The sequence below is a fragment of the Gnatocerus cornutus genome, chromosome 8, assembly GCF_029298725.1.
Source record: "Gnatocerus cornutus isolate USDA-ARS CGAHR chromosome 8, icGnaCorn1.1, whole genome shotgun sequence".
NCBI lineage: Eukaryota > Metazoa > Arthropoda > Insecta > Coleoptera > Tenebrionidae > Gnatocerus > Gnatocerus cornutus.
The window spans coordinates 16,954,543-17,176,333 of NC_142240.1; the positions used below are offsets into that span (position 1 = coordinate 16,954,543).

The following is a 221,791-nucleotide window of genomic DNA, read 5'->3' on the forward strand; positions in this document are numbered from 1 at the left end:
AATACTGAGTTTGTGGCTCCGAAATGTGTAAAACTCGAGATCTCGGAAACTAAAACAGAGCGAAAAATGCGGTTTTTACCATCGTTTTTCTCGCACTTTTTTACATTAAAATCAGGACTTAACTCAAATTAAAAAAAAAATTGAGACCAAAAGTTATGTTTTATATAATATTTAAAAATGTTCACATCTCTTGTTGTTCATTCCCTGTTGTTTTTAAAATTTTAAATTGTCTTGAATAGCAAATGTCGCAGGTTAATTGAAATTGTATTAAAAATATTTTGTTATTGTTGATTTTGGTGCAAAATGATTTGAAAAAAACTGACGAATGTAATTATTGTTTGGTTTTACTTATAATTTCTAATCAAAGAGTATTGATTTGAGACAAAAAAAGATTTGTTTGTTTAATTGTAGTCGAGCAAATATTTTAAAATTGCATGCATACTATAAGATCAATAATAAATAAATAAAGTGTTTGTTGTTAGTGGCTATTTTTTTTTAGTATCCTTTTCAGGATTTGTAAACCGTTTTACTTTTTTTTTCTGTTTATTTTTGTCAACATTGTTTCTCCAAATAAATAATATTAGTATTTGATCGCTTGTCCACTTAAAAATCCGCGTTGCACTTGAAGAAGATAAAACTTTCCAGCAGACGATATTTTATTTTCTATTCTCTTTTATTCAGCCATAAACCGAAGTTTTTGCTTGTTTTGCCCAACTGCATCTTGTAGTAAAAGTTAACACCAGCCAAATTTTACGTAGAAAACAATGAAATATTTTCTCTATTGAGACCTTCTATTTTTTTCAAATCCACATAAAAACCTCGTATATTTCTCTATGTAAATTTTATTGTGTAACCTTCCCCTATTCTGTTTCTGTATTTGTTTTTATTTTACGAATGTTTAACAATTTTCCTCCCCAAACACGTTACAGTGTTCACATAAAACCTGAAATGATAATATGAAAATTCGTCGTGTTTAATTGCTGTAGCAACAAAGTAGAGACTTGAAAATATTGAATTCTGTGAAACTCTGGCGTGTATTTGTACTAATTAAACTGAAAACACGCAACAACATGTAAATTTTCTAAAATCATTGGTGTTATTTCCCCTGTGGACTGCCAATAAAATTAAGTTTCGTTTCATACGCAGGTAAATTTGAAACCTATTCGGTATTAATACATAGAGATCAACAATTTCGGTTTATCCGCCTGAAAAGCCTTGGTATTGACATTTCTTTTTCATGTAAATGATTGTGGAGAAACATTGGAACTTTAAGAAAATATTAAAGTGACATTGAGCGCTTTTTTCGAGGTAAAGTAGCAATACATAAGAGAACGTCGTGCAAAAGTAGACAGTAATTGCCGCTCTTGAGTTCGTCAAAAAAGCTTCGCCAGCATTTGATCAACTAATGTATACACGCGGAATCGGTGAAATGCAGTTATTTGAAGAAAACAAATAAAATTGAAACAGTCAGCGATATTGGATTGCTATTACGGGGGCTCCGAAACCTTGCTGTTTTTTGATATGCGAAAGGATAAATCGTTTTATAACTACTACAAAATGCTGAGTCGTTCTTTACAATTCGCCACGGGCACGAAACACTTCCATCACCAAATTTACTTGTTTTTCATTTTTCAAGGGTTTAATTTCATTAACCGTCGTAAAGTACAAAAGTTGATTAAAGCCGTAAAGCGAACGCAGGTGTTTCCCGAAACCGTTGTCTCAACTTTATTTGTCTTAATAGATGTACTGTGTTGACAATGACGATAAGAAAAAATTTCTTTAACAAAGCACGTAGATCAGTGAAAGTAAACTAAGGCTATTAGCTCCCTTTCACGCTTCATAATAATGATGTAGTTGCTACATGAGGCCTTTGTACGTCTTTCGCATACCTTCATAACCTTCATTTGATTTTAACTGTGTGAAAGCCGAGTCCCTTTTGGGTTCTCTTCATTAGAGCGTTTCCGAGATTTTTCACTGTAATTCACGCCACGAAATTTGGAAAAATCATCACAGGGAATTATCCAAATTTAAAACAGCGACAAAGGGTGCTTTGACATTTCCCAATTAAAACATGGGAGTGATATTTTACTCATTATCAAAGCTATTTTCCTGTCCACTTAAATGAAATCAAGTCTTTCCGGTCATGGTGTTGTGTTATAACCTCTGGAAAAATTTCTCTATTCTCTTTTTATCTACAGACTCTGATTATACATCATGTGCGACAGACGGAAGCTTATGATGCGTTAGGACATATATTGTCAGGATAACAAAGTTTTTTGAGGGAGGCCGTATCTCCGGAAATAGCACTATTAAAGGACAGAATTTTTCATTTGGCTTCGAATAAATTTCGTACGACTTGATAACCACAAAACGTTTCGAATATTTTAAGATTTTTCATTATTCTGACTTCTTACACTCCTAAAATTATTTTATTTTGAATTACCATTGCGCTCATTATATCAGGACTAGGGCGATGATTCTACTATCAGTGTACGCAGAATTTCATGGAGAATATTTTCGATCTATTGATATTTTTTTATTTGCTTGATGGTTCAGAAGTAAAGTGCGATAAACTCTCGGCACACCTCCCTCAAAGATTTCCTTGTCACTCGGAAATTTTCTTTCTATTCTTCCATTTTTATCTAAATTGCGTTTATTATATAGTGTCGTTATTTTAGATATAGACTCCAAATCTGAAGTCCGTTTTGCTCCACCAGGTCCGGATTCCGACATATTTTTGTAAAAAATTTTTAGGCTCTACAGTTCAAAAATTTATTTTTGTTTTTCTTGGAAATTTGCAATGCTATGGAATTGCCTGACAGAGATTTTAAAAGCTAATTTAATAAGCTTTCCAACGGCCTATAAAACTCATTGTTAGAGTTAGTAATTTCTCTGATATTTTTAAAAAACTGATCTCATGTCCCTAAAATCGTGTTTTTAGAGATTTTTATATGCAATTTTGCAAATAAATCAAAAATTATTTCGTAGATTTTTTATTGAAATACATCATTGAAAGGACTGAAATCTTGCCTTTTCAACGCACTGACATACTTATTGTTATCTCTTATCGTTTAGAAGAAACAGAACTAAAAACATTGCAAAGTTTTTGAAAAAAAATTTTTTTTGGCGATTTTATTAAAAAACAGTGTAATTGCTTAGAAAATTATAATTTTTAGGCACATATTAAGTTTTACAAAGACTTTAATGCTAGCGCAGGCCTGAATAATGCATTTTAGAAAACTTCTTTAAGATGAAGACTTCTGAGTTTTCTTGTGGATCAAAAAATTACAGGGCGAAAACCCTTGAAAGAAATTGTTTAGAATTTTCTGGGAAACTCAATGGGTAACTGCTAAACACAAGTACTTGCCAATCTGTTGGAAAGTTAGCACAAAATGTACGTTTTTCTCTGGTGGTAAAAACCAATGAAAATATTATCAATTTTAATCACAACCTTTATTATTAACAAGTACAAATACGACTTTAGGAGGTTTGTACAAAAAAGTATAAAAAAGTTATTAAGCAAACCGAAAAAAACTCAAACTGTTGGAGCAAACCGGGCATCGGATTAAGAATCAGGAGAAACGGTTTCCCATGTTATTATTTTTTTTAATTTTTGCAATATACGAAATACTATCCCGCTGCTGAATTCCTCCACAAAATTATTTAATTTTTGATCAGTTTTCTCCGTATCTGCGCTACGAACGTTTCATGCAATAATTCGTCAAATTTAGCAAAAGCAGCATTTTTCCCTAAAACTAAAATTTAATTTGCATTTTTAAAATAATTCCAAGACCTCTGAAAACTAGCCCATTTATATCTCAAGTTCGCCGACATTTCAAATCCTGCAATAACTCGTAGTAAACGATAAGCATAGAATTTGAATTAATTATGCTTGGTTAGACGTAACACTGCTTGCGTACGAAAGTCTTCAACAAGCAATGAATTTTTGTACGATTGTTCTTCTGGTCGTATAATTCAGCAATTTTCTAGATCTATTTGAAGTCATTGTTAAAAACGTCCGTGTAAGCTCCCATAAGAGCTCTATTAAATTAGTATGCTGTAAGAATGTACTCATAAAACCATCTAACTATAAGAATCTGGCGACGTCCCAATTCCTTAAAAAATAGTTCCGTCATGTGCAGAAACAATTTTCGTGTTTTGAATGTGCAAAAAGTCAACTAAGCGTTCCGCCGAGGAAATTTGTTAATAGCCGCACACTTGTGCGAAGAAATCTGGAAGTTTGATAGACATGGTCAAATTGTGCAAAAAGAAGATATAAATCATTGTCAGGTTGGTAATGGAGGGAACGTGTGGAAATAGATGTGATTTATCATATCTATATCAGGTTTGTATGCGAGTACCTCAGCTGTGGTCTAACACGAAGTTAGATGCCTTATTGGTAAACATTATTCAGCACGTAGTATAGAAGACCACATTTGAATTGCGCCGGAGCTTCCAGTTAAATTAAACCACTGGAGACTGCTAGTTATTTTTTATGGGTCACAGAATACTTAATCAAGCGAGATTTGTTCCGATTTTTTACTTGTTGTCATGAGGAACTATTTAAAAAAACATTCATTCTCCCACTTGATCGTCCTCTCTGACTACGGAAAAGACTTGACATAAATTTTCACACAATGTAACCCGCAGGTTCATCCAATTTAATTCACAAAGAAGAAGCTAGTTAACACCAATTTTTACGACCTCTTTTTATTGTTAGATCAGGGGGAGCGGCTAATTCCTGCAACCATGTTCTTCGGAATACGATCAAAGAGTTTTTGACCATGTCATTCTGGTCCATACAGTGTGTTTTTATAGTTGCAAGTTTTAAATCGAGCGTCAATCAAAACGGTTTTTTACGAGCGCAACTCGTGTTGTCATAATTACAGTGCTTTGATTTAGTTATCTTTCATTTTATGTACCGGTGGGTTTAACTGCCCACGCATTCTCTAATGAAACGTCATTTTTGTACAAAATGGTCAAAACGTATCGTTTGGATTAATAAATCGGTGAAAATATTGTGAAAAATTGAGGTCTTTTCGGAGGAAATCGCCGGAGAAAATCTAGACTTTGTGTGGAAATCGGAAGTTTTTATGCTTAGCAGAACAATCAATGGGTATAATAAATTGTTTAACACCATTTTATTTGCGATTAATAAATAACTAGTTGAAACAAGCCAAATCAATATCATTTTTAGTTTTATTATTACGCCATTCCACATAATAAAAGCGGATTTGTGTACTACATTTTTCACCAGTATTCAATAAATAATCCCATCATTAATTAACGATTTTTGAATTTAAAAATTTAAACCCCAATCGCTTGACCTAATGGAGGGTGTAAGGGTTTTTATCCATTTATGAAATTTGTTTTCATAGTTTCGGTGGTTGAAATTTTTAAGATTCCGAAAACGGCATTTTATAAGGGATTTTAATTTATATAGGTTAATTTTTCTGATTTGGTGTCTGAAAGGTGAATTTTTTTTTCAGTATTTTTTGTCTCTAATTCAAACACGGTTGCTATCTCGCTTATTTATGAAGCAATATTAAAAGAATTAGCGCAGAATTTCACGTAGAATTCAAAAACGCAAAACTCGTTAAAATCGGTTTAAAATTAACTGAGTTACGGGCGATCAAAATTTCATATATTGAATTTTGAGTTGGAAAATTTTCAAAGCTCAATATCTCCAAAACTACGAAAGATTTTGAGAAACGGTTTTTACCATCGTTTTTCTCAGATTATTTTACTTTATAATTCGCCCTCAAAAGGCGAAAATTCGATAGTCCAATTTTTAAGCCAAACAATTTTGCGATTCAATCGATGAAAATTTTAAAAATTTAAATTTTTTGATCGCCTCTTGTAAACTACTTGTCTTATCGATCTGAGATTTGGCCAGTTGATAGATCTCGAGCTCCTCTTTCGATAAATGTATAATTTAATAATACTAAACGCACTTTTCGTTCTGAAACAGCGTCTTAAAAATTGCCCAATAAACACCTTTTGAAAATCTATTTTTATCTAATTTGATCGACATCTCGTTTATTTGATAAAGAAATTTAAACTACATGGACTTATTTTACGCAGAATTTTGCGCTGCATCTAAAACCACGTTTGTTTTTTTTTTTGTCAGTCAAAAAATAACTGCGTGAGAGGCGTTTAAAGTTTCGGAGTGTCGTCAGAGGACCAAAACTTTGATGCTTCGGAAACGATTTTGCCCAATATCTCCGGAATTATGACAAATATAAAAAACCCTTTTCAAAATCGTTTTTCTCGCAATTTTTTGTTTTAGAAATCGGTCTTAGATAATTCTAATTCAAAATTTTTGTTTTTTAATATAAACAGTTAGCTGTCTTTCGGTCTATAATTCAGACTCAGTCGCTATGTTCTCGCTTATGTATAAAGCAATAATAAAGTATTAGTGCTCATTTTACGCAGAATTTCACGTAAAATCCGAAAAGGTAATACTAGTTAAGATCGGTCCACAAATAATTGAGTTATTGACGATTAAAGTTTCTGATATTGAATTTTGAGTTTTCTAAGCTTAATATCTCCAAAACTAAGAAAGATTTTGAGAAACAGTTTTTACCATCGTTTTTCTCGGAAAGTTTTATGAGTATTTCCGTTGAGGATTTGTTGTAATTCAGGACCGTTTTATTAGTCGTAAGAAACGTCGAAGAATGTTTTTAACCTTCTTCTATAAATTCTTAACTTCTCATGCTTTCAGAGTTGTTAAAGTTATAAAACGCCAGAGACGTATGTTTTCTTTAGAATACTTAACGCACAATAGGACTTGTGTCGGAGTTTTCATACGACGGAAAAATGAGTGTAAAATATTCAAGTTCCTGTACAGTCTTAAAAAGAGTTTCTTGCTTTTATTAACTTGATGGATTGACTTGGGAAATTATTTTATTAGAGATAACAGGCTGAAAAATCCTTCGGACAGATTCATAATTTAGCTATTGTTGTTGGAAAGCTTTCAATCAGCACGTGTCAGCAGCATTTCCATTTTGAACAAATGTAATTTACAGTTGCTCCAAATTCATCCATTTGACTGTTGCGGTTTAATACCATTCAAATCTATTTCCACGAAATTAGAAAATGATAACACTCACCAAATTACAGTTCGACAGTTATTTTCCATTAAAACGAGGCGAAAATGAAGTCAAGAAAGTTCATTTTGCACCTGAGTTATAGAATCAGAAATCATGCACCGCACACTAATGAACAAAATTCCTAATTTATCTCAGATTTAATAAATTCTTCGTTTAATTACACGAATTTTCCGACTTTTCTTTCTAGTCACGTGTTTCAAAGTGTTGGGCATTTTCTAAAATGCTTGGAGGTAATAGAGCGGGTCAAAAGTATTTTATTTGTTAACGTACAAGTACAGATGGGTTTTTTATACGATGGGTCGTAAGTAATATATACGACATAGTCTTGGCTTTTCTTTTTTCCCAACTTTGACCTCTCGGCTCATTTGTACTGGATAGAAGCTTTCAGCTTGAAATACTACCATTTTACGTGGACTTGAAATGGCTATCAGGATTTCCTTTTATTGATTCGCGGAGTTCAAAGTAATTGTCTCAATTAAATTTATACTTATCGCATGTAATTACTTTGAAAGGAGTTTTCTTAATTATCACCGATCCGAAAAAGAGTCCAATAAATAAAATTTGGAAATAACTCCACGATTTCGGGCCGAAAGTTGCGTCATAAATAAGAGTGGTAACCGTATCTCGTAGTAGATCAAATATTGACTTAAAACCCGTAAGTTCCGAAACTTGGAAAGTTGCAGTATCACAATGTTGGAAACCACTTTGTAAGAATTTAAAATCTGTCAAAAATAATATATCGTTAGAACGCCCTCGAAAGTTATATCGGTGATAAGTTAAAGTTTACTTTTAAATTTCCAAGAGGGACACTTAAGTATTTTTATTTGCTTTTGTTTGTCGTAAAGATATGAAGAAAATTTCGAAAGTTTAATGTTTAAGGATGGAATAAAGTAGGATCGTCTTAAAGCAATAGCTGCTTTTTCTCCTTGTCTTTCTTGCCGTTTATCACCTTCTTATCAAGTCGTTCTACCTCGCTATAATCTTTATCATCGCTCATCGGGGTGCTCAGCCGTTGAGGGATTGGTTCTCCCCCGTGACCGGCAGTCTAATTCGATATCCTCCCTCTGCAGACTTTATAAACTCACATGCACCCATAATCGTGAGAAAACCTCCATTACCACAGTCTCGTTTCCGCTTTACTGTAATTTTTAATATTCAATTTAGCTGCGATGCGTGAAGCGACAGCTTATCCTCTCTGAAATAGTTTTTCTTTGGAACATCTGTCTGTGACAGTGAGAAGTCGAGGATTAATTATCTCTTCTCTTATCCCGCTCTCGACTTGTTGTTTTCCTAATCAGATATCTCTCTATTTCTGCGCTTATCTAACTTTTATTTGAAACCTGAGAGCGATTAGATCCTTCAAAACATCCTTTTTGATCTACTGGCATAAATCTAAATTCACGTGCACATTACTGACACGTACCATTTCAAAGCGGCAAACATGATAATGCAGCACGTTCACCACGAAAAAATATTACGTTTTCAACAGTCAGTTTATGATTTAAAGTCGGGAAATAAAAAATTCATATTAAATGTCCTGTCTTATAAATCAAATTACTGTCATTAATTCTGAACACACTTCCCCCTTGTTTTATTCCGTATTAAATTCAGAAGCTTATTATAATAATCTATAGGTTAAGTACAAGCGCCATGTGTTGGAGACAATGTCAACAGCTATTTGCAAAATGGTGTTGACAGTACAGCCATCGATCTCTGAATTACCTCTGACCCGATATGTGAGAAGTTACAGCGACATCGACAAAATCCGAGATGCTAATAACGCGCAAACTTGAACCAACTATAGCAATTAATTTTACAGTAATTGTTTGACACGTGTTTTTGGCGGGTGTATTAAAATTTCCCGGCGCATCCACCATTTTTTGCGAAATTGCAGCTTCGAGCTGTTGGAACAGGAGCAACAACCCCAATTGCCCCCAGTTGTCTGTGCTTATTGTCTACACCATCATAAACTCCAATGATTTGATAACATGTCTGTGGTTTGCCCCGAGGAACCAACAAGATCCTAAATCCGTCCCTGCTTGTAACCCCATTTTCCAGGTATTCTACTCATAGCCAGTCTTTTAAATAAAACATATGACACTCGTAAAGATTTATGGTTTAATAAAAGTAAACGTTGCGATTTATTTTTAAGAACAGAAAACCGATATGCGTTTGTTTTAAAGCACACAAACTTCAAGCATCGCTCTTAACCGGAATGAAATATGTAGCGATAAACCCAACTGTGTGCATCTTAAAATACCTAGTTAGTATTGCTTTACTAAAGTGGAGTTTTAAAGTAGTACAATAATTTGTGGCAATAACAGGATAATGGCGTGTCCCGGCGCCTCCTCCACAATTGAACTCGGTAATATTTTTATTCCAAGATGTAGAATCTCACTCGTAAAATAAAGCGATCTAACAGTCTCTTTGCATTTAAAACAGGAAGTTTAACCTTTGTTAGCTATCAGCAGAATTTGAAAACGCAAACTCGGTTTTCTTCATGAATCTGGTTCAAGTGGTTTTGTGGTTAGACCTAAATCATCCACTTCAGATTCTTAGATTTTAATTAATTAAAGCTGGGATTATATTAATTCAGTGGTTGTTTTGGTTTACTTGACACCGATTCAAATACCCAAAGTAATTTTCACATCAGTGCCAGTGCTGTGGTTACATTATTATTGCAGTTGAGAGGACTCGAACAATGACATTTTAGAATAAAACATTCAATCAAATTAATACAAATAATTACATTGACCATAAAAGTGTGGACTATTGATTAGTTGTATTTCCGCCCACAGCTCGATAGAGGAATATTAATAAATTAAATCAAACTAATAGTCCACATTTCACATTCGTGTTAATAAAAATCAAATTTAACGGATGCATTTTGCGACGAATTAAGTTGAATTAGTGTTAAAAGCTTTTGATGATAAACAGAAAGGTGAAAATATACACTGAAAAAGCTGAAATCCTTCATAATAACAATTCGCAGGAATTTATTTTGTTTTTAATTTTATAGACATCTAGTCTGCATAATTGTTTAGTTTATTTGTTACAAAGTATGACAAAAATTAAACCTTCGCAATTAACAAAAGCCGGCTGAAATAAATTAGTTAATTTATTTAATACCTGTTTAAATATTCTATACATTTATATTTGGCTAATAGCTATTTAATAGCTATTTTATTTTTCATCCAATAAAATTCAATTCATGCTAAAATTAGTTTTAAGTAATTGGTGGAACTTTTATTAACGCAAGTGAAATTTTTTGTCATGTAAATTCCAATGTTTTATTATCAAAAACTTTTGAAATTAAACTTTTAAAGTTTTTCGAAAACATTAATTTCTAAATCTAATTCGATCGATTTCTCGCTTATTTATGAAGCAATCTTAAACTGTTTGCACTAAATATTACGCAAAATTTCAATCTGTTACCCAAAACATTCGGTTGAAATTTTGGGTTGTCGTCAGAGAGGGTCAAAATTTTGGAGGTTCAAAAACGATTTTGTTCGATATCTCCAGAATTAAAGCGAATATAAAAAAAGCCTTTTCAAAATAGTTTTTTTCGCGCTTTTTTACCATTCATATGTCTATTATTTTAACATATTTGCTAAAATCACTAAAATTCGGTCATTTTTAGATTCTTTAAAGTTGTAAATCGCGAATAAAGTCTTCTAAGCAAATTCATAACAGTTTTTGAAGAGCAACAATTTAATTATCTCGCAAATTTAATGAGTTTGAAAGGATTCCTTTAAAAGTGCACACAAAGTAAGTTTTGAGCTGTGCACTCATTACAAATGGAAATTTTGCCATAGTCCGAAACGTTTCATCTTGATTACCATATTCCACGAATTTTGTTTTATGGTGTCACCATAAGCTGGTTATATCTTAAAAACTAAAAGCTTTAAACGAAGAAGAGTTGTATTTTTATATTCTTTAAAGTGCGAAATACCGCGATTCGCCAACTTTGTGAACAACTTATGTCTCATTCTATGTAAATTCTTGTGTTTTAGTTCCAGTTTTTTTGGAGAAAAACTGCAAAATTGCAAAATTGGCTATAGAGTTTAAGAATCTACTTACCTTTCATAATAATTATTTAATTTACCAGCCCAGTTCTTCATTACTTCAAATTTCTCCGATGCGAATGCATTTTAGTTTTATTGCCCGTACCAACCTCTATCCATAAAAGTTAGCAATTTTCATAAAATTCGAGTTGTAGTAAAACTTTTTATCTAAAGTTTATATTCTTATCTTTTCTTTGTGGAGAAAAGCTGATTATTATATTCATAAAATAATGCACTTACCTCAGTCTTCTCATTCCTCAAGTTTTATTGAAATTCTAAGCGAGTTTCGTATTCACACGATTGATCTGTTGTCTTACAATTAATTAGCGTTGGTATGCGTTATTGAACACAAATATTTGTGTTTAGGAATAATAGCGCATCGACAGTAAACTATAACAACATGTCGAGCTTTGTGTATTAATATTTCTCTCACCACAGAGGTATTAGATGTAGTTAATGCTAAGCTGAGACGCTTGAATTTTTGAAGTTGAATATTGAATATCGCCTGCAGATTTCATTAGTGATTCCATTTATATTTATTAGACTGTAATAGAACGTCAAATCAAGCTCCACGAACAAATTGCAACAATATCTCAAGAACAGGCGCACGTATTCGAAGTGACATTTATAGAGGATATGGCTTTAATACCCTCATATCAAATCTGGGAAACGCGGGCTGTTAATGTCTTTGGGGTCAGGTGAATCGAGGTAATTATTCTGGATCACGTATCGCACACCTTAGCGAAGACACCGCGTCTCTGTGTGACTTTAATGGAGTTGTTGAACGATCACTATGTGGCTTTGCGTTGATTCCATCGGCCTCAATTTCAGTTTTAATAATCGCGAGCATTGGCGGAAGAGTCGTTTGCAGAGGATAGGGCAGTACAAGAAAACAATAAACATTTTATGGTTGTATGTTCCATTGCTGACATAATAAACTGCATCAATTCCATAAATATCAAAGCGAAGATCATTTATCAAAGAAGATTACGGAGGTCGCCACTGTCATCCTTGCTGAGTTTACGGCGAACTTAATGTCATCTCCACTACCACGGCCACTAATAAAAATGTTATTATACGAACGTGCTTTTGCAGATCACGGGGCTTGGCCCTTCGTGCACGTAAGGCTCCAAATGGCTTTCACCCTTTTCCCACATTCTAGAACTGATAATGGAAAATTTCTTTCCAGCCAGGAATCCGACACGTTGCTTTTCCGACGTAATGCAACGGGATTTCAGACAAAATAAGATTTTATTATTAAAACTACTTCGGAGGAGTTTGACGAACAATGAACAAGCAATCTCCAAAATGGAATACTTACATTCAATTAAAGAAGCAACTTTTTTGATTCCGCGTTCACCCCTAAGAGGATTTTCTTTGTGCTCAAAGACTTCTTAAACAAACTATTTTTTTGCGCCGCGAATAAGTAAATTTAACCTGATTTGCGGCCACATGCAATCTTATGGTCCTCAAGAAGAATTTAGCTTTCTCTTTGTCAAATAAACGAAAGTCGGCCCCCGAAAAACTTCATTTATATTCCGAGTGAATGTTATTGTTACAAAGTGGCTGAAATGTTTTCGCCACAAACCACGAAATAGCAAGGGTCGCTAAGTTTCGAACAAGTTTCAGCAGTAAAGCAATTAATCTTTAAGTTTCTATGATATTATTGCTGTAATTGCTCTGGTTACGGCTTTCATCAACGCAAGAACTAAACGGTATCGCTAAATTGTCTAAATTATGAGTGAAGTTTCTTGTGTGGAAAAGATTCTTTTAATTGAACTCGTGAATAAAAGATGATGGATAAGACTGTCTTTAAGAGTATTGGATGTGGATTCGTATGGGTTTTCTGAGGCGAGCTCAAAGCGACAGAGTGGTTTTCAGTAATTACTGTTGTAAGAATGTAACCCGTTCTGGTAAGCGCCTCGAGCGTTGTATCGATCCGCCGAGCTAGACTTGTGAAGATAAAGCTGACTTGTGTTCGTAAAACACATAATACTGGGCCTAGAGAGGCTACATTATATACTGCACGGCGAAATTATCGCATAATTATTGAAATGAACCTGCGGTAGAAAAATTTCTCGCCCGGCGCATCCACCATTTTCTGATGTTGACTCTGGAATAAAAGTGACAGTATTGATCAGAGCTTTTTTAGTTTTTTATGCATCTAATCTACCTGCACATCACGTCCTTAATTATTTGATTTGCTCCACCTGGAGAGGAGCTGAGTGTGTGCAAATGGTGTGCAGCTGACTAAAGTAGCAATATTTCACGGAGATCACGCCCCCTTTTATAAAGTTGGACAATTGGAAACCCCAATTTATCAACTTATCAAACAGGCACGGACTGAATGAACAACATTGTTGCCGTAAATAACACAACGCAGATAACCACTTGAATATAATACAACAAATTTATTCAGGATTACGTACAGTTTATGTACAAAAGTAATACAACACTTAAAATTACATTGGTTCTTAAATTAGTTTCCTAATTTCGGCAATTACGTAATCTATGTCTTACTCTTTTCTACGGGTCGTGATTATGAGATGCTAGTATAGAAAAGGCTACAAAAAGGAACAAAGTTACTAGCTTTTGGACGCCATCTTTCTGCTACATCAACCCGAAAATCACACAAACAAATCTAGGAAAGTTTGATATTTTATGATTCTTGGGGCCGCGCGCATAACCCCAGTAAATTGCCATTAATTCATACGCAAACATTCACGTCAATTAATTTTGCATTAGCTCCATATTAATTGATTTGGAGGGTAATGACAGCACGGATTTCACTATTCCCAAAACGCACGTAAATCCAACTTGTCCAACAGCACTTTATTTACTTCTTTGACTTGTAAGTTAATTCTTTTTACTGTTGTTGTGGGAATACAACAATTGGACCCACTCATTCGTCTAGTATTATTGATGGATCCACTGAAATCGACCTCATTTACCGTCTAGGACAACGAATAAATCAGAAAAGAAAAACACAGCGGTGCCATTCTTCGTAGTTTCTTTCCCTGCAAAGTAGAATCCAATACCAACAACTGAAGTACATAAATCCAAATTTTGTTGCCGATCCTGCAATTACACACCTCAAAAAAGCCTGTCATCCTCTCTCAAATTGTCCCTGGGAGACACACAGAATTTAGAGCTAAAATTAGACACATTTGTTTCAAATAAAATCTCTGCTTCAATTATAAATGCTTCAGCTCATTCGCATTATTATGAGACGAAATTCCCAACTTATAGACTTAAGCTTGTTTTTGGAACTGCTTTCGAACTTTTGCCAAGACAAAGATTCTTTATAATTTATTCCAGCTTCCCGAGTTGGAGCAAATGATAACAGATGTTGTAACATATGAAAAGAAGTTGTCGAATCAGCGGTGGATTACGCAATGCTGTTGTGCTTAGTTTTGTAACATCTGGGGATGTTTGTGCAGACAGTTCATGAAATGTTTAACGGCTGTTGGAAGAAGAATTACCACGATTTCGGTGCGGGAAATATGCGTTTGAATAATGGTCGAGTGGTTGCGAGTATCATTAATTTAACTTTAACTGATCAGTGTTGGGCATAATGGAGCACGAAGAAAATTAACTTAAGTCTGCTTCTTTGATCAAAGTGTATTAGTTTTTTTCGGTGGAGGAAAAATAATGAAGTTTGGAAATTAATAGAATTTGCGATGTCCGCTTCCAGCCAACGTCTCAAAGTTGTGGAAAATTTCAGAATCCGTAGAATCAAATTCCAAGTTCATTTCATATTCCCAAAGTTTTACGATGAACTGATTTGGGCAAATTCTGTGGTTTCACATTTAATGACTTTTAGTTTATAGAGTCATGCAGAGACGAGTTTTCACAACAAATTGGAATTGTCGACTGAGCGTTTGGATTATTTCAGGTTTTATTGCGTGAAATTGAATTTTCAAATTTTTATAAGTACGTGATAATAAAAAATTTAGGTTACCAACTGAGCATTGAAATCAATATTAGTTTTGTAGACTGTGTACATGTTTGTATTGATCTAATGTTTATTTTGCAAACAAAGCGCTCGAATTCAATCGTTGTTTACAGGGTATTCAATAAATTAAAATTGCATTTTTCTATTCAAACTCTACCAACAATTAACATACAAGGTGTTTATAAATGTTTTAAGCATCAACGGTGGCTCTGGAATTCCTGTCATGCACTATTTGCCGCTTTGATCTCATTGTGAATATAACTATCTTGAAAATTATTTGTGTCTAAATTTATGGTTTTCACGTTTCAAACTAGAATTAGAACAGTTTTTTTTTTCGAAACTGACTTTTTGATTAAGGAGAAAAATCTAAACCCACATTTGTAATGAGCGCCAAATTTAAACATTTATAAACACCTTGTAGTAAAGATATGTTCTGATCTGCAGCCACTTTAACCCTGTCTTTGGAAGAACTTTCGGATTCTCATGTTGCGAAAGATGGCGTGTCAACTACCCATTTAAAACAAATCCTCGTGAGATAACTACGGTCGGTTAAACATTAAAAAAATATTCTCGAGTTGTTATCACAATGTAGTGCACCTCCACTTAAAGTCTTAAAACATGATTAATTCTGACACGAGTTGGCGTTATTCTCTAAAGTTTCGCCTTCATAACCCTCATCAAGACTTTCAGTTAATGTCTCTTGTACTTTTAAGGGTTTGGTGTTAGTTTCATCAGTCTGTGTTTGAGCACCGACACTTTTAAAAGTATTGTCATTTTGAACAAAACTCGAGGGCACACACGAGGGCCAGCTGATTGTCGTGGTAGTGGAACAGCACGCTTCAGCCGCACTTTCAATTTTCGCTGAAGGAGTGGTCCTCACTGGATACCCATCGGCGGTATAGCGAACGTCTGCACCGTAATGTTCGTAGGACGCCGGATGCTGCATAGTTCGCGAGAGGAACTCCGCTTCTCTTGAGTATCTGCCCAAAGGATTGGCGGCGTTTGTTCGTTTATTGGCCCTATTGTATGGGAGGGTCTTATAGCAATTTCCATTAAAGTGTTGTGATCGAGCGTCTGGAGGGTTCAACAATCCGACGGGATTAAGATGAACGTCTGGAGCGTACACGTATAAATCGTTGGTTTTAAGAGGAGTGTGGTAAGTGTCGCACTCCCGGAATCTTCCGACGCTCTCGGTACCGTTAATGAGGTCGGGGTTCTGCTCGAGTTGGTAACGGCGAAGGGACGAAGGACTCGTCGGGAGGTTTGAGGTCGCAATTTCGGCCCTCAAGAGATCCTCGCTGGGTTGAACGTTATACAACATGGTTTCCTCTTCGTGGCTGACCAGTTTCATGCCACTAGACTCCTTGTAATTCTCGGAATACTCATCCACGCTGTCTTGAAGGAGATTGTCTTTGGTGGAGTTGCTTAAAGCCGCTTTGGAATTATTGCGCTTTTTCCTCAAGCGTGAGTTTCTGTGGCATCTTATTATGGATAAAATTATCACGAGGAGCAACAACAGAACTGATATCGCCGCAGCTGACATCGTAATTAACACGAACTCGAAAGGAAGCTCGTTTGTTACTGCAGGGGCGTCATGTTTCACTATAATTCTAATAGTGTAGTTCGCCTGCACCATGCCTGCAGCATTCTCGGCGTTACATATGAATGTGCCGTTATCGTCGGTGTTGGAGTTGTAAATGAACAGTTCGCTACGTTTCTCGACTGCGCCTTCCTCGACAAAGTACAAAAGGTGCACACCTGGTGCAATCATCGTGTCGTTCTGCAGTAGTTGTCCTTGAAAAGTCCAGGAAATTCGAGCTTCCGGAATTGCGCTGACTTGACACAACAGGGAGACGTTTTTGCCTTCCCCGATCTCCAAATAGAACATTGTCGGGGAAACTTCAGGTAGACAAGCGAGTTCTCCCACAGGCACGGATTTAATTGTGCGCCCCCTCAACCGGCTTGGTCCATTACATAACGGTTCTACAGAATGTGGCATAGTGAAAGCCCTCAGCCAAACGTGAAGTTCAAGTATGTGGCAGTCGCACTCCCAAGGATTTTCTTCAAGTTGGACTCCCTTCAAAGACTCGGGCAAATAACTAGTCCCTTGTAACGCAGTCATTTTATTACCATTCAGGTGTAACCACTCGAGACTATATAAACCCTGAAAAGCGCTCTCTTCAACGTTTGATATTTCGCAATTACTGAGCTCTATGGTGTTTAAGAAAGACAGATGGTTAAACGCAGCCCTTCGTAATGTCTTTATAGGATTAGCATTGAGTGTGAGCCTCATTAGCGAAGGGCAGTCGAGGAACGTCTCGGTCGGCACAGTCTCAAGCAAGTTACCAGACAAATCCAATTCTACAAGGTTTGTTAGACCCCTAAACGTTCGGTCATCTATACTTGTAATGCGACATCGACACAGATATATCCTTTGTAAATTAATTAAGTCCATCTTGAGAAACTTGTCTCTCTGCAATGTTTGGAGATTGTTCCCGCAAAACTGGAGCACTTGTGTACTCGAATCCATACCTTCGGGAATGACGAGCAGGTCCTTGTTGATACACTCAACCGTCTGCTTACCGTTCTTCCACTTACACGAACAGAAAACCGGACAAGCACTACACTGCTTCATCATCAATATCAAAACCACAAGTATGCTATTCCACCTCCAAGACATGCTGCATCTCATTCAGTCAGGGTCAACAAACCAGTTCAATTCGTATCGACCGGCCATTCAACCTGCGAACAAAAACAGGATTTACCACCATCATCTGTTAAAATTTCATAAAAAGTTTACTTAGTACAAAAAAGACGAGAAAAGTTTATATGAGCACTACATTTGCATTTATGTTTACATATTTTACACTGCTGGTAGTTTCAAGAGTTTTATGACATTTGTTACAAAAATTCCATTAAAATTAAAAGTAGAGCATCCACCATTATCTTATTTTTACATTTTATGTAAATAGTCACGGTTAGTTCAGTTTCAAAAATGAGAAAAAAATTGTCTATCATTTCTAATATGCGGAAAAGATAGGTGACTTAATGTGTAAAACAATGACATAAAGTATAAAAAGTATTGTTTCTCTGTAATACCAGATCTTGTGTATTACACTAATTTACCGACGCTTATAAAATGTATAAGCGAAGAACGAACTTTAAATAAACAATTTTGTTATCTTCAAATTGGGATTGATGGAGAAGGATTTTTCATAATAAAAGTGAATATACAGGATGTTCTTGCAATGCATGTACAAAAAAATTCTGCGCTATTCCAGAATGAGTATGAAGCATGAAAAAACAATTTTTAAATCAGAAACCAACAAAGTAAAATTAACTTGAAATTAAAGTAGCGCCCAAAATTTTAGTTTTATCAATTAAAAAAAAGAGTTTAGAGTCTTTTAGCTAGCAGACGTTAGAGTTGGTTCATTCTAATTTTATGAAGATACATACAGGGTGTCTCAGAACTCGTGACCCAGAGAAAAAAGACTTATGAAGGCAACAATGTTGCACTAAAATTTCGAAACAAAAATTTTCTTCAAAAAAATAACCGAGTTAAGTCAAAAAAACGGTAGCCAATCCGGAAGCTAAACAGAAATTGAAAATCGGTAACTATGGACACGTACTATCGTCCATTGGTCAGCCTCTCGTTGCCTAGGAAATTGGGATAGCCTTTTACTCCACCCCTAGGATAAGCTTTCGGGATTGGTTGTTAATTTTTTATCCTTTCGCGAATACTATTAGACTTAATCAATTTTTGTTTTGAAATTTACCATCTGTGTTGCTGTCGGCACCCTTCCTTGTTCTCTGGATCATGAGTTCTGGGACACACTGTATAGGTGAGATACAAAATTGCTCAATTTCATCCCAAACTTTCTAGTAAATTTTTCGGCGCCGTGGCATTGCATTTGTAATTCATGTTCATTTTTTTATTGTTTTGTATTGTTTATTAATTGTTATGGCTGTTTATTATTGTTTTCCTTCTTTGTCATTCCACATTAAATAAACTGTTTTTGAACTTATTTTAAACAAACTTTTTAAGTTTATGTTACAACAAAACGTATTTTTTTTTACATGAAGCTGTTTTGTGTTTGTCGAAACGAGTTTTATCATGCACAATTGTTAAAAATAATAGAAATTTTTTTTGGCGATTTTATTATTTGAATTAATCGTGAGTGACTACATTATCCTTCTGCTTAGCTTGGAATATCGATGACCCACATATCACACGTCTAATTTGCCTGGAATGCACAACTTCCTAGACGTGTAAAACTAACATTTCACCCCATTCTAATTACGTTACGAGTAAACTTTCTTCTTCACATATTTCATTGATTTTTATTAATATTACACTATGCAGCGCAGTTTCTAATACTTTTAATACCCAGTAAATTTCAGCAACTTTGCAACTACGAATTAAGACGTAATGTGCCATAAATTAGTCCCAACTATAGTGTTGCGTTCTGTATAACCTACTTAGTTGTGTCTAATTTCAACAACGGGACTATAACCGAGCGAATGGCACGCAGAAAATGGCATCCGACGATTTACAACTACTGCCGGATTATGAATAAAGATAAACTACAAAGAACGATTGTTTCTTCTCAAGTTTGTTCCAATTTCGAAACTAGAAATTAAGTTCAAACAACCCCTTGAAGTCGAGTAAACTATAGATTTCTGTGATTTAATTTTCTGGGATTATGTTCGGTACGCACTTGTATAACTATTGATTTAAATAGGACAGGTAGCGAATGAGGATTAACTGGATTAGGGTAAGTTGTACGGTTTTGGGTGAAACTGAAATCGGTAATAGCGTTTCAGACGTGTTACTATCAAATACCTGGGAAGTTTTGGGGTAAATTGGCGGAAAGCGCTTTTGTCTGCATTGGTAAAACATTTTTATTTATTGAATAGATTTTCATGCTCGTTATAGTAACAATAGAATGCACAAATGAAAAGAGGAGATAATAAATCGGTAGCTGAATATGCATGTTATATATTGGCGATATGAAAATATCCCAACCAGTAGAGACATGAAAAATTATGCTAGTACTATTATATTCGCATTTATATGGATTGGGAACAAACAGCTATATTTGCATAAAATTTGGACTGTAAATCATGACTAATTTGAGTTTATTGCTACCAGTTAAACGTAAATAAATATTTTAGCACGATTAGTGTTAAGCATTTAAATATATTTGTTACTGGTAAAATTATGTCGACATTTTTAGTACTAAACGTTGTACGTATAAACAAACCACAACGCACAATTTTTACAAAAATTTGAGGAGAATTTGTGGAAAATCTAAGCAGAGTGTGTAAACGGATAAAAATCAGGGGAAATGATTAAAGAAGCTTTAGTTGGGCTAGTGCGACAAACCAGAAATTGGAGGATCTAATACTCCCAAATTCCATAATAAATTAATCATTTTCGCACTCCAACTCCTTCAAACTTCAAAATTCGCGCCCCCCACCTAAACTCTCAGGTGGCAGTGGAAGTGTCGGTAAGTTAGCTAGTGGCGTGTTTCAAAGTGGCGGTGTTTTAATTCGTCCTAAAATTGCAATTTTAAGTGTTCCCAGGGGTGTTTTAGTGTTTAGAACTGAACATGAAAGTGTTGTGAGTGTTTTGTGCGTAAGAACGAGTCGAAAGGAACGAAATTAAGGTAATTTTCAGGATTTTCGAATTTTAAGCGGAACGGTCCATATTTTCCGACACGAGGGATGGTCGGGACAAATGTCATTTGTCACTTGATAATAATTTAAATTTGAAATTGTTTTCTTTTCTGTTTTCTTGTGTGTTGACCGTTCATAATAAATAGAGCAACATGGAACATAAAATCCGTTGAATGAGAGTCGACAGCAATAAATTTTTGTCGGCAAAGTGATATTTGTAGGTTATGTTATGTACAGACCTTTTGGGAAGATGCGGTGATGTTGGATAATAACTCGTTGCGCTCCATCAGGCCAGGATTCAGATAAATTCTTTAATAGTATTAAGAAATATGTGGTTCCTTCACTTGTACAATTCGATTCAGTCATTATGTCATTAATGATTCTATTTTAGCGAATTTTCATTGCAATGCGCACCAGAAGAGAAGGTTGATGTCTTGTCTTCCTGAAACCGATCAGACGCATCTCTTGCTTTTTCCGGACAGTTTTACAGAAATACAAGTAGGAACACAATTTTTTCAACATTATTGCTGAAGTGGTATCACAGCCTAGAAATGGCATAATTTTTTTTTCGAAAAACTGTTTTTTTGCCTTACTTCCGAAATGTGTCTTAATTTTGAGCTTTCATTGCGCTAAGGTGAGTTTCTTAATAAGACAGGACCCTAACGATAACTTAATTTATATTAACTTAATTATAATTAATTATAATTAATATTAACTTAAATGATAGAAGGACTAGGGCTTGAACAGTTACAGGCCTATAAATTGTACAAAATAAACGTACACTTACGTTGATTCTTAATTTTTTTGAAATTATTTTGATATCTAGTGAGGACTGGAAGATGTATTTTGTGTTGCCTTTGCAAATTGATAGGGTCCCGTGATTAGAAGACTCCCCTTGTATTTAAGTAAAATGAGGCACTCCCACTTTTGAGAGAAAACTTTACACTACTTATACTAATTGAAAATGTTACGAGATTTTATACTGGATGCTTTGTAAACAGACGGCAAGATCTTTAAGTTGACTAATGAACGAACAGTAGCGCACAGGTTTAAAAATAATGAATCAAATTACTTTGAAGTTTTTGAATTCGTCACAAATTACAGTGAAACCTGTACAGTTCGTGGAATTTGTATTACGACATAGTATCTGTCTTTATAATTGAAATGGTAAATTACATACTTCAAAAGTTTGCCGACATGCAATTGCAGGGTATTTAAGTTCTACCAGAGATTTGAGGACAGTTTGTGGAAACATTAAGAACTTGTTGTAATGTAGGTACACTTGTCTTCTTTCTTTTGCACCTATCGGAGACACTGATTTAATCCTTCAAAATTAAAAAAAAATACTTCAGTCTTAATAAATACCATTTTGAGGCCGCCGTCTTTTTTTAACGTTTTTGGAGACATATAATTAGGCCGAAAAACGGCGTTTGGCAGCCTAGGCCTCCAAAAAGGAAACTATGTATGCTTTATTGTTTAACAGTTGGTATCGCACTGCCATCAATGTACAGGAGTCTGCAACCTGGCAGACTAAAAGTCACTAGCTCAGAATTTTTTTTTAATTTTTTAAATTTCGTTGGCCTAAAAAATAGTATGGATCAAAAGCTTTTGGAGGCTCCGCCTCGTCTTTGCAATTTCACTCAGACTTCCAAAATAGCATTTTGCAGTCTTGTGATCTATATAACTAGATATTGTTTAGCCACGTAACTTAATACAAGCGTTTTTTACTTTCTTTTTAACGCATCTTCCGGTTATCTGGAAGAAGCTTTATTTACTAACCAAATTGGATAAAAAAACAGAATTTCTCTTTAGGAAGTCGAAAGACTTACCAGTCCACGGATAGCCGTCTATTTGTAAAACACCCTGTATACATTGCGTGGACTAGTTCCAATTATAAAATGTTTGCAGAAAGAGCCGCTCTTTCCATTGAAACCAGACTTAATCCGATCCGACGACAAGTAACCGAATTAGACACGCATGGGTTTCACCTAATTGCTAGAACATCTTCAGTTTCAAGTAGCTGCTTAGCAGTTATTTTATCCTGATTTGAGAACTTCACATGTATTCTAAAAGATCACTAATTCTTATTAAGCGTCTAAAAATGGTGATGCTTTTAACTCGATTAACCCATCGAATTCCCTTTGAAATTTTGTGTAAGACGAGCACAAGTTTACAGTAATTGAGCCAAATTAACTGATTTATCGCAACCGATGGCCCTTGGACACCCGTTTGAGGTTCATATTCAAAGGCATAAAAGCGTCAGGTGAAACTTTATTCGCATCGGAAATTATTATTGAATGAAGAATTTAAGAGGATTTTAAGCAAAAACTCTCAACTTTGAAGTCATACATCAGATTTAATCATACATGTCTGCATACATGAGCTCAAGTTTTCTAGTTATTTTGTCTATATTCGATATCATGAAATTGTAGATGTGGAAATACCGCCTCAAAATATACAAGCATGCAAAGTTTTCTTATTGCTGCGGAAATACTTAAGAAGACATATTGATAAAAATGAACATGTCATGTTTGTGGGAATTCGCATTGAAAATAAAGCTATCCTGGCGCATCCACCACTTTTACCTCCCTCTTAATTTTTTTATTAAAACGTCATATTTAAAACTTTATGGCGAATTCTAGAAATGTTGTAATTACTCGACGAAACTTCAAGAGTTTCGGTTAAAGGTGATGCTTTGAAAGACGCTTAAACAGTAATCATAGCAAACACCACGTTAGATTATCTCAAAATGTATTGTCTGTAACTCGATTTAATTGCTAAAAACTTCGAAACAGTGCTCCGCTCATGCAGATTAAGAAACTTTGGGCGTGTTAAAGAACAAACCGCAAGCCTAATTGAGAGACTTGTTGAGAACCTCGCGATAATGAATTCAATGTTTCGGTATTTGAACAACGGATGGACTGCAGACAATGTCGGGCATATTTTATGTCCGCGTTGGTAATATTTCGTGATCACAATTACAGATTCAGCTAATTCATCATATTGACGTATTCGTTGCGAAAGCACAGAATGTGTGTTCTGGATTGTTGCGAATAATTAGAAACTCGAGTAACATTGTGAATTCCTAACACAACTCTTTGAAAATCGGTTTTGTTAGGAATCTGAAACTTCCTAGTACGCAGCAACACAAAGAAAGTTTTTGGTACTTAAAGCTGGTTCAGTGATTAAATACACTTGGCTTTGTTCAAAGTAAACTTCTTTAGAATTTCTCGGGAATCTTAACTGTCAGATACTTGTGTCGTTCGGAAATTTGTTTTTCTAAATTACATGCTAATTGAACGCGACCTTTCGCCAATTGGCTAAATTTATTTTATTTCACACTGTTTGAGCTTAGTAATCCACGATTAAAGTTGCAAACTTATTTCTGGGGAATTGTGTTTCAACTTGCGCCCGCTTTAACTTCCAAATTAATAAATCCACACGTAAAAAGGCGGCCCCCACTATGTTTAGATAATGTCATCTAGCAAATTAAGCTCTTGTTTTGAAACACGTGTCTCTGACAAGGTTATTACATCCTGATTTAAACCCACGACCCTTGGACTGGATTTTACATGATAAAACACATTTACATACAGACGTCATAGTTTTCACTTTACTTTGCAGACTTTTCGCCGTTGATTGAAGTGTAAACTTTTTATTTGTTTTCGTTTAATTTGTATCTGAATTTAAAACGACGCCAATGACTGAGGGTCGCCCATAAATTTCCCGGCATAACATTTTGCTTGCCATGTTATTCAATTTCAGCAGGAGCGAAGTGCTTTTCGGTTGTACAAACCACTCATAAATAAAATCCCAAATAGTTGTGCTCGAAAGGAGTTTTTTCATAAAAGTATACTTGAAAATGGAGCGAGGCCATTCTTTTGTCACCACCCGAAATTAATTGAGCTAATTGTTCGCTTTGGAGAAAGAAGATTTTACGTTTGAAAGAATGGAAGTTACGACTACTTTACTAAAACGATAAAATTTTAGTTCTAGTCAGACGGTTGGATCGGAATTTCACCACCGGATTTTATGTTTACATGACTGACAGAATTAATTAGAAAATAAAATAATTAATCAAAGCGTAAATTGGTGAGGCTATAAAAACCAAACATGTAATTTCAGACTATGTTTGCTTTGTTATACAATAAACCTTTCATGCGGATTATCATTGTGGAAGACAATAAACAAAAATGTTTATTACGCATTACTCCACATGCTTCTCTTCATGGCTTTGTATCTCATATTTTATTAATAAAGGACATATGACTCGAAGCTCTTTTGTACCGGATTTATCTTAAAATGCAATTATTGTTCACAACAAGGAGTCTTTAAATTAAATGCTTGTATTTGATAATAGAACAAACAAGTAGAATCGCTAAAGTTGAAATTAACATCAAGCTTTGTTTAACTACTTTCCTTTGAGCATGATAATAAGATACCCGGAAAAACATTTTTTTAATCTTCTGTACTTTTGTGGTTTCGACATTGAATGTTAGTTTAATAAGTAGAACTAATTCCAGTTTATTACCCCAGTTTGATGATGAAAAAACTTTATAATTCCCTTTTAAACTATTTTTTGCGTGCAAATCCCGCGCTGGCTCTTTAAATCTAAGCGATATTCAAACGAGCGCAACAAGAAATTTTATCTCAGAAATCCTTGACTGGAATGAGGAGATTAGTGTGAATAAATACGTGCAAACTTATTCGTCATTCTCACGGAAACGAAAAGTTTGCAACAATAAAACGACTTTTAAAATTGACCTGAAACACGCGAGTGAAACAAAATCCGAAAATCTTATTATAGTTTTAAGTTTGGCCACAGTTCCATTAGTTTGATTAAAAAATCTGCAGACGTGTAATCGCGGTTTAATCAGATTTGGAGCTGACTTTTGACCCATAGGCTACCGGACACCAGAAAAATAGATGCATTTTATTATGTTTATGAGTTACGTATACGCATGAATCAATTACCAAACAGATTTTTTGTTCTCCAAAGGTCGGAATTATTAGCTAAATATTCGTTTGAAATCCAGCTTCGCGCTGTTAGTTTAAATAAGTCTTCAGTGACTACGTCATAACTCCTTTCTATGCATATGAATTGAGAAAACGCATACGTCAACGGAATGTTGCATTGGTGAGAGTGAGATAGAGTAATCGTTATAATTCCTAACTGGTTTCCGATTTATAGCACACTTGTGTCAACCAATCAGAAGTTTTGTTTTCATAAGTCAGGTCAGGAATCATCTGCACCGAACGTCATCTGTCCATTTTCGCTTTTCGATTATTGCAGCCCTAAAGTAAGAAAGATACAAAAACTGCAGCAATTCACGTTCTGCACACACATTTTATGCATTCATAACCTCAATTCAAACTCAACTTCATCGTTTTCAACAATGACCTCGGCATTACCTGTACAGCCAATAGGCGTCGACTAAGAAGTTGTTACGTCACCAAGGCGCGTGTTTGAAACTATCCATTTTTTAAATAATTTTTTTTGGTATAAATAAAGTGCGCAAAAAAAAATGGACACTGATTTTTAATGTTTTCAGACTGGACAGATTTATTTTTTGAAATAAAAAAAAAACAGTCCGGTAGCCTATTGAGTGCTTGAAAAGGGGTATCAAAATATTATGAATTCACTTAATTTGGAGCTGGAGCGCGTGAAGCTTAATATTCAAAGAGGAAAGATTTGCGCGAGTTTACTTTAAGTAAGAATTGGAACAATACTAAAGGAGCCTCAACATATAAAGTTGATGGAAGCGTCGGAAGGAATTCGCTAATGATATGTCTGAAATTTTCGAATGGCTAAATGGCGGAGCTTAGTGAAAGGATTCTTTCGCCGGCAAGACGTGATTCGCATAGTAAAAACGTTATTTGATCTAATTGTTCCCATGGTCCGTATTGATTGAGCTTTTTTTCTAATTCGTCCTTTTCGTCGTCAGCATTCGTAAAATTATCAGTAAAATCAGAAATGTCTCTGCTAAAATCAAGTTTTACAAGGGAATTAATTGTAGCTAAAAGCTTGCTGGATCAAGTCTGCAGATGTAGCTTACAACGTAAGGAGCTTAACAATACCCTCAATTGTGTGGATCTTGTGGTTTCCGGTACGATTCAGGAGTTGAGAGAAACGCCATATGTAGCTGTAATATAGTTCAATTTACGCGACACTTGCACAGAAAACTTTTACAACGAATGTACCATGTCTATGTAATTAAATACGAAAAAACTACATAAATGTGGGCATACACTGAATTTGTCAGAGTTGTTTGTTTGCTATGGGAAAACGTATTTCGTTGTGATCCGTGTTCGTTTCCCAAGAGAATCATGCAAAGGGAATTGGGCGGTGTTCTATTGCCACGCTTAAATTGAAAACCAAGGAGAAATTTCACATTTCTTTCTGCGATTATGTAGCTTTGCGAATAACATATGCGATCATTGATCAGCAATATGAAAAAATGGAGGCGTTCAGCATACGTTCCCGGAATCCATATTTTCATTCTAAACATAATAATATTCTGCAGGAAAATAAACTTTCAAATACTGACTTTATTCAACCGCAGACAATTTTAAATAAACGAGGTAGACACAACTTCAAATCAAAGTTTAAACACTCATGTGGTGAATAGTTTTTTGGGGGTTTCATGGAAGTTTGAACATTTATGTTCGACGCAGTATTTATTTTACATGATTTTAATTTCGCATTACATGGAAACTTCAAAATCTTTAAGAGAGGGAAAGTTATTTTGTCGGCGTTGTGTTTTAAAAGATGCAATAGGGAAAATGAAGGTTTTTATTAAATTTTATGGATTACTCGTTGCTTAAGTGTTCAGTTATTGAGCTTAATTAAACGATTTTTCGTAATTTTTCTATTTCGTTTCAGTCTTTGGGCCATAAAATGTGGACTCAATGAAAGTAGGGAATTTTAGAAACAGAAGGAAAGTTTTTTGAGAAAATTTATGTCGAAGACTAAGAAAGAATTTCAAGATTTTTAAGATTTTTTAATTAAATTCTTAAACTTTGATCAAAATACAATCCTAAACTTCTAGGTTTATTAATAAACTATACCTACCAAATAACGAAATATTAAAACAGTTTCTTTTTAATTTTATTTTTAGGACAAATTTGAAATTTCCATATTTTTTTACAGTTGTTATATGCTATAACAACAAAATTTTGGGGTTATACTGTTCTTTGCTTAAAGACCAGCAGACGAGAAAAAATCGAAAATTTGGAAAAACATTTTTAGGACTAATCCTCGTATTAATTCAAAATTTGAATTTTTTATATAATTTAATACTTATTCTTTGCGATAAGAAGATATTAAAATGTTCGACCACCCCTGATTATTCCCAGAATTAAGTAATTGACTTGCATTCTTTTTATTAAAGTAGTTTTTATAACAAAAAACTTACAAAACGTCCAATCCGAGCTCTTATTTCCTGTGCAAGTTTTTATTGGCTAGTTAGTTCTTTATTCGAAGCGACAAAAAGCGCTTCCTTTTACGGGCTTATCAGCTTATTATTAATAAACTCTTTAACATTATTACAGGACAATTTTTCCTGCCAATTTGCTGCCAACAAATCGGATTGATTTTTTTGACTAGTTACAAGCAATTTTTTTTGAAAAAATTTACGAACGACTTCATACACCAAGAGTTTGTTTCGAAAATGAAAATTTTCAAAAATTTTATTATTTGTTCTTAAATTTTTAATTTTTAGCACAGCTGATAAACAAACTTAACCTATAGGTATAGTAACGTCGCCAAATTTTATTATTTTTAAATCAAAACTGCTATAGTCATGGAATTTAATAAAAAACAGTTGAAAAAAAATGGAAAATTTTAGTTTGTTACGAATATAAAAATTTTTAGAAGAGGTATTTTTTATCCTAAAATTTTGTATTTTAGAACACTTGATAAACAAGTCTAAGGTATTAATTTTGACAAATTTCACACGTTTAGAATCAAAATTGTCATAGATACGAAATTTAATAGAAAAATAGAAAGCGGTTGAATTTTTTTGATGGTCCTTTAATTTTGGACTAAAACAACAAAATTTTGAAACTCTAGGTTTTACAATTTTAGATCTATAACAATAAACTTTTGGAGTTTTACTTCAGGACTCTACTCTATTTTTATTTTTTGACAATTTATTTTCCAAATTTCGAATGACTTTCTATTAAGTTAAGTTCGGTTTTTACGCATAAACCTAAAAGACACATTTACGGAAGAGAACTACATAAATAATTTTTGCGCTTTGGCACTAACCGGAAATTTTCAGTGCTCATAACTCAGTTATCTGAGGTCGATCATCGAATTCGATTAGAACGCGAAATTCCTCCTAAAATTTTTAGTAAGATGAGCCCTAACTTATAGCAATTGAACTCTTCGATTTATCGAAATAAACAGCTTCCATATGAAGTTACTTTTGACCACAAAATCGCAGTTCTAAAAGAGCACAAAACGAAAAGTATATCCCTCTTGGAGTGTAACATAAATCAACAAAAAATTGAACAACTCTTTGTCAAAACTCCATTAAAGCCATCTAATCGCCTTTCATTTTTGTTCCAGAAGGACAACCCGAAGCGCCTGGATAAAGCAAAGGTAAGGACTTTAAAGTTCTCTGGAATTAAGTAAGATAAGTCCAGTCGCGTCTGTGGGCCATTAAAGGGTATTGTTTGCGTAGGGAAGTAAACACAAGACGTCTGCAACAAAATCCAAACCACTTTAACGTATTTCGGGTTTAGGTGTAAACGGAGCGATTATTTACTTTGATAACTCTTGAAACTAATTAAAAAGTTCCGTTTTTGATGTTTTAAGCCCTCTTTGGCCGAGACAATGTCTTCTCGAGCTGCGAGAAGATAATAGACATACTAAACTCACGTCAAAAACCAGTAAAAGCTGCTTCAACGGTTTAGAACTTACCCCACGCAAAGTTAACAACAATTTTCTAAAGTTATCGCGCTTTTCCTCTATGAAAGCGAACAATTTGTTTATTTGAATGAAGAGATATCTATGCGTGTCCTTTGTTGTACTTTACAGCTTTGAGCTTTTCTTATCTCATTCTCGGAGAGTCGATACCTTCAACTTTACCAAATAAGCATAAAAACAGTACAAAGCAGAGTCACATCTTTAAGATATGATGTTCCCAAAGAATCGCTCTAATGCATACTTTATAAGGAATACGAGTAAGTTACAAACTCTAGAAAGTTTTAAGCAAAGGAGCCTGCATTAGGACGTAGTCTTAAACTTACAATGGTTACATTTTTCACTTAAGTTATGGACTTGATCTAGAATACGAAACAAAGAAGTAATTTCTTAAGTGTTAATTGAGTCTGAAATCAATGTTATAGTTTAAGTTTTAATTACCCGGAACGGTGGAATAAGACCTTTAAACAAAATCCAGTGGCGTTTATTGGGAGATTTACGAAACCACATTAACAAGGAATTTAGTCTGTCGAGTGGGGATATATTATCATGTTGGAAACTCGCGAGGAATTGGAAAATAGGTGGTATTATTGAATGAACTTTAGGAAGCACCCTTCAGACAACTGCTAGAATAAATACACGGTCATTAGAGGCATGTTCGAAAATAAATTTCTTTTGTTGGTCTTTCTTTGCCTTCCTCCTTTCGGACTTTTTATTGAAAAAGGTAAAAGCTCCACCGTACAAGAACGCGTAATGCTATTTTGATTATCAACGCAAAAGAGCTCTCAAGAAACTAGCAATTAATCATCAATAACTAAATATTGAAAGTTTCATTATAACGGATTTGACGGTGTTTTTTGTAAAAAGTGTGCAAAAACACACATGTTTTAATTATTTTTTTAACGATCAAAGGGGTTTTTGAATCGGAAATATTTACTTCCGAATGGACAAAATATGGCCGTTTCAACGAAATTTATTTTAATCAAATGTAAACATTCAACTGGCATTTCAATAATAGATCAAAATTCTATTATGGAGGTAATTACGTTTTTCAAACAGTCTCGGAAATGAGATGTGCTGCAATAAGAAAAATATTTAATCGAATATCGAATCTAATTATACTTCTACCAACAGAAGAGATTAAAATCTGCATTTCAAAAAATAAACCGATCAAGTTAATTAAGTTCCAATTGCAATTAGTAATTTCTAAAACCAAATTAACAACCAACTTTAAATATGAATAACCATACCTACTAATAAATCGGTGCGAATATTTTTATGTCGCCATTGTTCAGATAGTGCATTAACTATTTAACTGAGATTCTCGGGCTATAAAGTTTCAGTTTAATTTATATTGAACCCATCAATCTCCTTGCCACCCAGCCAGGACAAAACCAATTAAAATGTTTTAGTTTTTTTCTGTTTTTACGTCATGTGTTTTTAGTGACGTATTTAGCTAGGGTGTAAAAAATTGACGGGATCACTTTCGAAGGCGTTCGTTTTTTACGATTCGGGGGAGACGATATTCAATTAACACTAGTTTGATGAAAAATAAAAAAATCCTCTGAAAAATATGGTTTTTGTTTATTGAATGTTTATTAAACACGATCTGGATTTTAGTGCAAAAGTTTCATTTTTAATTGGAATTAATTCCGGAAGTTGATTTAAAGTGTAAATTTTAATCATGAAATGGGAGTATTCTCTGGCAGATTTTCATCTATCTAAATTCAGAGGAGAGCTGTTTTTAGGAATTTTTGTTGCATTTTGATGATCGTTTTAAATTCAAAACAACATTTTTTTACACTTTTACAACTTCATAAAAGTGACATTATGGTCCGTTAAAGTGAATTGAGTACTTGAAGTATTTGTCCTTAATTTTACTACGATTGTAAGAAAAAAACTTGTTTGCTACTCGTACGAGATGGATGTTACGCACGCGCCGTGTGTTTCCAAGCTCGGCCTACAGACTCGTTAAACAAACCACGTTTAGTGCTTAAAATATTACCAAAAATTGTTGCTAACGCACACTTATAATTATTGAAATTCTATAATTTTAGCATTACCCAAAATTTTGATACCTACTGCTGAACATTAGAGAATAATAAATTATAACCTCAGATACAGACACTTAGGACCCGATTTCAAGTCAGTGGCGCAAAATTGCGTTGACGCAGTTGCTAAGGTAGCATCAGTTTAATTGGGGTTGCTAAGGCGCAATTCTGATTTGCAATGCCACAAGTCAACATGAAATCGGGCCCTGAGTGTGCTAAAATATTGAAATTTAGGGCAACAAGAATGAATGAATGAATTTTAGATTAAACAAAATTTTGAAGCTTCATAGTGATTTTTTATAAAAAAAAAGTAAAAATAATTAAGAAATTTTGCCTTTATCGGTTATACTAAAATTATAGAGTTTTAGATCAAGAATTAGTAGGTAGGAATCAATTTTTTTTATAAATTTTGTCACTTTTGAGCCCTCTAAACTACATAAATTTAGAGCAACTATTAATTTTGGAATTTATTATTTTGATGAGCGGCAAGAATTCAAAACTTTGTGTTAACTCTAAAGGAATGAAGATTTGTCAACTTAACATAACTTTCCAGACGTTTCTTGAGTCCGTAAAAAGATAGAAATTTTGAATTTTTATTATTTTTAAGCTCCCAAAAATTGGAATTGTTTTATTAAATTTCACGACGTTGACTTGTGTTAGCGCTAACGCAATTGAATTTGGTGGATTTTCTTCTCAATTTTTTGGCTAATTGAGAAAAGCCAATACTTTACAAACATTTCCACACTGAAATAACAAATTTTGAAAAACTCATATGGTGGATGCGCCAGAATCCTAATCGTTCCATTTAACAACTTTACAAGCAATTTCGTAGTAAGTTTATAATATTTTCATTCCTTGATTTCCACGTCAAATGTACCGAAAGCTGGCATAAATTTGCCAGCATTTCCTCGACTGCCATTATAAAAGCACCACAGACTTTGAGTTTTTTGGCTAGTTGTGAGTTTCGCGCCATGAAGCAATATTAAATTTCCGACAAAACTAGAAAGAAGAGAAAGATATTTGAATGGAGCAAATAATTTGTGTAGCAATCTCTTTTGTGCCAGTTTCTGTAAACTGCTTACTTCATGTTTTATCAACGTTCGATGTCGAATTTTGTGAAGCCACGTAAGGTTGTAAATGATGGGAAATTGCTGTAATCCTCCGAGAAATCACCGATATGATGCTGAAATCGTCTGCGTCTATAGCATGTAAGAATTACAAGGGGTAGGTTAAGATAGTGCAATATTATACGTCAGCAAACTTGTAATATAATCTTTGATGTTTCCATCCAAACGTAACGCTAACGAATTCATAATTAAATCAGCTCTGAAAGGAATCTCTTAAAAGATACACGTTCTTCATTAATAGCGTTGCGCTGTACTAACTGCTAATAAAGTTTCTTTCGTTTTGTTCCTTGTCGCGTTTTCGAACATGTCGTCTTACGTCTTTAAACAATTACTTGCCATCTTAATTGACAATCAAAGAGTAATTGCGCGTGTTAAGTCGACGTCGCATTGATCAAACAAAACCGGTGATTAAAAATTGGCTTCTTCAATCGCATTCAAATCACCGGTATAAATTCCCTAATAAAGACATATACCAGGGTTAAATAAGGAACCGTAACTGAATCTTGGGCGTCCAGACGAAGTTTTGAGCGTTTCTAACGAGGCAGTTCCTACTTTATGGTTTGGTCGGTCGAGCTAAGAACTGCCCCTTTTAAGCGATTGCCGTCGGACGCTGATGGCCACACTAACAAGGGAATGTTGGCCCTTTTAGCAAACACAATGCCAACCCTCGTTTATATAGGCCTCAATAAGAATTATCAGAGCCCACCAAGAACTTACAACAAAGAACTTGTACGGTCGTTACTGGATGATGAAGCATTGCTTCCATTTACCTCGTTTACGTAATAACAAATTACCCCATCAAAACAGAAATTATAGCTTAAACACTAACTGCTTTTATCTCGAAACTCAACAATTGAATCGGGATTTTTTATTTTATTTTATTGTGTCCATTTCCGACCACGGAAGACGTTCAATGTGCAACGAAGCGTAGAATATTTGGGTTCTAGAAAAATTCCGCGTGTCATAAATATATAACTCGCTTGTTCTTATTTTTATTATGTGGCAAAAGTGTTTCATCACATTTATCATGCCATTATGCAAATGTATAAACCAAAGTTGTATATGACGTTCTTCCTGGAATCCCAGAAACTTCTAAATGCGCATTCTAGCTTTTACGGAAGGTGCTTTAGTGAAAGACATAAAAAATATCCCATAAAAACTAGTGTTTTTTAAACCTGTTATAGCAGCAACGTGATGTTTTTAATAGGTAAAACAAGTCTAGCGTGCAAACGGACATACGAACTTTTTTTCAAATGATGAAAAAGCTCCGCGTTTTTGTGTTTTAATGAAGTGTAGTTAAAAATTCTGCAAATCTTTGTTTTGATCTCCGTTCTTTAATGTCGATCCATAATTTGTAGTTGGACAGTGGGAGATTAAACTAAAAGTAGAAAGCTGCGTTAAAATTTTCCGTTTTGAGCATTTTTTAAATGTTTTTAGTGGTCCCTCTTCCGCCAATTCTTTACATTAATTTTTCCAGGAATGCTTTTCTAAGGTTATATAGTTATCGCTATCACAAACCTGTTCCTAATGCGACATTATTTCAGCTGATAATTGCCACCGCCCGTCATTAAGCCTCACAAAAACCTAATTTTTTTATTGGTTGCTGTAACATTTGTTTCTCGGTGAAGTTTCCCTCGGCAACTGTAAGAAACACCATTAACATAAATTCCAGTCTAACTCAACTTTTTTATGGTTTTACTTTATTCCTCTGTAAAAGTCGCGATTCTTAAATGAGTTTTTATTTTATGAATACGCAGTTTAACTTTTAGAATTTATGCATCTAGTGAAGCGCACAGTAACGTGTAAAAAAAGGTTCGTGATCGAATAAATAAATTGTGAGTGTTCATGTTTAAAACCAAAGAACATCACGACATCACTTTGTCTTGTTTATGGCTCAAGCTTCATCTCTGCTTGGATTCCTTAACTAGCGCTTTCAGCAAATTAAATGCATCCTCAAGATCGTAGACTTGGTAGTAATTGTTATTTGTATATTTATGAAGTTTCGTTGGACTTAGGTTAGACGTGAAAAAATCTCTTGCAATTACGGGCTTCTGCCGTCTTAATACCGGATGATTGATGTGTAGGCACGTTGCCAAAATTTCGCTCGCTGTCTTTTCATAAATGCAGTTATCAAGCGGACCTAGGAATGTTAATTAAAGTTTTTTCCGAAAAAAATCGTGAGAAGCAACGCTCCAACAATTTTCGGTTTAATTTAAAACAGACGTTTCGACATTCCGGTGCGATTTAAAAATCATTGCTTCTCCATTTTTAAATATTAATTAAATTCTACAATCCGCTTTGTTTTGTGTATTCAAGAATGTCGTAGATACGTATCTAAATTAATTCCTTTGACGTTTCGAAAAATTCATTTCGTTTTATTATTGTCCACTCAATTTCGGAGTTCCATGTTATGAACCAAATTGAAGATAACGCAACACACGTGCGATGAAAATGGATATTTTATGATTTGAACCAACCCCAAATTGGCGATGATTATCCTGTTTAACTCGGAAGAAGTATGAAGATAAATCGGCAGTTTTACTAGCAATGCATTTTAATGTTTGATATTATCGTTAATAGTTATGAGCCAATGCATGTAGGTGAATGATACGAATTAAACCATGTCGTAAAATTTATCAGTGTTATATTACGAACTTTTGATTGCATTGTTCATCTGCAATGTAAATACAACGATTATGCGCAAAATAATGAAATTTAAATGACGATGTGGTTATAATCAGGGGAAAAAATAATAATGAAAATGGGAAATGCAGGTGCTTTCATAAAGTGGTTTTAGTTTTGTGGTAAATTCACAATTGGAGTCTCATAACAGCGATGAAGACAGGAATTTCAAAGAGTAACTTCAAACGACTGCCATGTATTTATTAAACCTAGTTTCTGTAAACATAAAGCAACTACTGTCTAGATCTAGAAAGCTTCACAAACAAAACTGGGGCACGTGAAGAAATTGTTATTATTCGTTGCCAGTTGAGCAAATTTGTTTTGTTGTCGCCGTTCTTTAAAATTTTCCATCGCTCTATATTGAAAAAAAAGAAAAGCAGATGAAAAATCTGGCGAATTTATTCCCATCTTATTCATCGTGGCCGAATTTTCTCTATATTTTCTCCACATTTTCTGTTTAGATTTTTTCTAAAGTCTACCGATTTTCCTTTATTGATTTTTTGATTGTGTTTATTTTCTCGTTACTCGCGCAGATTATTTCTTCGTTACCTTTGTTTCATATTTTCTGCTCTTAACGATCGTTAAAATCCGCTCTTCAAAAAGCCACTTTTTTCTACTTCAACAGGCTTTCCATGGAACCATTTAAAACCGACTTTTTTCTAAAACTGCATGAGCTCTTTCATCTCCTGAATATTTTCCATGATCAACACCATGTATCCTCTAAAGTTATTAAGGCTTAACTTGAAATTAAACCTATCGATTTTGCATTTTAGTTGAGGAACAAAGCGCCCGATTAAAATAGCACTTGAAATTGGACAAGCGACTTTCAGCGAGGATAAAAACGATACGAACTATTATGTGAACGGTGCCATGAAACGCATTTGATTACAGTCGGTTTCAATTATAAATCTGAAATATTAACACTGAATTTCGCATTTAGCTGTCACCTGCAGGCGATGTATGACAGTATCTAAATAATTCAAGTGATATTTTATCCGGTATTAAAGATTCCGTTTCAATTTTTATATCTTCTTTTACTTAGGTTAGGTGGTTTTTTGTGGAGCTTGGCATTCTGTTCCCACTTTCATAACAGAATATATTAAAATTTAATAAGACGTTTGCAGGGCAATCCGAGCGGGTCATTCGAACAAACGTAGACCGAGTACGCTACCTTATAGAATATTAAACGGGCATAAAAACGTGCTGTGGGAGAAACAATATGAAATGGATTTTCAACTAAAAAACTGTGCAAAACAAAGGTCGACGAACAATTTTCTCAGAGCATTGTGAAAGGTAAAGCACTGCAATTAAAATTGTTTACGAAAGCAATTTAAGACTAAAGCAATTTACCCCAAATTGATTACAGTTCATCACAACTTTAAACACACTGAGGGTTATCAAATGTTTTAGGTATCTTTAAAGGGCGGTATTAACTGGAAATTACACTTCCAATGACATTACCTAAACATACACACAGTTACTTTCAACGTTTTTTGAATACGGAGCGTTTTCGGAGCTTGTTCAAATGTTTGCCGGAGAGAGAAAGCTTCATGCTTCAATTTACTACCCAAGGAAAGGTTAAATGGTAGAAACGTTTAGTCCCGATATTTTTTATATAATACGGTTCTGTTGTCGGGTTTAATCAAAAACACATAAACCTTTTCGGGGGCATTTATATTCTCTATCCAAATCAATATTTTCTCGGTTAAATATCAAAATTTTTAAAAAATTGACAGCAATTTCCATTTCCAAATTTTTGGATTTTTAGATTTTAGTTTTCAGTTTTGAGCTTAAAAGGTTTTAAAGTATCAAATTCTTATTTTCTTTGAAATCCTGAAATTTGAAAGACTGCGAGTTTTATTTACCTAAAATTTTCCAGAGTTTATTTTTGTTAGGTACAAAACTCTTTAATTTGATCATATAAATATAATCCCACAATGTAACATTTTCCACCTTAGTTTGTACTTTCCTCCTACGTGATTAAATCTGAATTTTTAATTTAGTCTGACTACGAACTGGCTAAGTAATTTCAACTTTCGAAAGTTGGAATTTAGAAAATTATGAACTGCCTAATTAAATGATTAAGAAAAGTATAATTAGAGAAATTGAAATTAATTTTTAGTTGCAATAGAATCTGAGCAGCTTGAAGCGAAGTGAGTTTCCTGAATGTTTCTTTCCCACCGCATGAAAAAATAAAAGCACTCCAACTTTAACATTTAAAATACAGAACTGTTCCTCATTTTAATTAAAATATAGAACTCGAGCTTTATAATATCATAACCTTTTTATGGCTTTCTTTTTTTAATAAAATTCACATGAATGCATTAATGCAAGTGCAAAATACGACAGTAAACCCACATTTCTCGCCATGTATACAGGTCGATGAAGAACGTGTATGGAGCCAAGGATAAAACGTATATTCGTGTGGGAATTTTTATAGACATGTTTTCAATATTCCCTCGTAAACACATGTTCTTCGAGTCATTAAACCATTATCACACATTGCTCCAACTCCTGATTCTTCCACAGTCTGGTTATTACGGGTTTAAACAAGAATTTAGTTTCATTTACAACTTTAATTAGATCTTTTGCGAGTTTGATTAATAGGTAATTTAAAGTAAAACGGTGTCGTAGCCAAAGCGGAAATTTTGTAATTTTCTAAAGATTCATACGCTCTGTGGTCATATCTATCCGTTATGGTCCGCTGACAATTCGCGATAACCGTGTTTAGGCCCTTAAATTGCGATATATTTGAAGGACTATCTCCAAGTCTGGGGAATTGCAATTTATGGTCAGTTGAATAGATAAACTTCTACATGGTAATCCTACCGTAAATTTCCCGCCCCTCGGATGTAAAACATTAGTTTCGTTTGCAGATTGTTTCTTCTGAAAGTTGGTACAAAAAATGTTTAGCGGTTCTCGAGAAGAATTTGTTGTAATGGAGATTAAATTATATCCTCCACAAGACGCATTTCCTTGGATGTTTTATTAATGCGAGTCCGAGATTTAGGTACAACAAAAAACACATTTTGCAATTCTTACGAGATTAAATCTCCCCGAGAGAACAGACCTTTAATCTCGAAAGAGTTTAATTAAATTTAGTTTCTTTTAAATTGCTAGAAATATTTTGTATTGGCAAAGAAGTCGATCTGCATCGGCAGTGATGCGAATCTAATGGTCGATTAATGGCAGCGAGTTTTACCTCTCCAACTCCTCGAAGAGCGAGATTATCGATCATTATTCCGAGTCGATGGTATTTGTCAAGACGCCATTTTGGCTTGATTTTTTTTTTGTTCTTGGCCGCAATTAGTGAATTATAGCGGTATAAAAAACGAGGCATTGTTTCATCCCGCATTAACATAACAACTAAGGAAACGTCGGGTTGTAATAATTAAGTGTAGTTGCGCGGAATTAAATAAATAGAAAGGAAGATCCGGCCATAATTCGTCAAGAACGGGTGAAGTTCAGCTTATCATTTGCGGTTAATGTCTGATAATGGTGTGACAAGAGAAGACTGGAGCTACATCATGTCTAGCAAGGGTCAGTAACTCTGTTGTCACAGTACATTACTTTACTTTGATTCTCTCGCAACAAAGACAGATCGTCTCTGCACTTCCGTTTACATACAAAAAATCACACTAAGATAACACTAAGCGTGTGTTGTCATATTATGTAATTAAAACTCGACTAATTAGCGCAGTTCACCCCTGTAATGCGCCTTGACACGCACAGTTTATCAAAGCACATTTCCCACCAGAGGCCATTTATTCAAAATCCTCAGATTAAAATAAATAATTCGAGGAAGCAATCAGTTTAAGACGAGAACACTGGATGAGCTCTGAAAGCCGTAAAATGTATTTTTAAAATTACCAAAACTGTCATCTGAAATATTGGATGTTGAAATTCAGTGTGCTGTTAAATTAGGTTTCGAAAGAAGTGTAAATAGAAGAGAAACAGCAGGTAGTCGAAATGCTCTTATTTTGCATATTCACTCTCATTAGTGAGTTCCGGTTGTATTTACTTACATAAAAGTTCGAGTTAAGTGCGACGTGGATTTCATTATAGCAACAACGTGAACGGAATTTTAAGCATCTCTTTTAGAAAAAACAAAGAATTCGCCGGGCGTACATAAATCCTGCCTTTTACAAAAAGCGATTAAATTTGATATTGTTCAAAAGCTCTTCACAGTTCCGGCAAAGTTTGCGGGCTTTTTTAGTGCACTGGGCAATGGCCAGCCGAATTTTTCTTTCATTTCTTTAAACTGGTTGTTACATTCATTTACGACATTGAATTCTAAAAAAATTCTTTGATTTTAGATTCCTGGTTTCTTAATTTTTTATTTGAGATTCTTAGATTTAAATTTTTGAGATTCGAGAATTTATTAGCTCTGTGGTTCTGCGGGGGTTTGAGGCTTTAGAATTTAACTTTATTAGGTTGAATTATAAAAAAATCTGAGACTCTACGTTTCTATTTCGAATTCACTACATTTTCTGTCTCTAGATTGATTAATACAGGGTGATTTTTTTAAAACGGCAGGCGTTGTAGAATTTTTATTTAAGAACCGATTTCAAAAATTTAAAAAACAAATTAAATGGTTTATAATTTACTATAAACTGATGATTTTAATTTTTTTTAAATGTATGTATCTTTTGGGCGATACTCAACTTTCTAATTTTAAATTGGAACCCATATTTTTTTTTTTCATAATTTGGAAGATATTAATTTTCTTGATTCAAAAATGTGTAATATGTTCTACTTTTAACCAAAAATATTTTTAAAAAAATTATCAAAATTGAAAAAAAACAAGCAATAAAAGTTAATAAAATCTAGGTGCATGGTGTCAAATAAAAGAATGCCGTTATTGTAATGTCAAAAAGCAGCAAATAATAGAAAAGATCGGCATTTTTTTTTGAAATTATTAATAACAAAAGACAATAATAATTACAAATCAGAAAAAACAACTACCTAATTTAATTAAAATACTGTTGAAACGCCATCCCGTTTTTTTTATTGCACAATTGACACCACGAGAAATGCATTGTGCATTGTAAGGTGTAGCCCCATCTTGTTGAAAGAAAACTTGTTCTTTCTGTTATTTACTGCTTTTTGACATTACAATAACGATATTGTGTTATTTGACACCACGCACCTAGATTTTATTAACTTTTATTGCCTAAATTTTTTCATTTTTGGTATTTTTTTTTTAATATTTTTTGTAAAAGTAGAACATATTACACATTTCTGAATCAAGGAAATTAATATCTTCAAAATTATGAAAAAAAAAATATGGGTATCAATTTAAAATAAGAAAGTTGAGTGTCGCCCAAAAGAAACTAAGACATTTAAAATTTTTTTAAAATCATCAGTTTATAGTAAATTAAAACCCATTTAATTTATTTTTTAAATTTTTGAAATCGGTTCATAAATAAAAATTCTACAACGCCTGCCGTTTTAAAAAAATCACCCTGTATTTTTAATAATAATTTCGCTAACGAAAAATATTTGTTTAGGACTTTCAATAATTCTAAAACTATTTTTTATTAAATTTTATAAAATTTACAAAAGAATGAATTATTGTGTTCAATGTGAAAAAATATAAATTTTTAATTTGCATGTTTAATTCCGTAATTGCAAAACAATTAAATTTGGGAGAATTGTTATAACTATGCATTTTTGACAACAAATTGACAAAAGGTACAAAATTTTGTTTGATTTAACAAACAAAAAATATTTCCTCCTCGAAAACTTTAGTGAATTCAGGTCTAGAATAATGAAAAAGTTAATTTTAAGACGAAACAAATTTTCGAGAAACTTTACAATTTTTTTTATTTTAGTCTTAATCTAACCGTTAGAGCCATAACTACTTTTGAAAACGGTAATTAATTAAAATTTAAGAACAAGGAAAATATATTTTTGTCACTTCTTATTCCAGCTGCTTCCAAGAGTTGTTGACCTGTGTTCTTTATGAAAACACTTTTTTTGTGGTGTAAAAAGATCAGCAGCCTTTAATACTCCCTGAATTTTGTTCTTAGCAAAAGTTTAATTTAATAATTCTGAAACAAAAAAAGCAATTCTTGGTTCTTCCTTACAGCAATAACACGAGCGGAATTTTAAGCGTTCCTTTAGAATAAAAAAAATTCTCTAGAGCTTCATAAATTCAGTGTTTTACAGAACCAGTGGCACTGTTGCACGCCACGGTATGCATTAATCAATTTTTGTAAATATAAACTCTGTTTTAATGTTGATAAGTTCTTTTTTAAAAAGTAATAAGATCTGAATGGGGGTGAAAGTGAACCCTTCTTTATTATTTATCCGCCTTGGTGAAGAATTTTCAAAGTTTTATGAAAGTCGAAAGTTAAAATGAGGAAGTTTGCTAATTTCGCGTCATAAAAAATACAATTAATTCCGGAATACATACTGAATTATTTACGGCTTACACAAACGCGAATGTGACAAAAACAACGCGAATTACACGTGGTTCCATCAGGAGTTTCAGTGAGGGAGCAAATTACCAGAAAGAGGAGGAGAGACGCGTATCTTTTTGTTTGGAAGATGAATAGCAGTAAATCTTAGCCACTAGACATGAAGGATGACTTGAACTCTCGAAGGGAGAAATGTGACGTGAGGCAGGAGCAAGAGGAAGATATTAGCCTGATTATATCTCTTATTCTTCTCTTCGCAACTTTGAGGAATATATTTGATGATCGGCAGGAAGTCTCAACTTTTGGCCATAATAAAAAGTAATTCCCTTCGTTAAAAGTCTCATCTATGGAGAGTTTTAGAAAGTGTCCTCTAGGTTCTTTAATTCCATTCGCGAAACATGAGGAAAACTGGTAGCTAGGGATTACTAAGGAGAAGGAATAATTTTCTGCGATTTCCAGAGAAAACAAACAAATGGAACGACGATAATACCATTTCCTGTTTGAAATCACAAGCGATGGAATTGCAACGTTCAAGGGAATGTCTGTATCATTTACATAATTCGATGAAATATTTTTTTCGTTTCCTTCGTTCAACTATCGCGTCCACTTGTGTTTTTAGATAAATCCTAAAGTTAATTCGTCTTTATTTTCATCATATAATGGCTTTATTTATCAATTTCGTCCGCTGCAGCCATTTTTTTGTTTGACTAAAGCCCTGGATTAAATCACCGTCCCAACGGATAAAATGATTAGATTACGTCGGCAGCAAATGTGCCCTCTTCTAATTCAATAATAAGTAAACACGTGGAAGAGTTGCAGAAGCAAAATTATCGATTAGCTACCCCGAAACGATTTATTGTTGTGTTCGCTCAATTCGGAGCAATTTTAATCAAACGTGGTCTCGACTAATTCTGATAACATTGTCGTCATTACGAGGCAGTCTATATTCATAAACGTCTTCACCGCTTTATAAGGTGGTTGTTAAATTTTGATTTAATCTTCTCACCCTTGATGTCACGGTGCTGCGTTAACAGATTGCATTATTCAAACAGACAAGAAATGTAATTTCCGACAACGTGATTTTTCACAAACCCCCACCTCCATACTGGAATTAAGGCCAATCTCGTTTTTGACGTGGCTTAAAGACTTTGTTATTTTTCGGCAGTCTAGATTTCATTTAAATACAATGGCTCTAGAACGGATTATCTCCAAATTAATTCTCATTATTAAGATCCACAGACACCTTATTACGTCCTCAAGACGATGAAGTTGAAATTTTAATTCACTAAATTATACGCTGTTTTGCTCTCTTAGTTCACGTACGGTTGGTTAAACTTGCATTAAGTGATTTGACGCGTGCATAATTATCGCAACTTTGATTGGTCAGAACCTCTAGACGTGCGTTTGATTAGTTTTAACAGAAATTACTTCACCAGGTTGAGTAATTAAGTCTCAGGAGTTGAATGAATTATTTAGTGTTTTCAATTATACAACTTATCCTAGTTCTAGGATAGCAAATAGCTCTGATTTGTTTACAAGATTTTATCAAAAGCTCTCCTCGAACTTCTTTTCACTTTTCTCGCCGAATTGTCCTCGCGCTGTGTAAATAAGAGAAAAGCAAAATTGTGTTACAACTGAAAAAAAATCACCTTCGCGGAGCGATCCTTTCCTTATGTTAAGGAAAAAGGATATAATCAGAGCTCGTCAGAGAACATTTACCGAAAATGACGAGCAAGAGCGGAAAAATTCCTGACAGGATCTCTCACTCTGTCAAAGGACGACTTTCCTTTCCCGGACGCCATTAACAGTTGATCATAGTTTGTGCTAAAACCCCAAAACAAACGGTTAACGTAATCCTATTTGAGGTCAGTTGGGCCTTTTTAACGTGACTTTGTTTGTACAACAATAAAAGCATTTTTTGCGGCCGTGGTCTTATTAGAATGGAGTTTTTTATACCGAGAACCCGTTATGGAAACGCTATTGTGAAAGGTTTTTGCGGCGTCCCTACAAATTATAATGTTTGATAAAAGACTACTTGAATTTTTTTTGCACTTGAAGACAAAAATGAACGTTAAGAAATAATCCGATTAAATTCAAACTTTTCCAACTGCAAATGTTTTGGAAATTCTGCAATTTAAATTTGAATTTCAAATCATCATCGATCAAACTTCCCAAAACGTTGCAGTTTATAAATTTAAGTTGGAAATTGGAAATCTCAAAATGCACTCTAGAATATGAACGGGAAATGACAATTCTGTTCCGATACTTCGTCTGGTCGGTCGTTTTTAAAACTACTCACCTAATTTTACGAGGAAAATCGCTCCATCAACACCGCATTAAAAATAAATGCAGAAATTCTCAAATAGCACGTTGTCCCAAACCTTAACGTTTTATTATGTCGTAAAGACGAGTTCTTTTATGTGGGTGCTAGTGTTGATGCTGAGGATTCTTTAAGTTGCCACCACAAAAATTTAATTAAAAGCAAATATACATTTCAAGGGAAATTTATCGCATTATGCAGTTCATCTTCTTGTTTGCTACCCTGAGGTGTTTATAACTACTAATGGCGGTTTTCATTTCTAAGTAAATAAAATTGAAAATAATAGAGACAGTAAAGTAGATGATGTGGTAAATTACAGCTGGTAACGACGTTAAATCTGTTTTACTTCTTTATTAGATGTAATGTAGTTGTGTTAAATATTTAATTATGAAACTCGCTATTACACAGCTGGAGGGGCTTTGGAGGATAAAACGTAATAATTTCATATGTGCTAACACAAATTTCTAATTCTTCAAGTGCGGATTTTATGAAAAGCTCGCTCAGTTTTCGTCAATTCTTTTAATCAAATAGTCTCCAGGTACAATTCCGAAAATCTAAAGAATCTGAGAAATGTAAAATATTTAAAGACTTTAAAAACAGTTCTCGAGCAAACAAAAACTAAGAAAAAATTGGAGATTTAAATTAGCTATATGATCATCTAGATCTTTCGGAAACTGCATGAAATTTCGCGAAATTTGCATCTTTTATTAGATTTGTTTTCAGTCATTTTGTATCTTTTAGAACCTTTAAATCTTCAGATTTTTTTCTTCCAAAATTTGCAAATTTCCGATTTTTTTTAGATCCGGTAGAACATTTAAATTTAAAATCATAAATTCTTTAAAAACATGTACCTTTACCGCCAATTTGTGCCGCTGCGCAATGGATCGTTTGGGTCAGACCTGTAATGATAAAATAAAAAAAACGCGATTTAAGTGGGAATCGAACCGGGAATTCCTCGAATTTAATCGCTGTCGTTAACCAACTTGTTCGTTAAAAAACTATTAAAAGTAACTCAAGGGCGTAACAGCTTTAAAATATTGGGAGTATCTAAAGCAGAATCAATTAAAAGCATTAAACGTCTCAAATTTTAATTTTTCTAGGATCTTAGATCTTCTACCGTGCGACCAACAATTATTTAGATCAAAGAAAACATTGAAATTTTCGACGTATATCTGCTACAGTTTAGGTATAAGTTCGGACATTCTCTGCATGTTTGGAAGTTTATTAGCTGAAGTGATCAAAGACACGAAGAATCTGACACTGTCAACGCATAGCCACCCCTTATCTAAATAATTGTTTAACGCACAGTACAAGCAATCTAAGGAAGATCAGAAATACATATTAAAGCTGAAAAGTAAAATTGCTCGAGCTGTTTATCTAATCCAAGAGTCTGGGGATTTAGGGGTTGAAAACTTCAGAATATGAGATTTGAAAATTTGGGATAAGGAATTTTGAAATTAAAAAAATGCGAGTTTTTTAATAATATGTAAATGTAAATGTAAATTTGTATTTCTTAATATTACAACAGAAGGTAAAAAAAAATGAAAAAACTATTTTTTTTCATTTTTTTATTGCGAAATTTTTATTTTATTAGAAAGGTTTACCCAATCCAAAAAATCTATTAGATTTTAATATATAATTGGAGAAAGATCCTAAAGGCTCAAGCAAAGCTAAAAAGTTTTTTTTGGGGGAATTTTACAAACAAAATTGGAATTTTTGGGGTTCAGAAATGATGAATCGAAAAAACAATTATTATCTGACTTATTAATAGGAAAAATCGAAAGTATCGACAAGCTAAAATATTTACTGCTGCGTATTCAAACAATTCACATTCCAAAGCTATACAATGTTCTCAGAATCGACTTGGAGTCTTCACGAGCTCGAAATGGTTCAAATAGTTTAAGAAACAAAAATTTACGAAATAAATTTTTGTTACACATTCCGCTCTTCAGTTGGGTCATCTAAAAGCGTTTGGAATATTTGATCTTTTTCGATCAGTTCAATTTATCGAGACCACATTGGCGCGCCAATTTTTTTTTCGCATTTTTTGTACTTCTAAATTTGAACGGTCTCGATTAAACCGAATTGGTTTTGGATCTGTCCTCGTTTTTGCGTTATAGTTTCCAGATCGGAAATAGATGAGGGTTGTTTGTCCACTTTTAAATCGCCCCGTTATTGAATTTTACTTTAAAAATGAAGTCGTGATGGATCGATCGGATGTGAATTATTAAGAAAGTAAAGAAAAGGTTCGTTTAGGCGGTTGACGTAAGAAATCCGTAATCTACTTGAACAAATTTCGTAAATAGTCGGTCTGATGAGAGGTTAATTTAATATTTGTAGGGCAAATGAAGGAAAAACAGTAGTTTAATTATTAACGTTGTGTTCATTCGTGGCTATTACTTAGAGAGCGAAGCATTCGTAGTTAGTTAAAAATGTACAAGTTGCGAAAAGTTCGGGCTACATATCTGACCTCCATTAGCAATCGCGGCACACACATTTCCAGCTTGATATTCTGACTGTTCCAGCCATCTTTCCTTTTCTTACCACTTCAGAGAACTTGTAATTCACCCCATCCAACCCCATCAACACAACTGGTAAAGTTTACCGGTTGAATTTGAATGTTCGTGATTAGCTCGAGTTATCAACCGGAATCCTTCAAACTTTAAATGACTCTAAATTTACATGTCCAGGAATTGCTCCATCTTAACATCTATCCATTTGGCGTCACTACGCGAAATTATCCCGATGATTTTCCGCCCATTATCGTTGAAACGTCCGAACTGCCAATCTCCTTCTCAATTAGCTGCCAGCGGGTCCAAAGTTTAAACCGCTCTATGCAAACAACGCGAACAACATTGATACCGAAATTTAATCAATCGCTTTGGAAAAAGACCAATGTTGGCCCACTCACGACTCCTCTCATTTTCTCCCATCAAAATGCAGTACACAACGCGACTGCTTCATAGACTCAGTGGACCGAAAAAATCGAAAGAACCGAAAAACACGAGCAAAAATTAAAATTCCGCATATTTCCACCTTAACACTTCATTTCACCGAATTACGCACCTATTCGTACTTTCATCAATTTTCTTCTCATAACTTATTAAGTCCATTGTTGGAGCGGTAATCTATCAAGGAATAACGTCTTGACTTGTTTACTCTCTTGACACCAACGAAAAATTTCTCATAACAACACTAAACTTACTACAGCAACAACTACAAATACTCACATCGTCGCTAGTTTTTGAACAGACACTGAATTTCCGTTTGTTTGTGGAATTTGAATTTACACAGATCGACGCGATATGGTTTTCAGCGCAACGCTTTCGCTAGACTGATCCGTATAACTGTGACGACCGACGCCCCTTGGCGCCGGGTCGGAAGGCGTCACTACGCCGGTCCGCTGGATTATTATCTTAGATTCGGGATATTTCGATAACGTATATCGTATGTCTGGATATAAACAAATTTTTAATACATATTTAAAAGGGATGCATACATTTACATCGTTTAGGGAAAAGGCGCATCTTTATCGAAGATCAAAATGGTTATCTGTAGAGCCGGGGCTGCAAGCTATATGCAAATCATCTTCACTATTTTCATTTGTAGCCGTTTTACCAAAGAGCAGAATTTTAATAGTATTATCATTTGTAATAGATAATATTATTATTTTAACCCTGTCAACCGAAAATTTGTATGGTTTAAATAAGAGTTTGATGACATCTGTGTGACTAGCTAGACTTTCTAAATAATTGAAGCTTTATTGAGGACCTTTAAGAAATCGATTTTCCAAGTGCTTCAATCTAATTTTCTTAATAAATGAAAGCAGCTTTAATTTTCAATGGAGAGTGTGATTTTTCTGCTACTTTTTCCTCAATTTATCGCAAAGTTCAGAAAAAATTAAATTGGTAATTTAAAAATGGTGGATCCGCTGGGTCAATTTTTAAACAAATGGAAGCATCTATTATTTAAAATTCGCAGAGTTTTTTATACTCTATTTTCATATTCACAAAATTGGGTGCAGGAGAGAAAAATGTAAAATAACAGAACAAAAACGCAAATTTTAGTAATTTTCCTGTTACAATTGAACTAAAATTTCCAATATTTTTGAATGAAATTATTGTATTAATTTGTGATATTTTAGTGCGCTATGGTATCATATTTACCAACTGATTGCCTCTGCCAATTTTTAATAATAGGTATAAAGGAAAAGATAGGACACATTTTGGAAAATTTAAACACCAAAATTTAGATTTTTATAGGTATCTCCTTTCTTCAAAATTTCAGGTCTTTAAGTTCATAGATTAATTAAAGCTCTCATATTCTCATCTTGCCAAGTGCATAGTTTTACAGTCAAAGTTTCCATATTCTCAGATTTTCAGGTATTCGAAGAGTGAAAACCCCAGAGACCGCTGATGGTGCGAATCTGAAACTTGAGAATTTAACACTCACAAATGGGGGCGAAGTGGAGCTTAATTGGGTCTTGAGATGGAATTAATAGTTTGAGAAACCTAAAAATTTGACGAATTGTTGTGAATCTGAGTTTAGAACTTTGACTCCAAAACCACACGGAATTTGTGTAATAACTTTGTAAATTGCAACAAATGAAGGATGTTTGTCAAAAATGAGCACTAAGTTGTCAAACCTGCAGCAATAAGTAGTATAAAACCCGCACCGAAGGGTGACATAAACCGTTTAAAACAATGTAGCTCTCTGTTAATTATATGGCAGTTTCCAACTGCAGTAACTAAAGGATACCTTCACGGTTGTAAATTTTATTGACGTGTTGTTTCGTGAATGTGTAATAAAAATGTTTTCGAATTTTTCCTTCGCTTCCGGAAATTACCTCGCTGTTTTTCCGTATGAATAAAATTTTGTGTTTGAAATTTGTCAATCACGTGTGCTTCTCCAGTTAATGTATTTCAGACCTAAATAGACAGCATCCATTCCAGCGAGTGCTCTTCTAAAGTCAACCTTTTTAAATCAGTTGCTTTTACTTTCACTTCGCTTATATAGATCTCCACTCTGTTATCAGTGATAATAACAGAAATCTCTACTTTCACCTTCGTTGCTCAAATACGTTCTTGTCCCCTTATTGAATTTATTATTGTTGACTTTTACTCGTATTTTTCTGACGCTTTCGCCTCCATTTACCCTCTTACCTTAAAAGTCTTCTTGACTCTATTAACCAGAGTTTGCTCCTTTAATATTAATTGTATTTTGGGAAACCAAACATTGATTTGTTAAATATTCAGTGTATCTCGTCGACAACATATCACAGAGAATAAACAGAAACTGCTGGCAACTTAATGGATTAGCTCGTGATGCCGCGATGAAATTGAAGAGGTCGATATCGCAAAAAGGTCGGCAAAAAATTCTTCCGTTTTAAACCCCAAGCGTACAATTCAGATAATGTAGCATGCAACTATCAAACTTAATCCGAATAATTTTTATAATTAATACAGTCCAGCTTAAAGTATTAAAATCCCGAGAGTCTTTTAAGCCATTTTTCCTAAAAATTTGTAACCAAACCAGTTATCTCTAAAAATTTGCACCGTAATTTTACCTGATACGACCCAATTATGTACACAGCAATATACGTAAAAATAAACTCGTCTTATGTTGTCATAAACTTACATAGGATGCAACACATTGGTTGGAACACAGCGCTCTTCAAAATTTTACGGGAAATTTTAAAACAGTGTTTCAACGTTGTAAAATACAATGGATTCGTTGCACGTCCAACATAAAAAAAGCACACCGAAGCGGTAAATGGGGATAAAAATGCTGTAATTAATAGAATCGATAATGTTATTAAATTTATACTGGACGGGACGACAACAATGGAAAGCGATCTATTGACTATGCAAAATAAATTTTTTATAGAGGCGTTAAATGAGTTATTTGTAATAGATTGACAGGGTAATTTATTGGGGTTTTTTGGAGAGGGGATGGCAATATTGCAACTTTTTTTGGGTGTTTCTAAAAAGATTACAACGGGAAAGTTGGACGAACATACAGAGGGAATTTAGGTCGGGTTTTAACGGAAAGTTGTCCAAGTTTCCGGTGGCGGTGATCAATGAAATCAATATGATTTTTCCGTGCCATGAGCTGTGCTCTTGAACTCCTTTTCATTCTCAATTACTCGTAATTATTGTTTTGAATCTTTGACGGATTTTACTATTAAATTATTTTTACTTCTTATAATTCTATTAAAATTTATTTTTTTGCTTTCTTTCGATTTTTTAAATTTTTTATGTCCGGCGCGTCCACCATTTCCCATAAATTCCAGAGTTCAGACTGTTCTAAATAAATAACAACTAAAAATGCATTATTTGGTCGTAATTATATGTCTCCATAATTGAATTATCCTATCAGATCGTTTTCTATTTAAGCATATCGTAAAACCCAACATTGTTAAAACAAATTCTGTCTTGCGTGTACGTACATTCTCGACGATTAGTAGCACATTATTCCCGACTGAGTTGTTCAAATTCAGTGGTACAAAGCGAGTACATTCAACAAACTTATGTAGTAAATAGGTGGTTGTTTAAAGTTTAACCGATAATCCAATACAATGTTAAATCCAAAGACTTTCACCATAATTACGACAGCACCCGCTTTGTGTTCTAATGAGTATTTTTTGCTCAGTTTGTTTTCGCGTTAAAAATGATCAAATTTCCGTATTTTTCGCTCCTCAACTTAATTTGAAAAACGTGACCGATAAATGGTCGCTTCGCCTCAGGAAATAAGTCGAACAGATGTTGATAAACAAAAAGAGCGTCCGCAAGCCCGAATTGTAAATATTTAGAATCAATTATGTTTTCTGGAGACTTTGACGTTTTAATTAAGAAGAAAATTAATTTAAAGTATGATATTAAGTTGGTGAGGCAATCTCTGTGGCCAAAATAACAAAATGCAAATGAAAGCCGCTTTACGTGTTTCTTACAAGTTTGTATTCATAAACGAGTTAGCGGTGGCCGCTTTCTTCTTTAGTTGTTGTTGTCGCTTGATTATGTATGTATCTATTCAATACAAGAGGTTAATCAAGTTTGCCTTCATGTTAAACTCAGAATTTAATCGTGCTTAAGGAAACAGGGAAATTTTCGCCCTCGTCTCGAATAACTTTGACTCAATTTACTCTCTATTCTATGCATTTAGATTTTTTCATGAGTGCGTATTTGTTTATTACAAAGACAAAAATTTCATTCAGCGGCTTGGAAATGATGCGAATAAACCGAATCAGCGGTTTTTAAAATTAGAGGATAATTAATACTCCGATTCGGACGACTAACTTCGAATTCTCGGTTCAAATGACACTTTAAATAACATTCATCCGCTTCGAAACAACACCAAGATACCCTTCGCTAAAAGCTCTTTTGCCTGTTTACAATATGCACGAAATGTAATTATGGAATTAGAGGTTTAAACCCTCATTTACTAAAAGCGCTTTTTCTCTGCTGCGTCTTTGAAGTACAATGCAATGCCGCTTTGTAAGCTATCTGTTACATTTCCCCAAAAGCGATAATAACACATATTGCACCCTTTAAATATATGTAGACAGTCAAACTCGGCATTCTCATCACGTATTAGGGTGCAACTGGTTCGGATATGTGCAGTGAGCAGTTCACTGTTGCTACAAATGAAAATTTGACAACATCTGTATTCACATGTGTTTTTACATTTCAACGATTTCTATCGACTCCCCTGAAAAATAATTATTTACTCAATGAAGCGACGCAATGCATATCTAAATCCGACACGAATTTACATAAATCATGCGAAAAAAACAGTTTTAATTTTATTTTGCTGCGGAGTTTAATCAGATGTCATGTTCATTCGCGGTGCAGTCAACACCAATAAGTTGTTTTGATTGGTAAGGTTTGCAGTTGTGAAGGAAAATTTTAAATGTCTATGCAATGAAATGAGTTCTTAGAATTCATTTATTCTGCAGTTTTCCTGATAAATTTATAAAAACGAGCAATTTCGCAGAAACTACAGGTTATTTTTAACAAGACATTTTATTCCCGATTGACATTTAGGTAGTGACAAGTAATAATTACAAAAAAATCAAAAAAATTGTCACACTAAAAGCATTTTATTTAATATTAAAAATGGTGGATGCGCCGGGCACCAACATTTTATTGATTTAATGTTATTTTTTCCTTCAGATTATAATCCTGGTTATTTAGAAATTTATATCCGTCTGCGTTCGGTTGTATAATGCTTCGATTATAACAATTTTATGTATTTTTATATTTAATTTATTGGAAATTTGAATGCCCGATAAATCAAGTTAAAAAATCCATTTTGCGTGTCTCATTATCAGGTTATGAACTTGTGGTCGATATGCGGTTTGGCAGTTTTTCCCGCCCCATTTCTGGCAATGTTGAGCCATGTCCCGGCGTTCATCTGCACCTAGAACAGCGTGTAATTAAGGCGTTGGAAATGTTTACGCGCCTTCACGTTAACCTTATTCTGCTTGATTGCAAGGTAAGAGGTTAGACGTTCACGAAAAAGGGTTTTATTAAAACGCCTTTCGTTCTCTTTAATAGCCTCTCAAGAATAGGAAATTTATTTATTAATTAGAAGACCTCTCGTCTGGCTTCTGAAAACGTTGATTATACGAATTACATTCCCGTCCTTTTCATCCGCGCCAAATAGCCTCTTTATGGTAATTTTTGCCAACAATTGACTCGTGCCAGTGTCCATAAAGGGCACGTATCGCGTTTTTTTCCCTTAGCTGCTCGTCACATTTAATTAAAGCAAAGTTTCGTCTAGATCCACAGATAACTCATATATGTGCACGAAAGAGGAGGATAACTCCATGCTCTCTCCTCGCACTTCATTACAGCGCTTGAGCTGGCGACTGTGGCCGGGAATAGGCAACTATAAAGCTCGGAAAGCTTCAGGAAAGCACAAAAGCTCATGTAGGCCTCCTGTATCTCGCCTCGCCTTAGCTTCAGACAACTTTACTGCTGATTTATGAAAAACATTGGCGCTATATTGTTCACAAGATAATAGCTGGGATGCTTCACTCTAATACAAAAATTCGCGGTCATTAACTAGAGTCTCGTTTTCACTTGAAAATTTCATCGCGACAAGACCTCGAGCGTTTGCTTGCTCACGGTCAACTGCGTGGAGATAAATTTCAGGGTATTTTCAGACATGTCAGCCTTAAATCAGCAAATAAATCTTTCTCTCCCATCACATTCCATCAATTTCTTGGAGCGATGTCATGTCTGTTGCCATCAAACGTTCGTATCGTCGCTGAATGCGTGAAATAGGTCGCTTCTCGTTACAAAACGTTTTAATAGTTTATCACAAAAATGAAGCCACTAGAGGCGCGATAAAACGTCGAACATTCTCAGTTTTGTATTGTTGCTCAAACACTTGAGATCTTATGTTATTTACCAGAGCAAGCAAAACGGCTTTTGGTGGAGCTTACGCTGTAAGCTCACTTACACTTTATGGAACGGTGACCAAAACACTGATTTCATAACGGATAATTGTTGGCTTTCAAGCACATTTCCATAAAACCACTCTTTTCTTTCTTAAATTCCTGTCAACTTTTTCCACCTGTCGAGGACATTTATTTAAATGAACATGAGTTGCTTGGGAGAGCGTGTTATGCAAATGGTTGATAGCGAACATCGCGGTTATAAACTTTCTAACAAAGCGGTCTAATAACTTTCGTTTATTATTAACAAAACAGGGGACACAGTAAAAAAGGGTCAACACAACGCCTAGAAATTTATTTAATAATTTCATTAATGGGCGTAAAAGCAAGGTAATAACAATAATGTTTGCATACATTATTGGAATTTCCATAAACCGGACCATGGCGAATTCCAAATTTATTTGCCGATGATTAATAAAGTTTCCACAAAACTCAACAGGTTGTCTGTGCGTTTTAACTAACAGTTAACACAATACTAATTTTTCTATGTACTTGAACGGTTTTTGAATCAACTCTCAAATTTAATTTTAATACCAGAGCAATTTTATAAAATCCGGCGAGTTTTTATTTTGGTCTAGGATTCCATCTGTTATTACAATTTCATTCCATCAAAAGCAGATATAATTTGCTGAGGGCCCATGGAATTGGAAAATCACGGGTTAATCTAACAATGAGAATATTTTTGCGGAGGTTTTTGGAAAAATAGCTACATTGCTATTTCTCTTCAAACAAATAAATATTGGGTTTGTTACGTTGTTAAAATTTATTATTCAATTCTATTTTGAGAATGCGTTTTTTTCGGTTTATCAATAATAAAGTTTAACAAAAACAGGGTCCAGTGAGACGCAGAACTAAAAAACGAGCCCCAATCTCACCAAGAATGAATCACCTGAGCTAATTTACACGACTAAAATCATACTCACTTCGTTCTGGCTCCTTAACAAAGAAAATTATGCTTTTTAATTACTTCACTTCCAGCTAATTGTTCATTAATTTAATTTTCCAAGAACGGTTACTAAATTTAAAACTGCGTCAATTCATAATACCAATTTTCTCTTTATATTATTCAGTACAAACAAAAAAGATTTAGCTACTCACGTCTTAAGATTACGTGTACTTCTTGCATAACTAATGTTAGATTTTTTTGGCGACAATTAAAAACTTCTGGGATCAACCGTCAAAAAAGCGTAGATCTATTATTCAGCAGCCTCTAAAGAATTAAGACTCTATTAATAAACTCATCGTGCTGACCGGACTCATAAATTATTATTAAGTACAAAGAGAAAGAAAAGAGAAACGTAATGGATCGAACTATCGATCTGGCATTAAGCTGCCACAAACATGAAACTGTGAGATTGTGACAGTGGAGTGTATTGAAGTACGATAAAGTAAATGACCTATTTATTTGATGTCAAGGCGAAAAAGTGCTGGACCTGCAGGTTTTAGCTAAACTTAGCTGAATTAACTAAGTTTGTCATCTCGAGAAACTTGGTAATGTAAACTGAGTTACAAGTTAGTGGACATTAGATAGTCAATACTGTTTATTTATAGAAATAGAAATAGAAAATCCGCGCTCTGATGAGTAAATTTTCCATCTTTTATCCTTAAATTCTAGCCCAGCGACTCTGATACAGTTAAACATAGGTTACAGTGATCAGACTTTACGAGCTAAACCTCTTCTTTTTCTTTCACTGGAAACACCAGTTCTTGCTCGACAGTCGATAACTCAAAACTGCTTGTTTTTGAGGGAAAATATTCAGATTTATGCGAATGATTAACCGAGGAAATGGCAGTTTCAAACACTGTAACGAAACATTTAAAGAATGCCCTGTCGTAAAATGAGACGATGTTTGAAAGCATTCTTCCCACATTACATTCAGAACTATCTCTATTTTAAAGCAACACTTTAAGCTGTTTTATTAAAACTTTGTCCGGCGAGAGAGTTTTTGTCCGTTTTCCTGCTCTGAAAACCTTTCATGTCGTTAAATCAAATGAATTGACAAGAGAACATGTATCGAACTCAGTGTCCATGCAATGAAGATAGAGGCTCTCGTTCTAAATGGCAGTCGCAGAAAAAATGTTCAGTGAAAATACTGGGTCTCAACTGGGAAAAATAAAATCTAAGCACCGGTTATAAACGTTTAAATAACTTAAAGTAAGTTGCTTCTTGGAGTTTGAAAATACTCCTGCAAGTGCATTTAGGTAAATAAACTACATTTGCCTCGCCCAGAGATTTTCCCTGCAATTTTTAAAATCGTCTCTGCCCAACACAACTGTTTTTATAACTGCAAGTTATTTCTTTTCTCCGTTGAAATTCGTTTGAGATCATATAGCAGTATAATAAAATAAAACTGACGACAGATGGACACAAACTGTCGAACAATCGTATTATCGCCACTTCGTGCTCCCCGTTGAAAAGTCAGACTTAATTTAGAAACTTGGTAAATTAAATTTAATTTAAATGCAGTTTGCAGCAGTGTTGTCTTACCCCATTAAGAATGCAACAAAGTGTGTTTTTCTCGTGTAATTAATTACGTCCAAACAAATTAATCGTATCAATCCAACGAAAATCAGGAAGTTTCCCGAGATAAAACATCTCACACCCCTCGGTTAATTTCAGCGTGGCAAATTATTTTTTTAATTTAAGCTGCCACGAAATAAAATTTGCCTTAAATTATTCTTTTACTCATTTATTTTACTTGGGTCAAAGAATAATTTCTGTCTTAATTTTTGCCTGAAGGAGAAAACCGAGACGAATCAAGAAATGGTCGACGAAATGTGAAAAGGTTTCACTTACAGTTCTCTATGTAATGAACAATGTAAGAGAAACTTTACTGCAGAAACCAGTTATCTGATTTTATTTGCTCGAATAACTCGGTTATTACAGATGGAATTGCGGCTGCATTTTGTTTGGAAATAAATTATGTGGAAGCTGTACTAGAACCTCCGTCTTTTATAAATAAAATTTAAATTGTTTACAACGGATGCAAAATTTGTCAGGTGGTTTTACGATTCTTGCGACGTGAAGAAACGAACAATTATCAACGGAAAAAGTCCTTTCATTTATTATTTATTTGGAGAGACCGACGCGCACTTGTGGGAAAGTTTATTTATAATAAATATTTACAGTATTCTGCTCGGTCTTAATCATTTTCGCTGTAAAAATTGATGAAAGTGCAATAAACGGAACCATTTATTCCAGGCGGAGTAAATAAATAATCTTGCTAGTAAAATTAACTTTTATAGAACGTTATGTTTAGTGGTTTGCGCATTGAGAATGTCCAACACAAGTTGCAGTGTAAATATAAGGGGTCTGGCGTTTCACAAAAGAAAACGGAATGGAGTTCAGACTCAATACCTCAGGAGTGTAATCTGTAGCTTATCAAAACTGTGAATTTATTCATTTGAATTTGATTCTCAATGTTTATTTAAAATTTGTTTATTTAGTATTTATGTCAATTTCTAACTCTTCGGTAATTATTTCAACAACATCTTGTATAATCTGTTGAACTTAATAAAAAAAATGCGAAATTGACTCGGACGAACGAATCAACGAAAAGAACAAAAAATTTAAACTCTGGAGTATCTAGAGAATACAAGAATTCGGGGATTAAAAAATGCAAAGAAATCGCGAATCGAATTTTCTTTTGCCTCTGTCATTATCATTACATTACTGTTTACTTAATTCTAATGATTTTATTTAAATAAAACTAAATTTATTTAATTTTGCACAGGTCATGACTTCGGCGCCTCCACCATTTATCGACCGAAATTATTTTCCAAATTTTCTATTTATCTCGAATAATTAAATTGTTTTACTATTTTATCTATGCAACAATTTTTCATTAACTGCACAATTTATAAACATATTATCGATGACCATTGAATAATTCGCTTTTACAACAATAAAATTCCCTATGCAATTATAAAATTCGTTGGATCTGGTTCGCTAAAATCCGTTAATTTTTATTAGCTTTTGGACAATTCGCATATTAAAATTCGTAAGTAAACAAGTTGAAAATATATGCAAATGTTCTGCGCTCTAAAAATTAAATTAGTCATACTTATTTCAGTAAATCGTCGTAGATAAATTGTCGGGTTTTACTTGCATATTATTAAGCTATTATTCCACTTGTATAATTTTTATCCTCGGGCAATAATAGCATCATAATATGCTCGTAAAAAATATGCTCTCGTTTGATCATGTATTGATAATTAATTTATAAACTAAAACTGTAATTGAAATGCACTCTTAAAATTTGCCGTTAATTGTTAGTGCTGACCTGACAATAACGCGATTATTGTAATAAACATGAATAGCAAATTTATCGAATGTGTCAATTTATGTAGCGATCAAGTTTTATTCCGATTTCATTCAAAAATAGCAATCAGTGCTTGCGCCTATATAAGTCTGTGGGGGCCCTTGTTCAGTTAACTATGTAAATGTAGCAATCAAGTCGAATCTCCATGGACTGTATTAGCATATCCGTGTAATATCGGCACTTGGATGACCAATTTCAGAATCGACAGTCACCGCAGCCAATATGTTGCAGGACGTTATGAAAATAATTTTTTGCCGCATCAGTTTTAAATAAAAGATTCATTTATATCGTGGGCGAAGCTCAGGAGAAATTAAGTTACGTTGGAGCGATTAGAGCCGACAGAAATCGCCAATATCTATCGTGGTTTTTGGAGCATGTCCAAACTCAGAGAATAGTAAATGCATTAAGCTCTCATTTGAACGAAAGAATATTTATGGGGCTGGTATTTATCGAACGGTTTAAATATGTAACGTGGGCAGAGAGCGCCATTAAATTCTAATTGGAGGTTGGAATGCATCAAATTCCAAAGAAATTGTTTCATTATCTGTATTGCTTGTTAAATTTACGATAGCAGAATTTTCTTTGTAACGCATGGATTGACTAATGGGGTTCGTCAGGAGATGGGTGCTCATCTGTCAATGTTATGTCAACGGCAGACGCAGAATGGCCATTGCGTGCACTATTCATCGACAAGCTAACGATTTATTCTGGTACGAGAATCGACATGATGTTAACTTTCCGGGCGCTATTTACTTTAAACAATTTCTATGGATATTAATGGAGCTTGATTCATTAATAAAATATCTCTACCAGCGGCGTTGTGCGAACCGAACATCAATAAAACAGACAGGATATTGATTTATAACGGCTGAATAAGCATAAGAAATAAAAATTTAAAAGATGGAGGCTATACCTAATCAAACGTGAGAAGAAAAGCATTCCGAGAATTCAGTTTTACATTCTCCATACGTCGAATGAAATTCGCGTTTTTTTAGTCGCGTCGGAATTATTTCACTTACCATCTGTTTAGCATAATAACCGCTCTAAATAAATTCCTATAAACATTGATCGATACACGATTTCCGGATCAAATAACACGAAAAACTTTCCATATTTCGAATATTTTGGAATGGATGATACCATTCAAAAAGTAAGCCCGGATTATTCCGGTGTCGCTCTCCCATTTCCGCTTCTAAATCCGACCACTAGATTAGATCACTTCTAAAATTTTCAAGGCGTGAATAAAGCAAACTATAATAACACCATCTGTGAACTAACTGGATTTCCATTAGTCATGGTGTATTATTCAGGAGATTGCCAGGGGCAAAAGGACGAGTTCTGTTCGATATTCTATTTCTAGGAATCTGTGAAAATTTTATGAATTTTTTAGGCGCGCCATCTTGCGGGTGAAGAGTCTAAAAGACAAGAAGCGTAAACGTGGACTGCAATCATTTCTGAATTGTATACTAATAATAAATTTTATGTGAAATTCATGGGGGAGCGTTTAATTTCTGAATGATCTGCTATTCAATTTTGAGACTTTTGTATTGACTTGCGATTTTGCGGTTTTGGGAAGCCTATAGAGTAAATAGCGCGATAGAGTAAAAATTTAGTCGCATTTTAACCATGAGCGTTTTGAGTTGAATTGAGAAAAAAATGTCTTAATATCCTCAAATATGAAATTTAAAAATTTAGGCGTAAAGAGCGCCATCTCACCGCTAGAAGCTGAGAAGAGAGGTGTTGCAAACTGTCCGCCAAACAAAAAGCTATTTTCTTAGTGATTTAATGTCAAATTGTTGGATGCGGTTTAGCCAAGCGCATCCACCATTTTTGATTAAGCGCTTCTAGAACATAGATGGAGCTGCTGGACTCTCCAAACAAAATGTTTTTAAATTAAATTGCTGCTTTTTTCTAGAAACAAAATTTTAAACTCTCAATTTATCAAATAGGTACGTGTATTTTGAAAGATTATATTTTTTGGACTCCTAAAATTTTCAAATACAATTTTCCAAATTTTTTGCGGATTAGATTATTTGATTTTGGATTTCAAAATTTGTCCTTTGCGTACCTTCATAGGTTTCTGAACATTTTCTTTCCGTTTTCTAAATCTTCAAACCCTAAAAACTTTATTTTCTGTTACCTGAAGATTTAGATCTTCTAATTTCTACGTTTTTAGTTAGTTTATTTTAAAAACGTCTAATTTTAATAATTGTGGTGTTTTTAAAAATATGAAATTAAACAATTTCTGGATTTAAGGATTAATTTTTTTTTATTCTTATGCTGTGATCCTTTAGATTTCTGTTTTTTCAAGTTTCCACATTAGGAAATGAGCATTTTAGTCTTGAAAAATTAATAAGCTAAAAATTTTTAGAACTTGAAACCTGAAATAATAAAAAGCAGTAATAATACCTATTTGAAAACGTTTTGATTTAAATATTCCTTAATCATGCATAAGCGCCATCTGGCGACCACGAGCTGAATATAGAAGGGTTTCCAGGTGGCGGATATAGACTTCTGAAAAAAATGAGCAAATGGTGACCAACCGGAAAACGATTTTGTTAATTATTATTTAAAAGGCAATTGGTTTGTCCCGGCGCATCCGCCATTCGTGCAGCTCGAGGGTTAGAGCCCAGATGGAGCTGTTTGGTCGTCCGAAATATTTTTTCTTTGAATTAGACGAAATAAATTTCTCCGTAGCGAAGTTCAGATTCATACATATTCATGTATCAATTAAGGACGGAGAACGACAAAAATAAAGTGCATAATTAGAGTGAAAAGAAATTTTGACGAGAAAGCTCATTATTATTTATGAATATTCAGTTGTTTTCTCATTAATTTATTTTTTCGGTGGTTGAAGTTAATTTTCATAAATTCGGTAAGGAGGAATTATAAGTAGAGGGATTAATTTGGTTGCAGGAGTTCTAAGATGTCGATTAATTACGAATTAAAACGAGTTGCTTCGAGTAAAAAGTTAATGAGCACGGCAAAGCCGAGTTTCGCGACGTTGAAAAACAATTCCAAGATAAAATTTAAAAGAAACTAATTTCGCTTCGGTTGGATTTGCGATTCTTAGTTGTGTAGACTGTTTTTTGTTCGTGTTGAAGCAAGTTTTCAGCAAGTAATTTTCGCTACATAAAGGCAGAGAGCTTAAAATTGGTGAGTTCAACTATAGAATTAAGTACTTCTTAGGTAATTTTACTGAGAAATAATTCTGATTGTTTTGGAGAGAGTCGCGTTGGAAGTTTAAAGAGGAGGTAGTAAGTTTACCCGACCACAAGAAACCGATCCTCCATTCCGAGCCGTTAGATAGATAACAAGAATGTTAATTAATTTGGAACTTTTAAGATGTTTAAACTTTGGCGATAATAAAACTTTCACGAGATCGATCGGTAAATTTAATAAAAAACCATTAAACGTGGCACAATATTCAATTTGCAGCGTCGATTAAAAAGATCGTTTAAGGAAAAATAAATTTCCCCCATGTTTGCACGACGATGGAAATTATTTCGCGTTGATGCTAGAGCAAGTTTCTGTGGATTCCTCTTCACCAATTTCGTACTAATATTATGCGCTGGCAGACACAATGTGTTTATTTAAAGATTTAAATATATAAAGTATGTGTAATTCGATGAAAACCGCAAACAGACATTTGGGAAAAGCGTCACGAACTCGAATCCGATAACAAATAAAATATAGTTGGGACGTGGCGACCTCCACCATAACTCATACATATACAGGACTACGTGCGAAATATGGATGCTTAAGACCGTTCCAAATTGCCTATTCTGATTTTTACGTTTCCCTTCTTACCAAGATGCATCCATCATCGGACGTATTTCCGCTTTACCCATAAAAACAACTATCAATTTCTTTAAGCGATAGGCAAACACGCCTTGTTTATGCAATTCTTCATTATCTTATCAAAACATAATCATAAAGTGTTGACAAATAAAGACAAGACTAAAGAAATAAGTTGCGAGTACAATTAAGAGATTAACGTTGAGGCGACATTAAACGCAAGTTGTTGAAGCCGTCATAAAACAACCAGAATTAGTTATAGCACTAAAAATACCGTGTCGTTTTTATTAACTGTTCGGAATGCACACCCCAGCGAATTGGCCTCGGTCGAGGGTTGGCGTTACCAATCAACCAAGTCACGGAAACCCCGTAATTAAATGACAGCCTGCCAGAAATGAGATTATATTATGAGATATAACAAATAACAGTACCAATCAAGAAGCCAAACGATCATAAAAAACTTGCTAAAATTAAACGTGCCTCTCTAAAACCTGACCTAGATTTCTATTTAAATACCTGCGTTGTTTTTTATGAGGGCTCGTCAATTAAAGAACCGTTTCTTGGCCGGTATTAGGTGGCTATAATTCTTGAATTACTGCCGGTCGAACAGTGGTAATAAATATCCAGAAAGCATAAGAAGCTCGATATCATGTCAACCAAGTGCTGTCATCTCCAGAATGCTGTGAGTAATGCGTTCTCCTCCCTCACCCAACCTAGTCGGGACTGGAAGTGATGCCGGTGATATCTTTACACAATTTTGCCATGAGTAATAACAACCGTTCGAGTTTGAAGGTGCAAATCAGCAGCAGTTTATGGGGGTGATTTGGAATTTTTCAGGAAAATTTCAGACGCTACGGATGGAGATTTCTTTCTTTTACTTCACTAGACTTGATCTGCAATTAAAAGTGTAGTAATTTGCAAGTAATAAAAAGTAATCAAGCTGGGAAGAATTCTTTCGGTGGACTGAGACTAGACTTGATTGGAAATTTTTCAACGGCACCGGTTTAATATTTGTCGGCTTTTGTTACAAGTTTTGATTAAATTCCGACACTCCGATAGAAATTTAGAAACACTATGCAGTTTTTAGTGGAACTAATGGAAGAAAAAACGATTTTAGGATGAAATGCAGCTGTGAAACTCATTATTTTCAGCCCGTTTTCAGCCGAATTTATGTTTATAAACATTATTTTTCTGTTAAATATTTAGTGCAAAAAATACAGTCTAATAAAAGTCAAATTATTAATTAACCAGTAAAACTTAAAACCTTGAAAATCAGGCTCAGAAACCTGAAAATTTAAGACTCCAAACATTTAGGAATCTAAGAAAAAATTTTTGGATTTGGCAAACTCGAATTTTAAGTTTCATACGATCTGATTTTTTTAACTTTTAAATTTCGAAAATCAAAATCTAAAAAATTCGTAAAAATTAAAATCTATCAAAAAGGAAATCTGAGTTTGAAATTCTTAGATTCTCAGTTTCTGTAAGTCCAAGCTTTTGACATTTTTTTGGTTTTTTGCTTCGATGCCAATTTTCTAAGTTATCAAATTTTTAGTTTTCAGGTTTTCAGATTATCAAACAATGTAATTCTTGAAATTAGCATTTAGAAAATTTGCTGATAATCTAGAAATGTGAAACTGAAAATTTTGGTTTTTAGTGCTTTTGGTCCTGAATGTTTAAACAATAATTTGACAATTTTGTATCTTTGCACTTTTACAAAAATAATTTTTTAAACGATAGTTATGCCTGATAAGCACATGAAATTAAAATAATTAAAAAATTAAAATTTTAAAACTGATTCTGAGTATGAAATCGGATTTTTAAATTTTTAGCTGTTTAGTATGAGAGCTGAGCGTGGAAACCGGATTTTATTTATAATTTAGACAATTGAAATAGCTACTTGAGAATCTTGAAAAATCACTGTTTTAATCCAATTTCCAACAATTTTTTTCCAACCGCGAAACAAACAATGTCCAATTAAAAAATGGAAACCCTGGTAAAATTAATTAAGCGCCTGTAGTTAATCGTAATTAACAATTTTGTTCTCTAGTCATAGTTTTTCTCTAACTTGACGTCTTTGTTGCTCGGATTATTAAGCTCACACACAGTAATTGCAAACTGCTTCTGCTTGAAACTTGTCTAAAGGATGCAGGAATCTTTGCGTTGAACACTGGAGCTGTGTGCACTAAGAGAATGTAAGACTTAAAAATCGGTTTTCCGCTTGCTTCAATTTATCGAGTTGATTAAATTTACTGCATCATGAGTTGCGTAAGAAAAACGGGAAATTAAAGTCGCATTATTTTAGTTTGTAGTTTGAGTGTCCGTCAAAGGGAAATTTTCGCCCCAGTGTATTATTAGTTCGAGCTTATAGTAGTAATTACATATTTGATTAAATTAAGCCGGTAATTCGAGTGCATGCAACTAAATAATTAGCTTGCAGTGTTGGAAGCTAATTTGATCGATGGCAAAGTCGGTGTGGTAAAAATTGGACCTCTTTGTTGATCTTTTTGAAATTTTGTTTACGTTTCACTTTCGACATCCTGTTTGGTCCTCCACACAACAAACCGACGATGTTTGCATTTTCCATCGTCGAGACGTCGCATTGTAAATTTAAAAAATAGTGTCTGTCTACCATTTGCGTCCTTACTTTAAAATTTATGACAAAGGAACTCTAAGATACAGGATGTTATAAAATATTCATTTTAATTTCAATGAGAACCGAGTTGAAAATTGCCGTGCTTAAATTTTGCAGTCTTTTGTGTGGTTGATTGTAATCAACGCAGTCGACAAGTGTCGTGTCGTTGTTGGAATAATTTGTATTTGCGTCCAACTATTCGTGCGACAATCCCATGATCAATCAAAACTTTCGAGAATGAAATGAGTAATTGCAAGTCTCGTTAAAAGCGACTGGATTTACTTTAAGTAGGTAGTCGCGTGTTGGGCTGCCTGCTCTGGTTTATTGAATAAACATCCGAGGCATTATACACTGCAAGTTATCTGATTAGATTTTGATAACGCATGGAAAGCGAGCTTTCTTGCGTAACACGTCGATAATGACCGGTTAAGAAGTACAAAAATGGCGGAGGCGCCGGGGCATCTACATCGGATTAGTTTGATTGTCTTGATCCGTTTGATGAAACGTTCTCCAAATAAGCGGTTTATTTAAAATCGTTGGCAATAAATTCCGGTCCCTCTCTTTGTAAAACATGTTGGAAGCCGGCTCACATAATTTATAAAATAAATCGATTTATAATCCGCCAATATTCATAAGAAAATGGAGAAGTGAAAAAGAAATATCTCATCCGAACGTAATTGATTGTTGAAAAAAGATGGCATTTGATTCGAGCAAATTATCCAGATTTATGCATTATTTAAGTCTGCTTTTGAAGCTCCTCTCACGTTTCAGGTCAAAGGTGGCTTGTCACGGAGTTCGATGGCATTTTTCTTGAATTCTAAAGGGAATCGTAGTAATTTATTCATGGACAAGTTTTAATTGGTTGGACAAAAACGTAGGAGACTAAAGATAGAGCTAACAATGGAGGTGCACTCATGTGTCAAACACTGGATGAATTATTATTCAAATCCTCCGCAAGACTAATTGCAGTAAACAAGAAACGGGCAGCTAAGATCCGAGGAGCTACACACAATACTGAAAGTCGTGCAAGAATAAATTACAAGCAAACTTGTTCCATTCGCCCTTTGCATACTAAATCTTAGTTTGTATAAACATATTACATACAATCAAGAGTGGGATTTTATTACGTTCCGCCACTGACTTTATAACGACTTTGTGTAAACAAATGGAAATCCTCTTGTTATCAGTGTGTGTTGAGATTCGGATTGTATCTTTATTGAAACTAACACAGGACTCATGAGATGCGAATAATTGAGTTAAGCTATATATTTAGCGACGGAAGTGCGCCATTTACATTGCAAAGATTCCTTATAAATAAAGCTTGTAGACGATGAAACGGTCGCTTTCTCCAGGAAAATGCATGCGCTACACGAAAGAGAGAACAACTTTTCCTTGTTATTTATGATGCAATATTTAGACACTGCGACATACACCAGTAAGCGGATTAGACTTTTAATTAAATTTGTATCGAAATTGTGGTTAATAAATTATTTTCCTGTAGGAGGGCTGAAAAATTAAACAGTTTGCAGTGAACAGAGGACACCTGTTTAACCCACCTGTAATTATTTAGAAAAATATTTAATTATTCATAAACTAAAGATATCATTTTCCTACGACCCCATATGAAAGTGACATTTTCCACACGGTTAAATGACTCCGAAAGTTGATGTTTTCGTACATCCATTTCCGAAAGTAAAAGTCACTAGTGTGATATGAATATATCCGCACAGACCTGTCAAAACTGATCACACTAGTGACTTTTACTTTCGGAAATGGATGTCAAAAACATGAACCATCTAAATATGTGAAATACATCACTTTTTTATGAGGTTGTAGAAAAATGGCATTTAGAATAGATAAGAAATGAACTATTGTCGAAACTTATGGTTTCTTCCTGATGATGAAAGGTCGTAGGAAAAATAGTGTACATAACTCGTCGGAAAGTGTCTTTCTTGCACTCGTGTAATATCTGCACTCGGCTGGCGCCTCGTGCATCTACTTTTACACTCGTGCGAAATTGGTCACTTTCCGTACTTGTTATGTATATATCTATTTCGTCACTGCTTTAAGTTCTAATTTCTACATTTTCCGCCACTCCTGAATTTTTAGAATTTTATGTCATGCTCCTTAGATTTGTAGCTTGTAGACTTATTTGTAATTTTTTTCAGGATAAGAAAGTTTTAAAAAACCCTTAAAGATGAGAGACCAGACAACTTGAGTCAAGAAAAATCAAAGAGATTTAGGTTTATAGACTCTCAAAGGCTGACAACCTGAAAACCTGGGAATTTTAGGATTTATTATTATCCCAGAATCGGAAATTCTAAAAACTGATCTCATTTGTTACACCAAAACCTAAATTTAGAATTCTTAGATTAGAATTTTTCTGGTTTTGAGGTTTGCCGTTGTTAAAATTCTCAGGTTTACTTTAGGTTTTAAGGTCTTCGCGTTAAATATTCAGGCCAAATAAATAAACTAAAGACCTCAAATCCTGCAGAAATAAAAAGATCTGAGCAAGGAAACCTCGGAGTTTATGAGTAAATTCCTACGATTTCACAATCTATCCTAGGAATCTAAGAATTAAAGGTCCTGACAAGCTGAAAAGTTTTAGATCTAAGAAACTAGAAATCGTTGGGAAATAAAAATAGCCATTTTTTTTAAATTATTGAATCCATCACATTTTTCCATCGCCCTACATTCGCTTGCATTTCAAGATGTTATCGCAATTTATGCACTAAAATTCAAACGATATAAGAATGAAACTAATAGCTAAAGTTAATGGCGTGTTCCACAGCCATCAGCCCAGTTTCGTGTTAAATATATGCTTCAGTAAAGTGACATAATAATTAACAACGACCTGTCTGGAAAAATAAAGTTGCTTATAATTTAGAATCCCAATTTTGATCCTACGAAACGCCATCAAAATTACATTCTTAATTGCTCTAAATTTCAAGCCGAGCTTAATAATAATAGAGAAACATTAATATTGGCAAAACTCCTTTTATAGCGACACAATAAAAATGAATTATTGAAGTTGGCATCACACTTAATGCGGCTAAAAGTTGTGTAAAGTTGCTTTTCATTTCGTCAAATAAAATCGTGTAGTTGAAGCGGCGAAGTTTCGGGGGATGTCGGATGCTTATTACGATTAAGACAGTTTGAGGGCACGCGTGGTGCATATTTGGCCAAGATATCTTCACGTCGCCTAAACTATAACAGAGTGTCTGTCTTATCTATGCGTGCCGGGTTAGATAGAGGGATTACACTGGGGATTATCTTTACATATGGACTATCCCATGCTAATTCTTGATACCTCAGATCGTATTTGTCGACTTTATGGCGGAGATAGGGGGCGGTTTAATGGAGACAGCCGGTGGAGATTTGATTTTTTTATTACAATGAGTTTTAATTATACAAATGAATTAACGTTAATTTTTCACGAGCACTTGAGGCGCTCCTCAAGTTTTGAGTTCAACCCCAATTCTTGCTCTTTTATCTGCGGTTTGTACCCTTAGAATAAATAAAGCGGGGATTCCCCTAGCGTTCGTCTTTGTTTAGGGATGATCGAATAAAAAATGTAACAATTTGGAGGCGAGTGGATTTAACGAGAGGTCTCAGGTAGAGAGGAAAAGCGACCACAGGAAGAGTGGTATCCAGGATAACACAGCTGTTTTATGAGGCAGCTAATTGGGATTCATTACGCCGGCCAGGGTCCTGCGGGTTCGGTGCATTTGGCGATTACACGCGACTTATTCATCTCACTAACTGTGATTTATAAACTTTATTAGGGTAGCTTTTGAATTGGAGAACTGCTCATTTCTAAGGGTAATTTATGAGTCCATACCTGTTTCATATCTAATATTCAGAGGTCCTGTGTCCATTGTGTTCCCGAATCGGATTTTTACAAGTTCGAGCTAAGATATCGAATTAAAGGATTCCCGGGTCCTTTGTTTTAAACCGGGAAGGAGTGAGAATCATGCTTTATTTCCAAGAGCTTCTTGTGTCCCAGAGGATAAAGTTTTTTAGTGCAGTTCTAAAGTTGGCGGCAGAGACTACACCAAAAAATGAGGATCGTGACAAAGAAATTGAGATGAAATGAGACGGAATCTCGAGATTCACTAAGGCGTCAACTTTCGCAATTATGGGAATGAATTACAAAAACACGGCCGTATAAATTATAGGGAAAATACTGCATTACAGTCATCGGAGCTTTAATGAATATTCCACGACGTGTTAAGCATATTCCGTCGCAACAAAAGCACGTCCTTAATAGATTTTAATCTCCCAAATCATACTTATTATTTTCAAGTACCATCTAATTGCGGAATCAGGTATTCGCACACATTTCATGTCGACGTTAGTGACTCCACCGAAAGCCAAACCATGAAAAGCTCTCTAATGGAAACAATGCTTCCGTGCACTGTACTCACGTATATATTTACCCACATTTCCATCGTTATTGCCTATTATCTCTTACTCCTTTACCTGTAACCCTTTGAAACGAAGAATAACTTCATTTCGTTAGGACTTAATGCCTTTTTAGTACACCCATTTGCATAGTAGGGCAACTGAAATATTCTTTTCGGAGCAATTTAAGCGGTCACTGTTGAATCACGACTTTTAAACTTTGAAATTAGATGTTTATATAAGGAAATGGAGCCCGAAATTGGAACTGCATTTACGGCCGATTCTGTTTGATATATTGGAACATGGAGTCTTTAACGTTGATTTTACTTTCTTTCTTATGTCTTTTCGAGCCGATATTCTAATTCAATCATTCTTTTACAAACTTGGGATGTCACGTGATACTATTTAACCTCTTTTCTTTTGTCTCGAGTTGAGTTTTTGTAAAAAAAATGCAACAAACTCTGTTGGAGTCTTGGGTCATTTTGCAACTACTTAAGTAAAGTACTTACTAAAGTAAAAGTCGAAATTTGCACTTTTCGCGAAAATTTATGACTAGAACTATGCCAAAGTTCTGAAATCGATACATCGCTTATTTTTTAAGTAAACTTGAGTTATTATACATCATTGTACGCAGAATTTTTCGCAGATTCCAAATCTGGGATTTAAATTGAGATCTGACAACAAATAACTGACTTATGGCCGATCAAAGTTTCAGAAAGTTGATTTTCATTTTTCCTGACTTTTCCTAATTTTTAAAGTAACTTATTTAGGAAACTATTAGGGATATTGGGATGCGGTTTGCGCCATTCTTTTTTTCGGCTCATTTTACGTTAGAAAATGTTATCAAAAGCCCAAAATTCGATAGTCAATTTTTCGCGAAAAAAAATTCCGACTCAATCGATGAAAATTTTTCAATTTTTTTAATATTGGCCATAACTCGTAAACTATTTGTCCGATCAATCTCCAATTTAGCCAGTAGATAGATCTCGAGCTCTTCTTTCGATTGATGTTTAACACAAAGGTATTAAACATCGTTTTCACCTTGAAACCAGCGATTGAAAATTACCCTAAAATGATCTCTTCAAAACAGTTTTTGGCCATTGCCTCGTTTATCCCTTAAGCAAACATAACAGAATTGGGCTCATTTTACGCAAAATATCACGCTGAATCCAAAGCCGCAATAATTTTTAATTTTCGTCAACAAATAGCTGAGTTATGGCGGTTTGAATTTTTGCGTTGTCGCCAGATGGCCAAATTTTTGAATGTTCGAAACAATTCGTGCCCAATATCTCGAAAAATATTACAGGTATTGAGATCCAGTCTGCGCCATCGTTTTTCTCGCGATTTTTTAAATAAGAAATAGTTTTTAGATTTTCCGAAAGTCAAAACTTGGAATTTTTTGCGAGAAATTCATGACTAAAACTATGCCAAAGTTCTGAAATCGATATATCGCTAATTTTTTTAAGTAAACTTGAGTTATTACACATCATTGTACGCAGAATTTTTCGCAGATTCCAAATCTGGGATTTAAATTTATATCTGACAACAAATAACTGAGCTACGGGCTATCAAAGTTTCGGAAAGTTGATTTTCATTTTTTCTCACTTTTCCTAATTTTTAAAGTAAAATATCTCGGAAACTATTTGGAATATTGAGATGCGGTTTGCGCCATTCTTTTTCTCGGCTCATTTTACGTTAGAACATGTTATCGAAATGCCAAAATTTGATAGTCGATTTTTCGCAAAAAAAAATTCCGACTCAATCGATGAAAATTTTTCAATTTTTTTAATATTGGCCATAACTCGTAAACTATTTGTCCCATCAATCTCCAATTTAGCCAGTAGATAGATCTCGAGCTCTTCTTTCGATTGATGTTTAACACAAAGGTATTAAACATCGTTTTCACCTTGAAACCAGCGATTGAAAATTACCCTAAAATGATCTCTTCAAAACAGTTTTTGGCCATTGCCTCGTTTATCCGTTAAGCAAACTCAACAAAATTAGGCTCTTTTTACGCAGAATATCACGCTGAATCCAAAGCCGCAAGAATTTTTAATTTTCATCAACAAATAGCTGAGTTATGGCCGTTTGAATTTTTGCGTTGACGCCAGATGGCCAAATTTTTGAAGGTTCGAAACAATTCGTGCCCAATGTTTCGAAAACTATTACAGATATTGAGATGCGGTCTGCGCCATCGTTTTTCTCGCGATTTTTTAAATAGGAAATGGTTTTTAGATTTTCCAAAAGTCAAAACTTGTAATTTTTCGCGAGAAATTCATGACTAAAACTATGCCAAAGTTCTGAAATCGATATATCGCTAATTTTTTTAAGTAAACTTGAGTTATTACACATCATTGTGCGCAGAATTTTTCGCAGATTCCAAATCTGGGATTTAAATTTATATCTGACAACAAATAACTGAGCTATGGGCTATCAAAGTTTCGGAAAGTTGATTTTCATTTTTTCTCACTTTTCCTAATTTTTAAAGTAAAATATCTCGGAAACTATTTGGGATATTGAGATGCGGTTTGCGCCATTCTTTTTCTCGGCTCATTTTACGTTAGAACATGTTATCGAAATGCCAAAATTTGATAGTCGATTTTTCGCGAAAAAAAATTCCGACTCAATCGATGAAAATTTTTCAATTTTTTTAATATTGGCCATAACTTGTAAACTATTTGTCCAATCGATCTCCAATTTGGCCAGTAGGTAGATCTCGAGCTCTTCTTTTGATTAATGTTTAACACAAAGGTATTAAACCTCGTTTGCACCTTGAAACCAGCGATTGAAAATTACCCTAAAATTATCTCTTCAAAACAGTTTTTGGCCATTGCCTCGTTTATCCGTTAAGCAAACTCAACAAAATTAGGCTCTTTTTACGCAGAATATCACGCTGAATCCAAAGCCGCAAGAATTTTTAATTTTCATCAACAAATAGCTGAGTTATGGCCGTTTGAATTTTTGCGTTGTCGCCAGAGGGCCAAATTTTTGAAGGTTCGAAACAATTCGTGCCCAATGTCTCGAAAACTATTACAGATATTGAGATGCGGTCTGCGCCATCGTTTTTCTCGCGATTTTTTAAATAGGAAATGGTTTTTAGATTTTCCAAAAGTCAAAACTTGTAATTTTTCGCGAGAAATTCATGACTAAAACTATGCCAAAGTTCTGAAATCGATATATCGCTAATTTTTTTAAGTAAACTTGAGTTATTACACATCATTGTGCGCAGAATTTTTCGCAGATTCCAAATCTGGGATTTAAATTTATATTTGACAACAAATAACTGAGCTATGGGCTATCAAAGTTTCGGAAAGTTGATTTTCATTTTTTCTCACTTTTCCTAATTTTTAAAGTAAAATATCTCGGAAACTATTTGGGATATTGAGATGCGGTTTGCGCCATTCTTTTTCTCGGCTCATTTTACGTTAGAACATGTTATCGAAATGCCAAAATTTGATAGTCGATTTTTCGCGAAAAAAAATTCCGACTCAATCGATGAAAATTTTTCAATTTTTTTAATATTGGCCATAACTTGTAAACTATTTGTCCAATCGATCTCCAATTTGGCCAGTAGGTAGATCTCGAGCTCTTCTTTTGATTAATGTTTAACACAAAGGTATTAAACCTCGTTTGCACCTTGAAACCAGCGATTAAAAATTACCCTAAAATTATCTCTTCAAAACAGTTTTTGGCCATTGCCTCGTTTATCCGTTAAGCAAACTCAACAAAATTAGGCTCTTTTTACGCAGAATATCACGCTGAATCCAAAGCCGCAAGAATTTTTAATTTTCATCAACAAATAGCTGAGTTATGGCCGTTTGAATTTTTGCGTTGTCGCCAGAGGGCCAAATTTTTGAAGGTTCGAAACAATTCGTGCCCAATGTCTCGAAAACTATTATAGATATTGAGATGCGGTCTGCGCCATTGTTTTTCTCGCGATTTTTTAAATAAGAAATAGTTTTTAGATTTCCCAAAAGTCGAAACTTGGAATTTTTCGCGAAAATTTATGACTAAAACTTTGCCAAACTTTTCTAAATCTAAATAATATAATAATAAACCTAAATATATTCGAAACCATGACAGATATTAAGATGCTGTTCTCACCATCGTGATCTACGCTCCTCAGCGGATAAGAACACAAAAGTTGTTCGTCTCAAAGATTCGAAATAATACGCAGTTTTTTGCTAAAATTTGGAAATATTTCACTCGTTCTTTCTCAAACTTGCAAAGTCACTTTTCAGCATCATCACATTTCTTTAGGAATTGTTTCAAAAATAAAACTTGTAATAACGCGTTTACTTACAGCCTGAATACATAAAAAGCGTTGTAAAAATTACGACTCTTAATAAAAGCAGAATTTAGAGAGAAAAGCGTATCGATCGCGAGTCTTGCGTGTGATTTATATTATTTGGTGAAAAACAATTACAGCTTTTTATAAAAAACAAAATAATAGGTCGCTTTGGTTGTTATCATGACGAAGTTGTTTACTCGCTGGTGGCGCCGGAGCCAATCAGGAAAAGATTTGTGGCGACAACAAAAATGAAAGTTTCTTTAGAGAATTTTGATACTGTGGTAAATTCCTGGAACATCAAACAACAGTAAATTTGTTTTAATAGTTCAGAGAGTTGTGTTAAAATACTAAACAGAGAATTTCATATCGTTGTTACAACTTTAATAACGTGAGGTACACCGAATTAGTGTAGTAAAATACTATAAATGGTGTACACAAATAGCAAAGATAACTTTCCATTAGGATTTTTGCAACCCCTAAAAGCTAATAAATTAAAATGATAGGTGTCTGCAGGGTTTAGTCATAAAAGGGGAGAGCCATCCCTATTCATGTTAATAAACTCGGTTCATAATCTCGCATAAAATCGGCAATGGTCTATACAAAATGCATGACATAAAGCTCGAACTTGAGGATTGCTAAACTTTATTTATGCACTATTTTTCGGGCGTAATTAAAATTGACGAGCAAATTGAACTCCCGTAGATGCATGTAAATTCTTTGCGAACAAAGACGAAAGTTTCAGTCCTTTATAGGGGAAATCAAGTATTGCAGGCAACGGCATTGCACAGTTAATCTGTATAATAAGGCCCTTTATCAATGTCACTGTTTCTAAAGGGGTGTGCCTAAGTGGAAAAAGGTTGCCACATGCGCAGGGGTGGCGAATTGAGCTTGATACTTTGAAATTGAATAAACTTCGCGTCGGGATGTTCAAGAATTTGTCTTGACAATTTTGTTTGACATTATTTTGCTTTATGCGTTGCATGCGAAGAACCGGTGGCGTTCTGCATCTGTCCCTCGGAAGCCGTCTCTGTAACTGCTTGATTTTCTGCTCGGTTTAGTTGGCGTTCTTCGGCATGCACACATTCATATTCATGCGCTTTCCGTTCTTTGTGAACTCTTCGTTCTAACAACGCGTCGTTTCATTATTCACAATTATCCGCAGTCAAATGCAATTGAAGATAAATTCCAAAGTGATTTTCATTTTTCATTCGTGTCAGTGTCGAGGTTTCAATAAAAAAGGGTCGCGGAGCGCTCACTCTAGCGAAGGAACATCGAAACTAAGCCGGCAGACTTCATGCGCCACGATGCTTAATCCACGGATTTATTCTCTTAGGTTATCAGGGCCGTATATCTCTCTCGAGGACCGCGGTCTGCCGAGGCATACTAATAGTAAACCTACAGATTGTACTGATAAATAGATACCACAGCCAATGTTCGCTATTTATGGCCGGATTCACACTAACCCGACCGATTTGCAAATGCAAGACGCTGTCGCCTGAGTGTTGTACAAGAGATTTACTTGAAGCTACAAAAAAATTAAACACGTGTGGTGTAATAGACTGAATAATTTCACTGGAGTTCCACCGAAATGCTAATTTCTTTGATGCAGCGCTCTTTAATGTTGCTGGAATGCAGTTTGTATTGATTGCGGAGGCTATTTCGTGTGCATTTTTATGCAGGCGAAAGTAGACAAACAATGCATTTAAAAGGTTTTCGTATGCAATTTGTACTGGGCGTTTTAATAAGGAAAATTTCTAGGTGGCCCGGCGCATCCACCATTTTTGTATTTTTAAATACACTTAATGCACGTTTCGAAATCAAAATTCTGTGACAAAACTAAAAGTTAGAGCCGAAAGTAACAACACATCTAAGAAATTGTCGAAGATTTTGGGAAAATCAACAAGATTATAAAAAGTCTTGAAAGAAAATACAAGAAAAATCTTCAATTCTTCTCGTTCTTTTATTAAGGTTAAATTAGCTACAAATCAGCTTCTAATTTATATGTTGGGATATAATGTGAATGTAATCGTAATTGTGTTAGCAATTACCCTGCACTCGGTGGTAAGAATCTAGATATAAATCCGCATTATTGTGTTGGTGCATATTTTCCCGGCGCATCCGCCATTCTTCCGTCTTTTGGGAGAAATATGTTGGTTTGATCGCATTAAAATCGCCTTGTGAATACCAGATTTGGTACAGCAATGCATTCAAGCCAGTACCTCCGCCCCATGTATAATGCAGCACCTTTCGGTGGCGGTTCATTCCACTTTGGCATCCCTCGGGAGGCGGTGTAACGGACAGGACTGTTTCCGTCGGCTAACCTAGTTGTCCACAGCCTCAATACACCAATCAGATCGGGGTGACAGTATGGTACGTGACTCGTATGTCTGAGCTCTCACTTCTTTTCCCAACGAGATTATGCTTTACGGGACGGAGAGTCAGATAAACACTTTTATTTCGATGAAGTCCTCTTGTCTGTGCAAGGGTTTACGGTGTCGACTTTTTAAACCCAGCAAGTGCCATCGTCGCTCAGGTAATAACGGGAGGATCGTCCTGTTCTGTCTGGTAAATATTAATAAAGTAGCGAAAATATGAGTGGAGTTAATGAGGTCAAGTAAATGAGAACAGGGCTTTTCTCTCAGGCATCCGCAGCGAGCAATACGATCCCAGTTTGATTGCGTAACTTTGCACTTTGTTAACTTGCCAGAATGAAGTGCAGTGTTTCGGAATTATAATGGTTAAACTTGAGATTAGAGGGTCGACTTTCAGCCCTAGAAAATGTTTTATAATTGCGTCATAATATAAATGTTTTAGTAAAAGCTAACTACCAAATAAATGGAGTATTATGTTCTAATTTACTCCTGCTATATAATTATTATTATGAGCTCCGGGCTTCAACCCCAGCGATGATGAAATGAAGAATTTTCCAATCCCTATTTACCTTCGTTGGATCTATTTTGTTGCCATTAACGTACACAAACATTTATTATAAACTTATATTTACCTCCCTAAAGATTACGCATTTCCTACCCTTTCAAAACTATTCCCCAATGTGACCAATTTTTTTTCACTAAAGGCAAATCATTTAAATCAAAGCTTCTGTACCATTTTTATTTCGAATGAAATCCGCAATGGAAATTGAAACGTACAATCTGACTAATTAATCATAGTTTTAGGCAGGATTAATCGGAATAAAATCCCCAGAGATCCACATATTTTACCCTGTCAACATATTTATTGTTATTATTTCAGTGTTGTGATAACTCAAAAATATGGGGCTGTGTACTAACCGCCTAATTATTCTGTTTGTACAGGATGATCCGAAATGACCACAGAAATCTGTTTAATTTATTCAAATATTTAGTCAGAATTTTAACTCAGTCTAGACGATTTTAGTCAAGGCTTTGCTTATTCGAATGTAGCAGAAATGTATCAAATTTGGTTAACTGAAAATCCAGTTTAGACTAAATTAGATTAGATCAAAGTTCAATGAAGAAGTTTAATAAGTTATTTGAGCCAAAGATTAACCATTTATTATAACATAATTTAATTAAACCTTTAGCCCAAATCAATGTGAAGTATTTTTGATAACATGCATATTTAACTTAATTTATTCGTAAGTAAATAATAAATAAAACTGTGATCAAATATTAAATCGCCAACATTCATGTAATCAAAATTTGATTCTGATTATACAGGGTCCGGCAACACTTGTGTCCACCCCCAAAATCGTCTTTAATTTTAAAAATAAAATTTTGAAAATTGGCATACGCTCATAGTTGACAAAGCTCTAGAAGCTGACGCAAAGATTTGTTTTTTATCACTAATAATTTTGGCGTCGCGACGCCTTAAAAATGTAATTTTTAGTTAATTGTGAGGGTTTGTGATATCAACCTCCAATTTAATTTTTTTTTCAATATAAATGTGTGAAAAATATCTCAGTTGTCGTTTTAGATTCAATGCAAATTGTCTTCAAAATTTGAAAAAAAAATGCTGTTTTATCAAGTTAGTTTCCAATTTTATTACGTCAAAATTGGGAACTACGTTTACACCCATCTGTCAACATCCTGTGTCCAAATGACATCTATCTTTTGGTTCGCTTTAGATTGTAACAAAAGTCTTAATTGGTGAAATTGTCGATTTGTCGATGTTAATTAACGATTTCTGGTGTCCATAAAGTGCAACATACCCGTGATAATCAAAATTAACCTTTATAAGAGTGAATAAAGTGACTTGTGAAATTTTGGTGTAAACGTAGTTTGCCGCTGCGCTGTCAGAATTTTGAAAACTAACTTGATAAAACAGCGTTTTTTTCGCAAATTTTAAACACAATTTGCATTAGATTTAAAATAAAAACTCAGAAATTTGAATCACAGTTTTGTTGAAAAAAAATTGAATTCGCGAATTTTTCGGCAAAAACTCAAAAATCGCTAAAAATTATTCTTCTTAGGCGTCGCGACGCCAACCAAACCGTGATAAAAAACAAATTTTTGCGTCAGCTTCTAGAGCTTTGTCAACTATGAGCGTATGCAAAATTTCAAAATTTTATCTTTAAAATTAAAGACGATTTTAGGGGTGGACACAAGTGTTGCCGGACCCTGTATTTATTAAATGTAGACGAACATGATCCAGATTAAGCTAGTTTTATTGTAACTATGGATAGATGGCTGATTAACATTTTTTTTCAATAATTTAACATAGAGCTTCCGGTAAAAAATTGCATTAATGAATTGCAGTTCTGGAGAATCGATTCGCTTAATAATACAAAGAAATGTATTCCAAGATTCGGAAAATATGAGAAAAACCGTTCGAAAATTAAATTTGTTGGAATGAAAGGACGTTATTAATGTAATGTTCGTCACAATTTCTTTACGACCTTTCCATTTGGCGACCTCTTTTCTCATCCCACCCGTCACAAGCAGAATTACCGCCTTAAACTAAAACGGGTTAATCGAATCAAACTGACACGCTGATAAAATGCAATGCAATTACTCCTCACTTATAAATTCTCGCCCGTTTTAATTAAAAATCTCTGCAAAAAACACCCAAACACGCACATTGAGCTTTCGCTGTCACAAAATTTACACCACCGTTAAAAGTTTCGCCACAAACTTCCTTAGTTTATTTAAAATACTCGCAAAAAAGCAGAGGTCGTTCTTGCAAACGCTTTGTAATATTTTTAATTATGCATTCAATGTTTTAATTAGATCAAACTGCGGTCGAGGCGAGAGTTTTGATTACATTAGCTTGAAGAACTCGTAGTGATACGAAAAGTGTACGAACGGAGGCGATATTGCTTTCGTTTTGCATGTTGGATATAGTAGAATGCTAATGTAAATGCCGCATTGCCGTTTACAGAAATATTTATAATATCTTTGAGTAAGAAATGAACTGTCTGGAAAATATTTCCCCGGAATTTACATCTTCTACGGTGATTATCTAGTTAAGCGTTGTTGAGGTGCAATGGCGGCAGAAATTCCGCAGATATTCATCATATTCCGGTCGAAACGAACACACTTTATTGTGTAGTTTTTGAGGAGTGAAAATGGTGGATGCGCCGGGTTAGGTTTTCTAATAGTGTGCTCGCGTTGTTATTTACGCTAATAAAATGTCGATAGAGAGCGTGTGATAAAAAATCAGCGCGATGGAAGCATAAAAGCGCGAATAAAACTAACATGTTTATCGAAGTGCACAGAGATATTTTGTCGGATTCAGCATCAACAAAGCATTCAGTAATCACGCAATAACTATGTATAGAAATCAAAATTTAACATCAATTTTGTAGATTCTGCGACAACTCGAAGTTCATTGGAGTGTTCAGTATGCGTTGGGAATTTTCAGAGTTGCTTCTGAATACTGATCGAATACTCGCCTCCACTTTTAATCTGCATACTCGTAAAAAGTGTTTATAATTCAACGAGGATATAGAGTTGTTAGATCGTAATTATCCAACTTGACGAATGAGTCGTTCGAAAAAAGTAGGTCTCCAGAGACATAATAATAATAAAAAGATTTAGTGGAGAATATTCACAAGAAAAATGACAGAAATAATGCGGACCCCGTTAGAGTCGACACTGATCTGTTACATTTCCCGAAGGAATCGTAGTTGAAGTCTCAAGCGACGGATTTCATTTACATCTGGAACAGATTTACATTCACACCGACCTGGATCGTGAAATATTCAGCGGGTTTTTACATCTGGCATGTCAGCTAATGGGACCTGAGTAATATCAATGAATGCTAAGTTTAATCGATTGTTACCCGACCCCATTCAATTAATTCCATCCATACTGAGAGGCAATGGATCTAATAAGAAATAACCGACGCCCTAAATAATAACAACCCGCTTTTTGTTCCCTTTCACCGAAACGACAAAAAATTCCTCGCTACAAAACCAGTTCCGGTATCAAACGTGTGAATAAAATTCAATAAATCACAACCGACGGACGGTAATTATTATTTATTTAAAGCGCATTTGGAAATCGGCAATTATTCTATAATAACAATTATTGCGGTTTTGGATATAAACAATTTGGAACTGATACGTTATCGATGTTTGAATTTTCAACTCTGCTGACACGGATTTTATCACTGCACAACTGCCAGCTAGCATTTCCGAACTTGTTTGGTTTTTAAGTTTTCATGTGACCTAAATTGGATTTTGAAAACGCGTCAAACAACCTGGGATTTGATGACGATACTCTTTGTTTTTACAACATAAATTATACTTTAAAAATGCAACGGGCATAATAGCAAATGGTACATTGTCTGAAAGTTTACAGTTTGTTTCAAAGCTAGTTTCAGAAACTATATTTAAGTAATTTATCGGAAATGGCAAAAGTTTGAAAGATCAAAGCGTACTTTAGACAATTACACTCGTCTACAGAAAAAAATAATTAAATGGTTCTGAATTATTGATATGTGAAGGCTTCTTCTTTAATACTACTTTTAAACGTACAAAGTTATAAATAGAGGAATGTGTGCCTTTGAAACCATGCAATCTTGCCTTTCTTTAGAAAAATTACTAGTTTCTTCTAATAAAAGACGACTTTTCCGAGCAATTTTTGATATTTTTTGGTAGTAATTTTGTATTTTTCAAACCATTTTTTAGAAGGTTCTTTAATTTTCTGGAGGATTCCCTAGTGGATTCTTTGAAGCTTTGCATAATTTTTTAGAGAATTTCTTTGCATATTTCTTCGATTATTTAGCATCTTTGAATTGTTAACATGGAGGATTGCGAGAAGTCTGTTTCTGTATTCCACAGAATTTTATGCGCCTATAAAAAATTCCCGGGAAAATATTTTATGTTTCTTAGACTTTTTTAATCTAAATTTTTGTAATGTAAATGATTCTTGGGATTCTTTCCAAGATTCTATGGAACATTTTTAAAAGTTGAACTCACTGAAGACTTCGTTGATTTCATCCGAGAATTTTTACGCGTTTTTTTTTTGAAGAGGTTTCTTAGAGTAGTGTTTGGATTATTTAATCAGAGACTTCTTCAAAGGAGTTATTAGCTTCTTTAAAGGATGTTTGGGTATAGCGAATTTTTTGGAAGATGTTTTAGAGAAGTTTTTCCTTTTATATTAAACCAGAAAATTTAAAATTTGAATAAAAGATTCTGCGAGGACGACTTGGAGAACAATTTTAGTTTCAGGTTATGATATAATTTCTAAGCAAATAGACCTAAAAACTAAAGATTCTTTTCTCATTTTTTCGAAATTTGTGGCCTAATATTTTCCCTTTATTCTTTTATAGTTTTGCATCGTATTTCAGATCTCAGAATACTCTTACAATAGATCTGGCTCACATATTTTTATTTTTAGAATAAGTAGCCAGTGCAATTTAAGTCTTTTGGAGTGAGATTTCGTCGTATTCCGTGATTTACTTTTGGCGTAAACAGTTAATTTTTGGCGACGTTTCCGTTCGACTTGATTAGCTCGAAGCAACTTTGTCGATTTTGCATACCTCGTGCATAGCAAAGTTAAATACGTAATTTGATTTTGCACCGCATGCTGAATCAAGTTTTACGACACGTTTGCGAAGAGTATAAAAGCAAATAGTTTGGATTTAGTCAGACAGATATGTATACTGAAACATAATTGATAGCGTAATTGTATTAATTCGGTGACTGTGCACTTCTGACTCTACAAGAGCTTGAGGCAAATGTCATTTTAAGTTTGGAATTCTGTGTGACAATTTTATGAAATTATCGCCGCGGTTGTTGGAAAAACGCGCCTCCTACATTGTTTACAAGGCTCCAAAGCGTTTGTTTAACATAAATTATATGAAAACATGGCGGCATTTACTAATTCTCTAGTGTGATAGCTTAATCCTACTCTGTCGCTCATTCTATCGCAGAATTAGCTGTTATAAGCCCGCTCGTTTTATAAATTTTTAAGCAGGTCTTTTTAACAAGGTTTCGTTATAGGAGATAGAGGGTGGCGCACGTGTAAATTACTCCATTTGCATAGTATATCGGAAATTGGATGTCTTTTTAATTAAAAATAAAATAGTTCCATGGCACTTTTTTCTTCGATGTGTTGTTAATTTCCTGACGTATCTCACGAAAGGCTTCGACGGAGCGTGAATCTCACAAAGTTCAGCATCTCGTGTCTAGTTAAAAGACGACGGCCATTTCTTTGTTGTGTGCTCGTTTAAAAGCCTTCGTCTTTCAGCGACGTCGCGCGTCGGATAACGCAGCATTAAAGACTATTTTTATTAATAGCAGATTTCAATAAAGGGCAAGGAATTTCAACAGGGTGACCTTTACGAATTCAAGAGTTCATCAATAAAAATCGCTTTTTCGTGGCATTCGTTTAAGCGTATAAGCCTGAAGTAGCAAGACAGATAGACGTCTCGACAGCGTCAGTATTACGACGTTATCATTATGAATCATACTGACACGAAGGATTTTCTCTCGGAGACCTTATTATAACGACCGCAAACTAGCCAATATCGATGATGGGTCAAAGACGGATTAAAGTAAATTGTTTAATTTTCGCGCCGTGAAAAACACTCTTATTGAGTCTTCCACTAGAGATAGGCAATTAAGTACGGATTGCCTCATCATCGATTTGAAAAGCATGACTGAACCATTCCCCACGTTTTGTTTCCGACCGGAACTAATATACGCTCTGACTGTCAATGAAACGGAACTATGCCTGTCCCCAAATCGAAATTTTAACTCGAAATCTGTTGGTAAGATCATAAATAAATAAGTGTTTAATCAGAACGCAGCACTTTAATGTTTTATTAAATTTTAATTGAGCACATGTTGTATAAATTGGACTGGAGTCGTGTGCATTCAGCGCTGCAACAAAATAAACCAAATTAAACCACACTAATATGTGTTGGTAATGCGTTTTTCATGTACTTTTCTGATTTAATTTCACCGGCGTAGAGTAACCTAAACATTTACTATGGAATTTTTAACTAGACGTGTCGACTTTAATTACAAATAATTGAGTATTTTCATGCAGAGTGAATTTCGCAACGTTAAATAGAGGTTTCTGGTAATTGTCTTTGCATTTTTCGACGTACAATGGAACAAAGCGGGTGAAATATGACTCGTAGTTCGATTTTCCCGGACAAATGGAACTTTATTTAAATTATAGGAATGAAAAATAAAGACCGGCGAACGCAACTTTTGTCCACGTAATTAATAGTATAGTGACGTTGCTAAGTTAACGAGAGTATTTTTTTAATGTTGATAACATTGCTCGTCCAGTGTTTAATTTAATTTTAGCGTGTTCCCAGTAAAATAGCTTCCACTCGTGCATAATTGATGCATTCGAAATTAAACACACGCCGTCCAGTATGCACTATAAAATAGAAGGAGTTTTATTTTGATGCCGGTCATAAATGTCTCCGAACAAGGTCCGGCTTAAACTGATCGATGTTTCCATTAAAATACATGGGATCAAACGGTATATACGTTGTAAACAAGTTTCGTCTTGTATGAAATAAACCGTCATCTGTCAAATGTATATCGGAGTTTCAGTGATGAGATTACCGACAGAAGGGCGAGGTCTCCGACGCAAGTGGCTTATTATATTCCAACCGCATCCCTTATGAATTCTGCTATCCATCATTTCTTGAAGTCTTTTCTTTGGCAAATCGTCAAATGGAGCGCCAAGGGTCACGAAATCTGATCCTCAACTTCCGTCCGGAATCAGGTTGTCCATTCGACCATTCTGATTGAATTCTTCATCACTTATGTATCATCCAATAAATCTTTTCTTGTATTCACACATGATGTATTCCGATATACGTCGATTGTTTCAGAGAGTCGGCTCCATTAGTCAATACAATGTGCAAAATAAATCAAAGTAATATGACGCTATAAAGGCATATTGCAAACTGTTCCGACCACACAATATTATCCACAAAAAAGATTTATGTCCGGCCTATTACCCATCTTGCAAAACTTGAATTGTTTGGACTTTTAACTGGAACACTCCTTCGGCTTCGCAATGTCTTGATTTATATAAAAGCAAGTAGATTCCTGCAAGTTAAAGGGACTATATATTCGCATGGGGAACATTTTATGTATCCATAAAGTCTGTTTACGTACAGCGGCGCCGCCAGAAGCTAGCTCACACACTAACAGCTTTTTTCCATACACATTTTATCGAACGCATGATGGCGTCGATTTAACCAAAATCGCATTTCCTCAAATTTCATTTCCTTTAATGAAAAACTGCCGAACTTTAGTGGCCCTCTACCACTCGCATATTTTTAAACTGCTCAATGACTCAACTGAGACCACTAACAGCAAATGCTCTTTCTGTTTCTTTGCTTTTATATTGAAATTTAGCGTAGCTTTTATTTATTTTTTTACATATATGGCTTTGGGATGGAAAAATAAATCGGCGCTTCAAAGAACACAAAAAGCCGTAGTTTTCTACTTCTCTCTATTTTTAAAATTTCTACATACTCGGCTAATGGAATTAATTCCAAAAGTTTTATTTTTATTTATAGATCAATAGAGAAATAGTTATTTATGGAGATATGTTTGTTTGCTCATCTAAAATAAATACTGAAAACTTTTCCTCTCATCCCTTTTTTGACAAAAAAATCTTCCAGCGAAGATTTAGAAATATGAAGTTCATAAAGATTTTGGAACTATAAAAATAAGAAAATTTTGTATTTAACATTATTTAAAATCCGAATGAATTGTATAGGCACAAACTACGGGGTCAAAATTGTGTAAAAAAAAGATTTAAAAATGCAACATTTTAAAAAATTGAGAAATTTAGAAATTGTAAGAAATCGAATTTAAAATGTCTGGAAAATTTACAAGATTTAAATAGCTAATCCATAAAACTTCGAAACAATTTTAATTGCTCGAATTTTAGAAATCTGAGAGATTAGCTTCATAAAATCTTCTAAAACCGACAACTAAAGGATTTTAGCAGCAAATCCATAAATTTTTGACTTGAAAACGAATAATTTTCCATATTTTTTTCAAAAATAGGTTTTATAAATGAGTCTTATGGCCAAGTTACATTTCTGTAGTCATTTAATCATAATTATAAGTCAATAGATATATAAGTGCATTTTGATAACACCCTGAATATTACTTACAGTAAATTAGATTAAATTAACGGATATCTTTAAATTTATCAAGTTCTGAAGATTTCTATCTTATGAGAAAGGCTCAGAAAACGAAAATGGCAAAATCATCCAAAAAATTTAATCTAAAATAGCGAGGGATTATGCTCGACATAAAATATGTAATAGTAGAATTGGAGAATCTGAAAATTCCGAAGAATGTGGAAAATCCAGAGGAACCTAAATTAATTAATTAAATAACTAATTATGAAAAGTATCGATGTCTACCACTGGCATCTGAAATCACTAAAAAGCACTGTTTGTTCCGTTTCAGTGCCTTTTTAATATATTTCATGTGATTTTATTTGTTGTTTTATGTTGTGTGTGTTAGAAAAGTCTTCATTCCAAAGCAAACACAAATCCTTTTTCTCTACTACCCTGTTCTTGTAAATTATTAAATTCTTATTCCTGTAATGGAATTATTTTAATCTTCATAAATTAGTTCTTCTTTTAAAAATATAAAGCAGAGATTGCCTTAAGCTTGTTGCTAAAATTTAATAAATAAATTAGTTTCCGTTGCAGTTAATTCAATGAAGCAGTTTGTAATTCTCTGTAAATTTAGTGGGACACAAATTGATCTTAAATACGCATATTATTAGATATTCTCATATAAGATGCATCGATTGAAGCAATATATCAAAATAAATTTATTAGGATGTGTAGGGGAAGTATAATAAAAAACTCTTCTTTAAAATCCGATATATCTTACTTAGCTAGGTGAAAGTTTCCAACGCTGACGGTTCAAGTAAGTTACAGGTTTTTGAATATCATCTCTTTGATATATTGCATAAAAATAACTTCGCTAACTCGGAAAAAGTGTAGGCCAGCTAACTTTTATATCGTCCGAAATGAAAATCTAAATCCGTGTTGAAATATTGTTTAAGTGGCATATTAGATAGTTTGGTCAACATAAATATTATCGTAGAGATTTTCGGTGTTGGCGGTCGCTTCCCCACGTTATTGAGAAAGGCCGAGTGGAAATAAAGTAAGATCAAAGAGCGCCTCTTCCTTTGAACGCATCTTTGGACAATTGTTTTCCGAGGTGTGGGTAGCCGGTACGTCCCTGGAATAGTAAGCAAGAAGGAAGAGTGCAGTGGGCTGTTTGTTGGGGCGCTACCGCATTGTAGGATCAATTAAGACAGCTCCGTCCCTCGATTACAGCCTCGCTCGAGGGCTGTGTGAATAGCCAAATGCAATTACCAGAGCTTTGGCTCTGTTTGTGTACAGGACGTGCTCGTCGCCACTGTACCATCACACTATCTTCGGGTTCTGGATTACGAAAGGGATTAAGGTGTATTGCTCGATACTCTTTATGTAGGTTTAATACTGTTCGCTTCTGCGGCATTCGCTAGATCCCGTATGGACACAAATCCGCTATAGCCATTTTTCAGACGGACAACGATTTCATTGCTGTAATGCACGATAATCCAACTAAATAATGGAGTTTTTACAAACTCCGCGTTTAATTTCTCAGAAACAGTGTCAACATTCAAACTGCGATTTACCACATTTTGATATCGAGATATTCAAAGCAACTAATCCACAGCGCAAAGCAGCTTACGAAGTATTCATTAGCGAAGATAAGCTCCGTAATGATGGCGCAAATTAGTCAACAGGAAATTTTTACGCAACAAACGCACGACCAATAATTAGTGCTGATTTAATTGGGAATTCTAAAATTGTCTCTGGCACTAATCGAAAATTCGAGAAGAGACAATTGTGACAGTTAGTAACAGACAAAATACCGATGAGACACTGAGTTGTGGGCTTGCCAAAAGTTCATTGATTTGAGCAAAGAGAAGTTTTTGTGACCAGAATTTGTTGCTGGCTTTCGGTCGCAAACTCTGTTTTAATTTAAACGGAAATATTTCGGAACAATCCATGGCTCTTCCATCCTTTCCGGTCAACAGAAACTCTAGTTTCATTTCCAGTTTTTTGCTTTATTTTGAAATAATTCGATGATTTTGCTCAAATGAAGGGACGGAAATTTTTATATCTCGAATTGTGAAAATTTTTGATACATTTCATGCTTAAAATGAGCATTATATCTTGTTGGCCTTTACACTGTGCCTTGATCCTGTCATTCCCTAAAGTGTGTCAAGTTTTTGGAGTTCCTAGGTCAAGGTCAGACATGAGTTTGCAACGTGTCACTTAGACAATCTGTATTTTTTTTCCAGTTTTTCAAACTTCACATGTCCGAAACTATGACATATTGAAAGATGGGGTTAATATCTCGCTTGTTTGCGGACCAACTTTTAATTATTGGTTCTCACTTTATGCAGAATTTCACGCAGAATGCGCAACTACCAAATTTTGTTCCGTACGTCCACCAATACCGGAATTAGAAGCGATTGAAATTTCGGAAAGTATATTTTCGATTTTGATTTTTTTTTTTGCTCTCCATCTCCAAAACTACCGCAAGTAAAAAGCGGTTTGCGCCAAAGTGTTTCTCGCGCTATTGTTGCCCAGAATTTACGCTCTGTAACTTCAAATTAACTTTTTTTTGTAATCCTCCAACCACCACGACACAGCGCTGAAGAGGCAGAAGCCTAAAGCGGCGCTTTCAGCAGATTCTTTGTCGAATTGTAATACACTGCTGTACATCTGCTGAATAAAATACTTTCAAACTAACTAATTTACGCCCAGATACTTACCCAAAATTCAATAGTTAATTGTTTTGGGTCCAAAAAATTTTGGACTCAAACGAAAAAAAATTTTGATTTTTTTATTTTTAGACCCCACTCGTATACCATTCAATCTCAGATTTGGCCAGTTATTAGATCTTGAGCTGCTCTTTCGATTGATGTCTAAAAGCTTCTTGAATAGTATATTAAAACACCGAGTTTCATAAGGCAATTTTTTAGGTACGAATCCAAGTTTATAAAACGAGCGGCAAAGCCGCGAGTTTTATAATGGATGAGTGCCTAAATGGCCTTATGAACGAGGTTTTTATATTATTTTTCCTAATTTGTTCATGTAACAGAGCTATTTTCGCTATTTTCCAATTCGTTTTCAGTGCTAGAATATCCATTTCGATACGGAATGTTAGAATAGCTTTGTTTCCATAGCAACTTGAAAATGTTTGATACAAATTAGGAAAAATGATTTCAATAACACTTTCTGAAAATATATTTTGGTCAATATCTAGTTTATTTGTTTGGAAAATTTATATTATCGGTGCTCGTTTTACGCAGAATTTCCCGCTGAATTTAAAACTACCATATTTTTTCCCATACGTTAAAAAATAACTGAATTAGAAGCGAAATAAATTATAAGGTCAGAATTTTTTGCTCCATTTTTCCGAAATAACGGCAGATAAAGAGAAACGGTTGGCGCCATACTTTTTTCTGCGTTGTCGTTGCCCAGAATTTACGCACAGGTACCCAAAATTCGATGGTCTTTTTAAAAAAAAAATCCGGCTTAAAAGAAGAAAAATTTTGGATTTTTGTTTTTTTGACCGCCACTCTTATACCATTTGAGCTATCAAGCTGAGATTTGGTCAATTGATAGATCTTAATTTCCTCTTTCGATTGATATCTTATTCAAAGGTTTGTTTTTGCTCCGTAAAAACTTAAAATTGACCCTTAAAACACCCTCTGAAAATCTAGTTTGGTCGATATGTAATTTATTTGTGAACGAAATTTATGTTATTCGGCTCATTTTACGCAGAATGTCAAACTGAATTCAAAACTGTTCTTATTTTTTTTTGTGCATCATTAAATAATTGAATTAGAGACGTTTGATTTTGTGAGTTATCGTCAGAGGGTCAAAATTTTGAAGCTTTGGAAATGTCCTTGGAATCACGACACATAGAAAAATGTGGTTTACGTCAACGTTTTTCTCACCCTTGGGCCGATAAGAAGATTTACGTAGAATTTCACCCTGAATTAAAAACTACAAAATCAAATCAAAATTGAAAAATTCGACGTATAAAATGTGATAGCGTTTTCCATTTTGATTGTTTTATAGCTAAAATAACTAAAATATATCTTCAAATTTCATCAATTCCAACCATCAAACCATCAATAAAAAGTTAGTTTATAAAAAGTGTTTGATCCGTTAAATTTACTGTGAAAATATAATATTCATGTGAAATTTTCCAATATTTCCCGCCTTCTGTCCCCGCCCCCTAAAAATGATCTATCTCTGATTTTATTAGTAATTTCAACAAACTATAAACCAAAATGATGATAACGCAAACTGGAAACAACACAATGTTGAGCACAAAAACGAAAACTTACTAAATCTCTGCTGTATTTCATTACAACAAAACACTCAAACTTTGATAGGCTTCAGTCGGCGTACACAATACAATATGGCTTCTCTAAATAGAAAAATACGAATTTTTCCAAGAGTCTACAATAACTGACGTGTTCGTTTTGCCTCGGAAGAAATTAAATTCGCGTGTGGGAAAAAAAGAAGTAATAATGTGGTTTCGGAAGTGTAGGTGCAGGCATTTATAATTCACATAAACGTTCACGAAGCGTTACTAGATAATTGGCTATTATGGAAGCCAATACAAAGGATAATGCTATTATTTTTTAATTGAACTTTGAGGCGCTTTGAACGTGTCAGCATGAAAGGTTTACATTATTAGTGATACCACAGGGATTTATTTTTATACCGCGGTGTTTCTGATTAATTTGAAAAATAATTGTTAAAAATATTTACAAAACATTGCGTGCTGCTGCATCAGTTATTAGTAAAATATCAGAATTTATGTTTATACAATAATTTATTTTGCGATTAATTTACGACGTGGCGTGACATTGTTTCCCTGAATAGAATTGATCGAGTCAGCACGAAAGTTTCCAATTTTAATTAAAAAAAAGTTGTTGCTTAGTTCGGGGCAATTCTTTGTTGTTAAAATTCATGTTCCGTTTAACCGTTAATTCGTTTTTATATAACTTGAATAGATTTAGGCGGTCGTAGAGGAAAATTAATTTAAAATATGTGGTGTAGGAAAAGCTTCCGAGTTTTTTCCGGCTCAAAGTAATGAAAGTTTACAACCGCGCTGCTGGTGTTTTTCTTGGTCCGTTTTATTACATCGTTCTCTGGCCAACTATTCTGGACTAGATCTATTTAAGTGTTTTATTTATTTAATTGGTTGCAGTTACACAATTTTCTCCAACTTTTCTTCGCTTAGACAAGTGATAACGTAGCTTTTCGTGAAAAAAACTCTTTACAATACCACGTCTTGTTAATTTAACGAAATCAATTAGGGAAGTCTGTAGAGTGATGTTATTTCTGACAACAATTAGTTGGAAAGTTTTGTTATTTCGTTATTCCTCGTGCATTTACTTTGAATTTTACATGAAAAGCGGCGGGGTCTGTTTTTTGAAAGGAAAGTTCAAAATTGAATAGAGGCGGGAGTCATTGAGGAAGCAAATCGGGACAAATCGTAAGGTTGGGGATATCCTGTGGGCGTGATTATTCTCATATATCATTATTACGCCTCGATTTATCTTGTGTCTCGGACACCGGTAACAGCATTTCACTTGCAAACTAAACTGAAAAATTCTTCCAATATCAACAGGACACTTATGTTGTCGACGCGTATCTCCTATAATTTAGAGTGACTGGATTCGCGATAAATCACGGGGTGGATAACAAGGATTAAATAAAATTTGGCAAGCACCGGAGCAATGCAAAAAATTAGGAAGCTGATAAATGTTTCAGGAGCACTCCGCCTTGAGCTTCTCAAAGTTGGAAAGATAAAAAGGAGATAAAACCAAATCCTAAATCCGGCTGATTGAGCAAATAGCCCGCATACAAACAAAATGGCATGCATTTCTAAGCAGTTTGTTGATAACTTTAATATTTGTATTGATCCTGAGATACGGGTTTTTCGGGCTATTTGCCGATAAAATGAGTATCGAAAGCGTCTCGTGTTACACTTGGAATTACTAATTTATGCAGCGGTGAACCTACAGCACAACTGCTGTCGAAAGCAAACTTACTGTTGATTTATTACCGCCTGAAATTCTATGAAGTCGCTATAACTTATATGTTTTCAAAACTTCATTTTAAAAAAGAAAAGCGGCCCGACCTTGGCGGACGGTGCTGCTACCGCCAGAAAATCCGTAATTATTACAATGACTCTGCGAAAATTCCATTACAAGCAAAATGCAAAAATGGTGGATGCGCCGGTCCACTCCCAATATTTATTACGAGTATAAAATATGCTCATTAATTATGTATTTATAGTCCCAAACGAATTAATTTCCAAGAGAAAGTAAAAGAAGAAAGTGAAAACAGCTCCGTATTAAATAAAATCGCACCGTTTTAAGTAATAAAAGTGGCACATGGCCCGAGAAGCAAGATCTGAGAAAACTGCTACATGATATAAGAGCGGTAATGGACTCTAAAAGGAATCATTGTGGCATTTTATAGCACTCGCACAGTTCGCGGTGGTTCTGAGGTATCGGCGAAACGTAGCAGGTATTGGCTGTATGTCAAGCTTGTCACGAACAGAACTACTAACGTTTCTTGTCCGAGTTTGTACTGTTTACTGTAACTTTGTACATCAATATTGGCAGTATCGAGTCAATTTTCTCAAAGGACCTTTTATCAAACAAGAGCTGACGAATTTCGACGAAAACTTGACAATACTGTTAGCGTTTGTTTAGATTGTCCGGATCAATATTATCAGTGCTTATTGATTTGCAAGCGAAGCGGTATGCATTGAACTAGAGTGCACAATTGGCCCATGAAACGTAATTTCGAAAGAGCGCATTTGAGCGGCTAGGTAGGTGTTTTCAATTACCTAATTAGAAAGTTTTAACAAGTTTTAAAAGCAATTTTGCCGGTTTTGAAAAGATATTATTCATTTAGGGGAAGCAAGGAAGCGCTATTAACTTTGGGGAAAAATTCATTAATTATTAAACGTAAACTGTTCACATAACCGGTCGGACAGTTCCAAATCCATCCGAGAATTAGCTCACGATTTCACGATTTTTAATAGTGACAAGAAATTCGCCGGCAATATGACGGTCGCTCGAAAATATCCGCCAATTTCAGACTCGTAACGTCAGCCATAAAATCAAAATATTGGCTGACCAATGTGGGAAAACAGTCTTAAATTTTGTTTGGAAGCTGCAATATATTTTTGCTGGCTAAAGTTCTCTAATGAAATTGGAATCTTTGACCGCGATATATATTTCCAGGACGCCGATTTTATACAAACCAAATCAATTCGTCTGTCTTTAATCACTTTTCCGTATTATGGAACATCGGAGGAATTTAGAGAAATGTGGTTGTTGTGGGAATGCTTAGAAGACGAAGGCAAACAAGGACCTGTAACGAGCTCTGATCAAAGCATAGCAAACTGAATTTGACTGCCGGATCAGCGTGGGCAATGCACAAACATTGCTATGTAATTTAATTATCGCCTGCTTTGATTCACCTTCGTTGCAGAATTTTTGTTGTCTGTAGCTAGATAAAAGTTGTCGTTTAATTAAACGCGCGTCCCCATATGGATTTGTTGTGGCAGTGTTAATATGAAGCTTTTTCTTTGGGACGGCCGCACAGCGTGATTCTTATTCATAATATTCGATACCACAATTTGCATTTTCATCAACTTATAATTACAGCATGATGAATACATGGCGTGAAATGTTGTTTCGTTTCATTATCGTTTTTTAAAATGAAAATGCAAACGAGATGGTAGAACGCACCATTAATCATTTCTAAAATCTTAAAATGTTCGAAAATTACAGATCCCGGCGCATCCACCATTTTTGTCACGAGCTAATATTTGTTCAGTTCACACCCCATAAATATCTGAGTGATTAAGAACAATGCCATTATACTACACGAGTCGTTATTACAACAATGTAATAAAGAGCACTGTAAAATCGTCATTAACTCAAAACGACTTGCTACAAAACACGGAATTTAAGCTCTCTCTAAACTTATATGTTACGATTCACAATTTTATCAGATATTTTTGCTTCTCATTCGTAAAACGCCCACATCTCCTTTCCTCTGTGCTTAACTATAATAAACTAATTATATAAATGCTCTGATGCGTTACACTCTGTTTAACCCGCTTTACTCCCGTTATTAGTACTGTTATTTCTTTACTCGACTGACTATGACGTTCCATTTTAACATTACAAGCCCCATTATTATTTATGACGTCATTCTCAAATGTTTCTGGCTGGAGGAAATTTGCAGCCGATTGCGCACACGTGCGATGCGTGTTACTCCTACTAACAATATTTAGAAATTAGAATTCAAGAAGCTGCGGTTGAGGAAAGTTTTAAATGGATGACAAGAACATTTTTGTTGGGTTCAAGCACGATAGCTATAAAATTGGGATGATGTGTTGTCAGCAACAATTTCGGTTTTATTCTGATTTGTTTGGACTACAAGGAAACTTTGCTGATATAAATAAAATTAAATGTGAGGACTTTTCTATAAAGAGATGGGGCATTGCGTGATTTTTCGTCATTTGTGATCGAAGGAAAAATTTAAATGGAGTTTCGAAGAGATTTTCTTCGATTGAGTATCAGATTTGCCTGGTTTAGTTCAAACGTCCATAAATATACGTTCCTTACATGCATTTTTTTTTAATATTATAAATTTTGTAATCTTTTTTTTTATTCTTTTATTTTACTGATCTTGATCAGATTTCAATGCTTCAAATTATTCACTCCTAGATTTCTCCGTATTCTCGATTTTTTTTTACATGTTTAACCTTCTTATAAATATGTATTTGGATAGGTAACCAAAAAATTTGATGACAAAAAGTCAAAGTCAAAACAGAAAAATTGCGTTTTTCTACTCCTTTTAAGTAGATTTTCTAAATTATTTAGACTCTTTGTATTTTTAGAATCATAAAGTTTTTCTCGAATTTCTGGATCGTTTTACTACTTTTTATTTTTGACTTTTTGAATCTTCCAGAATTGTTAGTTTCTCTAGAGTTTTTAACTGTTCCAGATTGTCGGGAGACATACTGATTTTGTTGTTTATCTGGAATTTCTGGATCGTTTTACCTCTATCTTTGTTTTTTAAATTTTAGTACTTTTTATGTTTGCTTCTTGCAATTCTTCACATTATCTAGACTTTTTGAATCTTTCAGAATTTTGAGTTCCTCTAGATTTTTTAAATTTTCCAAACTGAGACATTGTTTTCTTAGTTTTTCGAATTTTTTAATACATTTCATTTTATTTTTAGTTGTTTTAACTCATTTGGGTTAATTCAGTTCCAACTCTAAGTTTTGTCTTCGTAAGCTTTAGATTTTAATTTTTATTTATTTATTTTTTGTTGAATTATTTAGGTTTCTGTTAAACTTTCTAAAAACTTAAACTTTCTTAAAAGTTTTCTAAGGTTTTCAAAGATTTTTAAGGTTTGTGTAAGAATATTGAATGCGTGGACTCTTAGGAATGTTCTTCGTCCTCAGTTTTTACGATTTACTAATTTTTTGAATTATCTCGCCAATTTTTCAAACCAATTATTTTTGAATCTTTGAGTTTCTCTTTAGGTTTATTGCCCTAAATCTACAAATTTGAAAATAGCGAAGAATTTAGAAATTTACAACTTAGTTGGACCTGACGAAGCTGAACAACTTAAAAAACTTAGAAACCGTATTTAAAAAAACTAGGAAATTAAAAAAAGCCAGAAAAACAAGTTGGTTTTTAGACTTTATAATCCGCCAGTGAAGACTTTTAGTTTGTTTATTTTCGTTGCAGTTTTAAGACAGTCTTAGCAATTAAGACTTGACAAATTTGCAGCAATAATTCGGAACTTTTGTTCGAAACTCGCACCAGAGCTGCATTTTAATGTCCACTACCCATAGCAAACACGTGATTTGTTTACAAAGGTCGAAAAGGTCCTAATCAGAGCACTATAAAATGGCAGGATAACAATTGAAGGACTGCTTTGTCATTCAAGAACACACAAGGCGCAGATTAAATTTACCTCCTTGTCAATTTTCCTTTTACCTCTCATATCAGCCGTTGCTTGAAATGTGTCAATGGAAGTCAGGTCGTCTTGCTCCGTTTCAATTAGTAAGTGAAGTAAATAAAGGATGAATATCACGAGATTAAAATGAAACATAAGTGGTTGGACAAATAGATTGTGAGATCAGAGGCATGAGTTGAGAACTACAAACAATGTAGGTCGCAAGTTTCAGTTGGAAAGCTTATGTCCGGGTTTAGAGACTCCGACATAGTTGGTGTTCAACCGAGGACACTTGGACAACCGTAACGACTCCAGGATAATCTACACTAAGATCAAAAGTTATATCCTTGCGGTCCTGACAACTCCTTTCCTAATTAATATCCATTTTTCTCGTCGATTCTTTCGTACAAATTCACTCTTTCACATAAAGCCTATTATTTCCGCAGTATATTTTAATTTATGTAGATTTCCAGCTTTCAAAAAATTACGCGAATTAAAAGTATCAGTTCGCGCTTCCAAACAACTCGAAACGTGCGTAATTTTCAAAATTGACTCGAGATTTGCATGGAAATTCGTTCCCAGGAATTAAAAATTTAGCGGAAATTTTATTGCAAAATAAATAAAAGAAACGTACCCCTAAATGTCAGGTTGCTTGCCCTACAAAATATCTTAGAAGATGTATGAAAGAAGATATGAAAAGAGAATTGCTGTATAAAGGAAACAAAGGCAGCGGACCCGCTCTCAGGAGACTGTGAACGTGGGCCGAGAAATAATGCATTAGCACACCAAGTTTACACGGCATTGTCTACGAAAGATTTGACAGAGTTCTGATTCACCTGTCAATATTTTCTCATATTAACTCAGTTTCCACAACGAAATTCATGAACTTTATGTGTTTACAAAAGCCGCTGAGAGAAGCTTAAGAAAATGTTCGGTGTTGACAAACGATGACTTGATGTGTCGCTTAATTACTCGCCTTGAAAAATTGCCTCAGGTGGGAAACACACGTCGCAGAATCGCCCAATTATTCCTCCCGTGGTAAGTGTATCATTTGTACCTCCCAATTTGGGTTATTGGGGTTTGACACGCTACAATTTTGACGATCCGCCCAAATCGTTAGTATAATTACCACGAAGAAGTAAAAACTGCCCAGCGCTTTGTCCAATTTTCCAATCCAACATTGTTCCAAGACGCAACATGAACCGCCTAAGGTTAAGAAGATGATATTTACATTTTCGGTTATAGGTAAACAAACCGTTCACATAACAAAATAGGCTGCGGCGAAATAATTTTCGATCTCTCTCTCATCCAATATTGATTTTGAACGAGTTTTCTATGGAGAACAAATTGTTTTAACGCGAAAAGCTATACGGGTGTATTTTTCAAAGAAATTCCATATAAACTTAAATTTAATCTAACTTTGTAAACTAAGTTGAAAGTTAGCAAATTTCAGGTGATTGCTATCTTTTTAAGATACTAATTTCCATGCGTTGCGCGATCTCGGTTTATAATTTTTTTCGTAAGAGGGAGTTTTTATTTCATGTTTTGAGGTGTTTCAATGTTTGGATGCTTTCAAAAATGTAATTAAATTCTTGATACACACGCCATTAAATTAATTTTGACTAACGTGCGCGGAGAATAAATGCAAAAATTTCGCGTTTGTTGAAAAGTCGATAGTTATTTTTAGCACTAAAACCCCGTGCTCTTTAAATTGGCTGTACATTTAAACTTAGAAAATCAATAAATGATACCAATGCTACCTCTCCACGCGTACATGTAAGATTGTATTTGAATTAAACAAAATAAAGCTTCTAGAAAATGTCAGTTTCAATCTGTTTGTAGACTTGAGTCGTGGGCGCCGCGGCGCCCACAGACGCGTCCATTTAACTCAAACTGTATTTTACGGTCTTTCAGCAAATTCTTTGAAACCAAAATAGAATGACTGAATTTGTCTGTGATTTTTTCATTCAGTTCTAAATATTACGGAATTTAAAATTAAAAAATTTAATTCCAATTAAGTTAAACAGGAAATTTTAGTGAAAATGTCAACCTGCATGGAATAAAGAAAATTCATGCCACGAAAAAGCAGAACGAGGTCAGACATTATTTTATCCATATCGCCGTCATATGAAATATTGCATATCTCAGGAAAGCGGAAAAGTGTCACCAAAGGTCCCACACGTACTATTGTGTACAAAAATGTGAAGGCCCGTCTCTGTATTCCTCAGTCAATAACAGGTGAATTAAAATGTTGATTCAGTGGTGTTTTAAAAAATGTTTTTGTTCCAGGCGAGAACCAGCAGCTCCAGAAGCGCTGAAAATGCAATTTCTCGAAGAATTTGGCGCAAGAAAAAGGAAAACTGCAGTCAATGGGTAAGTCTTTTGGGAGTAAGGTTGTGGGTAGAATGTATGAACTATCAGCCAGCGCTTTTGAAGTGGAATCCATTTCTTTCATTGTCTTTAGATTTTTCTTCTAGATCGATGTAGTCTAAGCGAATTTGATGAATCTAGACCGATAGTCTGTTTAATCCGGTCTAGTTTAATTTGGAGTTTTTGTTCGGTTGAATGTATCTGCTTTATTTAGTTTAATCCAATTTAGTCTGTCTAGACTAATTTAATCTGCCTGATTTAAACTTTAGCAGAAAACCCATTTTGATTTTGTAGCCCAATTTTTTGGTTTTTCTATTTATTTATTTTTCATTCTTTAGATTCTTTAGATTCTTTATATTTTCTATAGTCACACTTTTATTGTACTGTTTCCTTAGATGTTTCATCTTCATTGCCTTAGATTATCAGTTTGAAGTTTCTGGTTTCCAGATTCTCTTTATAATCTACGCAATTCCGATAAAAAGCGTTTTCCTCTCAAAAGCGGCGACTTCACATTTGTTTTCTGCAAAATTCACGGAACGTCCCAAGCGTAAATCGCATTTTGCTTTTGAACAACCAGTCAAATTAAGTGATCAAATCATTCTGAAATTTGGATTTTAAGATCTTTTTAGAACCTCTGGTGTGTTCTAATCTTTTGAGATTGAGTTGAATTAAACATTTTTTTTTTAGTTTCTAAAGTTTTTGAGCAGATTTTGAATTTTAGGTAGGTACTAAAAAATTTTCCTTTCAAAACCAGACTATTCAGAACTTGCGTTTATTGCATATTAGTCATAATATTATTACTTTCGAACCCTCAGTTAAATTAAAACGAGTAATCAAAAACATTCCTAATGAAATTTACTTGGATTCTCTAGATATTTAACATACATTTCGGAATCCAGAATATTGCATTTTCTCAGATTAGTCACATTCTACGGATTATTTTCATCATTTGCATTCTAGAGTCTTTTAGCTGGTTTGGAATCCACAGTTAACCACAGATAAAACGTTTAAAATGATTAACTTCAAATCGCTCTAATTTAAAATCGAATGCGTTTAGAACATTTTTTTAAAACCATTATAAAAAGTAGCGCTACAAAGTTGAAAAAACGCTTGTTCGCAATAGTCATTTACAGTGCAAGCGCCGAAAACAGTTTGTGCTATGAGCTTTTAGGTAAAATACTGCAAGTCGGAAAAAACAGCCTTTAGAATTTGATTTTCATGGCGTCAAATGCGTCATATTGCTTATTTAGATAAATTAAATAGGAGTACGAAATAAATCATTGTTATTGCTTTTTAAAATAAAGAATTTCCCGTCGTTTAATAAAATATGCTGTCAAGCTGCAAGAGGATGTTGTATAGCAAACAGGTTGAAATCAAGCGTCGCCTGACATAACTCGTGTGAATCTTTTTCCCTATGCACATGTTATCTGCATATTTACACAGTCTGCATCCACTCGTGGTGCATACATATGTGCATTTTTCGTCCTTTGTCGTGCGAATAATCCTAGCTTTATTAAAAGTGTCGTGAAAGCTCGAAGCACACAGTTCAAAAATGACACTAACGATGGTGTCATTTCCATTGTTCCGGCTTCATTACTTACAGCGAAACTATTCACGTCAAAGCTTCCGAGTAAAATAATGATTTTTGCAGTGATATTTGTAGTTTGCGTAAAAATGGTAAAAATGGCGATCCCTCGTCATTGGTTTTTAGATTAGGGCATTTATTTAGGTCATTGTGAGTGAAATAAATGAAATGGAGTGTAAGTGGTGAAAACCGACACGGTTAGACCGCAATGATAACAAGGTCGACGTGAACGTGAACAATGGCGGTTCACAAACAGAGTAGTCCTTATTACATCGGCATTGTTTCTTTGATAAATGAATGTTTCCACAAACCAAGATAAAACCATCAAAGAAGAAAGGAATAAAAAGTTGCGATGATAAAGTCCTAGACGAACAACAACCGCAAAACCGACGGAGCCAGATCAAACGAAATTATTCCAGTTATTTTTGAAACAATTCGGCGAATGAGAAGAGAGGGAAAAACGAAATAAAATTTGCCACGCTTAGTTTAATATAAGTTGATGTGTGTCGATACAGGAAATGAATGAATTCTAGATACACACCTTAAGTCGTTCCTATTCTATCAACGGATCCTCTAGTGTGAAGATAACGACATTTTCGACATGATGACGGGAAACTAAGAGACGAATCGACAAGAAAACTCCAGGGTGAATTTAATCTAGAGACTCGTGTGTTTGTGGATTTTCAAGTAGTGTTTTGGTATTCCTCGTGGATCGGCCCGTCTCATCAAGACAGAGAGGTCGCGTTTGTATCAGGGATAACGAACCTAAGATAAAGTCCTCCTGATAATGGAGCTCGGGATTACTTTATAATTCCCGGTATATCCCACTTTTGTTTGTGTTACACATTTTTAATTTACGCCGGTCTTAAATAAAACCCGCACCTTGATTGGAAATTTAACGGGATTCTGCATTAATACTCACCTCAAAAATGCGCTAAACCTAAATCTACCCACAACGAACAAAATGCCGGTTCGGTTCAAATTTATTACTTACCTGATTTGGGTTTATAATCTTTGATAACAGAAATTCGGATGATTCTGTCCTCAATTTTTCTTCGATGATTGATACTCCTTGGGGACGCAGCCCGCTTACTCCAGCGTTTCTCAACCTCAGGGGCGGCAGATGACAAAAATCTTACAAACAAATCATAGAACGCAATGAAACGAAAACAAACAAGGTAATAAATAAATCGTACCAACATTTATTGAGTGTATCACATTACATATTATTTTGTCAAGAATTTAGAAATTTTAAGTTGTTTATTTATTAAAATAAAAATTGTTTAACTTTGACAGTCTTAACGCTTTTTGCTGTGAAACTACAAAATTTTCTAACAAAACTGAAAGATTTCAATGGTTCATCTACTATACGAACTCCAAATTTTAAATTTTTCCGAAAATCGTTTTCTTGTCAATTTATACGCAGACAAATTAAAATTTTCTGTCATTGTGCTGTAGAGACTTTACCATCCTGTTAATTTTAACTGTCGATTTGTCAAATTTACATGACAATCACCAAACATCACTTTGACACTTCTAAATATTAAATAATAAATATATATATATATTAAATATTTTTTATTTTCGGTATTTTCACTTTAGAAAAATTTCATACAAAACTCGTCTGTAAAAGGTTTTACGTGACTCGGAGTTTTAAAATAATCGAACCAAGTTGCTTCATATTTAAATTAGTTTGTCTTCAGTAAAATGTCGTTTTTCTGATTTGTGAGTAAATAACTTAAACAATGCAATACAGATTTGTTCAACAAAATTCCAAATTTTTGATTAATTTCATTATCAGGGCCAAGAATACGGCGAAATTGACAGCATTTACACTTCTAGATCTTCCATTGTAAATTTTGACAAAATCGGAGGCATAGAAGCTCAAATAGCGCATTTTTTAGATGAGATTCTTGATCTACTTGTTTCGAAATTTTTGAAGAACTACAGAAATTTAAGATCATGTCTAAATTTTCATAACATATTTTTGATTTTATGTACAAAAACAGGATTTTCTGATGTTTTTGCTATTCTGAATTGCGAGGAGTGTGTAAGTCGACTTGCTGTTCACGTTTACCAATTTTTTTTTACTTTAGTATATTTTTTGTTCTCATTTCTCTTCTTGGGTTTGAAAAAAACAGACTTAATATAATCCGTTTTTATTTTTTCCAAAATAAAATACATGTAAGTGTAATTTTAAACTGTTAGGATTTGAACTGGAACCGCGGAAAGAGCCGCAGCCTCTTCGGTTCGAATTCAATAACATTATTACAGCAATACTCATGCGTTATATATACATTTAGTTAATTTTAGAGTTATTACACAATATTTAAAATTATCTTCGCTACATATAAATTTTAATTTAGTTATAGTCGGGATATTCCGACTCGTACTAATTAACCATCAATTGACCTCGTCGTCAACCTTCAATTTTTCATCACAGGGATTTCAATGTAATGACATGAAATTTTGGCAAGATAAATTTCTCGAAACTGCAGCGCCATTAAAATATTGCAAATGTAGGAACTAAAGGGAAAAAATTAACCACGACGAAAACTTACCTTGTCAATGAAATTTCATGCAGGACTTGGATTGAAATAAGTGCATCAAAGTTAAACCTTAAGCCCTAATGTGTCCTGATATGCACGTAACACTTTGAGATATTATTTTTACAATCTCTCTAAAATTATAAACGTTTTTACAAACAGACTAGCCTTAAATTTTGGTAGAGAAATGAACAATGAAGAGAATGACAGTCTGTGCTGACATATTTAAAAGCTCGATTCACCTCGATGATCCAGTAACAAACTATTTTTTGAGGGAATGAAGCGTTTAAATTTACATAGATATGATGCTTATATATTATGGATAAGACGGCGATCGATGCCCGAAATGATAACGACTAGAAGAATGATTTGATTGTTGGAAACACTTATTAGAGTATGTACAAGAGTAAATGGATACATTTTAACATAGATAAGAACTCAAGTGAACAGAAACTTCAACGAAACAAACAGCAATTAAAGGAATGTAAAAAGCAACAGTACAACTTATATCACTCACACAGGTGTCTTTGGCTTCCACGAATATCTATGCAAAAGCTGATAGAGAACACAATTACCTTGGAGATAACGTGAGTAAAAAACAACACATCGCGACGAGGGAAACGTGAGGGAGAAATGCTTTCCGGCTTCCTGCAGCTGAAAAAAAAAATTAATTAATCCTCTCATTCAAGACACAATAACATGTGACAGATACATTATGAAACACAACACAAATGTTTGTTGGACCACAAAAGATTTTTGATTAATTACTTTCATAATGCAGTGTTATTCGTTTACACACGAAAAGAAATGATCAGTTTGGAGTTTTATATTTGTCACACGTCGACAAATCCAACAATGAAACCAGATTCCTTTGAGCAAAACGCTCGTTAAAATTTCAGGGGTTGCCAGACGAAGTGCATTTCTGGTGGGTGTAGTTTCTCATTTTTCACATGTTAACAACTCAAATAGATTGGTGCAAACAAGGATGTAAACAGAGGAAGTGCGATATTTTGTCGGGGCAAAAGCGCTCGTGATTTTTACGTCACTAAATTTATTTCATGGCAGTTGTATTAATCAACGTCAATATTACGGTATGAAAATATAATTTCACTGGAAGTCATAACTCACTTTACAGCCCCTGCCAACGTTGACTGCACTTTCTGATAAATTTTTATTGATCAGATTCAAAATATTTTGATACACTAATTTTTTTTATTGAAAAACTAACATTTAATTTTCTAATTTACTCGGCGAGACGTGACATTAATTTTAAAATGAATAGTTAACATGTTTTTACAAAAACAGTGAAATTGCATGCAGAATGTTAATCCAAAGCGCTCTAAAAAACAAAAGGCGCTTTGTGCCGTTTACCTCAAATAGTGAACAATTTTACAGTGTTTTAATTAGGGATTACGCACCAATTTAAATCGGTAAAGAGTTGGAAGAATCAATTTCTGAACTCGGAAATGCAACGAGAGTGGAGACAATTGTCAACAATTAAATTAATTAAATTAAATTTTAACAGTTGACGTTTCTTATTTTAGTTGATATCACGTAACCAAAAAGCGGCACATTTAAACTACGATTCTTTTATAAAAGCCCTGTACTTTCAAAAATTCAATCCATCGTATTCCTTGTTTCATTCTCTATCGAAGACGTATTTTAAGCTTGTAGAAGCCTGACAAATAGTATTTATTGAAAATTAATTTATCCGGCGCGACATATCATATCGCGGCTCTGGAGCACACCCATACATGCTTCGTGTTACACTCTTCGGCGCGCCGGATAAATTCTATTTATGAAGTCTCCATAAATCAAAAATACGCTGTTGATATATAGCTTGGTTAAAAGAAAGTATACAGTTTCATTTTATCTTTTTATTCTTAGTAATCCGTATTTCAATGGCTTTAAAATGAAATAAGAATTTATGATCAAAGTTGACACGAAAGAAAAAAATTTGCCAACAAATGCAAAATCTTAGTTCCTTATTTCTAAATATTTAGTTTTAGGCATTTAAGAACTGAAACCTCATACAACTGAATGAAATAAAATTCAAAAGAAAATAAAGTAAGAATTCTAAGCCAAGTACTAAACATTATAGAAAATTTTCTTTCGATTTTGGACATTCTTTAAATATGTAGAAAATTTGAGAAATGTTTTAGGAAGCTGAACAAAGAATTTAGAAAATTTAAAAATACAGCCATACAAAAAAAGAAAGAAATTTAGAGCATCTGAATAAAATCTAAAAATCTATATTCAAAACAATTTGAAAAAATCAGTAAATGTGAACGTGAAAAAACGTTAGGCCTTCAAAAACTGAGTGATTAAGAGCTGTAGAGTCGGCATCCCGGGAAAAAATAATTTTCTAATTTGCAATCCTGTAAATTTGGGAACATTTAGAATTGAGAAAGCAACACTTCAGAACGTTATTATAACCAAAGAATCTAAAAACTTGAGAAACTGAGAATCCAAGAACCTATAAAACTTAGAAAGAAGCTCTGAGAATCTAAGATTCTTAAGACAATAATAAAAAAAAGAATTTGGTAAACTGCCACACCGAATCTAGAAAATCTAAGAATGGAAAAAGTGTAAAAGGGAAAGATTAAGAACTTGCGAATTTCGAAGATCTAAGAATGTCAGAATTTCCGACCTAATCAAATGATCTCCCGAAAATCTAATAATCACAGCAAACCCAATCGATTTAAAGCAATTCAGAGGACTTTCACACCTAAAAAACGCCAAGTAAAACAGCACTCTCCCGCTTAATCTTCTTAACTTGTGGCTCATAACTTCTATTCCAGAAAATTTAAGCAGTTGAAAAATGATGAATGCGCCTGATAATTACTTAATTAATTTTCATCGAAAAAAATTGCAGTTAAGCCCTTTAAAGTGTCCGCATGTTCGGGCGCATCCACCATTTTCCCCCTTGTACAAGTCAAGTTCATTACAACCGAATCATTTCCATTGAGTTCTTTAAAAACTCACAGAACGAGGCTTATTGTTAGATAAAGGATCAAAACAAGGGTCATCCTTTTTTGTAGTACAATAAAGCCAGTTAATTAGTAAAATTTATGATCTGTTTATTACCGTATCCCGGGCCCTTGAAGCCGTTCCTCTCTTCCCGATTCATTCCTGTGAGTGATTTTTTTCGCTAAATAAAATCCTCATTATCCTCATCCGTTCCCTTATTTTCACGAATGAATAACCGTCGTTTTTATTTCGCGATAAGTGTGCACAATTGAGGTGTAAAAGCCGCATCAGAAAGAATCACGTCACACCATAAGAATTACGAGCCGGTTCGTATTATCCTGCGTTGATAACATTGTCCCGACGACGACGAACACGTGTGTTGATAGTATCGCTAGAGTGTAAGGATGTCGTCCTTTCCCCTCTTTTAGATCCTCGTGCATGTCGTAAATTTTGAAGAAAGCGGATGGTGCAGTGCAGGAAATTTATTTATGAATACTTTTGGCCCGTTTCCAATAAAACATGTTTCTGTGAATTTCGTCCTAGATCGATCATTGAGATTATGAAATACGAAATTTATACCTTGGTTAATCTCGGAAGTGGGACGCCGTTTCCATGAAGTTGGGGTTGCTGACAAAGGAAAATGTTTACTCGGAGGCGAAGTTGTACTTAATTTAAAAGTTGGGAGTGAGTAGTCCGGATCATATTATATTAGGCGACAATATAAAACTACGAAACAATAGCGGGGACTTTATTAAATTTTCTTATATGAAAATGAGCTCAACTTTGAAGTGTTGAAGGTTGAAGGTGGTGCTAATAATATGCAACTGCTTATGTAAAGTTTGGAGGCGGAAAAACAAAGCACCACATTCTTATTCGAGAATTAATTATTATAACCAAAACAAATAAAAATACCTGTGGAATCGTAGAAGTTACCTTGCACTCTGTCAGCTCTGGATCCAGCCGGAGCCACCGTCCCTCTGCTTTCCAAAACCGAAGCCCTCTGCGGCCTCTCTCCTTCAACGCTCTCTTCATTGCTGCGTGAATACACACTTTCAATGGACGCGACACACTTAAGCTTCATATCGCCCTTTTTAAAATGCTTATGACGCACAACAAACTCCAGCCCCAAAATGGTAGTTTCCAGGCCTTCACGTCCCGTTATGATCTTCTTCTGCGGCTTAAGAAACTTGGAATCTGCCGGTTCCCCATTGATCATCCATCTCAAATTGGCGGCGGGTTTCGAGCGTCCTGACGTGCAATTCACTCGAACAGTATCACCGACTTGATAGCGAGGACGGCCACCTGATATTCGGGGACCCTCTTCTGGTAATGCTGCCAACAGAAAAAAGAACGCCTTAATGGTAAGGACCACGACCCGATAGTTTTAATAAAGTTTTACGGAGGTGTGATCGGAATGGTTTAGGCCATTTGAGAGCGAATTTATTGGGTCAGCTAATATAAACACGAGCTTTTAGAGCTCTTTGAAAGATAAGTAGTTTGGCGTAAAAATGAGATAGTTACAGCGCATAAATGTGTCGTAAAATAGATACACGAGTGTAGATTTCAATTAGGGAGCCACAATGTTTCAAAAACCGCACTTTGTTGGTTAAAGATCACTGGAAATTCCACCTCCGCAAATGAAACGCGTTAACGCACTGCACGGAAATAATTTATTTCAGTCGAGGAATTGTGTGTACGCCGGGACCTCATGCGACGTCCCTACTATTATGCTCATTCAAATATACCTAAAATATCAAATTGAATATTCTTCATGAACCTTTGTGATGGAAGTAACATCACAGAATACCGCATAGAACCCTCCGAATATCTCAAACTCGAACCTCCATCTTATTTATACGGCATTGCTTAATATCATCCCATTGAATTTGTTGGCTAACTTCATTAGTACTAGCGTTATTCTGAAAACTTGATAACATCTGCTGAAGCTCACTGAACCGAGTTAATATTTTCCGTCATAGCTTGACACAAGAAACGGCTGAGTGCATGTCACTGATGGCATTTTAATAACAGTATCGACGGTATATTAAAAATATATCAAATAGAGTTGTGTTAATTCTATTAGTTTTAAGGGGCACAACCACTGTGAAATTTGGAAAAAATCGTTTTGTTTTTTTTTGCATATTTCGATAGTCCTATACCTTTAAAAATAACAAACAAAAATTTCAGATAAATATTTTAAATAGTTTTTGAGTTATAGCTATTAGTATAATAAACTATTGCAGCTATTAACTATAATAAAGTTATCTTTAAAGGCGTTTTTCAAATTGGCTGTAGTTGCAACTCAAAGACAAATCATCCAATCGTCTTGAAATTTTTTTTGTTTTATTTTGTGTCTTGCTCTGAACGATGAACCTTCAATTTTTTCGATCATATAAAAAATGTAATTTTAGCGGGCCAAAAGTCATCAAATTTTCGAGCGAAATTTGACTTTTTTTTTCAAAAATCCGCCATTTTGTCAATTTTCAAAATTTTTCTACTGTTTAGGTTTATTCCACGGAAAATATCTTCTAGTTTAATAGTCTTTTTATTTTTTTTTGATTTTAATGCTTTTTTTGGGGGGTCACAGTGGTTGTGCCCCTTGAAACTGCAGCACCGCAGATGCTCCTATTAATTTCTCCTTCTTTATAACGCAATAACCATTTCTGGTTAACTTCAACGTGCAGTTTCTTGGTGCTATAACTTGGGAGCTTAAAGCTGTCTTAAGCTAATGTTTGACGGTGGAAAGTTGGACCGAGCTTTTTGTGATGAACTGGTTTCCAACTTAGAGAAATGGTGGATGCGCGCATTAAAATCTATGTTACACAAACGAACGTCCATCAAACCCTAAACTATATTTTCATTATTCGAAAATTGTTATCCCGCTGGTGCTGGTGAGGAAACGACGCTGTTTCCTGCTATGCAGATACATATTTTGTAGCTTAACATAAAAAGTAATCGTAAAATAAATTGATTCATTACATTGTATGCGGACGTAAAAATAAATTTTCTTAGTGAATGCCAATCTTCCGTCGTGCACTAAAAAAAGGATTTACCTTAACGGTGATGGAAATTGTTATCGCGTGAAATCAGTGAAATCGATAACTTAACTTGATTATTAATACACGTAACTCGCTAAACTTGGTAATTATGATTGACACAATCGACTTGTTTGAACGTGTTTGGATGAAGATTAACAAATTACTGGAAGGAGTGTCGGGAAGTGGTATTTAGTTAAGCATGAGCTTGAGAACGGAGACAATTCAGTGTTGTTGTGAGAAGCACTGAACGGAAAGTGGACGTGTTTTCCCATGTTTGTTTAAAGAACTGGTGATGTCTTTATTGTATCTGGGCACCATTGAAAATCACAGCGTTTCAGAGATTCTGATGAAATATTTAGAAGATCGTGTCCTTCCGAGTCACGTTGTTAAATATTAATGTCGTGATATGTCGGCGGGGAAAAAAAAACGACAACTTCTTGGTTTTTTCATAATATTGATTCGACGATAAAGAAATAGTGAACAATCTTTCACTGTCTTGCATGCTCCATTTGTTCCTAAAACCGGTGCTATTTTAAGTATCGACCTAATCCCAGTTGTGTGCTGCGCTGTTAAATTATAAAATGCGAGAAGAAAACAATAAATCGCTGGTGTTAAGTGGAGTTAGCTAAGAAATCAAACGTTTTGGCTCCAACTTTGCGCTTTCCTACATCGGATTATTCAATTATTCTAAAAGGATGGTTCATCCGCAATTCAATCTCGGTGGTTTTTTACCTGTCTTACTTCTCTTTAGTCGTTGCTTCCGTTATCCAACTTTTATCTTTGGAAGAGAGAATAAGTGTGAGAGCTGAGCGCGTAAACTTTCAACCGCCCGCCTTCTGTATCTTATACTGGAAGATTAAATAAAAGAGAGAAACAATGTCATTTCGACTCTGAAATTCTTTTAATGGTCGCCGATCCTTGGATCCCGAACTTTTTACGAATCCGACTCTGAAAATTTACGTCATTGTTCAACACATTTATAAAGCGGTCATTGTTTTTAAAGTCTCGTTCAGACGGCAAACTTGAGTAGTTCAACGCAAAACATCGATGTGGAAACCATCTCACCATTCCAATTTCGCCGAGTAATTGCATTGCAAATCGCAGCATGCAAACTCTATAGTAGTCATTACTGGAATAATCGATCCGGTTTATTCCCGAATTCGCTCCTTTTTTTCACAGGATCGATCCTAGTGCCGCGGCAGGCGGCGACTCTTCCGTTTATAAATCATTGCTTCCTAATGTTCGGCCCATTCTGTGTTAGTTAATATTAAGGGAGTTTAAAGCTAAATGCTGTATAACTGGAAGATATGGCTGTACTCTGATTATACGCTCTTATTCATAAGCTCATGCTTAACTAAATACCGCTTTCACTGGAATTTGTTAATCAAACCAAACAACTCGTTCAACTGTCAATCAACATCACCACGCAGGAATAAGTGAGCCGCATCCACCATTTTTGGTCTTAAAACAGGATTTGAGTTATGGCTTCTCCAACACGTGCGTACTGTTGAAATCATTAAACGTTTCCTGCTTGAAGTTATTTATTTCTCCTCGTCTTAAATATCAGAAATTAAGTTTTTTTGTATATTTCAAAACTTCATGGGCGACACGATTCCTCCATCAGAGAACAACAAAACCAAATAAAAGAATAAATGACAGCACTCAAGAACTGGCGGCTCAGGAGAGAAATACCTCATAATTAACAAAGTAGCTTTTATTGGAGGAAATCCCAGTTCCTTGTTTGCATGTTCTTTATAAGAGTTCGCTGAAGTAAAAATGTTATATTTCTGAAGCAATTCGTAGAAAAACTAACGAACTGACCGCGACCCAGTTCCGCCATCAAATTAACAAAATACATCGTCGGAAGAGCGCAAGAAAACCAAATAAAAGAATAAATGAGTGACAGAACACAGCACTCGAAAACATAAAAACCGGCAACCCGGGAGAGAACATACATTATAATTAACTAATAAAGAAAAAAGTAGCAATAGACAAACAAAGCGAGCGGCACAACCGACAAGAATTTGACTAATGAAAATTTTCTATGAAAATGTGCAATTTTGTATCGGACGATAAAATATTTTCATTTAATTTCTCATTAATCTGGAAAGCGTTTCATTGCGAATATTTTTCGTGGAAATATTAGTATTCATAAAGCTTCCATACACGTTTTAGTATCTAATTAACTTAACGTTTACCTTTTCATTAGCTTTTAAAGTTCTGAAATCGTAAAAATTAAAAGGATTTGAAATTTTGTAGCCTTTGAACCTGAAAGGTATAAAGAACGAGCATAATAAGGTTAGCTAGATTTTACGCAACTCATTTCCGTTCATAATGAACTATTTAAATTGCGAAATGCTCGTAATGTCTCGAGTTATAAATTTCTACTGAAATTCCAAAAATTATCATTTTTCGGTGAGATGTAGCTTTTATCTTTATGAGCGAATCTCAAGAGCTCGATAAAGAAAATCTGATAATGAGGCGGATTTTAAACCCGTTAAATTATAGCGATCTTTCATGTAGACGCGTGAATTAATGACATGGTAACAGTTTACAACGTTCTGGAACTAAATGGGGACCTCACACACGTCAAAATGAGATTAAATGCCCCAAAATTTATCGGCTTTATCAGCAGAGGTGGTGTCTTTGGTTTTATACCTTGTTGCTGTGCGTATTAAATCCTCTTTTGATTTTCTTCTAAATTAGAAATCAATATCCGGTTTTAATTCAAAGATAATTATCAGTACATGCCCTTTGTGTCGACATCATAATCATCAACCTGAATACCACAAACTTTGTTCACGTATAATTATCCTTGTCCTCTTGTGACGGTCATTATTTGAAAAAACAACCCTTGGTCACGTTGGAACGAAATTGTTCCGCTATTTTAGTCCACGTATTGATCGCAATAAAATTAGCGTCAAATGTCGCGTTTTATAGCGGAAGTTATTAATCGTAGATAGGTAATATGTTTCCATTGTAACTACCTCGGTTTAGTAGTAATAGGTCACAGTAAATTCGTGCTGATGATCCTCCACGTTAACCGGAAATTTTCTTGTTTGTACTCCGAGAATGAGAACGGGATGTGTTGGTTAAAGAAAGACAAATCTGTTTAATTTTTCAGTTTCGGAGCGGTTGCCAAGTCAATAGCCGAGCAGTGATATTCGCATTTTTTCGATTTCTCTTCGATAAGTTTAATTACTTTATGCCCTCGTCTAAAACATATTCATATTCTTTAATTCAAGGAAGTGGAGTCGGTTCGAAAGTTTTGCAACTCGATGTAAACTTTATTAATGAATTCAAAAAAACCCAAGAAATACTTCAAAGCTTGTCTAATGCTTCCTTTGGTTAGAAACTTTTAACGAGTCTCCTAGCCCAGTCTTTTATGTATTTGATCACAAATGTTATTTTTAGTTCAAACTCGTCGGACTTGGTGAATTCAACTTAATGTACTTAGCGTTGAGCTTTCTAAAGCTTATTTTAGAGCTTTAAAATGTGGTGGTAAATATAAAAAACGCAAAAAACGCCACTCGCTTTTGTTCTATCTGCAACACCTCCATTCTAACAGAGGAGATTAATCCAGGATATTGTTCATTTTTATTTCGAGCTTTGGAACGCCGCTGCATAGTCGATATTTCCTCCGAAATAATATTCTGATTGAAGTACAGAGATGATATTCTCGTTTTATCTACGCAAACATGAAGTTTATTTAATGAATTTCGCGCAACCCTTTATCTATAGAATGTCCTCGTTAAAGACATTGCGTCAATTTAAATATTCGTTCCGCTACACCCAAAAGAGGAGCATCATTTTGACGCACCGCTGCGGCCTAAATTGAGAACAAATTTGTTTGTTCTGTGAATAATTGCTCTCATTCTGTCTAATTTCTCTTTAAAAGGGTTAAAGCGTTCCGACATTATAGTGAAAGCACATTTATAACATTGCCCTGTTCAGGAACTATTATTTCAATATAATTATCTTTCGGTGTCGAGTCGGTCATTACATTTTCATTTAAAATGAACGGGACGCGGCGGATGCAATTTAAAAAAATCCGATCCGGATGAAAAACCGTCCCGTAATTACTCACTGCCAAAACAACGCTAAGCTGAGCTGTGTCTTATGTTAATCTGGCATAATCCTGTCTGGTTGGTTCATGCTCTCCTGCCAGGACTGGGCCATTATTCACGCAGCTCAAGGCTATGTTCCCTTATTAATGTCGGGACTTGACTAACGTGTGCGCTCAGCCCTTTCGTCATCTGTCATACTTCGCCAAACTTTAGGGAGCGCCGCACTTAATTATTTATAAATACCAAATAGGTGCCTCGTTACAATAAAAGCCTCTCGCGAAAATTATGCTGCACAGCTGTTGAACGGCGCGACAATTTTATTAAAAGAGAAATGCTTCTAAGGATCGAACGAATCCTGTGTGGCCGCGCAAAACCGCATTTTCCGCCGTTGCGACACAAACGACATTACGAATTTGTCGCTCATTACACGGCGTAAATTTTAGAGAAAAACCAAACGGGAAATCGTTCGCATATTTTTGTTTAGTTTGCAGGAAGCACGATTATGATCATTTCCGATTCGATTGAGGGTATGACACCAATTCTAATTTTTTCAATTCTGGTACGTACTGTATACACCCGGGTGGAAAAAAAACGTACGTTTAAACAAAAGCTTTATTAACATAGTGAAATACAGCGTGCAGATACTCTAAATAAATTCCTGAAACTTTTTGCAATGTTTTGTGTTAACTAAATATAAAATCTACCTTATGAAAACATTGAACTGTGCAACTACGATAAAATCCGCGATTATCAAAAACGCAAACACCTGATTTTATTAAAATATAATCGTCGATTTGATAGGATTTTATAGGGATTTGTGTTTGTTTCAAGGCTTCCAAAAACAATTTCAGGCTGTGAATTGTTTACGAGTTCAGTTTAGATTTCAATATCGTTGGCAAATCTAGCTGGACAAAAATCAAAATCAAGTTGTTTATTTGAATTTCTGAATAACAAATATTGTTCTAAAATTAATAATTAATAAAAGTTTTGATTTTATCAGAATTGTATCTACAACCAGCAAAAACAACTTCACTTCCTTGCATTGCAATTTCAACCAAATTATCAGGACTCTACATGCAAGCCTAATTTTTCAAACTGATTTTGAATTTTGCAAATTTGTGACATTGATCATTCAACTAAGAAAACTATTTTTTCTCGGAATATTGCTTTCTAAAGTTTCCTTTCTAAGTTTAAAATAAAGATAAAGTTTAACTAGAGTTTTAAAATTTGTTTCAAGATAGTTCAGTCTAGAACTAGTTCTGTCTCATTAAAGAACCATTAAAGATTACGCATTCGAAAAATCTCAACCATATACAATCAAATACAGGCGGTTGCAATTAAAATGAATACAAGCTCATATCATCGTAAATTTTTGGTGTTTTTTTTTCAAAATTTCCAATGAAAATCAACGTGAATGATAAAAATACAGTTGGGGAGAGTATTGAATCACATAAAAATAAAAAAAATATCCACAACAAAAGTAGACAGTAATAATAACACTACCGACCTAATTAAAAATTTTAAAAACTGGAAATTAGCCCCATTAAAAAAATCGCATTAGGCTGTACTTATTATTCCAATGTTGCAACAGTTTTTAATAGATTCGCTTTAAAAAGTTTGATGAATGTCGAAAATATCAAAATTCAACTCCAAAAATTGACGAAATTTGATTTATTTCCAGCTAGATTTGCGATCGGGACCACTGTGGCATCAGTCAGGTCTAAAAATATCAGCTATTTATGGAGTAAATTGGGAAAAAATGGTAATATTTTAAGCATTAGACGTGATTTTGGCTCGTGACATTGGCATCAATATGCAAAATTTACTGTAGCAGTAGCAGTTCTGACAATTTATTTTAAAATTTAGTTTCCAAATAATTTAAAATTTCACGCACACAACTCGGTTTTCTACATTCTAAATTTTTTAAATCCTAATTTTCAAAATTCCAAATTTTCATGTTTTTGATCTGAAATTATGATCACATTGAAACCATTTTTTCTGTTTTTCTTTCCGACCGTTGAATTTAAACCTAAAATTTAAGCAAAAGTATTGAAAGTAAACGTAAGAAAAGAAATTTAAAATACGACGATGGTTTAAATCAAAGTACAAATAGTGGCTTCAATGTGATCAGATTTTGATGTCATATCCCAACCAATTATTGCAATTTTTAACTCGTCGAAAAAGTGGTAAAAAAATCAGCGTTGCAGCCTAAAAGACTTCAAGGTTTCGCAGGTTGGTCGCAAGATCCTAAACTGACCGTTTTTGTGCGAAACATTGGAAACAAAGTTTTTTAATTTCGAGCTCCCCAGCTCCGAATTGTATGAATTTCATTTCTGTAAAGCTGTGGAACCCGCGAAGCCCATTACGGAATTTTGCCTCGTATGAATTGTAGACTCCCACCCCAGGACTTCATTTCTTAAGTGAAATCGTCAGTAAGTACCAACATCCTAATAAGTTCCGATAATATTTATTCAATGCTTGGAATCCTCGTGCAGTATTTTCCGTTATTAGAAAAGTTCAGGAAATATCAGCGTTCAATTTACGAGATGCGCTCTCGAACAAGATAAACAAAAAATCAGTATTCACTTCACAAATAAAAATACCCACCCAATAAAACCTTTCCATTTGGGTCAATACAGTGATTTAACGCACCACATGTAAATTCCGTCCATCCGTAGGTATTAACTCCAGTGACAGTAACTCATTTCGTAGCACACGCAGTTGCGGTTGGCACTACACGCAATGCCACCGCATTCCGTGCAAAATAATTAACATTACGTGTTTCTTCCAGTTTTTGGTATTTGTTCACACTTAAAGTCATTTATCTCTTGGAGGATTGTAATTTTCAGATAACGTTTAGATTTAATGGAGGCTCGAATTTAATTCGAAATTAGAATTGACATTTAACGCCGTCTTTTACGACTCCATGCAATCTGACACCACATTCGCAGAAGTTATGCAACCTGGAGTTCTAAACGAACAAGTACAGTTCAGTTTCAATACTCAATTGTACTTGAGAAAAAGTTTCAATGACGGTTCACGTTACTTAAAATCTGAAAGTTTCGATTTGGAGAGTGGCAGCGACCGAAGCAAACTACATGTGAAGGATGGAATTGAAAGAAGTTAAATGCGACATTCCGGAAAAAAATAAAAAATTAGAATTCATAGATCGTCGCCGGTTTAAGGGCGTAAATGAGAAGGCGTAATAAAGAATCAACAATTTCAATAAAGAAATCGGGAATTCATTTATTGTTAAAATGCCGATAGCGGCAGGGGTCCAACAACAGAACTGGTTATTCCTCCGGGACATTTCCCAATCCTGGAATGTTAACTTATTTCCGGAGCCATTCTGTACCACTCCGGTTCCGGAGTAGGAGCACCAATTTTCTTAAATGTAATTACTGCGCGGCTGAGAGCTAAACCAATCGAGACAAGGCCTCGTCGCTTCCCCGTCGACTAATTTAAGCTCTCTCCTTAAACTACTTTATTTGTTTTCTATTTTTGCCCAGATTAATGGTCTAGTTTACATATTCAAGCTTTGAAAGTTTGCAGCGAGTGCAGAATTAATGACAAAAATACGAGTTAAGATAATCGATAAGTATTTGGTGCGGAAATGCTCTCAGCATAATTACAGACACGACGTAAATGAAGTTGTCGGCTTACCTACGACCAGCATCTCGCCATGTTCGGTGACGGTTTGAAAGGAGGGAGCCTCTCCAGAGACTTCGCATCTGTAAACACCGCTGCTGGAGAGTTGAACGGAAGACAAAACTACAACGGTTTCGCTGGAGTTGTGCATCTGAAAGAGAGGAATCGCAAAATATCAGAACTTTCCGCATTCAAAGTTTATTTTAAAGTCGTTCGGTTAAACAACCAATTTAACTGATAACTTTGATAAAAGCTTTCGGAATATGTAATGCCGGAGCTGTCTGATAAAAGGTCGATATTCAATCTATTTCCAATTTCTGTCAATAGTCTGGCCCCTTCAAACCCCTAGGTGATACATCACTCCTTTCTTGTAAGGTAGTCTACTGAGAAAATTGATTGCGTCATGTTGTAATACTACAGCCTGCATTTATAACATTATATATCCGGACGTCACTCACTAAAAGCTACACGAAAAATTCACAGACCCTTCTCTTAATATTCACGATTTTTCCACGTCTAATGGCCGCAAAATCCACTCAACCGCAAACCAAAATAGAGCTGAACCGAGCAAAACGTTGAATTTTTTAAGTATTGTATTTATTTAAAATTTTGCGCTGAAAGCTACTTTATTACCAGATCACGTTTATGGCTCGGTTTGTAGATCGTTGAGGGCGTATTTAAGAGCAAAGGACTTTTACAATTTTATTTTTCTTTAAATTTCACCTACTTATTTTCACACTAATTTCAGTTAATGACGGTATTTTAGTATTGCAAAAGAGTCAACAAGATTTCTAAATTGATTCCTGATTCTGAATGCAAAGCTCGATTCAAAAATATTCGACGTTATTTCAATGGAATTTCACAAGCTAATTATACCTGACATACATTACTTATTTACCTATCTTTGTCAATATTATACAAGTTTACATTAAATATACCAATGATTCATTAATAATAATCAAAATTGATCTTGTGATTATTATAGTCGTCTCTAAAATGATATTGTGGTTTGTTTCAAATGATGTTCTAATTGTATTTTCAATACCTACGACATTTTCTTCAACAATTTATAAATCGTAGATATCTCAGTAAATTGTCATTTCTAAAATTAAAATAAGTAGACTAATTACAGCCGCGGTGAAATTATTTCCGACGTCTTAAAATCTGACGTATTTACAACCTTATTGACATATCGAGTGATCCATTAAATTTCCATGCGCGTTGAGAAACAAATTCGTGTCGTAACTTATACCACCACACCAGTTTTGGACCAATGAAAACTAACTGTTCGACAGTTTGCGAAGAAGTCGCCGACATACGTTTAAAATGCATGGTCTGTCTAAAACTGAAATTTAATGGATCACACGATACTTCCTAAAACTAAAATTAATAAAAAATGGATAAAAATCAATCTTATCTACTGTGTGGTCAATTTAATTTTGTATCTAGTTTCTAAGAAAGTGACATCTGTCATTCGGTTCACAATGTGCCAGCCAACTAGATAAAAAATTCAACTGACCGTTTTGTGTGAATCATTCAGGGGCCGGAAACTTTGGATTTTTAAAACATCTCAGATTTTTATCTTAAAATGCAAAAATGATTCCAATTTCTTCTTATTTTTATTCCGTTTTGTTTTACATTATCGGATTCTGAAAAATCTCTAAATCCTCCGGTTCTTCCTCATTATTTAAGTTAATGTTCTAAACTGTAGACAAATATAAAATCGAAAAATAAGGGCCAAACTGAAAATTTTAATATTTCTTTAATTCCTAATTTGAATTTAATAGTCTGGTTCGAATTTCTTGGATATTTTGAATCAATTGGATTTTATCAACTTTTTTCATTGTTCTCGGGAGACTTCAGGTTCTCTACTGATCGTTTAGTGGCGGAATAATTAAAATCGCTCAAAGTTCTAAAAGCCGAAATCTAGTAAGACCATCCAATTACTAAAATTATGATGAAACTGTCGCCGAAATCCCAAAACCGGAATTTCAAAACCCGGAATTCTCCGAAAATTCCACCTTTGAAATCCATAAACTAAATCCGAGTCCAGCAATGTTTAAACCTGAAAAGATAAACACACATTTGCATGAATAAATGCAGGCGCGCATATTTAAACTCTTTTCACTACATACTTGCATAAGTTAACTTTTTCATTTTGCAAATTTTCCAGACACTAAATAACGCGTTTCATTTCCCATATTAGCTGCCTTAAATGTATAACGAAAGCTATCAGTGCACCAGACTGTTTCAAAATACGAAGTAAATTTTTAAGTGTTTTCAGCGAAATAAGCTCCTGTCAGCTACAGATCCCACGTTTGACAAATAAAAATTCTTCATGAAAGAAGAGATGGTTTGATTTTAAATCTTATCTCTTCCTGTATATAAAAGCGTCATTAATCAAAAGATAATTGAAACTAACTGAAGGTAATTTGAATTTAAAGTTGCAACAAATTAGCGTTGCGTTAAATATTATAGACACTAATTTGCGTTCACATTGTGGAAATTGCTCCTATAAAGCAGAATTCATTATCATTACCTCGCATGTATACAATAAAATTTCTAAAAAAAATTTTGGCACGCGAAACAGTTGGCATAAATTCCGCATCGATTAACCATTGTTTTCTGACACGATACGGTTTATCAAATTTGCCAGAATTAATTTAATTGCGTCTAGAATGTGATTGTGTCGTGATAAATACATCATGTTTTGATACAACTTTTTTATCTCTGCGTTTAATTTTATTTATGTACGAGCGTGGGAATTACAACACAAACAGATTTCCAAATTAAATTAAATTTAATTTAATTTAAATAAAACAGTTTTGGTTGGAAACAATGTGCCAAAGGCTCGCACTACCAATGTGTCAACTTCATGACAAAGCGTCATTTTATGTCGGGTTGTATAAAGGTGATTTGTGGATTGTTGAAGTTTGATCGCAGCAATAAGCAGTTACGGGCATCGAAAATCGTTGACAGTATCAGACTCAGACCGTGAAAGTTGAGTTCTGTTGTAATTATCTTTGAAGTCATTAATTTATTGGTAGATAAGGGTACTTTTGCTTCAACTAAACCGCGTTGTCTGTTGACATGTCCATTCATTTCTTTCTTTCAAAGGTCGCATTCTCCAATTAGAAGCATACTTTACTCTGTTATCATTTCATTAAATCTACTTATGCTTTATACAAGCGCACGCTAAGCCAAAGTTCAAACAACAAGTTCTTTCTTTTGAAGATCGTCACCAAAGCAACGTAATCTGCACATCGATTACTATAAAAAATGAAATAAAAAGCAGCTCCTTTTACGACATTTCTAATTAAACATCGGAAATTTTATTCGCCAACAACAAAATCATACTGAAATTTTTATAAGTCGTTACCCGCCAACACATTAAACACTTACATCGCATGAAGCTTGGTTATTCTGCAGAAAAGTTTCGTAATTTACATAAATTTCTACTAACACCATGTTCACTGAATTACACAACAAAAGCAACAAAAATAAAAATTGAGTGCTAAGGGTCAATGTGTGGGGCTCACCGAATCGCGTTCATTTTTAATGCCCGCTGTCATTATGGTGGTGTTGGGTTTTATTCTTTCAGAGCGCCGGATTTAACGGGAAATAATTATTCCACTAAATTTGGGCGGAAAAAAATCGGCGAATAACACGAGGGGCTTTGCGGGACCATGGCTCGGCTTATCTCCCATTTTTAGCAAAATTGCTAAATTCTTTCTTTGCACTTTGCATTCTGTTCATTGCTACCGTTTATGTGCTTTTTCTCATTTTGTTTCTTCTTCATCTTTCTGGAATTTTATTCCGTTTCTTCACCGGCAATTTAGACCCTTTTTCCTTTTCATTTCAGTTCGTGTTCGTTCTGCCTCACTCCATCCTCTTTAACATTTTTAGTTTGTTCGTTCATCGTTTACTTTTAATTTATATTTTGAATCCCTGTAGCCTAACGCAATTTTCTGAATATTCCATCTTTTCCTTTTTCTATTTTTATTCAGCTTTTCTGTTTTTAACTGTTTTTCTGACATATTTTCTCTTGTCCTTATTTATGTTAAAATATCTTGACTTGTAATATTGTGTATTATCTTCAATTTTATGTTTCTGTGCTTTTTCTCTTTTTGTCTCTTTTTCATCTTTCTGGAATCTTATTCTCTTTCTTCATCGTTTTGATTTCTGTTTGTACTCGTTCTGCTTCACTGCATTTTTTTAGCATTTTTAGTTTGTTCCTTTATTGTTTTCTTTTAATTCTTAAATTTTTTAATCTTCGTGGTCTACGCAATTTTCCGAATATTTAATTTTCTCCTTTTTCTATCTTTATTCAGCTTTTTTGTAAAGTTTCTGACTGTTTTTGACATATTAGCTTTTGTCCTTATTTTTGTTAAAATTTATTGACTTTCTTATTGTGTGCTACCTTCCATTTCTTGTAAATTCACATCAACATTTTTTTTGTATTGTTTTATTACTTGTTTTGCTATTTTGCAGCAGCTTTTGTCCTTTGTCATTTCTACCAATTGAAACTTTAAAACGTTTATTTCTGTCTTCTCTCTGTTTTATCTTCGAATCTACTGCTTTTGGTGTTCTTTATCAAATTATTTTTTGTTTTTTTACAATTTTTAATTATATTACCAATTTACAGTAAAACCCGCGACCATTTTCTTTATTGCTTCGAGCAGGATAATTAACGAAGCTTTCTTCAATTATATTATTACAATAACACATTATAATTTTAGAATTTGCATTAAAGCGCACGAACATCCAGCATGCAAACAAAATATTTCCACGCTGACGGTGGATTACGAGAGACTCAAATAAATTGCGCTTTTTATAACACAGACGTTTAATAATAAAATAGGGAAAAAATCTGACAGCGTTCTTCCGGCACCAATATGGTGATTAAACTAAACCAAACGACCTGTGCTGCGCTATATATCCTACTATCCCCACTCTCGAAAGCCACGCCTACTGTGCTCTGTCACAGCCGCCTCATCATAACAATGCAATGTTAATTGTGAAATTCTAAGGTGAGGTTTGATATTTATGGTGTTCTTGAAGTTGCATTATCATATTTTGTGAGGAAGTAGCAGGCAGACGAAGCCATAAATCAACATTTAGTATAACGACACGCGAGAAAACACCTCGGCAACGTAGATAAGGAATTCTTGAAATGATTCATTTCCATATAATTAGAATATCAAGGCAATAGTGGTCCCCGGATGAAAAATTACATTAAACAAAGCGTAAGCATAATGAGATGTCTCCTGGATAGGATAGGAAATTGAAAACTGACACCAACTAAGAAATTTCCTGGCGGTGTTTACGCAAAAAATTAAATCGCAAATCTTTTAAATAGGATATTCTTCGCTCCTGCGAGCAGCATTATGATAACACGAGGTTGTTAGAGAGAAATACTGCCTTAATATCTTAGCCTTGCTTGGTGGGCTTGGATAACAATGCATCATATTCATAACGCTCTTCGCGTTGTAAGCACATTACAACCGGCTGTAATGGGCGAGTTCTATTGATATTACCGCTGTTCTAGCTAATGCTGATATTACTGCACTCGGCAATTCCACTTCATGTTCCTTGTGATACTGTTGTTATCGATGCATTGCCCTCGCCGTTGTCGCAGTTGACGACACTCTCCGGCGCGCTCGAAAATTTCATCGGCGATGTCAAAATTCGATTTTTATATTCAAACGATTATGAGATTTTCGAAGGGAAATTCACGACATGAATAAAAATTAGGAACCGATGCTCCTTCTTGGTTAACTTTCCAAACACTCTGATGAATAGTGCCAATAAAGGCCAAAGCGGTTATTGATGTGATTAGATTTCTGACAATTACGACGGGTGAAATACAGCCGCAAACCCGAGCTTGACTTGGATTTTCAACGAAGCCTGAATTTAAACTTCACGCTAAACTGGCCAATTTCACTTTATCATTCCTCAAAATATATCTTTTTTAACTGTAAATACTCGTTTTTTTCGCCCATTTTCTCTACTTCCACGTAAAATAGCAAGAGTTGAACGAATGGAGGCTTGAATAAAATAATTTCGAAGTCGGTAAAAACACGCTTTTGACAAATCAATTCGTTCGATAAAAAGCGGTCGTGCTTTGTACCAACTTTGCGAGCTTAAAGCTTGTATGCGTGTCGGCAGTGGCCAGCACGCTACAGAAATAAGACAATTACTGATTCAGCGCGATTTTATTCAAGTCGAAGCTTCCTTGAAAGGTTCACGGATTTGGACGCAAGCTGCCGTGTAAAAATTCATTGGATGAAAGCTCGAAGAAGCCGGAAATAATAAGTTTTCAACTCAACAATACAAAATTTTTAGTTTGGGGATGAAATTCTAAAACTGCATGATATCGATCGAAATGTGTCAGAATTTGAAAGGTCTTACATCAACTGAGACACCCGGAAGTGGGAAGACTTGAGCAGGTGGCATGTCACGTGGTACGTAGCGATAGAACTCATTGCCGTCCTTATACCACTTGACGGAGTACAACGTCTCGCCGTCTAACTCGAAATTGCACTCCAAGTGAGCATTATGATTCCTCACAACAGGACTTGGGATACGGAGGTCCGTCAAGTGCAAGGAGAGTCCACCTGAAACAACAGAGAAATCGATAATTACTAGATATACGAGTATAATAGGACGGATTTGACGTCCTGGCGCATCCACCATTTATGCATAGGGGCTAATTAACGTAAAATTTAATCATGCGGCGGTATTTGGCGGAACTTATTGCGTAAATTTTAGGTATCTAATTCCCAAAATATAAAGTACCGAATATTATAATTTTCAGATTTTATCAGTCTCTGATCTTAAAAAAAAATTTGAGTTTTTGGAGATTTCTCAAGGTTTGAGATTCGTCGGCCATCAATAATTTCTGCTCTAATTTAAGGTTTCAAGCTTTAAAATTCTTAACTTACTTCTCTAGTCTGCGCAATTAAGTAATTAATAGATAGGGGGACATAGTCAAAAGTCTTAGAAACATATCTACGACTAGCTTTACGACTTTCGTCCTTGTCTATTGCACGCATTCACTGGATACAATGTATACCTATCTCTCTCGCCAGGATGGAGAGTTTTTGATTGGCTAATTTTAAAATTTGACAACAGATTGACAACAATTGTAATGTGTGACAGATCAAAGCAAAATGAGTAATCCAACGTACTGTAACACAACAAGTTCTCTCAGCACCATAAAACTACCGACGTCGCATACTACAGACGACAGAAAGTGAGTTCAAAGAGGAATTTTTGGCTCAAGACGCATTTAAACGAGAATTGTCGAAATAGATTTTGTAATAAGCGTAGAATGGAAATGGTACAAATAAGGGCTAACTAGTGAAAAAAAACAATGGAATATTACAACTGGCATGTTTCTGAACTAAATCGTCGTCTGTGGAGAAATTGAGAAGCAAAATATGAAAATTAACCACAGACTACAAAGTGCAAAGAAAGTGAATTATTATGCTATTAGCAGATGATTTATAATTGGAACGGAAGTCTCCAAACATACGGAGAGGAAGAAAAACATGGATTTTGACGAAGAGAGAAAAGATCAAGATTCAATTGAAAGAAATATCCTAGTTAATAAAAATCCAAGGTGTACCTAACTAAATTGGATAAATGGAGAAATGTTCAAAGTATTGAAGGAATATACATGAAAGCAGTAAAAAAATACATTAAAAAGGGACAAGTAGATTGTTGAGAACATCAAAACAATATGAAGCTCAGAACTAGTTAAGAAAATAATGGACAGCTCTGACGACAAGTAAGAACAGAAAGAAGAACTGGCTAGGAAACCTGTGACATTGTAGCAAATAAGATTCTGTTTAAGATTTGGACAGAGGCAAAAAGGTTGACAATGAGTAGAAAGGAGTAAAAGAAGACCGTGGCAGACCGAGAGAAGACTGCGCTTTTTTCTTACACTCGGACGAGGAACAAAATCAAATTGATATAAATAGTGGCAAATACATCTTAAAAGAGACTTTCTGTATTTTCTTCTTTAGAAGTCTGGGTCTATAATGTAAAGTTTTCTATGTTCTTACAATTAATCTAGGCTGTTTGAATTACCACACGTTGGTAATTTTGATTTTGTCATTAGTGTGACCTTAAACCTATTGAAAACTAAGTTATGCACACTGAGAATTGTATCAATATTGTTTAATTGTGGAGCTATAAATGATCGGTTTTATCGCATTCATATAGTCTCCACGTGATGTAGAAGAGCTTCGGCCTATTAAGGAATGAAAGTTACAACATTAAAACACAGCAAAACGAAATCAAACTAGTGATGAAAGAACCTTGTCACAAAATTTAGCAACATACAAGAGAAATAACGTCTAAAACCTTTAAATTCACAAAACTTTGCATTCAAAGTTCTTTACTGACATTAGCTTTACGTCATGATCTCTGATTGGTTCCATCCTGACGAGAGAAACAATACTGCATAAGCGTATCAGCGATAGGAATCAGTGCAATAGGTAGAGACGGAAATAAAAATTCTTGTTGCACATGTTTTGTGTAACGCATGTCCAAATTTCCATATGGTAACCGGATCTATTATTTTCCAAATCTCTGGTTTTACCCCTTTTCTGACAACAAAAATTTCCATCGAGGCGTGCTGAGCGTTAAATAATTTCATTTTCTCAGGAAATTCCTATTGGTCCTTGTCCGGAAAATTTTTGAGAGCACAATGCGTTTGATAATCCGTAAAAAGTCACTTTTTCAATTGCTGAGTAAATTTTTAGTTGCATTTCCAACACAATTTTCTCCAATTTTTTTAGTAAAATTAAGACCACAATAGATATTTGAATCACAAGGCCGGAAAATAATATTTTGGAAGTCTGAGTGACATTGCGAAGACGAGGCGGAGCCAACAAAATTTAAAAAACCAAAAAAAATATTCTGGCCAAAAGACTTTTACTCTGCCAGTTTGCTCGTCTACCGGCTATGTTGGGCATAAAACAACCTATTCCTGTCCATTACTGTCCTACTAGTTTCCTTTTTGTAGGCCTAGGCCGCTAAATGCCGTTTTATGGCCTATTTATATGCCTCCAAAAACGTTAAAATAGGACGGCGGCAAAAAACAAATAGGAGTATTACTTACGTACGCCCCAAAGTAGTTAAATTAAACGCAGAAAAGGGGTGAGACGCCTACCCTTGAGAGGGAAACTTATCTGTACTTAATCTAGATGAGCAAATCAACATACTTCCTAAAAGGTGCCAGCTCCAACTTTTCCAAACTTCCTCTAAAATATTTAACTTCCAAAATGTTTGGATTTTGACCTTTTGAAGTTTCTAAAATGTAGATTTTGAGATTTTTAAATTTACACTTTTTCTCTTCAAATGTGTAAATTGTAGTCATAGCAAAATAAGAATTTTACTTCCTCATTTTGTAAGAAATAAGAATCTAATAATGTAAAAATTTGTACAGGGAATTCCTTATATGGGTGTTTTTTAAAACAACGCAAATGTGCAAATACATAAAACTGCTCGAATTGTCGAAATATATAATTTAAAAATCTGACATCTTGAGAGATTCTAAACTTGAGAACTTTGCCTTAAACTTGGTCGCATTTACGTGTCGTTCAAAATTTTCCTCTCGAAGATCAAAACCCACGTCGAATTTAGAGTTTTATTTCCAGAGTCAAACAAAAAATTCACTTTTTGTAATAAATCAACGAGTTTGAATTTTAAGGCGAAATAAAAACTTCCGCGAGCGGTTTTTTGTTGGCTGCCGGTCCGACATTTTAAAAATCCATTTAATTTTAGTACAAAAGCAATAATAAAATGGTAAAACAAATTAAAATTTGATGGATCCGGAAAAACATCCAATAAACGTGAACACATTTGTGAATTATTTGAGTTGGTTGACAACCTGTCTGTGCATCAACTATTAACGTTAAAATTTAGCGCAAAACAGCAGTGGATTTGGTGAAAATCGATTGTAAAAAATGTTTTTAACTAAAACCAGCATTAATGATGTTACCTGACTACTGGCATTGAATCATGTGGATAATTATAACGAAGTACTTCTGGCGCTCCGGCAAATCTTTTTTTATGGATAAGCGTGTAGAGTTTATTGCCTAACTTATTGTATTCATTGTTTCTTCTTCCAGTGATAATAAAACGAAAGAAGAGAGTGGAGGGTGAGTGTATATTTCGTATTCAGCTCGAGATAAATGTAAAGCTTTCGATTCAATATGTTTCTCAATGCATACATCTGTATAAATGATTTCAGCGAATGCAGTGCTTTGTTCACTTGACTTTTAAGGTTCCACCCAACAATTTACTTCGACTTAGCCTCAATTTCCATCAAGTTAAGAGACAAATCTGCAGCAATACGTGACTTGGTAATAGCAATCGGAAACGTTTTATTTCGTTTTGCCGTGAAAACTGCAACAGGAAAAAAAGTGGAGGATTTATCTAGTAAAATACAATATTAAAATGCCATGGGGCGTTTTAATCGGAGTGTCACATTTAACTTTGTTCATTCTGGTATCAGATACGACCCCTATTCGAGGGAGGTCACCCTCCATAGCAGTGGAGTTTGTCATAGTCCTGTGAGTCAGGACATAACTGAATCATACGTCAAAGAGTATTAAACAATAGTAACCACAGGCGCACTTCCTGAAATACCCCGATGATTTATGACAGGGCGCTATTAGAAATTATTAAAAGGCCATTCAAGCCAGAAGGGATTTATCGTCGAGTTGTTTGTGTCTGTGCAATGAAGTCGAGATGTTACCACGGCACAAAAATATTTTCAAAGAAAAATATGAATACGAAATTCAAGGATTGTCTATGAAAAATATGCGAGGAGACGTCTTCATATTTGTAAAGAGGAGAAAAACCGATACCGCTTCTGGCGTTATTAAAGCGAAGGAAAAACAGTTGGAGAAAACAAACTGATTAAAGATGACAGCGACACTGCTGACATGACTGGTTTTAGCTCCATTACTGGACAGACTTAATCTCTAAAGTGCTGCATCATGTTAACTCTTTAATTTGTTTTGCAAATGATCCCTTGCAGAGCTCTGTGGGACTGCTGTGTCATTTATATTTATAACTCGGGACGGGAATTTCGTTTTGGGTCCTTATAAATACATGAGCGCATTCAATTTAATGCCAAATAAACGGACGCTCTTTTTGATTATGTGAAACATTGCTCCCTCGGTGCACAATGTTCTTTCACGGTCTCATTGACCACTGAATTTGACAGACCACCAACTGAATTATTCTCCCGTTTCTCCGTTAAGAAAATGAGATTTGGAGATAATATCTAACAATACAAGACGACTCCCAGGGCTGTAATCCAAACAAAATCGATTAATAAAAAGATGTTATGTAATTCCCTGCGGCAACCAGTGTCATCTGTTGATTGCTTGGGGATTCGGCTAAATTGGGATCTGATAGACGGGGATAGAGGCGAGGATTGTCACCGAGGGAGGTGATGTATCGTAGTTCGAGTCTATTGACGATCAAATACCGATTCCCTTGACGATACACAACCCTAAGACTGCCCCATTTTGTATCAAGACATATTTTCGATAAGGCGGGGATAAAATTCCTAACAAGCTGCACACCAACCACGGAAGATATATTTATATAAAACTTTTTGTCGAGGTGCGTGGAACGTAAATCTTCAATTTAGTATTTCACATTTTGGTGACTTTTCGAATGAATTTGAATAAAAAATCCATTCACGAGCTCTTCGCATAAAATGAACCCGACTTACGACAGAAAAATGTAATTATTATGCTTGCTTTTTGTAAGGAAACGCTACGCTGATTGATTGTCACCATCATTTTTACGTGACCTGTTATCTCTTTCAACTTACAACTACAAACATGGAATATTACAGATACAACGCTTGTCATGTTTTTCTATTGTTTTTATACAATGACATTTTTATATTCGTGATTTGTTATTCTAAAAATAGAAATACGCGATACAAATATTTTATTTTCAACGCACAAATCATCATGTTCAATTTTATAAATTGTTGAAATCTATCACTTTTGAGCCTGGATCAATGCCGGAAAGCTCTTACTTTATTTCTGTTATAACTAAAGAGCGGAAAATAAAATCGGCGATTTTCGATGAAAAATATGCAATACTTTGAATCTTGAGGGGAATTTGGATTTTTCAGCGCCCATTCGGACCTTTTTAAAAGCCCTTCTGATCCTGTTGGTCTCTTTTTTATAATAATCAGATACTTTAGAATCAACAAGTTTTTATTTCCAAAGGTTTCAAACATTTATTTCAGATCTCTTTTTCTGTAGATGCTTCAGATCCTTGAATTTTTTGATTTTGCCGCTTCTTTAGGCTTCTCCATTTCAGCACAATATCCAACAGAATTTATAAATTACACAAAAACTCTTTAATTTTTGTTTTGGGCTATTTAAAACTCTTAGTAACTCAAATTATTCTATACCTACTGTATCTCTTAAATTTTTAGACTTTTACAACTTTTAGAACGCGTAAGATTTATAGTTTTTTACTTCAAAGTCAGGAAAATGACACATTACTGAAGAGTAACTAAGCTAAGCTCCGAGTCAAATAAGAAACTTTGCTGCCAAGTTTCGTATCAATTTTATCCGGAAATCGTCAAAATCTTTAAATTTTTAAAGCAAATCTTCAGGAGTCAATGTTAACATTTGGTAAATTTTACAATTAACATGTAAAGTGACAGTTAGGTTGGGAAAATTTTTACAGTACAATATCAGGAAAATTTATTTTGTGCGCCTCCGTAATTTTTCTTGACATTTGTGTACTCATCTGCGGTAAGAAAATCAAAAGTGACATTTAGAGTAGTTGGTTTTGTTTTGCTAGTTGACATCACTGTATACACGTCAATTATGTCAATTCGTGTGCCGTTGTGGAGCCCAATGATCCTGGAAAATAATGGAAATTAAAAAAAATTATAGAAAAAATTTACAGAAGCACGAAATTCTGACTTTCTAAATTAAACCTTTTGAAAATTTTCTCTAATTAAGCGAATGACATTTCAAATTCAAACCAAAAGTCAAAATAAAAAACTATTAATTGTCGGCGCACAAAATTTTATGTTTAACGCGCTTGGAAAATGCTTTGGAAATGCTCGGACTTCAATACTTTGCTCACATTTCCAAAAGAACATTTTTCAGCCTAGTGAAATAAACAACTATAAAAAAAGTCGATAAACTGACACATTTCTGGAAAGTAGCCAAGCTAAGATCTGACAAAGAATTTTCCGGAAATCGACAGTTAGGACGGGAAATTCTTTACAGTACAATGGCAGGAAAATATTTTTCGATTCTACAAATTCTTTGAACTTGAAAAACTCTCCATTTCTTCTTTTACATGTCCTAAAATTTTTAATTCTTCAGAATCTTTAAAATCTTTCAGTTTGAATTTTTTTCCCTTTCTTTGAATTCTCGGTTTTCTAAATTCAGACGTTTCAAATTTCCGAATTTATAATTTGGTTCGATTCTTTCGTTCTCTTAGATGCTGATTGTTTGAATTTTAAGAATAAATCAATTTGGAAACTAGAGAACCTGAAAATTTTCTGGGATTCTCGTCCTAAAAAATCCGATAAATACCTAAGATTCTGAGAAAATAAAAGAATGTCTTCAGCATGTTTGCGAAAAGTTCATAAAAATAAAGAAAGTAACACTTGCAATACTTCTTATGACCTTTCTTTGATGATGACTTACAACTTTCCAGAATCCCTTTTCTCTAGATTTTCTTGAATCATTTATTTATAAAATCTAATCTCTCTCTACAATTGGATTGGTTTCTGACGGACTTTTATCATTTGATTTCTCCAGATCAGAATGCTAGTTCCTTTCATATTACATATTTTAATATTCGGTACGTACATTTTAGACTACATAATAATGAAAAAAAGTCGTGTTTTTACTCCTCAAACAAAAATTCCGATAATTGGAATGAATTGAAAAGCTGTGTTAGTCCCAAAACAACATATGGCGATTGAATGGTCAACTCTAAAAATACTAAAACTGGAGTTTATGAAGAAATTCGTTTTCACACAAGCGGTTGTAAATTTTTTGACATTTATATCTACTTGTAGCATTCTGTAACCGCTCAATACACAACAGTCAATATCCGCATTCGTAAATAAATATTTTTTCATGTGAGAACACGTCGGCAACCCACGCTGTGACTATTTCAAAATATTTGTTCACCCTTCGGAAACCGGCGTCTGCACAACATCAATATTTAGTTTTATTGGTTAGCGTATAATAAAACAGTTCCAACTTCCTCGTATGACTCATTACTGCTCAATGTCATGAATAAAATAGATCTATTTCTTTTTTATTGGAGTATCGACCGATTTCGTCCCATTGGATGTCGTGTTGTTAATTAAACATCATTTTTGGACGAGATTGCTTCGGAATTTTCTCTCCGTTCGGAAATTCTATAGGATGCAAATCGCGTTTGGAACGATAGGGTCTGTAGAAGATTTTCAACAAGAAGATTAAAGGCAACTGGTCCCTTCTTTACGTAACTCTATTTTCAGCATGAATATATCCTGCTCAATGCTTGATCTGTCTCGTAACCTTTCTCCCCTGAATAAATATTTGCACTAATAACCATCACACGGATATTTGTTTTATGCTGTCGTAGGCATTCGCCATGAAACCAGCACTGGTTGTGCACAAATAAACTTAACGGCATTAGTAGTAAAAAAGTCTCGAGGTTTTTTAAAGAAATAGATCGCATTGGGGCGGAAATTGCGCATTGAAGTGTGAATAAAGATAAAGAATAAATAAAGTCAAAATAAATGTAAAGCATGAGACATGACGTTTTCACAAAGGAGATTTGATTTGGTTTCATTTACTTTCTTGGCGATATCTACCACAAAAGCTCAGAGCTTCCACTTAAACTAGTTGTCGTTCAAAGACTTCCTTCTCCTCTGATGTATACGCGATTTTTCTCAAAGTTCATTTCACTGAGTACATTTCAACTTGTTGAAACAGAACTTCATTTATTCAAGTGTTCTCCGCTGTCCTATCGATATTTTGACGCTTTTTCTAGTCATAAACGGATTTTAATTTTATTCACGACGTTAACAGTTTTTGGTTTCACCCCAAAATAAACTCTTCAAAACAGTTTCTGCCAATGCCTCGTTTATTTATTAAATAAACTCAACCAATTTCTGCTATTGATATCTCGTTTATTTTTTGGAGTAAACTTGAGTTATTATACATCAGTGTAGATACGCAGAATTTTCCACAGATTCCAAATCTGGGATTGAAATTCAGATCCGGCAACAGATAACTGAGTTATGGTCGATCAAAGTTTCGGAAAGTTGATTTTCATTTTTCCTAATTTTTAAAGGCAAATATCTCGGAAACTATTTGAGATATTGAGATGCGGTTTACGCCATTCTTTTTTTCGGTTCATTTTACGTTAGAAAATGTTATCAAAAGGCCAAAACTCGATAGTCGATTTTTCGCGAAAAAAAATTCCGACTCAATCGATGAAAATTTTTCAATTTTTTTAATATTGGCGATAACTCGTAAACTATTTGTCCGATCGCTCTCAAATTTGGCCAGTAGATAGATTTCGAGCTCCTCTTTCGATTGATGTATAATTCAAAGCTATTAAACGTCGTTTTCATTTTGAAACCATTGATTGAAAATCACCTTAAAATGAACTCTTCAAAACTGTTTTTGGTCGATGTCTCGTTTATTTTGTAAGCAAATTCAACAAAATTCAGTTCATTTTACGCAGAATGTCACGCTGAATCCAAAGCCACAAGAATTTTTAATTTTCGTCTACTATTAACTCAGTTATGGCCGTTTGAATTTTTGGGTTGTCGCCAGAGGGCCAAATTTTTGAAGGTTCGAAACCATTCGTGCTTAATATTTCGGAAACTATTACAGAAATTGGAATGCGGTTTACGGCATCGTTCTTCTCGCCATTTTTTACATAAGAAATCGTTCTTAGATTTTCCAAAAGTCGAAAGTTGCAGTTTTTCGCGAAAATTCATCACTAAAACTATGCCAAACTTCTGATATCGATATCTCGCTTAATTTTTGGAGTAAATTTGAGTTATTTTACATCTAAATCAGTGTACGCAGAATTTTCCGTAGACTACAAATCTGAGATTGAAATTCAGAAACAGAACTCCATTTATTCAAGTGTTCTTCGCTGTCCTATCGATATTTTGACGCTTTTTCTAGTCATAAACGGATTTTAATTTTATTTACGACGTTAACAGGATTAGTTTAAACCGTGCGAACATCAAATGTTGCCTCTTAGTAAATTATGCATATGAGAGTGTTCTCGGCCTTTGCTTTTTCATCAGTGTAAAAATGTCCCGGATGCTTTTCAGCACGAAAATTAGGACAGGTTTTAGCTTGTTATTATGGAAGTGCGAGAAAATTGCGGCGTCACGACTTCAAAAACCTCTGTGTCGCCGGTCGTTGTCCCATTAACAAAATTTGAATACCCCCGACAAATACACTGGACTCTCAAAGAAAAATGGTGGATGCGCCGGGTCCAATTTCCCGAAAATTATTATCGAAAATTTGTCTTCGCGTGTGAAGCTAATAAAATTGTGGTAAAACCCGCATTGCACGTAAAAAAGGCTCCACTGCAAAGATATTATCTCTCTCGTAATATCCTTCAAGTCTCGCAAACGTCCCATAAGGATTGATGATAAGTGAATAGGTGATCGCAGCAAAGTTAAAGTAGTTGGGAATTCCGTCTTGAGTCGCCACGTAGACGTGACAGTGCCACATTTGACTTCGACGATGTTCTTATGCACGTCACGTTCAGCGTCACGCCGGGTCAACGTTGAAAGAGGCTCAAGGATGCCTCAATTTGTACGCAGTGCAATTCACCCCCTCTTCCTGTTCACCTTAAATGTAATATTTCCGAGGATCTCCTGGCAAATTGAATATTATATATCTTGATATTCTGACACGACTGGAAATTTAACGACGTTCGATGGCTTTGTGCAGAAATGTTTACTGCATCTGTCACATCACATCCCACACGCATTTATTTCCAATAAAACGGTTTTGAGGGTAGAAATAATTCCTATTTGAAGTGCACCGGTTTTACAAAGAAAAGTTTGCAATTTGTGGCGCACGTTTAGCTAAGTCGGACTTGACGAGGAAATGTTCAAAGTTCGGCTTTGTATTGATGCGTCTTTGGTTGACAGACAATAAAACTCGGTCACGACACGCGCATTACTAAAAAAATTCAATTATAGTTCGAATATTGAATCTTCTATACTTTCGCAGACTTTAAGATCCTAAAAAACTTCAAAGATTAGGCCAAATTATATTAATTACAAATTTCTTCTGGAGATTTCTCAAGCTGATTTTTAGATTTGCAAGTTATTCAGGCAGCTGAGATGCTTAAAATTTTTACTCTCAAGTTCCCAAATCAAGTTTTTCGAGGCTTCAATTGTCAGGTTGTACAAATTCGTAGGTCTTTAGTTGTGAAGTTCGCCGATTCTGAAGTTCCAACGATTTTGTTGAAAAATTTCAAATCAAAGTTTCGGAAAGTTGATTTTCATGTTTCCTCATTTTTCCTAATTTTTAAAGTCAAATATCTCGGAAACTATTAAAGATATTGAGATGCGGTTTGCGCCATCGTTTTTCTCGCGATTTGAAACATAAAAAATAGTTATTAGATTATATAAAAATCGAAATTTTCAAATTTTTACGAAAATTCATTACTAAAACTATGCCAAACTTCTGATATCGACATCTCGCTTATTTTTTTTAGTAAACTTGAGTTATTATACATCAGTGTACGCAGAATTTTCCGCAGATTCCAAATCTAGGATTTAAATTCAGATCCTGCAACAGATAACTGAGTTATGGTCGATCAAAGTGTCGGAAAGTTGATTTTCATTTTTCCTCATTTTTTGTAATTCTTAAAGTTAAATATCTCGGAAACCATTTGAGATATTGAGATGCGGTTTGCGCCATTCTTTTTCTCGGCTCATTTTACGCCAGAAAATGTTACCAAAAGCCCAAAAATCGATAGTCGATTTTTCGCGAAAAAAAATGATTTTTCGATGAAAATTTTTCAATTTTTTTAATATTGGCAATAACTCGTAAACTATTTGTCCGATCGCTCTCAAATTTGGCCAGAAGATAGATTTCGAGCTCCTCTTTCGATTGCTGGAAACACAATAGTTATTTACAGTCGCGTGTGGTAACTTACATTTTACAGCGCGAAATCAGTTTGAAGCACGACGGCGTAGCCGGAGTGCTTTAATGATTGAGCGCTGTAAAATGGTTAACGCACAAGAGTTGTATTAAACTTTTTGGCCGAAAAATTTTAATTTAATAATTGGATTTATGGGAACTGTCACATCTGACATTTGTAAATTTCATCATCTGTCAATTCTGTCAATTTTGTAGTTGGTGCACGAAAAGTACACAAGATGGCTGTATAAAAAGCGTTTTAACATTACTTTAAAAATAGAAATATTGTCTTAATTGAGATAATAATTTAGGTAGATTCCACTTTGGTGATCATTCTTCATTATGGTAAAGTGATTTTAATTTATAAACGCATGTGAAGAGCAGACGATTTGGGCAATTTTTACAGCACGGCGTGTGTAAACGTCCAGGGCGCTTGTAAATCTAGTGTTTCCGAAGCTGTCAATTGAATGTTAATTTGACGTTTACAATTCATGAGGCCAAAAAGGTATTTAACGTCGTTTTCACACTGAACACAGTGATTAAAAATCACCCCAAAATGACCTCTTCAAAACAGTTTTTGGTCGATGCTTCGTTTATTTTGTAAGCAAATTCAACAAATTTGTCCCATTTGACGCAGAATGTCACGCTGAATCTAAAAACATGAGAATTTTCAATTTTCGTCAACAAATAACTGAGTTATGGTCGTTTGAATTTTTGGGTTGCCGCCAGAGGTCCCAATTTTTGAAGGTTCGAAACCATTCGTGCTCAATATTTCGGAAACTACAGATATTAAGATGCGGTTTGCTGCATCGTTCTTATTGCGATTTTTTACATAAGAAAAAGTTTTTAGATTTTCTGAAAGTCGAAAATTTGATTTTGTCGAACAAAACGACATTAAATTAGGTTTGTGTTAAATATTTGTAATAAATTGTAATTTGCAATGGAAAATTTATTTTCTCTAGAACACATAAAAGGAAGCGTCATTATTAAAACTATAAGTCTTACTTAACGAGATGTTGAAAGTTGTGCTTTATATTGACATATCTTCAGTTAACAAACAATAAAACTCGATGAAAACACACATAATACTGAAAAATTCTGGGAATGAAATACTGTAGTCGTTATAGAAACTCGAATAATAATAAACTGTTTGATTTCCTGCGACAACTCAATAAATAACAAAACCCAACATTGTTAATCAACAATGTATTGGCAGCAATGAATGTTATACAACATTACATAATATTAATTCCAGTTTTAATAATTACTTTATTAAATGTGATCTGGCAAATACAGTTTGATTTGTGTCATTTGATTCAAAGACCGCAAATTGTTTGCCACCAACAGATATTTCATCTAGAGCAAAATCAAATTTTTGTTGGAAGTTATTACAATAACAGGCTCGCAAACGATTTGCAATCACACAAGTGACATTCAACACGACAAAATTTCCGTGAAAAATGAAACATTAATGCGAGGTTTTGAGGATTACATAAACGCCCACCGAAGTCAGCACCGTCTTCGGTGTGTTTAGGACATTATTCAGTTTCTTGAATTTGAAACAGGAATTAATCCGAGCGGGTTTAATCTCTGGAAGTGCGATCGAGTTATCTCAAGCTAAAACCTGTTCTCTTGTTTGTCGTTACAGTTGCTGTGCGCTTAAGTGAGCAGACAGTATTAAAACACCTAACATTGCTAGATAACATGTTCAATGGACATGGTACTCTGGAAAGTTCTTAATAATATCAATAAATCTGATCAAAGTTTGTACTCGAGCTGAAATATGAGGGGCTTTTACTGATCTATTATCCTTTTGTGGATGTTGCAGCTATTAAGCAGCTTCTGGAGCTTTGAAAAGTGTTCCGCACAGGAGATTACACGCATTCCAGACCGTCTCAGGGCTCAAGAGGAAGAAACTCGGGACCAGATGGATTCCGTCGGTCTAAACTACTAGCTGGAGCTTTTATAACTCATTTTGAATGGAAACTATGTCCTCAAGACCGAAATTAGCTTATTTATGTATCAAAGTTGGAGATAACTTTTTGTTTTTCGATATGTCGGAGATTCGCAATATAAGTTGGCTCAAGAAACAAAACATGTAAATAAAAACTTAAACATTGTATCAGTCAGTAGTCCCAACTTTTGCCCTTAAATGAATTTTGTTTGCGAAGGAGTCCTCCAGCAATCAAGAACAAAGGCAAACAACTACAGTAAATTCCAACCTTATGAGTGTCGCGAATTGAAATGAACACGTAGTAAATTTAAATTTTCTTCGAGATTTATACTCCAGTCACCGTAATTGCAACTGCGTTCTGTAGTAGGCAAACTTATCCAATATTGTCGAAAGTCAGGCTTCCGCCTATAACTCCAGGCAGTCTTTTCCGCCACTTTGGATTGATTTTTTCAACGTACTACGTCATGTAAGATAGTTTAAGAAGCGATGGGTGCGTGCAAAGCGCAAGTAATCCAGGGTTACAAAGTCATTCAACTTTTTAGTGCCGGGCCAGTTGGCAGGAAGGGATGATTACAACAACTCCACCCCCACTATCTCACACCCTCCTCGTCGAGATTACAGGCCTTTATCCAGCACCACCCGGCCGTTACACCATACGTTGCTTCTGCTTATTATATGATAGAGATATATGGCGTCCGCATGATTGGGGTACTGTTGTATTTTCGCGAAAAACCGGCGAAATTACAGCCAAACTTGCAGACGCAAATGACTGCAATCCACTGAAAAGGCAAATTCAAGTGTCAATATCCGTCAAATTCCGAATTTCCATCCAGATGAAATAAGGGGCAAATTTTTATTGAAATCACCGCCGGCGATTATAATATTTATTGGATTTCACCCTTGATTCATCGGGTTTACAATAACTTGAATAATTTAGAGCGAAATTTGCGAACCGGGACCATTCCACACCGGGCAATAGCGGATTTTATTAAAAATGCATATGTGCTGACTTCGCATGACTCGTTTTATAATTTTCTATGCAATTACTCAAATTATACACATTTAAACCTAAATTATAGTTTCTCTATTTCACCACCACATCATATTTTGGCAACTTAAAAAAATCGAAAAAATTTTAAATTTAAAGACTAAAAAAAATTTGGGGAATCTAAAAAATCTAACAAAATCGGAGACACCTGAAGAATCTATTTACGGAATCTAAAGGACGTAAAATCCAGAAAATTCAAAAACAATCGGAGAAATGCATGAAATTTACAGAACTAGAACAATTTAGGAATGCGACACAGGCAAAAGTAAAAATCCAGGATCCAAAAGTTTATTTTAGGATCAAAAAATCCTGGAATTATAGACGGAGAGAAAACCTGAAAATGCATATTGTGGAATCTGCAATGCAAAGTCCGTAATAGTTATTTACGTTCGAGTAACTGAAAATAGGATTTTACGGTTCGATAAAGTTTGCCGCCGAGCCGAATTCGAAGGCAGCATTTGCTAGAGAGACAATAAAAAACAAAAGTTTTAGCAAAAATACGGAATAATGAATCAAGAAGAATGCAAAGAAAGATATAAAGCAATTGTGTCAAAAATGTGAGAGTTCTGAAGGGTAACCGGGGGGAAAATAGAGCAAAAGGATCGAAGATAAGCATGAGAAACTTTGCCACTTATTTCCCTGTCTCAATTTACATTGTAACCAAAATTCGCCGTAAGAAAATTGTCCACCATGCAGGATATGTTCTCGTCCTGTCTAAAGACAGATTCAGTAGAGAAAATCACAGTTTGGAGTTACGATGGGAGAGTTTATCTTTTACGGCCGTAATAAAAGTACAAAACTTGTCTTAAACACCTCAGCACGACAACACTGTTTGCTCAAAAAGTCACTAAAATTAAACTGATGGGCGATTAATGTTTCTTAAGTAAACAACAAGGTACAAGAATCACCGTTGGAAAAGAAACGTCGAAATTAATTCACATGACGGATCTATTAATCATGAAATCTGTCCTGTGAACGTGGACAATAGAAAATTAATATTGCAGAAACTCCCCCGAATTTATAACTTTAAGGGAAGCTGGATCATTTTCTGCATCAATTATTCAAAATCCATTCTGGATTCTCCCCAGGTGGCATGGAAGTCCTGCGAGCATTGTTGCAGTGATCGCGTTGCAACTTTCCGTTGGAAATAAACGGGAAATTAATTTTCCCATCAGTTCGTACACGCGTCTACAAATATTTATCCAGCCTCTAACCTTTTAAACCCCAAAAAACGTCATTAATCCACCACACGTGAACGAATGTATTATTTACGTTTTCATTTTAACGCTGACGCGAATCCAGATGAATCAATATTTTATGTATGAGATTAATTTTTGGGAGAATGTAGTTGAATCAATCAAGGAAACTGCTGCAAATCCCATTTGAACCTGTACCCGAATCCCGGGAGAATTTTAAATCTTACCCGATTTCACAACACATCGCTTTTCACACATTCCGCAATTCCCATCGACAATTAAAATTACCCTCTGATTAATACGGTACATTTCCAGCCCCAATTTATTAAGTTCGTTGAAACCGTCACGGGAATTAAACCGAGTCGAAATCACAAAAAATCCCAATGTCAACTTCATTTCAGGCTACCCATATCATCGTCAAGAAAAGTTAGGTGAAGATTGCCCCATACACTTTGCAACACCGAACTCCATTTATGTCTTATTTTATTTCACATCACGAATTTAAAGAAAAGATCGAGGAAAAATTTGCCTGCCAGTGTCTGCAATAGTGCGATAGGAAAAGTTTAAGTCGGCTTGCGTGTTTAACGCTGCTTTTTGCCGGAGAAAGGGTATAGCTTTCCTTATTAATCGATGGTCGGCATGATCCGATTTACAAGAATTCCTTGGTGTGCACATGAAGTGCCGCATGCACTTCTAATCGTGTAATCTTGTCGTGCACCACATTTCTGCAAGTCAATCGCGAAGATCACAATCATTGGACATTTATCAAATTGTGACACTTTAACAACATCTTAAACGAAATGTGCTGGTCGCACTTCCATCAACGCGCTAACGTCTTCAAGGCGCAGAACGGGGTTTTAACATTTTTGTACAAGTCACAGCAATTACTTCTGATTTTTGAAACAGGAGCAGCTTAAAAAAGGATTATATCCAGGGGTGCGATTCTCCAGCTTTCTCCAAGCTGTAGCTTAAAATCTCTGAGGTTTTCGGTACTTGGAAATTTAAGATTTTCTTAAAAAACATATATTTAAATGTTTAAATTTTCAATTCGCTGAAAACTGCACAAATTTTAAGGTCCTTTCAGCTTGCCAAAGTTCCTAATAACCAGAAGTTATGAAGCTGAAATCTCGAAATCTTTAAATTTCTTAATTCGATTGTAAAATTCTAAAAGTTTTATTTCTAATTCAAGTTCTTAGATCCTTACCTCAAGCATAAAATCTCTGAGAATGTCGGTTTTTCAAAAATTCAGGATTGTCTAAACTTTGAATTTAAATCTTTGAATTTTTTGGAAATGGTAAAACTGCACAATTTACAGGAATTTTCAATTTTTTAGAATTCTTGAAATTTCGAGGTTTTGAAGGTGAAATCTGAAAATCTTTCGAATGCAAAGTTCTGGTATTGGAAGATTCTTGCTAAATAAAATTGGCATTTTAATTGTCATTTTAGTTTCGACCGTGCGTAAAAGTGACAGAAAAGTGCGAAAAGTAATCAAACGAGTGTGTAAAAGTATGTCATTTTGACCAAAATTTATATGATTATAAATAATGTCTGAATTCTCAAAATATTTGTACAAATTTCCAGAGTTTTACAGTTTCAAAAAGTTTATGAAATTCTAAAGTTATGAAGGTGAAATCCGCAGAATTTTTTGAATTTCTAAATTTTGGCATTGTAAGATTCTTATTTTTTTTCTTGTCAAATTTTCGAATTGGAAGCTTTAGAAGTTTAATTTTTTTATTCCCTTAAGTGCTTGTACTAAAATTGCACAGATTTTCAGAAATTTTCAGTTGCTTAGAATCATGTCTCTCTGAAGTTGTAAAGTTGAAAAACCAGAATCTTTAAATTTCTAAATTCTGAGATTGTAAAATTCTAAAATCCTTATTTTTAATTCAAGTTCTTAGATCCTTAGCTCAAGCATAAAATTTCTGAAGATTCCGGTTTTTAAAAAATTCAGGATCGTCTTTTCGACGTTTCGAATTGCAAGTGCTAAACTGTAAAATTAAATCTTTAAATTTTTTGAAAATGGTACACGTAGGTGCACAATTTTCAGGAGATTTAACATTCTTAAAATTCCTGAAATTTTGAAGTTTTGAAGCTGAAATTTCAAAATTGAATTCAACATTCTGGTAATGGAAGATTCTCGCTATATAAAATTGACATTTTTATTGTCATTTTCGTTTCGAAATGACATTCTTTTAGACACCAGTGCGTAAAAGTAATCAAACGAGTGTGTAAAAGTATGACATTTTGACAGAAATTGAAATTGTAAGTAACCAATCGTTTTGAACCTCCATTTATAAATAATTTATCGAATTTTGTTAGATTTGACGGATATTAGCGCCAATTTCCAAACTAAAATCGTCGAATCTATGTAAAAACTCAAGATTTTTGTGTTAAATCCGCACCCAAAAACAGTCAGAAGTGAATAATTGTACAATTTTTCAGCGCCTTATAGTTTCTAAAAGTTTATGAAAATCTGAAGTTATGAAGCTGAGATCCTCAGAATTTTTTGAATTTCTAAATTTTGGCATTGTAAGATTGTTATTTATTTTTTTGGCCTAAAGTAAAATTTCCGAAGTTTTTGGTTTTTAAAAAAATCCAACATTTATTTTTTGATCGAATTTTGAAATTGGAAGCTTTTGAAGTTTAATTTTTCGATTGCCTTCTCCCCTCTTACAAAACTCCATTGGTCAAGGAGCCGATGAACCCCCTCAAATCAAGACGTTGCATTTCCTATTGCTGAATTGCATCGTCTGATCGTACGACAGTTCATCGATTTCATTAACCTCACATTATGTCCATTAGGTGGTTTTAGTGTACGGAGTACCCATATCTTATAGTACTAAAATGACACAGATGTTCAGACACTTTCAGTGTCTTTGAGTCCCTGAAATTCTGAAGTTTTGAAACTGAAATGTCAAACTCTTTTTTTTAGTTTCAATTTAGCTTAAGTCTAAAATTTGTGAGATTTTCGGTTTTTAAATACTTTGAAATGAAAATTTCAAATTTTCGAAGAACCGAAAATAACCAATTTCGAATTGTAGGCTCTGAAGTAAATTTTTTTAATTGCTTGAAAACTTTTAATAAAAATTCCACGGATTTTCAGGATTTTTCAGTTGCTTAGATCATGAAACTCAGAAGTTATGACGCTGAAATATCAGAATTTTGAAATTTCTAAATTCTGAGATTGTAAGATTCATAAGTTTTTATTTTTAATTCAAATATTTTGAGAAAATGTACCTAATCACACAATCAAAATTTTTTAATCTGATCATCCGTGAAGATTAAGAGTATAATTTAAGAAACGTTTTAATATTGAAAGCAAATAAAAACTACCAGACCTTCAAATTTTAGAATCCAAAAAAAAACAGAGCATAAAACCTGGAAATTCGTACTTTTAACAATAATTGAAAAAGTGAAATCCCTGGATATGCTGGTTTATTAAAGCAACAAATGTGAAGCAAAATGAGAAAGCACATTAATTCAAAAATTCATAAATCATTAAATTTGTAATAAAGAAAATCTATTTGACCTAGACCGTGTGCATTTTTGAAACCAACTCAAACAAAAAAGTCTCTGGACAAATATACCTAATTTTCCGTTTAATTGAAATTCCGGCGTTATAAAGTGGCGCTGAAAAATTTACCACATGACAGCGTTGTTACCATTTATTTTCAAACCGCAAACGACGAAATGAATATGTAGAAAAATTGGAGACTTTATGGGGGCGGTTTTATTAAGCTAATGAGGGTGAAACAAAACGGCTAAGGATTATGCTTCATCACTTGAGGCTTGTAATAGTGATTTTTTGTCACTACTGAATGCGAGACATTTAAGCAATAAGCGGTCACTAATAGTGGAAAAACCGTCGCCATTCTATGCGGTCTGAGCATGTAGACGTCGTAATTGCGCTCCAAGAACAGTTAACATTTAATTATAATCAGTAATTAATTCCCGCGTTTAAAATTAAAACAGTTTGAATTAATTCTGTTGTCCAGACGGTCGAAGGTTTCGCGTGAATGGAGGTAATTTATGCTATCTGATGAAATTGACACCGGATTAATTCTGTTCATGACTGGACATTTTGACAAACGATTTTAAAATCAGTCGAGACTTAATGAATATTGCCTATTTTAATTACGTATGTAATTTATCGATGAAAATATGCAAGCGACATTATTGGTCGTGTGTTAACTCGTCTGATTTATTTGTTTATTGAGTAAACACAACTTGCAGACATTCCATGTGATTTATCCCGGCAGTGTACATAAATCAAAATTACATACACGAAATTATCAACGTTCCTGAAACATGAACAATTCAAGGGTCAAAGTAAATTTTCGCCGTTTTCGTCTCAGTAAGCTTTCTCCCAACAAAGTTGAAGTTAGCATCACCAAGGGAGCTCTGTTATTCTGCCCACTACTGATTGGATAACAAGTAATCCGAGTTAATTGAAAGTGGATTGGATTGATCATTCCTAAGCTTCACCTTCGACCTTATGTACTTTGCGCTAGAAATTACTACTCACCGACCAACAGAAATCGAATTAATACCTCACCTACCACCCTATAAGACTTAACACAAAAACTCGACGAAACTATTCACACGAACGTGCTAATAATATTCTAAGTGCGCAATTAGGTAAAAGTACACATTACGGAGAGTGTCCACAACTGATAACGATCTAAATAGATACTAATTTTGATAAGTGAAAGGATCAAATTCGATGGAGAGACGCCGAAGCCATTTTTCCACAAAACAAACACTAGAAATATTTTATGAGGCGCTATAGATATGTCGAGGGCAAAGACCCAGTTCGTACAACTAATGAAAAATGAAATAAAGACTTTAGGACATTTGAGTTTGCGGGGAACTGAACAAATCTGCATGCCGCAGTTGGGACGACCAACAAACGGGTTTGTTTGTTTAAATTTTGCATCAAATTAATTTTTTAATTCGGGGACCTACCGCCAAAACTCGTAATGCTCAAATTTCTTCCTAGTAAAATAATCAGTTGAACGAATTAGAAAAGTCCTAAAGTCCAAGAATCTGATGGCGAAGACTCCAAAGGATTCAAGAACCTGAAGAACAGGAATAGGTTCAGAAAATGGAAGAATTATATATCAAAATAGTTAAAGAATACAAAAATCTGAGCGAATCAATAAATCTCAGAGATTGGAAGCCCTAAATTAGATATAAAGAAAACGAGAGAACTAAATTAATTTACAAAAACCGGTTACACAGAAATATTATGTTTCGAGACGAAACGGAGCAAAATGATGAAAAACGGTGGATGCGCGAAACGAAATGAACGTACTCGTCTCCAAGAAATATTCTAATCGCGAAATAATTGTAACTAATGATAAATATGCAGTTTCCTGAGTCCCTCTTTCTTTAGAATTTCGTTGGAATTAAAAGCGCATTCGTGATCCCAAAATGAAGAGAAATTAAATAACACAAACCGCTGGCTGTTAAAATTACTGTCGCTTTAGCAACAGCATATGAGGCGCTTAATTGTAAGACCCGAAACCAAATAAAATAAAATAAATAATGCATGACGTTAACAGCGGGCGAACACTGAAACCGAGTCGTTTTGAAAATACTGTGTTAACCGCCTAACGTTCTGCACGACAATTACCGTAATCTTGAAAGGTAACCGATAAAATTAACAAGAGTTTGAATGTATCAGATTGTTATACAATTTCATATATGCGTGACATTGTAATTTGTATAAATTAAAATTACAATTGGTTGTTTCAGCTCGGTTTCATGTCAGATAACGAACAAAAAACTTCAGGTGCTAGTTAAATGATTTAACTAATATCACAGTCCTGAATTTCGTAATCGCAGATTGATTGAGTTTGAGGACGGCGCATCCAATAGCGACCGGAAGCAATACTGCGAGTTACCGGAAGTGTGATCGGATTTGTTAAACGGCAGAAAGGGATTAGAGAGGATTCAGATACTGGACTACGCTCCGTCGCTTCGGAATTCAGCTTAGGGCCGATGGCCGCATTCGGATTTATTTTTATTCTTTGCATTTTGATCTCTGCTGAAATTTTCTAAAAATAAAGACCCTAAACTTCCATTCCGATTTATCACGGAGAGTGCGCTCTAATTATCCTGGGAGCGTCTCCAGGGAATTCCATATCTCGCTTATTGAAAAAAACATTTCCAAGGCTTGACGTGCTAGAAATTAAACGGAAAAACTGCTTGTGCAGTTCTTAGGAATCATACGTGGTCTCTGAATGGTCGTCTAGCTGTAATTTTTCCTCGGGATTTAGGGTTATTCATGGCTTCATGTCGAACAGAAATAATCTGCAAATCCGTGATTCCACAACATATAAAATCCAATTAACGTGGACAACCCAACACCGATATATTGATTGAATATTGACAAATTTCCATCAACAGACATTGTTGACATGTTGACAGAACATATCAGCAAACTGAAATTATTAATTACGTTTGTGCAAATTAAAAGTAATGGAACTCCGCGGACACGTATTTATGGTAATCGACACAACGAAATTTATTTAAAATCACAGAAGCGGTAATAACACGTTTTCCCTGTAACCGATAATTTAACCGACCAAACCGTAAATTTTTAATAATAAAAAGTTAACACTGACAGTTCCGCACCAATCAATATTAACAATTCTTTAGAAACCATACAGAATATTTCAATTTAGTTAAATCGCTTTTACTCGTCGAAGAATAGATTTATCATTGCTTATTTACAACACTCGACGGTTTTTTCACGCGACGGATGACATAATGTTTTTATTTGATTACTCGCATTTCACTGCCTCTAAACTTTTATCACAATGCGCATTAACCATTCTTTTGTGAAGCTAAATTTGTTACACCTTTTCAAAATCGTACAAAACAACGTACGCCCTAACCATTGTTTTTCTTGAAATATGAGCAAATTTGACTTGGTTTTAAATTCATAAAATTGTTTCCAACGGCTGCTTTAATCAAGTTTTTTAAGTTTCCATTTCCTCCTTTCGCGTATAAATTTTCTCTTGTAATTCTTTAGTTTTATTTATGTCTTGATTCTTTAACGACAATGAAAGGTCATAAATACCCCCGAATTTTCCCCGTGCTATAAACAATAAACAAAATAAACGAGACAACGAATTACTGAAATATATCAATAAGACCACGTCAACTCGCTACAGATATTTATTTACATAATTACAGTTACAATTACATTGTCGGCGCGGCAAATATCAAGAGACGTGCTTATTGTAATTTCAGTCTAATTATTGCAATTATGATAGGTTTAGGGATTCGCTTTTTAAACCACTTTGAAACCGTCTGTGATATGAAGGATTATATTGCTGAAAGCACCAAACTAAAGTCTAAACGCGCCTGTAAAATGTTAGTGCGAACGCCATAAACTTTTCCCGCTTTAAAAATTCATAGCTCTAAAACAAGATGTCCTAGATAATCTGTTTTCACCAAAATTAACTCCGGTGGTTGCGGAGAATCCCACTAGCAAATCTGCTTAAAAAGTGAGAATAAATAATAGAGTTGACCTGCTCAAGAGGTCCGTGCAAAAACAGGGGTTGGTACCAAAAAAAAACTTTTTTGTGCATTTTCCGCAGCGCCCGGTGTAGCCGCGTTGTTTCTTTATGTGTTTTCCCTTCCCCAAAGCCACAAAAGCACTTGTTAATTTGCATTTTTACATTTATTGTATTTTCTGCACGACTAATTGTGTAAATCATGTAAATCCGTCCGTTAATTACCCGTACTTGCATTGTTCAGTGTTCTCTGGAAACAAATAAAAAGAAACCTGAGCGCTGAGCGTAACACCGGCACAAAACCGGAAGATGTAACTCCCATTGCGGAAGTTGCACAGTAATTTAAGCATCCCCTCGATATAAACAAATCAAGCATCTATTGGGTTAATTGACGGCAACCAACCCCTGAGAATTATTATCCAGTGTTACGCCTAATTTTCCACAAGGTAAATAAACCGCTGCTCAAATATTTTTCCACACACATTTTTATCAAGCTTATTTTCGTAATTACTACATTGCAGCATGAATTTTAATTTCGTGGGTCAAGAACGGTTTTGAAATTTTTACACACTCGTCAAATGCGGCACGGAATTAAAGAATTCCAGGGATTTAAAATTCGAGCGAAATGTGTCGAAATCACACCACTTTTTTACGTATAAATCCGTAAAAATGGTCACCATAAATCATACAATCAACAAACACGATTTTGTTTTTACCATGATTACTTCCGGTCACATGAAAAATGACATCCGTTGGGTTCCGGAATGAAGAAACAATTCCCAACTATAAATGTTTGAGTTTTAGCAAGCTGTTACTAAATAACCAACCCGTGGCACTATTCAATTAACACTTAATTGAGCTATCAATTACTGATCTTTGACCAATTTTTGTCAGCTGCCTCAAGCAAACATCGGTAGTCCATTACGGTCGTTTTGTACCATGAAAAATTCAGACATGCTCGAAATTTGGAGAACACACAGCAGCGAGTGGTGATTAAAATTAGAATAGACAAAACGAAAGTTGTCACAGTTGATGGACGTATTATGACACTCAACGGCAAATTAAGTTTGGAAATTCCGACAAGACCATGTCGAATTAGAAGCAGTTTTGATAACGAAAATTTTTTACAATTATTTCGCCCGGAATTAGTGCAGCTATTATTTTCCCCCTTTTTGCTTCTTTCTTACACACCTCAATTTGCAGAGGTGGCTCCAAATTACACCTACTTTGTAATAATTAAGGATATCTTGGCATAAACCTCGGTTCTGAGACGTAAGTCGGTTATATGTATAACCTTATTAGTCACGAATTATGAGGCAAGATTTAGATCATAATCCTGCAACAGATTGATTAATTGTCGTCGTGACCCATTAGTGGGGTAGTTTGCCCACAAAGAACAAGAATTCATTACAAATCTGGAGGGAGTTTCATAGTTTTAATACAGAGGAGCGCTCAAAGTGTTATTAATGAAAGCGAGATGCTATTGCGATACAAATAGAATTATCTTCTTTATAATTCAATTAATTGAGTTGAATTGCTTTGTAGTTTATGACAGTTTAATACCGATGTGATTAGCTGATTGAATTTGTAGTAATCTTGTAATCGGGCGAGATGGAATTACGTTTTATATCTGGTTCGGTTTTTTGCAAACAGATTTTACATTTACCGAGTTAAAATTCAATTTGGCGTTCCATTTTTTGTCGAAATTCCTTTTGTAGTCCCGATAAAACACGCGAAACATTTGTTTTAATGTCAAGTTTTTTACTGTGGGATTTTCAAATAGTCAACAGTTCGAAATTTCTTTTTTCGTCAAAAATTGGATCCCGGTTTCAGCCCTTGCGCAACGATATTATGTTGTGAATATTAAACAACTTATTAAACTTAGGACGAAATTATTTGTTTACGCAAATGTGGCGGAATTGGACGGGCAAACTTTTTGCGTAATACCTAATTAAAATGCCGGCGGCTATTTTCTAAGTGAAAAGCTCCCGACTTTCCAATTTCAACATAAATTCACCTTCTCCCTCTTAAGCGATGCAGTGCGCAAAAAAATCTGTTACCACGATGTCACGTTTCTTAACGACACAACCATCCAATTTGGGCTTCCCGAGCCATTTTTATGGCAAATCGCTGAATTTAACACAACCGGTGGCACCTGTGTTTAGAAGTTGGCCAAGTGTAATTAGCAATGGGAATATTTGGGGCGTGCACTGGTACGAACAAAAATGTTGTTTGAGAATAAAAAGAAAAACATAATGCGAGTTTCCAAGTTTTTGCTGCATGAGAGTACAAAGTTAATCAATAGAAAGGGGGACTCTGGAAACAAAAAGACGCTGTCGCTAAACTCTGAGAAATGGCAAAAAGCATCTTGCTAATAATCCTCTTTTCGGGCTAGTAATAAATATCTTATTATCGGCACCTCTCGTGGAGTATCATCGAGCCAACGAAAGACAATGGTAATTGGCGACAGTTCTAATTAAATTTACTTCAAACGAAATTACAGACAAAAAGAAAGTCGCCGATCTAGCTTTAGCTGCCCAATTAGCGATAAAGTGCAAATTTTGATCCGACCGATCGAAAAACAGTCAAATAACAAATCGGCTAAAAATAAACCTGACCCAAATCTGTTAAGTTTCACGAATAAACTGATCATAGTAGGGGCAGAGTGGATAAATATGCATACATGAAAATTTAAATATCTAATTCGATTAAACACATTTGTGCAATTAAAACTCTCTCAACTAGCGTCTACAATCACGGTAATGGATTCAGCAAGTTTTAATTAAGACAAACAAATACTGAAAGCTGGAAATGTTAGATGTGGTTGGATTTCAAGTTGTCACAGGGCATAAGGAGCTCAAGGCGAACATTATGGGACGTTGACATCTTTCTTAATTTCGCTATTTTTTTACCTAGATTCAGTTTATATGGATTTATATTTTTATTACAAGTGAAATTAAATTTCTCTCCTACAAGTAGATATAAAATAAGCGTATTTTGGGTTGCCTATATTAACCTAAATACAGTAGACTCTCGATAATTTTGTTTTTTTCGGTCCACTCGATTCCTCTCGATAAATTGATAAATTTCAATGTATTTTGATCGCGTCGTTAATTTGAAGTAAAATCAACAATTTTTTTCCGCCAACACTCTATAATTTAATTTTTTCCTTCCGTGGGCGCTCAGGAAAAACAGAAAACTTCTGAACAAGCCATTCTCAAAAATTCCATTGCATTGCAGTTTCGTCGTAACATAAATCTGATTTACCAGAAGAATTAATAGCTTACAAAACGATATTTCGTCAAAGTGGAGTTAGTGGATTTTGCTCTCTCTTCTCTGATTAATTCATTTATTCTGACTATTATCTGTTTGCCTTTAAACACTCGCTTATTTGAATTTTTTCTTCTCTTTCGCTCAATTATTTGAATTACACTATATTTTGAACTCTCGATAATTTGAACTGTGTCTTCTGTAGTCAGTGAGGACAGCAGAGCAAGTTACTGATTTTTAAATTTTTAATTATGACCAAATTTCTAAAATTGCTCCTTTGTAAGTCGGTAAATCCTCTGCAGGAAAAATGACATATAGGTATTTTTATATTTTTTATAAATCGTGCAGATCTTTTCGACAGACCATTTATTTAGATATTTGCGTTCCATTAAGCTCGTTAAATACTTTAGATTCTTCCGATAGTAAAGTCTATGGATTTTTCATTCTTCGAATGTTAGATGCTCTGATCTATTTAAATTTTAGATGATTCCAGAAGTGAGAACAGTTTCCCATTTTTATGCAAGAAATTTTACAACGTGGCTCTATTCTTAAAAAAGTTAATTAAAGAGTTGGGTCGTACTAGAATTAATTAAAACGCTTTTGATTCAGTGCACTTTTCCGCATAATGAGTGAGACGAATTCGCAGCTAATTCTGAGAGTTATAGCAACATAAAACAGTAAGTTGGTATTCGGCATAAAGGCTTATCTCCACCGCGACATTGATGGCCAATAAAACAAACCGTAGTGTAGTATTATCAACGTAGTGCAGGTGTCTGCAAGACCAACCCCTTAATATTTAAAGAGTGAGTGGTTGATTTACGCTCTAATTTTCCGAGGTGAATATTTCATTGCGTTACAAATAGCAGTCGTTATTATTATTTTACCCAGGCGAGCTTCGACCAGGTACGAGCTTAATTGGCTTAGCTACTGATGGTAACCGGGATTTATTTCACTTTTAACAGCACTTGTCACTGATTATTTTAGCGGATATGACCCGAATTTATCAGTGTTTACGGTCCTGGCTACTGTCAACGTAATTTGTGCTTTCCTCTCCTGCCAAAAATCCATCACCATAAATCCCCAGAGGCACGACACTGCGTAATTACTACAAATTTCAAACTATACATGAACGAAGAGTATTTCCCTTGATGACGGCGAGGAAATGTTTGGCGCAACCACTTATTAAATTAGGCAGTTTTTGTACTCCGGGGGGATTAAATTATGACCGGCCACTGTGTATTAATCTTCTAGTGTGTATTACTAACGCGTGACCGTCGCATAGCGTGAGCTTTTTGACCTCGCTACCACATTCTCTTTTTACCAACTATTTCCTTCGGCGGCTCTCTTGTGATCACAACATAACATGGAAACATATTTCTTGTTAATCTCCTCGCGTGATTATTATTCCACGAATAAATATTCACAATTGGGAAACTTACTACGGTTCCAGTGCCAGGATCAATAAAATTGACAACAGATTAATTCCAGAATTATTTATAACCGAAATTAATAATTTGTTACCTGTATTTAGAATAGTAAATTATTAAACTCTTTTTTATCAAAACCTAATTTAAAGTTAACATGATAATCAATTTCGTCAGCTGCAATGATACTAAAATTAAATTTACATAATTGAAATACGTAGGTAGATATATTATTGTACGTGTCAATCATTCACATACGCTACTAAAACTATTTGTTTGAATTCTCTTCGAATATTCATTAAATTTTTTGTCCATTTTTACTCATTAAATTTCTGAGTGAATATAAAAACTTATTTCGTTTGCATCAAGCGCTAATTAATTAATAACAATTGCATTGCAACCGATATTTGCGAAAATAAATTATTTATTACCGATATTTTCAAAGCTGAGAATTTATCAAGGTGGAAAAATGTGGAACGCGATCTTTAAATCGTTGGAATCTACTTTTTATCGGATTTTCAGATTTAAGAGTCTTGAAATATGGTTCCGTCAATTCTCCACTTCTTCTGTATTATTTTACATCCACATTTTAAATTTTGAAGACATTTATTTTTTGCTTTTTCATTCCTTTTTTTCTCCATTCTCTGAATCGACTTCCACTGGATCTTTTGAATTCCATGAAAGCAAAATTTCCAGATTTTTGTGTTTCTAAGATTTTTTAGGATCTTTTCTTTTAGCTGCATTTATTTTTATCAGTTTTTCGTGGTCTTTAGATTTACCAGTTTCTAAGATTTTTTTCGAATGTTTAAAGTTTTTCTTTTAATTACTTAACATTTCAAGAAGTTTCTTAAATTGTCGGCTTCCCAAGCTTTCGAGATTAAGCCAAATATTTATTTATAAAATTGGGAAACTTTTAAGGAATTTTCACATGTTTAAGAAACTTTTAATTCTCAAAGTTTTCCACGTTTCCTAGATCTCCTTAAACTGTTTATTTTTAAATTTACATTTTCTTGAATTGTTTGGATCGCGCTTTAATGTTTTTGTCCGATTCCTCCGAAAACTCTCAATCTATAATGCTTAGATTGTCTTTCGTTTCTTTTTTAAATGCTTTTAGTTTATTACTACAATATGAAGACAACAATACAATGTACGACAATACAAAATAATAATTTAGTCTTTCATAAATCCGCTCTTTGCTCATATTTTTCAAATGTCCCGGCGCGGCGCCTCCACCAAATTCCATAAACTGCAATAAAATTAATTCCATGGATAAACCCTTGTAAAATTTGCGACATAAAAATGTCTAGAATTTAAACAAAACTGTTATTTAATAAAATATGCATATGAATGGAAATGATTAAACGAGTCGTACATTTTCATTTTTGCTGACGTTGCTTCTAAATATGATTTTTTAAACTTTTAATGAGGACAAACAAATTCATTCAAACGTTTTATGTTTCCGCATAGAAAGTTTATTTTTGTTCAGAATTCTCAGCAATATCTGTCATTCACATATCACCCTCAAAGAAAACTGAATTCGACCGAGACCGTGAAAGAAAAATGAGTTTTCTGCTTAATAATATGTGCGAATATAAGTTTGATGATCCCATAAGAATATTCCATGCGTTTGGTGTTGACGTATTGAGAATATATTCTGCAAGAGATAATATAAAGACTGCTGGGGTTGAAAGGATTTCATTGTTTTCTTCAAGTAATTTATAGTTTCTATTTCCTTGGTAATAAAACAAGAATTTATATACATTTCCAGCTGGAAGGCTTTATTCCGTACGCAAATATCTCTGTGTTATTGAAATATTTATCCATGCACAAACGTACTTATTACATTATCATATTTACTCGTCGTTTTTGAATGGTAATCTCTGATTCCGAATGCAGATAAATCTGCAAATTGCCAGTGCTGGAAACTTTTTATTTTACTACTTTCATAGCAGTTTCCTTAATTCAAAGAAAAACGTCTCGAGGGAATTATTACAATCTGCGCCTATAGCGAAATGCATCCTCTCTGAAACTGCAACTAAAACTAAAAGAACGTAACGTTAATTCACATCTCGCAGCTGCTGCTCGAAAATGCGCTCGTGTCAATTAGAAAAACTCCAATAATTCCATGGGTGGAAATGGTGGATGCGCCGGACTAATTTCCTATAATTCAATTGAATGAAAATACCGCCCCAATTGGATGTTTAGTGTCCCTAGATTGCTGTTTTGACTACCAGCTAATAATAGTGGTTGGTTTTGTGGCAACATTTGCAAGTAATCCTCTACAAAAACAATTGTCTTTTAGTCGAAATCGTCGACCAGTCCATTTCTAAAGCAATCTAAAAGCCTAAATCCAAGTTAAAAATACCCAGGGCGATTTTACGAATAAATCCAATACTTGAGCGAACAGAAGCCAAAGTGATCTCAATCCCTCGGGTTTCCCCCAGTTTTCCCTACAATATTGAACACGGTCAACGCAAGTTTAGATAAATTGCGAAATAATGACGGATTCATTACGAAGTTCCCGCTTTAAACCGAGGTAATCACAAAAGGTGAAAGAATTCTTTAACTTGACGCAATTGATTTCGCATTAACCTACTTGAAGATATCGCTGAGACGGTTTAAATATATATCTGCAGCTCGGGTTGAACCACGAAACATGAAAGAGAGAACTGTGTCAATATTGATTCATTGTTTTGTTGGGAATCTTTGCGTGATTGACTGGTGTAATTCGGAAAAATCACTTCCGGGAAATTGTACAAATTTGCACAGTTTTTTAGATCGATGGAGATCAGAATTGCGCTGTAGCATGTTGACAAAGGATATTTCATAATTTATGACTTGCTGTGTACACGAGTGGAGGAAATCGATGGCACTACGCTGCCAACTACAAGACGAAACAAAATTGAGCCAATTAAACTATTTTCGCCGGGAATAGAATAATGGACGATAAAAAAATTGCCCGAGTTTTTCGCTTCTTTTAAACTGCCTGTTAAAGTTTCATTGGGCTCTCATTTAATTTTTAGCATATGCTACATACTGAACTTAAGTTTTATAAGCAAACTGAACAGTTTTTAGATATTTTTGATTCTCTAGACTTCCTAGAGTCCGTCTTATTAATAATTATTATTCTCGGGAAGTTTTATGAATTCTTCAGCAATCTCCAAGATCTCCTAAAATTCTTGGGATTCCTAATATTCTCTTAAAATATTGCTTAAATTCGTCTTTAGATTTTGAATTTGTCCATCATTTTGGATATTGTCTAAATTCTCAAAAATCCTTTGAATTAATTAAATTGTTAGAGTTTACAGATTTTTTGCTCTCTTTAGGTAATTATATGGGATTTTCCAAAAATTTTAAAAATTATTTTCTAAGTAACTTATTGCATTTTCTTGCATTTTTCTCATCCAGCACGTCTAGAATTGTACGAATTTCAGAGAATTTTAGAAATTTTCTAAAATTCTTCGGATTTGGATCCATCAGATTTTCAGGAATTGTCATTAATTTTCAAAACTGCAAATTTTCTTGATTTTCTTAGAATTTCTCAGGCTTTGTTTGGCTTGCTCAGTATTTGTTTCTTTTGGATTACATAACATTCTTTAAGTTTTGATAAATTGCTGAAAAATTTGGCTATTTTACTTATTTACGATTTTTTTTTAGGTTTATAAATTCAAAATTGATATTAAATTGAACTCGGTGGTTTTAAGTTTTTTTTTCTGCAATGCTACTAAAAAAATGGCCAATGCTGAAGAAGAATGTAAAATATCTAAGGGATCCAAACGTCCTAAGAATAAAAAAAATAAAAGAAGTTTAGGAGAATGTAAAAAACTTCGTGTTCAGAGACTGCGTATTTAGGTATAGGAAGTCTTTATCGTGCTATCGATTGATTTTTGGTTCTCCGAATTTGTGCAGGAATATATTAAAAAAAAGTATAAATCTCCGATTGTCGCCATTATTGCCCCGCATTTCCGGCGTTTTCCCCATAACTCAGCGTGCCTAATTCAACTTTCGTGAGCGATGTTATTATAAATATACGTTCGTTGCTCTTATGGTGAAAAGCCGTGTCATAAATTAAAGCCCCAAAGTAATCTACGCGAAGGATGACACACAAACATTTCTTATTATAAGCGAAAGGACAAATCCTTGTAATGAACAAACATTTCAACAAAGTCGGCCAAAAAAGTGGCTTAGCGGCTCCTCTTGAGTTACGAGCGTGTCGGCAGAGGTATTACACAGCCACCGTCATTGAATAATCGTCCTGAGGGATTAACTGACAAGTTGGTGCTGCATTCTGCACTCTGTCGTGGCATCAATTAAATTTCTCGCTTCCCTAGGGAACCTGAAATGAAAGATGGGACTCTATATCTATACCGAGTCGCTCAAGCGGCGCTATCAGTTGAAATATCTCACCCCGTATATCACGCGCCGGTTTATGAGATATGTAAATATGAAGAAATATCACGGCATATGAAAATCTCAGTTCAAACTTCAACGAGGAAAAAAAGGATGAATTTATAGTACTCTGTGATATACGCCATCATGTCACATAGATTTGTAAGATATATGTCCAATATATCTTCCCGCAGACGCCCTCTAATCGAATCCCATTCATTTTATTTATTATTTAAGGAAAATTCACATTTATCCACGTCGAACGCCTCTCTTTCTTTCATACACAGTTTACTTCTGATTTCCACCCACATTAATGGTTTTATGACGCCAACTACCCCGCTCTATTATATCCAAATTTCATCTTAATCCCCAAAATCTAGTTGTTATTCAAACTTATGTTAATTCAATACGCAACAAAAACACATTATGTAAATACTAATTAAATATAAATTAATATTCTGAATTAAACCGAAATTACCCCAACACTGCACCTCGAAAGTGAATTTTACAACAATCAAACCCGTCTCTCTCTCCCTAGTTAATCCGAACGGACAATACAGAATTTCGCATCTCATCTATCCTGAAAATAGTTACAAATGCTTGGAGGACGACAATGTAAGAGTTATCAAAAATGTAAGCAGCGCCACAAATATGAATCTATGAAAGCGGACACACATTTCAACAGGCGCTATGTTGGTTGCAACTACAATGGAATGTAATATGTTCCAATAACATTAAAACATAATGTGCGCCAACAAAAAACTGTCTACATTCCATGACAAATATTTATTTTGTGTTTACGGGTCCCCAGCACGAAACAGAACTAATAAAAATTCTATTATTTAGAGTTTTAATGATTGATTGGATGGTTGGAATTATAGATTTATTAGTCGCGTTTTATCGAATTGATTGTATCAAAAGCTTGGCGTTTTTTCACGGAAATTTAATATTGTGTGCCAAGTTCATCTAATTTGGGCGAATTAAATTTTTTCGCTGGAACGGTGAGCGAAATTAATGAACGTTTCGAACTTTTTTTGCAGTTTCTTGCACGTTATAACTCCTTATTTCTCGCTCAACTTAGCACTCATTGCAATAATTCAAGAGAATATCGAAACTTCTGCCTCTGAGGACCATAAAAACGGTTTTTTGTCAGTCATCTGATTCCTCAGAAATTTTAATTCTTTGGGAGTACTTTACTTTCGAAGATCTGAGAAATTCTCTAAATTCTTCAGGTTTATTGGATTTATGAGGAATTTTTAGATTCTCTTTAGACATTTTTTTCATTCTCTTAACGTAGCAGTAATTCTTTCTAGATTCCATTTGAAGTCTTTCGATTTTCATTCTTCACTGTTTTTAACTATTTCAACATTCTCTCAATTCTCCACAGGAAATTCTTTCAAATCTCCTTGTTCCACAATTTTGTAACTAGAGATGCACGGATAATTTTGATATTATAAAAAGATCACTTGTTAAGGAAGGATATGAAGATCATGAATTAAAAAAAAATCACAGATCTGATTCAGCAAAATTTGAAAGAACCCCAAAGAGAATGCAAAATACTAAAAGTTCTATTAGTCTAAAGCGAAAGAAAGTGCAGAGATCGCAAAGGAATTGAATTCACCTGACGATTTATTCCTCAGATGCGTTTTCGTAAAATACAGTTTCAGTTCAAGCCAAAAGAGAAATGATCTGAGCAGTCACGAGGGCGAATGCAGCAATCGTAAAATTTGATCTTAAAGTTAAAAATAAACTTAGACAACCCGAAATTACGTTCTTTTCTATCTAATTAGCGAATAATTCTTACTATAAAAGATTCTCGCGTTGGCATTTTACAAGATTCTCCATCTAGCTCGTAAAAATCGAGGGAATCACATTGCGCGTTTTTCGGCGTGTCGAAATGAATTTTCGTCGTAGAAATATATAACTTGCCGTACAAGTCTTCTTTAATAAAATACTTTTCCTGTCCTGATTAAGAAAAGTTGCAGCGAGGAACGTCGGGAAATGCCTTTCACGATTTTCCCGGTTTTATTGTGATCGTTGGACCGAATAAACAGTGGCCTCCATGCACCACCACGCAGCGTAACACATAATAATTTTGTCCTAGATGAAATAATTTCATAAAGATAAAATTTGAACGAGATGACGAAATTGGGGGGGAGGGACGATATAAAGTGTCGTTTAAAGCGAGCGAGCATTTGAAATAATTGCCTTCAATAAAACACGTTCTGGTAAGGGAAATGAAACAAAGAGCTATCTGCCGTTTTGTCACGTTACCCCTTTTTGTTGCTGGTTGGTTAAACAAAAGACGTGCGCGTTTATAGTTTATACTGAGGAAATTAGCGAAAAAGGAAAACACTATTACGGATAGAAAATACACGATAGGAAAAACATGGGATTCAACAATTAGCGTTCTTTGTCGCGATAAGCCAAGTATCGGTAAAAGTAACAAAAGAAGTGCCTGAACTGCTATCGGTGTAATTTTTATTTATCTTGGATGTTCAAACACAAAATACAATAGAATGCAATTAACTAGTCCCGCAGTATGCCGCAAATCGATAAACTTGTTGGTCCCGGATGGAGCATTTCAGTTTAATTGTTTCCTGTATTGCTACTTTATTAAACCATCACGTGAATGCCTCATCAGCAACATTTTTATCCCAACTTTTCGACCAAATTACGGAAACTTGGAATCGGCATAAATTCCACTCCCAAAACACAAAAATTATGAATATGAAACAGAGTATTAGTTCCAAACTTCCATCTTTTATATTTATAAGGTTTTCACTGAGCTTCCTTCAAACTTTACACATCTTTAATTAAATCAAAACTTGGTTAAGTTTCCCCGTTCAGAGAGCTTTCGAACAAAACTTCCATTAAATTAAAGAAAGGTGTACTACTTTTTAATTTAATGGCACCTGTTAAAAATATTTATTAGATACCGACTGAGGCCGCCGTGTCTTTCCCTTATTTAAATATTACCCGCGTTGAGAACACTCGGGAAAAAAATAATGGACAATATTTACATTTTTTAAAGATCCCTTCTGAGAAATATCGCTACGCGATATACATAACGCGGGAAATTTCTCTTATTTCTTCCTTAACGCTTTACTAAATATTTCTAATGGAAACAAAGAACGCAGCAAGAAAACAACATTTCACAACATAAATCTGTAATTTCTGATGTGACGTTCTGGGCAGAATTATAAATTTAAATTTAGCAGATTGAACAGGAGCAAAGAACCATGAAAATAAGTAAATTCCTTTTCTGTTGTAATTTTCTTATTATTTAGATTACCCTTCCATTGGAATAAAACACACATAACACACTGTGACAAATTTGATTAGTTATATTGCCGGATAGCTGACTATTAAGATGTCATAAATTAAGCTCAACTGAATTTTAAATGGCACGTTCTGCTTTTAAATCGAATTTTATAAACTAAAATCCAAATACGATAAAGAGATGAGACAATTAAGTTTGCATATAACTGACTCATAACTTTACTATTAAATTACGCGCCTCATTAAACTTAATTTATTACACAATCAAATCGCATCATATATGTAAAGTTTGCTCTAAACCTAACAATTACCTGCTTTTGAACAAACCGCACTGCGCTTAAATTCTTCGTTTTTCTAGGATTCGAAAACAAAAGCATGTAACTTATTAATTTATAGCGGCAAGAACGCTCTAGGAAATACCAATAAAAATAATTCTCCATTTGTCGTTTGATTAATCATCGATTAATCAGGGATTGCTCACCTGGAAGTGTCGAAAGTAGAGCGGCTCACAGTCCACGGTGGAGCAATCCTGATGTGACAATTAGTTGTGGATGCATCGACAGCAGAATACGGTTGCAAACCAGCGACCGTAAACCAGTTACGTTGGTTGTTATGTTGGCGAACAACAGATTTACACAACATTTTGAACATCACAGTTATAGTTAATTCAAATTAGTATTATATTAGATAGGCGTTTTTTAATAAACAGTAGTATTGATAGAACCATGGTGGTTGTCCTTACTCACCCCCTCAACATGGTCCTTCGAGCAAACTAAGTGTATCGTCGTGGCAAAATCTTGTAAAGTGTGCAAGATTCAAGTGGGCAAAACGTTGCCAAATTCCTATAGCTTTCGCGAAACGGGAGTGTCTGTTCGTGGAAAAAAGTGTTTGTGCCAGGAAAGTGAGAGTGCTACCTGGTGAAATGGAAGAAATCAACGACCTGGTAAGCGAGCAGCTGGAGTGGAAGGATGAGCTTACAAGGAAGTTGATAAATATGAAGAAAGACTCCAAAGAGAGGAAGACGGAGCACTACCTACATCAAAAGGCCGCAGAGATAGACGCAATTGTGGCCAAGCTAAAATCTAACCATGCGAAGATTAAGGCTCTAGATCGGGAGCAAAAAAGTCAGTACTTCGTAAACAATAGCTACAGCGGAATTGAAGCAGCCTACATGGAGGTGTCAAGTTACATAGACAAATGTAGAGATCTGCTTAAAACCAAGGTAGAATCAGCTGAAGAAGTTGAGCTGAAAATGAACTTAATCGACCAAGCCCGTCGGATGGAGCTGTTGAGAATTGATATTAACAGTGCAAAGACGGCAACAAACGGATTCCGGCAGTATTCTGAAGACATCAGAACTCAATGGGAAACCATCCGAGAAAAGGAAGTGGAACTCTGCAGGTGTGCGAGGGGCAACCGGGAGTCCAAATATTTCAAAGAGGAATGGTTTGGCACGATGCGTGCAGAGTATCGTGCAGTGATGATTCATTTGGAAGAGAAGATGAAAGGTCCAAGCGGAGGTAATGGAACTTCGGGGTCAACGAGTGTGGTGCTGCCAAAGATTAAGATACCCGTGTTTGAAGGCAAATACGAAGAATGGCCCACATTCCAGGACCTATTCACGAAGATCATTCACGCAAACACAAGTCTCAGCAAGGTGGAAAAGCTGCAGTATTTGAAGACGTACGTAAGCGGTGAAGCGCTACGGGCCATTCAACATTTTGAGATTCTTGAAGACAACTACAGCAGTGCTTGGGATGAACTTCAAGAAAGGTTCAACAATAAGAGGTTGATCGTGAACAAACTAGTGAACAAGATCTTGCAACTACCATCAATGAAGGAGGATGACGGCGCAGAGGAACTGAAGACGATGTACAACACAGTGAAAGAGTGTCTAGAAGCCATAAAGCAGCAGAAGATTGAGGTTTCATCGTGGGATCCAATCATTGTTTGTGTGATGGCAAACAAGTGGAATTGGAAGACCAATGAAAGCTTTGAAGCGTCGATAGACAACCCTTTCGAAGTACAATCCTTGGAGAGTGTGCTGAAGTTCTTGATGAAAAGATTCCAGGCGTTGGAAGCAGTTCATCATCTTGGAAAGAAGTCGGAACGAGAAAACGCAAGAAGCTTCAAGGAATCTCCAACATCAAATAAGGCAAGTTGCAAATTTTGTTCTTTGTCTCACGCAATTCATGCATGCCCTGAATTTAAATCGCTTGATGCTGATAAACGGTTTAACTTCGCGAGGGAACGGAAACTTTGCTACAACTGTTTGAGTCATGAATTTGGGAAGAAATGCTACTCGCAGAGTAAATGTCGCGTATGTGGGAAAACTCATCATACCCTAATGCATCGGGATGAAGAAAAATCGGTCAATCAGAAGAAAATGGAGTCAGAAAAAACAAAACATCAACTGACGAAGGTAGCAAGTCACATCGCACGTCATGACGAAACGGTTTTGTTGGCGACAGCATTAATTCGAGTAAAGAATGCGTCTGGGGATTTGGAGTACTTGCGAGCGCTCATTGATCCAGGATCGCAAGCTGCTTTTGCTACGGAAGAAGCAGCCTGTCAGTTGGGACTACCTCGGGAAAGAATTAGAGCAAAAATTTCGGGGATTGGGGATGTGAAACCCAAAACTAGCAACCAAAAAATTAGAATTGTTTGCAAAGCAAGGATGCCAGGAGCATTCGAATTAAAGACAGATGTGGTCATACTTCCGAAGCTAACCGAAAAAACACCAGAATGCCAGATAAATTTCGTAGAAGACGACTGGAAAAACGTGGTCATTGCGGATCCAACGTTTTACACCCCAGGGCAAATAGACATTATCTTAGGTGCAAAAGAGTACCGCGAGATATTGTTAGATGGAATGAAGAAAACAGAAAATGGACTACTAGGTCAGAATACGCATTTCGGATGGATAATATCCGGAAGCAGCTCAGGTTCAAAAACGCGAGGCATCAAACTGTGCAGCTTGATATCAAGAGCTCAAGAAGACCAAAACATAAACAAGTTTTGGGAGGAGCAAGAAGTTTCAACGGAGCAGCAGCTGACAAATGAAGAAGAAATGTGTCAGAAGCGGTATGAAGAAACAACACAACGAGACATGGATGGAAAATACGTCGTCAGAATTCCTTTTAAAAGTGATGATTCTAAACTTGGGGAATCTAGGTCACGGGCGGTCGCAAGGTTACTACAACTCGAAAGAAGACTGAGTAGGCAACAAAAACATTGTAAAGATTACAACGAGTTCATGCGAGAATACGTGCAACTAGGTCATATGACAAAAGTTCCGAAAGAAGAGGAAAGGACAGGAAAATACTACATTCCGCACCAATCGGTAATAAAGGAAGATAGCTCGACAACTAAATTAAGAGTGGTTTTCGACGCATCTTGTAAGAGTAGTAACGGAAAAAGTCTGAATGACATTACGTTAGTTGGACCAAGAGTGCAAAGTGAACTTTGTGACATCTTGTTGAGATGGAGAAGCAACAAGATAGCTTTTAATGCAGACATAGAAAAAATGTACCGTCAAATTAAAATCCATGAAGATGATCAGGAGTATCACCGAATACTATGGAGATTTTCAGAATCAGAGCCCATTCAAGAGTTTAGATTGACTACGGTGACGTATGGAACTGCGTCAGCACCGTTTTTGGCAGTTAGAACCATCCAACAGTTGGCAAAAGACGAACGCGACACATATCCAGAAGCGGCTGAAGTAGCTACAAAGAATTGCTACGTTGATGACGTGTTAGCTGGGGCTGACACAACTGAAGAAGCAATTGAACTGCAATCGGAATTGATAAACATGTTTCATTCGGGTGGATTTAACTTAAGAAAGTGGTGCAGTAATGACAGCAAGTTGTTAGAAACCCTCTCAGAGCACCTGAGAGACAACAAACAAATAGAATTCGCCAAGGACGAGGTGAAGAAATCGTTGGGAGTATTCTGGGCACCCAATGATGACACAATCAGGATTAAGGTCAACACAACTACGTCAACGAGTGGGAAATTAACGAAGAGGACAATTCTGTCAAGTGTTGCGAAATTGTTTGATCCACTGGGAGTGTTAGCACCAGTCGTAGTGACAGCCAAACTGATTGTGCAGGATCTTTGGAGAGGTCAGCTAGACTGGGATAATCAAGTTCCAGACGAGGTTGCTAACAGGTGGTATGAATTTCTTAAGACTCTGAAGGAGCTTGAAGAAATTGTCATTCCAAGATGGACACAACAAGGCAAGAATTCGGTTCAAATTCAAGTACATGGATTCTGCGACGCGTCAGAAAAGGCGTATGGAGCGGTGGTTTACCTGAAAGTTACGAAACCAGATGGGGAAGTGACAGTCAGTTTGCTTGCAGCCAAATCAAAGGTGGCTCCAATAAAAACAAAGGTAACCTTGCCGAAGTTGGAATTGTGCGCAGCGGCACTGTTATCAAAACTCATGCATCGAATAATAACTACATTATCATTGGAAAAAACAGAGCTACACGCATGGTCCGATTCGATGATAACGCTAGCATGGATAGCTGGACAACCAGGACGTTGGAAGACCTATGTAGCCAATAGAGTCTCAGAGATCCAACGTACAAAAAACGTTAAATGGCATCATGTCAGCACAAAGGACAATCCTGCAGATGTGATCTCACGAGGGCTGGATGCAAACAAGTTAAAGGAAGACGAGCTGTGGTGGAATGGTCCAAGTTGGTTGAAAGAGGAGGAAAAATGGCCAAACGTCGCAGTAGAAGAAGATACGAAGATAGAAGAAAGAAGATGCATGCATGTGAAGGTCACTCATCCAGCAGAGCCAATCTTTGCAGCATATTCGTCGTTTACAAAAGGAAAAAGAATTTTGGCATGGTGTTTGCGATTCATTCGAGCCTGCAGAGAAGGAAAAAGCAGCGGTCCGTTGGCAGTGCAGGAGTTACTTCAATCGGAAGAATACATGGTAAAAATGGAGCAAGGTCAATGTTTTGCTGACGAAGTAAAGAAACTGCAGAACGCAAGGTCGGTTGGCAAACAAAGTGGGTTGATAAACTTGAACCCATTCATTGACAACAAAGGAATTATGAGAGTGGGTGGAAGATTGAAACATTCACTACTCAAATATGATGAGAAGCATCCAATAATCATCTCAGGAAAAGGTGATCTGGGGAGTCTCATCATCAGGGAAGCGCATCTACAAACTCTTCATGGAGGTAATCAGCAAACGATAGCCTTCATCAGAAGAAAGTTTTGGATAACAAACGCAAAACGAGCCGTGAAAAAGGTCATCAACAATTGTCCTACTTGCATTCGTTATCGTGCAAAAACAGCAGAACAGCTGATGGGTCAACTACCCGAGACTCGCGTCAGACCAGTGTCAGCGTTCACCAACACCGGTGTCGACTACGCAGGACCTATCCAACTAAGAGTGTCAAAGGGAAGAGGAAATAAGTCGTATAAAGGATACATAGCGGTGTTTGTCTGTTTAGCAACAAAGGCGATCCATTTGGAGATTGTGAGCGACATGACATCGGAAAGCTTCATGGCAGCATTGAAGAGGTTTATGTCTCGCAGAGGAATGAGTGCGAACATTTTCTCAGATAATGGAACGACGTTTGTGGGCGCAGCTAAGAGGTTGGAAGAAGAAGTAAGCGAAATGATCAAGGGTTCCGACATACAAGATCAATTAGCAAATAAGGGAATTCAGTGGAATTTCATCCCTCCATCGGCACCGCACTTTGGGGGTATGTGGGAGGCTGGAGTAAAATCTACAAAGCACCACTTAAAACGTGTCATTGGCGAAAGTACATTAACGTACGAAGAATTGACGACGTTAGTCAATCAAATAGAAGCATGTTTGAATTCACGTCCACTGTGCACATTAACCGAAGAAGTTAACGATGTATCAGTGTTGACACCAGGACACTTTCTCATTGGAAAGGAGTTGGTGGGACCAACCAATCCCGTAGCGTTAGAAAGTTGTGACGGTCTAACGGGAAGATGGAGAGTCATCCAAAAGATGAAAAAGGACTTTTGGAAGGCATGGACGACAGATTACCTACACCAGCTGCAACAGCGAAACAAGTGGCAGTCAGAAGTAGAAAATTTGAAGCCAGGAGATGTCGTCTTAGTGAAAGAAGATAACATCTCTGCCAGTAAGTGGCCGTTGGCGAAAATTGAACAAGTTCATAAGGGACAAGAAGGATTGGTAAGGGTCGTGACAATTCGAAGAGCGTCCGGACTGGAAGCAAAACGCCCAATTCACAAGTTGGTGAAGATTCCAACAGGAAACCAGGAGGATTCAAATAATCAAGGGACAAGCACAACAGGAAGTGGTGGAGCTTCAACCGTTAGGGATTCTGGATCCGTTTCATAACTACTCCACATCAGGGTTGTCGCGAACTTAAGTTAAGCCAGTTAGATTTCTTTTGTTAATGGGAATTAGTTGTAATTCATGGGAAACTAGTACTTAATCATGTAGCAATTATTTTAAAGGGGGATTAAATAGTTGTAATACGAATGCCATATACTATAAATAACTTGATGTGAAACAAAATACTGTGGTCAGCTGATGTTTCAGTGTATCATCCAGGGGATCAAGGCCGCAGTACTCAACCTTTAATGCCACGACTGAGACAACATTCTGCTGGAGAGGTCCACAACCCATTTCGTCGCCCTCGCCAATATGATTAATCATCGATTAATCAGGGATTGCTCACCTGGAAGTGTCGAAAGTAGAGCGGCTCACAGTCCACGGTGGAGCAATCCTGATGTGACAATTAGTTGTGGATGCATCGACAGCAGAATACGGTTGCAAACCAGCGACCGTAAACCAGTTACGTTGGTTGTTATGTTGGCGAACAACAGATTTACACAACATTTTGAACATCACAGTTATAGTTAATTCAAATTAGTATTATATTAGATAGGCGTTTTTTAATAAACAGTAGTATTGATAGAACCATGGTGGTTGTCCTTACTCACCCCCTCAACATCGTTTGTTGGAGTACCATTTTTAAGTTACGTAGACGATTTCAGAGATTGTAAAACTGAATTGGAATAAACTGAAGATTATAAACTGAAACTCGAGAAAAATAAATAGGTAATGTAGCAAATTTACATCTCTTAAGATTCCTTCTGAGAAATTCATTTCAGTAGCTGAGCGAGCTTTCGCTGTGAACTTGTCGCGAGTTATGTACATTATTTTTAAATTTGCTTTTCCTATAATTATTATTATGTTTTAACCATTTAACTGCTGTAAAGATATATATATTGTTTTGACATTTTTCTCATAAACTACAAATGATGAGAATTTGAAATTTTGGGAACATAAATAAGCAAATATTAATAAATAAATTTGCTTATTTAAAATGGAACACCTCATATTTTATTGCATTTTCAGATTCTACATTAATATTAAGGGCGACTTTATATACAGGATCCGGCAACACTTGTGTCCACCCCCAAAATCGTCTTTAATTTTAAAGATAAAATTTTGAAAATTTACATACGCTCATAGTTGACAAAGCTCTAGAAGCTGACGCAAAGATTTGTTTTTTATCACTAATAGTTTTGGCGTCGCGGCGCCTTAAAAATGTAATTTTTAGTTAATTGTGAGGGTTTGTGATATCAACCTCTAATTTAATTTAATTTAATTTTTTTATAAATGTGTTAAAAATATCTCAGTTGTCATTTTAGATTCAATGCAAATTGTCTTCAAAATTTGAGAAAAAAATGCTGTTTTATCAAGTTAGTTTCCAATTTTATTATGTCAAAATTGGGAACTACGTTTACACCCATCTGTCAACATCTTGTGTCACAAATGACATCTATCCTTTGGTTCGTTTTAGATTGTAACAAAAGTCTGACTTGGTGAAATTGTCGTCTTGTCGATGTTAATTAATGAATTCTGGTGTCCATAAAGTGCAACATGCCCGTGATAATCAAAATTAACCTTTATAAGAGTGAATGAAGTGACTTGTGAAATTTTGGTGTAAACGTAGTTTGCCGCTGCGCTGTCATAATTTTGAAAACTAACTTGATAAAACAACGTTTATTTCGCAAATTTTAAACACAATTGGTATTAGATTTAAAATAAAAACTCAGTTATATATATCACAGTTATGTTGAAAAAAAATTGAATTCGCGAATTTTGCTGCAAAAACTCAAAAATCGCTAAAAATTATACTTCTTAGACGTCGCGACGCCATCCAAACCGTGATAAAAAATAATTTTTTTGCGGTAGCTTCTAGAGCTTTGTCAACTATGAGCGTATGCAAATTTTCAAAATTTTATCTTTAAAATTAAAGACGATTGTAGGAGTGGACACAAGTGTTGCCGGACCCTGTATAATTAAATATATTTAAATTAAAAAAAAAATAAAAATTGCACAATATGGAAGTGAAATTTTCTTTCCGAGATATGTAAGTACCCTATAATCTATTTCAAAATCGCCAAGTTATTTGGAAAATAAGCACAATACAAACGTACAATAAAATTTTTTATTAACTTTATGTATTGGACACCTATTTCCTATTAAAAATACCAAAAAAGAAGAAGTTTTTTACTCTTTTATTCCCAATTTTTATGCATGCTTTGGAATGGTCATCCTCAACTATGTTTGTAGAAATATTCTTTTTAATTTTAAAATTTAATTTTTTTTTTAAATCGAGACATTTTAGAAATGGTACAATTTAAGTATTGCACTGTATATATAAAGTGATCTTGAATTTGCATATAGAATTCAAAAATGCAATAAAATATAGGATGTTCTATTTAAAATAAGGAAGTTGACTGCCACTTCCAGCAAAACCGAATCTATTTATTCGATTTGTCTTATCAGCTTATTTTTGTCCTCAAAATTTCAAATTCTTATCATTTGAATTTTCTGAAAAATGACAAAACATGTACATATAAGTTTACAACAGTTAAAGGGTTAATCATGTTATCAAAAGCATGTTGGTATTATTAACTTGGCACGCCTAATTCGTATTTATAATGAAATTGATTTATAACAAATTGAGGTAAATAAAAATGCAGAGAATGTGTGGGCCGTGAATTTTATTTCCCGAATACTCTACAAAAACCAAAAACGAGATCAAAAGCAACTAAATTCCACTTCAAATAAAAAAGATAACTGAATAATTCTCTGTGTTTACTTAACAAATAATATACTCGGATGTAGTGCCATTGCAAAAACTGGCTAGTTTGTTTAGAACAGCGATAATTTCCAGGTTGCCAAGTCTAAGTTGGTGTAAGTTGTGGAGAAAATTGGTAATTTAGCGCATAAATTAATAGCGACCCCATGGCCGCCCACCCTCATGGGTATATCCCGATTATTCAGGTTTCGTCGCAAGGGTTGTCCCTATAAATTCAGCTGATTCATTAGCTAGTGGTGAAATCACAGCAACTACTGTATACAAAGATGGCGAGTTTATTGGGCAGATACCTAAATCCTCCGCTTAACTATCTCAGCTGATGAGCTGATGCAATTTTCATGTTAATTTAAATAGAATGTGTCACTAGTAGAACAAAAGGCCGAGATAAGGTAGCGTGTTCATTGTGTTACGCTCACTTTAGTGTCCCTTTTGCAGGGGCGGTGAAGGCGGAACCAGAGCCAGGTGGTAACCGACAGATGTCTTCGAATAACAGATGCTTCTATTTAAAAATAATTGACATTGCTTAGGTGTTGACATTAATTCCTATTTATTGATGACACTGATACTCTATCTGTGAACTTTCAACGCGACCTAGAGAGTGGAGAAATTAATGGAGTGTCTACGTGTGTGGTGATGTGGATGGAAAGATCAAAAATTGGGACCGATTTCCGGAGTAATTGATAAATCGATGGGCAATGGAGCACTCTGGAACCGAGTATTAATTACGTAATGGATTACGGACGATTTGTTCCGATGTGGAAAAAGCGCTGATATACACCTCTTCGGGAAAATTATGAAAAAAATTAATTTGACTCTTTGTGTGATATTTTTCACTAATTACAGTTAATGCCTGAAAACACTTTTCCATGTGATAATAATTTATTTGTAATTTATTGAGACAGCACCCATTAACCAGGACCACCACTAATCTTAATTATAACTTAATGGTATTTATTCCAGCCGTTACCAAACTCGGCGGAGCGGAATAAATGGTTGTTTATGCCGTTGATACATAAGCGCTTTTTGTGCACACTGCACATCTTTTATCCCAAAGGAAATCACATAATATTTGTGTGTTCTTTCCCGGGCTTGTGGTAAAAAAATTACAAATAAAAGCCACCCTCTTCACTCCCCAACGAACCTTGTTAAAATTACGGTTTATACATCCCTGATTGGGTGTCCCAAGAACGCACCTAAAATTTTACGGCCGAAACTTGAATTAATCATAAGCAAGATTACGAGTCTCAGGACTTCGTCGCAAGAATTTTTATTACTAAAAGCGTTGTTTCGACAACAAATTGCGTACAAAAACAACGAGCCCTCAACACAAATTGTCGATTCTGATGAAAACGCGTTTTTGTGGCATCGATTCGAGCTTTTTTGAACTAAATTGCGACCAAATAGTTTGAATGGGAACGAAACTTTAGGCAAACTGAATTCGATAACTAAATAATTAATGTTCATTACGGAGAAAGAACGGATCGGTTTGCGAGTTTAATTCCAATCGAACTTCTGCTAATATAACTTCCATTGCGAAAATCTGAAACATTTATGACGCATACTTACGATGGGGGCGGCGGAACTCACCTGAAACAAAAAAATCTGTTATTTTTCATCGTAAAAAGTGGTGTTAATTTTAAATTATCGACGTGGTAACGAAAAAACCTCGCAAATCTCGAACAAATCTCGGCTCTGAAAAGGAAACCAAGCTCCAATCCGTTGCAGAAACCCTTTTCCAGTTAAGCAGCTGTCCGTGATATTCCAGGATTTCACATTCTCTAAGTATACCGAGTGTCATATCGGCATGTAAACAAGTCGATAGTTTTTTAACGACACTTTGTACTCTCCATAAATTCAGATGAAATTGTTTTCCACTTTATTTCAAGTTTGTGAGCTTAAGTAAAGTGGATTTCATCTATTTACTCGATTGCCAATTTACCTCCGGTAATATGGTTCGATATTGAAATGTCGCCTTGGAAACTTTCAAAACTGCCTCCATACATAATGTTGCGTTTCGATGCGCCATAGTGATATAGATAAAGTTTTTGTGCTCTTCCTTAAACAATACATGAACTTGGAACTTGCCGATATTTCTCGAATAAGAGTGTCCTAAAATAGGTGAATTCATTGTCAACACGCACCAAAAATTTACCGAATTTTTAATTGAACAACTCTTTCTAATTTCACCAAATTTTCTAAATAAATCAAGACTTTGCAAAAATCTGAATCCTGAGGAACTCTGGAAAATCAAAACCATTTTCCGAAAACCGAAGAGTACCTAGACAGACTTAGGAAATCCTGGATAAAACTGTAGATTCCTTGAAACCTAAAGAGGTTTTAATTAAAAAAGATCGTTTCTTAGAAAACTTTACGTCATAGGTATGTAAATCCCAGCAAATCTTAAAGAATCCTGGAGAAAAAATTCCTAAAGAACCAAAACAATCTAAAATACAAAAAGTTCAAGTAGGAAGTAAGAATCCTAAAAGAATCAATAATTTAATAATTTAGTAATTTTAGCATTTAGAAAAACTGCGGTGAACTCCAGAAAACTAGAACTCCTTAAGCACACTAAGAATAATATTCAGAAATTCTGGACTTCCAAAAATTGCCCAAAACTATCAAGAAGAGGTAAATAATCCTGGAAAACTCGTTTTAGGAAATCCTCGAAAAGCCTGAAGATCCGTAAAGCAGTAAAAAATATGAAATCTAAACAATTTTATTGTATAAAGTCCAAAAAGTTTCGAAACACTTCTAAATTTTTTAAAATCTAAAAAAAAATACCTTAGATTCTCTCCATTCTCTTTAGATTTATCTTCGATTTTTTAGACTTTCCCTATATATTTTCCTTACATTGGCCCAGCAAATCGTAAATAATCCAGAATGCCCGAGAAAACTTAAAAAATGACGGAAAAAGTAGTAGAATTTCAAAATATTGTAGGGAATCTTAGGAATCCTCGAGAAGTTATAATCCCTAGGGAACCAATGCAATCTAAAATTCCAAAAAGTTCAAGTAAAAAGTAGAAATCCTAGGAAATTTAAAAGCATTTGGGAAAATCGCAATGATCCCAGAAAACTAAAAAAATTTAAGCACACTAAGAATAATAGGTATTCAGAAATTCTGGTTTTCTGACTACCAAAAAAATAGTAAAGAATCTGGAAAATTCGAACAAAAATCTAGAGAATCATAGAGGTTCAAATTCCAGAATATTCCACGGAGTTTTAGGGATCCCTCATAAATCCCTTGGGAAGCAAAAAAATATGAATACTGAAAATTATAAAATTGTATAAAATTTCTGGAAGACTTAAATCTCCTAAAATCCAATAAAATTTTCCTCAGATTCTTCGATTTATTTTTTATTTTCTAGATTCTCCGTTTATATTTTCCCTTAGATTCTTTAATTAATAAATCGTTTCTGTTTAAATTTCATTAATTGCCTTCTGTTTTAGCCCATTAAAAAAAAAATTGGATTCCCACTATTGGCTCGTTGAAATTTAGGTGCATTTTTAATTAAATTTAGCTGCTTAATTAGTTACCATTTGTGAATTAATTATTTATTATTAAAGACAAAATTTTAACCAAAATGCAAATTATTGTATTTTTTGTATAATTTCTTCAATTTTCGTCGTTTTTTGTTGCTTCCAGGTTTCATAATATTTAGTTATTATTGGAGAAATTTTTCCACTGAGTTTTTTTCAGTACAAGTTAATTTATGAGTAATAAATCGAAATTATTTGTGTTGCAACAAACCACTTTTCAATAAATTGATCCCAATCTAGAGTTCCAAAAATAGTAAAAATATCTAATTATTCATTTCACAACGACTTATAATTTATGGTTTCCTCCAAGTTTGTGTCACAAAATATTAATGATTCTAAAGATAAATTGTTGGAAACACGCACTTAAATAATTATTTATAAGCCCCGAAAGTGTGGAGAAACATTACTATACCACAATACGAAATAATTGTCGTTACTGACCCGAAAAATGACTCCAGTTAGTGACCCGTGCAGGGCTGAAATCTTAAAGCCGTCTTGAGCCGGAAGGGCCGTCAATACTTCTGTTATCAGACCACCCGTCTTTTTCACAAGTCTCAAATAAATGAAAGCCTTGTATGAACACACTACGTCTCGCCTTTTCGGCTCCTTCGTTTAACATTTTGACAACTTCCGGCGACCGACCTTTCAACAAACGACAATTATTTTGTCTGCTACAAAAAACATATTTTTCGAGTGACGGGAGGGAGGTTTAATTATGTTTCCAGGGGGCACTTTTTTGCATAATTGTTTGAATTAATGATGCGCCGGCTGCGTGATGTTTGCACATGAGATGGGAGGTTATTTTGTTAAAAAATTCCACTTTGTCCGGTGATGGGGGCTACTTAGCTCAATGAACAAAAAGAGTTTTGTTTACTGTGTCGAGTAAATACAAAAAAACGAGTAAAATGTTTAACTTTATCCAGACTCGATGTGTCAATAATTCATTTTCACGCCAATTCCCTTCAGTCATTTTTAATTACTTCAGTTTCTGTATTACGTATTCTCTTTGAACTCGCGACGATTCATCAAATTCTTGAAATTTTTTCAAAGCGGGTGATCGGAATCGGACGATGAACAAACACTGAAAAACTAATTAATTATATGCACGTGGCAACGGCGGCTTATTCCATTAAGTACCGTCTGCGAAAATGTAATTAGAAGATAGTTATCAGAACAAGCAAATGAAATTCTGATGGCAGCATTTACACATGGTGTTATACAGGATGATGATGACATTAACGTGGTACATCTGGACAAGAATACATTAGTTTTGTTCAGTAATAGGCTCTTAGGATTACCATGAGACATAAATTACTTCTGATTAATACCAATTCCATTTCTCAGCTGGGTTCCACCCTTAAATTCTCGCAAACTAGTATCTTTATAAATAATTACGCTGTGACTTCAAAGTCATTCTTTCAGCAGCATTGAACCGACACAAAAATAATTAATCGAGTAGAAAATGTCATTAAGGATAACAACGTAGTCAAGTTTCTGTTTCCTTGAAATCGTTTTACACGAAACAAGGTTATTATGAAGTTTGTAATACAAAGTGCGGATTAATTGACGCATTAGCTCTATGGTTATTAGTTCTCGAAAAATCTTCTGATGTTAACAAAATGTGTTGTGGAAATTTGAAGACATTACTCAATTCAAATTGCTCTATAACTCTGCTAATGAAGCAAATTTTAGACCAAGGAAGACAGCTTTTAAAAAACCTTATTTTTCATTATATTCAATTTCTAGCAGTTTTGGTCAAAAGAAGACAAAATTTAGAGGTTTTACTCATGCCAGTTGGATAATTTTAGAACAAAAAACGAGATTTTGATTTTTTTTTTATGAACAAGAAATTTCCATCAAATTTTCAGTCTTTGATAGTTTTAATTATAAACGAGCGAAATTTGAAGATTACTCATTTCAGAAAACTCCCTAATTTTGCCAATTTAAGCTTTTCAATTTTTTTATTTTTAAAACGACCTAAATTGTTTTAATTTCACATTATATTTCATATCCGTGGTAGTTTGACTGCTAAATTAACAACATTTTTTAATTCTGCTAAATAGACACTTTTAGATCAAGCAAGAGCTATGAGAAATTTTTATTTTTAGAATGAATTCAAAATTTCTAAATTTCTCTAAATATGTATTTTCATATTTTTTGTAATTTTAGTAGAAAAAAACGAACTTCTAAAACTTAACTAATTTTAATTTAATCTTTAATTTAGCTAAATTGAATAATTTTAATGCAAAAAAATGGATTTTTCTTATTTTTAAAACATTTTTTTAAAACTAGATAATCTTTAATCTTTATAAAGTTTTCTGTCTCTGTATATTTGAATTTTTATAAACGAACCAATTTTGAAGATAACCTTTTTTAGATTTTAAAACGAACTAAAATATTTTCATTTTCTATTATATTTATTATTTTGGGTCCTTTTAGAGCTAAAAGATCAAAATTTGGCGACGTTACTAATTTCAATTTATTCGTTTACTTCTGTTTTATTAATTTTAGATCAAGGAAATAAATATTGAGAAATTTTCCATGTTTAAAAGGAATATTTAATTTCTTTCGTAGATTTAGTACAAAAAAAAACAAACTTTTGAGACTTAACTTTCAACTTACTCTTTAACTCACCTAAATTGCGCAACTTTGTAGCAAAAAATAACAATTTTTGTTTTATTTTTAGGACGAACTAGAATTTTGATTAAGTTTTCTGTCTGTAAGTTTTAATGATAAACTGACAAACTTTGAAGTCTACTCATTCCTAATTACTTTTTCAGTCAGCTAAATTAGAAAATTATATGTGCGTTTAGAAATATTCATTTTTAGAACGGACTAAAATGTTTTAATTTTTGATTATACATACAAGTATTTCATATCTTTAGTAATTTTAGTGGTAAAATAACGAAATTTGAAGACGCTACTTATTAAAAAATTTTTGGAAAATTTCCTTTTTTGGAACAATTAAAAAATAGAAGTTTTGGTTCAAGTTGCTCTATTAATTTGTTACATTATAAAATTTTACAGAACAGAACAGAACAGAACAGAAGAATTTTTAGCATAAATCCTAAATTTCTAAATTTTCATTACAAATATATTGATAGTTTTAGGTCAAAAAGAAAGAAATTAGGAGAGGTTATTTCGATTACCTCTTTAACTTAGCTAAATTAGACAGTTTTAGACCAAGAAAGAAATATTTTAACATTTTTTTACTTTTAGAACAAACTAAGAAGTCTTAAATTTCTATCAAATTTTATATTTCTGGTAATTTTAATGTCAAAGATCGAATTAAAAACTTCAGTCATTTCAGTTTACTCTTAGATTATGTTAAATTCTAAAATTTTAGATCATTTAGATTAACAGATCTTTTAAATTTCATTTTTCATTTTCATCTTTGGCAGGAACGAAATTTGAAAATTTTACTTATTAATTAACTCTTTAATTATTGAGATAAATAAGACAACGTTAGACCTAGGAAGAGCGATTTTAGAAATTATCGTTTTTAGGACAAAAAAAACCTAAAAAAAAGTCATAATAATTTTCCTTTTAACTCGGCGAAATTAGAGAATTTTAAAACAAGTTTGAGTTTTTTAAAATCTTTATTTTAGGAAACAAATAAAAAATTACAACTTTTTTTAACCCGTAATTCAGTTAGTACTCATACCTGCGAATCAAGCATTAGCCGCATGTTCCCGAAAAATCTTCCGATGTTAACCAAATAGTTTGAATTCAGAGTTCGGTATCAAAGTTTCATGCAATCACAGCACAAACTCAGGTTCTTTTCACTGAATTTTTAGGGGCTCGAGGGAATACTTCTCTTAATAAATATTTAATTCCCCATATTTGCGAACCTGATTACCCTACAACGAAATGTAATACCGGAAAGCTGTCTTCGTCGTCTCTTAATTGAGAGCAAACTCTGACATTGATGCAGAAATATAAAGAATCAGGGTCAGAATGAGACGGAACTCATAAATACACATAAAAGGCCTATTTTACAGGTGAAAAAGTCAATGGAACCTTCTCTTAATTAATTAACTTCCCGGGAACTACAAGTCAGTCTAATTAACATTTGGGAGCATTGAAATCGCAGTGCAATTTTTTCAGTAACCACGAATTTCTCAGTCCCTTTCGCTACACTTCTGCAAGATGAAAGATTTGTTGCTCGATTGCGCTTTTGTTGAAAACATGGGTGGTGCAATGATTTCCGCTCTATTTGTTGCAGAATTACACATTTGTCGGTAAGGTTCCAACACCCATCACAACAAAAATTTGTAGCCGCTGAAATATTTATCGAGGCGTTCGATACTAAACAAATTATCATAATTAATTGGCGAGCGTCTATTTTTCCGACGATGAATAGAGTTATTTGTTTCCGATAAATTAATATTTTAGAGAACTGGAAAGAATCAGTTATTACCTGGTATCAATAATGCAAAATAATTCCGATAATCAATAGGAGTAATCCCGGAACTGCTTGATTGTTATTAAAAACGTTCGTCGAGGGAAAAATGCGACGGGAGCGAAACTGTGGATTAGTTTTTCCCCTCAATTCACTTAGTATAGCAATGCAGAACCGGAATGAGTGAACGCTCCAAATCGAATTGGTGGTAAAGTCGATCCTGGCAAAAAGGCGAAGTTGTGAATAGTTAAAGTAGAAAAATTCCTCCAAGTCGTTACTTACTATGTAAAAGAAAATTCAGTAGAGAAAATTGAAATTGATGGTAGCACTTTTGTTGTCTTTTCTCGTAATTTGATAAAAAGTTGGATACAATTAGAAATAATACCTTGGAAGTTTTTTTATCTCGTCTTTATAAATAAGAACAAACAAGAAAAACACGGTTTAAACTTTTGCGGTAAATCGCCCGAAATTTATTGTAGCGAATTTTCTAGCTTCGCTAGTTTAAAAAATATGGCTCATTTATGTTTGTGTTTTTCGCTCTTTACAAGCTCGGGGAAAACGATAAATTAGTCCTTTATGCTTCTTTTTTCCGCATTAGCAAAGCCATTTTGTTGAACAGAGTCAAGATCGTTAAGAAATTAAATTGTAATTTAATAAAGATCCGTAAATCAAATCAAATTTTCTCGCAGAAAAAATTATCGTATTTATTGCCTTAATAAAAGCGAATTCGATGGTTTCGTTGCAGAAAGAAAATTAAATGAAAGCCGGCGTTTGATTTGTAGCTCAGACGTCCTGCAGGAAAATGACTTCATAACACGAGAACCGCCTATAAACATCTGCTGACCACTTAATTTAATCTGAAATCAAAAACAAAGTAATATTGCGATCGATGCTTTATGGACTGCGGATCACAATGTCTGAAGGTCATGACGGCCAGGTGTTTATACCAGCTGCTATCATCGACCTGGTTGCTAATCTAGACAGCATTTGTAGCACGCACTCGACCAGTGGACTTTCGTGTCACCCCCGCAATTTTTGGGGTGAATAAGCGTGACTCATCGCTCATCAACCTCTCTTTCTTTGGGGTTGCAATGAAACGGAGGGAGAGAGACCGGCGAATGTCTGAGTCAAATCGACAACGACACAGCCAACACGTGTTAGCTTATCAGAGTTAGCTTATCAGATCCCTGTTTATTCCACACATTAAACTAACAATTATTAGTTTAGACTTGCTGTTCTTTATACCTATTAGAGATGTTAAATCTACTCAGGATTTGGAAATGACGCTGTTTTATTATCGGGGAAGGCTTAATGGAAGAGGGCAATTGCGGACCATTCTCAAAGTCAATTCTAATAGAAGTAATACAATATAAGAACAAGAAATCTCATTCATGCTTTGCAGACCAATTCTCGAGATTATGAAAGCGAAAGGCTGAAGGTGAAGCTTTTAGTACAGCGAAGAGCCAAAGAGAGGGAAATCTCTAAGAAACTTCATTCATTATTTATTGAAAAGAATGCAAAAATCGTTCCAGGTGCTTTGGTATACATTTTTCACAATTTCTTTAATTATTTATCCATCTTCATTATCCTTTCTCAAACGTTTGAGATTATAATTATTTATCTTTTAAATAATCTGGTATTTAGATCCATTTGATTTTTCGGATATTTCCCATTCTTCCTTTTCATGTGAGGTCCTCGAAGGTTTCCAAATTCTGAATTTTTTAAATTATTATACTGAAGAGATTTTCTCTAGTTTGCTCAAATCGTTTTTTCAGAGCTCTCAGAATCTCCACATTTCCCAAATTTTGAAAATTCTTTGGATCCGTTCGATTTCCACTCTCATTTTCTAAAGTTTTTCAAATCCTTTACATACTTTTTTTAGATTCTTTGCCCCACATTCTTCAAATGCAAAATCTGCTGATTCCTGATTCCTCGTATTCTTTAGATTTTTCAGTTTTCAAATGGTTGAAATCTTTTAGTTTCCTAGAAGTTTTGCTTTTTCCGCATTCCTTCATTTTTTTTCAAGTTCTTCAGTTTCTTTAATTATTTATTTATCTTCATTATCCTTTCTCAAATGTTTAAGATTATCTTTTTAATTTCTTTTGTTTTTTTTGAATAGTTTCCATTCTTTAAACCCTTCTGATTCTGAATTTTTTAGATTTTCTGGATTGAAAAGATTCTCTGGTTTGGTTAGATCGTGTATTCAGACCACTCAGAATCTCCTATTTCTCCAAATTTTGGAAACTCTCAATTTACACTCTCATCTTTTAACGTCAGATTCTTTGCAGACTCTTAGTTTTATAAGGTTCTTACTCCTTAGGTGCATTAAACTTTTTATATTTTTTCCTCCACATTTTTCAAATGTAAAATCTGCAGATTCCTCGTATTCTTTACATTCTTCAGGCTTCTAATGGTTGAAATCTTTTAGTTTCATCGAAGTTTTTCTTGCTTCACATTTTTTCACATCCGTTTATTTTAATTATTTATCTATACCTACTTATTCATTATCCTTTCTCGAATGTTTGAGATTATTTTTTTTAAATACCTTCCATTCCTTCTGGTTCAATTTTTTTTAAATTTGCTGGATTAAAGAGATTCTCTGGTTTGGTTAGATCGTTTCTTCAGACCACTCAAAGTCTCCACATTTTCCAAGTTTTGGAAATTGAATCCTCTCAATTTCCTCTCGCATACATTTTTTCAAATCTTTTGCATTCTCTCAGTTTATTGAGATTCTTACTCCTGCATTACAGTTTTTAGGCATTTTGTAGATTCTTTCCTCCACATTTTTCAAATTCTGTAAAGTGTACCTATCGATCTTTGGATTCTTTGGATTCTTTAGATTCTTTAGATTCTTTAGATTCCTTAGATTCCTTAGATTCCTTAGATTCTTTAGATTCTTTAGATTCTTTAGATTCCTTAGATTCTTTAGATTCCTTAGATTCTTTAGATTCTTTAGATTCTTTAGATTCTTTAGATTCTTTAGATTCTTTAGATTCTTTAGATTCTTTAGATTCTTTAGATTCTTTAGATTCTTTAGATTCTTTAGATTCTTTAGATTCTTTAGATTCTTTAGATTCTTTAGATTCTTTAGATTCTTTAGATTCTTTAGACTCTTTAGACTCTTTAGACTCTTTAGATTCTTTAGATTCTTTAGATTCTTTAGATTCTTTAGATTCTTTAGATTCTTTAGATTCTTTAGATTCCTTAGATTCCTTAGATTCTTTAGATTCTTTAGATTCTTTAGATTCCTTAGATTCTTTAGATTCTTTAGATTCTTTAGATTCTTTAGATTCTTTAGATTCTTTAGATTCTTCCCATCTTAAATCTTAAATCTTTAAATCTTTGAATTATCGAATTTTGGTTTCTTTGGATTTCAAATTTCACATATCTCATAAAATCTTTCAACTCTCCAAATTTTTTATGTTTTTATTCTTTCCATTCACTTTTGAGGTTTTATTCTCGCTCTATGCTTTATTTGACTCATGAAGTTATGATTAGAATTCCTAGATAAAAAAAATATTATGCTTGATATTTTATTAAACGAAAGTCTTTAGAATTATCAGTAATAATTCAAATATAACACGCCCTCAAAAATGCGCTACATCTCAATTGTTAAGATGCAAAAACAAGCGTTTTTAGAAAATGGGCCAATATAATTTGTAGTCATAATTGAAAATAAAATAGTATACAAAACTCGGTTTGCATTTTTTGAACCAAAAATTGAAAAGTCGGAGCCATAAATTTTAAAAAAAATCACCATCTTATTTTTTCCAATGTTTTTTTAAATATGTAATTTGATCTGATAGATTACAAATTTTAATAATATTAAGGAGTAATAGGGAATAAAAACTTTTTGAAAATGCTCAAAAAAAAATTTTCTCTATATAAAACTCAAAACTTTTTGTCAAAATGATACCAAATCTTCAAATATAAAACGCACCCCAAATTGTCGATGCAAAAATGGGCATTTTAAGAATTACGATACAAATTACAAAATATTTATTTCGATCTCCCATAAAACGGCAGACCCCGCCGGTTTATTTTTCCCTCGACCACAAAACCATGACTATTGACACAGTGTCGTTCCTTCAGGAGCTATTCCTGGAAGTCGTGTTTGTTTCTCTTAAAGCAGATCTTGTAAAAAAAATCTTTTAACGCCTCGTTCTTAATCTTCAACACGTGCATCACTTATCAATATATCACTATCTGATGAATGTGCTGACAGTCTCACTTCTTCGTGTTGAATTAATTGATATGGTAAATCCGGTTTAAAAATAGTACAGTGTTGGATTTGTGTGGAAATAGACAATGTCTTGGTGAATAGACGTGTAAACAGCGCAGTTATAAATTGAAAATGCTGTAATGATCGTGTCATTCAGCGCTATCAGAGCACAAATGTTTAATGAGGCACTTTGCACAAAGCTAATTTACTTTAGACAAAAGCAAACTGCGGCTACTTCAGAGACATGTTATACAAAAATTGTGTTGGCATCGTCTATAATGAAGTTTAGTTGTCTCGTTGCAAAAACTGTATCTATCTTCAAGTAAATTGAAATAACTAATTTGACGTTATTACGTTTTATGAGAGTGAAGCCATCCAAGATAACCGAATTTCTATTCCCTATCGTCTATTTCAGTCGAGATAAAAGTGGATTTAAAAAGTATGTCCCGAGTTCGGTATTAATGGACAATGACTTTTTCGTGGTTTCTGTTCATTTCCAATTCATGACGCTGACAACAAGGGCAAGTAGTAAAGTGCTGACTATCGGTATGTTGGGTGTTCATATTCTGCAGCACTCTACTTTATGCGGTTTAATCGAGCATATAATAGCCGTCCCTTGCTGACCACCCTAACTCGTAGTGCGCCACTTGCATGGAGTGGATAATATGCACAGTTTTACTAGCTATTAATACCAAGAACAGGAATTTGATAGCTAGTCCAGCATCATCTTAACTTTCATCAAGTGTGGTGGTTGCTAAGTGCCAAAGTCTTTAACTCAACCTTTGATATCAAGACTTTCCTTATCGATTAACCAGAAACAGGCACAGCACAAAAACACAAATAGCACGCACACGCTTATTGTATCGACGCTTATCGCAATTTCTGAACACTACTTTGTCCCGCTGCAGTGATTTGTCAACGCCAAGAAGGAATTCATTACGCGGTGGCGGATGCCTCGGGGGAGGTGATATGTGATCCCATGCTGTGGTCACGTGGCATGCTATAACACCAATAATAATAATGCTAATTACGTAACCCGACCGCAACCCAAAGCGCGTCATTTCGACGTGCGAAATTTCGAAAAAATGGTGGAGGCGCCGGAATATTCAATAACTTTGTTGTGACAATTTTAATCATTGCACCATTGTCGTCACCTACCGGCAGGGACTTTAATTTCGATTTTAATATCAGTCAAACCCTCTGAAAAGTTAAGCCTATCCACGGTCCTAAATTATTTAAATTGGAGCTATGACAAGAAAATCAATTAAACGAAAGAAGAAGAGCCGTAATTCATGAAATTTTCCACGTCCCACGGAACTCTTCAAGATATTCTAAACTTATTCCGATCCCATCGCATCGCGAACTTTGGTGTCTTTTCAGATACATCTATGGCTAAATTTTTGATGACGTTTGGAGCGATAAATCTCAACCGCGACTAATATATCTTTGAGAGCATGATGGAAATAAAAGTCCATAAGTTACGAAACCAATTATCTGTGAAATATCGAAACGGTCGGTAAATTGGTGTCCAGCTGGCGAGTTGTGCTGGTCATTGAACATACTGTTTCATTCCGTTTGAACCGATGAAAACGAGACCATTCAAAGCTCAAGAACAGGACTCCAGAGACGCTGCTGATGCGGAGTTTTAAAATTACGCCATTAATGTGGCGAATCAATGAACGTAAATAATTGATCAGCGCACGACAAAATACATATTTGTGAAAGAAGGGAACAATGGCGCATTAAGACACACCACGAGCTGTCAGCAAAGAACGTCGTGATAGATTGTTGACGCAGGATACAATAGTTGATGAACCATATTCATTTTGTTCCTAAGACCGCCCCTGGTGATTACATCCCCTCCCTTTGCTTTCTTTCCTTGATGTCGTTAGCGTCGAATAACATCGAAGGCTTCTCGCTCAAAATGAACACCAAAGGCTTCCGAGTAATTTTTGTCTCATTTCGTGCCATCGACCTCTGAAATATCCACTTCAAGGTTAAGCAAAGAGTTGAAACAAAAACAATTATTGCGCGAAGAGCGCTTTAACGGTTTCCAAAAACACTCGCTTTCATTTCGGTTCTTTCACCTCTTGCAGGTATTTATTTTGCGCTGTACTTTCAAGTATCTAAATTTTATGGTGAAAAATAAGAGCGATATTTTCCCACAAACAAAGCTCAATTTTTATCCCTCGGAGTAAACAAAAACGTCATTATATCAACTGATCATTAATTTCCTGCAATGGCAGAAAAACCAAACAAAAGGACCGAAATGAAGCTCCCACCCCATCACCGTCAGATTACATAACTTGTCTTTAGTCAGCACTTTGCAAAGAACAACATCCAGCACTTGTTTTTAGAGGAGCAAATTAGCGAGAAAGCAAGAGCATGTTCAGAAATATTTTAAATTGTATTCGGTGATGCTGCACTTGCGAAACTGAAAACATCCCGAATTAAACTCGAACCAAAGAAAACAGTTTTTGTTTAAAGTCTGGGATGTGAGTGAGGTTTTAGTTAATAAGGAATACAATGGGAATAGTTTGCGCCTTAATACCCTCAGAAGTTGAGATGAACTTGAAACAATAAGCCTAAATATTAGCTGCGAAAGTCCAAAGTTGTAACTCGAGCATAATGTTATTTCCACCCTGTTAAGACCACGATATTAGTCTAAGTAAAAATCTTGTTTTTGATTGAGAACGGAAATGAAATAGTGCAAGAGCTTCCGCGGCTTTCGCTTCGTCTGCAACGCTTGTAAATTATTTAAAATGACGCAAAGACAGAAATTGTCGTCTGTGTACTGCAATTCCACGAGCTCAACAAATTCCATGCAATATTCAGTCAAGCCAAGATTAAAATATCTCCTAACAAGAATGTTTCAATGGGCTAATTATGTCCGTTCTTTCCGTTCCAAATCGGATTGGTTCGATACAATATGTGAGAGATATTTTGGTATCTGCGGATAAGCTCAGTGCTTAACAATACGCCATAAAATCAACAATATATTGAGAAAATGCAAGCAAACCGACTTTGTTGTGTTTGCAAACTTTGCTTTGTTATATCCAGTTTAATATTCTTTTCCGTTTTATTGCCATTATTTATGATATTCCGAGAACCGAATTCTATTCGGTAAAAAATTTATGCAATACGTGAAGAGCTATTTACTGAGTTGAAAGCCAACAGTTGTCACAAATGCGGCGGCTGGGATTTACTGAAGAAGATTTCAAGTTTGAGGACCATGTCAACTGTAGCAAAGTGCAAAAATTTGTTGATTTCAAATTACGGAAGCACGGAAGTGAAAAATTGTCCCTTTGCCCCGCCCGGCGTCCTCTCTAAATATCTTGTTGGCGTTAATTAAAATCAAGTTGTGGGTCCGCTTCCTGCCTAAAACTAAATGTGTTTGTGCATAACATAATTATTGTTTGAATTTCGAAATCAACATCCGTACGTTAACTCACTAAACAGCTTGTATAGAGAGGCTGTAACGGTCGGATGCGTATTTATCTAAGCATTGAATTGTGGAATGAGGGGTCTGCTAACTATTAGGAAGTTCAGTGATACACTCTTTGTATTAACATCAGTAATAAAAGTCAGCTCAAAGTTGTAGGAAACAGGTGCGAGATCTTCAGAGTTGGAATTTAAATTAGCAACTCTGGAAACTTTGTAACAAAAGCAACACGAACTAGTCGCTTTTTACGTGTACTATTTTGCATTCCAATAAATAGCAGGATCGAATTATAAGGGTCGTTAGTTGGTATTCCTTGGGCTTTTGTAAAATATTAAAAATCGTTGGCTTTGTATGAAAGTTCAACGGATAGAGGAAGGTTTTGAAGAGAACTTATTACCGCCAACATGCATACTTGATACCCATCAGCGGTTCCCTCAAAGGCATCGGATAGAAGTTATTTTTAAAACACTTATTTCTCTTGCAACTTTTTTGAAGTTACATTTTTCTTTCATCGTATTCGTTTTCCAATTTACACATTGATACGCTCGCTCAACTTTTCCAATAGGATGCAACGAGAACGTAAAAAAGCCCAATTCGGTTGGGAAGTTGCAGCACTACCATTTTTACCGAAATAATTATTTGTATTTACTCAAGAGGCGTTACGCTATCGAGTTAATGGTGATCATTCAAGCTTTAATTTTCACAACTTTTCTGCATGCATAAACACCGGTACAGCATTTAAGAAGCGAGACTAAAGAAAGTGGGAGCGCAACATGAGCCCTGTGCTTTTCTTAGAAAGAATAAACCTCATTATCCCCGCTGCACCTTCTAAAAGAACCGCTGAATAAGCTTGAAAAGCAACATCGTTTATGTAACAAAGTAGCAAAGCCTACCGCATCAGAATTTGCATTATTCCCTCTCCAGAGCTTTATGTCCCTGTAATGGCATTGGCGCCGGTAATTGAGATAGGAGGCCACACAGGCATCAATATTCAATACTTTTTTATACTATTCCATAAAATTTTATGTTGCATTATGCCAAGCGAGAACCTAAATTAATTCACCGAAACCCATTCGTAATTACACCAATAAAGCTCCGAAGATGCGATTTTTCATCCAAGCAAACAGTTAAGTACTTGATGCAAATTTTCAAGCCGAACATCACAAACTTTCCAGTATACATAAATCATGTTCTGGATTTAATATTAAAGTAGTCCGTTATTTATGCACACGCATAAAATACAGTTCAGCTGTTAAAATATTGAAGCTATTTCCTTGACTTTGCAATGAATGTAAATAAAGCGACTACGGTTTCCAGATTTACGATTATGCACTATTGAAAGATGTCGTTATAATTCTTTTTCCTCTGATGCTTTGAGGTGCACAAACAGACACGTCACGACACTGCTACCATCACAAAACGAAGCCACGAAATGGCTCAAAAGCAAACATTCTTCAAAATGACGACATAAAACTAAAAAAAGAACACACGTAATCTTGTTACTCAGGAATTCCGACTGAAGACATGCAATTTCAATTGAATTTTACTATCTTCCAGAATGTACTACTTTATATGTGCACTGCCTGTTTTAATCAGACTGCTTTAGTTTTTAAAATACTGTCTTTCAAGGAAAACTCTACTCTATTTTCTACATCTTTAGAGACAATCTAATAATTTTCTATAATGTCTACAGAAGGACTTTTTTTAATTTGACACGAAAAGGAACACTGTTATCTTCAAATAAACTTCATTTCTAAACTCTCGAAATTGACAAAGTTCCTGTATTTTATGTTTATAACAGCAGATTCGAAGAATTTTCCAAAATATTCAGAGAATGATGAAAAAAATATTTCAAAATTGATCTTTAGTCTAGAAGTTCTAATTGGGCGAAGCAATTTTTTTTCAGATATTGCATCTGGCTAGATAGAGAAATAATAAAAAATTAGACGCAATTTCTAGATACATTTCTTCTTAACGTTTTTATTTGACGAGGTGCCTCTATTTTTTAGTAGATTTCATTTTTCTAGACACTAAAGAGTTTTCTTCAAATATATTTCTAATTATTTCTAAAAGCTTTAATTCCAAAAAGTTGAAATATTTTTGGAGATTTCATAATTCTAAACATAGAAACGAAAAAATTTCCCAGATATGCAGAAAATGGATAAGAAAACGCAGTTAAATGAAAATTATTTATATTTTTTTTTATAATTTTAGATTTTTTACGGACATAATAGAAGGATTTTCTAAAATATCCACAGAATAAAGAACAAAAAATTGTAATTAATTCAAAAACAAGAAAAATACATGCACAACTTTTATTAACAAATAAAATTTCAAATTGTAATTTTTTAAAGTTATTATTCGACCAAATGGCTCTATTATCTACCAGATTTCGTCTGTTTAGACACAGAAATGAAAAATTTTCCAAATCTTTACAGAATAAAAAACTACAGATTATTAAAGCAAACAAGTACATATTTCAATTTTTTAATTAATTGACAAAGTGTGTCTATTTTTTCATAGACTTCAGTAAAAGAGTTTTATTAAATGTCCACAGAATAAAATAAAAATGAAAATTTTCCTTTGTCCGGCCTCCCCAATTACTAAAAAGAGGTCTAGACTGACTTGTAGTTAATTTTAATTTCAGACCCATGTGCCGTTTTATTTTTTGCTTCCGAATGGAGCTAAAAAAACCTACGCAAAATATAAAAGCAAAACCATTTTTATTCAAAGCTTTTAAAAATATAATCAGGTGTAGGTGGAGGTCAAAAGAGATCTATTTCAGTCTTATTTTCGCTATAAAAAGCTGAAGTTCAACTCCCACGACCTTCCATACGAACGACAAAAAACAAAACTTCCCTAAAAAAGAGGTCAGTTAACGGCCAATAAACAGTTTACTCGTCACTGTAATTATTTAATTATTCAAATGAAGCCATTAGAACTTGTGTGTGTAGTTCTCCGGATGCCCTTATATTCCTCGTAGACCTAATGAAAGTTAATCGAAAATTGCGCTGTAAACACAGCTATAAACATTAAGTAATCGATCCAGTCATTAGCTGCATGAATACGTGAGCTATTCTTGGCAAAAAAGATCGAAATTTTCATTGCGACAACCAATTTTGGTTATCTCTAGTCATGGTCCATTCAAACTTTAGACAGGTCATATCGCCGCCGAGAAAGCCAATCAAAGTACATCCCGGTCAAGCAATTCTCTTAAGGTAAACGCGAGTTGGGGAAGTTTATAGTCGACAAGATGCTGATAATTTAATACTCTCTCTCAATTAGCAGTCCCTGCTTGTTATTATGTAGCAGAATTATCTCGCAAGGGCTCGATTATATCAATTGTACCAACTATATTATCTACAATCTCCACCGCCGGTTCCACAATCCAATCTGGAAGTTATTAAATCGTACGGATTAACACGGTGCTGTTAATTAAAAATTCTTTTCTTGACGTCTTTTTTTTGTTACCTGTGTGATCAAAAATTTCCAGGACAGACGTGGAAACTGAAATTGTTCTAATAAAAGTCTGAGACGCATCTTTATAACATTTGTAGCATCTGGAAAGGACCATCGTGATTGAGGACGAAGAGAAACAAAGAGAGCATAAAACGCAGGTTAACTGGTGTCGAGGGAATATAAAATACAAGACATTATTACGAAAAGAAAATGCATGTGTAAAGTTTTTATCCCCTCTCCTTGCGAACCCTTATTTTAGCCGCCGCTGTAATACATTTCCACTTCAGTGGCGTCACGTATAAGATTTGGGTTAAAAGCTTCTAGGAGCTTCTGCAAGTGGCTGCAGTAGAATTTGCATTCCTTTAATTAGAGCTTCTTTCATGAAGACGATTTATTTAGCAGCGGAGAATATTAACCATTTTATTTATGGGGCTTCATTGTCTTAGTGATAAATTCCACACTCTTTCAAGCAAGTCAATTTACCACTCCGGCTGGTGTGTTATGACATTTCGCACTTGAATGGAGTCATCGTAATTGAGTTTGGCATCCAATTTTCCAGTTTGGACTCGTTTCATTAATATTGTTTTAGGCCGAAAAAGGCAACAAATGCCACATTTAGGAAGTGTTTTAGATACAATCGAGTGCCGTGTTAAAATATTTGTTAGCGTTATCTCGTGCTCTTTATCTCGATGAAAGAGGGCGAAAGCAGCTCACGGAACGATAACAATATTAAAGACCCTACTCTGCCTGCTGCCACCAACTTTCCGAAGATATCTAATTTCGGTATCTAAATATATCAGAAATTCGCGGGAATTTTTTATACGAGCCCTAAAGAATAATCACACTAAACCAGTGCACATTTTTCGGAGATTACGGTTTCTTTAAACAAACAGTTTATGTCAAAGACTTTCTTGGTCAAAGAATACACTCCTCAAAGAAAATATCAAGCCGAGGGCGATTTTAATTCAATTTCCCTGAGCAACCTTCAAAGATGACTTTTTCATTGCTGCTTTCTTTTTGCGAGACTTTTCTCAACCAGAGCTGTAGGAAAATTCCAATTAAGATTCACTTCCATTGGATTTGCTCAACCAATGAACTACACCTCGCAAAATTGCGCCGCAAAGCGACGCGACACTTACTTCAATTTTCAAAATTGCCTGGTATTAACTTTGTTTATTCCGGGAACCGGATTTTACACAAATAACACGCGAACAAGACACTTAAATTATTGACATTTTTAAACTTGTAATATGCAACATTTCGAAAGGAATATAAATGTGGAAAATTAAATCATTTAAATCCCAGGAACCCCAGTTTTATGATAATTTTAGATTCTGTAATTCTCAGGTGATTTTCGGGTTACAAATTCATCAATTCGCAAGAGATTTTCAGGTTATTTCGGCCTCAAATTTGATATTAAAATTCTCACGTTTTCGTGATCTTGAACTTCGCAATCGGCAGTAAAACGTTAGTTAAAATAGAATTGCTTCCTGAATCTGCTTGATAACTACTTACAAATTCAAGAAACTTTAATAAAATCAAGACAAAGAAGCCCTCGATAGAGTTATTTTTTGCCAAAATATTTTAGAAAAGCGGCTGATACAAATTTTTTTAAACTTTTTTGGCGTTGTCATAATTAAAATTAGGAGATCAAAATAAGTAAGTTCTATCAATTTCAACGCTGTATTACTCATATTGATGAATTCTTTGAAAATCTTTGGAAAACCTTAAATTTGCAGTGCCATTTACAATTTTTTTTGATTTCCTGTGACTTGGGTGTTGTAAAAATTGAAATCAGAATTTTAAAATCAGGAAGTCCTGTCAATTTCAGCGATGTATTAGTCAAATTGGCAAACTCACAAAGATTAATTTTTTTTTGCAAATTTTCTGAAAACGTTTAATAATTAGCATAATTAACACATTTTCAATTTTTTTGTTTGACTTTCTACATACTTTGGTGTTTATCCAAATTGACATCAGAAGTTCAAAATGAATAAGTCCTGTCAATTTCAGCATTCTATTAGTCATATTAATAAAAAAAAATAAACGACCAAAAAAATCACAATGTTTTATTTTATTTTTATATTTTTTGCAACTTCTAAACTATAAGAGGTTAGCGCATTGACAAGACAAAAGGTTTCATTTTTCAATGATGCACTACAGTCAACTCTCGATAATACGAATTTTCCGATAATTCGAACTAAATCTGTGAATTTTCTATTAGTTAAAAAGAATTTTTCGTAAAGATAAATACAAAGAGATTAATGACGTAAAAGTTCGATAATTCGAACAGTCTTTATCATGACTTTATGATTCGAATTTTTTTAAGAAAAAGTAAAAAAATCTTGTTGTATTTTGCCATGACTATTGGCGAATTCTTCTAATAAATTGTCTTATGTTTATATGTATTAAAATTTTATTTTTATCTATAGACCAAACTGAGTTTTCTAAGTCGTTGGGAAGCTAATTTAATTGGCTTTCCAAGACGCTTTCGCACAATTCCATAACTTTGCAAGTTTATGAGAACAACTAAAAAAATAAATAATTATACAGTAGAACTTAAAAAAATATTTTTCCAAAAATATCTCTGAATCAAGACCTGGAGAAGCAAAACTCCAGTAGTAGACGTTGTCGACTAGTGTAATTATTTAAATTGTTCGACTCGATGGACAATAATAGCACGACTAGTAATAAAATGAATTATTTCTGTCTCTAGTTTCATAAATAACTATTTGGCGTCATTTCAAAAAAAGGTATTCTAAAATTTAATGGCTTTCCAGAACTTTTCCGCAAATATCTGCATTGGCGAAACAACCAGAACCAAAATATCCAATTTACGGAAATAGGAAAGCTAAGAAAAAAAATCTTCTGTGCATTTTGAAGTTTAATAGAAATTTATCCTGTTTAATCGATTTAAAATTAGACATTTATGAAATTCCGAAAAAAATTGGGGAAGTGGGGGTTTGAAACAATTTTATGAAATTTACGTTTCTATATTTTTTTCAGGAATCGTCGTCGTTTTATTTAATTTTGGTAACGCCTCCGTGAAGTGACAGATCGTCAGTGCGGAAGCAGAAAGAGGAAATTATGAAGCAGTCAGCGAAGTTGAAGCTTGACTTGGTGAGATTGCGTGCTCGACATGAGATATGAAAGAGTTGTGAGTAATTTTTCTTTTTCGTCGGAATGATCTTCGAAGATTTGATAAATGTATCGGTCGTCGTGGATGTAATTGCGAAAATAAGTGATAATAATGGCGTCGGTGATTGGATTCGGATAATAGAAGTAAGCTCGGCAATAATTGGAGTAAAATTAGTTTTGGGCCTTGGGTAGAAATCGCTTTCAATTTATTTAAAACCCATGTTGGATTGTAAGTGACGTCGCGCCAGTCGAATTAAACTGTAAGCCGCCCAAAGAGCGAATAATTTCTCGCAACAACTTGTCTCCTTCAAGTATAAGCTCCTTTTCTCCGTGACTGACAGAGCTCTGTACATGTACCGATTGTAATTCCTCTGTTCCTTTGCATAATTTATAGGCCATGTTCTAATTATACATTCCGAAAGGTCCTTCTCTCACACAGAAGTCACTAATTATCCGACTCTCTTTATTCAATTTTGCTCGCAGCGGCTAATAAATCCAAGAGATGCATTGCTTTGCTCTGTTAATTGTGAACGTAGAAGGAGAAATTCTGCGTATTGTGTCATGATTAATTCGGAGGCGTTCTGTTTTGCCATTATACCATCTTCAGGTTTTGATCTAATTATATTCGAATTTATTGTAATATCTAATTGCGAAATTCAGACGTTGTTACGGAATTTAGAATAGTTGGGTTTCGGTGATAATTTTCCCGACCATCTCCTAATTTATTACCGAGATAATTTTATTTCGCATTCACAAACGAAAGTTTGAGGGAAAATTATCGCTTTTGTTTCAGATCGGAGACAATTTAAATTAATTTTCTGTGTCCCTATAAATTAATGGTCCTTGTAAACAGGAGAAAGCATGATTATTTACACATCCTCGAGGGACAGCATAATCACGGGGGTTAAACTGGTTATTTATTTATAAAATTCGGTGATTCCAGTAAACAAATATTAGTTCGCAGTTGCGAAAATTAATTACTTTGAGACGTTTCCTTCGCCAGAGCCATGTTTACTTCTTGGTTGAATTTTACAACTTAATCATAAGTTTACACGTGGGAAGTGTTTTCGGTTATCGCTTGTGCGTTGATGACTTTACCATGCGTCTAAAGTAAACAGAGGGATGAAATAAATACCTCTCGGGCGACTCGACGTCTGTGGAGGGACGTCGGGTGGAAATACCACAGAGACGCTTGACAGATCTATGTGCGGCTACGCGGTTATGTAGAAGCCCTGTTAGACGCATAAGGTGATCTGTCACCACTAAGTACTACAGAATGTGCTCGGTTACCATCATGAATTTGTCATTCTGCAAGGTCTATTATTCGCCTCAAATCTACCGCTCTTCACGACGCAAAGTGACGACGACGCTCTTCTAGACCTAACAGAAAACGCACGCAGATATTTCATACCTTAAATCACTTACTTTCCAGACAAACAAGCCAGGATCAGGGGTGGAATTGGCGGAGGAAACAAATATTTTTTTAAATAGAAAATTGAATCTGACACTTTTCCTCTTTTCCTGAAGAACTCTGATTCTCTGATTTTATTATTTCGATTTTCTGCTTAATAAATCTGAGATCCTGAGGTTCTTGACGTGTTCTAACTTTCACTTTCCTAGATTTATTGGAATTAATTTCTCGCGACATCCTCAGGAGTGCAAATTCAGGTTTTCTTAGATTCAGCAATTTCTTACTTCTAAAATAATGACCATCAAATTGAAGAAACGATAAATGTGGAAAGAGGAAAGAATAGAGGCAATAATTTGAAGATCAATCTTCTAGCTTTAAGCTGGCGCATTAATTTGCGATCTAGTTTAAGCGACCATAACTTTGTAAAATAGTTAGGAAATAGTTTGAAAATAACCACGTCGAAAGACCAATCTTTTGGCTTTCAGACGACATAATAGTTATCAATATCGGAGTTCTGGCTTCAAAAATAAAAAAAAAACAAATCAGTTATTGTTTCTTTTCAAATTTATTAAAAAAAAATCAAATTCGAAAAATTATAAATTGGTTAACTATTGCGTAAATAATTTGAAGATAGCCATGTTTTAAAGAGCAATTTTTTGGCTGCAAAATAATGCATTATCCTTTAAAATTGGGCGTCTAACTTCGAAAATGCAAAGAAATTCGGCTAACGGTTAATTTTTGCTTCTAAATTCATGGATAAATTCAAGAGGATCTTGGGTCAGCTATAAAGTTGACCTTCAAAATCAAACTTCTAGTTTCAAAAACACAAAAAAAAATTGTACCCCATTTTTTGCTTCTTTTGCTTTTTGTTAAGATTTAATTCAAACGACTGTAAAAATAATCTTTTGACTTCAATATGACACATTTATTCTCAAAATCAGACTTGACTGACCTGACCTGACTTTTGAAATAAAAAGAATGCAAACGCGGCATTTTTTTCTATCTAAATTTGCGGCCATAAAATTCAATACATTTTAATTTCGTAAACTATCGCGTAAATAATTTGAGGATAGCCACGTTTAAAGAGAAGTTTTTTAGGTATAAAATGATGCATTGTTCTTCTAAATTAGAGGTTCAACTTTGAAAATTACTGGGAATTCTACAAGTGCCTCATTTAAGCTTCTAAATTTATAGCGATCAAATTCAAGAGGGTATAACTTTGTAAAAAGTAGAGGAAATAATTTGAGGCTAGCATTTTGATGACGCATCGACTTTTAAAATTAGACTTCTAGCGCCTGGAAAAAAAATGCAAATTCGTAATGGCGGTCAAATTTAAGAGAAATGAAAAGAATCTTAAATCTCCAAATTTTTTACTACGGTTTTCAGGTTTGTAGGCAAAGTTCTGAAAAGAGGTTTAGCAATCCTAGAAAGTATCATCCAAAAACAAAACAAAGAAATTTGACAAAAAATCGGCAACAAATTTCACCCCAAATTCTGACCACAATGAAGCCACTAATTTTGCAAACAACTTCTAATCCGGACATTTAAAAAATTTCGCGTTTCTGTTAAAGCAAATTGCCCAATGAACAATGGCAGCACTTGCTTCATTAATTTTCAAACCGCTGCAATTCAAAGGCGTAATTATTATCGAATGAAAATATTCCCACATTTGATATCTATTTATTGATAAATTTGCAATTGCAAATGAATTAATTATTACCTACTAATTATAACCAGAAATAGCCAATATGCCGGACTGGGGATTAAAACGTCACTATGATTAAACACGTAATATTGAGCATAACCCTTACCAGTTTCGAATTTCTAATTATAAAATGAAGCCTAAAATACTCGACATCTGCGTCTACCTGACCAGGAAGCCACTCTGAATCAAGTAACATGAAACTTGTACATAAAGTCTGTAGGCGGAAGTGTAGAACTTTTTTTCCGGTATTTTCTGCTACATTGACGATATAGACAAGGTATCACAAATTAGCTATCAAACAGCAGTTTCCGAGAATTTATGTTATTTTAAACTATTCGTTACACCCCATAAAATAATTTAATGATGTTTGGGGAATAAGATTAAAAGAGGTAACTCAAATATGAAACATTTAGCATAAATCGTTATTGGGCGAATAAACTGATGGATCTGGCGCGCATTGAAAAATAATGAATGACACACTTGCTTATCTAGAAACAAAACATCTCGTGATAAAACTAAATTTACTACCAAACATAAAAAAGTCATATCATTTCGAAATAAATTCATTATCCACGACACGGCTAATCAATTTGTTAAAAATTTAGGTCAGTTTTATCACAACACCGAATTCAGTTCTGCAAACAATAACGTTCAATGAACAATATTTTAAGAGCTTTAGTTAAACCAGCTACACTCAAAACCACTTCGCCAGTATATCGCAAAAATCAACAAACAGTTCGATTACAAAAGCGTTAATTGTAAACAAAGTATCTCCTTTTTTAGTTCATAAAAACTCGAGGCGGTTTAAGCTAAAATAAACTCATTCCAGCTACGTCTTTTATTTATGGCGGAAGAGGTTCTTTGTAGTCAACATTTTACATTTCAAATGGAATCTTGACAAGCTTTTTGAAATTAAAATTACTTTTTCAGGGGCACAATCCTTGAATTCATGCGAAACAATTAGCGTGAGCAAAATTTCGTGCGGAAAGTGACAATTTTAGGTCTCCAAAAATTGGGTTTCTATTCAAAATTCCAATTCGAAAATATCAAATTTTCTCTCATAATATTCTGGGTCTTAGAGTTCGAGACTCAGATTTTTTTCTGATATTAGATATTTTTTATCTTATTTTGTTACATTCTATTTTCTTTAGTCTTTAGTTTTTAGATTCCTGGATAATCAAAAATCCATTTCCATTTTCTTTATTCAGAATTAGCATTTTTTTCCTTATAAAGTTATAGAGTTTCAATTCAAAGATAATAGCTGTAAAGACCAATTTTTTAGCTTTAAGAAGCCAGGAAAACATTCAAAAATTCTAAAAGAAAAGAAAACATTTCTCAAATTTGCCATTTTTGCTTCCAAATTTCCGCAATCCAGAGAAATTGAGGTCGAAAAATCTACAGAAATTCTCATAAATTGACCGACTTTTTATATTGAGATTTTTACCTAAATTTCAGTGTGTTCAGATGCATATTGTTTATGTGTTTCAAGTACTCAATTTTTCAGGACAGAAAATTCTTAAATTTACAGGTTTTCAGACTGTTATAATTTTCAGAATTCAAAACTTCGCATTTTCTTACACAACTAGATCAAGATTTTGCTCTCATGGTGTCATGAGTGTAAGAATCTAAGAATACAAGAAAAACTGAAACATCGGAATGCGAAAACTTCAGACCAAACATCTCAACCTAAATAAGACTTCGGCGTTCTCAGTTAAAAAAAAAGACGAAAAATTGGTAAATTATGTGTTTTGAGCCTGCCAAAAATCAGGACACAAAATTATGTACACTACTTTCGCTTGAAGCTCATAGCGCAACTCGTTTATATGCACTCGAATGAAAACTCGGAAAAGCTTGGTTTAGTTTGAAATTGGTAATTTGTAAAAATGAATCAATCACCACCTTGTGGATCTGTCTGCTGGGCGTAACAATAATTACCGTCGATTTGTGAATAAATTGCTTCGTGCGTTGTATTATTCGTCAACGCGAAGAAAGCTTAAAACGGAAATTGGTATCTGGCAATTTCTTATGTATATATGAAAATTACCTACCATATTTCAACAAGATAATATCCTCAATACCCACGCTCGAACTAACCCCATTATTATAATGATAATCATGCCTCCAACTCCACTCCTAATGAACTCATAATCACCTGATTTGGAGCAGAGCTCCATAATAAATGAACTCCTCCATTTCTGGTATTATACACCATCGACGTTATTTCCCGAGAGACTTTTGTCGTAACCACCTTAAAGAACCAATAACGTAAATATCTAGTGTTTCCGATATGTTCAATGATTCAATACGGTGACAAACAAGAAAGTGCGCAACGTAGCGAAACTCTGAAATCTACCGTTGCCTATGAATGAATCCACAAACAAAATTCTTTTGACGTGAAATTTGTAACGTCTGTTGGGAGCTACTGAAAACAAATGGACGCTGTTGGACATTACCAAAGTAATTGACAAGAAAGATAGGTACAGGACATAGATTAGAGCGAGTTGTTTTTACGACGATACAGACGGTTAGCTTTTTACACGGCCTTATGCGAACGACATTTATTTCGTTAGATCGAAATGAGAAGATAAACGCAACACCGATACTGTATCGATTTTGGCGCGAATTAACTCGGAAAATGTGGATTTCATTAGCATCAGATTAAAGAGACGTAATGGGTCGCCAGGAGAGCTATTTTTGATGCCATTAATAATTACGATCGTTTTTAAAGCGAAAAAGAAAAAAAACGCATTGCATCATTTTCCATTATTGTATAAAACGTTATAATCAAATGTAAATATTTATCCAATGTAGTGTTTCGATCAAATCTAAAAATTCTGTAAATATAAACAGCTACAATTATTGTTCCATTATAAATAATTTCATGCGGCGAATAGTAAACACTCGTCAAATGTCTTCAATTTTTATTACAAATGATTATGTGAGGGGAAAATTGTTGTTTATTAGGGAACAGAAAACGGGTAATTTGACGTATTTTCAGGAAATTGATGGCGCGATCTTTGTCAACTTAATAACTAATTTTATGTTCGTCTGCCACTTTCAAAGCTGACAGAATTTTTGGTTCCAGAGCATAAACTTTTGACGGAGTCAAAGTTTCTAAAAACTGCAAATATCGAAAGGCGGTTTGACACGATCACATTTTTTCTCAAATTTTTACGAACAAAAATAATAAATAAAAATTTGAGAATTTATTTTCAAATAAATATTCTCGTAACAAACAGCGAAATTGGAGAAAATATTTTTGCAAAAATGCTAAAATTTCGCAAATAATTTCACAATTCTGCGTAGTAACAATGCGCCAAGTAAAGAGAATAAATCCCCAAATCGCTGATTTTGGAGGTGAGGAAAAAGCGATCAGGAAAAATTTTTCTGCATAAATTTAGTGACAAATCTTGAACGTCAATTTGGAAGAAAAATTCTCAAATTTTTGACACGACCACATTTATTCTCAAACTTTTATTCGTAAATAATTGAGAAAAAATGTTATGTAGTCAAACCGCCTTTAAACTCAAAATGTGAAAAATTTAAAATATAAACACTACAATCTTATCATATTATTTGAAAATGCCCTCCGGCCTGGGATTTTAACACTTTTCTCGCATTTTCAAAAGAACATTTTTCAGCCTAGTGAAACAAATAACTAAGTATTGAAATCTTAATAAAATTAAATTCGAAGAAAAAGATTTTTCAAGAAAGTTGAAACATGAGCCAGAATTGTCTTTGGAATAGAATTGAAACCGAGGCGTAGCCGAGGTATATCAAATTTATTTTTTCAAGATTTTTTAAAACATTCTGATCCAATAGAGTTTCAAAAGTTGGAAAGTGAGTGTACAAACCGAGGCGTAGCCGATGTTTAATTTTTTTTCAAGGTTTTTGAAAATACGTTGAGAGTTTTAGTCGTGATTATAAATATTTGTTAATGCAACACTATATATGATATTCAATTTTCGAACTAAAAGTGGTAGTAAGTATCTGAATCCTCAAGACCTTCAGATTCAGATTCAAAATTTAAAAATTTTCATAATCTCGATCTTCGCTCCTGACAGATATTTGGTTCCTCAGACGTTCAGATTTTCGATTTCCTAGAATTTTTAGTTTAGAATGTCTTCTTTTGACCGGATCTGCATAAAATAAAAACGAACGAAACTAATATTAAGGTATCAATCAGTAACTTGTAACTCCTATTGTTTTGTCATTCGCGTTTAAACCGGATGGCTCTTTGAAATCGCCGCAGAAAATGATATTATTTCCGCGAGTACTTTCTACAAGTTTGGTAGACTGTCGAAAGACGTCGTTTTTACTATTATTGCCCCTACAAATTCAGCTTTATTTTCAAAGTTGCAGTTACATTGTGGCCTGAACTGACTATATCTGTCAGCACACTCAACACTTCCAAATATTATGCAGAATGCTTGAGGTTTCGCAACAATGGAATGTTTGCACCCTGATTGCGAATATCGCTTAGTACCAATATCAAATAGCATGTTGCATCTACGTTTAACTATCTGCAAACACTAAGCAGGTAATTCCACACAATACAACATTAGCCTGAATTTTATCCGACTGCCTCCGAGCTATTGTGTACGTATTGTCATCAAACGATTAGAAAATAAATCAGCGATCGGAGCTTTCCGGTTTCTTTGTTTGTACATGTCAAAGACGCGGTTGTTTTCCAGTCGATATCACCAAGAAAGCTCGGTGAAAAAGGTCGGGAAAACCACTAATGGAATACCTTGAAATTATCTAAATGAAATCGGTGGCCTTTTGTTAAGAAAATTAAGGAGAATTGCCACACGTCTCGTGAGACTTAAAAACAGTTTATTACCATTCCGAAGCAAGTTGAGACATGACTTGTAACTTTGATGGTTTTTTCGAAACAAAACTTTTTACCAAACTAGACAATAACGCCACCACTAACGACCTCCTCGTAAATCCAACGTCTACCGTACGTGTGAATGTTTTCCGACTTTACTCAAATATTCATTGGCTCCAGAAAAATAGTTGGGAAACAGGAATAAAAGTGCAGGAGCAACAGCTGGCCACTTCCATCAAAGGAAATTTCGCTCATTACCAACAAGAGCATTTTTAAATCGAAGCAATGAAGACTGCATTTTGACCACTCGACGTTATTACTTATTAGCCAAGTGGCATTTCGTGTTCACTAATTCTATTCTTCCACTGATAGCTTCATTGAACCGTGAGTGGTAAATGGAATTACTGGTAATTTAACATTAACTTGAATACGATATTCCTGTCAGCTGCATGATCAATACCACGTAGCTTTTGGGTCCAATATTGTTGCCAATAGTGGTTTAATAATTAGAGGAATGTACACCAAAGCAGACCATAGTAATCCGGTAAAGCGTATGCACGCAAAAATGAAAAGCACAAATTTGCACCTGTGGTTCAAACAGATAAAAGGGCAGCAATGGTCCTGCGTATTGCTTACATGTTTGTATTTTCGACAACAAAAACAATTTGGAACGGATTTAAATTGGACAGAAGAATTAATTTCGATTTATTTACCAAACACTGAGCGTAGGAATCAAATTAATTTCGATCACATTTAAACCCAAATTCGCGTCTTGTCGAGGAAAACACAACAGATCTTGATATCGAAGCTAAAAAAGCGAGGTAATAACCAATCAAGATTACAATCGGACATCCATCTGCTTAATTCCCTACATTTCCTAATTTGATAGAATATCTAATACTAATAACACATCTAGTAAAATATTAACGTTTCTACGAGCTACTTTGAGCACTGCTCTTTGTTTGAAAATCATCAAACGTCAAGCACATTATTGATTTTAAATATCTAGATTTGACTTTATCGCCCATGATTGATGTTCTTAGACACACGTCCGTAACTTGTGAGTTTTACGTGATGGGGTGAATCGATATTAAAGATTCTTCGGCGTGTTTCGCTTTGTTATGTCTGACAAATTAAAGATGAATAGCGTTATCCAGAGGGTTGGTAATTACATTCTTGTGATGGTTCCTCGAGCGGAGTACATATGTAGGTGGAAATTGAAGAAATTCCGACGTGAGTGGATTGCTTTATTGCCACATCGACATTTTATGAAAACTGAAGTTGCGTCCACTTTTTAATAATTTGATTCCTTTTTATGATTAAAGTTAACTGTAATTTTAAATAAACGAATTCAAAGGAACGGAAATTCCCAGCTAAAAGTCCACAGCTATTTTTACTACTAATATAAAAAGATCATTTTCTTTCGTTAATCTGCCACTGTCATACAGGGTGGTAAATAAGTCACTGAGCCTTTCAGATCTCCGAAAATGTAAAATAACCGAACTTAATAAAGTTCGTTGCAAGAGATTGACCAAAGCAAATATTTTCATTCGTTGTTGAAGTGTGAAATTAATTATTTATTTAATTTCGTTAATAACGTTTAAAAACGCACTGTCACTCGAATCGTTCGTTATAAAATCGAAAACAAGCAGCTTTTCCACCCATACACAATACAATTAATTACATTCTGGAACAAATCGCCATAATGTCAATTCCGCTGTCACTTAGCAGAGAATACGATTGTTACTTTTAGTTTAGTTTGAAAATTAGAATTGTCCGCGCTCGCAGCGAACAATGAAAGAATAATCCGTAAAAAAATGGTGCTCTCTCCAGACCGAAGCAAGAAAAATGGCAAAACAATGTCTATCTTTCCGAATGCTGTCATTTGAAATATGTTCAGTTCATGTGAACGTTGTAGATCGAAGGCACTTTCTTTTAAACCAACACCAAATCGGATGTGGTGTCATTGTGACAAGGTTCACGGTTTATCAGTAAAGCAACGTTCGCCTCCATTGGAGCAGAACTGAGCTAGCTGCCAACATCCACCAAAATGTATTCAAAACGCAAAAACCGCTGGACATCCCTGTGGTTATTATCATAGCAATAATTAAGCAGTGTAATGATGCCGCATGTGAAAGACAGCCCTCGATTATAAAATCAGACTTCCATTATAAAAGTGACGGATTAATTTCACACTGGCAATTTGTTTAATTAACGCTGAAAGTTTATAGTTGCGGTTCGATTTTTTAATGGATTAAAATGTGATGACTGTATAATTTTCCCTGTGTGCTTGGAGCATTTTTGCAACAAATAACGCCATAAAATGAATAATTAAATGGAAATTCATTAAGTGGATTAAAACCGGTCGTCATTATTACCAAACTACAATGGTGTCGAAACGTCAAGCAATTTCCTTCCGAGTATTCTCTTCCACGCGGAATGTTTTCAAAGAATTTACATACTAAATCCGAATTGAAGGGTCGCAGTTGTGACATGGGCCAAGAACCACATTCATATAATTCGTAAGTTTTACTACTTACTACTATAACCGCTTCATTTGCATAAGTAAACAACTCGGCAAGATTCAGTTTAGTTAAGCTTCCACATACACAAACTGTATGATTACATTTCAGAGTCAGCTTTCTGTGGTTAACGTAGCGAGATTTCACATCTTGACCCGTCAGATTCTAAACTCACATGAAAATAAAACGTTTGCGGAAACAACATTATTATACTAGTTTAATTATAGTAATGCAACTCGAAAAACTCGGGGAAAACACTTAAATCACTCAACCTCTGATCGAATGATAATAAATACTTCCAAACTAAAATGTTACGGTTTTAGCTACTTTGCCTGCAGAATATTTCTTATCACTCGAGTATAAATTCGGACCCTTTTCAAAATTGATTTACTACGGAAAGAGCTGCAAAAATGTTCGCTCGGGATCCAACTGACTTTTTTAAATCGCTGAGCGGAGAGCGGGACACGCAACAAAATTAATCAACATGCAAAAATTTGTAATTTACTCTTTATACCTTCTTGTACGTTCAAAATTTTTTCGATTCCTGGTAATTCTTAGAAATTCTTTCACGTTTTTAGTTTCTTGTTTATTCTAAATTTTTTTGTACTACATAGTCTTTAAGCTTCTTATTAAATTAATATTTTAAAATTCCCATGGTTTCTGGCTGGTCCTCCAACGCCTGAAAATTCTCAATATTTTTTAATTAAATTCCCCGAGATGAAGATACTGAAAACAAAATTTTCGTATTTTATTTTATTTTCATTTAGAAGATTGATTTTATTTCTTATTTGGATCAGCTGGACTTCTTTTTCACTTAAAAAAATAAATCCTCCATAGAATTCTCAGAACGGCCCTAAACCGTTTTCCTTCAGCCGACTGGAAATGTTCGCCCCATTTTTTGGATATTTTGCGACGAATTTATGTAACAAAGACCGAGCCAAATCTCCGCATTCGTTCAAGCCACGTAAGTAAATTCTTCGAACCTCCACGAACACATTCACGCTGTTAAAAATTAGCCGGTCTTATCATGAAATTTGATATCGGTAGTCCATAAACCGGTGTTGGAAAGCCTTCAAGCGGAAACTTGCAAGTTTTGAAAAAAAAAGCGTATCGATGTTTTTGTTTTTGTTTGGCGATTAAATTTATGCGTCAGGAGATTGACGTTTACAATATTCGATGTTTATGGTTGTATAAAGTGATGGTCCAATTTCAAGATGTTCCTCGAGCTGTTTTCTTAATTTCTTTTTGGTGGGATTAAGTTTGATGGGAAATAAGATTTGGCTGATTTTTATGATGGAATACAGGCATAGATTACCTTTTGAAGGAGTTGATTAATTCATGTCTTTTATCGTCGAGAACAATAAATGTTCAATTTAGCTTTGTTCCGTTGAGAGGAGTGATTTTAAGCCTCGACGTAATTTCGAAGTTGCTACTTTTTAAATTTGCTCTGATTTAAAGTTCTTTGCGTTAAAACCGAGAGCTATCCATTTGAAAATGCAATTACTGTGTCGGGAAAGTTTCATACATTACGTTTTTTAATTATGCACTCCTCGATTTTCTCAACAACAACCGAAAGTTATTATGTTCGCCTTAATAAACCAAAACAGACTTTTCTTGATTTTATCTCTTGGCATCCCGTTACGAATTAGAAGCTCTGAGAAGTTAAATTGTTTTTAATGTGAGTGCAAAGTATGCTTACTAAGTGTCACATTTTCAAGTTGCCAACACCTTTGCAGAAACTTTTAAATTAAGTTTACGTTGATATTTGACTGACATTGTCGTCGTATTTAACAATTAAGCTATGCTGTCGTGCATCGTGTGGTCCATTAATTAGCGAGAATGACATTTCTCGGGAGACAAAGGGCGAACTAATGCAAACGTTAACGTTTGCTTGTACAATTTTTAAATCAATCTAAAAGTTTTTAACCAACTGCACATTACTATGCGGAAAGTTATAATAGACAGAGCGCTGTTTCGCAATTTTAAAATCATTACGCTCGATGCTTCGTTTGGATTTTATTCCACGAAAGGCGACGTCTAGGCTGCCAACTTTTACGAAATCTGGGACAAGCAGGTCAAGGGGATGTTTTTGCGGATGATGTTATAGTTACATGACATAATGTTTTAGCTCCGGAACAAGGGTCGAAAAACATCGGCTCCGGCCAAAAAAAATCTCCACTTAAAATCGGGATCGAGAGCTTTTCAATAATCAAGAATTAGAGCTTTTTATTTCATGATTTTCGACATGTGGGCGGCATAGACATTTGAATGAATTTATCTTGGCAAAAGCGAGGCTTATTGGGTCTAGTTATGTATTCAGAACGGCAGATTGAAAGACGATCTCTGGAGATCGTTGCGGGTCGTTTCCAAGGCGAATTCTAAACTGAAAGAGACCAGCCACAAAGTAAATGTTTACGATTTTAAACGTGTATTGATTTTTGGTTTAGTTTCTTGAAAATAGTCCCACGGTAACAGTTTTTTGCCATTTTCAATTTGCCTCCGACATCGAATTATCATTACGGATGGAATATTTGATTTTGTTCCGTAAACAATTCCGATCGGAACTAAATAAAATCGATTTTGTGACGAATACAAATGGGGATCCAGTGTCACATTACTCAATCAAACTATAGGTAGGCAGCGATATGATTAATTATTTTTCAGATTCCATATCAGGGAAATAAAAGCAACAGTAATTAATTTAATTTAGACATTGAATTAAAAGCGTGCATAATTTACGTCTCCATTCATTTGAGTTTTGAATTACAGGACTATACTAAGCCAATAATAAAAGTAAGCTCTGTCATTATCAAGGTCGTTAACATGACAGCCTTAAGAGGTGGTCCTTACATATTTAATATAATCCTCTTTACATTAATAATAGCCTAGCATTAAACACTTCAAGATCCATCTATTCAACAGTCAACATTAACGGATTAATATCTGAGCTTTCTCGGAAGCTCTAATTTGTGTTCTGGAACGGCTTTACGCGTCCATTTGCAGGCAAAACCCAATTAATAATTGTACCATCGCGTTTCTGGGTGTCTGCAAATACATACACTTACATACATGCAAGACCAAAGTTGTGATAAGCTTTGCAAATACGTGTTTACAGCCAAAGGAAAGTTAGATTAAGCTCAAAGCTCTTACGAGAAATGATAGAAATCCAGCAAATCATTCTAGTAATTATAAAGAATTGTGTGGGTGTCTCGGAGAACTCGTTCCATTCTGCCCGGAAAATAATTAAAGTTTAGTATGCATTTTCCGGGGTCCCGATATTAAAAATCCGGAAACGGTTGATGTAAAAATGCTCATATTACATGCAATACTAATTATAAAATTCCAGCAAGCCCGTTGAGTATCTTATGACAATTAATTCAAACAGGATGAGCTTTAAGTAGAACATAAAAAGAACACAAGTGTCTGGTGTTTTGCTAACGGTAAAAAGGTTAATTAATCTCTTTTAGCATGCAAACCACATTATTCTTTTACCCTTTTAATGCAGTCCGACCCTGTTCGGGTGCTGCGGTGCTATTTTACGACTTTAACGAAGCATGTCATGACAACATTTCCATATAAAACGCGGCTCTGAAGCATCGCAGGGAAAGTTCGACGCGATGGATGCCATTTAGCAACTGTCGCCTGTGCTATTCCACCGAAATTATTCTTCATATACTGCGGCGTCTCATTAAGGGAGAGTCTGGGGACGCAGCCCTTCATCATCAACATATTATTACTCGCAGACGTCACTCAAGCCACGATTAAACAATTTTTATCCGACTTTCTTATCGCTACGGAGCTCTTCGCGTGCCTCCACTGCCTCTTTTTAGTTCACGCCATCAGATTATCAACAGATATCTACACGAGGTATTTCGGTGCCACTGCTGAATTGCTTGCTTATGTGCTCGCTTGAGAAAACGACGACGACTTCGAATCACCTACTTATTACCTCAACTTTATTCCGATGTTTACTTCATTATTTTGCCTACGCTATTTCCGCACACCTCCCTTGCAAGCTTCTGATAACGGAAGTATTAAGGAATAGCTAACGATTAGAAACTGACGTAATGAAGCGAGGATATTGACTACAGAAGCGGAGATTTGCGAAGAGAAGGGTGATAGGGAGCAAAAGGGCGGCGCTGCAGTCCCCAAGGGAAAATTTTGCAGGGTACAACAGCGCAAAAAAATTTACCGCATTCCTTACCTAGCTTCTCTCATTGCTTATTAAATACAAGGCATTTCATCATTGCGGTTACGGACTTTTTACCTATTGATCACATTGAAACCACTATTTCTAACAAAAATGTTTCCCGGCGAATTTTATTAAACTTAAACCAAAATGGACCACCCTAAAAAATGTAATTTTCCCTCCAAATACTTTTGGGCAAAATACTTTAATTTCTAATACACAGGGTGTAAAAATATCGCTTTTAAAAAAATAGTTGGTGAGATTGAATTGGCAACGAATGAAATACTTTTTTAAGTAAAACATAATTTATTGACGTCCTTAAAATGGCGATCAAACAATAAATTTCTATTTTAAGGTCAAAATAACACTAAAAGATTTTACTTTCTTCTCCTATAAAGGAGATTAAAGGCACACTTTCCCTTTAGTATTCTGAAATCGAAAATTTGATTTCGTAAAAAAAATTCATGACTAAAACTATATTAAACTTCTGCAGTCCACATGTCGCTTATTTTTCACATTTGTGTTATTTGGGCTCATTTTACGCAGAATTTTATGCAGAATCTAAAACTGGGCTCAAAATCCACAGTCGGCAGCAAATAACCGAGTTATCGCCGTTTAAGGTTCCGCATAGTTGATTTTTATTTTTCAAAATTTTAATGCTCGAAATCTTCGAAACTACACCAGATAAAAAGAAACTGTTTCCGCCATTGTTTTTTTCAGACATTTTTCCTTTAAAATTCCCCCTCAAATATCAAAAATTAGATGGTTTATTTTTTCTCGAAAAAAATTCCGGCTCAATCGATGAAAATTTTTGTATTTTTTGTTTTTTGGACGCCACGACCGATCTGAGATTTGTCCAGCTGATTAAGTTCGAGCTGCTCTTTTGATTGATGTAAAACTCAAAAGTATTAAATGTTGTTTTCGCCTTGAAAAAATTTATTAAAAATCACTCCAAAAAGAATCCTTAAAAGTAGATTTTTATCAATATCTCGTTTATTTGTAAAGCAAACTCAAGTTATTAAGTGCTCATTTAACGCAGAACTTCACCCAGAATCCAAAACTAGGTGATTTTTTAACGTACGGCAACAAATAATTGAGTTATGGCTATTTTATGAATGAAGTTATGAATTTTTGGGTAGTCGACATCAGAGGATCTAATTTTTGAAGGTTCGAATATATCGACAAAAGTTCTGGTTGCGTCACTTCACCTGGGATTGACTCTTAAACAGAGTGCTAATATACCCAGTGGTAAAATAATAATTTACATTAAATTTTCAATTTCCTGTCGGGAAAAAAACCCTTGCGCGAATAATAGAATAATTTATACATTCTTTCGTAATTGGCCGAGATAAAAGCGTTTGTGTTTTATGCATTAGCAACGATGCCCAGATTTCGTTCATTGAAACGTTTTGCCTCATATTCGCTGGACATCACAACTCAATTTGCAACACAGAGAAAGCCTATAAAAAAACTTGAAATTTTAAAAATATCTCAACCATTTACCCGGTAATGCATTAATCCCGAACGCAATATGAGCATTTTTTGCTTAAGCGATTTTTTTTTTTTAATATTTTCCGGCAGAATGTAGGCGAAGTTTAATTACGGAGTTTTCCCGCAAGTCAACTTATATTCATTCAAGTTTGAGGGAAACTTACATGATAGCGATTTTAATCAGTTGAAGTTTCGTGCAATTAAGTGGGGAAAATATTTTTAATTTAATTAATTCAATCGTCGATATAAAGAGCGTGAAGGAATTCCACATTGTGGTAAAAAACAGCGACAAAAAAAGCAAGTCGAATTTTTTTAATGGCCCAGTTTTCACGACAATTGTTACACAATTAAACAGAATGCAATCAAGCATCAAAATGCAATACCGCCGGAGAAAGCCCATTACATAAAGATGAAATCTAAATAAAACCGACAAAAACCGTATTACACCAAATCAAAGCTAGTTTATAAAAACGCTGCAACCTAATGTTGCGGAAAACATGAAATTTAAAGCAACAATAGTGAGGAAAGAGACCTAGTATAAATAGTTGGTACAGCTAGAGAAACCCCAGTACATCCATCGCCTCCAAGTGAATAACATGAAATTAATAGTTTTGTGTCTAGGCATTTGCCTAGTCAGTGCCTATGTTTCGGGCCGTCATATCAAAGAAGAAGATGACGCTCTAACTGCGGCTAGTCAGGATTTGGAGGTCGCGGCTTCCGGTCACGGTCACTCGCACTCCAGCCACCACGAAGAAGGTGGCGGTTCTTCGCACCACGGCGATCACCACGCCAGCCACGGGCATAAAGGTGATAAAGGATACAAGTCCGGGCACCACCACGACAAGGGCGGTCACGGAAAACACGGCAAAGAGTACAAAGCCGGTCACCACAGCGAAAAAGGTGGGCACCATAAAGGCCACCACGACGAAGGCGGCCATCACAGCGAGCATCACGCTGGAGGGAAAAGCCACAAAGGAGGCAAATTCGGCGAGAAGAAGGGACACAAGAAGGGGCAGAAGACCACCGGTTTCCATCATAAATCCCACAAGGATGACTACCATAAGGAGCATAAATTCTACGATGACTACCACAAGGGCGGTCACCACTCCAAATTCGGCGACTTCCACGGACATCATGGAGGTAAAGCTGGACATCACAAGAAGGGAGGCAGCCACAAGAGTGGTTACCATGATGATCATTACGGAAAGAAAGGACACTCCGACAAGGGACACTACGAGGATGACCACAAAGGATTCAAGGGACATGGAGGACACGAAAGCCATCACTCCCATCACTCCGATTATGGAAAGAAGGGAGGACATTCTGGAGGCAAGGAGTACGGATTCAGCCATGGTGGAAAACACTAAAGATTTCGACGTAGCGCTCAGGCAGCAGTTTCCTCGAGGGGTTGATTCGTTATTTACCCCAATCCACCAAGACTCATCGATACCCATGTCATCGACATATTGCTGTCAGAGCGCCACGCGTTGTTTTATTCAAGTCTCGTTCATGTTGATTACTTTGTTGCCTGTTCTGATTTGTGTTACCAAAAAACATAAGAAATAACACAGTTTTTTTATTCCACCCCAGAAACTAACATCCCCAACTTCGAATTGTTACAATTTATCTCGTTTTGTTTCATCCCCTTAACATGGCGTTAAAACGGAACAATACAACTCTTTACGACGTCCATAAATTCGCGGCTTAAACGTTTTAAGCAAGTTTTAAAAAATCTTCGAAAGTAATTGGGAACCAATCTCGTTATCCGAAGGTTGTCGGCATCAGCAGAAATTCTCGGCCGTCAGAATGTTGCTTTTCGCCAGATCGACTTCATGACGGACAAATCGGGATTAATCCGACAAAAGACGAGGCTTTCAAATATTCCCAGTGGCAAAAAAACTTGGGAGATAATCTCGCCGAAAACATTTGCAGTGATATTTTTTAAATAAACACGAACTCTGATTGCTGCCGACAGCTTTCCTCGGACAATGACTTGTGTTTTTTCTCCACAACCGAATTATTTTCTTAGGATTTGGACAGGTGTTCCGAGTCTCGGGGAAGCAGCGACGCTCAAAGAAAAAAACTCGTTTTTGGGTTGACAAAAATTACATTTTGTTTCTCTATTACCTAATGTGAAAGTCCTCCGGCGTCTTTATTAATGCGGAGTGACAGATATTTCAGAAGTATCCCCTAAATATTTGCATAAAAAGAGCCCTCTCCTAATGTGAACCGGACTTTGAAATTTTCGGGGTAAAAGCACTACACGTCCGCGTTTCCTGAAATAATGAATTTTCTAAAGCACGACAGAGATGGAAGGAATGAAACAATGCCACAACATTTTTTACGCTCAAAGTTGTTTTAACGCTGTATACATATATTAAATTTCTTTGTTTACGAAATCCCTTGGGATGTTGTTATGACGCAATGTTGATGCCCCTTTATTCATTTATCTTGGAGAATAAATTATCAAAGTTACATCGGTCTATCATTTTGTTTTCCGCACCGAACAAGCTCATTTTCATTTTAAAAAATCCATACTATTCAGAGGTCATAAATTATTAGTAAATACCTTCCAAGTTATGGGGTTGTAAAGTTGGGATTATTAGAGTTAGGTGCGTGCTTTGATTTGGTCGTTGTCACTTTTTATGGGCAATTAATAATTAGGTGGTATGTCATGAAAGATGTATCCAACCCTTGTTTTATGTGCGAATTTTGGGTGTCAACCCCTTTCGCTATTAATACTATAGTGGACTAGCAAGCGATGGCAAGTTTGTCATAACATCAGCCATACACTTTTATGGCTACAATATAATTGTGATGTGAAGTGAAAGGGGGTGGCGACACCCCCTTTACGAGCACTACAAGTATTTATAGACGTGTGTCAGAACAATGAAGCTGAGACATCGACTCGTATGCCAAAGAACCCTTCAAGTTAGTGATCTTTTCAATATGGACCCTTTGTGCACTATACCCTTTAAAAGCTGAGCTCAACTACATGAATATTACCATCGGGCTTTTACACAATTGCCGCGATATTTCACTTCCGGCTTTTTATGGACCTCCTGTGCGAATACGTTATCAACATTGATACATTTTTATCCTTGCTCCAAGCGCACTGAAGTCCACTAAAATATACATGGACAGTATAAGACACAAGTTCATAAAGATAAAATTATTGGCTGGATGTGCGCCGCAAGCCGTTAATTTTGAACGAGACCGATGCACCACATGCATATAGAGCTTGCATTTTCATCTATACTAATGCTTTTACATATACGTCTTTATTAAATTTTCATTCTAAATTCGGGATTCCCAACCAATGGTTTGTAAATAATTTCGCGAATTTAGCTTAACAGCCAAATGCAACAACCACAATGAATTTATGAAGGAACATCGATAATTTCGAACAGTTTCAGGCAAAGCCGCTGATTAAGCTGTGGAACACAGTTGCGAATTTAGTCGAGGCGCATCCACCATTTTTCTCATAGTACACCAAAGACTAAATTAGTTCAGTTTGTATGTTTGTTCTTACAATTTTTTTCATAAAATTGTTTTAAAAGAATTATAAATGAGTCAGTAGCATAATCTTGCATTGTAAAAAAAGAGTTTCGATATTTCAAACGCATTTTTTACTTGTAAATGTGAATTTTCAAAATCTGCATCGTTTCGAGTTGCAATTTTTATGATTTTCTGAAATTTTTGTTAGAGTTTTGCTTTTGATCTGATTTTTTAGGATATTCTTCTTCTTGCAGTTAGAAATTGTTTTTTTGGCTCAATTCTTCTAGTGGGATATCGTTGTCAGAATCACTTACAAAAACCAAATTTTCGAAATGAAATTCTGAATAGTTTTTTCGGTGACATCGGAGCTCCATATGGCGGATACGATTTTCACACAACCCAGAAGATCAATTTCACTTTTGATAAAATTCTAGATTTATAGTGGCATTTAAAACAATTAATCAACTTCAGAAGATTCAGGAAAGTATCACAATATCAGCTTTTACAAACTAATTCTGAGAAAATTTTCGAGTTATGGAAGTTTACAATCGTATGTTGGCGCAATTTAATTCTATTTACCTATAGAAATTTTCGAGTTACAGAATTTTGAGTTATAGAGATGAAATCACATGTAAATTTTAAGGAAAACACAATAAATTTCGAGTTGTAGAAAAATTCGAGTAATAGAAGTTCGAGTTGTGAAAGTTCTACTGTTTACTAAAAAACGAGTGTATTAAAACGCATATTAAAACACGAGTGCTTTTATGTTTTTACAACCGTCATTTTTGCTACATGCTGCAAAATAGTACACTAAATAAGCCAACAGGAAGTAATAATGAAATTTAGAGTTTGTCTTCCTTGTTCATTTTTTTTAATTTGCAAAAAACTTAGTATACAACTTTATAAAAACTGTTAACAGAGAATTAAAAATTTATGGAAATAAGCGCATTCTAATTCAGTTCCTAAATTTTAGAGGCGCAAAGTGCATTCATGGTGAGCTCAGTTCTCAGGCCATAAACTTTTAACGACTCAAAAATACTTTTAATTAAAATTATGGACGAGGTTATAATTTTTTGAGATAGTGTCTAAATTATTCCTGTTATAAAAGTTTTCAGCTAGTTGTTAATTAATTAGCCGGAATAATTGTGAAGAGTGCTCCATTTAAAATAATTGATTGAAGTATTCTAATAATTTAGTATTCAAACCAAGGTATTTGAGTCGTATTTATCAGTTTTTAGTGGGTAGCCAGTTTTGTCGGAATTGATTAGAATAGAAGTTTTATTGTTTTCCCTTTTCCAGGCCGAGTTTCCTCAGGTTCAATATTGCAGCCGCCAAATTACGTCTCGGTATTGTAATCCAATTACAGGAGTTGCGTCGTATTGACAATTACAAGTGTCAATATTATTTCTGGGTTTGCATCGCTATTTAGCAAATAGTCTATTCATTGCATGCGAAGTTGATAAACAATTTACGTCGATATCATTAGTTAGAAATTAAGTAACACTTGTTCAGTGTAGATGCTAAGTTAGTGGCAGTGCAAAAGGAAGCGTAGTTGGCGGACAAGTTTACCGTAAATTCAAACAATTAGTTACAGAGTTGGAGCATTCAGTGTGTATGAGCTACTGTAAGCACAACAACCTTTATTGTTCCAGTGGAGTTTAGCGCTGTCGATGAATTACAACTGAAGATATAAAGTTTATTTCCACTAATTTAGTAAACAGCGTCGGATTAAAAGTTGCTTTGCCCTCTGATACGATACTGGCTTAGTGGGAGTTCTCTTTTCAAGCTTCAGTTAGCGGCGGTAAAGTTTTACACAACGCCACTTGTACATCAGACTGATTTCGTCTAATTTCACGGAAATGACCCTCCATCAACTCCCAACCACTTGTTTCATATTCCGTTTCCGATGGAATCTCATCATCGTTTTAAACTTTTCCGATCGAACCGGATTGAATAATTCCAATGATGAACAATCCGGATCTTTTCCTGTTATTTGCGAGACGGTGACTTAAAATATTCATTAGCCTGCTTTCAACACGTTTACGTACTATTTCACGCTGTTACAAGAGACTTTGCGCCTACAAGCTTACACCTTCCGTCCTTTGTGTGGTGTGAATACGTTAATTAGTCACACACACATACACACAGTTTACATTATACTTCACCCTCGAGGGTTTGTTTAGCAAACATATTGTATCTTTGATCTATTGTGATGTGACATCCTACATCTTAATATGATTTAGCTAAGCGCCACCGTACAATAATAAAGCTAGGCATTATATTCCCCAAACAAGATTGATCGCTCCTTTATTCTATTAAAATTTTAGAGTTCCAACGGAATCACCATCATGATTAAGCTGTGTGTCAACGCCGAGGTGCTAATAGATTTATTACAATAATTAAACGTCTTTCAATAACAACGTTCGATTTTTTACCATTTCGAGCAACAGTTGGGGCCTCTCCATCCGTTTCACCTTGTATGGTACAATAGTTATTTATATTATGACTGACAGACTAATCAATAATTACAGTTCTGTTCGATTTTACTTGAATTTTTTACGATATGAAAACACATTTTTTCTTTTGTTCAGTGGGAAACAATTAGCTGACAGCTGTCAAAATATCATGATTAATATTTTACCACCCTCCTTGTAACAATTTACATAAAACGAAACACTAAAAACAACACCAAAGCAGTTTTACCTCAAGACACCAGAGTTGGGGAATTTTGTTACACCAGCTAGAACTTTGCAGTGTATGTTGCAATCTGAATTTAGCTAAACTAAGCTAAATGAGTTAGGAACAAGAAGCCGGTTTTAACAAGTCAAAGTTGGGCCAAATAAATTGATTTTTAGTGAAGATGATTAATGGTGGATGCGCCGGACTAATTTTATGCCGGAAAATAAATCAGTTTTTTCACAGGTTGATTTATTCAGGAAATGCACGAAATTTTGACTGTGAAAAATATAAGTTTTTGCGGCTTTTGTAGCTCGAGCCCCTTTCTCTTGACTCCCAAAACGCTTTTCGTCTGGGAATTTTGACCCAAAGTGTTCACAAAGTCCCACTTTGAAAATCCGGTCAAGTATGACATAATACCCGACACAATTATTCCCGAAAGCTTCATCTCCCGTTACATTCACCAAATTTCAGCAGAAACTTGACGCCGGAAACTGCACGAGGACAATGCAGTCACCTTTAAAAATCAAAAACGATGCGAGCTACCGGAAGATAAATGTGTGGAAATAAATCGTAGTGGACAAACAAGACAAAGAATAATTCAAATGATAACTTTTTCATATTTGTGACATTAGAGCGTTTGTAAATGTTGCGTGCTGCTCATATTTCCACAGTTTTGATGGCAAACAATTCATGTAACATTTGGACTTTATGAAGGCCATAAATTATTGAATATTAAAAATATTAATGCTGCAACGACTGTTAACATAACTCATGTTATGTTAACATAGTAAAAACATGCCGTGCGCATCCCTGTACTCTGGAAATTAAACTTTGAGAAAGTGACAGATCGATGAGCAACGTTTATTAAAAAAAAACGAACGATAATGTTGTAGTTGACATGACCTCTGTGAATTTCAAAAAGAGATTGTCGGAATAAAAATAGAGTGTTCGGAAATGTAAAGTCATTATCGGGAAATTTAATTAAAACGTGGTCATTTTTTGAACTCCAACGACAGATAAATTGAAGGTTTTTATTTAGAACAAGCGCTGCTTTTGTTTAGTTCTTGTCACTCTGACAGCGAGCCATCATCAGAACGAATTTATTTGCATGAATAGTCAAAACAGATTTATTTATGCGCATCTCGTCATAGTCATTGAACGGAATTATTGTTTTTCCCGGTGAAAGTGGCGAAAGGAAAGGTTGAAGCGATACATGTTGCTATGATGTTATGTTAATTAAAAAGCCATTACACCCTAGTTACTCCCTTTAAAAACTGAATTATTAAATGCAATAAAAACTTCCCTGCTAAGCTCTCCGCTTCATTTTATTGTAATTAAAAGTCTGAAGAGTTTTCCTTAACTACCTGGAATCCAAAATTAATTTAACCTCGTCTTACCCTTAATTTAATACTAGTATGCAATGAGGCTCTGTATAAAACTGTACTTCAGACTGGTTAAATCGAGTAGAAACTTCATCGCTGCGCAAGATTTAAGCTCATTATAATCATGGAAGAAATTGAAATGGGGCCTTTATCGATCATCGTAATTATTCTTAACATCCGTCACGACTTTTTACGTAAAAGAAGCATGTTCCAAAGAATATAATTCAAACACTAAGTATGCTCATATAAAGTTTTCTCGCCGCGAGCCCGAAAAACTTTCCAAACCAATAAATTTTCCACGAAATCAATAACAACGACTCTGCTGTCTTTGCCCGCAAATATTATGATACGTGAGTAATCAACTCCAGAAGAGATATATACATAAAATACAAACTTGAGGAAATTATTCGAGCAGAACGCCAAAGTTTCGAATGAACGTAGACAGAGAAAATTTCGTTTCAACATTTCTATTCCTTTTTTGTGGCTTTTTCCATCACAACCTCAACTAGTGAGGACTATTGTGTCAAGTTAACAGTCTAGAAATTACAAAACAATTGGAAAAGTGTTTTGAAACACGCGTTTTTCATGTTATTTTTTGTTACCACGGCAAATTAGGAAAACTATTTAAATTTTCTGGGAACAAGCGGTAATGTCGCGTTTTTACCTGTTCCCCGGAGAGTTCTTTTTAAAAATATGAACACAAAAAGCTGAGATTATTTTTATGAAGATTCTCAGATTCTCAGGGCAGCAACAAACGAAGAAAAGGAATTAGATGAGAATCCGGGGAACAACAAAATCTATAAAGCTACATTGTGTGCTTAAACAGGAGTTAACAATCAACCTGCACAACAGACGGACAAGCATGATATGACCTTTCAAGACAGTTACAGACCGTTACTTCCACGATAGCAGACAATGAGGAAACGTAGTAAAAGGGGCCTCCAAAATGAGACTATTAAGACAAGACGAAAAAACAGGAACGAAGTGGAATTAATAAGTCAGTTCCGACCGTAATAAAGTTCTAATTATAAACCGAATCAATAAGTTTCCCCGACATTATTAATTGTGTTAAGATAACCCCTGTTGAATATGAAATCCAAACAATCTTCAAGTAAAAATATACATTAGTCAGCTAACAAGAAGGAAGCAGGTGTTTCCTCAAACTTTGCTAAACTGATTGGTTAAACGCTTCTGATGGAGATATAGAAACTCCGTTTTGGAGATATAAATTTAAGTTAATCTCCCGGAGTTACACAAACATGACTCATTAATCACAAGTGCAGCTTAAGAAGTCTTAAGAAAAAAGTCAAGGTGTGTCAGACTTTAATTAAAACTCAATTGTTTTGGTATCAATTTAGGCTTTAATTGTTTATTTTGGCTGCCCAGATACCCACATGCTCTAATTGTTTTTCTACGCCCACAGAACTTTGCAAACACAAAAGAGGCCCTTGAGGCGATGGGGAATTTTTGTTTGCTAAATGTGCAGCTGAAAAAAACCCCACAGCCATTGACTCAAAATGTGTACTTTTAATAGGAGCAAGTTTCCACATTAATTTTCACTGGAAAAGCAGCACGTTGTTATTTTGAAAATTACTGGAATTGTTGATCAGCTTACAAAATATGAATTTACACACATTTGCAGTGAAATTAGAGATCAAAAAGTATCTGATTACTACCAACATTGAATCGTAAAAAAATAAATACACAAACATTAATAAATAGTTCCTGAAATATTTATGGAGTTTTGCTGGGAATTGTGGCTGGAACCCCCTAAAAACAAAGAATAAAATGGGAATAACCTGGCGCCAAGACTTCGTATTGGAAATTTAGCATTCCCGGAATTTGACGGCTCATTTATTATTCAATAAATAAAATGTAACACGATACAACGAGCTAATTATTTTTAACATTTCAATAACTCAATTTTCCGTGTTTGAATGATTTGTTATTTGGTCCATTGAGTAAATTAAAGCGACTAAATGTCAATTCCCACAAAAAGGGCACCGATTTCCATATATTTCCGTGTTATCCGTGCAGTTTTTGGCACTTCCGCTTCTAGCCGTCTTAATTTATGCATGTAACTGACGGACCCCTAAATTTAAATGAGCGTTCCGATAATTTTAATTAGAATTGGTCACAGGTCGTATATTCCAGGCGTTGGGAATTTATATGCGCTTTTTTAATATTTCTAATCGCCGGAATTTCGTCGGGTCGAGACCCAAGGGTTGCGGAATAGTCTGGACATATTTTACCTTGTAATAAAATGTGAAGCACGCAGCAAAGGAGCTTCCAATCCATCGCGGGAATAAACCAGGACATGTTTGTCATTTCAATCGAATTATTTCACTTTTGGCACAAAGACAAGTTGGTAAAGTTCACAACACATAACGAAATCGGTCACCAACACTGTCACCACTTTGTGTCAACTACATTTCATTTGTACGGATGAAGAAGAGTCGCTGCCATTCCGCACCGGTGCAATTTTCGAACTCACAATTTTACCGCGCTCACTGGGAAAAACGAATGATACCGAAGAGGTACAGCGTCGCGACGACTGAATGCCGACAACTGAAGACTCCGGCGACGCAGTGTTGACTGGTACAATTTTCGGGCGATGCCGATGTCGGTCGGCGCGAATCGTCACCCTGCACCCCAACTTTATACTGCATGCTCCGCAATTAATATATTATGATTAAGTATTTAATTAGGGGCCTTAATTTGTTGTAATAGGTTCACTGACTCATCATCTTATTGGATTTTTTAGAAAAGCGTCTAGCAGCTGCCTCTAATTGTCCGAAAGGTTGCTGAGCTGGAAACACTATAAATAAAAGCGCACACGCTATTGTGAGACCACCGTAAAAATTGTTTACGTCCGTAAAATTGTAATTACACACATATTTTGTTGGAATCTCCGTTTGTTTTAATTTGATGATGTATTGAGACAGGTGATTTGCCAGCCTACGGGTCTTCGACTTTTGGTAAACTAACTTATAATTTCAGGCGGTGAGTCTGTAAATATTGAAATTATAAATCGATCACGCACGATCTGTAAACACTACTGAACAACTTTGGAGTTACACAGCTGCTTAATGATAAAAGACTCAAAGATGGTTTGTCAGCCAAAAGTCATTCGGCCACATGCAGGCTACATTTTGCTAAACAAAGTTTCTTTAGATTAAGAATTTAGGCCGTCTAGATAAACCGAATAAATATTATAAATGGGAAGTTTTTGATTCAAAACTGCAAATTTATAATTTTGGTCTCTGCTGCTTTACAATTTTTTACTTTGGTGCAGTTAATACGTCATTTAAGAAGAAAAATCTCTAGAAATTTTATTTTTGTAGGAGAAAAACTGGTTGAATAAGAGGAAAAATACAAAACTTTCAAAATTTTTCGTGCGCTCTGAAAAAGTTTTTTTTTATTTTATTTTGTTCTACTCTATAATTTTGTATTTTGATGCAGTTGATAACTCACTTAATAAGAGGAAGAACTCTATAAATGTAATTGCTCTAGGGGCAAAATTGTCCGAATTAGAGAAGAAATTGCAAACTGTGCGGAATTTCTGACTTGTTCTGAAGATGAAAGAAAATTCCTAACTTTTGACTTTTCAGCTCTTTGGTACTTTGGTGCAATTGATAAGTTACTGAAGAGACACAGTCTCCATAAATTTTAATTTTATAGAAGCAAAACTAGTTGAATTAGAAGGAAAATGCTTAACTTTCAAAAATTTTAATGCGCTCTAAAGATAAAAATTTCTAACTTTTGTCTCTTCTTCTCTATCATTTTGTACTTTAGTGCAGTTGATAAGTCACTTAAGAAAAACAAACTTCATAAACTTTAGTTTTTTAGAACCAAAACTGGTTGAATTAGAAAAAAAAATTTCAAATTTTTTCATGCTCTCTGAAAATGCAATTTATTTATTTTATTTTCTTCTGTTTTATAATTTTCTGCTTTAATACAGATAATAACTCAATTAATAAGAGAATAATCTTTATAAATTTGATTGTTCTAGAGACAAAATTGTCAAAATTAGAGAAGAAAATGAAATCTGCGTGGAATTTCTGACTTGCTCTGATTTTTTTTGCTCTATAATGTTGTATCTTCGTGCAGTTAATAAGTCACTTAAGAAAAACAATCTTTATAAGTTTTATTTTTTTAGAAGCAAAATTGTCAAAATTAGGGGAAAAAATCTAAACAGGAATTTTTGATTTGCTCTGGACATAAACTTTTGAATTATCTGCTCTATAATTTTGTTCTTTGGTGCAGGTAATAATTTACTTAAGAACAACAATCTCTTCAAATTTAATTTCTTTATGAGTAATACTGATGGAATTAGAAGTAAAATGTAAAACTTACAGAAATGTTCATGCCCTCTGAAAATGATTTTCTTATTTTATTTTTTTCTGCTCTATACTTTTTTATTTTGGTGCAGTTAAAAAGTCACTTAAACAACCTTCGTAAGTTTTTTTTCCACGGGCAAAATTAGAGAATTAGAAGAAGAAATTCTATTTTTTTAATTTCTAATTTGATCTGAAAATAGACTTCTCAAAATATTGTCTCTGTTCTACTTAAAATTTTGTAATCTATCACAGTTCACAAGTCATTTAAGCATAGTAACCTTTGGAAGTTTAATTGCTTTAGAAACAAAATTAAAGAAAAAAAAAGTCAAATTTTCTAAATTTTTGGTTAGTCCTAAATATATATATTTTTTAAATTGCTCTTTTTTTATATTTTTAAATTTAAAGTTTTGAGATTTTTTTAACTTTCGTTTATTTTACTTTATCATTTGTACTTTCCTGTAAATAACAAGTCACGTAAGAAGAATAGCTCAAAAAAAATTGTCTAGGAGCAAGACTAGTAAAATTAGAAAGAAAATGCATAACTTTTAAAATTTTTTATGTGCTCTGAAGATTTTTAACTTTTATCTTTTTATTTTATAATTTTGTATCTTGGTGCTGTCAATAAGTTATTTGAAAAGAGCAAACACTACAAATTTGATTGAATGACGCACAAGATCGACAATATTAGAGGGATAAATGAAAAATAAAAAAAATTGATTTGTTCTAGAAATAAAAATTTATAAAATTAGTTTGTTTTGCTGAATAATTTTGTAATTTAACATTGATAATGAGTTACTTAATAAAAACAACGTCCATAAATTTGATTGTTTTAAGGTCAAAATTGACAGAATTAGTGGGGTACAAAGTTTAAAATGTCCGATTAAAAAACCTATATTTCGGCAATATTAGTGAAATTTCGTTCTCCGTCCTTGACTCCCTTAACTTTAATCGCTAACAAATAAGAGATAAGTTCTGAAAAAAGCATCTTGTGGATAAATCCACTACTTCTATTTTCCACTAATAACCCTCTATATTTTCCATTCAATTACACAAAACCACTTCGTTACATTACCCAGAAACGTTCGTAAAACTTGTTATTTAAATCTTTAATCCTTTAATGAAAAACAAACAGCAGTGCATCAGAAACTTGTTTACCAACTAAACGCATTAATTTGCAAGTATCTTGTACAGGTCAAAGATCACGATTTCGTATTTAAACACCGCTTTATCTCTATACAAACAGGACGGTTAGAAATTTTTTCAATTGCATCATCTGTGATAAGACAAAAAGAGCCATTTAATGTCGCAAATGTTGTCTTGGATGCACCTGCATGCTATTTATAAAAATAAGTTTATGACAATCAATAAAGTTGCATGAGATGACATTGCTCTTCAGATTAAATAAAACGGGGAGTAGGTACTTCCTTCCTCAACAACTCATGTTGTTTTACACAGACCATAAAAAGTAAACTAATGTTTTTATGTTTCCATAAATTAAAATCTAACAAAGCCGCGTTTCCCCCGAACATTTTTGTTTAATTTATCGGATTAAAAACACGCAATGTAAATTTTGCGCTTATTTTACATAAATGACCGAAGCTTGTACATCAATTGTTTACCAGTCATCAACGAACTGCTCCGGGATATTTGTTCTTTACTTGTATTTGTCGTTATTTCATTATAAAAACTTCTCGCTGCTTTTATTCTACTTTGGAGAAAGATTTCATTCAAGCCCTTTTCATTTGCTTGAAAACTAATAAATAATTATGTTACCTGTATGCGTAGAACATACATTACAGCAATCATTTATTAATTCCAAACAAAAAGGGTTAAAAGTATGATTAACAACAACACAGTTTACATTGTAGCAGCTGTTACCTCGAGCCATTAGTATGCAAGCAGACGTAGACACATTATTTCGTGTTATGTAAAATCGGTCAAATAAACCAACTTGGGCTTTGTACTGAACTAAATTAAAAAGATATAAAGGACTGCTGACAATACGCACATTTTCTTAATGAGAATTTGTATTAATTCCCGGTGCATTATTGGAATTACAAGAGAAAATTCCATTTTCCCGCTTTGCATGTGTTCTTATTTGTTTATTCTTATCGGTGGAGTGTTCGGTCAAATGCGACAATTTTTATTAATTGAAAAAGATAATTTATTAAATGTGGCGCTTTTATCAGGACATTCCAAGCATTTTTGAGATTATGCAACCAGTTAAACACGAAGTAGACTTCCCATGAAAGTATGTTGTGAGCTTTTATGGGCTTAATATAATATGCGAAGTAGAAAAGTTCCATTATTAGTACATTTTAGACCATTTTTTTGGATTCAGATTTTTCCGGTTCTTTAAATTATTCAGATCCTTCAGATTTTCCGGTTGTAAGGCAGAAAATGATGTAACTAAATATTCAGACCTCATTCTACTAATAGTGAAATCGAAATTACGATAAACGCACAAAACTCGTTGCAGCAATGACAATTCTACCTCAAATTGAAGCTAATTAGATCTAATTTATGATTTCGACGTGGATTTTCACAACAACGCGGGTTTAAAATCGCATTCAGTTTTATCAACCAAGTTTTACTTTGCGTTGAAGTTTCTTCGTGTGGACTAAATTAGGTTAATTAAAATTGACATTTTGTATTTTATGTTCATTAAATTTTTTAGAAAAATTTTTATTAAAAATAATTTAGAATATTTAGAAAACTTTAAACCGTCTGAATAGAATACAAGAAAAAATTATTAAAAAGAAACTAAGTTGAAGAATTTAGAGAGTCTAAAGGAATTTAAGGAACGAAAAAAATATAAATTGTAGGATCTTAAAAAAATAAATAGAAATTGTAAGCATTTGACAAATTCTAAAATAGAACAGGTAAGGTTAAGTAAATTATAAGATTAAACAGAATCCAAATAAAATCCGAATAATCTACAGATTAGTAGACCGAATTTAAAGATTTGAAAAAAAATCAGATAATCTAAAAAAATCTCAGAAAAATATTAAAATAATTTAAAACAGTATCCTTGTGAATTCAAAGGAAAATTAATAAGATTGCCTTCTAGAAAACCGAGAAATTATTCTAAAATTAATCTAAAAAACTAAAAGCTCTAAACAACATATGAATAAAATCACGAGAAAAATTTATACATAGATAATTTTTATGGTCGCCTGTATCTGTAACAATAATTTTAAATTAATGAAAATGTCTACATACCTGGATAGCAACAGCATTAATCTACACATCTTTGGAATTTATTTTCGAAACTCCGCCACTTAACCTGCTCACAACACAAAATATACATTATTACTAATGCTTAGTCATGTCATGACAATAGCGCCACTGGATCAATTTTTTGTTGTCAAGAAAAAAATGATATTATTCAATTTGAAAATTACGTATTAATTTTTTTTTTTTTAATCTTATTGGAATCAGTTGACGTTTTACACTTTGTATATGCTTGGGTTCCACCGTAACCATAAAAATTCCATTGCACTATGATTCTGCCTGAATTTAAAATAAAGTATTGCAAAAAAAACCTATAGGCCATTCAGAGCAAAAATGGCTTTGTGTGCTTTGCCTGTTATGTCTGCCTCACTACGTTTGGGCTCAGCACACAAAGATTCATTTTTGCTCTTAATGACATAATGTACTATTATGAGACACATTTTTGGAAATAACCGAAATAACGATTCCGTACGGTTTTCACTTCAGTTTTAGCCCAGAATACTTAATTGTTTGAGCTGCACTGTTGGTTTATTGTATTTGCTACTAGAAATTCTGAACTTTTTTACCTTAAATTTGTCTTTGAAAATAAATCGTCTCATTATGTCACAGTGTTAATCTTTTTGAATTCATGTAATCAAGAATATGTAACTAATTAGTGAAAGGACAGACAAGTTACAAATACATTAGAAATAGTTTTTTTTTCAAAAAAAGAGTTGTCTAATCGTTATTTAAAAACGGCCATAAAGTCATCATTTATTTAGTTGTGCTCCGAGTTTTGATCAAGAAAGACGTGCCACGGTAACTCGAAATTTATTTTAGTGTGTTGTCCCAGCGATGGTTTAAAAGTAAAAGCGTGTATTAATTTTTGATAAATATTTTATCCTTAATTTGAAAGTTTCACTCGAAATCTTGAAATAAAACAAAAAATTGAGGTAGGACAGTTTACTTTTTATTATTTCTTCTATTCTAATTTCGAGTGGCAAAATTGTGTGTGTGTGAGTTCAGTTCAGTTTCAGTAGTGTCTTAAAAATAAAATTAAAATCGTTTTTGAAACAAAGTGAGTGAGTGAGCGGTTCCTGGTTCCTAGAGGGGGATGCAGTGGTAGGAGCGCGACGATACGGCTTAGGGATCAGGATTAAAGGGTAAGTTAACTGCTAGCTTGTTGGTCAAATTTCTAAAAAAAAAATTCTATTGCAGTAGGTCCTTGTACGAAGACGATGGCAACGTTGGATCCAACAAGGTAGGATTATTTCTCTTTCAGATTTGCGTTTGCGCTTGTTCGCGGACTGTTAGTGTTTAAGTTTTTTGGTGCAGTTAAAAAAATAAAATTATCCTCAGGTAGGTAAGTCTCCTATTTTACCATATTTGTTAACATTTAGGTAAGCCAACACTTTCATCTGACAACTTTTAAACTCGTCTTTTTTAGGTAAACATCAAAAACTACAAAAAAAAAATTAACTCCGCCGCGGCGTCTTTATGTACTCTAAGATGCTTGAAAGGGCTCTGCTGCTGGTCCGGATAGAGGAGGAGGGTTTTTCGGCAAGTTTACCTAGTTTAGCTACCTTTACTTCCACCAGAAAAGGTAACCAAATGGTAAGTTCTGATCGGTTCTGATTTTATTTTCTAAAATTTGAAAAGCGCATTGTGGTTCATAGAATGTTTAGAAAAATAATTGTATATTCAAATCTTATTTAAATAAGTCTTTATTTACATCGTTGGCCGCAGACTCACATCTAGATTTGTCTTGAAACTTATGCCTTGAAACTCTCACTTTTTCCACCGCTTTATACTGTTATTACACTTTAATTTCTATAGCAATTTGTCGACTTTAATTTCGAAGGAATTGATAAATTCCAATTTCGCCTGTGCCCCAGACGGTT

General features: G+C 34.6%; 3 protein-coding genes across 4 annotated transcripts; 1 reads left to right on the top strand and 2 right to left on the bottom strand.

The window, feature by feature from the left end:
* Window positions 1-13,600: 13,600 nt before the first annotated feature.
* kek2 (leucine-rich repeat, immunoglobulin-like domain-containing kekkon 2 protein) lies at window positions 13,601-47,672 on the bottom strand. The gene is made up of 2 exons (XM_088043633.1): window positions 47,572-47,672; window positions 13,601-17,873 (listed from the first exon to the last, which is right to left on the bottom strand). The coding sequence occupies exon 2, from the start codon at window positions 17,821-17,823 to the stop codon at window positions 15,754-15,756; it is 2,070 nt and encodes a 689-aa protein (XP_087899759.1). The 5' UTR covers window positions 17,824-17,873; window positions 47,572-47,672; the 3' UTR covers window positions 13,601-15,753.
* Window positions 47,673-100,865: 53,193 nt separating this feature from the next.
* LOC148170516 (uncharacterized) lies at window positions 100,866-215,244 on the bottom strand. Of its 2 annotated transcripts, none has more exons than XM_088043496.1 (5): window positions 214,590-215,244; window positions 121,403-121,608; window positions 115,007-115,142; window positions 105,151-105,570; window positions 100,866-101,922 (listed from the first exon to the last, which is right to left on the bottom strand). In XM_088043496.1, exons 1-5 carry the CDS (start codon window positions 214,663-214,665, stop codon window positions 101,840-101,842), a joined length of 921 nt encoding a protein of 306 aa, XP_087899622.1. In that variant the 5' UTR covers window positions 214,666-215,244; the 3' UTR covers window positions 100,866-101,839. The 2 variants fall into 2 exon arrangements, with proteins under 2 accessions (XP_087899622.1, XP_087899623.1); XM_088043497.1 differs by having other exon boundaries at window positions 105,172-105,570; window positions 214,590-215,239.
* LOC148170517 (uncharacterized) lies at window positions 205,375-206,219 on the top strand. The gene has a single exon (XM_088043631.1). The coding sequence runs from the start codon at window positions 205,375-205,377 to the stop codon at window positions 206,143-206,145; it is 771 nt and encodes a 256-aa protein (XP_087899757.1). The 3' UTR covers window positions 206,146-206,219.
* Window positions 215,245-221,791: the final 6,547 nt, after the last annotated feature.

Coding starts and splice junctions, on each gene's coding strand:
- kek2 (XM_088043633.1), bottom strand. CDS start 17,823: ATGAGATGCAGCATGTCTTGGAGGTGGAATAGCATACTTGTGGTTTTG.
- LOC148170517 (XM_088043631.1), top strand. CDS start 205,375: ATGAAATTAATAGTTTTGTGTCTAGGCATTTGCCTAGTCAGTGCCTAT.
- LOC148170516 (XM_088043496.1), bottom strand. CDS start 214,665: ATGACAAACATGTCCTGGTTTATTCCCGCGATGGATTGGAAGCTCCTT. Junction 121,609..214,589: donor GCTTCACATTTTATTACAAG/GTAAAATATGTC, acceptor CTGTTGTTTCAG/GTGGACTCTCCTTGCACTTG. Junction 105,571..115,006: donor TGGCGAGATGCTGGTCGTAG/GTAAGCCGACAA, acceptor TTCTGTTGGCAG/CATTACCAGAAGAGGGTCCC.